The 288358-nt window shown below is 40.6% G+C and overlaps 3 protein-coding genes, 1 long non-coding RNA gene and 2 other non-coding genes across 11 annotated transcripts; 1 reads left to right on the top strand and 5 right to left on the bottom strand.

Moving 5' to 3' along the window:
• Positions 1-6749: 6749 nt before the first annotated feature.
• On the bottom strand, positions 6750-115026 carry TPH2 (tryptophan hydroxylase 2). 4 transcript variants are annotated; one of them, XM_043879566.1, is made up of 13 exons: positions 114753-115026; positions 111050-111071; positions 110071-110293; positions 107472-107624; positions 99457-99640; positions 99261-99364; positions 94154-94221; positions 75320-75516; positions 69645-69780; positions 53474-53600; positions 21192-21287; positions 8818-8951; positions 6750-8688 (listed from the first exon to the last, which is right to left on the bottom strand). In XM_043879566.1, the coding sequence occupies exons 1-13, from the start codon at positions 114907-114909 to the stop codon at positions 8514-8516; spliced, it is 1776 nt and encodes a 591-aa protein (XP_043735501.1). In that variant the 5' UTR covers positions 114910-115026; the 3' UTR covers positions 6750-8513. The 4 variants fall into 4 exon arrangements, with proteins under 4 accessions (XP_043735501.1, XP_043735511.1, XP_043735520.1 ...); XM_043879576.1 differs by having other exon boundaries at positions 99261-99361; XM_043879585.1 differs by lacking the exon at positions 111050-111071.
• Positions 115027-128594: 13568 nt separating this feature from the next.
• TBC1D15 (TBC1 domain family member 15) lies at positions 128595-202564 on the bottom strand. Of its 2 annotated transcripts, XM_043879540.1 has the most exons (18): positions 202484-202564; positions 179807-179905; positions 179149-179223; positions 175040-175178; positions 169775-169985; positions 161711-161813; positions 160856-160906; positions 160349-160546; positions 158750-158878; positions 157670-157773; positions 156509-156603; positions 145562-145678; positions 140028-140128; positions 135598-135697; positions 134639-134736; positions 132585-132701; positions 131202-131288; positions 128595-129908 (listed from the first exon to the last, which is right to left on the bottom strand). In XM_043879540.1, exons 1-18 carry the CDS (start codon positions 202511-202513, stop codon positions 129687-129689), a joined length of 2076 nt encoding a protein of 691 aa, XP_043735475.1. In that variant the 5' UTR covers positions 202514-202564; the 3' UTR covers positions 128595-129686. The 2 variants fall into 2 exon arrangements, with proteins under 2 accessions (XP_043735475.1, XP_043735486.1); XM_043879551.1 differs by lacking the exon at positions 160856-160906.
• Positions 154135-154241, bottom strand: LOC122686534. The gene has a single exon (XR_006338813.1). It is a non-coding gene; the product is annotated as a U6 spliceosomal RNA (small nuclear RNA).
• Positions 168133-168239, bottom strand: LOC122686575. Its single transcript, XR_006338835.1, has one exon. It is a non-coding gene; the product is annotated as a U6 spliceosomal RNA (small nuclear RNA).
• Positions 202565-202632: 68 nt separating the features above from the next.
• LOC122679196 lies at positions 202633-244090 on the top strand. The gene is made up of 3 exons (XR_006336346.1): positions 202633-202720; positions 243247-243333; positions 243935-244090. It is a non-coding gene; the product is annotated as an uncharacterized LOC122679196 (long non-coding RNA).
• Positions 244091-244255: 165 nt separating this feature from the next.
• RAB21 (RAB21, member RAS oncogene family) lies at positions 244256-274835 on the bottom strand. Of its 2 annotated transcripts, XM_043879519.1 has the most exons (8): positions 274424-274835; positions 265095-265154; positions 264256-264363; positions 261513-261576; positions 254599-254653; positions 254345-254390; positions 253997-254085; positions 251221-251253 (listed from the first exon to the last, which is right to left on the bottom strand). In XM_043879519.1, the coding sequence occupies exons 1-7, from the start codon at positions 274571-274573 to the stop codon at positions 254023-254025; spliced, it is 546 nt and encodes a 181-aa protein (XP_043735454.1). In that variant the 5' UTR covers positions 274574-274835; the 3' UTR covers positions 251221-251253; positions 253997-254022. The 2 variants fall into 2 exon arrangements, with proteins under 2 accessions (XP_043735446.1, XP_043735454.1); XM_043879511.1 differs by lacking the exon at positions 254345-254390 and having other exon boundaries at positions 244256-251253.
• Between the last annotated feature and the right edge of the window lie 13523 nt (positions 274836-288358).

The raw sequence follows: 288358 nt of genomic DNA, 5'->3' as shown, positions 1-288358 counted from the left end.
AGATGCAATTAGTTCTACTAAAGCCTGGTCAAATGCAAGTATGAAAAGTCATGGAAATAAAAACAATGGCCCATAACAATGGTGTAATACTTCTCTGGGCCATTAAGGTACAAAGATTTTTATCATTTAAAAGTGTGGGGAAAGCTGGGGATGGTTAAGGGCATTTAAATTTAAAAACAGGAAGAGAAGGAAATTAACATTTGCTAAGTAATTTTTATGGTTAGGCATGTATAATATTTAATTTTCATGATAAGTATATAAATGAAGTATTTTTATTCCTATTTTACAGAAAACTAAACTCCTAAGCTCAGAAAATGCCTCCAGTAAGTCTGTAAACATCCCCTGGCTTGTAAGTAGAAAAATGAGCATTTGTACCTCTGTGAAGAGCTGACTCATTTGGAAAAGACTCTGATGCGAGGAAAGATTGAAGGCAGGAGGAGAAGGGGACAACAGACCATGAGATGGTTGGATGGCATCACTGACTCAATGGACATGAATTTGAGTAAACTCTGGGAGTTGGTGATGGGCAGGGAGGCCTGGCATGCTGCAGTCCATGGGGTTGCAAAGAGTCGGACACGACTGAGCGACTAAACTGAACTGAACTATCTCCATTTACCTGATTTCAGAGCCCAGGTTCTTTGCTAGAGTCTGAGAGAGAATTTTTGTTTCAAAGAGCCCAATTCTAATGAAAATCAGATCCTTCTAATACTAGTCTCAATAAAAAGCTGGAACAGAAAACGTTTTATCTAGTTATCTTGTTTAATTTGCTTTGATATTCTTTTCCCAAGGATGAAATCAGTGGCCTAGAGCTTGAGTCTCAGTCTCCTTGAACCCAGTTAAACCTTTCTATTGAGCAGTTATGCTGGCCACATCTCACCAGAAGAAGCCGTGCCATTACCAGCATTAAAGGAGGGTAAAGAGGTCAGGTATCCTGAATTTCTACGGCAAAGACTAAGCCAAAAGGAAATAAATAGTACTTCTTCAAGAAGTTGAAATTGCTAAAGCCAAGAGGAAAAATGTGAAGGAAAAAAAAAGCAAATGTAAAATCTCCTGCCTCTCCTCTTGTGCCTTTATCCTGGGTATCAGCACTTTTTTGGTTGCTGATGACAGTGAAAGAAAATGACAGTGGGGAAGGGGGAAGCATGCATTAGCTCCCAGACACGGAAAATCCAAAGATACATGGAGCGTCAGCCCGGGCACATCCATGAGTCTGACACTGAGACGCTGTCCCACCTCACACTCTTGGCCCTGCATTCCCTCTACAGAAGCCCCCTGAAAGTTCCAGACTCACACGCTACCACTTTCCAACCACAGAAGAAAGCACACCTCTCTCCTCGGTGGTTCCAGAAAAGTCCAGGTGTTGACCTTCTTTGGCCCAGCTCAGAACATGGCCAAGCCTTGCACAAGTCATTTAGGGCAGGAAGATAAAACATCTCATCGAAGCCTTGGTCAGAAGCCCAACCCTTGGAACTGGGAGGGAGAGTCAGCCTCACCCCAGGTATAGATTGAAAGTAGGAGCGTATTCACAAAAGAAAATTGGGGGTGTAGTCATTGGACCAGAAAAAGGTGTAGATGCTGGGCAAACAACAGCCGGCACTGTAAGCATCAGTGACAACCATCCTCCAAGACATATTTCCAACGTGGGAAAAATACCTCCATCCAGGCTAGGTAGGAGTCATGGTGATTTTTCCCCTCTGTTCCCAGGCAGAAGCTCAAGAGACACACTCACTCTGGCAATTAGCTGTCAGCTGATCACCAATTCAAATGTGCTGGACTGAGCCCTGCTGATGATCTGCACTTGCAGTAATCACCTGGCTGGGTGAATCAAATTATGCTTTCCAATGCCACTTCAAATCAGGATTGCTGTGTCTGCACTCGTTTTCAGCAGTAAGGATTAACCTGCAAGTTATTTTCTTTGATACTGACTATATGTGGGCAAGGGAGGAATTTAGGCTTCTTTTAAGTTCTGATCAACAGGCAAGACCAAAAAGTTTTAGAGATTTGTAAGGAGGCTAATCAGAATCTATTCCAACTTAATGGCTACGCTTTCACAATGAAATGGATAGGGGACATGTTCTGCCCTTGCAAGGTAGAGATTTTTCTTCCAAGTAACTATCTGATTTAGGAACCTCATTCTCTCATAATGCCACGTTCAGTGATCAATCAGATGTAATGATCAAAAAGACATTTGCTTCAATCAATCCCAATAAACAAATAAGTGCTATTGTGGCAAACCTGTGCTCTTCACTTCAAATTCACTTGCCGATAATTGGCCTCATTAATGTCTGTGAAGTTAGTTGTTCACTAAAATTGGGCAAGCTGTACATTAGATGTGTTCAGTGGTTTGCAAACCTTTGGGAATAATAGACGTACTGAATCAGCAAGTTCCATGAAAATTCTAGCAAGTTCCATGAAAATTAACATACTTAAAAAGTAAGCAGACTGTAACAGAACTGGAAGGAGCAAAGGAGACATCAGGAAAGTCCTACACCCTTCCTATAATTAATATTAACTTTCTCAACCTACAAAATGAGGGTTAGCTTTGCATCTTTTTTTAAAGATTTGATTTTGACAGAAAATGAACTTGATTTCTTTTGCCACTAGTTTTCAAATTACCCTGCCCGCATCTGTCAGATCGTTCTGTTGTTCAGTTATAAAAACTCTATCCAGACTGGATTATGAGAAAGCTGTTTGCTTGCACCATCACCACAGATACCCTTGGGCTGAACACCAGGCTCACTACAATCCTCCCAAAGAAGGAAACATCCGTTCAGCTGCTGCACCAGACCCATCCTTCCTAGAGAGAGGAAGACAGCTCAGCAAGTGAGCCTTGCCTGGTATCTCAGATACGTGTTGAAGATGGACAGCAGTGAGAAGCGTGGAAGTAGACTTAATAAACTCCCTTGCATCTATATGACCTACTCCTATAGAAATGACCAGGGGGACAGTGAATACGACTATTTCCGTTTGCCCAGAGGTGAGGGTGCTTTTTTGTCTTGAATTACCCCGTATATCAGCACCAGCGTTCACCAATAATCCCCATTCCTTACTTCATTTCTGCTTATGCAGTGACTATGAGTCTCTAGGGGGAAAAAAAAAGTGTTTGCTCTCCAGTCTGCTTTCTTACCCTTAAAAGCTGTCCAGGGAAAATTAAACATGAGGTGATACTTTGTTAAAGGAAGTGTTAATTATTTGCATAAGACACAGGATGTCATTGGATGTCTGCTTCTCCAGTCAGATGATAATCCACCCAGGTACTGGTTATTCCAGTTTCCCCTGGTGTTTCATTTGACAGTTCTGAGTCACTTAGTAACTTATTTAATTATAACTATTTTTAATGATGTCCACCATGACCCAGTAAGATATTGATTTTTTCGAGTCTCAGTATTGCAATGGTCTCCTAATTGGTTTTCCAGCACTCTCCAATCCCCCGACAATTCATTTCCACACAGCAGCTTGAGTCACCTTTCAAAATGTAACTCAGATCTTGTTTACAGCCCTCCAGTGACTCCACTGCATTGAGAGCCCACCCCGCCCCCTCTGGAACCTGTGTTATCTCATCCTTGCTTCCCAGGCTGTCATTCTATCCTTCCTCTCCAGCCCACTGGCAATCTGTCTTCCCTGAACACATCCATTTCTGCCTATGATCTTGCTGTTCCCTCTTTCAGAGGACACTCTTTCCATGGCTCCCTTCATGCCTGGCTTCTGCTTATCCCATGGTTCTTAGTCAAATGCCATCTGCTCAGAAATGCTTTCCCTGGCCGGCTTATTCCCTCCCCATTCCATTGCTCTGTATCACATCACTCCAACTATTTTCTTCATAAAATTTGCCATGATCTCAATCTGGTTTTTTGCTGATATCTCTCATAGAATATAAGTTTGAAGTGGGCATAAACCTCTTCTGCCTAATTCATCACTATATACTCAGTGTTGAGAACAGTGCCTGATACAGCCCCTGATATGGTCTAAGCCATATCTGAACATTTTGAGACCACGAGTGACATTATATAAAGACTCACCATTCCATGTTTCAGAGCTGGTTTATTTTGAACACGTGCAAATCTAATATGAGAAGAGCAATATATCACTATTAATTCCCTTGCCTCTTCCCAGAAAATGGCAATCTGCATAAGAATAATTTTCCCAATAAGAGAATGTCTTTGGAAATTGAAGAAGGGAAAAAAAAAAAACTCAGACACACTAGAAAACTCTGGACTGCTTTCTTTTTCATTATAAGTAAGACAAGGTTCATGAGAGTAAGCATCAGGGCTTGATTCTTTAGAAGTTGAAAATTAGATCCAATGAATTAGAGGACAACTACATCTTGTGTTAATGTTTTCCTCCTCAAATGAAGAAAATGAGATGATGTGAGCCATGACTGCATTTGAAAATGAAACTTTGTATTTCTATTTGCTTTCACGTTAAAGCACACTGTTTTTCATTTTCAAACTTTTCATGTTGGAAAATGTTGCAATACATTACATTCATTAGGCGCAGGCCCATTTACCATGTGCAAGCAAGACAGGCACAGATATATCATTCCCATAAAGCATCATCTCTAAATTACACAGTAAATAAATGAGACTAAGCCAGACACTCGTTTCACAACCCTTAACACTAATGTAAAAAAAAAAAAGTTATTTTTTAACCAGCCTGGGTCACAGTTACCCACTCTTAAAACCAGCAATTTATGGGGAGGGAGATGGAACAGAGGTTCAAGAGGGAGGGACATATGTATACCTATGGCTGATTGATGCTGATATTTGGCAGAAGCTAACAAAATTTTGTAAAGCAATTATCCTTCAGCTAAAAAATATTTTTTGAAAAAACCCTGCAATTTATGAACCAGTTTATTAGGCCAAATAAACTTATCATCCAGGAATACACTGGTTGACTGACCCCAACTCATAACAGACAAAAATGCTTTAAGGAAAAACTGAACTAATCAGATTCTAGCTGTTTTTTGCAAAGGATGATACATAAGAAATCTGGTGTTACTAGGAACCTTGAGTTGATTTCTGATTAGCTGATTACAGAAGACAGCAGCAAAGCCAAAATAAAGTAGCGAGTCACAGTGAGATGACAGTGAGCAAGTGTCTTTAAATTTATAATTGCCCTTGGATCTATTTAATTTAGCTTTAAGTCAGGAGGCATAATTGAGACAAATGGTTGCACTGAGCAGGTATCAGATATGACAAGAATCTGGCTGTGATTATTTTGTTGTACTATTTCTATTTGGGGACTTTTTCTGCCAACACTTCTCCTCTGATGGCTATTAAACTTTATAGGACTTTTCCCACTATTAGTTGTAATGACATTTGCATGTTAAATGCTCACAACAAATGAAAACCACAATTCCATTGTTTAACATGGCGAGAACCATGGTTACTGCTATTCCAAAGGGATAATAAATCTATAAAGAATCAAGTAATCCCTCCTCCTTGTATGATACCTCTATAAGCCTGTGTGAAAGCCTTTGCAACTCTTCTATTTTTGAAACACATAGATTTTTGCCCATGTAAGAAAACTGAGGATGCCACTATAGCCAGTCAGAAGACAGATCAACTGTTATTTTTGTTGAGGGAGTTTGTCTATAATTAAGCACAATTCTTCCTTCAGTACATTTAACAGTACATTCTTAAGTACATTAAGAAACTCCGCTTCCACTGGGGCTAGAAGGGAAAAGCTTGATGGCTATTTTTGGGTTTTTTCCTTTTTTACTGAATTACAGTGACTGTAACATAAGTATAGGTGTATAGTATTCAGAATTTTTAAAGGCTATGCTCCCTTTATAGATAATATAAAATGTTGGCTATACTCCCCACGTTGTCCAGTATATCCTTGCAGCTTATCTTATACTTACTGCTCTGTACCTCTTAGCCCTCCAGCCCTCTCCTGCCCCTCCCGTCTTCCCCTCCCCTGGTAACCACTGTTTTGTTCTCTCTGTGACTCTGCTTCTTTTCTGTCATATCTACTAGTTGGTTGTATTTTCTTATTTCACGTATAAGTGATATCACACAGTATTTGTTTTTCTCTGGCTGGGTTATTTCACTTAACATAACATGCCCTCCAAGTCATCCTTGTTGCTGCAAAAGGTAAAATATTATCTAAAGCAACACCAAATTATGGGAACAACAGCAAAAGCAGACATGAAGAGTTTCTTAGCCAATTTTCTCCTTTGAGAAAATTCAGCAACCAGTTCTGGAAATTTCTTACTGTTCCTAGTCTCTCTTAACTGTTTATGGGAAATTTCTGGACTCATTGTTCTGGGTTATCATTCTAGATTAGTATTTATAAATAATTATTCAGGGTCATGTAGATCTAGCAAAGCAAGATGTAAGAAATTAGGTCTTTATGGATTTAGAAAATGATTGGAATTTACAACTACTTGATCATTTCAGATCCTTTTATTTGGGCCCAGCTTGCTCATCATTTCTCTACCACTGATAATTTTTCAAGGCACTACTCTTTCAGCTCAAACAGCATTTAAACTGCATGATTCTAACATTCTAACCATCAAATCCCTTCTCAAAAACTCCATTCTCAGATCTGAGAGGACAGCATCGAAACATGTATATTATCAAGTGTGAAACAGATCGCCAATCCAGGCTGGATGCATGAGACAAGTGCTCGGGGCTGGTGCACTGGGATGACCCAGAGGGATGGGATGGGGAGGGAGGTGGGAGGGGGGATCGGGATGGGGAACACATGTAAATCCATGGCTGATTCATGTCAATGTATGGCAAAAACCACTACAATATTGTAAAGTAATTAGCCTCCAACTAATAAAAATAAATGGAAAAAAAAAAAAACTCCACTGTTTTGAGAATCCTTCAAAAATGAAAGAGCCTCAATCATCAAGATAACCAAGAGTCAAATGTCTGATTTCTCATTGTAATTTTACCTCACTCTGATGTGTATTTTAATTTTCTCATATTCTTCCTGAATATATTTAGTCCCAAAATTTCTGACCTGTAACAGGCCATGCAACAGTATGAGTTAGTCTGAAATTTTATGCAATTTCCTATTTAAAGAAAATCCTTGGAAGTAAATATTTGAGAATTGCTACCTTAAAAGTTATTCTGTCATCTTACTCTTCTCTCCTTTTTCTCATCCTCTCTTTCCCCCACCCAGTATTCTGTGCTACTAAAGCAGACTAGAGGAACGATGATTGCATTTGTTAAGGGAGTCAGAAGCTAAAATTCATTCACTCATTCAGCAGTTATTTGTTCACTTGATCACCTGACTATAAGCAAGGGATGACAGGCCTGCAGCGCAGCGTTCCCTTCCCGCTGCTGGAGGGCGGTCACTTCGCCATGTTCTGTCAGTCACTGCGATACAGCAGTGAATCGGCTCTATGTACACATACATCCCCTCTTCCCTAGATTTCCTTCCTGGGCTACATCACTACCATTGACCTAAATTTGCCCAAACTTTGGACAAGTGGCCGGACTCCCAGAGACCTAGCCTGGTTTGGGGTTGTGAGGGGAAACATCTGTACTGTTGTCAATCCTTGATCACAAGCCAAGCCCTGTTTACTGATAACATTAGTTCCGATAAGCATTACTTTCCCTTCTGTGACTACACGTCATAAATTACACACATACACCAAGCTGAATGTCTTAGCAATCCAAAAGTGAGATGTGAGCGGCTGTTCACATGGATGCATGGCTAACTGCTACTCTGAGCAAATCACTTAACTCTCTGTGACTCAGTTTCTGCACCAGAAATCAAAGCTCTGTGAAAATTGTTATTCTCCAAGAGAAATGGGTTAAACACCTGAGCAGAATAGTCACTTTATTCCAGCATAAAATTCACAGTCCCAAGATTTATTCTCTACTGTTTAGTCTTTCCTAATGTCCACCCTGGAAGGATTTTCTTCCAAAATACTTTGGGAAGCTTGCCACAACTCAGTCTCCACAAGGTCAATGCAACCTACATATTCTATGTGTGAAAAGTTCACTTTTCTTACATTGTATAAATAATCATCCTGAAAACCATTCCAACTAGTGTGTTCACTATCCATTTTTAAAGAAAATACTGAATCTTTTAGTAAGGTGATAAGAAGTTTCATACAATTCTGGGTTTATCTCAAATAGTGCTGTGAAAACACTCACACTGGAGAAAATAAACAGTCTCACTGCTATTTTCATTGTATCTAGTGAACACAAAGGAAAGGCTGGGATCTGAGAAAGGAAAGGTCACAAGCTAGAGTCAGAAGAGGGCTATTTGTTACCAATTTTCAACAGCTGCAGTTTGGCTAAGGACACTAAGCTGGAACGTCAAATTTATTTAAGACATTTAAACCTGCTTCATACAATGAGTGGCTCTCTACCATTGGGCTCTTTATGGTGTTTCACACATTATCACAGTAAGTTACAAGTAGGTAGGAATACACAGAACTGCGTGCTTACTAGCCAAGCCATGACACAGAAAGCTATTGGTGTTATATGACACTGAATCGCTGTTAAGCCCCCGAAACATCATGCTGGCAGTGACACGGGTCCCAGGCATCAAATCCCCAGATACTGGTTCATTTTGTTCAAGGCATCACACACGGTGTTCAAATCGCTGCGGAGGTCCTGCACCACATTCTCAATACTCCTGGTGTCTTTCAGAATTTCAATACTCTGAGTGTAGGGATTGAAGTAGACTGAGAAGGGACGGGTAATTGACTTTGCGAAGTCCCTGCAAAATAAACAGAACAGAGAAGAATATGGGATCAATCCTCACAGGTTCAAGAGACAGATATTAGGAAGGAACAGAGCCAGCAAAATAAAAAGTCATGTTCTCCAGATGGAAGCAAAAGAAATTTACCTCATCTTTTCTTTGGCTTCTTCAAAACTTTCTGAAACAAAGTAGGCTTCCTGGAAGGTGGTGATAAGGCATTCCTGCAAGCAGGTTGTCTTTGGGTCAAAGACTTTCACACAAGCCTTGTCAGAAAGAGCATGCTGCAAAACACACCATGAAACCTGTTAAAGTCCCGGATGAGACTGCCGCCAGGTCACACTCCTCCAGAGCAGCTCAGTCCTCCCATAGAACTGCCCGGTCACTCATCCACCGTGGCATGGGGACTCTCCCCACAGAAGTGCCCAGGTATCATCCACCGTGGCATACGGACTCTCCCCACAGAACTGCCCAGGTATCATCCACCATGGCAGGGGGACCCTCCCCACAGAACTGCCCGGTCACTCATCCACCATGGCATGCGGACTCTTCCCACAGAGCTGCCCAGTCACTCATCCACCGTGGCAGGGGGACTCTCCCACAGAACTGCCCAGTCATCCACCGTGGCATGGGGACTCTCCCCACAGAAGTGCCCAGTCACTCATCCACCGTGGCATGGGGAATCTCCCCATAGAAATGCCCAGTCACTCATCCACCATGGCAAGGGGACTCTCCCCACAGAGCTGCCCAGTCACCCATCATGGCATGGGGAATCTCCCCACAGAACTGCCCAGGTATCATCCACCATGGCATGGGGACTCTCCCCACAGAATTGCCCAGTCACTCATCCACCGTGGCATGGGGACTCTCCCCACAGAAGTGCCCAGGTATGCATCCACCATGGCATGCGGACTCTCCCCACAGAGCTGCCCAGTCACTCATCCACCGTGGCAGGGGGACTCTCCCCAAAGAACTGCCCAGTCATCCACTGTGGCATGGGGACTCTCCCCAAAGAACTGCCCAGTCACTCATCCACTGTGGCATGGGGACTCTCCCCACAGAGCTGCCCAGTCACTCATCCACCATGGCATGGGGAACTCTCCCCGAGGCAGAAGAAACGGGCTGTGAAGGGTTTTGTTTGGTTGGTTGGTTGTTTTGAAGTCCCTTAGTAACTGAGGGGACAAAAAGGAGATAACGGTATTATTTTATTAACTATTAACCAAATTCATACTGAAAGACTGTTCAGAGCTGGAACCCCACAGAACATGCATGCGTGCATGGTCATGTCAGACTCTGTGACCCCATGGTCTGTAGCCCACCAGGCTCCTCTGTTCATGGGATTTCCCAGGCAAGAACACTGGAGTGGGCTGTCATTTCCTCCTCCAGGGGATCTTCCTGACCCAGGGACCAAAACTGCCTCTCCTGCATCTCCTGCGTTGGCAGGCAGATTCTTTACCACTGCGTCACCTGGGAAGCCCAACTCCACCGAAATGAAATTTTAAATCTATGCTATGAATAGAAACAGGAGAGAGAACAAATATGGTCTTAAATTTATTGCTATAAGCAATGGACTGGAATTTCCCTTAAATGGCAGAAGTAATAATTACCTGCGTGCAGAGGTAATTGGGACTCTGACTGAACTATTTGTGGACTCACTGTGAGACATTCTGAGGCCAGGTACTATGATTCAGCAGAGGCTGGAGTGGGCCTGAATATTTGAGGATACATGCAAAGCATTCCTTTACCTTCCCTCAAGCACAGCAGAGCAATATACAGTAGATAAATATTGCCAGGTGGGAAAAAAAAAAGAGCTAATATTAACAGCTATATTTATGCTCAGAGCAGACAAGACGGACACAGGAAAGCCAATGCAGGTCCTCTGCGAACCATCATCAGCCCTGTTCGGGTCACTCCATGACTGACGCTAAGAACAGCAAGCAACGATGAATGGTCGTATTCAGGATAAATCCAGTGATGCTAAAAGTTAGCACTCATTTCCTGCCACCTGCGTGCATATAGCCCCTGGATCTGTGGTTCTCACACAGAATGTGCCTGAGACCACTGAGGAGCCTGTAGAAAATGCAGAAACCCAGGCCTCAGTTTTATTTGGAAGATCTGGATAAATCCCAGAAGTCTGCATTTGAAAGGCATCCACGGTGATTCAGACAGGTGGTTGTAAATTATATTTTGAGGAACACCCCTTTAGATTCTTTCCTTCTTAATTTAAATGATAAACTGGTTGGGAGAGAGAGGCAGAGAGAGAAAAGGTAGCAGAAACAGCCTTGAACTGAGAGTTAGAAAACCTATTCGCAGGGCAGGAATGGAGACGCATGGAGACTGGACTTGTGGACACAGAGGGGACTGAAAGGGTGGGATGACTTGGGAGTTGGAATCGGCATGTATACACCACCATGTGTGAAATAAATAGCTAGTGGGCATGGGGTGGGGAGGTGCGAGGGATGCTCAGGAGGGAGAAAGAGAGAGAGAGAGAGAGAGAGTGTGTGTGTGTGTGTGTGTGTGTGTGTATGAATAGAGAGAGAGAGAGCGAGAGAGTGAGAGACAGAGCAAGAGAGAGAGAGAGAGAGAGCAAGCGAGAGCAAGCTGATTCACACTGCTGTCCAGCAGAAACCAGCTCAATCCTGTGACGCGTTTAGTCTCCAATAAAATAAATAAATAAGAATAAGTGGTGAATCACAGAGAAAGAAAGAAGAGAAAACTTGGACTCTAGTCCAGGCGTTGCTGCTAACTGGGTAACCTTGGCAGATGATTTCACCTCTCTGGGTCTCCATTTCCTGAGTGTCCATGAGCAGTCTGGGCTGGCTGATTTCTGAAGACACTCTATTCCAGCCTCTGGTCCACCCAAAGCACTTCTCAATCTGTAACTGCTAAGGTTTTCCCAGAGAAACACTGAAAAACCTTTCCTGTTCAATATTCCTGGTGCATTCCCGCAACAATTTCACAATGCTTGGAATGATTTGTAGCCTTCTATGAAGAAGGCTGTGGTTTCCTAAGTGTGAAAATACAATAGTGAACCCAAGGACTGACGGGTGAGAGAAAGGGCACACGGTCCTACCCTGGGTGAGATTTGCTTTCCCGCCAAGTCCCACTGTCCAGATCAATGCAGATGTGAATCAGGGAATGCACAGGGCCCCATCGAATGAACTAATTTTTTTCTTGGCCCACAGAACAACTTCATTATATGCGGAAGGTCACTACACCAGCACATGCATTTGTGCTATATTCAAGGCAGTGCAGCGAACATCAGGGGATTCGGGGTTCCACATGACTAATAATTCTGTCCACATTTTTAAAACGACTTCACAGTTTCAAGAAACAAAATGTGCTTTGATGAGAGTTGTTGCTCCTCTTGGGGATGGTTTTGATTCCTGTCTCCTGTACAATGTCATGAACCTCCGTCCATTGCTCTTCAGGCACTCTGTCTATCAGATCTAGTCCCTTAAATCTATTTCTCACTTCCACTGTATAGTCATAAAGGATTTGATTTAGGTCATACCTGAATGGTCTAGTGGTTTTCTCCACTTTCTTCAATTTCAGTCTGAATTTGGCAATAAGGAGTTCAAGATCTGGGCCATAGTCAGCTCCCAGTCTTGTTTTTGCTGACTGTATAGAGCTTCTCCATCTTTGGCTGCAAAGAATATAATCAATCTGATTTCGGTGTCGACCATCTGGTGATGTCCATGTGTAGAGCCTTCCCTTGTGTTGTTGGAAGAGGGTGTTTGCTATGACCAGTGTGTTTTCTTGACAAAACTCTATTAGCCTTTGCCCTGCTTCATTCTGTACTCAAAGGCCAAATTTGCCTGTTACTCCAGGTGTTTCTTGACTTCCTACTTTTGCATTCCAGTCCCCTATAATGAAAAAGACATCTTTGGGGGGTGTTACTTCTGGAAGGTCTCGTAGGTCCTCATAGAACTGTTCAACTTCAGCTTCTTCAGCACTACTGGTTGGGGCATAGACTTGGATTACCGTGATATTGAATGGTTTGCCTTGGAAACAAACAGAGATCATTCTGTCGTTTTTGAGATTGCATCCAAGTACTGCATTTTGGCCTCTTTTGTTGACTATGATGGCTACTCCATTTCTTCTAAGGGATTCTTGCCCACAGTAGTAGACATAATGGTCATCTGAGTTAAATTCACCCATTCCAGTCGATCTTAGTTCACTGATTCCTAGAATGGCAATGTTCACTCTTGCCATCTCCTCTTTGACCACTTCCAATTTGCCTTGATTCATGGACCTAACATTCCAGGTTCCTATGCAATATTGCTCTTTACAGCATCGAACCTTGCTTCTATCACCAGTCACATCCACAACTGGGTGGTGTTTTCGCTTTGGCTGCATCCCTTCATTCTTTCTGGAGTTATTTCTCCACTGATCTCCATCCTAAAGGAGATCAGTCCCGGGTGTTCATTGGAAGGACTGATTTTGAAGCTGAAACTCCAATACTTTGGCCACCTGATGCGAAGAGCTGACTCATTTGAAAAGACCCTGATGCTGGGAAAGATTGAGGGCAGGAGGAGAAGGGGATGGCAGAGGATGAGATTGTTGGATGGCACCACTGACTCAATGGACATGGGTTTGGGTGGACTCCGGGAGTTGGTGATGGACAGGGAGGCCCGGCATGCTGTGGTTCATGGGGTTGCAAAGAGTAGGACATGACTGAGTGACTGAACTGAACTGAACTGTTGCTCCTCTGCAAAGAATAGGCCTCCTATTGGTCCCCCATGATTTCTGGAACTAGAAGTTGCTTTCTTTGCAACCATACAATCTGCGTGCATTTTATTTAGTATGTTGCTCTAACTGTCCATTTATCCATCGGTACATACAAAAAGGAAGACAGTGCCTGCCTTAGTGTCCCCGATGCTTGCATGTTCCCACACTCGCATTGAGGTGCACGGGCAGAGAGGTAGCAGAACAGGCTGTGTGAAAGTTCAGGGCACGGCCCCCTTGGGGCTCCCCGCTGAGCCAGACTTCTCACTGGGCCAAGGACAAGCAAGGGAAGAGGAGGAAACTTATCAACCTAGGTCTGCAATGTGACAGACCTTGGCTGCAACAGGACCGGAGGACCTTTAGCAGTCACCACGTGTAGAGAATGCCTCTGGTATACAATAACAGAGATCAAAATTAGTGTAGTTTTAGAAAAATGTGTCATATGATGATTCTACTAGATACTCAAATGAGCTCATCTCATCATTTTAACAGATAAACGAGATGAGAGTAGACCAAGAAAAAGCCCAGAAGGCAAGGTGCTCTGCCTCTAAGAGAAGTCAGTGCATTCACAGCATATGATTTGAAGCAAAGACCATTAGCTAAGATATCTCACACTTGACTAATACAATCATCAAAAGGACAACTGGAAGTTCATTGTTCTAAGCTTTCAACAATGTAGTCTATCCTCAAGATCCTGCTGCATCCAACAGCTGGTTATATGTTGGGGACCGCTCCGTCCGTGGAGTATGAGACCAGTTCTCCCCTGTGGCTGTTAAAAATACAGGGATGATAATAGTACCCAAGGATTAGCCTGGAAAATGAAGAGTCCAGAGTTGGGGAAGCAGCCACTGAGTGAGGCCAACAAAGGAGGTGGCAATCACACCAATAAATGTCTCACTTACTAGTGGGAAGTTCTGTGTGATGACCTCCAGGCACATCCATGTAGCCCATGAAGGGCCCCTGCTTCAGGAAACTAAAGCACAGCTCAAGGCTTATAGAATATCGGTCACGTCTCCACTGGTTCCACTGCTCAGTGGAGCAAAGGCCTACTGAGTTTGCTTCTCAACTCCTATCCACATCTCTCTGTAAGCCACCTTGGTCTTAGGGAACAAGTTTCACACTCCCTCCTCTGTGTCCAGAGTCGATTCTCTGTAAACATACAGCCAAACTGCTTGGTGTCCCCAGGGAGCTCTGTGGTGAATCCTTTCCAAAGTGTTAAGAGTCTGATATCCTGAAGTCTGCAAAAATTAATCCAATTTCCTACAGAGAGAGGCTTTCTAATGCTGAGAGAATCTGGCTGAGAGCTTTTTACTCTGAAGCCATTTTTAAAGTGCAGGAATGCTTGAGAATCACCTCCTCTCATCTACATCCTCTCTCAAAGGGCTGTTTTGGATTTATCCACAGGGCAAAAGGCACACAGGACTAGGAGCCAGGAGACCTGGATTCTAAACATAGCTGTCCCAAAGGTTTACCAGATGAGTGAAAATTCCCCAGGTTAGGATGCATTTTCCTCTTTGAGAAACTGCAAAGATTGTATCTACCTGAACTCTAAAGCTCTTCTTGCAATATGGTTCTAACAGGGCCTGTCATACACAGGGCTTCCCTGGTGGTTCAGATGGTAAAGAAACTGACTGCAATGCGGGGAAACTGGGTTCCATCTCTGGGTCAGGTAAATACACAGCCTTCGTACCATGGTCCCCTCCCTCCACCCCAACCCACATAAATTCACCATAGCAGCCTTTCCCATTGGGCCTGGGTATGGTCTTCCCACCCTCCCCAACAGAGATGGCCATTACCAATTAACTGACTTTAGTGCACTAATTTAAGACTTTTTTTTTTTGCCTGTTCCAGTCTTTTAAATAGAAATTTCTTTTCAGCATCAAAAATTTCGCTGAGTTATTCCACCTCTGAAAGCCTATTCCAGTGTTCATCTGGAAAACAGGAATAGTTCCAGTGTCTATAACCCGGGAATGTGGTAAGGATTAAACGAAAAAATGCATGCGAAGTGTCGGGCAAGTGGGAAGCACTCTGTAAACTCGGTTATCACGGCTGCTTCAGGCTCCCAGTGATGCCTGGTGTACATATGCAGTGAGCCACACCTTCTTGCACTGGGGCAACTCTTCTGGAACCATCGAGAAAGATGCATGGCCCTAGCTATGAGACTGCCAGGTCCTAGACCGCAACAGTGCCGGGCCTGAGTTTATCAGCTTAAAATCTTCCTTCCTCCCAGCCACCTGCCTTTGCAATAACACGGAGTTATTATCTCAGCTCTTCTAGATGTCAACCTGTGATCCTCACCCTCTATATTAGGACTGGTTAAAGTTGGGGAAAAACTCAAGTGTGAAGTCTAGGTAGTTTGGGCCCTAGATCCTAAATAAAAACTTACAAACACCCTTACACTCACACTACAATCATCTTTTCCTACATCAGAACAACAAACATATAATATAATAAGTATGTATGCATGTCTATAGTATTTTTTGAACCCCCCTTAAATGTTTTTCCTTCTAACTGAGCACAGCATGGTCACAACATCCCTACTGCCAAACTGAGTATCACACTTTTTTATCAGTGATGTTGAAAGTTTCAGCAGTTTGAACAAGATTCCGGGGGCAGGAGGGGGCATTGGGACAAACTCCCTCAACAAGAAATCCCTGTGTAAAAGCCAAAGACCCTGCTCCAGCGCCCACTGTCTGATCTTTGCTCTGTTCTTACCAACAGTGCTGCTTCGGGAAAGGAAGGAGGAAGGGAGGAAGGGAGCTGGGAGCCGTCTGAACACAGTACAGGCAGAGCAGCTCAGAGGCTCTCAGAGCCCTATCTCCAGCCACCCCGCCGCCACACTGGAAGACCCAGGGGAACACACAGGGGCCCTGGGCCGCCTCCACAGCCTGGCCATAACGACCAGCCTCTGATCACCTCACAGAGTTGCTGCAAGTGGCCGTAAATACAAATGATCGTAGTAAATATAAAGCTGTTCTGGGAATGCTGATGAACAGCTACGTAAATTCACCATGCAAGGATATCCTAAAACTAAAGCCAAAATATAGTAACTAAATTTTCAAAAACCACCAGCCTTGTCAAAACCTGAAAAGCAGAACAAATGTATTTGTATGTAACATTCCAGCGACACTTATGAGGTAGATGCCATTTGCCAAAAAAAGTATAATCTCTGCCCTTAAGGAAACAAAGAACTTATGCTCTTACCTGCAAAAAGGAAGGAGAAATTACCTTTCATTTTTGAGATGGATTAAGATGGTTGGATGGCATCACTGACTCAATGGGCATGATTCTGAGCAAATTCCGGGGGATAGTGAAGGACAGGGAAGCCTGGTGCAATGCAGTTCACGGGGTCGCAAAGAGTCAGACACAACTTAACGACAGCAAACTTTTTGAGATAAGATTCAGTCAATTCATCAACTAGCAAGCAGTCCTTTACCCCCTAACAAGAACAACCTGCGCTGTTGCTTCTCCAGGAGGACTGGATTCAGCAAAGACCCATGTTCACCCCTTTCTTAGATTTTATCCCCTAAAGACACAAACTTTCTTGAAAACTGAAACTTTCAGTTTTGAGCTTGTTGAGTAAAATAAGTGAAGGAATGAGTGAATAATAAATTTTTTAAATGACAGTCATACAGTTAAGTCAACTCTGAGATAGAAAAAGAATAGAAAAAGGAAAGAAACACGCTAGACTGTGAGTGAACAGCAAGAATTATCCCATTTTCAACCTTTTGTAAAGTCAGTTTTCCAGATGATCTAGCTCATTATCAACTGCTCCCCATAGCGATGAAGGTTTGGAAAGGTCCTTCCCAAGTACACTTCTGGAATTCCTAAAAGCACATCACAGAAAAAATGACTAGAACAAGAGAGGGAGAGCAATCACTGCTGAGATGTTTTTGATATCCTTTATAGTTAGCAGATGTATGGTAGTTTTTATAAGCACTTCCATATTTATTTCCTTTATAGCTTCAAAGATAAAAAATAAGCATTGTCAAAAAATACGAAGGAAAAATGAAAGGTATCCTTCAAACTATAGAGACACTGCTTGGAAGTACTTGGGCAACTCTGAAGTGCAACATTTATTCCTGAAAACCGAGCCTCTTAAAGCACACATTTTAAAATGTGCCCAGTTCAAGAAAAGAAGAAGAATTGTGGAGAGTTATGTAAAAGTTAGAAGGACTACACCAAAACTTCTGACAACTTACCCAGAATGGACTATAACTGGAACAGCAAAACCAGATTTTACCGCAAAAGGTAACCACATTCAAAACTGCATTAATAGGCAGATTTGTACAGGAATTATTATAATGCTGTTAATAAAGTTATCCCCACCTGGGCTCAAAACTGTCATCTGTTCATGCAAATAAAAGTTGGACAGATGTATTCACAAGTGCTGGGAGAGGACCCTAGACACTCAGGCCAAGGTGAGCAGGGATGGGGTAAGGGCAGGGCAAAGCTAAGACACCAGGGAAAGCTCTTGTGTTATGTATTCTCTGCAAACAGTCAGAAGACATTTCAGAGAGAAAGAATTTCTGAGTTGTAAAAATGGTCCAAATAGCAATCATAGGGATGTTGGAGTGTTGAAATATGGGAATGGAAGAATGCTAATGACCAGAGCTGATGGACCAGAACAAGAAGATTCACGGCAGACAATGCCCTTCAGTGTCCATGTTTCTGGCTGATTTCCATTTCCAGATGACTCGATCCGTACCGACGGAAACAAAAACAACAGATTCACCCGAGTGCTGCCTACACATGCCTCGTTAACCAGACCAGAGGACCCTGACAAAAGTTGGGGCAATGAGAGATTTGTTTCCTTTTTTTTCTGGTGTCATTTGTAAGCCCTCTGAGAAGAATGTAAATAGATGTAACTCAAGAGCTACATCATTTTCTGACTAATTCTTTTTTCTAGGAAATCAAGAAAGAGTCTATAGAAGGCATGGGTCACACAGGGAGATGACATCACACTATGACTTGTGAGCTTTGAGATCAACCCCAAATGGATGTTTTTGTTGTTGAGAACTTAGAAAAAAAATTTTTTTTCACCACATCATATCAGGCCTTTGTTATGTTGAATATTATCGTCTGTTCCAGAGAGGCCTGGCCTCACAGCTCCCGTAACAGGCCAGGCTCTGAGGAGGGCACACTCACGGCGCGGTCTGTGGGCTGATCCAGCACCTCCCCTCCCTTTCCTACTCCTCCAAGTCATCCTCCCCTCTCCTCCAGAGTCATCCTTCCCACTCCTCTGGAGTCATCGTCCCCACTCCTTCGGAGTCATCCTTCCCACTCCTGGGGGTCATCCTTTCCACTGCTCCAGAGCCATCTTTCCCACTCCTCGGGGGTCATCCTTCCCACTCCTCCAGGGTCATCCTTCCCACTCCTCCGGGGTCATCCTTCCCACTCCTCCAGGGTCATCCTTCCCACTCCTCCAGAGTCATCCTTCCCACTCCTCAGGGGTCATCCTTTCCACTCCTCCAGAGTCATCTTTCCCACTCCTCGGGGGTCATCCTTTCCACTCCTCCGGGGTCATCCTTCCTAGTCCTCCAGAGTCATCCTTCCCACTCCTCTGGGGTCATCCTTCCCAGTCCTCCAGAGTCATCCTTCCCACTCCTCCAGAGTCATCCTTCCCAGTCCTCCAAAGTCATCCTTCCCACTCCTCCAGAGTCATCCTTCCCACTCCTCTGGGGTCATCCTTCCCAGTCCTCCAGAGTCATCCTTCCCACTCCTCTGGGGTCATCCTTCCCAGTCCTCCAGAGTCATCCTTCCCACTCCTCCAGAGTCATCCATCCCAGTCCTCCAGAGTCATCCTTCCCAGTCCTCCAGAGTCATCCTTCCCACTCCTCCAGAGTCATCCTTCCCACTCCTCTGGGGTCATCCTTCCCAGTCCTCCAGAGTCATCCTTCCCACTCCTCTGGGGTCATCCTTCCCAGTCCTCCAGAGTCATCCTTCCCACTCCTCCAGAGTCATCCTTCCCAGTCCTCCAGAGTCATCCTTCCCACTCCTCCAGAGTCATCATTCCCACTCCTCTGGGGTCATCCTTCCCAGTCCTCCAGAGTCATCCTTCCCACTCCTCTGGGGTCATCCTTCCCAGTCCTCCAGAGTCATCCTTCCCACTCCTCCAGAGTCATCCATCCGAGTCCTCCAGAGTCATCCTTCCCAGTCCTCCAGAGTCATCCTTCCCAGTCCTCCAGAGTCATCCTTCCCACTCCTCTGGGGTCATCCTTCCCAGTCCTCCAGAGTCATCCTTCCCACTCCTCCAGAGTCATCCTTCCCAGTCCTCCAGAGTCATCCTTCCCAGTCCTCCAGAATCCGCATAGGCGGCAGCACCCTCATCAGGGAGGCTTCCCAAGCATGGCCAAAAATGTGACAGGTGCATTCGTCACACTGTCTGTGTTACCTCAGTTGTTCGTCTCCTGCACTAGAACGTTACCTGCTTGTAGCAGGGGCCCCAGGTGCTGGGCTCAGATCCTGGAGCTCACACCGCCTGGGCTCGGGGCCACCTCCGACACTCACTAACTGTGGGACCTTCAGCACGCTCCTTACTGACCTTTACCCCTCTGTTCCTCACCTGTGATGACAATGTTACTTATCCTACTGTGTTGCTAGGAGAATTAAGTGGGTTAATAAGTTTCACCTTAAATTCTAAGGTTTATTGAAGTGTCTTTTGAGAGAGCTGTTATCTTTTTCATATTCTTATTCTTCATCATGACTATCTGTCTTTGTATCCTCAATGCCTGGCCCAAGTACACAGTGCATAGTAGGTGCTCAACCAAATATCTGAGAATTGAATGAAGTCATAAAGTGAGTGGACTGAATAAAACTACAGCTAAATCACATTTTTCAAAAGTACAAACATCTGAAAAGCTCTAGCAAACATACACATCCTAGGATAATAAATATCCTGTAAGGATAAAGAATATCAATATTCAAAATAAAAACCCTAGGACTGTTCATACTCCTGACCTCAGTGTGAGTAATCAAAGAAAGATTAAATTATTTTCAGTACCATTTCCAGATTAGATAACACAATGCATTCTAAATTCATCAAAACTTCCTATCCCCCAGTGGTATACAGATAGAAATTCTTAATTAACCAGAATAGTTAAATGATCAGAATGTCCCAGACCTCAACATTTCTGAACAAATTATTCTACTGTATTTTAAGGCAAAAAAAAAAAAGTATATATATATATATATATATATATATATATATATATATATATATATATATATACACCATCCATTAGGCATCACTGCCCATGTTAGATACCTCTCTGACCACATGTACATTTAAGTGTTTTTTTTTAAATTGTACATGCCCATAAATATTTTAATTTACATCAATTGTGAAGAAGCTAAAATGAGCTCAAAATCCCCTTTGGAAAGTAGATGCTAGGGAATCCATGGGAGCCATGGGGGTGACAGAATTGAGAGTAGCCAAGCCACCCTCACAAAGAAATTTTATATCAGTGGGATCACTGCTAGCTCAGTGCGCACTTTTCAGCACCATATTTAGGCCAGTCATTTGTTACCCAACATCTGAGCATACATTTGTCATTCCTGTTGATTCGGGCACATGGCTGCTCATCCATTTGAGTCACACCACAAACCCAGAAAGGCATGACCCATTTTCAAAAGTGTAAAAAGTCAGGTCAGCACCCACATATGAGGTGCCAAGTCCTCTGTACTAAATATTTATGGGGTATCTTTGAGTAGAGAGACTCAGACAGACGAATCAATATTTTCTGTGACCTTGAACCAGTTTGCTCGGGAAGGATATTTTGCTCACAGCTTCATACCTTTAATTCTCCAATGGAGGAAAGCAGTCCAGCGCCATATGCCCGCAGCTGCCCTTCTTGTTTGCAAAGGCCAAACTCAATCGTGAAGAAATAGCACTGCAAAAAAAATGTGTTTAATGGACACACATCCAGGGAACTGGGCAACAAGTTCTTCTATAAAATAAAAGGGCGCCCAAAATAAAATGGCGCCCTGTGCATAATTTCTTCAGCACCGTCAATGCAAATGCATCTGAATCAACACTTACTGACATTATTCTCTTGCCTAATAACCCCTCCCTAGGTTAAAGGTATATGGGAAAAGCGTTAACTGCTAAGAGTCTTATTTTTCCTAGATTCAGAAACCCTATGAGTCAAATCGTATCCCTTGCAACAATTTTAAAATTAAAAAAAAAAAACAGATTTATAGAAAATTAATCTGTCACAGTGATAATGCCATAAGAATATGCTACTATATTTACTAAGTTGTGGTTCAGTAACATAAATAAATCTGTGTAAATGTGGAAAAATAACTTAGAATTCAACGATCCCAAACTGATTTTTACAGTTGGTTTATTCATTTAGCAAACATTTGTTGAGTTCCTACTATGTGCCAATGCTCGGTAAAGAATTGTGGTGAAGAAGCCAGGAGAGTTCAAGAAAACAAGTGTATGCCTTCCAAATTACCATTTTCTTAGCAAAATCTTAAACGGATGCCAATGTATGCACTTATATGTGTGTGTGTGTGCATGCTAAATCACTTCAGTTGTGTCTGACTCTTTGCGACCACATGGAATGCAGCCCAGCAGGCTCCTCTGTCCACGGGATTTCCCAGGCAAGAACACTGGAGTGGGCTGCCACTTCCTTCTCCAGAGGATCTTCCTGATCCAGGGATCAAACCCACGTCTCCTGCACTGGCAGGCAGATTCTTTACCACCAGGAAAGCCCACATACTTACACACGCATACATTAAATACATATAGTAAGAACCATTTCATTGACCCACGTTTTAACTTCATCGACTACTGCAGCTTCCCCAAGATACTAAAATCTACACTTGCTTCTGTTAAGTTCCTACAAATCAACCTAGATAAACAGAAATCTCTGTACAATCAAGCGACTCACAATGCTCTTGAGAGCAGCTGAAGTTACATTATTTGTGCTCTAAAAGTAAAGTGAGAGGCTGACAATGAGCAATAAAAAAATGCATCAAATTAACGCTGTTCTATACCAGTGATGATGGAGCAACAAAGGTGCTGAGAAAGAGAATTTAAACACCCCTGAAAGGGAGAGAAAACCACAATTATTTCTAGCCTGTGGCAGTTTGCTCTGCTTCTATTTGGAGGTTAAGATGTCCCTTGGTTCCCAAGCATTTTATATTTTTATTACATGTGGATGACCTCTGAACTGGAGCGGCCAATATGCTGGCGCCCTGGACTGCACCTCAAGGACTGCTCATTCCAGGTCACAGTGCTGAACCTCTGGAGGCAAAATTTCCTTTCCTGACTCATCTCCCCAAGAAGCTAAAATCACAGCCCTTCTTACCTTGTCACCACCCACAGCACCTACCAGCCTCCTCCTTATCCTGTTCTGACTTGGCTTTCTTTTCAATCACATCACTTTTTGACATGGATTTTCATTGGTATATGAAATGTACTATTTGTCATCTGTTTCCCCCATAACATTATCAGCTCCAGGAGAGCGGTATCCCTGTCTGTTCATCTAGAACAGAGGTTCCCACTCTCAGTAGGATTGACGCATTGGGGTGGCTAGCTCTTTGTTCTGGGGGGCTGTCCTGCACTTTGCAGCTTCCCTGGTCTCTGTCCCCACTAGTCCTCTGATGCCAGTAGCACCCCACCCCACTTGTAACAACCAATAACTCTCTAGACATTGAGAAATGTTCCAAGAAGGTCAAAATCGCTCCTGGTTGAGAACAACTGATGTAGAATAGTGTCAGAATCATGATAAGAGCTCAATAAATCGCTGGTGAATAAATAAATATTGAATGAATTATTTCTAAATTAGGCTTTTTGTAAGGCAGCAGAACCTAGAGGAAGGAAACACATGAGGCTACCCAAGTCCGATTGTCATTTGTGATTGGCTATGTGACCACAACCTCCCTGCGCTGTAGTTTTCCTGCCTGTGACAACCATCCATTCATTCATCTACTTATTCTACAAACACTCCTACAAATCTGTGTATGCCAGACTCTGCTCTATAGAGAACAAGGGAACAAAGTGCCCCATCCACGAAGCAGGCATGCTACAGGGGTGAGACAGACAAAACAAAATCAGCATACAGGGACTTCCCTGATGGCCCAGTGGTTAAGAATCCACCTTGCAATTTAGGGGGTGTAGGTTCGATTCCTGCTTGGGGACCTAAGATCCCACATGCCGTGAGGCAACTAAGCCCATGCACTGCGACTGTGGCCCACCCGCCACAACCAAAGAATCCACATACCGCAGGTGGGCGCCCTCACATGAGGTAACTGAGACCCAATGCAGCAGATAAATAATAAATAAAATATTTAAAATATGTTAGACGATAATGTCAGGTGAAATCTGCTATATAAATCACAAAATCACGTGACATTCTGACATCAAGCAGAGGATACGGCTGTTTTAGATGGAGGGGTCAGGGAAGGCCTCCCTGCGGGAAGGATATTTGAGCTGCAACTTGCTTGCAAATGGCCCTTTCTTTAGGACGTGAAAAAGCCAGTTGTATAAAGACTACAAGAGTGTTCCCAGTAGACAGCCAGTGCAAAGGACCTGAGGCAGACATATATCTGTATTTCCAAGGGTGTCAGGAAGCTATTGGAAGGTCTAAGGCAGGAGAAAGATGTGTTCTGATTTCCTTTTCCAAAGATCATGTTGGTGCTGGGTAATGAACAGATTGTAGGGAGGCAACAGTGGAAGCAGAGAGACTATTGGAAGGCAGTTGCAGCCAAGAGACAAGGCTGGTAAGCCACTTCGAACTTGACTTTGGCCAGGGGTAGGAGGAGGTTGGGAGAAGTCAGTGTCACAGAGGCCTCAGGAGAAGATCCAAAATAAGAGATGTTAAGATGTGTCATGAGATGAATCAAAATAAAAGATGTAATGTACAGCATAGGAAATACAGTCAATAATACTGTAATAACTCTGTATGGTGACATATGGTAATTAGACATGGTGATAATCATGTTGTAACATATAGAAACATTGAATCATTACATCATATATAGGAAACTAATATAAAACTGTAAGTCAAATACACTTCAATTGCAAAGGAGAAAGAATAGTTAAAATACAATCCTCAAGTGAGTCCTCAAAAATCTTTGTACAATCCTGGGCACAAAGGAGATGTGATCATACAGTCATAGAATGGGAGGACTGGAAGTTCAGCTTCTTTAACAAAAGGAAAACTCAAGTTTAAGGAGATGAAGTGATTTATCCTGGATCAGTCTAGATGGTGATATTTAAAAGATCCAGAGCTCAGTGTTGTATGAGCTCAACATCTGTCACATTTTAAAGTTTCCAGGTAAAAGATTAATAGATGCATGATTTTCCCTTACAACCAAAAAAAAATTTTTAAAAAGGTGGGGGGGAATGAAAGGCTAAATCAGGAAAACTACAATCTCATGACACCTTAGTATGTTTTTGGTTGATTTCTCTAATTTATGCTGCATCTATAGCACATGATGTGAAATCCTTAGAGTCTTAACATTAACTACAGAAGAGTTTGTGAAACAAAAAAAAAATGTGGAGCCAGCTACAGGAGCACTTAGGTCAGCCTGTAACATGCATTTTTAATTTTCCGTACACTACATCAACACATACATAATCCATCCTCATGATTATGATCTAAACCAAAGTAGGCTGAGAGAGCCCCTGAGAAAATCTGCTACACCATATTCACATGGTCTTCACATAGACCTGGCATCCCGACCTAGCATGAGGCAGGAACTGAAAGGTCTGAAAATTCTAAGCTAAAGCGATCAGTGTGTCTTGGGTCCTTGTGCTTCTAGAACTGGAGTCGCCTCAGAGGAAAGAACCTCTGGGTTTCTTCCTCCCTGTTGTTTGAATGCTCTCGGGTCCCCTCCCTTATCTGGGAATCCTTCCAGAAACTCCGACCGCACACAGTTCCACCTGCTCGTTCCTTACCTGCCTTTCCCTCTGGTTTCCTGCTCTCCTCCACCAAGGAATGAGCTGAGATGCTGCTTCCGCAGGCTTTGCTCCCCAGAGAATCAGACCTTCAGCTTTGACACAGCTTTCTGTTTGCAGCTCCATGTGTGGCTAACAGATCAAGAGGAATGGTAAAGTGTACCTGAAGCTGAGGTGTTGGCAACATTTGAATTATGGACTTGCTCAGGGTAATTTTTCTCTTTCTGTTTCTAATGCCTTAAAATGCATTAGGTGGAGACCTCAAAATGCAGAAGACCCTGAACACATCAGCAGCGGAGAGGAGAGGGCAATGACACACTCTTCTGCCTGGTGGTCTATTTCTTTTTTGCGGCCAAGCCACGCAGCACGTGGGATCTTAGTTCCCCTACCAGGAATCGAACCTGCTCCCCTTCATTTGGAAGCATGTAGTCTGAACCTCTGGACCACTGGGGAAGCCCCTGCCTGTTTTTTAAATGCAAAGCCTATTTAGAGTTGGACTGGATGACCCCTGCAGACCCTTGAGAATTCAAGGGTAGCTAATCAGTCCTTGAAACTTAAGGAAATAGAATTTGTTTTCCGCAGAGCACTCACCAGATGTGGATCTGCAATATATTCCCTAGAGACTTAACAAATAAATATCCTACCTATTATTTAAAAAAAGCCAAAAACTGAGCCCTAAAAGAACTTCTGTAAAAGAGAGAATTGCAGAGTCTTGGCCACTAATGCCTTTTAAACAGAAACAAATAATAATACTAAGACTAACACCTCCAAAATTGAAGGGTACCTTTCATCAAAGCTGACGTTCATGAATTCAAGTTTTACATACCACTAATTATATGTAATTATTTATAAATATTTTATTTGAATATAATTACACATAATCAGTAACTGAAAACCAAAACAAGAATGATAGATCGGACCTCTTCCCTAGAAGAAAAGCAGAGTCATTTACACACACAGTCATTAGGCAGAAGGGAGTCTGAGTGACAGAGTGAAGTCCAAACGCAGCCAGCGGATGAGCTAGCAGCGAGGCGCTTTGGAACATGAGCTAGGTCGCCCAATGCTGCCATCTTCAGATCACGACTGGTAGGACACCATTCTGGCGGACGCTCTGGCCTCGTCAAAGAGCGGCAGGGAGAGCAGGCAGGAAGAGGCCACTGACGCTGGGCACGTCGGCAAATCCACCTGATCGCACACGCGCGTGTGCTCACGCTCAGTCAGGGCCAGTCCTTTGCGACCCCATGGACTGTAGCCCGCCAGGCTCCTCTGCTCATGGGACTCTCCAGGCGAGAATACTGGAGTGGGTTGCTGTTTCCTCCTCCAGGGGATCCTCCCGACCCAGGGATCAAACCCATGCTTCCTGTGTCTCCTGCATTGGCAGATGGGTTCCTTACCCCCAAGCCACCTGGAGAGCCCTGATCCCACATGATGATTTACAAAAGGACATGCTGCGATACCCTTCTCCTGTTTGGTGGCAGACATCTGACGCTCTCGCTAAGGCACATACTCCAATTAAAGAGTGCACATCCATGCAAGCTCTGTCGTTTCTCTTTGCGACCCTGTGGACTGTAGCCCACCGGGCTCCTCTGTCCATGGAATTTTCCAGGCAAGAACAGTGGAGTGTGTTGCCATTTCCTCCTCCAGGGGACTAAAGAGATGTACACCCTTTTCAAGGGCTTTCCCAGGTGGTGCAGTGGTGAAGAATCAGCCTGCTGATTCAGGAGACCCTAGAGATGCGGGTTCGAGAGACACTTCCTGGGTCAGGAAGATCCCCTGGAGGAGCAAATGGCAACCCACTCTGGTATTCTTGCCTGGAATTTTCCATGGACAGAGGAGCCTGGCATTCTACAGTCCATGGAGTCACAAAGAGTCAGACATGACTAAGCATGCATGAACACGTTTCTCTCTTGATGAAAAAGAAATTTATAGTTCTGATCTTTCTCTGGAAGAGTTCTTTTGCCTCCTACTTTCCCATCTCTCTGCATCCCTTGAAATAATTATATAACCTCTTCCTGAGACTCAGTCTGCATTCTTAAATTAGATTTAAATGGTGCACAGTCCTAGGAAGATGCCCAAATATCCTACTTCTTTCATTTTGTTCAGGAAATTTGTTTATACACATCATTTAATAAATGCTTGAAGGGGCTTCCCTGGTAGCTCAGTGGTGAAGACCGTGCCAGTGCAGGGGACACAGGTTCGATTCCTGGTCCAGGAAGATCCCACATGCTGAGCAACTAAGCCCAAGCACCACAACTATTGAGCCTGTGCTCTGAGGCCCAGGGAGCCGCAACTACTGAACCCCGAGCACCCCACAGCCCATGCCACAACAAGAAAAGTCCCCACAATGAGAACGCACGCACGACAACCAGAGAGACGTCCACACTGTAAGGAAGACCGGCACAGCCAAAAATGTTAAATAAATGCCAAGTGAGGGACGTATATTCTCTACCACCGTCACTGAAAATGTGGGTTTTTTTGAGCTGGTAGCACATACTTCTAAGTAATCACATACATCATTTCACATCTGGAATTCCGTCATCCACACATACAGGACAGACAAGAGACAAGAAGCGAGCAAAGAATGTTTAAAACAGCCCTAACTGAGATGTGCTAAACATAACAAAAAGTCATGTGCTAAATTTGATTTGCTTTACATATAAAAGAATCCCTCAGGCCCTCACTCAGATGCCATTTATCCATATCTAGTACACAGTTCAAATAAACTTCAGATATGTAGCTTCTAAGTCAACACCCTGACATGAGAGGGGAACAAGAGAAATATACAAAATGCAGATCTGACGGAGAAACACAATATTTGGTGCTTGGATAAACAACCCTAAACACTTTCATACTTGAAGTTTTCACCTAACAGCAGAGCTCAATCATGACACTAACGGCAGAGGAGGAGGGTGGAATGCATTGAGAGAGCAGCATTAGAACATGTACATCCCCATGTGTAAACAGATAGCCAACGGGAAGTAGCTGTGTATCAGAGGAGCGCAGCACGGTGTCTGCGACAGCCTGGGGGCAGGAGGGAGATGACGGGGTGGGAGGTTCAGGCGGGAGGGGATGTGTGCACCCTCACGGCTGACTCACGCTGCTGTAAGGCAGAAGCCAACACAATACTGTAAAGCAATTCTCCTCCAGGTAAAGATACGTTTTTTAAAATGAAAAAGATAATAGCGAAACAGCCAGTGGACCTCCAGTTTAACATGTCCACACATATGTCATCTTGCTACAAATCTGCTACCTTACTACTAACTGAATAGCGTAGCTATTATTATTTCCATTGTACAGATGGGAAAGCTGAGTCTCAGTGATCCAGGAATCTTCCCAGGTTCCTGAACCCACGGCTGGCAGAGCTAGGAGTCAAGCTCCAGCTTCTTAACCTCAGACCCCACATTCTTTCCTCATCAACAGGTGCAATGACAGAAGCAGAGTCACTCCCAGTCCGCCACACTAGCACAGAAGCCCTTGTTGAAATATTGAGATACGTCCAGAACAGGTATAAACCCCTGTGAACACTCTCCAAATGCTCCCGGCCAACCAGGCTCCTCCAGCCCTCTTCCAAGCTCTGACCTCTCCCCCTCCCCCACCCTTCCCCTCACTACCACTTCTCCATGATCTAGAAAATAAGGTCTTAATACCTACGAAGCTTGGACCTACTGTACCCTGATCCCACACAGGACTGATGAGCGTCGTTCTCTTTTGCACCTACGTCATCCCAGAAAGGAAGAAGGCCACACAAAGATGCTCTTCTACCTCAGGAAGCGCAGATAAAAATGCAGAAAAAGAGCCCTGTGTCTCACAGCCTCCCTTTCTCTAACATCTTTCCACCGAACGACTAGCATGTCAAAGACGACACTAGAAAAACTGTTGAGAAAATGAAGAGGATCCAGGACCCCAGTCACTCCTCTACCACTTGTTGCCAGCTGCTAGAGTTTGGATTTTAGCCACACTGAATTTCAGTCTACAAGCAGGAAGTACCTTCACACCTATAGCCCAAATTCCCTTAATCTTGAGTAAATTGCAAATGATAGTAGGATTGGGACAGGAATGAGGTTTGATAGATAAGGGGGAAGCTCTGAGATGGACATGCGAAGGCAATACGAACCCACATGGGGAACAAAAGTGACAGCGCACGCTGCTCTACTTAAGCCTCACAGGCCGTCAGTCAAGGTCACAAGGCAGAAAACTCTCCAGACACCCATTTTTACTGTAGTTTCTTCGACCACTTAAACTGTCAACACTCCAAGAGTCATGTATAAAGTCAAATCACACTAGGATGCAATGATTACTACCCCCAGGCTTTGTTTGCAGAGCAAGTGTTCCTGGCTGGGCACAATCTCTGGAACTTAGCTTCAGAAAAGCAGGAAGCGGGGGAAGTGGTGGTTTGCAGTCTTCATGAGCTGACCCTGGGCTACTTCTGGGTGAAACAAAAGTGTAAGAAATGCTAGACACTTAGAGCTGGAAGACACTGGTCTTTTGCCGTCCCAGGCTACAGCCACTCTGTAACCACAGGCCATCTGCACCCCATCTCAAAGCCTCCCGCTGGTAAAAGGAGTGTTTTGGCAAAAGTCTTCTGCTCCGTGTTCATGGGTTTGGGGGCCAGCTGCTGTCTAGATTCTAGTACCATCATCCAGATGACTGCAGGATTAGAACCACACTCAGATCTCCACACTCATATGTTACCACCAGCCCCTAAATGAAAACCACTATAGCAGATCACAACTTAATACATTTTTTAAATTTATATTTGCCCAGTTCTACTGTGTCGAGCTCGACTGGAGATTACAAAAGTAGTTAAAGATATGGTCTCAAGAAAGGGACAAGACAAACAGGTAGACAAGACATATAATAAAAACAACAACAGCAATAATAAAGTTCTGCTGCTGTGATGCCATCCCAAATTTCTGTCTTGAAACTGCAGCATGGCTTATCTGTCTCAGAAGACGAGGAATATGAAGCTTCTGCTGGACTTTGAAGGATAAATGGGACCTCAGACGAGCTTCTGGAAAAGAGGAAGCTGCTGGAAAGAGCAACTAACATCAAGGGCCTAGGGACGGGTGATATTTGGGAACCCAAAACATTAATAACAGGAAGTTAAAGGTAAATCAGATTATGGAAAGGATCGGCTCACAGGCTCCACTGGAGTAGCAGACTGCCTCATTTGCCAGTGGTTCTCCTCAAACCAAGACAGACAAACAGAAGCTGAGAAAAAGAGGAAAGCTGGGATCTGAGTATCGTCTTGTCAGCTAGAAAACAGTGACCCTGAATTGTGAAAACAGCATACACTGTCTTAGGCTAAGATCAGCCACAGAATGAATTAAAATGTAAAAACCTGAGCTCTGAGGAAACATTATGGCAAACCTTGTGGAAAATTGATCATCAAATACAAGAGGCACATCCATAGGGAGAATAAAAAAAAGTCAGCAGAAAACAACTTTTATTGAAAAATACATCGACATAGGCGATTTTCAAGCAGCACTGTTTTCAGCAAGATTTTTCTGTGTGTTTAACTACCCTTTCCTCTATCTTTTGGGTTGCTTACAAGAACAAATGGATGATTTGTTTAAGTGCCCTCTGACTGTTTCAGTTTTATGGCCCCTTGTTCAGCTTATCTGAGAGCATTTTCAACTTCAAATACCACCTGACTTGGAACCATTTTACACTTACAAGTTTTTATATCAGGCTTTAATGGCATTTTTTAATTAGAAAAAGAAAAAAACAAATGTCTCATCCCCTGGCTCCTGCTCATGGACTAACAGGAATGACAGGCATTCACCCAACATCTGGGCCATCTCATTGGTCCACGCCTAAATTCCAACAGGATCCATTCCACAGCCTCCATCCCCAGGGCTCAATATCAGGTCACAAGGGCCTCATGGTGACCCAGTTACAAGTCACCAGCCTAGGGTGCAGGTCACACTTCATATGGCATAAAAGTCCCTCGGGACTTCCCCGGTGGTCCAGCGGTTAGAATGCACCTGTCAATGCAGGGGACACGGGTTCAATCCTGGTACGGGAACTAAGATCCCACATGCCTTGGGGCAACTAAGCCCACATGTGTGCCACAAGTACACCATCCAGGCTCCAGAGCCCACCAACCTCAACTACTGGGCCCTCAAGCTGCAACTACCGAAGTCTGAGCGCCCCAGAACCCATGCTCTGCAATAGGAGAAGCCACACAGTGAGCAGTCCACACGCCACTACTAGAGAAAGCCCACCCAGCAAAAAGATCCAGCACAGCCCCAAGCAGAGAAAGACAGAAAAAAGACCCCCAAGGACTTGGGCCCTGCCTCCTGCAGCCTCATCTGCAGCCTGCCCTCCCTCCCTGCCGCCCACCCTGCTACCGCCCCTGGCCCCAAGAACTACTTGCAGCTGTGTGGATGGACGCGCTCTTTCCAGCTCCCCACCTAAGCCTTAGAACACTGCCCTGCCTCTGCCAGGGATGCTCTCGTCATGGCTCAGCCCCTCTGCCTACTTCCTGCTGGTCTGCCCCAAGAAGATGCGCTCACAGAGCCAGACGGAAACTTCCAGGCTTCCTGCCACTCCCTCCTCCAGGCTCGGGCCAAGGCTAGAGTCTGCCCTGTTTTTGCCGGTGCTGCTGTTTCACGGCTGGTCTCCTGCCCCCGACCTGACATGTAGCGGGCGCTTGGCAAACACTGAAGGCAGGGAGGAAAAAGTGAATGGAGAAGAATTTCCCAGCAGGCCAAGCCAACAGGGTCCACACCAATCTCCCAGATCAGTAAGTACTCCCCTCAGCACCCTTTCCAATGTTACAGACTCTTTGAAAAGATGAAAATCCCACGACTGTAGCCATCAAATCATTTTTAGCCTATACCTTCAGAAACGGATCGGTCCCTTGACCTCTCTCTACACCTCATTCACCAAAAGCCGAGGGTCCTCCAAGCTAGTGAGGAAGGAGGGGGCCTTCGGGACCCGGCATGCAGGCTGATTGGCAGGCGTCTCCTTCTGGAAGCTGAACAGGCCTGTGGTTACGTGACTTCTGGCCTCCGTCATCTGAGAGGAAAGCTTTTCAGTTTGCTGTTTCTAAGACTGTAGCCAACTGGAAATAAGCCAAGAAAAACGCTAACTGTGCTTGGTCAGAGGATGGAGGAGTTTGTGCTCACTCCAGCCCTCAAAGTACCCTAAGCATCTTCTGAACCTTCAGGTCTTTGGGTTCACAAATGGAAAGCTGGTGTTACGTTCAGTATTACTGCTTGGACCCTAGATTACTGCATGAGCCTCAGTGAACCATCTCCAAAACAAAGTGATCTACAGAGTTTGGCTCTCTTCTTTTAGGGCAATTCCATCTTTTTTCCAAATGACCCTTTGTTGAACCTACTATATAACTGTGTGCATGCTCAGTGGCTCCCTCATGGCCGACTCTTTGTGACCCCACAGACCATAGCCTGCCAGGCTTCTCCGTCCATGGGATTCTCCAGGCAAGAATACTGGAGTGGGTTGCCATTTCCTTCTCCAGGGATCTTCCCGACCCAGGGATCAAACTAGCGTCTCTTGTGTCTCCTGCACTGGCAGGCGTGTTCTTCACCACTGAGCCACCTGGGAAGCCCAACTATATATAACCAGCTACCTCGAAGTGGCTAAACTTCACTCTGAGGACACAGACACACACACACCCACCATTTTCATAGCGGGTGTATGGATCAACATTCCCTTTATATACGTGCTTAATCTACTTTGCACGGAAGACCTACTTAAGCAAAAGCTATAGGTTTGGAAGTGCCCAAGAACTGACTTTTATAACCTAAGCAATTCTGAGCTCCTTGAAGAAGAAAACTGATGAGCACATTCTTGGCCATTCATCCTTCTGCATGCCCTAGAATGCTCTGCCTCAGATCACACATTCTCCCCAGATGTGGTGATTCTAAGATAGGCTCTCAGATGCTTGTATGAAGAATAAGGTTTTTACTGACTCCCAAGTAAGCCGAGGGTAGTCACCACCACCTTTAAAGGGTCATTTTATTTTTATCCCTGTGTTATGAAAAGCTACACCCTCCCAGACATCAGGACTAGAGAGCTGGCATTTTCTCACCTATTTCTTTCCAGGCAAGGCCAAAGATCTTGGGAAATGATTATGTGTCTGAAAACTGAAGAGGAAAGTCCATTGAGTGGAGAGAGCCGTTTTCACCGCCCCACTGCACTGAGCTTCCTCTATATTAAGTTTTTATTAATGAAGTCATGTTTCTTTTCCAGTCACTAACCAACACCACGGTCATCATCATCTCTCACACTCAGAGTCGACACTAACCATCTCTATGTGCAAATGGAGTTGAAAAGATTTACCTATGAATTGGGGTCCCTGCCGCAATGAAGGTCTATAGGTAACTGAACCTCTAAATAGAATTTCAGCTTAGTTGAGCTCCCCTACCTCTAATAACAATCACTGCCAATTACTGAAACCTACAACCTACCACCACACCAAATGCATTACACGGCGCTCACCACAGCCGCAGAGGCAGGCAATGTAACAGTAACATGATAGGGTGGTTTCAGGGTTTGACTTTGGAGCGAAAGGCCAAGGTTCAAAGGCAGGCTCTGCCATTTCCTTGACTTCAGGAAGGTTATGTAGCCTCTCTGAGTCTTAGGTTTCTTGTCTGCAAAATGGAGAAAAATAAATGAATAACATTTATTGAACTCTTACTATGTACCAGTGCTAATACACTAGGACAGATGCTGAAACTGAAGCTCCGATACTTCAGCCACCTGATGAGAAGAGTTGACTCATCGGAAAAAACCCTGACGCTGGGAAAGATTGAAGGCGGGAGGAGAAGGGGACGACAGAGGGTGAGATGCTTGGATGGCATCATCAACTCAACCGACACGAGTTTGAGCAAGCTCTGGGAGATGGTGAAGGACAGGGAAGCCTGGGGTGCTGCAGTCCATCCATGGGGTCGCTAAGAGTCGGGCACGACTTATCAACTGAACTGAACAACAACCGGAGCTAAATCCCCCCATTTTACAGATGGGAAAACAGGTGGAGTTACTTGGGCAAGTTCAGGGGTGACAGAACTGGGTTGGAATTAGTTGTGCCTGATCCCCCCTGTCCATGCTGTTTGTACTACACCATACTGTTCACCTCTGTTCTTGGTGACTGCAGGCCCTAGAGCTGATGTTCACGTCACCTTTGTGACACTTGAGCTTGGTGGGTTCCTGGAAAGACGGACGCCCGTCCAGCTTGCCTACAGATATCCTGGCCTGGCTTGCACTGGGTCTCATAGCGGTCCAGGAGCGCGTCACAGACATATGAGGAGCCAGTAATGAGCACAGACTAGAAACCTTCCATGTCAGGAAGCCCAGGCTTTCGAGTCTTGCCAAGGAACAACAGTACTACAGCTAAGCGCGGGAGAACCGAGATGACAAGAGAGGCTGGGCTGGAAATAAAATATATCATGTTTATGTTAAAAAATCATATTACAAAGCCCCAAACCAAACACTACATTGTACTGCTTTAAGCTGCAGCAATCGATTTACACTGGATACAGATGCGTTATTTGATGAGCACAAAGTAGATTTGCTAAAGGGTAATGAGAATTCAAGAGACAGTAAAGAAAGTGTGACCGGAAATGCTTTGGTGCCTCGTGACAAGCTGTTGAACCAAACGTATCCGCTGGCTCTGGCCACCAAGAGGACTGGCATGTCTGCTGCTGCCCAGAACATCAATCCTTCTGTTCTCTCTCCATTCCCCTGACCACTAAAGGATGGACAGGCAGGTGACTGGAAATGAAATTTCATTTCTCAACTCAGGATCATGTACCCCATCTAATGGGGACAGCAATCAGGTGTGGTCACGTGCGTCCTTGGATAAAGACAGTCCGACGGCTAGAGGCACTGGTCTTTTCAAGAGAAGCTGGGAATCTGGGTGTCCATGTGATGGCCTCTGAAGTGGAAACACAGGGCATTTTTTAAAGCTTCATCAAGGTGTAGACTATATTTTTTTCCCATTGACATTAGCCAGAAGACCCTGACTTGTAACCCCTTTAGAGAGGTGCATGATTTTAAAGAGCCCAAATCGCACTTCTGTACCCATAACTTGCCTCCAGGACACCAGTCACACCTTGCCTTGACATCCTAAACTCCTAAGAAGTGGGCTGGTGCACCAGATCAGGACACAGAAAGTCTAGTAGCTCAGCCTCTGCCATTATTGTAATGTATGATCTTGGACGAGTCAGTTCTCTTGTCTCAGTCTCATTTACGAATGGGGACTCCGTTCCTTGCCAAATTGTTACTGGGCAACAATTGTGTCTATAGCAACATGTGAACACCAGGAAGTGTGCCAGCAGGTAATAATGTGAGTCCCATCTGTCTCAGAGAGCCACTGAGACTCAGATGAGTCAATACATGTCAAATGCTAAATCAACGAAGAGGTTAAGTTTAGGTGAAGGTTCCCTGCTCTGAGGTTATTAAGACCATAGTCATATTCACATTGACTCATCCCTTGTCCCAGGACTCTGATTCTACAGAGAATCCCCTGTGGATAGGGGACAGCAGATTTAACTACAGGTCAGCAGTTCCTGACACCCAATCAAGGAGCTCTGCAATATGAAGATAGCCTGTTAAGAAGCAAAAGTTCCTCGACGTTTTAACATCTATTCTGTCAGTAAGCATATATCACAGCAAATTAAAAAAATAACAATTAGACTGCTAAGAAAGTCTTCCTCAGAAAACCACTTCTGATCATCCATTCCCCTTCCTGAACCTGACCCAAGCACCTTCCTTTCCCTATCTTTGCACTTGTTACATTCAAATCTTTATGTATCCCTCAGTAGACTGTAAGTCCCCAAGAAACAGGGCCATGCCTGCCTGTTTTACAGTTGAATTCCTGATGCTTGACATGTAGTAGATGCTCATTCTCTGAAAGAATACGTGAAGGGGCCACAGTTGATTCTGTCAGAGCTATGGAAAAGATATGCAGTAGGCATCCAGCAAGGTCATGCCTTTGCTAAACATCTTTGCAAAGAAGCAGAGTCCAATGCCCCTTTCCTAGCCAGTTATAGCCTTGACTTTTATCTTGGAGGAACTCTTCTTAATTAGAGTTGAGAGAGGAAAAGGTGAACAGCCCCCCAAAAAGTGTTTGTGAGAGCTAAACATTTAAACATTTCTGAAGTATGTCATTTAAAGGTATGTCCCCTGGTTTTGTTACAGAGAATTTTCAAGCCTTGCTTTTTTGTTGTTCAGTCGCTCAGTCGTGTCTGACTCCGCAACCCTACAGACTGCAGCACGCCAGGCTTCCCTGTCCTTCACCATCTCCCAGAGCTTGCTCAAACTCCTGTCCACTGAGTCAGTGATGCCATCCAATCATCTCATCCTCTGTCACCCCCTTCTCCTCCTGTCTTCAGTCTTTCCCAGCATCAGGGTCTTTTCTAATGAGTCTTGCTAGTTAGACACTAACATAGGATCTCTGTGTATAAGTATGGAGACACATCCAAAATGCATCAAAACTAGAGCAAACACCTTTTGGAATTCTTCCAATAGCTTCCTGGCATACTTTTATGTTAATACAGCCATCATACAGCCAAACTGCAAACACCTGGCTTAAATTCTCAGGAACTTGAACTCAAGGAGGGAGCAGTCAAGATTAGAAACCCTAAATTGATTGCTTTCTTGAGTTATTAAGAAAGCAATAAATTGGATGCAATCTCAAACATGACAGAATTATCTCTATTCGTTTCCAAGGCAAACTATTCAATATCACAGTAATCCAAGTCTGTGCCCTGACCAGAAATGCTGAAGAAGCTGAAGTTGAACAGTTCTATGAAGACCTACAAGATCTTCTAGAACTAAAACCCAAAAAAGGTGTCCTTTTCATTATAGGGGACTGGAATGCAAAAGTAGGAAGTCAAGAGATACCTGTAGTAATAGGCAAGTTTGGCCTTGACTCCAAGGCCAAATTTGGAAAACTCAGCAGTGGCCACGGGACTGGAAAAGGTCAGTTTTCATTCCAATACCAAAAAGGCAATGCCAAAGGATGCTCAAACTACCACACAATTGCACTCATCTCACACACTAGCAAAGGAATGCTCAAAATTCTCCAAGCCAGGCTTCAACAGTACATGAACCGTGAATGTTCAAGCTGGATTTAGAAAAGGCAGAGGAATCAGAGATCAAATTGCCAGCATCTGTTGGATCATCGAAAAAGCAAGAGAGTTCCAGGAAAACATCTACTTTTGCTTTATTGACTATGCTAAAGCCTTTGACTGTGTGGATCACAAAAAAACTGGAAAATTCTTCAAGAGATGGGTATACCAGACCACCTGACCTGCCTCCTGAGAAATCTGTATGTAGGTCAAGAAGCAATAGTTAGAACTGGACATGGAAGAACAGACTGGTTCCAAATCAGGAAAGGAGTACATCAAGGCTGTATATTGTCACCCTGCTTATGTAACTTCTATGCAGAGTACATCATGAGAAATGTTGGGCTGGATGAAGCACAAGCTGGAATCAAGATTGCCAGGAGAAATATCAATAACTTCAGATATGCAGATGACACCACCCTTATGGAAGAAAGCAAAGAACTAAAAAGCCTCTTGATGAAAGTGAAAGAGGACAGTGAAAACGTTGGCTTGAAACTCAACATTCAAAAAACTAAGGTCATGGCATCCAGTGGCATCATTTCATGGCAAAAGATAGGGAAACAATGGAAACAGGGACAGACTTTATTTTGGGGGGGCTCCAAAATCACTGCAGATGGTGATCGCAGCCATGAAATTAAAAGACACTTGCTCCTTGAAAGAAAAGTTATGACCATCCTAGACAGCATATTAAAAAGCAGAGACATTACTTTGCCAACAGGTCCATCTATTCAAAGCTATGGTTTTTCCGGTAGTCATGCATGGATGTGAGAGTTAGACTCTCACTGAGCACCAAAGAATTGATGCTTTTGAACTGTGGTGTTGAAGACTCTTGAGAGTCCCTTGGACTGCAAGGAGACCCAACCAACCAATCCTAAAGGAAATCATTCCTGAATATTCATTGGAAGGACTGATGCTGAAGCTGAAACTCCAATATTTTGATCACCTGATGTGAAGAACTGACTCATTAGAAAAGATCCTGATGCTGTGAAAGATTGAAGGCAGGAGGAAAAGGGGAGGATAGCGGATGAGATGGTTGGATGGCATCACCAACTCAATGGACATGAGTTTGAGCAAGCTCCGGGAGTTGGTGATGGACAGGGAGGCCTGGTGTGCTGCAGTCCATGGGGTCACAAAGAGTCAGACATGACTGAGCGACTGAACTGAACTGAGTTATTAAGGGAGTGCTGCATGTACCAGTGAACAGCATCACTCCTAATCTGCTTGAGAAGTTTAAGTCAGGAATTCATTATTTCATGTGCTCTCATTGGCACAAACAGTTCTCCGCATTGGTTCTCCCCAGCTGGTTCCTGCAACTTGCCTTTCTCTATGCTCACTCACGGGAGGTGTGCTATTAACTCCACGGAGGCCTCTTCCATCTCCAGGGAGAAGTTTGACATCATTCGGAGGAGGCCTTCCCTTTATTATTTATGGTTAAAATACCTTACGTGGCACAGCAGCATGCCGCTCCATCTACAACCCCTTTGTAATATAAACCGCACAGCCTGCGTTTCAGAAGGGAAAACCTGAGTTCAGTTAAAAGTTAGAGAACTTGGCAACCCACTCCAGTGTTCTTGCCTGGAGAATCCCAGGGATGGGGGAGCCTGGTGGGCGGCCGTCTATGGGGTCGCACAGGGTTGGACGTGACTGAAGCGCCTTAGCAGCAGCAGCAGCACTTAAGAGAATGGTTATTCCATGCACTTTAGTGGCACCTCTCTACACAGAGATCATTTTTCACCTTAGGCAAAATAATCAAAATAGTAAATAAAGTCTATCTTTGGAGAATTCCATGAACAGAGGAGCCTGGTAGTCACAAAGTCAGACACAACCTAGTGACTATCACTACACTTCACTCATTTCCTTAGCTTCCCTTGTCTACCAACTCAGTGGATCTTTCCCCTTTTGACTGCTCCAACTTAAGAATTCAAGGTCATCATGCTCCTTTCCACAGATACCTAGTAAAATCTGCAGTCAAATAAAGTAGTGCTCTTAATTGTCCAAGCCTCTGTTTCTTTATCTGAAACTAAGGAAACTTTTTAGAGCAATCTGAGACCTGTGTACTAAAATCATCTGTATACACAACTCTTGCTAGTGTTATATACACAGAAAAGCTTACAAAGGTCTACCCTAAAGTGTTAACAGTGGTTATCTCTGAGTGAAAGAATGCAATAAATTTATTCCTTATGCAAAAAAAAAAAAGAAAAGAAAAGTTAGAGAACTAACCAAGATCACCAGAAAAGTCACAGTTCTCCCCAGGGGTCTTTCCTGCACTTGAGTTTTACTGACTTGACCACCTAGTGCAATTTGAGTGCAATTTGTCAAATACTCTAGCTGGTATTTATTGAATATCTAGCTCTGTGCTACGCAGCTTTACAATGCCTTATCTTATGAATCCTCAATAGTACTACAAGACTTGATAGTATTACTATTCTCATTTTAATGTTGAAGAAACTAGGGCACAGAGAGGCTAACTAATTTATCCAAGGTTATCCAACCAGTAAGTGATAGAGCCAGACGTGAAGTCACATAATTTGACCTTGAAGCCTGCAGTCTGAATACCTGCTACACTATACTGCCTTGCTAGCAAGTCCCTAAAGTGCTCAAGAAAAACCCTCATATATTGGAGCATTCACTCTATTTCATTCCAGCTTTTCATTTCTTCCTTACCTGTATGATTATCTGAGATTAAGGGCTCTGGGTAAAGATGTTCATGATCTTATTAAAAAAAAAAAAAAAGAACAGTAGGAAGGGTGAATATTGGTTAGATAAAAGTAGAAATCACTAATCTGGGGACAAGAATAGTCCAAATTTTGAAGACTGAAGTTTAAAAGATATATGAAAACCAATTTTCTTATTTTAAAAAGTGCTAACTTTTTTCATTAGCTGCGTCTGATGTTCACTAAAGCACTTTGCAAATCACATGAGTGAAAAACCATAATCCCTATATTTCTAGAGTACTTCCAATTTACTTTTTCTTCCATTGATGTAAAAGGTAAAGTCTCTCCTGACAGCACAAGTGTTTGATCAATGGATCAACATCTTGCTGCTTCTTTTTCCAAAGCCAGGACTCCCCTTTACCAAGTTCTTATTTGCCGTGGCAAAATGACTTTTCAGAAAAACTAGGAGACTATGTACCAAATTGTTAACACTGGTCATTGTTGTGATAGTACAAATGATCTTTAAATTACTTTCCTTGCTTATCCATTTTTAAAATTTTCTACAGTGGATATGTGTCACTTGTATAATAAGAAAGAGAAACAAAGGTTTTTATAAAGACTTCTCAGTAGAGGAGTCCCTGATTCACTCTGCCTTCTCTTCATTGCTGAGGGAATGGGGTTTTTTTCCCAGTTTTATTGAGACATAATCAACATATTTCACTGTATACACTTAAGGGGTACAGCAAAATGGTTTGACTTACATATATTGTGAATGATTACTACAAGAAGTTAGTTACACATATATATGGAATTTAGAAAGATGGTAACGATAACCCTATATGCAAAACAGAAAAAGAGACACAGAAGTACAGAGCAGACTTTTGAACTCTGTGGGAGAAGTTGAGGGTGGGATGTTTCGAAAGAACAGCATGTATACTATCTATGGTGAAACAGATCACCAGCCCAGGTGGGATGCATGAGACAAGTGCTCGGGCCTGGTGCACTGGGAAGACCCAGAGGAATCGGGTGGAGAGGGAGGTGGGAGGGGGGATCGGGATGGGGAATACGTGTAAATCTATGGCTGATTCATATCAATGTATGACAAAACCCACTGAAATGTTGTGAATTAATTAGCCTCCAACTAATAAAAAAAATTTTTTTTAAATAAAATAAAATAAAATAAAAAAGAAGTTAGCATCTCATCTACCAGCTCATACGTATGTATGTGAAAGTAGCTCAGTCATGTCTGACTCCTTGCGACTCCATCTCATATAGACACAATAAAAAACAGAAAGAAAAAAGTGTTTTTCCTTGTGATGAGAATTCTTAGGGTTTACTTTCTTAGCAATTTTCATGATGTTTTATGGACACTGTAAAGGACAGACTTTAAGGCTGTTTAAAGAAGGATGAGGGCCCCGTGGTGATTTATTCCTTCCCACCCTCCTGGCAGGTCTTAATTGACACCTACTCTGCACTGAAGCCCTCAAATGATAGTATTTCCATTTTCTGGGCGCCTTCTCCCCAGGATGAAATCCACCCATCAGAAATGTTCCAGAAATGCCCATTCTCACAGTGACAAATATATAAAATTCTAAGCCAGTTACAGTATTTCTACAAAGGGAGCAAAGAGACTTTTAATCACTGTGTGTTCAGTCTCATGTTGCGCTCCTTATTATGCTTTCTTTCACTGTGGATCATAATGTGCAGTAATACATTTTACATCTACTAAATGTGTTCTGGGTTTTTATATCACTGTTCAGAAGAATAGCTCTGGAAAATCTTTTGACTCCTTTATTTGAAAACTACATTTGTGGAATGGGGTAATTAAATTCCTATAGTTCAATATAACATTACTTTTGCTATTCTTCTTCATAAAAAAAAATCCCAACCACCTCTCTCTGCTTTTGCTAGAAATGGAATTACACCAGCAATATTTCTGTTAATACAAGTCTAAGATTTTGAAAACCTACTTTATTGTAGTTAAACTAGAAAATTCCTTCTTCTCTACATCTTTATGGAAATTAAAATGACTGCACAAATCTGTGCTTGAAGAAGGCATTCCAGCTTACTTTGAGCAGAGAAAGTAAGAAGGACTCAATGTCAGAGCTTTTGAATCACAGGAAGAAGTTGGCTCTGTGTGAGGAACTAGAGGATTTAAGGGCTTGAAATGACTTTGAAATTAATCAACAATATAACTCCTTTGGTGCAGTTTGGATTTGGGGAGTGATAGTGAGATTAATATCATATGTCGATGTGATATATTAGACAATAGCACAGCATACGTCACAGAAGTATTTCATCTCATTTGATCCTCATTCAGCATAGAGCGGTAAAAGAACATCTCCATTTTAAAGAAGAGATTCGAGGCACAAATAGGGAATATAGTTGGTACCTGAGTACAAGATCAAGAAGCAACAGAGCTGGTACAGTCACCAAAAGGTAAGAGCCAGGTTATCAAGAGTCAGGTTCACAAGGATGTGGAGAAAAGAGAACCCTTCTGCGCTACTGGTGGGAATGTAAACTGGTGCAGACACTGTGAAAAGCAGTATGAAGTTACCTCAAAAAACTGAAAACAGAACTACTCTATGATCCAGAAGTTCTCCTTCTGGGTATATTATCAAAGGAAGTGAAAGCAAGATTTCAAGAGGTATCTGCACTGCATGTTTACCACGGCATTGTTTGAAATAGCCAAAATATGAAAACAATCTAACAGTCCATTTGTTGATTAATGGATAAAAATGTGATATGTATATATATGGTATATATATGTATATGATATGTGTATATATACACACACACAGTAAGTCACTCAGTCATGTCTGACTCTTTGCGACCCCATGGACTGTAGCCCACCAGGCTCCTCTGCCCATGGGGACTCTCCAGGCAAGAACACTGCAGTGGGCTGCCGTGCCCTCCTCCAGGGGATCTCTCCAGCCCGGGGATCTGCATCTCTTGCATTGGCAGGCAGGTTCTTTATCACTAGCGCCACTTGGGAAGTCACACACACACACACACACACACACACTGTAATACTACTCAGCCATGAGAAAGAAGGAAATCCTGCCATTTGCAACAACATCGATGGACCATGAAGGCATTACACTAAGTAAAATAACTCAGAGAAAGACTAATATCTATGATATCGCTTATATGCGGATTCTTAAAAAATTGACCTCACCAAAACACAAATTAGAATGGTGGTTGCTTTCCTGGTGGTTCAGCTGGTAAAGAATCCACCTGCAATGAGGGAGACCCAGGTTCGATCTCTGGGTTGGGAAGATTCCCGGGAGAAGGGAATGGCTACCCGCTCCAGTGTTCTGGCCTGGAGAATTCCATGGATAGCATAGTCCATGGGGTTGCAAAGAGTCGGACACGACTGAGCGACTTGCACTTTCATTTCACTTTACCAGAAGATGGGAATCGGGGAAAAGGGAGATAACAGATCAAAGGATAGAAACCTCCAGCTGTAAGACAAGTAAGTTCTGGGGATCTAATGTATAGAATAGGGATAATAGTTAATAATGCTGTGTTATGTACTTGAAAATTGCTAAGAGAGTAGATCTTAAACATTCTCACCACAAAAAAGAAATGGCAATTTTATAAGGAGATGCAGGTGCTAGCCATCACTATCGTGGTAACCGTTTTGCAACAGGTAAGTATATGACCTATACAAGGTTGTAAGTCGAAATAAAAAATCTCAGGAAAAAAAAAAAAAAAAGGTTGTAAGTCAGCTACATCTCAATATAGTTAGAAAAAAACAAAGCTGGCACTCCAGCCCCATCGGGCTCACTTCAGGTTCAGACCCTTCCCAGCACATTACCCCACACCATACACTGCCCTGCAAAACATCCATCTAGTAACTTCATCAAGTTCTGAGACCCCCAACTGCTAACTTGCAGTGATCCTCGAGGATAAAGTCAAGTGGGCACAGAGTTTAACACACAAACAGGATGAACAGTTACTGAAGCAGCTCTAACTTTATGAGTTTCCAAATATCTAAAATAAGCTGTTGGGTTGCTTTTATTTTTCCTCATCTGCAGTTATATGACGGCTCTCTGAGGCCCCTAGGATACAGTTATAAAATGATGAACAAAGATTTGACTTACAAAAATGGATGACCATTCCGGACTGAAAATAGATTTGTTTCTAAACATAGTGAGCAATGTAGAGCTCACTTTTTAATTCCCAGTAACAATGGTGTTCTCATCATAATATAAATAGATGACAAACACGTATAATAGCAACAATGCATATCATAAGTGAAACATATACAGATAGTGCAAAACAGCCTCAGCTCCAGTATCAACGACCTCAGGAGAGAGCACAGTCAGAAGAAAGAACTGCCTTGGGGCACTCAGGTAAGAAAAAGACCAAGGGCGGAGGTGGTAAAAAGACAACGACAAATGTCAGAAGTGAGGCTCTAAGGGGCTGGTTAAAGAAATACAGAGTTCCTTGCAGGGCAAGACCACTTTTCCATATGCACAGAGTACATAAGAGTGAAAGTAATGAGTTGGAATAGATATTATTAATTTTTAATTAAGTTACTCTCAGAAATAGCACACTAACTCATCATCCACCCAAACATCTCAATTAAGAGCGTGTAAATGTGCATTCCTTTCAGCTTTTTGTCAGCTTTGTATCAAATGTTCCAAATGCCTAAACTAGTTCAAAGACTCTACATGGAATAAATAAGCCTGGGGATTATTTTGAGCTTTCTATAGAGATATTAAATGGTCATTTTTAATGTAATACATTTCAGAAAGAAGTAGAACTGGGCATAAGCTTTTTAAAAGCTGCAAGTTCCCCATGCCGAGCCAGGTGGGCAAACTCATAAGAGACAGGGTAACAAGCTAATGTCCTCCACAGACAGGAAAATATTCATTAGCAATTCATAAACTAACGTTACCTTTACAATTATACTTCTAATGTGAATTACAGTCAATTGTTAGTTTAAAGCTGACTGTACATTTCATTACCACTCTCAGCAAGAGAAAGTCCTACTTATACCTGGAAATTCAAACATACTTCATTAACAGCCATCAAAAGCCCCAAATAATGCAAACTTTTTACTTGGAACAAATAAATTATTTGTTTTTATAAAGTATAAACAGAACCCTATATTGTTAATTTTTTGACAGTCCTTTCTTACAAAAAAAATTAGCTGGTGATTTTTTTTTCATTCAGAGATTCTGCTCACAATGAATCTCATCCTTTCCAAAAAACATCTAGACCTGTAGCTCCTAAACTGTGCTCCTTGGAATATGAATAGCTTGGGATGCTAATACGTCTTCTTTGAAAACAGACTTCAGCAACCATCTAATTACTGGGTTGGCCAAAAAGTTTGTTCAGGTTTTTCTGTAACGTGGGGAAAACTCAAATGAATTTTTTGGTCAACCCAGTACTCTGTTAATTTTCAAGTTCACATTTTAACATTTCTAAAATAGAGCTTCTTACAAACAATATAAAATAATTTGCTAACTGAATCTTTTTTCCCCTTTTAAAGAAAGCTATTAATGATATGTCTTACCACCAATGTCATGTTAAGATGGAAGAAACTTCAGTTTGTAAAAATAAAATTTTTATCACTTATAAGATTCACTCTGCACATTATCTTAGGAAAGGCCCTGAAAACTCGATACTTTGAAAACAAAGTTGTTTATTTCACTTAATCTAGTTTTCCCCAAATATATTTGTCTATGGATCCCTTCTGTCACAGAGCTCATAATAACATTTCACGAGACTAATATTCTGGGAACACATTGTGGAAAAGACTGGTTATTCCTTCCTTACCCTTGGCCAAGACTCTGCTCATCAGCTTCACCAAGGCTCAGCGGCAGAAGTGCTTCATTAGAAAGTGAGGGTAAACATGTTTTGGAGTTGACAGAACTGAATGGATGACCTAAAACTCTCTGTAAAGGGAAAATTCTAACTGGGCCAGAGGCCGATTTATTCTGCTTGGGAAACATCTGTGGTGTATTCCTACTGATTGCTTTCTCCAACAAATGATGCACAGCTTTGTCTGTTTAAAATGCCTTTATGACGTGAGAGATGAACAGACTGAACTGAAGCATCTGCACCATGGGGAGGGGTGCGCTGCGTGGAGAAGGCATTCCTTTACATTTCCTAACAGTTGGGAAAGAGAAATCAATAATCCTTTCGGGACGAGCTCCTAAATCTACCTGATCAGCAAGTTTCTGTCTGTGCGTTCCTGTAAAACTGAACGACATAAGTCATATGGCAAATGAGCAGGTGGCAGGAGAGTGTGAGAGCAGACACACAAAATGGGACCAGGGACATGCACTCAGAGATACCAGGCTCCATTTCCAGGCTCAGGAGAAGTCCTAAATACACTCAGGTCACACCGCACAGTATTTATCCGGCAATGCCCTGTGAGCCCAGTTCTTAGGAAAAGCATTGAATCTGGAACTAAGGCTAAAGGATTGCCATATGCCTTCTGAAAAACACACCCGAGCCTCGTCTAGCGGGCACACCTGTGTACCAGGTCACCTGCATCTCTGGACCACCAGCGTCACAGTACCTGGGAGCTCATCAGAAGTGCCAGCTTTCAGGCCCCATTCCAGACCTACTTGCCCAGAGTCTGCCTTGTAACGAGATCTCTAGGTTATTTTATACACATTACCATTTGAAAAGCACTGACATAGGGAATATTCCCTTTGCCTGTCTTCCTATTTATATTGATTGAGGCCCAGATGCCGTGAAGTCAGGTGTCAATTTTGTGAAGATTGATAAATTTCAAGTTATTTTTGTCCACTAGACATGCAAATGATTTCTGCCTGGTAGAAAAGATAACTTCAAGCTTACTGTTCTTTGCTCCACAGAACATAAAACATTTTGCACCTTATTCCAGACTGGTCTCAGTCTCTGAAATTCTTCTCTGAGCGAAATTTACCATTTCGCTTTTACCTCATGAGTGAGTTAAATAAATTGTCAACACATGCTTAGCACATATGTATGACAGTCATGCTTGTGACTGTTTAAAGTTGTAATTCAAAACCAGTCACCTCTCAATAGCAGTAAGATATGTATTTCTAGTGAACACAGTAATAGCCGTCTTTTCTTGGGAAAAATAGCCAGTTGTCCAGTAAGTGGTAATTGAGTATGTCCAATATGAAATAAAGATGAATCCAGCATGGGCTGGTCCCTCTGCCTGGTATAATATAATGTATAATCCAACTTTCAATACAAGGGCTGGCAACTGAGAGCCTATAGTTCTGTTTTAGCTTGCAAACAAAGATTTGTAGTCAAAGAATATTTTGTTTTATTTTTATTTTTGGATGTGAAGGCTTTTAGGTATAAGATGTATTCTCTAGTTCTCCACAGGCTCCAATACTCCTTATTATCCTATATCAGGGTATTTCAGACATCCTTGCTACTATCTGGCTCCTGAAGGCATTTAAGTTTACAGCCCTTAAAGAAGACACTAATCTATTAAAGCCATGTAAGCCAGAGCTACTGAGAGAAATGGCTGGTCTGAAAATTACAGCACACGCTAAGCAGGCATTATTGGGAATATTTTTGCATATCTATCATGCACAGACCCTGGACAGCTACGATGAGTATGAAAAGAGTACCGCTGCCAAATCCAGTGACCTTATTCATTATCCACCAGAGGGCAAATTATTTACATGTATAACAGTGCATTTCAAATACAGTTACTGAGCATCATCATCAATTTATTCAGATACAAAAGAGTTTCATTTAAACGGTTCTCAGGGAGTTGCAACCATTGCCCACATAGAACAGCAGAGATAGCTTCACTCTCAAAAATGAGCATTATTAAAATGTCAAAATAAATATCATGCCAAAATATAGCAAAAAGAGGCAGTAGCTATAGGCAATAACCTGGCCCCTCTGAAATCATATCCAGAAGTTCAGAAGCAGCTTTGAACAAAACAAGAGTTTGTTGGCGTCCACCAGGCTTAGCAGAGGTTGCTTTCTTCCTTAGATGGATTTGTTGACAGCACACGGCAGAAAGTTATTAAGTGTCTACTTTTACCAGGCGTGACTCTCTTTTTCCTAAGTGCTTAAATTCACTAAACAAGGAAAGAGAGGCAGTATATAAACAGAGTCATTAATAATATAAATCTTACCTAGAGTAAAAGAATAATATGGGCTGTCTCATTTTTCTGCATAAATAGTGATTTCTGTGCTTTTCCATTTGTCCTCTCTATGGATTTTTCTCCTTTGGTACATCTCATCTCTCATTTTGTTCTAATACTTTTTCAGGAGACTTAATGGAAACTACTTGGAGGAAATCAGCTAATAATACCTCCATTTCTCATCTGGACAGCTGAGAGGCCTCACTAACCACCACTCTGCCCCCACCATTGGTCTTTTTACCCCTCTCATTGAGGCCTTACCTCTTAATCTCTTAGTCCTTGCAACAGAGTCATTAAATTGAGCTTCTAGCTTCAGCATATGGCTTGACAATCCTTAATATGTGTGCCATCCAATAGGTTATTTATTCCCAGGTTTACTATGAACTTGCCCAGCTGGAATCCGTTTTCTTTCAAGCCAAATTCCAGCAGTGTTCTATTCACTTCGTTTTTAACTGAGGGATAAGATGTGGTTTTGGAAGTCAATGGCAGTATAGTATTATTTCAGTACAAAACCTTCCTAGCGTCCTCACACTGAGAGTCTGTCTTCCTCTATATTCTCCCTATCATGTGGGTAAAACTTTCCAAATTTTTCCTTGGTCCACAAAATACTTTTCAAAGTAAGTGGGCAGTCTATAAAATTGAGAAAAATGGAACTACAAGGCTTGTGAGAGACAGAAAATCAAAGAGAGTTGCTCATGCAAGATCTGCTCAAGCAAGGTCAGGAAAAGAGGAGGAGATCAGGCTCCAACTCTCCACTGTGTTTAAAGAAACTGGTAATCTTTAAGTTGAAGTCTCTTGAAAGCTGATGGTCTCTTTGGTTTTATAAGAGTCAAAGCCACTATGAGGTTCCAGACTTATTCTCTCCCTTGAGAGGCTCTTGATCCTCCCTCACCTGACTCTGCGGCCCAGTCTCCAACAACGAGCGCAGAACTCAGACACGCTTAAAAGACTTAAATTTACTTCTCCTATGTATCTGCTTATGTGTATGAATGAAAGCTAACACTGACTGGTTTACTGTATTTTTGTGTACTGGATCATGAGTTCTTTGAAGTAAATACTACTTCTTTGCCTTTCCCCTATTCCCACCCATGGAATCTGGGATTCTTTAGCCACTTAAAGACTATCTGTTGACTTGAATTGGCTTCTGCAGGAAAAAAGTGGTATTTTCTAGGCAAAGAACAATTGAAAAAGAGGAAGAAAGATAGCAAGAGAAACATGATTAGTGATCTCTAATAGATGGAATTGTTTCTGGCCACTGGAACTAAAGCAATCCATGGCCAAGGGTATTGGAACCATGCAAAGGAATGTAAGTTCCAAAGGAAAACTTATTCTACAAATTCACTGGCCCTAGTAAAAAAAGGTTTCAAGCTTCAATTCTTAGTTTTATCTTGCAAGTGTAAAAACAGAAACAAAGAAGAATGCCCCCTCAAAGATATCCAGAATCTATGAATATGCTATCTATGCAGACATGGAGTTTGAATGGGGAAATTCATGAATTACCCAGGTAGGCCCCACATTACCCCACAAAGCAATAGTCAATGAGAGACAGAGAGAGAAGTGACAATGGCAGGAAGGTCAGAGAGATGCAACACGGCCGCGTTGATGGTAGATGAAGGGGGCCACGAGCCAAGGAATGCAGGCAGCCTTTAACAGAGGGAAAAAGGCCAGGAAACAGATTATCCCCCAGAGCCTCCAGAGAGTGACACAGCCCTGCCGACACCTTCCTCTTAGCCCAGTGAACAGTGAGTCAGACGTCTAACTCTATGAAACTGCAAGATAACACATTTATACTGTTTTAGATGAGGAGTAATTTGTTCATTGTAATGACAGAAAAGGTGATCCTTTGTTTCAGCATGGTCCTCTAAACTGGTGAGCAGGCCTTCCCTGCCGAGCCTCCAAACCAGAGAGATTTCTTCTAAATGAAACCATCCCTCAACTCTTCCCTTCCCCCTCCCACCTTTCAAGACTCAACACAAAGTTTCTCTCCTCTGACAAGTCTTAGTTTTATCTATATAGTCTATGACTTTCTGAAAGGTGAGGATCCTGTCATATTCTTTGTAAATGTTAGTTTGAAAGATGGAATTACTTAATTGTCATTCAATGGAAGAGAAAATAAAACTGTTTTATTGTCACTGCTTTAAAGAAAGAAATTAGATCACTCACTAGGCTCCACCTACATTCACATCCATGAAGTCCTACCTCACTCCTTCTCCTCCTCTCTTTGGACACAGATACACACACACACACACAACCTGGCAGGGTTGACTTCTAGTTTGCAGCTGTTCAGAATAAGACAAGCAAGCAAACCATTCATCTTTGATCAAGAAGTATAAGCTACAGGGGTCAAAGACTGAAACCAGAAAATTTCAAGGAATTTGCAAGGCACAACAAAGTTCTGAAATGTAGCATTTAAAGCCAGAGCTAAGGTTTGAGAATCAAGTAGCAGGACTTACGGTGCGGTGGTCTTTAAGCACATCTACAGTGGCAAAGGATCACCGGCCAATACTGGAGACATGGATTCAATCCCTGATCTCGGAAGACTCCACATGTTGCAGAGCAACTAACCCCACGTGTCACAACTACTGAGCCTGTGGTCTAAAGCCCATGTGTCACAACTACTGTTCCCATGTGACTTAGAGCCCAGGCTCCACAACGAGAAAAGCCACCGCAATGAGCAACCCACGTACCACAACTAGCGGGCAGCCCCTGCTCGCTGCCACTAGAGGAGGCCCTCGCAACAGCAAAGACCCAGCACAACAATAAACAAACAAACAAAATAAAATACACCCACGAACGCTCTGACGCTCCTTCCTCCAAACAACAGAGATGAATTGTCCTCCCCTTGAGTGTGCACTGGAGTGAGTCCCTTCTAAAGAGCAGAACGTGGCTGACGTGATCCGCACCTGATCAAGTCACCAAAGGCATCACAGCTCCCTCGATCAACACCCACCTCTGCGCTGACCTGTGGACACAGCGGGGAAGGAGAGGGTGGGCGGACGGAGGAAGCAGCTCTGAGATACACAGCACCATGTGTACACACGTCGTTGCGTTTATACACCGTCTCGTGTGAAGTGGAGGGCTAGTGCGGAGCTGCTGGGTCACACGGGGACTCCGTGCTGACCCAGGGGGTGGGGTGAGGGGAGGGGACGTGTGTATAATTAATGACCGATTTGTACTGTTGTGCTGCAGAAAGCAATACACCATGGTAAAGTGCTTCTCCTCCAACTAAAAACCAAATTTAAAAATTAGCTATCTCTCTCTCTTCCCTTTCTCTCTTTCCTCCCCCCTCTCTCTCCCCTTCCTGTCTCCCTCTCTCTCTTCCGAAGGAAGCCAGTTGCCAATATCCACATGGCTGAGCCATCTTGGGAGAACTTTCTCAAATCTGAAGACCTCTATAGGTCTAGCCCACATCCTAATAGCGACAACAAAAAGCCCCTGAGCCAAAACCATTCAGCTAAGCTGCTCCCAAATCTTCAAACACAGAAACTATGAGATAACAAATGTTCATTCTTTTAAGCCACCAAGTTTTGGGATTACTTGTTACGCAGTAATAGATAACCAAAATACATGAGATACAATTCCTACAGCAGAGGTTACAAATTGGAAGAACAGATCCTAATTCAGTCTACAAATATATTTTCCTGAGTTCATAATGGTAGATTTTTTTTCATGAGCTAAAATTTTTAAATCATTAAATTTCACTTAGAAATCTAGATTTCCAATCTGTCTCAAATTTAGAAGATCCAGCAACACAAAGGCCTACATTCCCATCTGGCAGCTTCTGCTGTAAAAGACACACACTCTCCTGAGCTCACGGCAGCCCCCACCAACCTCTGCTCATCGTCACACGGACCCCCAGCAGCATGGCTATTCCACTATTCTCTTCGAGTAGAATGCTATTTCTCAGTTTCTATATCTCTGTCAAAATTAGGAAACAAAAGATATACTGAAAGGGCTTGGCATCTTAAGAAATCTAGGAGACCGTTTATTCCCTTGTGGGAGTGAAGAATATTCCTGCATGCCGAATATGTCACCAATGTATGTCTGTCAAACACACAATTAGGATCCTATTTTTTCGTCCTCCAGTAGCTTTGCTCATTGTTGTCAATAGACTGTCCCCTGTAAGTAAGTGAGTTTGTTCAACCTGTTCTTTGTTACTCTGGCTTCTTCATATGGGGCTAGGATAAAACATATGAGTTTGCTGGATCTGGCTCTTCAGCAGCTTAAAGGTAGCTGCCAACATTACACCTTTCCTCTCATATGACTTGCTTTGCAAAGAACCTTGCTGAGATCATAGTATCTATTCAATCTTTCTCTGGTTTTGTACTTATAGTAATTGTTTAGCATGAGCTGCTTAATGCTGGCTCAAATTGAGTCTGAAAAACCCATACTGACTAGTCAGAAATAATCCCAAGTACAACTCCTGCATGCACGTTAAGTCGCTTTAGTCATGTCCAACTCTTTGTGACCCCGTGGACTGTAGCCCGCCAGGCTCCTCTGTTCATGGGATTCTCCAGGCAAGGATACTGGAGTGGATTGCCATGCCCTCCTCCAGGGGATCTTCCTGACCCAGGGGCCAAACCCACGTCTCACGTCTCCTGAGTTCAACTCCTACTTTACCGTAAATGCACACTTTTCACTATTACAAACAATTCTAGAAAATAAAGATTGAACTAGAACAAGGGGCTTCCCAGGTGGCACTGGCGGTAAAGAACGTGCCTTCCGATGCAGGAGACGTAAGAGACGAGGGTTCGATCCCCGGGTCGGGAAGGTCCCCTGGAGGAGGGCATGGCCACCCACTCCAGTATCCTTGCCTGGGAAATCCCACGGACAGAGGAGCCTGGCGGGCTTCAGTGCTGGGGGTCACAGAGAGTCGGACGTGACTGAGCGACTCGGCAGCAGCAGGAGAGTCAGCAAACAGGCCAATCCGCCCGCTGTCGGCTTTATACATAAGGTTTTATTGAAATCCACCCACGCATTCATTTCCTTACTGTCTGTGGCTGCTTTCACACCACGCTAGCTGAGCTGAGCAGTTATGAAAGAGACCTCAGGACCTACAGGCCTAAAATGCTTACTATCTAAGAGCTAGCCCCTGAATGAGGAGGATAAAATACAAAGATTCTGGCAGCTAATAAACCAAGTACACGTTGTGCTACAAAGGAACACACATGGGGGAAAATAAAGCCGCCACGCCCTCTCCAGAATGCTTGCCTTACTATTCATGGTGCCTCTAAAGCTTCCCTCATCTTACAAAGGACATAAACAGAGTGGGTTTCAGGCTGAAGAGGAACTCACTGTGGCTAGCTTCTGAACATCTTCATCCGAAGCTCCCAGAGATGCCAGGCCTATTTCTTGTGAAAACTGAGCAAACTTAGGATCCGCAAGCAGAGGGACATGTCCCAGGAGTTCATGACATGTGTCTCTGACAAGAAAAACATCACAGAGAAATGTTAGATGAGTTAAATTATCACTGGTAGAAAAAAGCCTAAATTCTAAATAAAACTTTGTTACTATAATTAATTACTGTTACTAAGTTTTACCAGTCCTAAGAATTTTTTATCACATTTTAACAACTGAAATCCATATGCATCCTACAACAAATAGCGTCTTAAATTATAGGATACACAGTACTTTAATATTTTGCTATTAATATTAAAGTATCTACTATTTTCAAGTAGTAGATATTTGGCAGCAGTAGATACTTGGCATTTTATCACGTGCCAAGCATGTGCTAAGTGTTTTGTTACATACATCATCTCTTTTAATATTCAGAAGAAACTTGAATTAAAGTAACTTACAGTGTAACGTTCTATAGATCATGGGTGGGCAAACTGCAGCTGTTGGCCACATTGAGTCTGTGGCCTATTTCTGTACATAAAGTTTTATTGGAACACAGCCATGCCTATTCACTGATGTATTGTGTATGGCTCCTTTTCACTAAGACAGCAGAGTTGAGTAGTTGTCACCGAGATCATATGGCCCACACAGCCTAAAATATTTACTAGCTGGCCCTTTACAGAAAAAAGTTGACTCTTGCTACAAACAGTGATAAAGCCAAAATCTGAATCCAGCTTATCATGATTTCTAAACTCTTGCTCTCAACCCTGAAGTCACACTGCATCCCATGTTACACTTTTCTGGCACTGGCAAAGAGCAGAGGACCATATTGTCATCAAGGGGCTTTTCCCATAGACCAAATTTTATGTCTGTAACACAAGCAACTTCTGGAGCCTTCACAGTGGAAGACCCCCAGTCCTCTGCCTTGTCCAGCCTCAACTGGGTCATAACAGAAATTCAGATCCTCTCTCATTTGCCTGGGCTTCCACTTGGAGCCAGATGACCAGGCAAAGGCGGGCATGTGCCGCGATGAGACAAAGCAGATGCCTTCCTGAGTCGTTGCTGTAAACCACAAACTGTTTCCTGACACCAAACAACACCGCAATGCTTCCCCCGATGATTCTCTGGAAATGAGTCAAAAAGCAGACCATATTTCATTTTCTCGACAAAACTAATGAGCCAGGTAGTAATTGAAAGATGCTTCCTGATATGGCCTGGCCTTCTCTTAAGTGTTATTACTTCAAATAGATGCTACAACATAAATGCCAGGTACTGCCACCATTAATACAGGCAGAAAGTAAGCCGGAGGGTTATGAGGTTGAGGCAAGGGGAGATGACGGATACCAGCGTAAAACAGATGGCATGCCTCAGTCAGAAAACCTCATTCCCACAACTCAAAATACACGTCCAGCCCTGGCCAGCCACTTCCCAGTACATCAGGTTGAGAGGACAGCCAAACAAGAATGCATGGACATGATACTGAAAGAAAATCCAAATTCATTCCCCATCAACTGTGTGCTGAGAGTCTCCTTTTTTGCACAGAAGTTGAATTTGTGGAAAAGACTATGTGGAGGTTACTCTCCAATCACACTGCTTAAGGCAGACAATCAGACTCACTGGATTTTAGTGCATCAGAGGAATTTAAATGTTATCAGAAGCCCTCATTTTACCTGTAAAGAAGTTAGAGACAGGAGGAGGAAAGAAAGAAAGCTAACATAGAGTAGGCTCCTGTTATGTGCTGAGTGTGATGCTAAATGTTTTCATATCCCATTAGTAATTTCACCTTCACTTCCAAAGAAGTCTTATTAATGTGAGAAGAAGTCTTTCTAATGTGAGACTGGGATAGGTCATAGTTACTGTGGTGGTGGATTTTTGGTGCAAAACTGGATTCACTTTTGAGCTTGTTAAATGCTTGATGGGGACAGTCTACTATTAATACCTGCCGAGGCACCAATGGAGTCCAAACACTTCTAGGTAGAAGGGAAAGTGAAAAGTAGCAGCTAAAAAAGAATGAAGGAAAATGTGAGAGATCCAAAGTCTTCAAGGAGTCGATTCTCTGTGGTAGAAAAGGAGCTATCACCTGGGTTTTGAGTTAAGGTGTCATTATCAGAAACCTATAACTCAGAGTCAGCTTAAGAGTCTTTAATAACATTACAGTGATAAGGTAATCCAGCCATATATAGAAGAGGAAAGAAATTAAAATTTGAAAGAAAAAAATCATACAACACAGCAGAATGAGTTATATTGTTTCATTAGGAAGGAAAGCCTGAAGCCGGAAGTCTAACGGATCTACTGATGAAGCATCTGGATGCCTCCGCTCTGTTCTGAGCAGAAACGGTTGCTATGTTTTGCTGGCCTGTGCTGTCCTCACTGCTCAGCCCACACAGAGACCCCTACAGAAACTTAGATGTAGTTCACATAGTAACCCCACTTCTCACCGAGCCAAGGCTCTAAGCACCGAAATTTCAAGACCATAAATAGAGCTGTTATCTTTTATGACTTTGGTGGAATATTCTCAGAGATAAACACCGGACTGGTCTCATTCCAGGTTCTTTGGCTAAGGCACATTGTGTAGAGAAAGGAAACTGAAGTGCCTGGAAACTCTTCAACCAGCAGAGAGAGATGTTTCATGTTGCTAGTTAAAAAGTTGGTATTTTCTTTAGCTTCTCTGAGACCAAAAGACTTGGAAGCTGCATTGACTTCTGACTCAGAGGCTGAAAGAGGTTCCAGACTATTGGGAATCTGAGGGAGAAGGCTGAGCCTTCTCTTCAAACTTTGTATCAATTAAGTTCTATAGGGCTGATATCATGCTATTTCACACTACTTTACAAAGTGCAATCCCTTTTATGTCCAGCAGCTAAAGTAGTTCATGGTCCCAACACTGTGTCATCCACAGCGGGATCCCTGAATATCTAATTATGAACGGGTTTCCGATGTGAGTTCATAACTATTGCCTGATCGCACCGCATCTCTCTTAAAACATTCAATTATCTAGCTATAATTGCACCTGTCAGCACACGCTGCCTTCAATCTCCACATCGGCAAACTCCTCTCTTTTCAACTCGCATCCCTTTGATGCATTTCGCCTGAATAATGCTTCTCAGAGCCCTTTTCACAAAAGCACTCTGTTCGCTGGAAATATGGGAACTTTCAAAAGTGTTAACACTGTAAAACATCATGTCTCCTTTTGAAAAAGAGAAGAAGAAGAAAAGCTAGAGCTGATATCAGACACTAAACTTTTTGCTGCTCTAAATTGGAATCTTCTCTGATAAGCCCTGTTTGGAGTCTAAAGCTTACAAAGGGACCTGGGTGAAAACGTCCCCAGGGAATTCTGAAATCATTCTAAGGAAGTTGTGATCACTGCTGCTGGGAAAAGAAGGGTCCTAGTTGTTAAGTTCAAATTCAAAACAAATCTAGCATTCTTCGCTTATCAGTCAGTTTTTCAAAGCTGACTCCTCCTGCCTGGTATTGAACAACTTTTTATTTTTGCTGTAAATTAAAGCTTTTAAGAAGTGAGTGAGCATGCCGCATTTGCTTCCCATCCCCAATCAGCACATCTGTCTTTGAAACCCTATTTTGATAGGTTTTGTTTGTTCTAAATAACACAGAAGCCAACACTTCAGCTAAATCCTGAAGAGAAGGAAAGGAAGATGGGGGTGGGGGAGGGTCACATTGATGAAAAGAGCAGGAGGATGAGCTGGGAGCCGAAATAGTGGTGGGTTTTTTTTTGTTTTTGTTTTTTTCCAGCTTTCACACAACATTTGGTGGGTAAGTGCAAGTAATCCGGGATAACACACTGGGACACATGGGGGGGGGGGGGGTGGGGGAGGGGTGACTTTGTTTTCACTTCACTAAAGAGATAATAACAGGAATTAATTTGGTATTGAGGCAATTTTTCTCCGTTCTCATTTTAGAGCCACATACAGAGTTTCTGTAGTTTTAAAATAGCAGACTGTAAAATCTGGCCCAGATAAGCTTTTAGGCAGCTCTTGTGATCACTCCCTCTTATGTCCCTGTCAGAGCACAGATACATTCGTATGAGGCCCTCTTTTCATGAAGCTGAGCATCTGGATATTGCCCTTGCGGAAATCTTCTTTCCTTTTCTCCCCCTAGGAATCATAAGGAAAGCCACCAATGTTACTCTTCTTCACAGCAATTCTTCTGAGACGGGCAAAAGATAGTACACTTAATTTTTTTTAATTTAGTTCAAGAAGCATTTCTTGTACAGCTATTAAATATTAAGTACTATGTTAGGAACTGAGGCTTAAAAGTAAGTAAGACAAAATCCTAGGATAACTCTTAGCAAAAGTCACCTCTTGGTTCCATAAACAGCAAGTACTAACTTTCCTGATTCAATAAAAAAAAAAAAAAAATCGTTTCCAGGTCCTCAAGTACCACAAAAGAGCTTCAGGGGAAATCTGTACTTAATGTCTCCTGTTCCCCATCATCCTAAATATTTCTTATTTCCTGAATAAAAAGAGATTTCTAACTCTTCCCCTGTCTGCTCCCTCTCCCCAAATTTTCACTAGATATTAGGGAAGCAATGTAACATAATGGTTATCAGTTTATAATCTGGAGTCAGAACAAGCCCATGTTGCACGTTCCTGTGTTGATAAAGTGACTTAGAGCGGCGTGGTGCAATAGTGTTTCCTGCAATGACGGAAATATTCTGTATCTGCATCATCCAATACGGCAACCACTTGTTACAGGTGACTACTGAACATCTTAAACGTGACCAGCACTACTGAGGAACTAAACTCATGGTTCTATTTCATTTTAATTAATAAACGTAGATAGACACATCTCTACCACATTGGACAGCACAGATGTATTGTTTTTTCATCTATAACCTGGAGATTATAAGGGTCCTTATCTCATGGAGTTCTTAGGTTTTGTCCTTTTTGAATCTGTTTTATCACTTCAATAAGCAGCAGTAAGTTCCTCCAGGACAGAGGTCATGCCATGTTCATTTCTGGGTTCCTGGTGCGTAGGAAAGCCTGGCACATGTTAGATGTTCAGCAACTGCTTTCTGACTTAACAGAATAAAGCAAAGATGGTAGGGCCCTACTGCACCACAGAGAGGCAAATCCACAGGAACCCCAAGCATCGTTTTCCTAATCTCCAGTGTATCATAAGGGTTCTGGACTTGATCTTGGCCTTGCTATTTTCTAGTCAACTGTCCTGATGCTGAAGCTCTAATACTTTGGCCACCCGATGCGAAGAGCTGACTCATCGGAAAAGACCCTGATGCTGGGAAAGACTGAGGGCAGGAGGAGAAGGGGATGACAGAGGATGAGATGGTTGGATGGCATCACTGACTCGATGGACATGAGTTTGCACAAACTCTGGGAGATAGAAAAGGATAGGGAAGCCTAGCATGCTGCAGTCTGTGGGGTCACAAAGAGTTAGACACGACTTAGGAACCAAACAGCAAGTTATGCGTACATAGGGGAATGATCTGACTTCACTGATCTCTGGAATTACCATCTGTAAAATGGCGACAATCCTGCCTACCCCACATCCACAAGCAGAATGACGTGAGCTGACAGGGGAAATGTCAGATCTCTTTTTCCTTCTCTCTTGTGGGGCCTTCTCTACCTGTTTCTCTACACGGTAGTGAAGAGGTACAACCAGTGCTTACCTCTTCCTTGCCTAAAATTCACTCACCTTGAATTTCTTCTCAATTTGCAATCTTAAAAAGCAAATATTCCTTAAAAAAATTTTCCCAGATCATCTCCATCTTCCACGCCTGAAGGTACATGAATGAGCTTCTCCCTATGACCTGGCACCGAGGGAGTATGAATTGTGAGTCTGCTGTGGGTGCATATGGATGCTAATTTTGGATGACACACACCACACAAGGATGGCGAACCTTGGTGGGGGTGGAGTGATGGGGGAAAAAGAAATCCTGCTTTGAATCTGCTAAAATATATACATTCCTACAACTGAAAGCTTTACCCCAAAAAGTCACTACCATTAATAGCCTAAGCGAACAACAGGGCTCTAGCTGGCATTCAGGCACAAATATGGTTTTAAAATGCACAGGTTTTAAATAATGTATAGGGTTGTGTGGGGTGGTGGTGGAGTTCTCAGAATGTTTATTGTTAGAATGCTCAGAGCTTTTGAGACAAAAAAGGCTTGCATAAAAATTCCTAGGGCTTATTTTTGCTTTGAGGTACCTCACGAAACTAGACAAAATACAATGACTGAAAACTTGGGAGGCTGGGTCTAGGAACATGTCCTTGTAACTAAGAGTGACTGGAATGTTTCAAACACATCAGTTTCCACATGAATTTCAGAGGTGACAAGGGAAGAGTGGACCTATTTGGTATTTTCTATAAAGCCTTTTTCTCTGCGAAGATCAAAGCCTTACTTCATCAGCCCTCACACAGGGAGGTTAAGTGTGGTTTGCCAACAGTCACACAGAGCTGCCAGCGGGGCCTGGACCGCGGGCACGTGGTCCAGAGGGCCTTCTGCCTCAGGGTGCACACAGCATCCTCCCATCTGCACCCCTGCTCTGGAGAGAGGCACCTCCCCTCCTTTTTCCTAGCGAAATAAAAGATGCCTCCTCCAGATGAAGGGGCGGGCTAACTGGCCCTGTGAAGATCAAAAGAGAGAGTGGGCTTCTGACAAAGCTTGGTAGTTGGATCATCACTGGATGGAATAGCATGGCACAAGACCACCCAGTAGACACATCCAGTACTTAGGGTCCTGGCAAAGCAGAGCCGCCAGATTAAAGAAAGAAAGTGTCACTCTCAACTATTTTATATAAAATCTGTAATTGGAAAATCGAGAAAGAAACTACTCAACTTTAGTACACATACAAGTTTGGAGTTTTCTCCTGGGCTTGTGTGCTAAGTCGCCTCAGTCGCATCCAACTCTTTGTGACCCCATGGACTATAGTCCACCAGCTCCTCTGTCCATGGGATTCTCCAGGCAAGAACACTGGAGTGGGTTGCCATGCCCTCCTCCAGGTGATCTTCCCAACCCAGGGATCAAAGCCATGTCTCTCACGTCTCCTGAATAACAACCCCTATTGGCAGGTGGGTTCTTTACTACGAGTGCCCCCTCTTGTGGGGTGAGCTTAATACAGAAGAGCAGTCAATCCCACAGACGCCGGCACCACTCCCTGACTCCCCCCCTTACCGGCTGTGTGACCTGGAACAAGGTACTTAACCTTTCTGTGCCTCAATTGCCTCATCCATACATGCAAAATTATAAAAGTAACTCAGAACTTAGAAGGTTGTTGTGAGTACTGAGTTCATCCACTTACAATGCTTAAAATAGTGCCTGGCATATAATAGTTGATAGAGACATGTTTACTGTTAGTAATAATACACACACACACACATATATATGTATATATATACATATATTTAATTGCTTCTTCTGCTATTGTTTTTGAACTAATCTCTGTTGGAGAATGGAAGGGGTGAAAACACTCCCAGGTTTTAGGGCCTCTAACATTCTACCTGACCCCGGTGTGTGTCAGTTGCTCAGTCATGTCCAAGTCTTTGCGACCCCATGAACCCACCAGGCTCCTCTGTCCATAGAGTTCTCCTGGCAAGAATACTGGAGTGGGTCGCCATGCCATCCTCCAGGGATCTTCCTGACCCAGAGATCGAACCCAGGTCTCCCACATTGCAGATTCTTTACCATCTGAGCCACCAGGGAAGCCCTGGGTATAGCCCAAACCAAAATTCTTCTGAGGAAGGAGATGGCTGCTAAGCTCGGAGTGTGAACTCCTGTTAAAACTCGGGAAAGGAAGGCCAGATGGGATCAGCTTTTTGAGAACAAGCCATTCTCTGAGAATCACTGGTACAATGCTGCTCTGCTATCCTGAACGGCAAAAACGGTGACAGAGCTGGGGAGGGAGCCAGCTGGCTGGGCAGGAAGCTTGGCATCACACTTGGCAGAGATGAGGCTGATCTGTGGGGGAGGCAACTTTAAGCTAAACAAGAGCTCACAGGGATGAAGGTTCAACCCTATAAAGCTCTGGCTCATCTTCCCAGCTCACCAGGAAGACCATGCCCAGACCTGACTTCAGCAGGCCCTGATATTAAAAACACCCAGGACAGTCAGGGCTTAGATCAGACAAATCCACAGACCCAGGATGTCTCAGACAGCAAGGAGGGAAAGTTGGGAAAGGAAAGGTCCAGTGAAAGGAATCTGTTTGATCCAGAGAGCGGTAGTCAAGCTTCTTATCAATGTGAAAGCCTCTGTCTTCAGCTGCTGGTACTGTTAGTTAACAAATAAGGATTAATGTCAGAGCCACAAGAACAGGAGATGAATGACATCTGCCCATGTTAGACAGGGTTCTGTTGTAACACACAAGGACTAAGCATTAAGTTCACTGACTCGGCTTAGATGAAAACCAGCGTTAGAAATAATTCACTTTTATTTTTCTTATAAAATAGAAACACAGCAGCAATTATAAGAAAAATCACCTGACTGCAAAACCTTTTTTAAACTTTAAAACAGTTATATTTTAAAATAACATTAATTGCCCCTGAAATGTTCAACTATAACAAGAAATATTTTTCTGAATGCAAATGCATTAAGCAATATTATGACAATAAACGTTGCAGTGTGAGCCCATGGTGTCATGAATTATTTCCTGGCGGGGAAAATTTGCTCTCTGATTTGAAAAGGGACACACGGGGGAAGAGCAGGACAGACTCACATCAGCATGTGCTGGAATCATCAGTCATCAACGCAGCCCTGAATGGGGACTCCCTGACTGAATAAGCTTACACTATGCTGTGCCAAGGATATTTTTGTTACTAGCATATTCAGCACAACATCTGAAAATAAAATAGAAGAAATCTTTTTTAATGTCTTCATTAAAACATTTTTTAAAGGGATTTCTGGTGCAAAAACTGCACTATTACTTTGGCAAGAACTCTACTGGAAAGACACATACTGTACTGGTTTGACCTCGAAGAACTGACATTGAAGAACGGATGTTATATTGAAAATGCCAGTCTTCTCCCTAAGCAGAGGAGAAGGGGTCAGAGTGCTGTGTTATGGATCTGTGTTTCAACACTGCTCTGGGCAATATTTTAGGTTTCTAAGCTACAGAAACAGTTAGAACTGGACATGGAACAGCAGACTGGTTCCAAATAGGAAAAGGAGTACGTCAAGGCTGTATATTGTCACCCTGCTTATTTAACTTATATGCAGAGTACATCATGAGAAATGCTGGGCTGGAAGAAGCACAAGCTGGAATCAAGATTGCTGGGAGAAATATCAATAACCTCAGATGTGCAGATGACACCACCCTTATGGCAGAAAGTGAAGAGGAACTAAAAAGCCTGTTGATGAAAGTGAAAGAGGAGAGTGAAAAAATTGGCTGAAAGCTCAACATTCAGAAAACTAAGATCATGGCATCTGGTCCCATCACTTCATGGCAAATAGATGGGGAAATAGTGGAAACAGTGGCTGACTTTATTTTTCTGGACTCCAAAATCACTGCAGATGGTGATTGCAGCCATGAAATTAAAAGACGCTTACTCCTTGGAAGGAAAGTTATGACCAACCTAGAGAGCATATTAAAAAGCAGAGACATTATTTTGCCAACAAAGGTCCATCTAGCCAAGGCTATGGTTTTTCCAGTGGTCATGTATGGACGTGAGAGTTGGACTATAAAGAAAGCTGAGCACTGAAGAATTGATGCTTTTGAACTGTGGTTTGGAGAAGACTCTTGAGAGTCCCTTGGACTGCAAGGAGATCCAACCAGTCCATCCTAAAGGAGATCAGTCCTGGGTGTTCATTGGAAGGACTGATGCTGAAGCTGAAGCTCCAATACTTTGGCCACCTCATGCGAAGAGTTGACTCATTGGAAAAGACCCTGATGCTGGGAGGGATTGGGGGCAGGAGGAGAAGGGGGCAACAGAGGATGAGATGGCTGGATGGCATCACCAAGTTGATGTACATGGGTTTGGGTGGACTCCGGGAGTTGGTGATGGACAGGGAGGCCTGGCGTGCTGTGGTTCATGGGGTCGCAAAGAGTCGGACACGACTGAGCGACTGAACTGAACTGAAGGCTAGAGAACCTTGAACTATCTGGCCACCTCTGGTCTCCACCCAGAAATATAGATGGCTGGGTTTGGCCTATACTGGAGAAAACAAGACTAGATTATAATACTTCAGAAAATGGGACCTTCTTGGGACTTCCCTGGTGGTCCAGGGGTTAAGGACCCACCGTGCAATGCGGGGACCCAGGCTTGACTCCTTGCTGGAGATCTAAGATTCCACCTGCCAGGGGCAACTACTCCCTTGCAGGGCAACTACAGAGCCCACGAGCCTCAGAAAGATCCCACGTGATGCAAAGATCCCACATCACAAAGCCAAATAAATATTCTGTAAAACAGAAAAAAAATAGGCCCTTCATGCTTTACCCTCCTTCCTTTCCTAGACCTCAGTCAGTCCACACAGCTTCTGAAGAAAAGCATGAGATTTGGCCCCAGGAGAATATGGTTTTATTAAACCATATTTCTCATTAAAGAGCTCTACATTTCTGAGATACCACTGGCCATCAGGACTACAGATAAAAATAAAAATCATATAGGCAAGTATACATGCACAGGCAAATTCAGAGAGCAAGAATTCAACATCACTTTGCATAAAACACAGCCAAGAAGTCTGTTGCAACTATGAAGAATAGAAACCACAGACCCCCTAAAAGGAAGTGTCTGGGGAAGAAAAACCAAATGCACTAAAGCAGAACTAGGAAGAAGGGGGATACATACAACAGCTGAAAATCCAGAACGCCTCTGAAAGCTGACACCAGAGACAAGACCAGGGCAAGATCCCTCCCTCCAACTCGCTTGCTGCAGTGTGCCCTAGACTTTCCTACACTGCATCTCCACCGCCCCTCTCCGGCAAGAATCTTCTAGAGATTCTTCTAGACAAATCCAGAGATGCTCACTGTTCTACCCACTCACTGCAAACGTGGACAGCACTGCCCAAGACTTTCCTGCACTGACTCTCCAGTGTCCCTCTGCAGCAAGAATCTTCTAGAAACAAATCCAGAGATGTTTCTAATGCTCTATCCACTCAGAGGACAGTCCTGCAGGGACCTACATCAACGCTTGCAGATATAGTCTCAGCGTATCTCTTCTTTCTGTCACGTTTAAGACGTTCATATAGAAGTCGGAACACTTCACAGACTGACACTGTTTTTTAAAGGAGGGCAATGAGCTTTCCCGCCTTTAAGGTGAAACTAAATTCGGGGTTTTTTTTACCCAAAGGGGGAAACACCTTCTTAGCACCACATGCCATGCAGTCGGGTCTCCTTTTCTTTCTTGAGCTCTACCCCATATTCATGAAGGGAAGAAGGAAACAACCTTCATATTTCCTTTACGTCCACTCCTTCAGCTTCACAGAGAACAACTAGTTTTGCCATCTGAAACAACGTGCCTTCTCAAAGCAAAAAGGTGAACAGACCAGGCCGCCCCTCCTGGGGATGATTTAGAGAGAAGACTCTTCCAAATGGTCAGACTTCAAAGCTGCAACTGATGCCTAAAATTCCACCATTAATGGTTCATGACTTTACCTGAAGACACTGACTATATAATGACTTATTGATGGAAGGGAGTCCAGCCTAGTTCCTGAAATCAGGGTGAAGCTGCGGGAGGGGGTGGAGGATCTGCAACCCTGCAGGGGTAGCCGCTCCTGGCACACGGGGCGCCACCAGGCCTCCCCTGGGCCCCTCTCCCCACAGATCTCGGACGGAGCCTGGCACTCTGCATATGGCTCCCTAATCGGGCACCTCCTGGTAGCAGCGGCATTTGCGGCTCCAGCCCACCTTGGCCTCCGTTTTCACTCTGGACGCCAGGTTTGGGGATCCACTCCAAACTCAGTCTGGATCTTCTTGTTCCTCTGTTGCCTTTGCCAGCTGGCCTTGAGTTAATTATAGTCTGATGAAGGAGACCAGCACATGAACAAACAATTACCATGCAGGGCTGTGAGTGCTCAAATAGAAGTAAGGCAAAAGGCTACAGGAATATCCAGAACTGCCTGGGAAAGTCTTCACAGGAAAGGTTGCAATTGAGTTTTAATCCTGAGACTTAAAATGATCTCACGAGAGTCATTCCAGGGCTAATGAACCACCTGTGCAAAGAGATGGAGGCAAGAACCAGCAGGGCCCCCAGGATGGTGAGAAGTCCAGTGTGGCTGGAGCATAAGGTTTTAGAAGGGGCAGAAAGAGAGACAGAAGATATGATTGGATGATCTCAGACATTTTCCCCCTGAATGTAACAGGGAACCAACAGAGGTTAAACATGAGAATGCTATGCTCACATTGGTGTTTTAGAAAGGGAACAAAGCTTACAGCTCGCTTCGAAGAGTACAGTAACTGTCGGACAGAGTAGCCATGTTAAGATGACCTGTCAAATATCTCAAACAGTGGCTCGCACTGGGGAAGATGTTGCCCCCTGGGGATATTTGACAATGTCTGGAGACAACTTCGGTTGTCACATCTGGCAGGGGTGGGTGCCTACGCTTGACATCTAGCGGGTAGAGGCAAGGGATATTGCTAAACATTCTACAATACACAGGACAGCCGCCCACAGCAAAGCATTATTTAGCTCAAAATACCAATACTGCCAAGGCTAAGAAACCCTGCTCTAAAACACGAGATGGCCAGAGGGTACAGGATGACACAGCCCACAGGGACTCCCCAGAGAGGCAGAAAGGGGACCAGGAGATTGTGGGGCTTCTCACATTTTTGTCCTGCCCCCACGGTAGGTGTGATGCTCACACACCCATGCAACTTGGAGCTTGGCTTCTTTCTGTCTTTCCACGGACTGAGAAGAACGCTATTACTGCAACAACCTTGAATTTGACCCAATTGATTTTTTTTTAAGGAAATCGTTTGTAAACTTCAATACTTGATTAGTGACAAAGGTGCTTGCTGATCAAAGTAGGCTGATCAACGAGGTGCAGAATCCCTGCCTGGGGCAGTGCTCCAAGGGAGAAAGAGCCAGAACACCATCTCCGTTCGGGCAGGATCAGTGACCTTTCAGTCCAAGTAGAAATGCATGGAAAAGAAGCTCCTCCCTCCTCTTCCTGAGCGGGAATTGCTGATTCTCCAGGACACTCTCCTCTACTGTCCCCCAGGCCAGACCACTCCCCACGGGGCAAACCCAAATTGCCATTGCCATTTTAAATTCAAGTCCCAGTTCCTGGCGGGCTTAGAGACACTGGAGTTTTAAAATGTAAAATGGTAAAACAAGCCATGTTTGAAAGTCAATAATGTATTGAGAGTGGGGATATCAAAATACATTCTATCCAGACCAAAATGGAAAATAAAGCTTTTTTTCAGATAACATGTTTTTGCTGCTTTCACTCTCTTTGCTAGCTGCGTCTTCAGGGCTCACCTTTGTCTTATTAGTGCTGCCTCCACCACAACAGTTCAGCAGCTAGAAGCAGTTATTTGGAAGCAGGGTACAAGCACCAAGCGCAGGAGTCAAGTTGAACTCCGCAAATTGGAGAAACTGCCCTCTTGTTGGTTCTCAATTGAGGGAATGGGATTGCATTTAAAAGACAATGCCTGTGAAAGTGCTTGGGCAGGAAACAGAATTTCATAGATTCAAACTACAGCCTGTGGCTGGGAAGAGATCTGGGACTCTGCAGGACCTGAGGACTGAAGGGCTCCTTCCAGAGCACTGTGTCCACACAGGGTATTCCTGGAAGGATGTGGTTGCCGCCAGGGAGGACGCAGCGGGTGTCAAGGAGCAGAGGAAGGGAAACAGTCAATGTTCACAGTGGGCCCTTCTGTAAGCTCTGAATGCTGGATCGTGTACAAGCGTCACCGACTCACAAATCATCATCATCATTTAAGAGACAAATGAATGATATAAAACCCACAGAAGAGGGGACTTCCCTGGTGGGCCAGTGGTTAAGACTGCGAGCCTCCAATGCAAGTGGTGCAGGTTCGATCCCTGCTCAGGGAACTAAGATCCCACATGCTATGTGGCTTGGCTAAAAAAAAAAAAAAATTTTAAAAATAAGAGTAACTTTAAAAGTAAATAAAATTCATAAAAATGAGCCTGTACAAACAATCCCAAGTTTGCGAATCGCAAGTCTCCATGCTTTCCTTCAGCGTCCTCTTGCTGTGTGGTCAGGGGAGTTGTGAAAGAAGAGAACAGTAAGATCAACAGCGGGAACTAAAATTCACTTCTGAGCTCTCAGCTCTGACTTCCAACCACCAGGAGCTCCTCCATCTGGAGGTCCCTTCCATGGGCCTCTCTAAGACAGGGTGCTCCAAACTCAAAGCCCCCTGTTGTCTCCCTCTTTCTTCCAGGCCTAAGCCCCTTCTGATATTTTCCAGTATTATGAGAAACAACTACCGATCCAGCTTCCCAATCTAAAAACCTGAACACTGCCTTAGGGACCCTCTCACCCTCATTACAGTCGCAAATGCTGTAAATTCCATCTTAAGGAAGCGTTTCACAGAGGTGGCCTCTCCTGCTGTCCTACTGATGCCTTACACACTGCATTCCTTCCTGCATCTCCCAGACAGTTCATGCTCCATATGTCCCAGCCCCCAGCCCCATCAGCTTCCCTAAACATGATGACTTCATCATGCTGAGGAGCCTTGGATAGCTCCCTGCTGCCTACAGAACTATGTCCAAATGCCCTATTTTGACAAATGACTGTTTACATTGTGGACCAGTCAATCCTATCCATCCTAAAGGAAAGCAACCCTGAATATTCATTGGAAGGACTGATGTTGAAGCTGAAACTCCAATATTTTGGCCACCTGATGCAAAGAGCCGACTCATTAGAAAAGACCCTGATGCTGGAAAAGACTGAAGGTAAAAGGAGAAGAGGGTGGCAGAGGATGAGATGGTTGGATGGCATAATCCACTGAGAGGTCATGAGTTTAAGCAAACTCTGGGAGTTGGTGATGGACAGGGAAGCCTGGCATGCTGCAGTCCATGGGGTTGCAAAGAGTTGGACATGACTGAGTGACTTAACAACAAAACTGTGGACAGAAGAATCATTTCACCCCTAACACGTACCTGTGCTCTGGCTACTCTGAAGTAATCAGCCTTGCTCATTTCTGCCTCTCCCTGCCTCCATATCTTTGCACTGGTTGTTTCCTTGACTTGAAAGCGTCCCCCTCACCCCACTTTGCTTATCCAAAGAGAAACTCCTGTCCACCCTTCTAGACCCCTACTCATGTTACATTTCCTCTGAAAAGCCTCTCTGGACCGCTCCCTCCTCTTTGCTCCTCCAACACTCTGCACATATGGCCCCTTACCACACTCTTTTGTAACTGTTTATGCTTCTATCTCTCCTGCCAGAAAAGTCAGAGGCTTTAAAAAAAAAAAAAAAGCAGCTGCTATATTTTATTCATCTTTGAATCCGCTGCACCTCCCTGCTAGCATTGCACATAAATGTTTGCTGAATGAATTGGCAGCAAGTACTTTGGTAAAAATATAACACATTATCCCCCCAATTCTATAGACCTCTGTGGCTAAAATCTCATTTCTTTGGCCTCTCTCTCTGCATACCTATTGGCACGCTACCACAGGTCTCAGGAGGGCCGGTTATTCAGAGAGCTAACAAAGTGCCTGCTATTTGTAAACAGGGCCATTTGTAAACCCTCTGGGCCAGATTTAGAGATGGCCTATCCAACTGTAACAGCAATTCTTTGAGCACTCATCCACTCTAACAAGTGTTTCTTTCCCAAATGTCTGGAGTCCTATAAGTAACCTTTGTTTGCCCTGAAAACATTTTCAGGGAAGCTGAAAGGAGATAAAAATAAAACGTAAAAAATAAAAGCCATGTAGTGACCCTAGAGGGACCCGCCTGTCAGTGAGCGTCAGGGCCCCTAGGGAGGCGGGGGGCTTTGGACTCAGCTGGAATCCCTGGCACTTCTGCTGTCATCAGCTACTTTACTGCCTGAACCTCCGAGGCTCCCTGCTCCCTAGCGAAGACCTTGGCAGTCCATTAATCACAAGACTATTCAGGTAAAACAGCATCAAAAGCAGAGTGATGAGCTTGGTGGCCCGAGGAACAGTGGTCTTTAGGGTTCCTGGACCCAACTTGTCTCAAATAAAGTGGGCACTGGGACGGCGGTCTCCACCCCACACAGGCTTCCAGCGCGGGTACTCACGGCTCCGGGGTGTAGAGGGGATCTGAGCCGTGGCGGACGTACTGGGTGCAGTGGAACACTCTGTAGGCCAGTCCCGCCAGAAAGTCCCGAGGGCTCAGGTATCCGGCCACCGGCCTCACCGTGAAGCCAGATCTTTCTAAAGAGGTAACAGAAAGAGTCAAGTAAGTATTAACGCAGCAGGACTTGACGGCCCCAGCAGGGCTTCCTATTATTTTTAAGGACGCTCCAGAAACAATGTAATCAAGGTCCTAAAACTCTTGACAATTGAATGACATACACTGCTTACAGCTATCACATTTGTGGCTTCTGATAACTAAAATCCACTCACGAATGATGGTTTCCAGAGGAACAAGACATTCATTAAAATGCAAAGAAAGGTGAAAAAAAAAAATTAAGGATTTGAATTCAGAGGCCAAATTAGGATAAGAAAGCTCAAATGCACAGAAGAAGACTACAGTCTAAATTTTTGGTGGTGAGCACACTAGACTGTACACAGAAATAGACATATAAGGTTGTACACATGAAACTTACCTAATAGTCTAAACCAATGTGGCCTTGGTAAGAAATAAATTCTTTTACAAGACATCAGATGTGAAAGACTACTACACATTTTGTGCTTCTATTTATGTGATGTCCAAAGAAGGAAAAGCTAGAGACAGAAAGCAAATCAGTGGTTTCCCAGGGCTAAGGATAGGAATAAGGATTGATTATAAAGGAGCAAAAGGGAACTTTCTGTAGAGATAGAAATGTTGTAAAACTGAATTGTTGTGACGGTTACACAATTCTATTAATTTACTAACATCACTGACTTGTACAGTTACAAAGGGTAAATTTTATTTTATGTAAACTATACCTCAATGAAGTTGCTAAAAAATATAAATAAAATATAGTGATGCTTACCGTGTATCACTTGATATCTTTCTAAAGACACACCTAGATAAGAATACTTCCTGTATGTATGTGGTCAGTGAACACGCTGCCAACTTAGCCCGTTGACTAGCATTATGGAATCGGTTCATACTACAGCTTTTTATTGACAGTCAAACCTATGGTTTGTCCAACAGTCGTGTATGGATGTGAGATCTGAACCATAAAGAAGGCTGAGTGTCAAAGAATTGATGCTTTTGAACTGTGGTGCTGGAGAAGACTCTTGAGAGTCCCTTGGACTGCAAGGAGATATAACCAGTCCATCCTAAAGGAGATCAGTCCTGGGTGTTCATTGGAAGGACAGATGCTGAAGCTGAAACTCCAATACTTTGGCCACCTGATGTGAAGAGCTGACTCTGGAAAAGACCCTGATGCTGGGAAAGATTGAGGGCAGGAGGAGAAGGGGCGACGGAGGATGAGATGGTTGGATGGCATCACCACTCGATGGACATGAGTTTGGACAGGCTCTGGGAGATGGTGAAGGACAGGGAAGCCTGGCGTGCTGCAGTCCATGTGGTCACAAAGAGTTGGACACGTTCGAGCTACTAAACAACAACAACCCCCTAACCCCTTCATTCTACATTGTCATATCCCATTTCTTTGATATTATGAAAACAATTATATTAATTATGACAATTTGAAAGATACACTAAAGCTCTACATGCTCTATAGGTTTGTGGTAAGAGGACAAAAAAAATAAGCAGGATACAATAAGATCTATGAAAATCACACTAGACGGCTAACCCAGTTAAAGACTGCCTCATGCTTCCTGCTCATCAGGGCCCACAAAAAAATGACAGGAGGGCTCTTCTCTCTGATATAAGCACTGTAAAGGCTCCCATTTTAAAAACCTCAGTTCATTCGGAAAGCACTTCTGAATGGTTAGAAATAGTTTTTAAAGATAAAAACCAATTAAGTGTATAAAACAAGTCCACCCTGGGATCCTGGGTACCTACAGGGAAATAACCCTATTCTCAGATATCCTCAAGCCTATGATTCTAACAGTATTAAGGTCATTCCAAAAGTTTCCAGGTAGATTCATTATTCCCCACTGAAAATCAAAAAGATAAGTGTATTTTCTTCTTTTTATATTCTATGCCAGTATCCCACATGTGGGGTACAAGGGGACATTCTTTAATAGCTATATATTTTATTTTCTTATAAACTTTAAAATGTGTATCTATTACATCAAGAACTTTGAATCTGTGAATACCACTGCTTAAGAAGTTTCTTTTTAAAATAAAGTTGGTATTTTAAAAGTGAGTCAATTAAAAGAAATAAAAATACACACAACTTATATTGTGCTTGCTGTTCACCAATGAATGATGCAAAGTGACTACCCAGGACAACCAGTTCACCAAGCATGATGCAAAACAATAGCAATAATAGTAGTAATCATAACTAAAACTCTGGTACACTTAATGTGTGCCCAGCAATAACTTTAGGCACACATTGCTAGTTTCCCCTCCCAACCTTGTAAGGTAGATAAGATGATGACCTCTGTTTGCAGAGAGGAAATAGAGGCAAAGAGAAGCTAAGGCAATTCATCCATCTAAGGTCACACAACCAGGAACTGGTGGAGCCGGCCTCAACCCCAGGCATTCTGCACCCAGAATCTGTTCTGTACCATACTGCCCCTCATAAAAATATTAAATTGGGTGACAGATATGGAAAATATTGAAATGGGAATGTAACTACTGGGGTTTGAGAAACAAAGCAGTAAAAAGCAATCCTCATACGGGAGTAATCGAGCCCATGGTAAATATATAATACGTAATTCCATGGGAAAGAAAGAGGCAAGCCAGAGGCAGGGCCATCAGGGAGCACAGAATCTAGTTAAACAACACATAGGTATCACATAATTAGGGGCTAATTGGATGATACTGATCAGTGGTTCTTAATCTCTTTCAGTAACAAATACCAAGGATGGCGACCCTGCACAGGGCCCTCCCATCATGCTGAGGGTGGTTCTCAGGGGACCGCTGTCAGGCCACACCTGCCTTTCCCCCGATACACACATGATCTGGGATGAAATCGGGAAAGGGAGAGGTCACGGTGGCTGTATGATCAGGATTCAGAGAGAATCCAGGGCTTGCTCCGAGTCTTGAGGAACACAAAGAATTTGAGTAGGTGTAGGGATGACCGTGGTGCTGGAGAAGACTTCTGAGAGTCCCTGGGACAGCAAGGAGGTCAACCAGCCAATCGTAAAGGAAAGCAACCCTGAATACTCATTGGAAGGACTGATGCTGAAGCTCCAATACTTTGGTCACGTGATGCGAAGAGCCGACTCATTGGAAAAGACCTTGAGGCTGGGGTGGGGGGAGGGCAGAAGAAGAGGGTGACAGAGGATGAGATGGCTGGATGGCATCACTGATTCAATGGACATGAACTTGGGCAAACTCCAGGAGATGGTGACAGACAGGAAAGCCTGGCATGCTGCAGTCCATGGGGCTGCGAAGTCAGACACGACTTGGCAACTGAACAACAACTCTCCTAGCAAGTCACAGAGCCTAAGTAACGATATGAAGACCCACAGCTAGAACAAAGGGTCTGTGCAGAGCGGTCACAGCAGGAGACACACTGGGAGAACGGGGTCAGGGCCGTGAGCTGAGGATGAGCAGCTAAGAATTTGCCTCTGTTACAAAGCAGAGGCCAGCAAACTGCGGTCTGTAGTCCAAACCCAGGTTGCTGCCTGTTCATGTACACCTGTGAGCTAAGAATAGTTTCTGCATTTTCAAATGTTCACGTTTAAACAGTGATATAAGTATGTACTAATAGCCTCAATTTTGGCTCTTGGCCCACACAACCTAAAATATTTATGGTCCATCTGGACTTTTACCAAAAACATTTAAAAGTTTGCCAACCTCAGTAAAATCAAGGGGAAGCCACTGCTAGCTTCTGAGCACGGATGCCAGGAACAAAGGAACTCTCTAGGGAGCTTCATCTGGAAGCTGCGGACAGGAGAGGAGAGGGGAGGAGATGCTGGGGTCAAGGGTGCAATGATGAGGCCCCCGTGTGAGTGCGGCACGGGGATGGAAGGATGGGGCGCAAAGCTAGAAGTGACAGTGCCCGCAGACTGGGGTAAGCTCAGTTCCGTTAGGCCCTTCTAATAAGCCCCTGCTCTAATGCCCTGGGCCTGAGAATGCATTCCCTTAGGTGGCAAAATGAACTTTACTCATGGAGTTAAGGTAAGGGTCTTGCGCTGGGGCAATCAGCCCAGATGATCCCGGTGGGGCCACGCAGAAGCATCCTTCTGAGAGATAGGCAGGAGGGTCAGAGAAGGAGGCAGGTGATGGAAGCAAATGTCAGAGTGAGGCGAGGAAGGCGCTCTGTGGCAAGGTATGCGGATAGACTCTAGAAGCTGAAAAGGAAGGAAACAGAAGTCTCCAAAGGGATCCAGCCTTGCCAAGACCTTGATTTTAAACTTCTAACCTTCAGAACTTTAAGATAATACGTTCATGTTAAGTCATTAAGTCTGTGGTAATTGTTGCAGCTGAATAAGAAGCTTCTACAAAGGCTGATGAAGTGTGGCAGGAAGGGGGTGGGTAGGACTTCACAGAAAGAGTGTTACCGAGCAGGACTCTCTGAGGCCTTCCCAGAATAGACCCCATCCATGTCCTCTGCCTGCCTTTTGTCTGTGGAAAACTCTTTGCCAATGAATAAATTTAATCAGAGAAGTAAGAAGAGAAAAGAAAACAGCCAAGCAAGCCAAAATAATAATAATACAGCCATTAAACAAAGTCAAGGACTTTTCATTCTTCCTCAAGGAATATGGACAATATTCTAAGCCATGTTCTTTGAGCTGTTTTGCAGAAACTGAAACCTCCAGCAGGTGGAAGAAGTTAACTGTGTGCTGCCCACAAGCTGGCTGGAACCAGAAGCTTGATGCTGACTCCCAATCACCTCCCCAGCAACCAACCAGAAAAACGTCCACGAGCTGCCCACAGCCCATTCCTGGGACACTCCCAGGCTCCTGGACGCCCCCAGGGCGGGACACACAGTTCAGAGGGGTGGACCTGCTGCAGCCCCTGTGCCCGGAGCAATAAAACTACTCTTTAGGCAACAGGAGTCCTTAGCGCCTGAGCCTAAGAATCCATCACCCCTGATAGAAACAGGGAAGGCAGGCGAGGAAGGAAGTTCCAGGGAGGGAGGCAGGCAGCAAGATTTTAGCTTTTAGAACCGTGTGCTTGAAACAGGGGGGAGAGAGAGAGAAGAGCAGAACCCGAGGACTCAGCCACAGTGAAGGACTGAGCAAGAAGCAGGACCACCCTGAAGCTTCACCTGTACCCCCAACCCCGCGAGAGCCCAGAGTTCCCCCGCTCCCATCCCAGCAGGGCCAGTGAGGACAGCGGCCACGCAGAGGACACGAACGCCAGGTGACTCCGCTTCCCGTGTTCACTGCCGGTGGTGGCGGCTACCACCCCCCTGGGTGCGATTCACACCAACGCGTTAGACAAGGGATTGGACTGACCGACTCCCTGCCAGAGGAAAGTCACTGTGCTCAACATCATCCAGGATATTTCTCCATCCAGTATAAAGCTTTTCTGTTTCACTTGTGAACACTAGTGTAATAAACTGTTCAATAGTTCACCTGCCTCTCACGGGTGGCCCAGGTTCTGGCGTAGCAGCCCCCTCTTTTTAAACCAGAGGGAGTCCTACCTTGTGTGGGAAAAGGGCAATCGCTGCCCACTGTGTCCTTGGCAAGCCCACGCGGATGCTTAGCCTGAAAGAGCCCGTGTGAAGCTCACCTTTCAGAAACGTCGAGACGTCTTCCAGTTGGGGCACATTATCCTCCCTGTAGCCACAGTGTTTAGTCAGCAGGGGGAAGTTTTTCAAATACTCCCGGCAAGCGTGAGTGGGATAGAGTTTGGAGAGCTCCCGGAACACAACACCCCAAGTCTTCGTTTCTTCCTGCGTGTACTCCACCCTGGGGATGGGCTGACCGCTAGGCAGGAGAGAGCAGAAAACCGTGAGTCTATAGCCCTGGGCCACTGTGTTGCGTGTGTCCTCACCCTCCTACCTATGCAAGTCAGGTTACTGCAGAAGGGGATGCCTGAGTGTCTCAAAGGACCCCACGAGGTGTTCTGTTTTGGAAGTAAATGCTAACATTCTAAGTTTGTGTTTGTGTTTAAACTTTAACATAAATGATTTGTTATGTCTTCACACATCCTTCTGGACATTTGATGAAATTTTTGTTCTGATGCTGGGATCAGTAATGAGGTAAGAATTCTGGGTTGAAGGAACCGGTTTAGCTATAAAACTGTGCCCTGAGGACTTTGTCTGCAATCCCCTGACAACAGTAAAACATGGACATTGCCTTTTGAAAATAAAATTGCCCATAGATCTTCTCTGTCTTTTGTGGGGAGCTCGCCCCAATCTCCAAGGATAACTTTGAGGTTATTTGTTCAGTTTGCAATACACTGGGAAACACTAAAGTACTGTGGAATTTAATAGTTTTGCAAACTGCAAAATGGGAGTATTTATTAGACATCAGGCTAAGAGGCGTACACATTAAGCCCTGTCTGTTAGGAGAGAGGACAGCAAACTTTTTCTGTAAAAGGCCAAAAAGTAAGTACTTTAGGCTTACACACCATACAGTCTCCAGCAAAACTGCTCAGTTCTGCCATCATATCTTGAAGACAGCCACGGATAAGATGTAGACACAAGAATGTAGCTATGTTCTAATAGAACTTGCATTACAAAAACAGGCAATGGTCTGGATTCAGCCCATAAGTCATAGGGAGCTGACGGCTGGTTTGAAATACTGAGAGGCAGCCCTGGACTGGAGTGGTCAGAGAGAGCTTCCTGGAGGAGGCACAGCTTAAGCTGAGACTGTTGGCCAACCAGGATGTGCAGGTTCCCTGACAGAAAGAAAGGTGAGCTTAAAAATGCTCTTCTAATAACAGACAGAAGAAGGGGGCAGCAGAGGATGAGATGGTTAGATGGCATCACTGACTCAATGGACATGAATGTGAGCAAACTCCAGGAGACAGTGGAGGACAGAGGGGCCTGGCGTGCTGCAGTCCATAAGGTCACAAGGAGTCGGACACGACTTCTCGACTGAAACAACAAAAACGGCAGATGGCATCCAGGAGCAGAGACCAGAGCTCCTGAGGCCACGCAAGCCAGGAGGAAGTGGAGAATATGGACGTGTACTTTCAAAAACTATTGCTTGAGCAAGAAGAATCTAAATTTAGCCTCTGATTACGAAATCTATTCCGAAAGTGAAGTTGGGGTTGGAGAAAACTTCTCATGACATGTTCCACAGTTACCAGCGGCATCCCCCGACCACCATCCCTGGCCATTTGTCACGGGTTCTGCCCCGCAGTCAGCAAAGACACACACAGCATGTGTGTCCAACACACACACATAAGGCTAGGGGGTCTCCCTCTGTGAGCTCATCAACCAGCCTGCAGAGCAACCCCCCAGGAGCCCAGGCAGAGGCAGCCACTGCCCCTCAGGCTGCTCCAGCCTCAGGCACGGTCAACACGCTGTTGTGTGGTCAGTCGGAAGGACCGCTGGGGCAGTGCAAAGGGGAGGCTTTTGTAATCAAAGCAGGCTCACAGCAGATCCCCCCTCCCACTCCTCTACAGACTTCAAAAAGTTCTTACCAAAATGCTTTCTAAGGTTCAGGTTCAAATCTGGTTCCCATCATCCCAAATTATTTTTGTTTTTAAAAAACTAACGGCAGTACGTGAAGGATGAACGAATAACACATACTGAAGAAAACCCCAGAAATTAACATTTATTTTCTCTAAGTACCAAGACTAGGGTTTATGACAAACCAAATTAGAACAAGATTAGCCTTGTTTGAATTTGACTGTTGATAATAAATACAAAATTACAACCTGGCAAATATTTGCTGTGAAGATTAAGACTGCTAAAACTTAGCATCTGTGATGAATTAAAAGAAAGTTTGAAATGAAGAGTAAAAATAGAAAGGATGTAAGGAAATAAAAATAGAAGCGATCTACTTCTGGTACTAGAAAATTCAACACCGTCAATCTAAGGCAGGGAAGACGATAAAGCTAGTAAGGGCTGGGCACAATTGGCAGGTGGAAAGCAAAGAGGCTGAAACAACACATGACCCACTGAGAAGCCATTTGAAAAGAATCGTAAGGTCAAACTTGCCCCTTCGACATCAATCTGCAAACATGCAGCATTTCAAAGGGGAACTGACCATAGCCAACAGGAAGCAGCAGAAGAAAGACAAGTGTGAGCTGGGGTAGAAAGAAACAGTGATACAGACCCTCCTCCACTTACAGTGGGCTAATCGTGACAAATTGAAAATAGCGTTGTCGAAAACACCTTTAAGACACCTAACCTACCCAACATCACGGCTTAGTCTAGACCATGTGAAATGTGCTCAGCCCACTTACCTTGGCCTACAGGTGGGCAAAATCATCTTACACAAAATCTGTTTTATAATAAAGTGATGAGTATCTCATGTAACTTAAGGAATATGGTACTAAAAGTGAAAAACAGAATGGTATGTGGCTTCGGAATCGGGTAGCTGACTGTGGCTCCCTGCCACAGCCCAACATCATGAGAATTTCTCTGCATACCGCACTGAGAAAAAAGATCAAAATTCAAAGGACAGTTTCTCCTGAATGCATTCCACTTTCATACCATATTGAGGTGGAATCATCATTAAGTCGAGGACTGTCTGTATTAATATCTGTAACTTCCTAATGAATTTCCAGCACCGCAGTCTTGGGGGTACAAACAGTCACACAGAGTCTCGTCCGCTCCCACTTGTCCGTCCTACCTGGGTAACTAGTGAGGCTGCTCTCTGAGGGAATGGCTGGTGGACTGCATTGCTGCTTCACCGAACAGGTGATTCTGACTGATCGTATAAAGAAACCTCTTACCCTGCTCTGACCCTCATCCTGGGTAACTATTTAAGGTAAGTGTTTAAATATCAGCTTCACACCAAGTAAAGGCTAGTTTTACCCATTTATTTTTTGTTAAAAATATCCCTAAAACAGACAAAATAAGAAATGTCCCATTTTTCTATGTAGTTAATACAGTTATATAATTATAGCTTATTTTTGAGAGCTTCCTATGGCCAGATAGTTTTTTAAGTTCAGCCTTTTTTTTTTTTTTTTTTTTTAAGTTCAGCCTTTTTATTTAATTTAGTCCATCTGATTCTCATAGCTTCTTTGAGGTAGACCCCCAGACACAGTTTACAGATAAGGATACTAAGGCTCAGAGAAGTTGAGTCATTTGACTAAAATCATGGCACCAAGCTTAAAACTCAGTCTGTCAGGTTCAAGACTGGCTGTGGTCTTAACCGATTAGCATACACCTATGAAATAAAGAATTTTTCCAGGTACCAGCTTATTTCCACATACAAAATTAAAATAAGACTTATAGGTATCCGTACTTAAATACAGAAAATCTCATGTATAATCATATGCAATCGTAATAGCAACATGTGTCTGTAGATTCCACAAAGTCCTGTCTTATTTATTCACTCATCCAACCTTCTCAGTGAGACTGCCAGCTAGTGCTGGGGGCACCAGGAATGCAGGGGCAGTTTTTAAAAAGAAAAACAACTTTGAGATCTGACATTTAGAAAAATAAAAATTGTAGTCATGAGAAATATCTAAACGTGCTACACTTCTCTGTACTTGTCATGGGATAGTAGGCCTTTTGTGAATTATATGTGAGGATGACAGGGTCGCGTCCTGATCTTTTCAGGGCCGAGGACATATACCCACACATCATTATGCATCTGTCCCTGGGTACATGTCATAACACATATGTAATAGGCAACCAGCGTCCTAAAACTCTGCTCTCCCACAGCTGAAGTCCTGAAGCAGGCCACATTCTAGAGGGAGCTCCCAGCAACTAGCACCAGCCACCTCCCTGCAGGGCTCGGCAGGAGGCAGTGGAAATGGCTCTCCCAGCAGCAAACCCCTCTCGTACCAACCTTCCCGCCTCACCAAGCCTCACCCACCAGTCTAGCAGGGAGTCAGACACGCAGGACCGCAAGGGAGGCCAGTGTTGGAGAGGAAATCCCTGCTCTCTCTCCTTCCCTAAGGGGAGAGGGCAGCCTGGGCCCCAGAATCACTGTAAGGCCTGCAGAGCCCTCGAGAGGTAGGGTCTGGCCTCTCCTTTCCCATCTGGACGCTTGCCGAGCAGAATATCCATGCCCTCCCTGGTGCCATCACCAGAATGGAACAGTAGAGGGCTTCCCTGGTGGTCCAGTGGTTGGTTAAGAAGCCAACTTGCAGTGCAGGAGACACTGGTTTGATCCTTGGTCTGGGAAGACCCCACGTGCCATAGAACAACAAACCCCACGCGCCACATGCCCCCAGGAGCCGCAGCGACTGAAGCCGGTGTGCCCCAGAGTCCTGCTCCAGTTCTGCTCAGCTCTCGGGGGACAGAAGAGGGCTCCAGGGGCTCCCCTCAGCCCTGACGAGGCGGCACTAACGGCCAGGTGCGTGCGGGAGGGGTGCCCAAACTCGGATGCAGTAGAGACCACCTCATCAGAAAGAACCTTTCCAAACCAGGCTGAAAGAGGCCTGCGGCCTGCCCACCCCTGACATTCAAACAACCCCACAGAACGCCCTCAGCCGCCTCCCCCTCCTCAGTGCCCAACTCCAGAGGAACCAAGTCCTAGAAGAGAGAAGAGAAGGAAAAACATCTCCAAACCGTGCGTGCACACACACACACACACACACACACACTCCAAAGAACTGAGGAGGAGAATACACTTTGAACCAAATTTGAGATTAACTTCTTTTTAAATGAATGGGCCTAGGTCTTAAATACCCTGGTGAGACTATTCTAATAATTGAAAATGACAGGAAATTAGATGTTGCTAAGGAACTTGCTTCCCAGCAGGAAAGTAGGATTCAACACGATACAGTTGAAAGCAGTGAGTGGGGAAAATAAAATCATTTTACATTTACATCGGTATAAACCCCAACAAGATGAGACACCTCAACAAACTAATTACAAGTGAATATTATAATTAGATCTCTAGGGAGTTGCCTCCACTTCTATGGAATTAGTTGTGATTCCAGAATTCTAAACAACCATCAAAATTATTGCTCATAGATTCCTAACTCACTGGAGAAAAACAGATGTGACTTTCAGTGACTACCACTCACTGCGGACTCTGCCCTCTTGCCAAAGAATGGCCAGCTAAGATGTCACAAACACGATAGGGAACCATCACTCAGCCAGGACAGTGCGAGGAAAAGGGCCAGAACCTTCATCGTCAGGATTTAGCTTGACAACAGGAAAAACTCCCTGGTACCATATGTGACTCAAAGATGACTGAGAACTTTCTTGGGAAATACTGAAGGCTGTGGGAGGTGTCCTTCTGCCTGGACAGTTGAATCCCACTGTTTCTACAGGAAGGGTGATGATTCTGAAAAATCTGTTCCTTACAGAGAGGAGAGGGTGGAAAGTACATAGCCAAACCTAACTGGAGGCAGGTCAGATAGAGCTAGGGCTTCCCGAGTGGCACTAGTGGGAGAGAACCCACCTGCAGGTGCAGGAGACATGAGAGACGCAGGTTCGATGCCTGGGTCAGGAAGATCCCCTGGAGGCAGGCCTGGCAACCTCTAGTACTCTTGCCTGGAGAAGCCCATGGACAGGGGGGCCTGAATTCAAGCCCACAGGGTCGCAGAGTCAGGCACAACTGAAGCAAATTAGCACACACGCACAGGGTTATTCTCTGTAAGTCCTGAGCTTGTTAAAACAATGCTGTTTAACAAACACACTTTTACACTGAAATCAACCCCACTGAGGCTGAAGTTACGGAAGTTCTCCCTACAGCCAGATGAATAAACTTTGTTTTAACTATTTGTCTGATCTCCACCAGGTCCAACAGAAAGCTCCTTTTCTTATACATATGTATATTTTTTTTAATTTGGGGGATTGGAAAACATTTGATTGTGGTGGTCCAGCCTGGCTACCTCCTGGAGTCCCTGCTGCTAAAATTCCCAATAGGAGACGCAGTTCCTCTGCTTGTATTATCTTTAGAGGAACTCCAGGGTCAAGAAGCAATCCCCCTACTCAGTGGAGGAAGAGGTGACAGGCTGCAATTGACAGTATTCACAGCAAGATGGCAAAACTGGCTGAATCATGATGCAGGTTGTGTTCTTGGGAAACAGTTGGAGTTCCTCCGTGGCAAGGACTGAACAGAGCAGAAGAGAAACTGAGAATTGTTCAAGGGGGGATGGGTGAATCTGATATTAACAAAAACAGGAATGGACTCATTTTCTATTTTATTTCATTACACTTTCCTCGGGGCAGGGGATGCCTCACTTACTCAGGCACTGTTTATCTGCCTGGAATAAACAGCCCCTTTCATCTCTGCCTCATCTTTCCTCTCCTTTCCCATCTCAGGCATTTCTCTTGTGATGGAAGCTTCCACCTGGGACTGCTGAAGGGAAATGATAAGAGGTGACATGTAAAAATCCATCAACTTTGCAACTCATTAGCAATTAGCAGCTCCTCTGAGGGGTTGGTCAAAGCCTTTGGAGAAAGATTATTGGAACAGGAAGGCATGAGGTTTCTGCTCCTCCTCGAATTGAGACATGTGTCCTGCGCTTCTCACTGGGCATACCCTCAATTCTGCCGCATTTCCAGGGAGCTATCTGTAATTCACCTTCTCTCCTTCTCATCCAGGGCACATAAGAATATGGCAAAGTGAGACTGACATGATTCCAACATTATTCTCAAAATAATCTTGATTTTGATCTAATGTAATTTTAAAAAGACATCACTTTGCTGACAAAGGTCCTTATAGTCAAAGCTATGGTTTTTCCAGTAGTCGTGTCCGGATGTGAGAGCTGGACCATAAAAAAAGCTGAGGACCAAAGAATTGATGCTTTCAAACTGTGGTGCTAGAGAAGTCCTTTCGGAATCCCTTGGACAGCAAGGAGTTCAAGCCAGTCAATCCTAAAGGAAACCAACTCTGAATATTCATTGGAAGGACTGATGCTGAAGCTCCAATACTTTAGCCATGTGATGCAAAGAGTCGACTCAGTGGAAAAGACCCTGATGCTGGGAAAGATTAAGGGCAGGAGGAGAAGAAGGCAACAAAGGAAAAGCAGGTGACAGAAGATGAGATGATTGGACGGCATCATCGACTCAATGGACATGAGTTTGAACAAACTCTGGGAGATAGTGAAGGATATAGTGAAGGAGGAGATAGTGAAAGGAGAAAGTGAAAGAGACAGTGAAGGGCAGGGAAGACTGGCGTTCCTGGGGTCACAAAGAGTTGGACACAGCTTAGTGACCAAACAACAATATTTAAAAAGGGAAATATTCATTATTTTCGAAACTTGTTAGTATTGCCCAGCATTTGTCATACTGCTAAAAACTAGACGACACACCAATATGCAGAAACCAGTGCTGGATGACTCTCACCCATAGCCAGTGAGAATAATGCCACCTCCTACTGTGTCGGCTGACACCACCTTCATGAACAGCATCACCTGCAGCCCGGTGTCCCCAGAGTACAACCATATAGTCAATAAATGTTCCACAAGATGATGGCTCATGTCTTTGAGACTGGAAAAAAAAAATGTTGCTACATATAAGAAAAAAAAAAAAATTCTCAGTAAAGTAGATAAAGTCCATTAAAGTTTAACCAGGAGGCAAATGCCATTTTTATCTACTGATTTTTAAGAGTCAGTGAGAAAAGTCTAAGGCTCTCGAATTTGATAAAATCATCCTTCAAAAGACACTCAATAACTTTATGATAAACTACTATCAGTAGTACTCAGGGGGGAAATAAACAAGTAAAATATCCAAAATTATTATTCTGCTCAATCTATGCCCCATTACCATGTGTCCTCCTTGAAGACAGGGGCTTCTGTTTGCTTCGTTCATTTTTATAGCCCTGTCCACCCCCAGAACAAAGCCTGGAACAGACTGGTATTCAATAAATAATATTTGTTGAATAAGTAAATCAATCAATCAGAATAAAACAAGCCACACATTTAAAGGTTGAGAAAAAGTACAGTTGTTTATCCAAAAGTCTGGCAGACAGTTTCTTTTCAAAAAAGAAACTCACAGATCAGTACAGTGACTTAAATCTTGAGTTATACCAAGATTTGCAACCATTCAAGCTATCTGACCTTAAGTGGCTCCATGAGGGGTTCATCTGACGAGGAGCTGGGCGGATGGGGACTGCTAAACTACACCAGAGAGAAAACTGTGAAGGCACAAACTCATTTTCAGCAAGTCCCCTAGGCCAGTCAGGTAAAGAGCACTTATGATCACATATTTTATTTGCTTTTGCAAATGAGTCACCTCATCCCTGTCTCATGTATTTCAATTGCTATGGAAAAAGCAACTCCAAAGACTTTGAGATTTCAATATGTTTTCTGGAAACTTCTGATTAATTTTATGTCCTGCTTACTTTTCAGGCAGGGGTTTCTCTTTTCTGATTTTCTCACTCAGGTTTCCTAGGCATTGTCACCCCTCACACTTGTAGCCAAAATTTTTACCAGGAAAGAAAGCAGCCTGTGCAAACCCAAAGTGAAGTGAAGTCGCTCAGTCGCGTCCAGCTCTTTGCAACCCCATGGACTGTAGCCCACCAAGCTCCTCTGTCCATGGGATTCTGCAGGCAAGAATACTGGAGTGGGTTGCCATTTCCTTCTCCAGGGGATCTTCCCGACCCAGGGATCAAACCCAGGTTTCCTGCATTGTAGGCAGACGCTTTATCCTCTGAGCCACCAGGGAAGCCCAAAGGGACATGACTAAATACAGAGACGTTTCCTTGGCTAGACATCTTTTTTACTCTGGTTATTTTTAATCGCTTTACAATACCGTGTTGGTTGCTGCTATACGTCAGTATGAATCAGCCATAGGTATACATATGTCCCCTCCCTCGTGAATCTCCCTCCCATCTCCCACCCCATCCCACCCCTCTAGGTTGTCAATTGGCTAGGTATTTTAATGAATGAACTTTCAGAGATATTTTCAATACCACAGGCATGATGATTAAACTATATTTTTCAAAAAAGAAACTCACAGATCAGTACAGTGACTTAAATCTTGAGTTATACCAAGATTTGCAACCATTCAAGCTATCTGACCTTAAGTGGCTCCATGAGGGGTTCATCTGACGAGGAGTTGGGCGGATGGGGACTCCTAAACTACACAAGAGAGAAAACTGTGAAGGCACAAACTCATTTTCAGCAAGTCCCCTAGGCCAGTCAGGTAAAGAGCACTTATGATCAAATATTTTATTTGCTTTTGCAAATGAGCTTTGCACACATGAATTTTCGTAAATGAGTCTATAGGCCCTAAGGAACTTTCAGATGGTAGCAGACAAAAACGTTGGTGTGTTTTGCTCACATTGGTAATAGTGGCACTGCTTTTACAAGAGACATAATGAAAATAAACTACTACACCTAGGGAGCCTCGAGGAGAGAGAAGATTTAACTCCTGGAAATCATGTTTTTATTTGTCCTGTGCACCCCAGGGTAGGGTTTCCCACCATTTTCTTACCTTGCAGAAAGCCTTCACCACATTCTAGAGGAGTGATTTTCTTCTGTCAAAACTACCATGAAATTAAATATCAATAGCAGCAACAGCAGGTCTAACATCCACTGACAGGCACATGCTCAGCATACACAGGGAAGGGGAACTCAGAGGACGCAGCCCAGAAAAGAACTAAAAGTTAAAAGCAGCCAACAATCTCAGGTCAATTTTAGGATGAAGAGACTCAGGCCAGGGTCTCGTAGAACCTCAAGTTCAGCCCCCTATATCCTGCATCTTGATCACCAGGGACCAAATGTTGCTGACTGCTGGGCCCCAATCTGCCTCTTTCAGGAGCAGATGACGGAATGCAGTCACCCTACAGCTCACAGGCCTAACAGCGGCATCCATTATCCACCATCCACTTAACTGTAATAATAACAATAATATCATAGCACATGACATGGATTTTCTTCTGTACCGCTGCCCTTATACAGTGATTAAACGAGTGTTTACAGTTAAAGAGGTTAAGGCTTACAGACATAGTAATCTAGCCAAGATCAAACAGTAAGTGGCATAGCAGGTGCTGAGATTCAGAAACAGTAGCTCTGGAGACCCGACTCTAAACCAACATGCCTCAGTGCGAAATCTACACTACCTAGCACTGGGTCTGGCCTCTCTTTCCTCGTTTGAAACTGAGGGAAGTAAGGCAACCACACAACACACAGTATCAAATGGGACATCTTTGCAAAGCTCCAGGGCCAATGCCTCGTATCTAAAGGGACTCAACATAGTTGGTTCACTTCCTCCAGGTGTATAGAAATGAAAAAGACTTCATCACTTCCCTGCAGGGTTGGAAATAGGTCTGGAGATGAAAAACCACATTCTCCCTTATAAATCCATTCACCTCTCAGACAGCACTTGTGGAAGTAATTTTAATCCTTCATGTTTGTGGAAATCATTTCAAAGTAAAAGCACGCACACCTCATTCTGCATGAAAGATGTTAGAACTCGGTGCAGAGGCCCTTTCAGTAAGTCATCCCGGCGGCACTGTGCTCCTGCTTTCCCCAGCTGCGGGAGCCATGCTATAACCAGGCAGCATCCTCCTAAAGCACCGACACACACCTGAAAAACCCACCAAGCCCCCAAAAGGGAACGGAGAAAACTTTTCCAAATCAATTGTCTCTTTCGTCTTTCTTAGGAATCTTCAGGCTCCCTTCATTTCCGCCATTGAGTTGAACTTCAGGTAGAGAGAAACATTTGGCATGAAAATGATTTTGCATAAAGCCTGACGTCTTTTAAATACCTACAAGAGTTGTGCATTTAAAATATACTGAGAACTCTATACAGAGAATAACTTTTTAAAAACCCATGTTATTTAATTCTGTTGCTTTTGTTTTCAACTTGTGTATGATACCACCTATGTCAAATGGAAGTAGCTATGCAGATTTTTTTTAAGACAACAAAAAGAAGAAAGCATTGCCTCTTGGGCAGAAATTTAAAAAAAATATTTAGATTCTCCGAGAGAGAGACTCTTGAAATCTCTAATGTGACCTTCCTCAGAAACTATTCAAGTCATCTGGGAAATGACCCCCATTACGACAAATATTTGGTTTTGTTCTACTTTTCAATTTACCGCTCCATTTCAAAGAAATTAAAGCATCAACAACTGGTGTTTATGCAGGAGTCACAAAGTACCCAAACAGCCACATACATCTCAGTTTCATTCAAAAGCCGGGAAAGCAAATCAATGGAGGATAATGGAATGGGATAAAATTAGCTCAGTCAGGGAGAAAACATATTTGCCTTCTCAGGTGCCTCTTCTCAAATGGGCAGAGAGGGGGAAAAATTAAAACCCAGGCCCCCATCACTATAGACCCCATAATTCATCAAGGTGACCATCTGCTAATGAAACTGATGAGGAAAATGTTGTTAAGGAAAAAAACTTGCAACCCCTGTTAAGTTTTTTTCCTGTTAAGAAAGCATAACTTTTCTCTTTCCTTCTTGCTCCACCTTCTATTTGTTACATTTCCAATTAAGATTCGGCTATCTAAAAATAGGTAACTTGGCACTCAGGAGTCCGGTTAGTAATGCAATCCTTTAAGCTATATTATGAAATCATGCAGGGTCCATAAATCATGGCTCTTCTCACGTGAAATGAGAAATGCTAAGGTCAACTGAAATTTCTGGAAAGGTGAAGAGGTAGCGGCACCCCGGTTATTTTTCTGCAAGTTGCAATAATTGCAAATGCCTCCTAGGAACAACTCAGCATCAGTAATTCTCCAGCTCAAACATAAGCTGAATCATCGAAGCTACCTGTGAGCAGGTAAACCCCAAAATGCACAGTACTGGGTAAGAGACCAGGAAGAGCTTTTGTCTCTGATCATCCATCTCCTTCCTCTTCTTTACAAGCCTTTGGCTGACTCCTGCCGAACCATCTAGCGAAGGGAAAACTGAGACCTCCTAGGAGGTGAGATGCTGGCTTGGAAATCCAATATGTTTATTCCAAGGAAAACCCAGTCCACAATTATGTATCTATTCAGCATCTTTAGAAACATGCATTCTATCCCTGAGTTGGTAAGATCCCCTGGAGGAGGAAATGGCAACCCACTCCAGTATTCTTGCCTAGAGAATCCCATGAGCAGAGGAGCCGGGTGGGCTACAGTCCATAGGGCTGCAAACTGAGCCACTGAGCACAACAACTTAGAATCACAACGCAGTACTGAATCTTAGTCCCTGGGTGTTTCCTCTTGACGACTCGCAGTGTTTGGGGCTGTGGGTGGGAGGAAGGAAGGTGGTAAGAAAATGCCTGTCTCTGTTTTGATAGGAAGAGGAGCTTAGAGTCATCACAATTCCATGTTGAATGAAAGCATTCTCTCTCTTCCTCCCTCTGATGGTGCTGCATAGAATATTTACAAGCTCACCCAAATTGAATGAGCCTGCTGGGCTGGGTGATTGCACTTTTCAAATATGCTAGTTCCCATTGGGGGTTTTTTTGTTTTAGAATCTCTGTTTAGCTGTGTACTTACACTTCGACCAAATTAATCACAAAAGGTGCAGTTCTGTAAATCAAAAAATCAAGAAATAGTCTAGCAACTAGAAAAAGCCAGAGAGGAACAAATCCCTGGCAATTGTTTTTCAAGCCTCAACCCAGCCATGTTTATTTCCAGCCGTATTATATCCCCTGAGGGTCAGGCTCCGGCAGGAGGAGAGGCACTCAGGGCCTAAGAGAGAGTGCACTTGCTGCGCGGGGCAAGCATGCGGCTCTGCCATGCCAGGGCCAGACAGATGTCCCGGGCACCCGGGAGAGAGAGCACAGCCTTGCAGGCAGGGCCGGTCGGAGTCCTGGCTTCATAAAGTCTGAAGTGTATTAAGTACACACAAAAACTGTGCATTTCAAACACCTGAGAATTCTCTAAAGAGAAGAATGACTTTTTAAAATGCCAAGTCCCTTACTTCTGTCACTATTATATTCATCTGATCTCAAGGGAAACGCTACAGACACTTCCAGACCAAAAAGAAGGAGAAGATGTGCCTTCTTGAGCAAAGAAAGACATTTAGAATCTATGAGAGAGGCACACTTGAAAATGGTCTTTTTCCGAAACTATTCTGGTCGTCTGGGAAACAAACCTAGGACTACAAATATTTGCTTTCGTTGTACATTTCCATTTACTACTCAACTTCAGAGAAATTAAAGCATCAACCATGGGTGCTTATCCGGGTGATACAATCAGCTCTGTCACCTCTAGTAAGTTTCCTAATGTCTCTGAGCTTCAGTTTCCTTATCTTCAAAATGAGATCACATACCTATCTCAAAGGCTTATTGAGAGTTTACTGGAAGACCATAAGCAACATGTTTAATTAATACCATGTCCAGCAGATAGCAGGAATTTAACAAAAGGAAACTAAAACCCCCTGTGCATTACAGCTGAGAAGTCTAGCTTTGGTGAACAGTTCTACCACCATCAGTCATTCAGAAATGAGTCCAACACAGCCCAACCCCTATCTGCTCCCTCTGACCTTAGCTGAGACCCACTGGCCTGCAAAGGCAATGCAGAGAGTCAATTTTTCAGACTGAAGAAGCAAGCTGTGTGCATGAGTTACAGGACACTATAGTGTACACACACACACATATACACACACCACACACATTTTTTTAAACTCCTTTAACCCAGTCTATTGTGGGGCTTGAAATTCCCTAATTCATTCACTCCTTAAGGTACTGTGTTTATTTTAAAGCTTAACAGATGATTACATGGAATCAAGGAACCACCAGCTACTCAAGACGTGATAATAATAATCGTATCTGTCATAGAATCAACCCCAGCTTGTAGCAATCAGCATCTGAGCCCTGAAGCACTGATAATCCTCCCAAACATTCAAGGTGGACACTGCGTCCATTTAAGACACGGGCGCTGAGACCAGGAGCCTAGGTCAGTGCTCATGGCCACAGAGCTCGTAAGTGATGGAACAGGAATTCAAACCCAGTTCTGTTTAGCTCCAAAGCCTAGACTTCTGTCACATGTTTCGCCACACCAGAACTGAAGAGTTTCAGATCTGACAGCCCCAGCACCACAGTCAAAATTTTGTCTTCCTCCACATAGCATCTGCGCCAGCCCCATGCACTTCCATTTCCTCTGAAGTGCATGCCCATATACTCTTCACATTATCTAAGCAGGAGGCGCCTTTATCTGTTTATGCCAGGATTTCTTTCATTTGGGTGGAGGAGGTCAGGGTTTAGAGGATGTGGTGTCTCACAGATGACTTCAGAAATGGTGCGTTCCTTCCCCATCCACCGCCTTCCGTCTTAGGTCAGCCAGGGACAGTGATATTTGCACTGACGAAGGCTTCCTCTGCTGTTACCGGCCAGGCAATCAGGCCTTGCAGACCCTCGCGGCCCACCATTCAGGCATGTCTGCAGCAGCCACAGGCCTCCGGGTAATCAGTCCTGTTTCCCAGCAGCTCTGCCAATCAGAAACTCCCTGAGTGGCCCCTGTGGCCAGTTCTCAGCAGGCCGCATGTCCCCACTCCCTTTCTGCTTTCTGTCTCAAGGTAACACAGACTTTGAGCCTGCTGTTTTTTCATCATCTAGAGGAATTTTTTTCATTTTTCTCTGCTTGTGTTGATTCTTTCCCCCTGCTTTATCCTTTCAAGACTATCATAGAAAATATGGTATTCAACACGAATTCCCCAGAGGGCTTCTTGGCTGTGGTTTCAATATACATTATTCTGTATTTCGCTTCTTCTCCTCTTCATCTTTTGACACCTCAGACTCCATCCTGCCAATTGCTACGACACCACTAAAATATCTGTGCTCCATCTCCATCTATATTTCTGACCTTTTCAGTGTCCTAAAAGCCTGAATGAACTATCAACAGGGAACTGAGTTATTTCCCCCATGTTCAAATAGTCCCTAATTTTATTATTACCAAACTATATTTGCAGAAACCTCACTTGCTGAATTTTTTTCAGGACCACCCCAATTTCAACTAATCTGGCTCCTCAGACCAGTGGTTCCAAGCTTTGCTTTGGAAAAATCCAGTCACAGCATGCTGCCAGAAGCCACTCAAGCGAACTTAAGTAATTACTGTATTGACATCTTTCCCCTTTGCTCACTTGGAAAACCAACAGCACTAGAAAATACATACTGCAATTAGAAATTGCATCTTTTTTTCGTGTTAAACCAAAAGGAAACCTTCCCTACCGCATGGCACAGTGGAGACCATGGCCCAGGCCCTCTTAGGACTTGTAAGAACTTGTGCCCCAACCCACCAGCACCATCGCATGAGCTTGCACACACGCACACACATGCGTAACAGCTAGCCCACAGCCATCCTCAAAGCCACAGTCAGAGAAGCCACAGCGATGACGATGACGGCACGAAGGGGATCAAGGAATGATCCTTTTCTCTCCACTTCCCTCACACCATCCACTTACAAGAAGCACCTGAGGCAACGGGTGACCTTTCTCAGTATCTTGGCAGCTTCCCACACATACCCAAATGGGAATATGACTGTTTTCTATGAAATTTCTCCATAAAGAGGGAGGCTGTTCAGCATGAAGAGTTATCAGTCTATGAGCAGCCTTTTAAATGAGAAACTGGAGGAATTTTCTTTCAAGGATTACTTCTCGGGATGTTCAAGCTATAGTATTTCCTAAGATGGTGCATAAATGGTGCTGTTAAGATGGCTAAAGAATGAATCAGTAGATCAAAGGGAAGCAGAAGCCAGCCTGAGGAAAGGGAGGGGGCGGATGTAAGAGCAGTAACTGACACCAGTGATCACAAACCGCGTCCAGCTTCACGCTCAGCACGGCGTACACACTCCCTCGTAGCCCGGACAGCCCTGAGACGGGCCCTCCTGTCAGACACGCTTCCCAGAAGGAGGGCCTGCGGCGCTCACCAGCTAGGAAGCAGTGAGGCTGGAACTCCACCTCCGCCCTGTCTGACTCCAAAACCCCAGCTGTGAACCACTTTCTTATTCTTTGTGGTCAGCACTGTCCAGGGGCAGAGGGTGACAAGGCCCCTGGGTTCCAAACTCTCATGTCCAAACACCCTTTGCTCTGACGCTGTTCCCACTGACTAGTGTAATCTGACCTCCCTGGCATCAGGACCACAGGGAGAGTGGTTTCTGCCTAGGTAATGAGGAAGAGGCAGTGCCCTGCCTATCTCAGCCTCCTGACCATTCGGTTCCTAGGAGTCAGTCCCCTCCAGACGGGAACCAGATCCTGGACTGCTCCGCCTGCGTGCAGCCCTCCTTTGTATAAAACCTCCACCACGTCCAACCTCCAGTTTTTACTTTCATTTTCCGTAGACATCAGGCCTCAATTTCGCTTTAGCTAATGGGAAATGGCAACTGCAAGCTCCTGTTAACACTTTGAGGGCCTCACCCTACATCATTATAACTATCTGCTTCTTTCCTCTCCTCCCCAAACAAATATGCTTCCTTTAAAACCATAAAAGTCCCCATTATCAGTGCTCCTTGAAACGGGTGGACTCGTGTATACCAGTTTCTACTAGAGCCACTACATTATAAGCCTGTCGTGGTCCAATTTCTGGGGTCCGCAAGAAGAAATAACTAATATTTGAGGCAGTCCCTTGATCGTAAGTACAGGCTTCCTTGGTGGCTCAGTGATACAGAATCCACCTGCCAATGCAGGAGATGCAGCAGGAGCTGAGGGTTGAATCTTTGGTTTGGGAAGATCCCCTGGAGAGGAAATGGTAACCCACTCCAGTATTCTTGCCTGGAGAATCCCATGGACAGAGGAGCCTGGCGGGATACAGTCCATGGGGTCACAAAGAGTCAGACACAACTGAGCATGCACACACGCACTTGATCCCTATGCCGACAAAATCCCTTACATATATATAAATACACACACACACACACACACATACTGTTCTTATATATATAATACATTCCATGGAGCATCTGTGTATAAAATACTTTTTTTTAAAATACATTTTTGTCTATATGTTTTATCTAAAGTAAAAGTGTCTGCCAAGAACTGAGCTTTTACCATGTCCTGGGCAGATTGTGCCCCAAAGGTCTGTCCTGCCTACGTTCTGCCTACACAGACATGACCAGATTTCACAGGGAGGGTCTGTGAACCAAGGGGGCCAATGTTAAGGTCACAGCCCTCTATCAGGGCCTGATATGTAAAGGTGCACGTGGCCCGTCAGAGTCCTCACTGGGCAACCTGATGGGACCCTGGGAGAGGGAGCTAACAGTGATGGTGCTGAGGGTGCGGGGGCCGTGAGGTCAGGCGCGGGCGGGATAAGCCGAGCACGCTGCCGTCGGAGGCGCCAGAAAGGCACTGTGGTCTAAAGAGGGTCAAGAACCTGCTTGGAACAGAGGAGTCAGGCCGAGAGGAGACACACGCGGAAAAGCGTGCCCAAGAGTCCGTTTTTCATGCTTATAAGAAAGAGTGAGCGGTGCCTGGGGCTTGGGAGGAGGGAGCAAAGAGCATCCAAAGCATCAGAGGAGGTTAGGAACGAGCACAGACTGCCAGCCAGAGGGCTGGGGGGATGCGCTCACGTCGCTCTCATACCTGTGTGTCAGATTCCTTTAAATCAAGGAAACATGGTACCCTCCTTAACACTCATAATGGCCCAATTCTCAGCAAGGACAAACCTGCCCCACACGACAGTCAAGCCTCTCAGCAGTCTCAGTGAGAAGAAGAAAGACGCGTTCCTACCAGGCACGGGTTTACAGTGTGTTCTGTTCAGAAGACGCATGGAGCTGACCGAACGGATGCGGCAGCGCTGTGACGGTCCCTACGCGATTTTCATCGGCGTGAGCAGAAGAGGCAGGGGCTGACGTCCGCTCCAGCTCTCCGGGTGTGGCCTCTGCTGCCAGTCACAAACCTCCTGCCCCTGCCGCGTGGCCCAGTCCCGAGGCGCTCCAGTTTCACCTCAAGCCTAATCCCCGACTGGGGATGAAACTTCCAGTGTAGGGACGTCCCTGGTGCTCCAGTGGCTAAGACTGTGATCCCACGGCAGAGAGCCTGGGTTAGATCCCTGGTCAGGGAAGTAGATCCCACATACCACAACTAAAGATCCCTGGTCCGCACACCGCTATGAAGACTGAAGGTCCCAAGTGCCGCAACTAAGACCTCGTGCAGCCAAATAATAAATTAAAAAAATTTTTTTTTAAAACCCTCCAGTTTACAGGAAGTTTCCTTTTCCTATAAAACCACATTTCTTTTCTGTGATGGCTGCTTACATGAGCCTTTTCGTCATTCCTGTGGAATCCTCTACTTTCACCAGGGAAGCTGGACGTGGAAGGGAGTTAACTAAAATGTCAAATCAAAAGTAAAAGTAAAACACATTTCCCAGGCCCTGCAGAGTGTACAGAAATGGCTCCTTGCCTTAGTTGATCTCTGAGTACTATGGTGAAAATGTAGCACTTGGCGTCAGCCCACAGCACTCATTATTTTGCAATTATACCCACATGTCAAACATCCGTGTTGGCATTTAAAGCCTACAGCATTGGTGAGTGTATAAAATGGTTCATGTCTGCTTTCTGCAAAAGTTAAAAGGGACGAGAAGACAGGTCTGTTTAACCCAGCATGTGATTTACCTAATCCGCCAGCAACAAGTCACAGGACAGAGTCACACAGGTACTTACTATTTGTAGCCCATGGCGACATCCACAAAATACTTCCTTCTCTGTCGATAGACATTGTCTTTAAATCCCTTAAACAGAAAAGAAATGAAGTTATTTAACAGACTGCCAAAAAAGTTAGTTACAGAAGACCTAAAAGAAAATTGCTGTGATGTTTATTGAGGGTCCAATTCAAATGTAATTTTTTCCCTTGGATGACCACCTTGATGATACAGGAGGAAGCAAATTGTACTTACAGTAAAACCTCATTAAATTTGGGCTATCCTAATTTGGGATGCGTGGGAATTCAGACTAAAGTTAACCTCTCCATAAGTAAGCAGAATGGCTTAGTTAAGCAAATTGATATTGTGAACAATATCCTTTGGTTTTTAAGTATCATTTACATGTAACTGATCTTAATTACAAATTAATCTTATCTGTTCAATAAAACAGATCCCTTTAACATGGCTATTCAGTGAGTTAACCTAAATTTAATTGCTTTGTGCAAATAACCAGTAAATGTTCATACATTAAAATTCTATCACTCAGAATAATCATCAAAATCCCAAATTAGGATGAATTAAAGAGGTTTTGCTGTATGTTATGAGTATAGCCACATAAAGCAAAATCGATTACAAGGGATCCAGACACAGGATAGCAAGCTAGCTCCATTTCCCTCTGAGTTCCTATAATTCTGACTAGTTTTCAGCCAAGTTCAAGATTTTACCCAGCATCATGCACTTGGGAAATTAACCATCCTGTCTGTATCAAGTGGAGTCCTTCCAAGAGGACTTCCTGGTTTATTCAAGAGTCTCTGCTCTTGTCAACAGACTTTCAATTTTCCTTTCTTTCAGGTACTTTCAGACAATCGGTTCTTTCCAGGGGTGTTTCTTCAAACAGCTGGAAGCCCAGATGGTATGGTTTCAATTTAACTTCTTACCTCTGCAACCCCTGGAACCCTGAGGGATAAACCAAAATGGGAGGGCCACTCTGAGAAAGAAAGTCGGGCAAGAAGACAGGCTGTGGGATCAGGGCTCCGGGAGGAGAACCGGGACAGGCCCACGAAGCCCTGAGCCATCACCGCTCAATCGGCATCCACTCAGACACGTTCAAGGGGAACCTTAGCTCATTTTCCTCTCTCTTCCGGCTGAAGGAGAACTGGCCTTGAGGTCAGAAATCTTCACAGGACTGAATGCCGAACAGAAACAAAGAATGTCCACTGCCAAGAGCCTTTCTCTCAGGAATGACAAGAGGTCAGGAACAGAGGGAGACAGGGAGGGCCCTGAGCTCACCCAAAGGCCCTGCAGAAGGGAAGGGAGCCCACCCTCAAGGCCAGCACTCTCTTTTCTGCTATGAACTGGGGGGTCTTTAAATGAGGGCCCTGAGCTCACCCAAAGGCCCTGCAGAAGGGAAGGGAGCCCACCCTCAAGGCCAGCACTCTCTTTTCTGCTATGAACTGGGGGGTCTTTAAATGAGGGCCCTGAGCTCACCCAAAGGCCCTGCAGAAGGGAAGGGAGCCCACCCTCAAGGCCAGCACTCTCTTTTCTGCTATGAACTGGGGGGTCTTTAAATGAGGGCCCTGAGCTCACCCAAAGGCCCTGCAGAAGGGAAGGGCGCCCACCCTCAAGGCCAGCACTGTCTTTTCTGCTATGAATTGAGGGTCTTTAAACTGGAGTCCAAAAGCAGGCTGACAGAGCCTTCAAATGTCTATATACAAAATTTGTGATTACATTTACAAAATGTGTGACCACCTTTACAAATGGGTCTGTGACCTAAGAAAAATGTCTTATGCCACAGAGGTAGAAGTGGTCATGCTAGAAAATGCGGATTTCAACACTCACTAGTCACACCCAACAACCTGGGATGCTAAAACTGAAGAATGCCAAGCACCCTTAATACTCAAAGAGAAAGCAGGCTGCGACAAAAGGAAAAGAGTGATGTGAAAATCTGAGCATCTGTTCCCTGATTCCTGCCAAACCAGACACCATGGCAACCACATCATAATCTGCTGGGCTTCCCAAAGAATCTTGACTGTCTGCTTGGCAAACACCTGCACCTTTTCCAGGCACACAAGAGAATGATTTACTCATCATGGCTCATTAGCCTAGCCTGGTGGTAATTACACAAGTGTTATGGGCGAACCAGAAATTTCAGCATTGAAACGTGCGTGAACTAGCAAAATAGAACAGAGATGCTAGCTACTCTAGTGATTACAGAGAAACAGAATTCCCTGGCCATCCATTCTAAATTGATGCCAGGGATAAGGTTACCAGGTAAAATACAAGACACTCAGGCAATATTTGGGACATTACTTATACTAAAAAAATGTTATTGTTTATATGAAATGAAAATGTAACTGGGCATCCTGTACTTGTATTTGCTAAATCTGGCAACACAAGCACTTAGAGAATGTCTGCTAGACATGACCTTTCCTCTCTCAACTTAAATCAAGGGGAACTGAAGACCCAACCAGCACCCAAAAGTGCTCAGCTGAATGTACTTTGGCGAGCACGGCTATCCCAAATCGGTCAACCCTGGCAGAACACCAGTATCATCCGCCAAGCTTTTAAATAATACTCCAAACCTGGACGCATTCCCAGAGGTTTTGATGCAAGCACACTGAGAGGAGATGCTGGCATTAGTATATTTTTCTAATTTCCCAGAGATTATCTAAATGGAAAGCGAGGGCCGAGAATCACCGAGTTAGGCTCACAAGCTCTCAAGCTTTAGCGCTCACTGGACTCTCCGGTAAATCCATTTAAAGGCAGATTCCAGGCTCCATCCCTGGAAGTTCTGATTCAGTAGGCTTCAGATGAGCCCCAAGGTACTGCAGTTTTAATGAGAGCCTTATGCAGGGGACCTTGAATCCCACTTTGAAAGACCCTCGCAGTCTAGATCCTGGCTATTCAAAGTGTGGTCCCTGGACCACCAGTGTATGCCTCAACCAGGAGCTCCCTAGAAAGGCAGCATCTCAGGACCTCCACCTGCATTTTGAAAAGATCTACATGATTTGTATGTCCTTTAATGTTTGAGATGGACTCACCTACATATTTAACCCTTTCTTGAGAACCTCAGCAGCATGACTCATATTCCAAGCCCCCTGTGAGCTATCTCAGCACAAGAACGTGATCCTAGCATAATAATCCCTGCCTTGGGACTGAAATTATCCCCAGGCACAAAAATTCCTTAGAAACTTTTATCTATCTTCATCAAATAATAATTTTAAAAACACCAACTTACCAATATTAAATTTTGCATAATAAATATTTGGTGTGCTTATATAAAAAAAATATATGTGGTAAAAAATGATGAGTCAGGTAGGAGATTGCTAAGTACTTGCAATTATTTCAAGTGGCTGCATAGAAAATAAGAGAAGGTATCATAAGACGGGTACAATTAGGAATGATGGAACGAAATTAAGCATAGAAAAATTTATGCTGGATATTAGAATAAATTTTTTCACAGCAAGGTCAGCGGTTCCTGTGGTTGTTCTGACCCCCTTTCTCCAATTCGAGTGATTTCCAAACTAGACTAAGGGGAGCATTTGGAAATAAGAGGTTAGCAAAAAACTCCTTTACTGTCCAGGCATTGATCTGCATGATTTAATACAGCATTTCCTTTCCCAGAATTAAGCATTTACTCTTGCCAAAATGCTTTCCAGTTGTTTTATTAACTAGGCCTTTCAAACGCCCCTTTGAGCTCAATAAGCATTTTATGCCCACATTTGATGTAAAGAATCTGAGCTGCAGAAGTAGGGGGACTTGCCCAAGGTCATCCTGAAATTAACAGCTGGTGTCTGAGCCATCCTGCTCCTGCTAAGATCTTAGATCAGCTTCTGTACTAATCCTGACTCCTCTGAGGTGAGAAGGGGAAGATAAACAAATGGATGATTCTTAAAGACACTTTTGAGTATTTCTGTAAAGTTCAGGAACCTTTCATGTGAACTACTGTGAATTACTCTGAATTTTTAAGCTATACTGGCAAACGTAACAGAATGTGTCTTTGAGCGAACTCAGTTTTTTGAATCATGGAATTGAATTAGGTTTGTCTGACCACTAAATGGTATGCTATGAATTGGTCTGAATTTGTATTTTATGCCAAAAGACTGGTTTGACTGAATAGCTCGCTCTTGCTGAAGGTGTCCTGGTCTCCTTTAAAGCAGTGGTTCTCACGCTCGAGTGTGGGCTTAGTGAGACGAGCCCCTGGGTGATACCAAGGCAGCTGGCCCAGGACCACACTGAGAGCGCCTCTGCACAGTCTGTAAGATTTCCAGACTTCCTCCATTTAAATAAGATGGATATCTGAAAACCATTACCCCCAGTCGACAAAAGGCTCTATAAGCATGACCAATCTGCTCGGGTTTCACCCTTTAATCCACCACTTTTAGACACAGGGCACTGGGGGAAAATCTTTTGTAACAAAGGAGTACATTGCTTGCTTCTCCCAGACTACTAACTGTACTTCATTCTGACCATAAAGAAGTTTCAGGTCTCCTGTGTTAAATAAAAACTGATGTAAAGGGGAAGAGAGGAAATAATGGAAATGCTTACTACATATCATATTTCTTTAAAGGTGGTCATTTTTACAGCTGTAGAGCTGAGATGGCGGTAAATAGATTCAGGAAGGCGAGATGCGTCTTCCATCATGGTCTGATTCTATCACCCTCTGCCTTTCCATTGAGACTGAAGTCCACCACATTGCTCTGCTCCTGACTACTTCCAGTCCAGGAAAATAACAAGGGGAGTTCTACTCTCTCACTGAGTCGCACAACACCCAGTCCTCCCTCATTTCCCAAAGAGGTGATCAATTTCAGCTCCTCCTTTCTTCCAAGGGCCACCATCTGTAAGTATATTTCAGGTTGTCTAATTCTACAGAAAGGTTCTCCAAGGTTTATACTCTCCTCCTCTTTTATCCAACCCTTTTAAAAATAAAAGCAAGGTGGAACTACCATCCCTCTAACCTGCTTCCAGCCAACGCATACGTACAGAGAAGCCTTATCATTTAAGAGTCTGCTCTCAGTTACAGGGAATAAATAATAAATTGCTCTATGATAAAGCATCCTGGCACAGAATATGGCACTCTGCCATATGCTTGAAGAGTGCACGTGGGATGGATTTGACCGGGCACTTACTGGGTGGTCGGCATCCAGCTCTGAACCATACATGAGGACTCGGTGAGAGCACTTATCTAACTCCGAGATCTTCCGGGGAAACCAGGGCACATCCTCCAACTCTGCTGGAAACAGGGCAGGTTCAAAAATATTAGCTTTCCCCTTTGCAACACGCGTCAGCTTGCAAAATCACCCAACAAACAAAAACTGGCCTTGCCTTCTTCCTCCGTCCAAATGTTCTCTGGCGGATTCAGCGTCACAATCGTGGTTTGAAATTTCAGCGACTGAATGAGCTCATTGAATTCCGTTTTGCCACACTCACAGTCCACAAAGATTTCAACTTCCGAACTTCGCCGCCGGGATTTCCGGGACTCAATGTGAATCATGTTGACATGTTTTTCCTGTGAAAGTATAAACAACATATCTAAATCAGCTCCAGGGAACAATAAAAGAGATGCCATGGACTGGCCTTGTTTAACATGTAAGCAAAAAGGTGCCAAGTGCCCACGAAAGAGGAAAAGACAATTATCTCACTGTTTGGTTGACTAAAACACGGAAATGTTTTCCAACCATTGTCTCTGTTAATAAGAATAGTAACTGTGTGTAGGTTTTCCTGTCTCTTTTTCAACAAGGAGGGACATTACGGTATATAAAAGCCCCACAAAATGTATAATAATTATGAAGATTATAATTTCCTAGAGGACTCCACATCCCACTGATGGTATGCATGATCATTTGGGGGGAATTTAGTTTATCATACTGTCAGGTTGATTTTTTTTAAATATATTTTCCCAAAAATCTTATAACTCAAACTCTTGATTTTATAGTAATAAAACATTTCTTTTTGAAATAAAACTTAAGGTAATTGTAGAAGAAATAATTAATAGTATGAACAGCAGGCAAATAAGGCAGAAACGGGGAAGGTGATATGAAAATGACCGAAATTTGGGACACACTAACCAAAGAGCGGCCCACATTTTAGGGGGTGGGGTGGCGGAAGGAAGCAAGAAAAGTAGCCAAAGAAGGGTCTCTATAGGCAAGGAAATAAAAGAAGACTCCCTAATGGAACCACTTAGGAACTATTCTCTTTCAGCAACCTCCAGGCTAACTAACTTCACCCAAGAATGTGTTGCTGCAACTGAAGAAGGAATTCATAGGGCCAGGACTCAATCTCAGGCCTATCTGTGCTGATCGTGCTCGGCTGCCTCTCCAGTGGACTCTGAACTCTCTGCTTAGTGCCTGTGGGAACGACAATGGAAGGATAAGACCCCCTCCAGACAGGGGAATCTTGAAGATCACATCCAGGTTACTCATTGCCTAAGAGGAAACATACCGTAATCACCCCTGACTCCGGACAGGTCATAAACTTTTTCCGTATCTATCAGGATGTAATCACAGGCTTATCGATTATTAACTGGTTGGAACGTGACCACAAGCTTATTGATTATTAACTGTTTGGAATGTAACTGCAGGCTTATTGATTATTGACTGTTTGAACACATAACACGTGAATGATGGGGTTATTGTAGTTATATTTACCTTACCTTTGTTTATGTAAGTCTCAAGGGAATTGGGGTGGTGGGTTTGGACACGTACACATGGGGTATAAAAGATTTTCACAAATGCTGGTCGGGGTCCTTGGCTAAGAGGAGACTCTGCCTTGGGCCCGCAGGTGTAATAAGCTGCACTCCACTATCTGCATTGTCCTTCTGAGTGAGTTTGCTTCCCGGAATGCGTGGCTATAACACAACTATCACGATGGATTTCATGAGTAAAATCTCCTTACAATAAGATGTTCAAAGCAGGGTAGCAATTTCATACTCAAGTCTCAGGTTTAAATTCCCCCCAGGGACGTAGTCTTTCTTTGTCCTCAGGTAACTGAAGACTAAGTTCTCCTCTCCATCCTGACCACCCCCAGACAAGCAGATCCCTCCCCATCAGTCCACGGTATCCTCTGATTATCAGCATAACTCCTAGTAGAATCTGGGAGGCCTCAGACCTTTCAGCACAGCAGCAGGAGAGGCAATTTCCAGTACCAGACCAGGATGAAAGCACAGCATCCTTCTCTGTATAAAGAAACTCATCCTGTGACCAGGCTGCTAATTGTTCTATTTATGTTTTTAATAAGTTCTGCAATAATGCCATATTTTCTAAATTGGGAGGTAATAAAGGTAAGATTGACATTAGGTTCAAAGTTCAAGCGTCTTCACACAACTGGGTCACTGTGTGTGTGGACTTTGGTTGAAGCAGAGTGGATATTTTTAGACAAGAAAACTGGGGTTCAGATGGGTTAAGTGATATAACTAAGACCCCATCACCAGCTGATGGCCAAGTGAAAACTCAGAGCTGATGAGTCTGTCTCCAGGGGTTTTTGCGCTGCACCCAGCGGTCTAGTTGAATTGGCCTGCCTTTGGGCACTGTATGGAGACAGCAGTGGATGATATCATTATGTGTAAAATAGTTCCCCAAACTTCCATTACCACTGTTTATGGTACCTGATCCTTTCTTCAAGGTCAGAAGAGAACAAGGAAATATTTGCCAAATCAGGCTGCTAATTCCCCCTCTATGGTCATCAAAGAGGCATCACAGTAATGCCTCACGTCTGCACACTTCACAAAGCACTTACTCTCCTGTTATTTCAGCACAACAACCTTGTTAGGTAGGAATTATTACTGCTATTTTACAAATGAAGCTATTGAATCTAGGAAGCAGCTAGTGATTAGCCGAGCCAAGAGAACACGGGTCTGAAACCTCTGACTGCAATTCAGTCTTTCCATGGCACCAGGAGCCCAAGGCACCATACAGCGCTAGGCCCCTGTGACAGCTCTAATCATGGCCACTGCCCCCAAACAAAACTAAGGGAATTAACTTTAACGAACAGTAGTCTAATACAGTATGTGGAAGGCTTGCTCATAGCTAGTCCAGATTCTACCAGCTCTCAAATGGACACTAGTAAAACTCTAAATTTCCTATATGAAAAGGGTTATCGAGTATCCCCCAAGAAGGCTCAGATTAGCTCAACCCAAGTAAAATACCTTGGATTTATAACTAGGGAAAGGAAAAGAATTCTTGACCCCGAGGGGAAATCCCTCGTCTTAAATACCCCTACCCCGAAACAAAAAAACAGCTTAGGGGATTTTTAGGAATGACCGGGTTTTGCAGGGTCTGGATTCCTAATTATGGCAACCTGGCCAGACCCCTATATGAAAAGTTAAGGGGGAAAGAAAAAGAGCCACTCAACTGGGATGAGACCTGCAAGGTGGCCTTTAATGCCCTAAAAGAGTCCATCACCACAGCCCCAGCTTTAGGCCTCCCAAACCTGGAGAAGCCTTTTAGACTCTATGTTTCTGAAAGGATAGGAACTGCTCTTGGGATGTCAGGGCAGATGATGGGGCCCGTATTACAACCTGTGGCTTATCTCTCAAAATAACTAGATGAGGTGGCCAGAGGGTGGCCCACTTGCCTCCGGGCAGTAGCAGCCACCGCTCTTATGGTTAAGGAGGCATCTAAGCTGACCCTGGGTCAGCCCACCACAGTGTATACGCCTCACCAGGTGCAAGCAGTCTTGGAAACTAAAGGGGACAGGTGGATGACAGGAGGAAGGATCACCCAATACCAAGCCCTCCTCCTCGACACTCCAGAAATAAAGTTGAGGGTCTGCCAGAATTTAAATCCAGCAACCTTACTGCCAGATCCCCCTACTTCCCCTCTGGATCACCAGTGCAGACAAATCATAGACGAGTTATACTCTTCTCGCCCGGACCTATCAGAGACACCTTTATCTGACCCAGAGGAAAATTGATACACAGATGGCAGCAGTTTTGTAGAAAAAGGAGAGAGGAAAGCAGGATATGCTGTAGTGAGCCTAGAAGAAACTAAGGAAAGTGGGTCTCTTCCCCCAGACACCTCAGCCCAGAAAGCTGAACTTTTTGCCCTGACAAGAGCTTTGGAGTTAGGAAAAGGAAAGAGGATTAATGTGTATACGGACTCTAAGTATGCTTTCCTCATTCTGCATGCCCATGCAGCAATTTGGAAAGAAAGAGGGATGCTCAGTGCCCGAAGCTCTCCTATTAAACACAAAGAGCTCATTCTCAGGCTCCTGGAGGCAGTCAAACGTCCTGCAAAATTAGCCGTCATCCACTGCAAGAGTCACCAAAAGGGGCAAGAAGAAGAGGCCCAGGGAAATAGGAGAGCTGATCAGGAGGCAAGACGAGCTGCCAGGGAAGCTACCTCTGCCACTGCTATCTGCCCCCTTTTCCCCAAGGAAACCCTGACTCCAGATTATACCCCAGAGGAACATTCCCGATATGCTGAGCGGGGCTGGGAGATTGGGTCACATGGGTGGTTTCAGACTGATCAGGCCCAAATAATACTCCCTGATTCTCAGGTTTGGAAAATTACTAACTCGTTACATAAGAGCACCCATTTTGGAAGAGATGATCTAGAAATCTTGCTTAAGTCTATTCTCTACCATCCCCAGTTAGCTAAGGTTGTTAGACAGGTCACACAGAATTGTGATACCTGTCTAAGAAATAATCCAAAAACCAGACCCTTGCCACCTCCTCTAATTAAACCTGTCCAACATCGGGGGTCATACCCAGGAGAGGACTGGCAAGTAGATTTTACAGCCATGCCAAAGACCCAAGGGTTTTCTTATTTGCTAGTCTTTATTGACACATTCACAGGATGGATCGAAGCGTTCCCTACTAAGACAGAGAGAGCTACAGATGTCTGTAAAGCTCTGCTGAAGGAGAGCTAGGTTTGGGCTGCCTCGGTCACTTCAGAGTGACAATGGGTCCTCATTTACAGCCACGACATCCCAGAACCTAGCCGCATGCTTAGGCATAAAATACCGGCTCCGCTCATCCTGGAGGCCTCAAGCTTCAGGAAAGGTAGAGAGAGCCAACCAGACTCTTAAAAGGGCTCTGGCTCAGCTATGCCAAGAAACACATAATAAGTGGACACATATGCTACCCATGGCCCTCATGAGGGTACGGACATCCCCCAAACGGCCACGATTGTTAAGTCCTTATGAAATGATGCATGGACGTCCATTCTTAACCTCTGATTTGTTTTTTGATGAGGATGCCAATACACTTTTAAAACATATAATTGACCTGGGAAGGTTTCAACAGGAACTCCAACGGTATGGAGAACAGATCCTCCCTAAACCACAGGGAGACTTGAAAAATCCCCAGGTAGAGCCAGGGGATCAAGTATTAGTAAAGACCCGGCAAGAAAAAGGGAGTCCAAACCAGCTGTCCGAGAAATGGACAGGGCCATATCAGGTTGTTCCAGTGACTTCAACTGCTGTAAAAGTGAAGGGTCTATCTGCCTGGGCCCACAATTCTAGAATAGAACCCTATGGCCTACAGGAGGGGGAGACAGAAACTGAGACTCCAAAGCCAGAGGACAGCTATTCCTGTGAACCTGTTAAAGATCTCAGGCTCTTGTTCAAGCGGAACCCCATCAACTCTCCCTCAGATAAGTAAAATGCATCATATGATGTTCTTCCTCTTTCTAATCATATCTCCCTGTATGGCTATTGATCTCTCCCTAAACGAGGCATATACACTTGCAAACCACACTGCTTCTCAACTCAACCTAACCAGCCCGTGCTGGATCTGCATTAATGACAGAAGTTGGGGGTATGTCCAACCTATCCCAGGGTATCAATGGCCCACCCTCCAGCCGAGCTACGGGCTGTTACTCAGCACACCCCATCTGGTCGTAATATGGCCTTTTGGGAAAAAGGGGAAAAAAACTTCATGCCTTGGTACCAGCAACAACGGTCTCTATTTACCCCCTCGATGACATCTGCAATCCCACCTGAGCCCTTATTTTCTCTCTTGACTAACATCCCCCAAGTGACCTTCCCTATCTGTCTAAGAAGCCACTCCCTAACAGGGGTGTCAGTGGGAAATCTAGATGACTCACAATGTGGGGTGACCTTCACTGTTGAAACTGATGGGAAAAACCGGGACCTAGAAATTTCACTAGGGTATTACGATTTAGCCCAAAGTTTGGGAACTGAGGTTCTGGCAGAACCGACACACTATACCTATCCCCGAACATGAGGCTCTCCTCAGATGCCATTAACCAGTCTCGAAAATCCATGTTCTGTGCTGGACGACCAAAGAACCACACTCGTTCGTCCTGGTTTCTAAACCGGACGGGCAACTCTGACCCCTGTTATTCCCTTGTGGGGTACCCACCCCTAAAAACCTAACCCTATGGTGGGAGCCCAAACGAAATACTCTCTACCTTGAGGACAAAACCCAGGATGCCTCACAACACTTAAATCCGTTCCTAAATGCCCTCACTGCTGCCGGTTTTGCAGCAAGTGGAGTGACAGTCTCCTCCCAGCTGCTAAAGGACTGCCCCTGTTCCATTATGCCATGTTCCAGTTGTAAGGCAGATGAAAATCCTGTTCCTCTTTGGCAAACCCATTTTGCTGCCCAACTTAAACCTAGTCATGGTGTCTATTTCATATGTGGAGATAAAGCTTATTTATCCCTACCACCTTTTTGGTCAGGAACTTGCTCCCTAGGGTATGTCACACCCCACGCAGATCTGGCCTGGAGTAATACCTCCTTGCCTTTACCAGTATATACCAACCAGAGGATACGTCGTGCGGTAATACTTACCCCTATTTTCCTGGCATTAGGACTGACTGCTGGTTTAACAAGAGTTGCCATGGGGGGAACTTCTTTACATAAATTTCAGCAGCTTTCTACCGACACTGCTGTATCCATAGAAAAAACAGCGAGGACCCTCCAACGCCTACAATCCCCAGTTAGACTCCCTAGCCGCAATGGTCCTACAAAATCGTCAGGCCCTAGAATTATTGACTGCAGGACAGGGAGGCACTTGTCTATATCTAAAGGAAAAATGCTGTTTTTATTATAATCAGTCTGGGCAGGTCCAAGAAGATATCAAGGGGCTTTTGGAACAGGCTACAAAGATCCGAGATTGAAGTTCAACAGGTGTATGGAGTTCTCCTTTCCCTTCTTGGCTCTTACCATTCATGGGTCCAGGGATAACTATCCTATTAGGCCTCCTATTTGGCCCCTGTATACTCCAACTCCTTACAAAGTTTATCTCCAGCAGACTCCAGCAGTTCCAGGCCAAATTGATGTTACTACAAGGGTGGGAGCTGATTTCAAATATAGAACACCCCAACTTAGATCAGGTAGAGAGAGACTTCTGCTCTGCTAGGCAGGCCCACGCCCAGGCACAGCAAGAAGAAGTTACAAAAAAAAAGAGACCTCCGCCCCAATTCCCAAAAAGCATCTTGAGTATAAAGTCTCTCAGGGGCGAGTTGTTAGGGGAAGCACACTGATTGAAACCACCCACCCTGGCCAGGCACCATAGTAACCATTTGCATGAGCTGTTTTATGACAGGAGATCCTGATAAGGAATATGGAACTAATAAGCCACCACCAGCCGGAAGAGTTCGGGAAAGGTCGAGAGGAGACACTACCTGTCCGTCCACTTCCCAGAACCCCTCTTGCTAGCATCCATCTTGGCTGAGCGATGCGTGCACCACCAGGAAAGACTCGGAATTAGAATGATTGGCCAAAGACCACCCAGAAACTAATCCCATCACCATAAAACCCAAGACTGCGGCAGAGCAGTTCTCCTGGGTTCCCTTACCCTTCTGCTCTCCACCCGGGTGCCCTTTCCCAATAAAATCTCTTGCTTTGTCAGCACGTGTCTCCTCAGACAATTCTTTTCCGAGTGTTAGGCAAGAGCCCAACTTCGGGCCCTGGAAGGGGGTTCCTCTTCCTACAACAGAATAACGAGTGCCTATACTAACATATCTCATTTTATGCCATCAATGTGCTCTAGGACATATGCATGATTCAAACGTGAACAAACTGAATCAGGCTGCAAGCTCTTGATATTTAAAGATACCTTCTTTGGCTTCTTTTGTGTTTACATTTCCGGGTGTGAAGCTCACACTTTCAAATTACCTACTTCCTCACCTGACAACAGTATGCAGAATTATGAATCGGCTGACTCTAAGTTAATAAACCATGATTTCCACGAATGCTTATTTTATTGTTTGACAGACTAACCCCTCTTATAGAGTGTCATGAAGTTTGGTCTCTTTGAACCTTTCAACACATTATCTAGAAATGGACTCAGTGATATTTCATAACAGATGACAGGTTTGTAGACCAGCACAGAGACAGTTTTAAAATTAGATAATGACATTTTTACATTCACCTGGAAGAGTTTCAGTGCTTTGACCAATCCACCAACTTCATTTTTCAAGGAGAATACAACTGCCGTCTTGCCACTCTCAGTAGCAGTGTCATTTTTGCCGCTTCCCTTGTTGCCTTTTTTATCATCATTTTTGCCAGAGTTAGTTTTATTCAGCTTTAAAAAGGTAGAAACACACACGAAAGTATTAGTTAGGATTCCAGAGTTCTCTGTAACCAGATTCTTTTTCAGACATTCCATTCATATGCTGGAACCCTTAGCAAGCATACAAACTCAAGGAGAAGTTGCCAAGTCACTTATAACTATCGATCATAAGTACTGGTCTAATTTACTCATGGACACTATTTTGAAATGCTCAAAGATATCATCCAGTGGTTGAAATTAAAGGGAAATCATATTTGTTTCATTTTAATAGCAACAAAAACCTGACCATCATAAAGTCTCTTGTGTGAATAACTCCCTTCTTTCTAACAGATTTTACAGCATGAAGTTTGATCTGTTAGCCTAGTTGAATTATATCGAAGATATATTAATTAGTAAACATAAAATTAAGCTATGTTAATTACTAAACATATTTTTCAAAATAATTTTTTAATTAATCTTAAAAACAAAATATTAATTTTGTTCTGAAATATGTCAGGACATGCACTAAAATTGACCACCTTACTTTCTGCAGTTAGATCCACATGGTCAATGTGAGTCTATCTGCAGAAGTTTAGCACATAGGAGTGCATTTAATGAAGGCCACCTGTGTCAGCAGATATCTGAAAAGTGGCCATAAAAATTCAGCTACATGAAAAAACTGAAGAAAAGAAAGAAAGATGAAGGAGAGGAGGGAGGGAGGGAGAGAGAAAGGAAGGCAGGAAGAAAGAGGAGGGTAAAAAGAAATCAAGAAACAAAGAGACTAGCTCATCATTAGGAGCCAAGAGTAGAATCTGAGAAATTGAAAAATATTAGCACTTCATTGGCCAACCAAGATACCATAATAATACATAACTAAGTAATGACTATTGGTCCTATTGGCTAAAGACAAAAATGACAGATTCCAGAAACTTGGATCATATTGTCAGAAATACACAATTAAAAAGCTGGAAACTTACTCAGCAGAATGCAAACCGGAGTGTACCTTTCCATGTTCTTTATATGCAGATGAAGAACTGGGCAAATAGAACGTTCTCCCTGGCAGACAGTGATATAGTGCAGTCATACCCATCTATTACTTGCTCATGAAACTGAAACATGCACATTTGATATGGAACCCAGTGAACAGTTCTTTGTTATTTTCTTCCTCTCACTTCCCTACTGGCTTTATTTTCACATATTACTATTGCCTCACTCACTAGATTTACATATCACAGAAATAAACATTTTATAATTTACGACTTGAGGGACAAAAGAAGTTTATGCGGGCATTGGCATTTGACAGTATGTTCCATCATTAAAAGCTCGAATGTTGTAGTGCTCTCAACATCTGCCACAGATCTTATATATTTAAGTAGTATTTTCTATATGAAAGGGTTATTACGCATTAACCATAACTCTGAGTTTTCCTTGTTTTCCTCCCAGAAGGTCACTGTGGCTTCAGAATTCTTCATTGTAATATCTCATTCAAATATTCATTTCTAACATTTAAATGTTAGAAAACTTATTTATGTTTTAGACTCATTTTTGCAAATTGATTTAAACAGTTCTTCAAAACTTGCCCTGATTACTTTCCAACATTTTTAGGAGTAATAATATACCAGTACAATACAACCCTCTGGCACATAGTCAGAGCTATGATACTAAAACAGATTTTTCTATAATACACATTGAATTGTAATTGGTTGATTAACTCTGGTAGTATAGTAATGAAATATCATTTAATATTTTTAATAACTAGAAATCTGAATACATTTTTCATTCACTGTCTTCTTTATCAAATCCTATGATTATTACCCCATATCAGGCTCTAAAGCCTGCAAAATGTTACTTTTTTATTTACTTTTTTTTAATAAAACTGCCTTAAATATTGAAACAAGTGGTGTATTGCTTTCATTACCCCATCAGTTAAACTGAAAAATAATGAAGTAATGAGGAACACAGGAAAACTTTTGAAAGGAATCTGATCTTTCTCTTATTCCAAAAAACAGCATCTATAGACGAAAACAGAAAATATTACTTTGTGTTTAAAGACCAGGTTTTGTAGATGGAAGAGGGTACAGAAGACACAACAATCTTGCAGGAACCACAGAAATCCATTTTATTTCTTCTCCCTGTTCCAACTCATAATAAACGATCCTCTCAAAAATTCTGCACACTTATTTTGGTTGTTGATGTAAGACATTATTTCATACAACTTCTCATTCTTAACATTCGGGAACTTCTTTACTTCAACTCAAAAACTTTGAGGAAAGAAAGTTGTGCCCCGTAGAGATCAGGACACCTGCTTTACTTTATGGAGAGAGAAAGAAGGGTGGAGAGAGGCAGCAGGGAGGCAGGTTAGACAGATGAGGAAGGAATTAAGGGCGTGTGTTTAGAGTAGGTGTCCCAGCGGCAAGGATAAGGCTGTCCCCGACCTGGAAAACCCTCCTCTAGAGAGTGCCCACTACTCAAGACTCACTGTTGAGCTGGCGAGCAGCTGATGCTCTTCGGGCACTGCTGAGTCCAGGGAAAGCCCTCTTCTTGCCCAGTATTTACTGGAAAACATCATCATTGCTGGCTGCATGGGTCCCGGTGTAATTTGCTTCCTCTGCAGCAGGGGGACGAGCAGGGCAGCAGCCGCGGTGAGGTGAGAGGGGCTGGCCGGCGGCGGACCTCTCGGGGCGCTGACCAGAACCCTGGTGCTGAAGAAAATGCAATGCGAATCTTCCCCTTCCAGGCCCTTTATATGAGTGACTGGGGACTGATGGAAGGCTGATTAGAAAGAAACTCATTTCTGGCTGCCGATGGCCACAGTCAGATTACAAACCTGAAGCCTGGGGTTATCTGTGTTCCCCGGGCTCTTTGTTTGTTTCATAGGTCGAGTAGCTGCTCGGGCGTGGGTGGTGGGGAACAATACATAATGGAGTGCTATTTGTAAAAGAAAACATCTGTCCCCTGACCTTAGCTCTCATCTCTCAAACCTGCTACTGGCAAGCTAACCTCACCCTTAAGGTAATGAGGAATTCAATGTTTTCCAAAAGAAGGAAAATAATTCGAGAAAGATCAGTATTGCAGAGTCCCTAAGCCATTTTACTTTATGTTAATAAATTTTTTCTGATCTGATGTGTTATGACTGTGTGAGTGGAATTGTGTTTGTGATGGTGTTCATAAAATGCACAGCTTCCCAGTTGTGTGATAAAACTAGTGTTTAGGCAACTGTAAAGGAAATGTGAGGCTGTGATTTAGCCACATATATGCATAGTTGTAAGACCTCTTCAAACAGCCATTTTGCTTTATTGCATTTCTTTTCCATGGGGGTGGTCTTGATCCCTGTCTCCTGTACAATGTCACGAACCTCCGTCCATAGTCCATCAGGCACTCTGCCTATCAGATCTAGCCCTTTAAATCTATTTCTCACTTCCACTGTATAATCATAAGGGATTTGATTTAGGTCATACCTGAATGGTCCAGATGTGCAGGCTGGTTTTAGAAAAGACAGAGGAACCAGAGATCAAATTGCCAACATCCGCTGGATCATCGAAAAAGCAAGAGAGTTCCAGAAAAACATCTATTTCTGCTTTATTGACTATGCCAAAGCCTTTGACTATGTCGATCACAATAAACTGTGGAAAATTCTGAAAGAGATGGGAATACCACACCACCTGATCTGCCTCTTGAGAAACCTGTATGCAGGTCAGGAAGCAACAGTTAGAACTGGACATGGAACAACAGACTGGTTCCAAACAGGAAAAGGAGTACATCAAGGCTGTATATTGTCACCCTGCTTATTTTACTTCTATGCAGAGTACATCATGAGAAACGCTGGGCTGGAAGAAGCACAAGCTGGAATCAAGATTGCTGGGAGAAATATCAATAACCTCAGATATGCAGACGACACCACCCTTATGGCAGAAAGTGAAGAGGAACTAAAAAGCCTCTTGATAAAAGTGAAAGAGGAGAGTGAAAAAGTTGCCTTAAAGCTCAACATTCAGAAAACTAAGATCATGGCATCTGGTCCCATCACTTCATGGGAAGTAGATGGGGAAACAGTGGAAACAGTGTCAGACTATTTTGGGGGGGGCGGGGCTCCAAAATCACTGCACATGGCGATTGCAGCCATGAAATTAAAAGACACTTACTCCTTGGAAGGAAAGTTATGACCAACCTAGACAGCATATTAAAAAGCAGAGACATTACTTTGCCAAAAAGGTCCATCTAGTCAAGGCTATGGTTTTTCCAGTGGTCATGTTTGGATGTGAGAGGTGGACTGTGAAGAAAGCTGAGTGCCGAAAAATTGATGCTTTTGAACTGTGGTGTTGGAGAAGACTCTTGAGAGTCCCTTGGACTGCAAGGAGATCCAACCAGTCCATCCTGAAGGAGATCAGTCCTGGGTGCTCATTGGTAGGACTGATGCTGAAGCGGAAACTCCGATACCTTGGCCACCTCATGCGAAGAGCTGACTCATTGAAAAGACCCTGATGCTGGGAGGGATCGGGGGCAGGAGGAGAAGGGGACGACAGAGGATGAGATGGCTGGATGGCATCACCGACTTGATGGACATGGGTTTGAGTAAACTCCGGGAGTTTGTGATGGACAGGGAGGCCTGGCGTGCTAGGATTCATGGGTCGCAAAGAGTCAGACACAACTGAGCGACTGAACTGAACTGATGCATAGTTGAGACACTAACCCTAGAATCTTCCTCACTAGGTAGGAAGGAAAAGGATATGAAATGTCCATATAATCATTCCTTTGATGACTTCAAACCAGAACAAGTCCAACAATTTGAAATGCATAGATCAACTGATAACTTACCATTCAAACTTTAGTAAGTCATAAAATTACCAAGGAAAATATTAATAGCCTCCTGAAGGATTGAAGACTCTTGATCAAATGGACATGTTTATGGAGAAACAGACATAGAGAACAGACTTATGGACATGGGGAGAGGGAGGGAGAGGGGGAGATGTATGGAAAGAGTAATTTGGAAACTTACATCACCATGAGTAAAATAGATAGCCAACAGGAATCTGCTGTGTGGCTCGGGAAATTCAAACAGGGGCTCTGTACCAACCTAGAGGTCCAGTGGACAAGGGAACCTGGCGGGCTGCAGTCCATAGGGTCGCAAAGAGTCGGACATGACTGAAGTGACTTAGCACACACGCACGCCAAAGGTTTACAAAATTAAAAGGTGGCTGAGGCAGGATTTATATTCAGGCAGTTTGGCTCCAAAATCCATGGTCTCAACTATTACATTAAACCTTTGAGTATTCCAAACAAGGAAATAAAAGTAAGCTCAAGAAAACATACATAGATTATTTCATCTAGAAGAGGATTTGGGAAGATGTATAATTCAACAAAGATTTGTTAAGGACTCACTCTGTTAGGACTTCCCTGGTGGCTCAGACGGTAAAGCGTCTGCCTACAATGCGGGAGACCCAGGTTCAATCCCTGAGTCGGGAAGATCTCCTGGAGAAGGAAATGGCAACCCACTCCAGTATCCTTGCCTGGAAAATCCCACAGATGGAGGATCCTGGTAGGCTGCAGTCCAGGGGGTCGCAGAGTTGGACACGACTGGGCAAGTTCACTTCACTCTGTCAGGCACTGAAACCACGTCCTGGGGATGCAAAGATGAGGTACACTGCCACCCTCAAGCAAAGCACAGACTGGCTGAAGGAATATACATGCAAATAAATAAGTGAAACAAAACATCGAATTCTCTACAGAAGACAGTAAAAGCACAAGGGACAGAGTGCTCAGTGTTACCTTAGTGGAGTTAATTGGGCCTTTCTAGAAGCTGAATAATTAAAAGTGAGTTTGTGTTTATTAATTGGAATGGATAGGAGATAGTGAGGAGGTGATTCCATGTAGACAGAACAATATAAGAAATATATCGACAAATGATGTTGCTCAACAAGAATGGAGTGTGGGCCAGGGCAAAGGTGCCCTTGAAGGATAAGGCCGAAGGGGAAAACGGGATCCAAATCCTGATAAATCTTGAATGGCGTTCAGTGGGCTTTTCACTTTATCACCTTATCCTGTAAGGGAAAGAGAGCACTTGGAAGGGCATTAGGCAAGGCAACAGTGTAACCATCTTGGTATTTCAGAAAAGCAGCAGCTTGGGGGAGGACCTCAAGACTAAAGGTATAAACCATTTAGGACGTTAAATAGTCCAACTGGGGGACGAAGTAAGCAATGAAAAGAATAAGAGATGTTAAGGAGTAAAATCCATAGGATAACATGTCTACTTGGATGTGGGGGCAGATAAAAAGCTCCCAGAATAACTCTCAAGTTTCTGACTGGGTGGACTGGGTAAATTACAGTCTCATTCATTGAACTAGACCACACATAAATAATTGCAAGTTAAGAAAAAAAAAAAGAAACTCTTAAAAGTTAGACCTTATATACATTGCATGTGAATGACCAAGTGAAACTGTCCAATAAGCATTTGAATATATGGGTTTAAAACTTGAAATGAGACCTAAGCTGGATATAGAGCTTTGACTATTGTCAAGTACTGAATTGGTTTAATACAGCTTCACTCACAAAGTATATGTTGTTTGAGAAGACAGTCAAGAACAGAAAACCCTGGGGAACATCAAATTTAAGAAATGATTTAAAACCAAAAAAAAAAAAAAAAAAAACAGAACCATAAAAAGGAAAATAAGAAAGGAAAAATTTCAGAGAGGTAGGAAAAGCAAAGCCAAGAGAAGGTAAGTTTTGGGAAGACAAACATGAAACTTGAAAAACAGAATGAAGGACTGAGTGTTTGTAAATCTGAATGCCAGGACTGTTGCCGTTGTTTAACCGCTAAGTCCTATTTGACTCTTTTGCAACTCTATGGACTGCAGCCCTCCAGGCTCCTCTGTCCACGGGATTTTCCAGGCAAGAACACTGGCGTGTCCTTGCCATTTCCTTCAACAGGGGTCCTCCGGACCCAGGGATCAAACCTACGCCTCCTGTCTCCTGCATCGACAGGCGAGTTCTTCACTAGAGCCACTGGGAAGCCCAAGCAACAGTACCCTGGAGGAAACTGCTCCGCCCCCAGAGGCCCTGTCTGCTGGTTCCGGGGCAGCTGCAGCTCTCCGAGGCAGGTAGGGAGAGACCCGCAGCCGCAGCGCACAGGCCCAAAGCTCCCTGCCGTTTGTAACCTCAGCCACTGACCAGGAAGTCTGTCCACGTTCAGACAAGGGGCCCCATGCGCCTGGATCTCGGGCGGGAAGAAACTGCTAGCGCAGCATGGGGAGAAGTCTCTGGGCGTCGTCGGCCGCCGCCGGAGCTCCACCCCACACATCCGGGGTTTCAGACATCCCTGCAGCATACAAACCAAAGGCCGTGGCCACTCGGCACCTAAACTGGCTTCTAGGCACACAGGACACCGGAAGTGGTCAAGGGACTCAGCCTCTGCCCCGACCCTGCCGGCAGCGCACCATCCAAACAGTCCTGCGGCAGCCCAGCCGTGCGGCAGCCCAGCCGTGCCGTAGCGCAGCCGTCGTGCAGCTCCGCGGCGCAGCGGAAAGGGGCGGAGGGGAGGAGGGGGCGGGGGGCGGAGGGGGCGGGGGGCGGCGGGGGCAGGGGAGAGGGGGGGCGGCGGGGGGAGGGGAGAGGGGGGGCGGCGGGGGCAGGGGAGAGGGGGGGCGGCGGGGGCAGGGGAGAGGGGGGGCGGCGGGGGGAGGGGAGAGGGGGGGCGGCGGGGGGAGGGGAGAGGGGGGGCGGCGGGGGCAGGGGAGAGGGGGGGCGGCGGGGGGAGGGGAGGGGGGGACGGCGAGGGGAGGGGGGACGGCGGGGGGAGGGGAGAGGGGGGGCGGCGGGGGCAGGGGAGGGGGGACGGCGGGGGGAGGGGAGAGGGGGGCGGCGGGGGGAGGGGAGAGGGGGGGCGGCGGGGGCAGGGGAGGGGGGGGGCGGCGGGGGGAGGGGAGGGGGGGGACGGCGAGGGGAGGGGGGGACGGCGGGGGGAGGGGAGGGGGGGGGCGGCGGGGGCAGGGGAGAGGGGGGGGCGGCGGGGGCAGGGGAGGGGGGGCGGCGGGGGGAGGGGGGGCGGCGGGGGGAGGGGAGAGGGGGGGTGGCGGGGGGAGGGGAGGTGGGGGCCGGCGGGGCAGGAGTCAACGGGGTGGGTCTCCTGGCCAGCAGGGGCGGGGTGAGGGCCTGAATATTGCTTCTGAAATAGAAGGTGAAGTCGAAAATAGGAAGAAGACTCAACTCTCAAGCTTCCATGGCTGTAAATGGTGGTATTTTCGCTATTTCCAACGAAGGAATAAGTTTTGGGAAAAAAAGAGAGGAATAAAGTTTTGGAAAAAGAAGAGTGAAATTGAGTTGACTGCAGTACTATAAAGGAACTTTAAATAGCGTGCAATTATAAATGTTAGACTGGAATTTGGGAAGTAGATTAGAGCTATGGATAGAAATCTGAGAGTAATTCAGTGATGTTAGCTGGCACAGGCCATGGACTATCCAAATAAAAGAATATAGAGAAACATCCTCTCTAGAGAGACTGGAATCCTTTTGAACTATTGAGGGAAGTATAAAATGGTACAGCCTCTGGGAAAACAGGAAAAGGATTCCTCAAAAAAGTAAAAGAATTATGGCATGATTTAGCAATCCTAGTTCTGGGTGTGTGTATGTATATACATATATATACATGAGTCCCTTAGTCATGTCCAACTGTTTGCAACTTCATGGATTGCAGCCCACCAGGTTCCTCTGTCCATTAAATTCTCCAGGCAAGAATTCTGGAGTGGGTTGCCATTCCCTTCTCCAGGGGATCTTCCCCACCCAGGGATTGAAACTGGGTCTCCTGCATTGCAGGCAGATTCTTTACCATCTGAGCCACCAGGGAAGTGTGTGTGTGTGTCTCTGTGTGTGTGTGTCTGTGTGTGTGTCTGAATCCAAAAGAATTGAAAGCAGGGGCTCAAAGAGGTATTTTTGCACTCATGTTGAGTTGACTTTAGTCACGAAGTCTTGTCTGACTCTTGTCGCCCTGTGGACTGTAGCCCACCAGGCTCCTCTGTCCATGGGATTCTCCAGGCAAGAATACTGGAGTGGGTTGCCATTTCCTTCTCCAGGGATCTTCCCAACCCAGGGATCAAACCCAGGTGTCCTGCACTGCAGGCAGATTCTCTACCATTTGAGCTACCAGGGAAGCCCCACATCCATGTTAATAGCATTGTTATTCACAAGAGCCAAAAGGCTGAGCAACACAAGTGTCTATCAATGAACAAAGAGGTAAACAAAACATGGAATATACCTACAATGGAATGTTATTCAGCCATAAAAAGGAAATCCTGACAAACGCGCAACATGGATGAACTTCAAGGACTTTATGCTAAGTGAAATGTCAAACACAAAAAGACAAATACATTCCATTTATATGAGATATCTAGCATAGCTGAACTCACAAGCAAAACGGAGCTTGTCAGGGGCTGGGGAGAGGGGAAAATGGGGCACAGAGTTTCAATTTAATAAGATAAAAAGTTCTGGAGATTGGCTGCACAATAACATGAATGTACTTAACATCGTTGAGCTTAAGAATGGTGAGAGAGAAACTGTATGCTCTGTGCATTTTACCACAAATTTAAAAAATTCTAATAATAAATAAATAACCAAGAGAACCCAGGAACTAAACCATAAAAGATGCTCATAATTAAAGGTAGAATGAAAAAGAGAAGTCATCCAAGTAAAAAAGATTAAAGGAGGTGAAACATAGAAAGGAGATAAAACTTATGGTCAATGGTTTCAAATACTACAGAGAAGTGGAAAGGAATGAGAACTAGAGAAAGACCATTAGATTTGGCTATCAAGACTGTCACTGGTGACCTTAAGAGAGTGCAGTTTTAGCAAGAGAGAGGAAATAAACCCAGATCACAGGCGTTAAAGATAATGTGGTTTCCAAAGTGTAGGTAATAAGTCCAGATCATCTATATAAGATTTTTAAGTACTCTTTCTAATTAAGAGTGTAGATTTAACTATTTTTGCTCCCTCCTGAAATCCTACTAAAGCAACAGTAAAGGATTTCCTTTCCTTTTTAAGGCACAAAAGATTAGCATAAATTGGAGAAACAACAGCAACAAAAAAATTGGAAACTTAAAAGAAGATGAAAAACTGATCAAAGATTTTGTAAACGTGAGAAAGCTGAACCCTAAGCTATCAATGAAGAAGACTGAGAAGGAACTCAGCTAACATTACTGAGTCTCCTAAAGGCTCAGATACCTCTAGAAGTGGGAGTAAATGGAGGAGACTGAAAAAGAAGTGTTCAAAGACTGTTTAAGAAGTCGTTAAACAATTTCAAATTTTAACAAAGTAATCAAACCAGTGTGGCACTATAAGACAATGTGTTAAGTCACTTCAGTTCAGTTCAGTTCAGTCACTCAGTCATGTCTGACTCTTTGCGACCCCATGAACCGCAGCACGCCAGGCCTCCCTGTCCATCACCAACTCCCAGAGTTTACTCAAACTCATGCCCATCGAGTCAGTGATGCCATCCAGCCATCTCATCCTCTGTCATCCCCTTCTCCTCCTGCCCCCAATCCCTCCCAGCATCAGGGTCTTTTCCAATGAGTCAACTCTTCGCATCAGGTGGCCAAAGTATTGGCGTTTCAGCTTCAGCATCAGTCCTTCCAATGAACACCCAGGACTTACCTCCTTTAGGATGGACTGGTTGGATCTCCTTGCAGTCCAAGGGAATCTCAAGAGTCTTCTCCAACACCACAGTTCAAAAGCATCAATTTTTCGGCACTCAGCTTTCTTCACAGTCCACCTCTCACATCCAAACATGACCACTGGAAAAACCATAGCCTTGACTAGACGACCTTTGTTGGCAAAGTAATGTCTCTGCTTTTTAATATGCTATCTAGGTTGGTCATAACTTTCCTTCCAAGGAGTAAGCGTCTTTTAATTTCATGGCTGCAGTCACCATCTGCAGTGATTTTGGAGCCCAAAAAAATAAAGCCTGACACTAAGTCACTTCAGTTGTGTACAACTCTTTGCAACACTTTGGACTATAGCCTGCCAGGCTCCTCTGTCCATAGGGATTCTCCGGTCAAGAACACGAGTGGGTGGTCGTGCCCTCCCCCGGGGGTCTCCCCTATGCAAGTCTCTTATGTTTTCCGCATTGGCGGGCAGGTCCTGTACCACTAGCGCCGCCTGGGAAGCCCGTAGGACAATAGACATATAAATGGAATAGAATTTAGAGTTCAAAACAAGTTTTGACCATTTACAGTGAACTGATTTTCAACAAGTGTGCTAAAACTGTTCAATAGCAAAGAATAACTTTGGATATCCACATGAAAAACAATGAACACTGACTATTACCTTACTTCAGACACAAAAATTAACTCAAAATGAATCACTGACCTAAATTAAAAGCTAAAACTGTAACAGTCAGCAGAAAACACTGGATTATATCTTCACAACCTTGGATTGGGCAATTTTTCTTAGATATGATAACAAAACTATAAGCAACCAAAGAAAAGATAAATATGATCTCATCAAAATTAAAAATTTTGTGCCTCAAAGGACCTCATCAAGAAAATGAAAAGACAACGCACAGTATGGGAGAAAATATTTATAAATCATGTATCTCATAGGAGACAGTAACCAGGATATATAAGATTCTCTTACAAGTTGACATTGAAAAAACAAGTAAACCAATTTTGAAATGGACAAAGGATTTGAACTGACATTTGTCCAAAGAATATATGACCAATAAGTATATGAAAAGATGCTCAACATTAGTTATTAGAGAAATACAAATCAAAACACAAAAAAAGATATTTATAAACCACTAGAATGGCTAAAATAAAAAAGACAGACAAATATTGGAAGAAAATGGAAAAATAGCAAGTCTCATACATTGTTGATAGGAATGAAATGATGAGTCACTTTGGAAAAGTTTGGTACTCCTTCAAAATATTAACTACAAAGTTACCATGTGACCCAACAATTTTACCTCTAGGTATATGTTACAATGCAGTAGTCATTTTGGAAAAATGTTTGACAGCTCATAATAACAATAAAAACCCCAAATTCATAACAATGCAGATATCAACTAAGTGAAAAGACAAAACAAAATATGGTGTGTCCATAATGGTAACATAGAGGAAGAAAGTACTGAAATGTGTTAGGACATAAATGAATCTTGAAAACATCATACTGAGTTAAAGAAGCCAGTTACAAAACGTCACATAGTGCATGACTCCATTTGTGTGAAGCGTGGTGAAGAGGTGAAAAGAAACAAGAAAAGGGTGGGGGAGAGGAGAGAGATGGCAGACAGACGCAGGTTAGTGGTTGTCGGGCGCTGCAGGGAGAGGGGAGGCAGGAGTGACTGCTACTGAGCCCCGAGTTTCTTCTGACAGTTATGAAGATACTCTCAACATTAGAATACTCGCACAACTCTGTGGATATATTAAAAATCAGTGACCTGCACACTTTAAAGGAGTGCATTTTATGGCACATGAATTATATCCTAATAAAACTGTTATTTTTTTTAAGGCAGTTAAAACTCTATGTTCCCCTCTTCTATTCTACATAGCCAAGCCACTTCCCTTCCTGCCCCCAGGGGGATGAATGGAGCTTATTTTCTGGAAACTGTAAAACAGAGGACCTCTGGACAGAAGGGCACTAGACATGTTTGAGAACAGCATTACCCTGAAAGTAAAGTGATTAAAGGAACGTGTGCACTGAGTACCGAGACTCAAACCACAGGAGGCTGGGAGCCAGGCATTTACCCTGCAGCCAGGTCGTGGGAAAATGGTTGGAGACTCTGACCAGGAAAGAAAGAAAAACCTGAAGACTTTGAGAGCTCTGAACAAAATAGAGCAATCAGATTATGGTAAAACCCCCATCATTGGCAAGCCCCGATTTAAACATTTGGTAGACTGGATTAGCGATAATTATGTAAAAAACAAACAAACAAAAAACCTTAATAAGAACTGACTCCCAAAGAAAAATTAAAGGGTCAAAGAAAGACATGTCTCAGCTAAGAACTGCATTGCCCTAACCAATATAATGAGTTTCCCTGGTGGCTCAGTGGTAAAGAATCTGCCTGCCAATGCAGGAGATTCAGGAGACACAGGTTTGATCCCTGGGTCAGGAAGATCCCATGGAGAAGGAAATGGCAACCCACTCCAGCATTCGTTGCCTGGGAAATCCCAAGGACAAAGAAGTCCAGCGGGTTGCAGTTCATAGGGTTCACAAAAGAGTCGGCCACAACTTAGCGACTAAACAACAAGAACAAACTGATATTATATCAACTATATTGGAAGATGGAACAATAAAGAAGGGTGCATGTATACAGTGGGAACTGAGGGGAGAGGGAATAAACAAACAATTCCTGGTCGGAGAACTAAGATCCCACAGGCCACGTGGCATGGCCAAAAAAAAAAAAAAAAAAAAAAAAAATCCAACTGAGATTACAATGTCATCAAAGTGAATTTTCAGAGATGTAAAGAAATATGTTTGGGTGAAGGATAAAAGGAAACAAGCTGACGATCAGAAAAACCTTTCCTGGTCCCTCCCCAAGATGAATGGAGAAGGCGAGTGCAGTTATTAAAGGACAGACACGGGCTGTCAGAATACGGAGGTACCTGAAAAACAATCAACAGTGGTTATTTTGAGACTGGGAATTAAAAAGGCTAATCTCTTTCCCTTAAGTCTTTCTGGTTGCAAGCCATCATTCCAGCCTATCAAGTCTGTGTCACAAGCAAATGTGATATGTATGCCTTCTGTGCTTAAACCACATTGAATAAGGCTTAACTTCATAGCACAAAACCAACCAACCTAGTGATCACTTTGGTTGGATTTTTTTTTTTTTCCATTGACATCTGACTCCTACATTTTTGGTTCTGTGACAGGAATTGTTCACTACTATATCATCCATTCCTAATTCCTCCAACCTAACCACGTGAATACCATATCAAAATAAACGTATGCCATAGCTAAAGTATTTCCTTAACTTAGTAGTATAGTAACTTATCAGTAAAGGAATGAAACACACCTGCCATGACTAACATTTAAGAAACTCAAGCAGGCATTTACATAACACTATTTTCTTTTCAACATATTCACAAACCAACTGTCATATACATAGTTAACGAAGTTGCCATCTATTCTAGTACTCTGCATGTGAGCATCACCGCTCGCATGTCATGTCTGATTCTGTGTGACCCTGTGGACAATAGCCCGCCAGGCTCCTCTGTCCATAGAATTCTCCAGGCAAGAATACTGGAGCAGGTTACCACGCCCTCCTCCAGGGCATCTTCCCAACCCAGGCATCAAACCTGCGTCCCTTACCTCTCCTGCATTGGCAGGCAGATTCTTTACCACTAGAACCATATCCTGGTACTTTAAGTATCTACAAATGGATTAAAAGAAAAAAGCAGCAGTATGGGGGAAAAAGTCTTAGGCTTACATGAGAGCTTAGGAGATCCCACTCTTTAAATGAGAAGTCTTCATAAAATTGATTATGCCATGATAGTATGGGGCTTCCCAGGTGGCGCTAATCCACTGCCAATGCAGGACACAAGAGATGCAGGTTCAATCCCTGGGTTGAGAAGACTGCCTGGAGTAGGAAATGGTGACTTGCTCCAGTATTTCTTGCCTCGAAAATTCTGAGCCTGGAGGGCTACAGTTTATGGGGCCACAGAGTCTGACATGACTGAGCACACACTCATAGTCAGTATGAGGTATGCACTTGTGCTCACAGGAAGACTATCCCCAAACAATACCAACTCAAGTGGCTTCCATTATGCCCACTCATACTATAATACATGAAAGAGTGCAGACACAATGGAGATGATTTACTCCTGTGGAACACACCCAAAGACTATAGAAACTATCATTTTGAGAAAAAAAATTTCAACAAAGATAAAGATGGATTTAAATTTTGCAAGAACATTCTGTCAACCAGTCAGACATCCAGATAATATAATCTGAATTAAGTCATGGAGGATAAGGGTGATTTGGTATCAAGAGTCTGACTGAACTGACCTAATGTTGAACCATAACTAAAAACAGCTGCTAGAGCCTTAAGAATCAATTTTTTTCCTGATAAAATGTTCACGTGACTGTCAGTTCAGTTGCTCAGTCATGTCTGACTCTGCAACCCTATGGACTGCAGCATGTGAGGCTTCCCTATTCATCAGCAACTCCCAAAGCTTGCTCAGACTCATGTCCATCGTGTCGGTGATGTCGTCCAGCCACCTCATCCTCTGTCGTCCCTTTCTCCTCCTGCCCTCAATCTTTCCCACCATCACAGTCTTTTCTAATGAGTCAGTTCTTCCCATCAAGCGGCCACAGTATTGGAGTTTCAGCTTGAACATCAGTCCTTCCAGTGAATATTCAGGACTGATTTCCTTTAGGATTGACTGGTTTGATCTCCTTGCAGGCCAAGGGACTCTCAGGATTCTTCTCCAGCACCAGCAAAAGCAGCAATTCTTTGGCACTCAGCTTCCTTTTTTTTTTTTTTTTCCCCAGCTTCCTTTATAGTCCAACTCTCATATCCATATACAACTACTGGAAAAACGATAGCTTTGACTCAAGGGACCTTTGAATATCAAGTAGACACTATAATTACCATACCACTAAAATACTTAGTGCAGACAAACCTGGTGATTTTTATTTTTTATAATTTTCTATATTGACCAAGATGGTTGACTAGAGACTTCTCTATTAATAAGCAAAATATGAAATCTTACATTTGTGTTCTCATTATCATGTTTTTATGACAACTTTAATAAAAGGAGACTCATAAAAGGCAAGCACATTTAAACCAATTTGAATAGGATACAACTAAAGCAGAAAAGGAATAGTGATTTATTCTGGGGTCAGTGAGGCAATGGCTCAGATGAAACCAGAACACAGTTCAGATTTAAAATCAAAATGACCTCAATGAAAACAAATCAAATGGTGCCCCCAGGCCATACGTGTTGGATACTATGTTTTGGCAGGAAAAGCAAACCATATAGCTTTAAGAATAAAAAATGATGGCCTGCCGTGGTATCTAGTTGGTTGTCATCAAATAATAACAATAGCATTTATTTATCATGCCAGGCACTGTACTAAACATTTTACATATACTCCATTTACTGGGAACCATTATGGTCACAATATTAAGAAACGACAGAGCCAGGTCTCAAATCCATGACCGCCTGACTCTAAAACTTGTGCTCCTACTCAAATAGTTTAACCCTTCTGTTTTGCATTCGTTAAGAAAATGTTTTGCATTTTCTAGTATGAACAATTCAGTGCGAATAAATCTTTTTCTGACACCTGACTCCCAGAATGTTACAGGATAAACTCCATGGCCGTGACAAGAACACAAAGCACTTTATGACCCAAGCATCTATACCCCACCCGAAGTCACCTTTAACTCAGAAAACAAACACCTCAAACTAGTTGTACTATTTGTCCATTAGCACCACCCATCAAAAGAACTCATCTTTGTGTTGATACAGTCAAGCAACTCTAAATTGTGGCCAAGAAATCAAGTCAGTGATAGCAAATAAAAAAGAAAAAAAGAAGAAAAAGAAGCTATACAAAACTTCAAGGTTTTTAAAAGCAAGTTAAAAAAGAAGCTCCTGTATTTAAAAAAAGAAGAAAAAAAAAAAAAAGCCATAGTGATGCTCTCAGACAATGTGAGTCCTTAAGAATAACTTAGGAAACTATGGAAAAAGATTAAAGAGGGACACCCTAGACCGAGGCCAGGACTCTCATGGACTCACTCCACACTGTAAAGCTAACAAATAAAATGCTCACAATTACTCAAGTCTTCTTGCAGAATAAACTTGTATTGGGGGAGGGGCGGTGTGCTCAGCTGCTCAGTCACGTCCAGCTCTTTGCAACCCCACAGGCTGTAGCCCACCAGGCATCCCTGTCCGTAGGATTTTCCCCACAGGGATACTGGAGGGGGTTGCCATTTCCTCCTCTGGGGAGCCTGCCCAACCCAGGGATCGAACCCGTTTCCTGCGTCTCCTACACGACAGGTAGATTCTTTGCCACTGAGCCACTCTTCTAAACACACCTTCTTCTAATTCTGAAGAGTTGAAAATACGGAAAATTCAGCAGCCCACGCATGTGAGAAGCATCACAAAATCAAACTTAAGAGTGACCAAAAGAAAATGGGAATTTCTGTGGTAAAGAATTTCCTTTTCCACAAGTGTTCAAAAAAAAAAAGGAGTGGGGTGGGGGTATGGATTCTCATGGCTGGAATGATTCACCTACAGTCCTGTCAGGAACAAGGGGATAGGTTAGGAAAAAATGATTCTGCTGAGGCAGATGGCTCCAGGATTCTGCCACCTGAATTCAACTCACCGGACTACAGTTGAAACATTCCTATTCCTTAAATTCCTTCCCTAAGATGTACCTGTCAAGACTAACCCATCCATTACCTGTGTATGTACAGCTGAGTCCCTTTGCTGTTCACCTGAAATTGTCCCAACATTGTTAATAGGCTATACCCCAACTACCCCAATACAGAATAAAAAATTTAAAGATACCAAAAAAAAAAAAAAAAAAAGAATAACCGCATCCATTCCGTAAGTTGTAGTTTAAGCAGCGAAGGGTTTTTTGTTTTTTTTTGTCACTCTTCTTAGGTATGAAATACCAATGAAAGTGATTCTTTTCCCCCTGATCTTCACCAATCAATAAAATTTTGGGATAAGTCATATTAAAAAGTTAAAAGGCTGGCCTGGAAAACTGTTAATAGGATATGAAGGAAGCTAGAAACATCAGACTGGGTTCCCCCTCATTAACTTACATATAGAATCCTTAAAAGCTCTGTAAACCAGAAGAGAATAAAATATTTGTCCCAAATGTATTCAGAAATTGCATTTAAATTGAGGAATTTAACAATACTATTTATCGGGTTACCGTCTTTACACCCTGACGTGTGTGAAAGAACTTATCGTGAATTTTGGAAGTAGGGAAGGCAGAAATAGGAGCATGTGTGTGTTTATAATAGCATTACTTCTATTAAGAGTACAAAAAAATAAACAATTTCACTCAGAAAACAATTTAAGTCTTTACATTATCTATTTCGGTCAGATGCTATTCATTGTTAATGACTTCCTGGTCAGCAAATACTCCATTTGGCCCATTTAACATCTGAGTCAGTTAACAAAAAGCACGTGACTCATATTTTCTCTGGACGTACCCTGCATTCCACGCTTGCCAGGTGCAATGGCATGCAGTGTTAATACTAAGCACTCAGAAGTACCTTGATGGCTTCTCCGCTGGAGAAGAATTTGCTTTACAAAGTGAACCTGTGACACTCATGAAAAAACGATGTACAATCAGGCCATAAAACATCTAAAGCAATCTCAAAAACAGCTCTCGTTGTGTTTTTAAAGCAGTCAGCTAACTCACTGGGTCTGGTACTAGTATGGTATTGAAAATATGTATTATTGAATGTCACAGCAAAAGCCCATTTCTGAAGTTAATACATCTTCTTAATTAAAAAAACCTGAAAGGAACTGTTCATTGATCACAGCGAAGCTTGCTGGCATTTGTTCTTTTCACTCTGTCTACTTTAGTACACAGAGATGTGAAGAGCAATGTACCAGAGACCTCTGAGGAGAAGCGTAGTTAACAGCTGACCTATTTACTCTAGGGCTTCCCAGGAGGCTCAGTGGTGAAGAAACCGCCTGCCAATGCAGGAGACAGGGGACCGAAGTTTGATCCCTCTGGGGAAGACTCTCTAGAAAATGGCAACCTACTCCAGTATTCTTGCCTGGAAAATCCCAGAGGAGCCTGGTGGGCTAAAGTCCATGGGATCACAGAGTCAGACATGACTGAGCAAGCACTCACTCTATTATTCTAGTATTCCAATTCTAACTCTAGGGATTGAACTACATTAGGTAAGTCCAGCATTTCTGATGCCTGATGGTTCTTAGAAAGAGATTTGGATTACGATGTTTTTCTTTACAGTGAGTTTGTTAACAGTGCAATTTCCCATGAGCCAAGAGTGCTTTGGATACCCCAGAACTTATAGAAGTATGTCCAATCAATGCCCCACCCCCACCCCTCTTTGCATCTAAGGATGACACACTTCTTCCCCTAAGTCAAGACAGCCTGAAAAATAGTCTACTTATAAGACCTAAGATAAAAATGTTTGTAATCAGAGCAATCCTCAAATACCTACAACTTAAAAAACTCCCATATTATAAGGACCCAAAGGGAGGACAGGCCAAATACACTAGCATTTAAATTATGGCAGTATTCATGTTAAAAGTATTGAGTTGACCAAAAAGTTCTTCCAGGTTTTTCCCGAAGATGTTACCAGAAAACCCTAATGAACGTTTTGGCCAACTCAGTACAGTAAGTACAGACGTTTACTGCCAGATAATGACATTAGGTACTGATTAAAACAACTTTCAGATTCATCTCAAATTTAACTCTGTTTCATGTTCAGAAGTAAAATGACACTGAAAGTTTCTCTTCAAAATGTAAGAACAGAGGAACCTACATAAAATAGTCAAAGTTGACTGTCATTACTTTTTACTAAAAATGATGACCAGAACTAGGGCAAATCCACCTTAGAAAATCAAGGTACTTAAAACAAAACAAAACAAAACAAAACAAACCCTTAAGGACCTGTCTACCTAACTCTAAGTCAAAATTTACTCCAAGCAATACAATATACAATGGCAATTCTCTAAATCTCCAATGCAGAAAGGTTGCCCATAGACTCCTATCAGAATTGAAAACTTTTTACAGCACATAATATAGCTGAGCTGGTAAAGAATCCACCTGCAATGCAGGAGTCCTGGGTTCGATTCCTGGGTTGGGAAGATCCACTGGAGAAGGGATTGGCTACCCACTCCTGTATTCTTGGGCTTCCCTCGTGGCTCAGCTGGTAAAGAATCCGCTTGCAATGCGGGAGACCTGGGTTCGATCCCTGGGTTGGGAAAATCCCCTGGAGAAGTGAAAGGCTATCCACTCCAGTATTCTGGCCTGGAGAATTCCATGGACTGTGAAGTCCATGGGGTTGCAAAGAGTTGGACATGACGTGCACTTTCACTTTCAATATTTCATGTGTCATCCGCATGGAGAGAGCACCTTGTGAAAATTGAAACAAGCAAATCTTTTAAAAGTCAGACTAAGACACTTACCTGAACTCTATCTTAGCAATATCAAAAGTTCAAGTTTACATGGTTACTTGCTAGCTGGTTTTGCTAGCAAGGATTAAGTCAGACTTTACTTAGCACTGTATTATCATTATTTACATATAAAAAATGTGCCAAAGAGAAATATTACATGTTTAGTAAAAATGTTTTTTAACAAGTAGTTTTAAAAATAAAACTTCACAAAAGTTAAACTTACTAAATGTCTTAAAATTTTTTTAAAACTCTGAAGTAGACATTTTATTACATAGTTGGGGGAAAAAAAACCCTCCCCAAAGTCCCTGCCCAGGAAGAACAAGGAGGACATCAAGATGTTCTCAGCAATTTCCTCAACACCAGGAAATGAAAGGCTGGAGATGCCAAGTTTTCATCAGTTTACTTTTTTTTCTGAATAGACTTACTTATTATTAACTGATGAAAGATAACACACATATGATATTAAAAAATACAATCTAATGGTTCTACTGTCATGACTGTCAGTTAAAGCTCAAGTAAGAAAAAGTTCATTTGGTTCCCTAGTTCTCTGAGTGGGGGGAGGAGGGGGGTGCTGGGAATCTATCTACTGGACCATTTTAGAACTATGTAACTTTTATTTTATTTTATTTTTTTCTTTTATTCAGTAACTTTTATTTTACATTATTAACATCACTTGCAGGAAGTTGCTTTACGGATTCATATAATTATATCCTCCAAGGTAATACTATACCCAATTTCATGCTAATAAAAAGTTTCTTTATAAAGAATCATGTTTCTCACTTCTTTCCACAACTCATTCAAATGACTGTTTCAATCATATAAAAATACAAGATGCACTGGGGTCCATCTTAGGGTTTTCTTCTTCTCATGAAGAACAAGCAGATTATTTCCAAGTGCAATTTAACTGAAAACACCATTTCAACTTCAAATTTATTTTAATGATATGTACAGAAGTAAACAAATTACAATTAAAATGGAATCAGTTATGTTCATTACACATAACTTAAAATCATGCAACACTGCATGGTAAAAACAATAGCTTCATTCATATACAAAAGAGCATTATTTTGAGACTTGTGATAGTATAATGAAATTTTTGACGTAAGCTTTTGGTAAAGAGTATTTCATAAAAATTTAAAGACCTGATTAATCAGTTAATGCATTATTAGGAAAGATAGTAAACATTATTAGTAAAATGAGACTATAGGCAATGAACTTGAAAATTACACCAGGTATGGGGTTGAATGTAGTCTCCTGAAATAAATGTTTGGTTAAGAAAATAGCATTGAAAAAGATCTCATATTGAAGCTATGTATTAACTTTGTGAAATCAGGTTATATAAATCAATAGTCAAGTTTATTCTGTTAAAGAAAATATGCCTATCCTTTCTTATACTCATAAATAAGTACTTATACAGTCTTTATATACAAGTGAAGAAAAGTTCAATGTAAAAAATATACTGCCAATCCACTTATTATGGTTGAAATAGCTCTTTATCTACACATTAAATTGCATTGATGAAAATGTCCAATTTAAATCACATTCAACCAGCGTAAATATTTAAGCTGAGTATTTTTGTAAACAAGAGAGAAAAATAAATTCTTTCATTTCATCACTGGGCCACTTCTTAGCTTAGAAAGCTATAGAAAGGCTCAGCATTTAATCAGATCCAAACCTGCTAAACCCGGAGTAAACAAAGTGAATGTTTTCAAAGTGCGTAATTTCCAACTCATCCACTTGTACTGTTTTTCCAATTCCAGTTCATCAGCAAGAAAATAAAATGTACTTAGCTATAAAAAATACCAAGGAATGTTATTGAAAAGGAAAGGCTATTTGGTAGAAGTAACTACAAAAATAATTAGTTTAAATCTTTGTAAAGCTTTAATGCAAGAACATCAGTACACATTCTTTCCATAAACCTTAAAGCATGATCAATACCAAGATTTCAAATTTCCACCTTTCAAGTACTTGAAAAAAAGTTGTAACAAAGTGTCTCTTCAAAGAATGATCATGCAGGTGTTAATCTGCTGACACTTGGGGACATGGATATCTCTGTTGGGCTGTCATCTCTGCCTCCACTGGCAGTAAGGACAGGCAACGAGTTACTCTGAAATGCAGATGCAGGACAAATAGTCATGCTGACATTTTCATCTTCCCCATTGTCTGAATCCGGTGTTGTAACTTCACTTTCCTGAAGCCCCAGGATCTCACAAACTGCTTGTGGCAACTCCTGAATAAGAAGAACCAAATATAAAATCATCATTCACCATAGAGGAAAAGTAACCACAAATTAATACGTACTATTGAAGATAACATCAAACATTTGTTCTAACAGTGCAATTGTTACGCACCTTCTCAGGCCTTCCTTCTCCACTCGAAATGAAATCCAAACCACTCTTTGTAATAAGTGGTCTTCTGATCTATTCCGAATCAGCCACTCTCCATCCTACCCCACCCCACCACTCCCACAAACATGCTGTTTTCTAACATTTTGCATTTATTTCACTCTTTATTTACGTCATTCTTTTCCCTCAATACACAAATGTTCCTTAAACTTAAAAAGCATCACCGACAAATTTTGAACAGAATAGCTATCAAATAAATATTTGTAAAACTGAACTAAAATAGGGATTCCCTGCTGGTTCAGTGGGAAAGAATCCACCTGCCAATGCGGAAGACATAGATTTGATCCCTTATCCAGGGAAGAGCCCACAGGCCATGGAGCCACTAAGCCTGTGCGCCTTGAGTGCCGAGCCTGGGAGCCTCAGTGACTGAGCCCACGTGCTGCAGCCACAGAGGTCCTAGAGCCCAAGCGCCCCAAGCAGAGGAGCCCCTGAAGAGAGGAGCCTGAGAGCCGCAAGAAGAGCGGCCCCCATTGTCCTCAACCAGAAAAGCCCAGGCAGCAATGAAGTCCCGGTGCAGCCCTAAGTACACAAATACGTAAAATTATAAAGAAAAGAACTGAGCCAAAATAAATATTTGGAACCATGAACAAATGACACAAAGACTAAATAAGAATTCTCTTAAAAATCTGAAAACCAAAATACACCAAAAAGTGTAATACTTTGGTTTAAATTCAGGACAGAACACCTCAAACTTGCCTTGTTTTTAGAGATAATTAAGAGCTTGACTGATATAAATGTAATGACATTGACCAAATAATATCCATTTGATTATTTCTGATTAGCATCTGTCCTGACTTGAAGGCACTATATATTCACTATGAGGTCCTAGTCTGTGCTCACTGCTTTGAAAATAAATCGACGCTTCTACAGCCTCTATTGTTGTTGCCAAGGTGTTTTCATTACTTTTATCATTCTGTCTTCTTCTTGTCTCCTAGCATAATTATTCAATTGTTTTCAATTAAGTGCTGTAAATCTATAATGGTAAACAAATGCTGGCCAATGCTTTGTGTCTGCCATCAACGTGCTAATTTAACTTCTAAAAAGAAAAAGTTTGTGACCTCAATCCACCAAAATCATACAGACAAAAAAATCTTTCAATTACTGAAAATACTGTATACCTTGCATTTTACCATCTGTAGTGAAATTGCTTCTGCCTTGCACAGTACATCTTCCACATCAATTTTCATGGACAATTCATTGATATGCTAGAATAAATCAATAAAATAATTGAAACTGAAACACTGTTATACTCTATTACACAATTTATTACTAGGTATATTCAGTCAGTTCAGTTCAGTTGCTCAGTCATGTCCAACTCTTTGCAACCCCATGGACTACAGCATACCAGCCCTCCCTGTCCATCACTAACTCCCAGCGTTGACTCAAACTCATGTCCATCGAGTCGGTGATGCCATCCAGCCATCTCATCCTCTGTCATCCCCTTCTCCTCCTGCCCCCAACCCCTCCCAGCATCAGGGTCTTTTCAAATGAGTCAGCTCTTTGCATGAGGTGGCCAAAGTATTGGAGTTTCAGCTTCAGCATCAGTCCTTCCAATGAACAGCCAGGACTGATCTCCTTTAGGATGGACTGGTTGGATCTCCTTGCAGTCCAAGGGACTCTCAAGTCTTCTCCAACACCACAGTTCAAAAGCATCAATTCTTCGGTGCTCAACTTTCCTCACAGTCCAACTCTCACATCCATACATGACCACTGGAAAAACCATAGCTTTGACTAGACGGACCTTTGTTGGCAAAGTAATGCCTCTGCTTTTTAATAAGCTGTCTAGTTTGGTCGTAACTTTTCTTCCAAGGAGTAAGCATATTTTAATTTCATGGCTGCAGTCACCATCTGCAGTGATTTTCGAGCCCAAAAAAATAAAGTCAGCCACTGTTTCCCCATCTATTTGCCATGAAGTGATGGGACCAGATGCCATGATCTTAGTTTTCTGAATGTTGAATTTTAGCCAACTTTTTCACTCTCTTTTACTTTCATCAAGAGGCTCTTTAGTTCTTCTTAGCTTTCCTCCATAAGGGTGGTGTCATACTAGTTATATTACACTGTAGATAAAATCCTCAAAACAAAATACCCCCAGACTACAAGTAAACAGGAAATTTAACATATCCCTCATTAGATCATTTCAAGTTTTAAAGCTAAGGAACAGCTATTAATAATAAGCTATTGGAACATTAAATCCAGCAGCTGTCCCAAGTCTACTATCTCAAAGTTATAAGCAAAAGAATTACTTTTTTTAGAAAAGTAAACAACATAAAAGAGCATTTGTTGAATCTGCTTCTCTTTCTAATTAGCTAGGAGAAAAAATAACTGGCCAATATGTTCAACTTGCTGAACTGTCATTCTCAGAGAACCGGTCCTCGTATTGACTATTACTGATTAAATTTTAAGTCACTCAAGAGATTCAGTAACACTCAAGGAAATGCTTGTTTTCCAACAAAAAGAGGAAAGAGTCAAAATATTAAAATCTAAATTAAAAGAAAAACTACCTTAAGTATTTCATTAAAGCCATAATGTTTTTCCATTATTTGTTGTTTTTCTGACTCCAGAATAGCACAACAGAGAAGAAGATGAAAATTTTTACATGGTAGTTCAGTCCACATTACCTATAGAAAACAGAACACATATTTAGTAAACTCTATCAATTCTAAAATATTTTCTTAAAAAAAAAAATAAAATATTTTCTTCATAGATACGATGCTCAATTCTGAATGACTTCTATGCAAAGCAGAAGTTGTCTAGATGGAGTAGTCCATTCTTTTTCTAGTTAAGAAATGAGATGTGGGGAATGAAAGTCTTACCTTTGCCCACAAACAATAAATGAATTATGATGAATCCCAAACATGTCTCTTTAGGTGACTACAGTTAGCACTGAGCCTAATCAATATGATAAATGGCTAAGGTATAAACGTTAGAGGTATTTTCAATATTTTTCTGAACCTTCAGTTTTTACCTTTTAAATCATCTTCAGTCTCTGGGGGTGAGGGGAAAAGCTACATCATAGGATTAAAAATGCAGTTATACACTGCATGGAATCAAAAACACCCAGAAGTAGCTCTATATTCTAAGCAACATATTATATAATAAATCAGAATATCTCTGATTGTGACAAAAACTCAATCAACCACCCAAAATTTATACCCAAATGTGTACAACATTTGATCATTTCTTCCCAATAAATGTCCTAAAACTTAAAGTCTTAATTTCCTCTGGTTAATGTACTTAATATCTTTTTTAGAAAGATCAAAGACTCATGTAAACAATATTATTAAAGCATACCAGAAATGTCTTTATTTCTTTTACTAAAAATAAACCATTTTCAGACTAAATCCATTTTTGAAAGTTTAATTACAATGCAATTAACCTCAAAGATTTCATTAAAAGTCCTAATTTATTTGGTAAACACAGATTAAGGAGTTATTACAACTACTGAAAACTTTTGAAACGAAGCTGAGATACTAATTTAATGAAACTGATAAACTTTAAAGTACGATTCTAGGTCGAGAACATGTAAGTTTTCCTTCTAATTTCAAACAAAGACGTGTTCCTTCAGTTAATGCATCACCTTCTCTAACGGGAGCACAGCCACCAAAAGTAAGGAATCAACTTCCAGGTGTAAGAGCCTCAGGATACTCACTGTATATTAAGTTCACTTATTATTCAAACAGATTATTTCCCCCATTCTTTCCTTGGGAAAGTTTCTGTCATCTTTACTTTCATAAAGATAAGGTAGTGGATGGTCATTATACCAATAGTCTATTTTGAAAGCATACCATCTGTTAACAATTAACAGATACATGAAAAGAAAATAATACTTTTCTGTTTTTCATCAAGAGTTGCCCTGGGTACAAGATGGAATGAAAAGATATAAACCAAAAACATGATCATGAATACTCTCCAGAGTGAGGAAAAGGGTAATGGGGCTTGGAGTGGTGATTAAAGATCTAAGCTATATCTTTCAATATTTTTTGCCTTGGAAAGAGAGAAAAAACTATTGGATTGGCCAAAAAGATCATTCAAACATTTATTTGGCCAACTTGATAGAAGTAAATAAGTAAAATATGTAAAAAATCATTACATACGTTGAATGCAGATAGTAGCATATTTGTTACATTATTGTTAGTATTTTGCTCTAACTTAAATTTCTTTAAAAAGTAAAACAAGTCAGTTCCCTCCCAATACTCCAAACTGCAAATAAAGTACCATCTCAACTGACTGGCCTGCCAAAACTTTCTTAACTATATTTAAACCTGCACCCAATCCAGCACAGTCTCACATAAAGTGCCCCAAGGTCACATGGCCTACAGAGCTGGCTCTGGGCAGCCTACTGGCCCCAGTCTCACAAGGATCCGATCTACAGAAGAAAGCTCCCAAGACCACACATTCAGCTCAACACAGTGTTTAAGGAGAGACCAGAAACATCAGAATTTCAGAACTGCTTTAGAAATTTCAGTCAGGATATTATAATCCATTTATACTCTATAGAAACAAAATGGTTATTTTCATAAAAAGTGTTACATTTTTACAATAATTAAGAACTTACCTCCCATAATCGAAGAATATCTAGAAAACTAAATTCCCTTTTAAATCTGATTAAAAGCCATCTGAAGCAAAAATAAAGGTATCCAGAGTCCTGGGATTCTACAAAAAAAAAACAAAAAACCCTTATTTTCTCTTACAATAATTATCTCAGAATAGGGTACCTATTTCAAACTCAAATTTTTCTGTGCATCTTAGGCTATTAAAAGTCCTATAAATTTAATTATCTTCTACTAATTCAAGGAAACTATTCAGAATTGCAGGCTAACTTCTTTAAAAGCAAGCCACCAAAAAACAGCTGACTCTCCATATCTCTTCAAGTTTGTGTCTGTGGATTCAACCAATTGTGAATGGAAAATATTTGGGGAAAAAAAAATTTCAGGAAGTTCCAAAAAGCAAAAGTTGAATTTGCTGCACCTGGCAACTATTTAAAAAGGATTTACATTGTATTTACAACTATTTACACAGCAATTATGTTGTGTGAGGTATAATAAATAATCTAGAGGTGATCTAAAGTATACAGGAAGATGTACATAGGCTATATGCAAATACTATGCCATTTTACGTAAGGGACTTGAGTCTCCTCGGATTCTGACATGGGGGTGAGAGTGTATGTGTGTGAGTCACTCAGTCATGTCCAGCTCTTTTCAACTCTGGATTGCAGCCTGTCAGGCTCCTGTCTATGGAATTTTTCAGGTAAGAATACTATAGTGGGTTGCCATTTCTTCCTCCAAAAGATCTTCGCAACCCAGGGGCAGTCCTCACAAATGAGAGATGACTCGTATTTCATAGTATGAATAAACTGTTTTAAGGCCAAACTGTACAAGGGGGACAGTTTGGTCCCACAGTTTTATTCCTCAGAGGAACTCAGGCAACATTGGTGGATTATACAGTCTTTACATTTTTTCTCTTTGCGTATTACCCTACAATTTGCTGAGTATAGCTTTGTTTCACTCAACTCACCTAAGTAACTGCAAAATCCACTGTCCAACAACCGAAGTAAGGTACTTAGCTGAATAAGCTGGGTCTTCATGCCTTGCATCTGCTCTTCAAAATTTTGATGCTTTAAAAAAAATTAAGTAATATTTAATAAATATTTTACCATACATAACCACTGATAACTGTGCCATTAAAATAAGGACAAATGTACTTACACCATACTGGTTATATTTTAAAATCACAACTAATTAAAATGCTAAAAGATTATTTTTTCCCACTATTCAATTTTTTAAGATAAAGAATAATGCAGACAACAGCAGCTGTAGACTGACTGATAGACTATTCTTATATCAAATAAGAAACCTGGGTGAAAGGAACATACATTTGGGATACAGACTTTTATCAAATCACTTTACTGCTAAATATTTCTTCAAATTAACATAGGAAATGAAATTAATTTTAGCTTTAATATGTGTCCAGTGTTAAAGAATTAGCTAATTATTTCTTATGATTTGATGACATTAAGGAATCTATGAAGTCAAAACCATTTTCATGACAACAGCAATACTAAAACAATCTATGAATTTTGCACTTTAAATTCTCCCATAATTGTAAAGGCTATAAAAAGGCTATATATTGCAATAGACTGCATATAAGAGCAGATGTGAAAGTCAGCTGTCTCCTATTAAACTAAATACTAAACAGTAAAAGAAAATGAAAACTGGAAGATAATCCCTCTTTTCAGTAAATTGTTTTGGAAAAGTTATTTTTCATTTTAAAAAAAGGTATGTAAAATTTCAGAAGGTTTACTGTTATCTCTAAATGAATAAATAAATAAGTATCTGGGCTTCCCAGGTAGCTCAGTGATAAAGAATCCACCTGCCAGCGTAGGAGATACAGGTTCCATCCCTGCATTGGAAAGATCTTCTGGTGAAGGAAATGGCAACCCACTCAAGTATTCTTGCCTGGGAAATCCCATGGACAGATGAGCCTGGTGGGCTATAGTCCACCGGGTTGCAAGAGTTGGATACAACTTAGCAACTAAACAACAAGATATTTATCAATTTCCTAGAACTTTTCATGACAAACATCAACAGATATAACCCACATAAAAAAGCTCTTAGAATCTGCAATAATATTGAAGAGTGTGAAGAGGTCCTGAGATCATAAAGTTTGAGAACTACTGTGGTTTAAATGTTTTAATCCCTGAAACTGAGTAGATTCGCTACCAAAATTCCAGTCAAGGTTTTGGGGATGCGGAGGGCACCAAAATAAATGAAAGGTTTCTTATGATTATGATCCCTTTAACCCTCGTGTTCTAACCCCTTTATGGAGAACCACTGCCCTAATCTTTGTGAAAAGCCTAAGAGTAACATCCTTTCCCCCTCACATTTCTCTTTTAGTTTTTGAGACAATGTTGTTTGGTCGTTTAGTCACTAAGTCATGTCCGACTCTTTGCGACCCCGTGGACTGTAGCTCATCAGGCTCCTCTGTCCATGGGATTCTCTAGGCAAGAATACTGGAGTGGGTTGCCATTTCCTTCTCTAATAATAGTGCTTTATTAGAAGTATCGATACTATCAGATTAGTTGGTTAAAAAAAAATTAAGGCTACTGATTCTCAATAAACTGGTTTCTCTTTAGTGATCTGAATAGTTTAATTAGCAAATGAAATGCTTTAATAGACGAACACAAGTTTTTGGGATATAGTTTCTTCACATTTCCCACTGGAAAATAAAAGGGAAAGGCAGGACTAACTCTTTGATTAACAGTATAATTTTTGCTGTGACATGGCCAAAAGCTTCCACTGTTTTGGAAGTACCAGCGTGGCATGGCCACTGCTGCCCACTCTGCTATAAAAAGTAGCACTCTCAAAATGACAGAAGCCAACTTCAGAGAAGTAGCTATTCCTGCAGAAAGGAAAAGGAGGTCAACAATGGATATACAAAGGGCTTCAAGTCTAACTATAAATGTGTATATACATTATATATGCATGTACATGTGTGCATATATACATATATGTATATGTACATATATACAGGTATGTGTATGTGTATACACACATATATGTATATGTACATATATACAGGTATGTGTATGTGTATACACACACATATGTATATGGAAGGGGGTAAGAAGGAAGGACAAGTTAAAACTATATGGCAAAATGAATGCTGGCTATAAGGAAGTTCATTAGATCATTTTGCAGTTGTTTCTATAATATGGCGATAAGAGACAGAAGTCTATGCCTAGACCAACACTAGATGTGAGTAAATACCAACAAAAGTAAATCTACAGACACTGGATTCAGCCTCCGTAAAGCAGTAAAAACTTACATGAAATAAAGCTGTAAAACAAAAAGAAGGAATCAAACAGCAGAAGAGATTCAAGGACACCAAAACAATAACAATGCAGTGGAAATAATTGTGCAAACTATTTTGATTGTAACTTACTGCCCTTTCATATTATGAAATGTTTCATGTTATGTTTCACATCATGAAACAAAAAATGTTAGCAGACATTAAGAAATCTTTTTAGAATAAAGACTAGAAATATCCCCAGACCGTTGTCAATGGAAAAGGCATCTACTGTGAAAAAGACAGAACAAAGAACTTGAACCTCCATACACAAAAATGACAGACTGTGAAATGTGTATTAAAGACGTTCAGAAAGTGGTCTTTACATCTGAGGCCTAAATACATGCACACATCTGCATGTACATACATATCTGACACACAAGATAATATACTTGAACATGCCAGTATTAGCTCTTATGAAAACTATTATTGTAATGAGATGGTTAGATAGCATCACTGACTCAATGGGCATGAATTTGAGCAAACTCCAGGAGCCAAAGGAATTTGGAGTGCTACAGTCCATGGGGTCACAGAGTTGAACACGACTTAGCGACTGAACAACAACAGAAAAAGTAAATGCCATATGTTTGTATGAATTCTTAGAAAACCTACTGTAAGCTGAGATCTAAACTAAGCACTGGGGAAATACTCACGTATTTATTTTACAAAAATCTGTTGAACAAACACCTCATGTCAAGCATCAGGAAAATTCTGGCAGCATATCACAGAACGAGTTAAACAAAGACATGACCTCTTTATCAAACTAGCTCTAGTGAAAAGAGGATAAACAACAAAAACAAGGAAAACAAAACAACAGTTTTTATACAATTATTATCAGTTGTACAGACCTTTATAACAAATGCCTCAGGTTTCTAGAGCGCTTAGGAGTATATGGAACTAAGAAGGCAGGTAAAAATCAACCAATCAAAAAGGTAAGGAAGACAAATTATGATATTACCAGATTACTGCAATTAACAATCTTTCTAGATAATCCAAAAAAAATTAATTCATGGTAAAGGACTACATAATTTGAATATGTATTACTTTAATAGTAAAAGAATATTTTAAAACTATCAAATCTTATTAAGGATGGAAAAGAACTAGGCAAAGTAGTGATGAGTTGAAACCATTGAGAAGAGACTTGAGAAAACAGGTAAAACTGAGACAAATTAGAAGGGGAAATAAAAACAGGCAAGCAAGAGAGGAAGAACAGAAGTCATCAAAAAACAGAAGCAATCAAAAAGTTTCACATCTGTATCCCAGACTCTTTATAGCAAGGAATCATTTCATATGATTATATATTTGAAATCTTTATCCCCTTACAAGCAAGCCATTTCAATATCCGACCATGAAGGGCCAGCATCAAGTATATTAATTTTATTTTGAAACAAGTACAGAGACCTATGTAGTCAGGTCTTTGGATTTCATATGCTTTTATCTGCTCTGAGCCCCTTTGCTTTTTCTTCCCCCTTCCACTTTCTAAAGATTACTTGAGAAGACTGTTCTATTTTATTTTCCTGTTAATACTCTCTCTGTACTATTGTCCTAGAACTCTGTCTTTAAGATATATCAATGATAATAGATAAAATGTTCTTTGTAATAACATGTATATAGACAGTTCAACTCTAATAATCACATGCTTATGAAAAAACTAAGAAAGTGTCAATGTTACAAATAGTTCAAAAACATCTGGAGAAAAATCAGTCACTATAATGATAAAATCTAAAATGTTCACAAAAGGTAAGGATATTACTTGGCATGACTAAGCTTTATCTCTGAAACAGATGAAATGAAAATACCTCACAAGAACTGAATCATCTACTTCATCAATATTCTATGACTCATTACCCTTCTGCAGATCATAAGCATTTACCAATATTAAATCCTGATTATTCCTATTCTATAGGCACTTACTATCTACTTTTAATATTAAAAATAGTACCAGCATTTCCAAGCCTCTTGAAACAAACAACAGGGCAATTTGTTTCAAGTTCTACCATGACTGGCTAAATATAAACATCCATCTTATATAGTAAGATTATTATATAACTAAAATATTCAAAATTAATTTGATTAAAGGAAGGAGTCTCTGTTCTTACCATTTGGTCCATGTAGGAGGCAAAGCACCAAAAGGCATCCACTTCATTTTCCATCACATATAACAGAGGTGAAAGTAAGTCACTCATTCCTTGCACGTAGCCTTAAAAAAAAACAAAAAAACTAATCATACCTCTAAAAACCTGAACTTTCTGTATCCATCTATGCGTATCTCCACCAACTCACTTAAAATTACATCTTTCTCGGGTTTCACAAACTTGTGTATACTGATGTTCTTAAACAATGAGAAGGAAATCTAGCAACCAGGTGAGAAATGGGAGGTGCTTGAGAGGTCAAGCAGATATGTAACTGCTGTGTGTCTCAGTGTAGGTATCACTCACTATCAGGAGAGGATCAGGAGAGGATAATACTAAAAACTTATGTGCAAAAGCATTATGATAAAGACGGATGATGGGAAACCCAGAGGGACATCAAACTGAAAAGAACACAGCCAAAGAAGATTTGTGAGAGAATAGTCAAGAAGAAAGGGGGGAAAGCAAGGGAGAAGAATGTTGTAAAAGTCAAAGGGAAAGAAGTTGCAAGGTCAGAGTGGAAGAAGTTGCAAGGTCAGAGTGGACAACACCACCAAACTGCCATGAATAAGCCAAGTGAAATAAGAACTAAAAAAGGGTCCAACTGATTTAGCAACCAGACATCGGTAATCCACACAAAAAACCACAACAAAATCACCTCTTTTAATTTCTCTTTTTTTCCTTTTGCTGTTACTCTAACCCAACCAATGCTAGCAAATGGATTTAATCCAATCAATATTTTGTATGTAAAACTACCATTTCAACCATCTTTCTCTTGACACTCTTATAATTTCTCAATCATGACACTAATTTAAAGCCCTTGATTAAAAGAAAAATTGGAAAGTTAAAGAAGCAGGTCCCTCCCTTAAAAACCAGAAAGTCTTAGTTTTGCTTTTCACCAGACCATGTCAAAAGTCTTATTTTTTATATTTCCATCTTAACAATTTTCTTAACTATTTTACAATTAGATTTCGGACTTAAAATACAGAGACTTGAATGAACCAAGGGACAAGAGCTCTTACAAAGCCTTTTCACATACATATTATCATTCAACTTTGGTAACTTGTGTATTTGTTAAAGTTACACAGAGATGTTTTTCCCCCAATGATAGTCTGAGGAAAACAGGCTTTCATTTGCAGAACCAAAACTTACATTCTTATCATTCACCAAAATCTATGTGAACTGAAGTCATTTAAAACAGAATGCTTATTTTTAAAGGAGAGGGGATATTTCTGACAAAATTATACATAATTTTACATCATTCTTCCTATTTTGGAAGAAAGCTTTAAAAATGACCCCAGGAAGCAGGTAAGCCAAAATCTCTTAAGAAAATTTGGGTTAAAAGTGTAATAAAGACACCCAGTTCACTTCAGGACCTCCTTACAAACAGAAGTCTAGTTCTATCTGCTATTAGCCTCTGCCCTGTCATCTACTGCTACGCCTAACCCCTGCCAACCTCACTATGTCTACACTACACCCCATGGGAGAGTATGGCTCCATGCACATTAGTGCGCACGCACGCACACACACACATACACAAACTTGGGATCCCCTTATTACAGTGCCAAACAATGGCGTTACCAAGACGTTCAGAGAAAAGAGCTAGAAAAAACGCATGTGACATGACACCTAAATGTAAGCATATAAACAAACTTACTGCAGATGCTTTTTAAAACAATAATACACACTCGTGATGGTGAGTCTTGGGTGTCAATCTGAGTGAGCCACAGGGTGCCCAGATGTCTGGTTAAACATAATTTCTGGGAGTATCTGCAAAGGTTTTTCTAGAAGAGATTAGCACTTGAATCGGTGAACTGATTAAAGCAGATGGCTTTCAGAAATGTGACTGGGCATCATCCAATTCACTGAGGGCCTGAACAGAACACAAAGATGAGGAAGGCTGAATCTGCTCTCTGCCTGGCTGCCTGACCTGAGACACCCATCTGCCCTCAGTGCTCCTGGTCTCACACCTTCAGACTCGGGAATGAGACCTCTGCCTCGGCTCTCCTGCCCTCAGAAGGCTTTCAACTATACCACTAGCTTTCCTGGGTCTCCAGCTTATAGATGGCAGGCTGGGAACCTTTCAGTCTCCATAATGACATAAGCCAGTATCTTATAAGCAATCTTTTTTTCTTTCTTTCTTTCCCTGGCTAAAACAACATTTTTCTTAAGTAGGTCAGAAGGAAGACTAGATTGTTATCATCAAAAGTTTCCTACACGGAAACAACACAGTGAAAGCAACAACAAACATAAAGGCTAAACCAATCAAAGCATGAAGGAAATTTATCTGGACTCAACAAAGTGCAGAAGAGCACCACTTTACTGGGTCTGACTACCTACAGTCTACAATGGAACTATTTCAAAGTGTGCTATTCAAAAGATTTACGAAGCACCTTTCTTCTGGGGGGAAATGAGCTTTATTATAAAGTTATAATGAATAAAAATTTCTAAGAAGCTAATTTAATCCTTTAAGTCTTCAGCTTTCATACCAGATCAGTACTGTATTTCGTCTGTAAGTTTTAGTTAAATCAACTAGTCAAATTATTCTCCACACTCTTGTTGCTTTTAATCTATTTTATACATGATGTTCTTTGGGGTATGTCATGAGTTGTGGGGGTGGAATTAATGTACAAATTCCTTTTAATTAAAGAAAGATTAAAGCTGTTTAAATTAGCATTCAGTGATGTTCAGATTCTGCACTAGCGCTGACTGATGTACATCTTAATCAGTACTACTACAATGTCTGAAGAAGTTCCCCTAAATTATTTTCATAACAAAGTTGTTTCAGTTGGGAGGTGTTAAAAATGAACTCCTTATCATCCTAATGCACACATTCTTAAAGAGAAAAGAAAGAGTTCATCTTTACATAGGTCAATTTTCCAGGTTAACTGAAGCTTACTCAGTTATTAGAGAATAAAATTAAAAAAAAAAATCTTAAGCATTTGAAATCATTTTTTTTCTACTGGACACACTCCTGCCTTCTTACATAGAGTATTCTGAGTATAATTTAACCTTCTGTTGTTTATTCAGGATCATGATTATAAACATACATTGTAGAAAAAAAAAATAGGTACCTCCCACAGAAACACCTTAGGTGTACCCTCTGCACTAAGTAAAAGTTACTCTTTCTTGAGTTCTTCTATCTGCTTTTGGTAATGTTTGTCTTCTGTATGCTTTTGATGGTTTTTGCCTTCCTCCTCACTACTAATGAGATTGTATTAAATGCAAACACACCGATACCTGCTCTGTGGGTTAAGAGGCCAAACAACTCACTATGACAAAATCAACTACAAGAGTAAACTTACAGCCCAGGTTACCTTACTGTGAGTAAACAGCAAGATGGTGGGGGAGCTGGTGAAGGAGCCACCTGCTCAATGCATGAGATGCAAGAGATGCAGGTTCAATCCCTGGGTCAGGAAGACCCCTGGATTAGGAAATGGCAACCTTCTCCAGTATTCCTGCCTAGAAAACTCCATGGACAGAGGAATCTGACAGGCTACAATCCACGGAGTTGCGAAGAGTCAGACATCACTGTCTGCTACTTCAAATCCATGTCAAACAGCAAGCAATTTGGTCCAGGGCTTTATGAAAACTACCCTGGCTTCTTTCAAGGCCAGAGTTCTTAATAAAATCCCTGGGTATGTTTCAGATAACTTAAGTATCCAACCAGAAAGAATGTGGGGTTAATATAGACAAATGGAAATGGCAATTTGTCCAAATAGCTTGTCTGTGACTCAATGCATGGAAAAACTGAGCATTCAGGAATGACTTCTGAGAACATACATTCGTACTTCACAATTACCCCTGGAGAGGATGCCTCCTGTTCTCCACAGTAAAGGCCCTATTTCCAATAGTGGTTAACAGAGACTGACACGGCAATGGGTCAGGGCACTGAATGTGTGGAGGTGAGAATGCCACCTGGAAAATGCCCTGGTGGTCCAGCGGCTAAGACTCTGTGCTCCCAAAGCAGGGGGGCCCGGGTTCAATCCAAGGTCAGCTCACTAGATCCCCATACCCTGCAACAGCCAAATAAATTTTAAAAAAATATTTTTTAAATGCCAGCCTGAAATAAAGAGCTGGGCCTCTACCCCCAGCCCAGTATTTACTACTTATGCAGCCCTGAGTCACTCTCTAAATCACTATAACTTTATTCATACAACTGGGATTATTAATCTACTTCTTAAAAGAGGCTGCTAATACAATCAAAATTGAGCAGGACAACACTCAGTAACCTGAGAAGCACTCCAGTCCCTAGTATATTCAGCGATCCAATCTGAGGTTCATTATAGGTGTGACCCGACAGGACTGGGCATATTTCACATTTTAAAGAGAAATCTGAGATATTCACTTACTGTCATAAGAGGCTGATGCTGCAAGATCCTCAAGAGTTTACATCTTTCCCTAACCCACATATAAGAAGCCAAGAAGAATTCTTGGTTCATAGATACAAACAGTGAAGAAAATATACTCGCAATTCAAGGTTCATTTGGGTTTAATATGACAAATATTCAATTATCTTCTCCAAAAGAAAGTCTTAAGTTCTATTAAGGTAATCTGGAAACATCTACCCTCACTATCCTCTACTGGGAGTCACTAACATCAGTAGGTAACTCAGAAACTTGTTCATTCTTTATACTCACTTAAAGGTAGATGCTTAGGGAGTTTATTGGTCCCTTAAAGAAACAGCTCAAGTCCTCTTGTCCCTTAAAATACTGTTTTCCTCAGGTTTTCTAGCCCTTAGCATCACTTTCCCATGCAATCCCCCACTCCAACCTCCACTCCTAGTCTTTCCAACCCATTCCTGGTAGAAAGCAGACTAACCAGGAAAAAAGTGAAGTTTCACATGCCCTAGATAATTATCTGCACCTCTTATCTATGATATCAAGTCAACATTTTTCTTCACAAGGGAGAAAGCCTATCAAAAAAAGGTTTCCAAACTTTCTCAGGTCACAGTACGCCTCAGAAATTTTTTTCCACGGCTTCCCAGGTTCAAAAATATTAATAACATTTCCATTTATTAAACATACCCAAACAACTTAATAAATATTTACATCCTATGAACTTTAGGACCTGCTGGGCACCACACTACTTCTCAAACTTTGGAATCCAATTGGATACCACCATCCTCATCTATTTTCTCACAGTTCTTGCTTATCACAGCAAAGTCAAAAACTCTCCTTTGTAAACATAACTTCATCAGAAGGAAGGAATGTGGTGATTTAATGCTGAAACCCTGAACTACTCCAGCTAGTAGTTAGGGCAGTATCGTACAGATGTCCCTCTATTTCCCTCAAATATTTAAAATATCCGATATCAGCCCCATGAGTTTGCTGCAGCAACCCAGTGCTCTCTGGTGCACAATTTGGGAACCACAGCCTTTTAAGCTTCCAGTCCCCAGGAGAACAACCCCTATAAAAACTACATCACAGAGCTTTTTACATACGTCTAGTTAAATTCTAAATTAAACATACATCTTTAAATTAGGGTATTAGAGGAGAACTTACCTAAATCAAAATCATACATACAGTAGGTCATCAAAATGTCATGAAGCAAAATCAACCCTGGATTATCTTGACCTTCATAAAACTTGTTTGTTCGATCTGTTCTGTTAACATCTTTTTCTGAGAAAGAAAATCACATATTTGAAAACTTTCAGTATGACAGATTTTTATAAAGCTCATATCTTACAAGTAGAGTTATTTTTCTTGTTATTAATTTTACTCTTACTAAGCTTTTACTTAATGAAAAAGTTCATCAAATTCCATTTCAGATAAGCAATAAAGCTAACATTTTGAAATTTTTTTCCAGTCAGTCCACCTCCTCTTGGGTATATTTTAAAATATTTTTCAATTTGTATCTAAACAGAAACCTTTCAATTGAATAGTAGGAAATATTTTTGATTAATTAAAACCAACACCCAAGTATTAATAGTTCACATTAGTTAGCAACAAAAATGCCAGTCATGAACACATGTGATAGGCAGTAGTATTTGAAAACAGTAATGAAAAAAGTTAATATGCAGTCAAGTGTAATCAAAGAGATTTGTTTTCATAATTGCTTCATTCATTATAGGAAGTATTATGTTCTATAATCACCTTTAGGACAAACTACTTCTGTATTCTCAATATACATTATTCAGTTTATAAAAGCAATCTATTTTAATTCTGAAAAAATGAAAATCCATTTTTCTGAAAATGATTTTAAGACACTAAAAAAAGATCCGGAAACATCACCAGAAGTGTATCTCAACTGGTACCTGCTGCTGCTACTGCTAAGTCTCTTCAGTCGTGTCCAACTCTGTGCGACCCCATAGACGGCAGCCCACCAGGCTCCCCCGTCCCTGGGATTCTCCAGGCAAGAACACTGGAGTGGGCTGCCATTTCCTCCTCCAGTGCATGAAAGTGAAAAGTGAGAGTGAAGTCACTCAGTCATGTCCGACTCTTCGCAACCCCATGGACTGCAGCCCACCAAGCTCCTCCGTCCATGGGATTTTCCAGGCAAGAGTACTGGAGTGGGGTGCCATTGCCTCTCTGACAACTGGTACCTATTAGATGCATATTGCTGTGAAAGACCTTACAATTAAAAAGGCATTCCTCAAACTTGAATCCCTCAGTAAATTAAGAAAAAATAATGTAAAGAAATTTAAAGTGATTAACCTACTCTATAATCAGTTTTGTTTAAAACTAATAACTGTTCTCTTCCCCATCCCTGCCCCGTAAATGGAATAATCTGAAAACATTCTCAATTAACTGTTGTGAAAAGATGAGGAGGTATTTTACAACAAAGCAGAATCTAACACAGCATGAGTTTAGATTCTGTAAGAGTGTTTAAAAAATCATAAGGACAACAGTCTAGCTTTCTGCTAAAACATACTACACTTGATGCAATAAATATAAGCACCTATCTATAGAACACTGTGAAGACATTTTCAAACAAGGAAAAGCAACACCAATCATGCTATAACAGTCAAATTTCATTTAAAAACATCTTTCATTCTCATAACATGGTTGATAAAGATAAGTTATTTTTATTAACTCAAGCACAATTTACATAGTCATAATGCCAACATAGAATTTCTTCCCTTACAGGTGTTTTAAACACAGTAAAAAATTATTTATGCCATCAAGAACTGTTATTTCTCTCCTCTTGTGTATTTAGTAGACATGCCAGGCAGAAAACAAAAAGGTATCAAAAATGATACAAGGGAAGTGTTTCTAGAAAGAAAATGAGCACTGAATTTTTTTTTTAAAGTCCTCATTAAATCCAACTCTAACCTGATGCAGCGAAGACTGAAGAAAGCACAGCTACGCAGACCGATCCGTCTTACATCCACCATTTCTACCCTCAAGTGGATCCTGCCTGGCATCACGCTCTACTTCCCTCATGCGTCCCCTTTCTTCCAGTATTATTTTACATCTTCTCCTCTCCCAAGCCTCCAGTACGCTATCTTCCCCCCACACCTCAGCTCTGAGGATCTTGCTTCCTATCTGTGAGAAAATGAAAGTTATCCAAAGAGAACTCCATAGATTCCTACTACTTTAACCACACAACAGCCTCTGGACCCCTAGTCTCCCTTCTCTATCATATTGCTACAAAGCTTCCATGATTGTCGCTACAACCAAATCCCTCCTCTTGTGCACAAAAGCCATGCCCTATTGGCTACTCAAAGATAGGGTCCCAGTTAATTCTTGCCTCGTTTTATGGTTTCATCCAGCATTCAACCATACAATTGCTTCTATCATCATAAAAATCTTTCTTAATCTCACTCTTCCCTCTAATTGTGGCCCCATTTTCTCTGGTTACAGCAAAACTACCTGAAAGAACTGTATATACTGTCTCCATGTCCTCTCTTCCCATTCCCTCTCAAACTCACTCCAATCAGGTTGGCACATCCACCACTCCACCTAAACTCCTTTTCCATCAAAATTTTTAGTGATCTCTTTATCACTCTGCTCAACAGTCAATCCAAGTTTTCATCTTCCTTAACATCCCAGTCACTACTTTCTGAAACGCTTTCAGATGTTCAGTTCAGTTCAGTCACCCAGTCGTGTCCGACTCTTTGCGACCCCATGAACCGCAGCACGCCAGACCTCCCTGTCCATCACCAACTCCCAGAGACCACCCAAAATCATGTCCATTGAGTGGGTGATGCCATCCAACTATCTCATCCTCTGCCATCCCCTTCTCCTCCCGCCCTCAATCTTTCCCAGCATCAGGGTCTTTTCAAATGAGTCAGCTCTTCGCATGAGGTGGCCAAAGTACTGGAGTTTCAGCTTCAACATCAGTCGTTCCAATGAACACCCAGGACTGATCTCCTTTGGGACTGACTAGTTGAATCTCCGTGCAGTTCAAGGGACTCTCAAGAGTCTTCTCCAACACCACAGTTAAACCATCAATTCTTCGGTGCTCAGCTTTCTTTATAGTCCAACTCTCAAATCTATACACGACTACTGGAAAAACCATAGCCTTGACTAGATGGACCCTTGTTGACAAAGTAATATCTTTGCTTTTTAATATGCTGTCTAGGTTGGTCATAACTTTCCTTCCAAGAAATAAGCATGTTTTAATTTCATGGCTACTATCACCATCTGCAGTGATGGTGATACTTTTTTGGAGCCCAAAAAAGTAAAGTCAGCCACTGTTTCCCCATCTATTTGCCATGAAGTGATGGGACCAGATGCCATGATTTTAGTTTTCTGAATGTTGAGCTTTAAGCCAACTCTTTCACTCTCCTCTTTCATCTTCATCAAGATCAAGAGGCTCTTTAGTTCTTCTTCACTTTCTGCCATAACTCTATACATGGACATCACCAGATGGCCAACCAAAATCAGACTGATTATATTCTTTGCAGCCAAAGATGGAGAAGCTCTATACAGTCAGCAAAAACAAGACTGGGAGCTGACTGTGGCTCAGATCATGAACTCCTTATTGCCAAATTCAGACTGAAATTGAAGAAAGTGGAGAAAACCACTAGACCATTCAGGTATGACCTAAATCAAATCCCTTATGATTATACACTGGAAATGAGAAATAGATTTAAGGGACTCAATCTGATAGACAAGAGTGCCTGTTGAACTATGGATGGAGGTTCGTGACACTGTACAGGAGACAGGGATCAAGACCATCCCCAAGGAAAAGAAATGCAAAAACCAAAATGGCTGTCTGAGGAGGCCTTACAAATAGCTGTGAAAAGAAGAGAAGCAAAAAGCAAAGGAGAAAAGGAAAGATATGCCCATTTGAACGCAGAGTTGTAAAGAATAGCCAGGAGAGATAAGAAAGCCTTCCTCAGCAATCAATGCAAAGAAATAGAGGAAAACAATAGAATAGGAAAGACTAGAGATCTCTTCAAGAAAATCAGAGATACCAAGGGAACATTTCATGCAAACATGGGCTCAATAAAGAACAGAAATAGTATGGACCTAACAGAAGCAGAAGATATTAAAAAGAGGTGGCAAGAATACACAGAATGACTGTACAAAAAAAAATCTTCACGACCCAGATAATCACAATGGTGTGATCACTCCCCTAGAGCCAGACATCCTGGAATGTGAAGTCAAGTGGGCCTTAGGAAGCATCACTACGAACAAAGGTAGTGGAAGTGATGGAATTCCAGTTGAGCTATTTCAAATCCTAAAAGATGATGCTGTGAAAGAGCTGCACTCCATATGTCAGCAAATTTGGAAAACTCAGCAGTGGCCACAGGACTGGACTTTCATTCCAATCCCAAAGAAAGGCAATGCCAAAGAATGCTCAAACTACTGCATAATTGCACTCATCTCACATGCTAGTAATAGGCACTAAGTAAATATTTATTAAATGAATGAATATATGATTGTTTAAAATAATCAATATGATTTCTAAAAAGACCCCTGGTGATTCTAACATGCAGTCAAAGTTAGGAAACAATGCTCTAAAGACTCGGATTCCTGCCTCTCTTTTTTTCCCTAGGTGATATCATCTATTACCATGGATATTTATATTAATAATAACAAAATTTATATAACCTACCCAGACTACTCCAGATTACTGCCAATTGACATTCCATTTCTATGTCCCACCTTAAGATATATATGTAACATCTAATGCAATTTCACTATACCCCATGCCAACAACAACTCCATGCCAACAACACCACTATACTTTGCCAACAAAGGTCTGTCTAGTGAAAGCTATGGTTTTTCCAGTAGTCATGTATGGGTGGGAGGGTTGGACTATAAAGAAAGCTGCATGCCGAAGAACTGTGATATTGGAGAAGACTCTTGAGAGTCCCTTGGACTGCACGGATATCCAACCAGTCCATCCTAAAGGAAATCAGTCCTGAATATTCATTGGAAGGACTGATGCTGAAGCTGAAACTCCAATACTTTGGCCACCTCATGTGAAAACTGACTCATTTGAAAAGACCCTGATGCTGGGAAAGAATGAAGGTGGGAGGAGAAGGGGACGACAGAGGATGAGATGGTTGGATGGCATCACCAACTCCCTGAGTCTGAATAAACTCTGGGAGTTGGTGATGGACAGGGAAGCCAGGCATGCTGCAGTCCATGGGATCACAAAGAGTCAGACACGACTGTGCAACTGAACTGATACTCCATGCATCTCAGTGAGTAGCACCACCAAATGATCAATTTCTCAAGCCAAGAAACGTAGTCCCATCCCTGATTTCTCACAAAGTCTTAGCAATTCTATAATAAAATATAGCCTGTATCAATCTACCACTCTACATCTCCACCACCACCATCTCCTGTTTTGGAGTCATTACTACGAAGTGGTCTCCCTGTTCCTACTCTTGATTCAATCCAATTTACATACAGCAGAAAAAATGACTTTAAAATATAAATAGGTTTTACTTCAAATACTTGAACAACTTGAACTCTCCATATTTAAAATAAAAGTCACCTTCTTGGCATGATCCAGAAGGCCTACAGATTATCTGCATATTTTTTTTTTCTAAATAGAATTCAGGGCTTCCCTGGTGGTCCAGTGGTTATGAATCCACTTTCCAATTCAGGAACACAGGTTCGCAGGAACACGGGTTCCATCTCTGGTCCAGGAGGATCCCACATGCTGCATGCAGAGCAGCTGAGCCCTGTGCCACATCTACCGAGTTCACGCTCTAAAGCCCAAGAGCCGCAACTACTGAAGTCCGTCTACCTAGAGTCTGTACTCGGTGACCAGACAAGCCACCACAGTGAGAAGCCCGCACACCACAACAAAGAGCCCCCACTCTCCACAACTAGAGAAAGCCCACGCACAGCACCGAAGACCCAGTGTGGCAAAAATAAATAAATTAAAAAAACAATAATTACAGAAAATTTATACCAAACAACAACAAAGAGCTTCTGGTAATTCTTCCTAAAGCCCTAAGAAATATTTTGGGGAGAAAGTATGACAGGAAAAAAATGCTTTTAAACGAATGCATTACATACTTGTATTAGTAAAAAGCACAGTATAGTTGAAAGGCCACTTAAGAATTAGATCTGATTATGAAATCATCCAGATATGGAACGATCCAGATAGAAGACTTAAGATAATTTACTAACCTTTTCTGAGCTTCAATTTTATTTCATTATCTGCTAAAAATGAGAAAATTAGACTAAACTTTGTCTCAATTCAAACTACATAACAGGCATTTAAAGCACCTAAATTTTTCTTTCAATTTCATGAAAACAGTGAAAACGGGACATAGGAAAGAGTGAGGAAGGGAACAAAGGATGGCATGTGGAAGGAAAGGGCTTAAAACACTGGGTTTGTTTTTCTCTAAGATCCCTTTCACTCCCAATATTTCTAAGCAGGAAGGAACAGTACATTATCATTTTCCCTACTGAAACAGAAAATAGCGGGAGGTTTCAGGTGAAAACTTCAGATACCCCATTCCTCAAGGTCTTGAAACTTTTGCCTTAACCAGAGGAAGGATGTGGTTTACTCTGGTCTAATTTATTTTTCAGGAAAATAAAGATTTTTTTCAATCAAAGATCTCAGCATTTGTCTTTACGTCTACAAAAGCTGCCAAATCAGTCTGTCATGCTAGGATTCTTAACTATGATTTAGAGAAATTTTTCTTTCATGGGATGATAGTGATGATCATGGTGGTCAAAAACATCCCTCAAATCTTTATTTATAAAGCTACAGATACACAAAACCAAATGTAAGGATTTTACAAGTAAGTTTCACTACTATCAAAAATTATCCTAAAATTATATAGAGGGCATGCAACAAACAGTAAGCATCAAAACTGGGTACTGCTCTTATTAACTATATGACTTTGGACAAGTCAATTTATGCTCTCAGTGCTTCCGTTTTCTTATCTGTAAAATGGAAGTTATGAACTGAACTTGTCAGGTAAACATGTACAGCAGTAACTATGGACACCTTCAGCAACTTATACCAACCTAGCCTTTATCATAAGAGACAGACAAGTCAGTAACTGTTTGGTGAAAGTTAATGCTTTTAATGTAAAATTCTATCAAGTATCTCTTCTTCAGAGAATAAATATTCCCAGATGAAGTTATTCAGTTCTTAAATACTGATAAAGATTTACTATCTGGAGTCATTTATTTGCTTAAAAAATAAAATATATGTATATTTAAAGAAGGTCTTGAAGGATACAAACCAAAGCCTCTTAACCATTGCTATTTTCTTTGAATGACAGAAACAAGATTTTTATTTCATTCTCTTAGGCTCATCTATAGTTTCTGATTTTTCTATAATAAACAACGTATTTCTGTAATGAGGAATACCACCATTTTTTTAATGAAATTAACAAGCAAATGAAGTTAAACATTTCTTTAATTCATGCATTGGAACTCGAAATATATTAGTACTTATACTGGCTGCACTCATATTCCTATTGGAAGAGAGACAACCAAGAATATTAAACACACATTTTAATTTATTTTCCATTCTGATTTCTCTCTCTTTTTAAACTATAGTTGACTTACAGTATTATATCAGTTTCAGGTATGTAACATAGTGATAATATTTTTATATATTATACCCCATTTAAAGTTACTACAGGGTAACAGCTACATTCCTCTGTACTGTACAATATGTCCTTTTGCTTATCTGTCTTATACACAGTAGTTTGTATCTCCTAACACCCTACCCCTATCTTGGCCCATCCCTCTTCCCTCTTCCCACTGATAAACACTAGTTTGTTTTCTACATCTATTATTCAGTTTCTGTTTTCTCATATACATTTGGTTCATTGCATTTTTTTATATTTCATATATAACTGGTAACAGATTATTCATCTTTCATCTTTCTCTTATTTCACCACATATAATACTCTCTAGGCCCACCCACACTGTTGCACATGGGAGAATTTCATTCTTTTTTTATGGTTGAGTAATATTCCATTGTGTGTGTGTGTGTGTACACACATGCCACAACTTCTTAACCAATTCATTTGTTGTTGATGGAGACGGGTTCCTTCCATACCTTGGCAATTGTAAATAATGCTGCTATGAACACTGGGATGCACACTGTTTTCACTTTCTTCAGCTTTATACCTAGGAGTGGAATTGCTGGATCTTACGGTAGTTCTATCTTGAGTTTTTTGAAGGCCTTCCATATTGTTTTTTATAGTGACTGCACCAACTTACATTTCCCATCAACAGTTTACAAGGATTCCTTTTGAATCACATCACCAACATTAGTTATTGGTCATGTTTTTAAATGATAGCCTTCTGTCAGGTATGAGGTAGTATCTGTGGTTTTGATTTGCATTTCTCTACTGGTTAGCACTACTGAGCATCTTCTCATGTGCCTGCAGGCCATCTGGATGTCTTCATTGGAAAGTATCTATTCAGGTCTTCTGTCCATGTTTTAATTGATTTTTGGAGCCATTTATATATTTTTGGGTATTAACCACTTAAAGGTCCTATTATTTACAAATATTTTCTCCCATTCAGCAAGCAGGCTGTCTTTCATTTTGTCAATGGGTTCTTTTTCCATGCAATAGCTTTTAAGTTTTATTTATTATTTTTTTTTGAGTAAACTAGTCTATTTTATTATTTGATTTCAGCTTTTGGAGCATTTACAGTAAGTCCACAACTACCTGAAAAGATTAAAATTTTAAAATATGGAATGCTTCACGAATTTGCATGTCATCCTTGCACAGGGGCCATGCTAATCTTCTCTGTATCGTTCCAATTTTAGTATATGTGCTGCCGAAGCGAGCACAGCTTTTAAGTTTTAATTAGTCCCATTTGGTTTCCTTTGCCTTAGGAGACAAATAAAAAAAAATAATGCTATGATTTACATCAAAGAGTACTCTGCCTATGTTCTCTTCTAAGAACTTTATGGTTTCACATCTCACATTTAGGTATTTAATCCATTTTTACTTTATACTTTTATATACGGTGTGAGGAAATGTTCTAATCCGTTTTATATACAGCTCTTCAGTTTTTCCAGCACCATTTACTGAAGAGACTATCTTTTCTCCATTATATATTCTCTCCTCCTCTGTTGTAGACTAACTAACCATGTGAGTTTGTTTCTGGGCTCTCTATTCTGTCCCATTGGAATCTATGCGTGTTTTTTGTTTCAGTACCATGCTGTTTCCATAAATGTAGCTTTGTAGTATAGTCTGAAGTCAAGAAAGCATAATACCTTCAGCTTTTTTTTTTTGGTCTCTTTCAAGATTACTTTGGCATTTTGGGGGTCTTCTGCAGTTAAGATTATTAATTTTAGGATTATCTGTTCTAGTTTTGTGGAAAATGTCATATATTTTCACCATCCCCCCTCTCCTTCTGGGACTCCCATAATGCAAATGCTGGTATAGTTCAAGTTGTCCCAGTGGTCCCTTACACTGTTTTTTGTTTTTCTTTTTGCTGTTCTGATTAGATGACTTCCATTATCCTTTCTTCCAGACCATTTATGTGCTCTGTATCATCCAGTCTACTATTAATTCCTTAGAGTGTGTTTTTCATTTCAGTCTGTATTTTTCAGTTCTGATTCTTCTTTCTATTTTCTGTGTTATTACTCATAAAAATGCTTTGAATTCTTTATCTGGTACGCTTTGAATTCTTTATCTGGTAAACTGCTTATTTCTGTTTCATTAGCTGTTTTTTCAGGGGTTTCCTCCTACTCTTTCAATTGAAACAAATTCGTCTGTCTTCTTGTTTTGCTTAACTTTTACCTAATTTCACAGAGGAACAGCTTACAGGTGTCATTGTGTGGGGCAATCCATATACAGTCAGCCTGTGCCCATGTCTTTGGAGGGAGAGCTGGATTCACCCTGAACACAGGTCACACTTTCCCTGAGAGCATGATGGTAGCTATCCCCTTGCTGGGAGGTGTGGCTCGAGGTGGAGGGGCCGGGGCCGGGGCCAGGTATGAGCTGGCTGTCTGACCGTCTGCTGTCACCTCCCTCTCAGGGACAGGGTCAGGCCTCAAATTCCTGCAGCACAAGTCCCGGGGCTCAGTCTGAGCGGGCTCTCTTCCCTCTAAGTGTGTACCCTACACACCTCTCCCAGAGGGAACGGTGCTAGAACAAGAGGGGCTGGTGTGGGCACTCCAAGTGTGGGGGCATGGGCTATCGGTCCCGCAAAGGTCACAGATCCAGACTGCTTCTGATACTCTGCCTGTAATGGGCGCCCCCACCCTGCTCATACGCTGCTTCAGGTCTGAGTTGCTTCTGTATCTCACGGCCTGTCTCCCAAGCAGGACTATAGAGTGTCTGTTTAGCTCAGGCCAGGACGTGCAAGGGTGGCTATGGGAAGCCCACCAGCCACTCCCGCAGCTTTCAATCCACCCTCTCCACCCTGCCTCAGACAAGCATGCGCACCCTCTTCAAGGGCAGAGTTCAGGCTTCCTACAGGCCTCCTGTTAGGCCCACTGGCCCTCTAAGCAGCCAAGGAGGCTCATCTTTCAGTGCTGGGCCCCATGACTGTGACCCAGGATGCGGCTTAACCCACTCTCTCCCCAAGGAGGACCTCTGCCCATGTAACTTCCCGAGTCCTCTCCCAGCAACACAAGCTCCAACCTCATCATTTATCTTCCCTTCCTATTCAATGTCACGTATATCTTTCTCTCAGCTTTGACTGTGCAGGAGTCCCTTAGCCAGTCTCCAGTTAGTTTTCAATGAAAATTGTTCCATGTGTAGATATTTGATGTGTTTGGGGGGGAAGGTGAGTTTTGCCTCCTCTACTCCATCTTGTCTCTGAGACACAGCTTTATGACCTTATTATCTGGCCAAGTTCACAACAATGTTAGCTTCCTCAGAGGGCTAGAGAGCCAGAGAGAGGCTTGCAGCTAGAAAGAGCACCTAAATCATACTCCAAAGGCTGTCCTAGGAGGTTCGAGGTATTTTCATGGTAAGAATCTTTGCCATAAGCCTCTGATTTCTTATTTGGGCCCTAACTCTTACTATATATCTTCATTTCTTAAATCTCACCAAAACTTCCATGCAACCCTTCCAAACATTTCCAAAATTAAGAAAAAATTACCAATAAGACTTCTATAATCTCTCAACCTCGAATTTCTTTTCTCTTGTTCCTCGCTGACAGATTTCCACTGAAGTTTCATTCTGAAGTATTCATCACTATAGAAACAAAAGAAGTTACTTAAACACCTAAAAAAAAAATTTAATGTATCAAAGCATTTATGATGCTAGTGAGATAAATTTATAAATGACAGTAAAATGTTTAAAGTTATGATAAATTAGTGAAAACAAAGGAAAAATAAAATAACCTGTGTCAAACTTTGTTTAAACTATGTGAATAATTTATGTGTGATTTTAAGGAAACATTTATTTAAATCCTTAATATCAGACCTAAAATTATTCCTGTCATTAAATACTTTAACCACTAGAGTTTCTGAATAATGACAAATATTGGGTTGGCCAAAAAGTTTGTTTGGGTTTTTAAAACCAGAATAAACTTTTTGGCCAACCTAATATAAACCTAAGGGAAAAAAAATTTTTTTTTCTTTAATGTAACATATAAGTGCCATTTTCCAACAAGTTTACTGCAGAAATTTGTTGATGTGAAAATGTCTAAGACGTTCTGGCAAACATATTGAGATGAGAAAGGACTGTGTGAGTTTGAATATATACATAATGACTGAAAATGAGCTTTAAATTAAAGGTTAGACTGGCAAACTGGGAATAAGTAAAACTGGACAGTTGGTCTGTATTTCTTTTTTTTTTTTTGTATTTCTTTTTAAGTCTGATAAATTACTTAGAAACAGAAACACACTTCCAAAAAAACAGAATCAAAGACCAGCTTATAAGAGCACCAGGAAAATAATTTAAAGGTAATTAACCTAAATAGCAAATATACTTATGAACCATTTTTATAATTTCATAATAAACTATAAAAATGAATCAAGATAAATGACATGTATTTAAAAAGCTATATCTATGTGTGTTTAAAATGTAGATACAAAGGAACTAGAAATTTTTTAACCAGCTTTCAACATATTCACCAATGTAACTGCAATAAAATCTCTCTAATAAGCATTTCTGGTTTGAAATTAACTACTGCACTCGTAATGTTTAAGTTAAAAAGATGAAAATAAGAACATACTCTCAAATCCCAATATATTACACTTTATATGGGTAAGTTACTTGGGTTTCTTTAGTAAGCATACAAAAGACCATTACTTACGTCTTTTGTTTTTGTAACTGAGTTCTTTCCTCTTTGGTACTGTCCCAAGGAAAATAACCCAGAAGAAATTTCCATGCTTGTTTTCTCAATGCATGACTAAGTCCCTAAAGAAAATATGCATATTAAACACACTTGTAAAAAATGAATGCAATACTCTTATAAAACTTGCATATAAACAGAAAAACTAACCATTAAGAGAGAGTTTCACATAGGCATACCTGATTTTACTGCACTGTTTCACTGCACTTCTCAAACATTGCATTTTTTAATTCAATTAAACATCTGTGACAAGCCTGTGTCAAACAAATCTATCTTTGCAATAATTTTTTAACAGCGTTTGCTCATTTCATGTCTCTGAGTTGCAATTTGATAGTTCTTGCAATATTTCAAGCTGTTTCATTATTATTATTATTTGTGGTGATTTGTGATCAGTGATCTCTGATGTTACTGTTATTAAATCTTTTTGTTTGCATTTTTTAATTAAAATATGTACATTTTTTTTCTTAGACATGACACTGTTGAACAATCAATCAACTAAATACAATACAGAGCACAAGTGTAATTTTTATATGCATTGGGAAATCAAAAATTTGAGGGACTTGCTTATCTACAATATTCACTTTACTGCAGCAGTCTAGAACCAAACCCACAATATCTCCAAGGTAGTTATACATATGAAAATAGCTCAAGTCAGTGACTACTGCCTTGTTTTTGACTTTGAGATTCTGACGGTGTAAGCAGCTGCCAGAATACATGAACAGTGAAGAGCAAACAGGAGACCACAGAGCTGACGGCAGGCTGATAGTCTTTCCAAACCCAAACCTTACCGGAAAAGGCAGCTACCACAGAGAGACAACACCTCCTTCAGATCACCCACACAACTCCCCAGTAAGAAAGAGTGCCTTTCCACAGGCTTAGCAGCATAGCCCTAATACCCAACCCTCAAGGATATCACAAGCACCTCACTCTGTCCTACAGGGATTTGGAGATATCATTCATCAAAATGGAGTTCATCTCTCCAACATCTCAAAGGAAAAAGAAAATTCGAATACCAACAATTTAAAATACCAAAGTAATTACCCCTCTAAATATCATCTGCTTCATATTATCTACATTTAAAATTCTTCCTTCAGAATCAATGTTCTTAGTCCATTCTTCCAATGATACTGGCTCTCTCCTTTGAACAACAGGTCTTTCGCCCAAATCAATCTAAAATAGGAAGATAAGCAAAAAGAAGTACACCTTTAACAAATGAAATGAAATCAAAGTATATAGCAACTAAAATTAAAATACTATTACTCACACATAAGTTCTAACATTTCTAATATTTTCCCTTAGTTTCCAATGTTTAGTTTATAAACTGCAGTAACACTCCATACATTTTTCCCTCCTACTAAACACACAAATAACTGAGCTATAAATTCAGAAACAGAAAAGCATTTGCTACTTTGTGTTTCAATTACATAAGTATAGAACATTCAACATACAAATTCTAAAACAAACCCTTCAAACTAAATGGTATGCTCTATTACTTAAAAAAAAGAGAGAGTACTGTTCCATTCATATTCTAAAATTAACTTTCCTTCCAAACTAAAACTGGTAGCTCTCAGAATTGATTCATGATTCATTAGCTTCACGTTGCATTTTATACAGTTTTTTATTCAATAATGTTGGTAATTTTTTTTAAATAATAAAAAAAAAAAGTTGGTAATTTTTAAATGCCATTTATAAGATAAGTTCTTTAAGTGTGTGTGTGTTAGTTGCTCAGTCATATCCAACTCTTTGTGACCCTATGGATTGTAGCCCACCAGGCTCCTCTGTCCATGGGATTCTCCACACAAGAGTACTGGAGTGGGTTGCCATTCCCTTCTCCATTAAGTACTATAATTTAGATATTTCATAATGTTCTGTGTGGAGCCTAGAATTTTAACAAATTCAAAAGTCTTGTTGAACATATGTAAAGATTTGACATAATTCAAGGCCAAAATCCATCTTACTTAAAAAGAAAATATTCACATAAGAATGAAAGCCCAAGAGTAGTGTCCTGACTAGCTGCCTGTGTAGAGTACCTGGGAAAACAAAAATCTGGAGCAGAACTATGGGCAACATGCAAGGCTTACTATTTACTCACTCCTATGCACTCAATGGACTTCCCTGGTGGCTCAGATGGTAAAGCGTCTTCCTACAACGCAAGAGACCCGGGTTCAATCCCTACGTTGGGAAGATCTCCTGGAGAAGGAAATGGCAACCCACTCCAGTATTCTTGCTTGGAAAATCCCATGGATGGAGGAGCCTGGTGGGCTACAATCCATGGGGTCACACAGAGTCAGACACAACTGAGCAGCTTCACTATGCACTCAATGAAACGAACGACCTATTCATTATTATCAAAAAGTAGTCAAAGAAAAGACATCCAACACTGATGAATAGAAAAGGAAAGCAGCATAGTTGGTGGAGAAATAACCAAGAATCTGGTGGCAGGACAAGCTTGCTTTGTTAGATATATTAGTTAGCAAAAAGTTATAAGAAAGGATTGTGAGAAAGAAGCCAGGTATGACCAAAACTGAATTTCTATTTATCATTTAATTTCTATATTTCTATAGAAATGCATTTCTGTAGAATTAAAAAGCATTTCTCCTGCTAAAATAGAAGAGCTATATTAACATAAACTCCACTCACCTTTGTGATGACTTCAAATCCTGGTTCTTCTTGTTGATTTATCTTTAAACCTGGAATAGCATCACTAAGAAAATCTGCCATCTCTGAAGGTGGTCGCTGATGTACAGAAGGATCACTGCCTCTTAAACTATCAAAAATGTAGTTTGTGACTTTGGAAAATCCTACCATAGTTGCTGTATAAGGATCCTTTTTAATTTTCTATGTGGTAGGAAGAAAAATATTGGCACAGTTAATTCAAATGAACGATAAAAATACCTCATGATAAGCAAAAGGGCAAAGTTTTTTAAAAGCGGGGGGCAGAATCAGAACTAAAACAGTATTCTAAGATTATTTTAAAATTTTGTTTCTTTCTAGGAAGAAAAATTTAAATTTTCTAAGCCAATTTTTTCATTTGGTTAAAATAGCATATCAAATGACAAGCTAACACTACTGATTGAATTGCAGATAAACAAATGATTTGCAGGCTTCATTCAATCTGCATACACCAGAAATATATGCAGTGCTTACTTTCCACTGATGAATGGCCCACAACAGCTTTCTTCTGTCTAGTAGTCCTGCCTTCACACAAAAAAAAACTTCTTAAAGTGTGCAATACCACACTAATGTAACACAAAATACCTGACAGCTAAGTTTAAATACTCACAATATTTAAATATTAACTGACATAATTATATATGGGTAACTCATGCCAGTAAGACTAATTTGTTCTGGACAGTGCTGTCCTAGAAAACAGTAAAAAACATTTTTCTACTGCTAAAGTTATTTCTAAATTCAAAACTGCCTGCTTATTCATATTTAGCAAAAACAGCTACTTCTTAAAGGTCTATCTTTAAAATGATTATTTTTTATAATAAGAAAAACTGTTCCCTCACTTTTTTTTTTTAATCAGTGTTCAAGAGCTCTCCTGTCTTCCTTCCTAAAACGCCCCCACTTTATCATCAGAACCAAGAAAAGAACATCCAGGACAAAGTAAGCACTCAAACATTTGTTGAATGAATAAGTGAATATATACAAACACATGAGTCAACAAAACTGCCATTAAGTTTACACAGAAATCTGAGTGAAAAATTATCTTTAGTTCTGCCTGTGCTTTTCGGCCAAATTCAAGAATATACTCAAATACTTGAAGAGGAATTAAACTAACCTGACCCCAAATGAACCTACTTAACTGGAAAATAAAAATTCAAACCAGATGATACATACTATTTTCTATAAAATTATAGAGAATAGTTCCATAAAGTTTACACACAAACAGACATGTGCCTCATTCTGTATAATTGCTAGGAAAGTAAGAGGTAGCATGTATATAAAATAATGGGGTCAGACTAACAGATTAATACAAAATAGACTTAAGAAACATACTTGTATTATACCATATGCTGGTTCATCAAGAAGATTTTCAAAAGACTGTGAAAGACTCTTATTCTGACAATTTACAAGAAGTGTTCTTTTGTCCTGTGGAGATCTGCAATAAAAAACAAGGGGGGGCGCTTTGTAGAAAACAGTATCACACTGTATCAGTGATACGTGAATAATTATTAATGCATAGTTATTTTTCCTTAACAACAACCACAAAAAAACCTTAAATGTCCAGCTCCAGGACAGTTTCCCATCAATACAGTGTTAGCAAGTACTTAGTAACTATCTTAAGTGAGTTCCAAAACTACATGAAACTACTAAATTAACAAATAAAAAAGGATGAAGTATATTTCTATTTTATTTTATTCCAAGAGAACTAAATTATAATGAACCCAAACCCAAACTCTTGTTTAGAATATAGTAGAAAAATCCTTACAAATATATCTTCCCTTATTATAAGAATATATTTTCTCTTATAAAGAAAACTGAAATGCACTTCAGGATTCATTGGTATATGTAATATGTACACTGTAGGAAAACATCCTATTTTGAAATGGACCCTTCACATTTGGGAGAATTTCAATATAAGATGTTAAAAATACAAGATAAAAAAGATTACCTGTTAAAGATCATTAATTATGCAAATCATTATTATAACACAATGGTTGTAATGTACAGTTCACAGAACAGTATATTTTTAGTTCTTGCTTATAAAGCTCTGGACACAAGTTTTTCTTCACATTTCCTAGTAACTAAAGAATAAACAAAATGCTTTCCAAAAAGAGACCTAATCTGAAGTAAACAAATGAATTATCCAGTCTCTTTTCTATTCAAAAGTTTTGTAAGTTAGTAAGCCAGCTGTAATAAATCCACAACTTTTGTGTTTAAAAACAAAAATTAAATGCACAGTTTTGCTGCTATCTATCTCTAGTTTATTATAAAAACTTGAGATAAGAACTTCAGTATCAGTTCTCTCTTCTCAATTCTTACATAAGAGGATGCAACAGCAATTATGGGGGTACATGAAATCCAAAACAGATTTTACTCTTAGTCAGAACTCACTCCTCAGAGACAATAACAGCTTACTAAGCCCCTTGGCTTTTTAAAAGAGTTAAGGTTGAGTCATTTGAAGTAGAAAAAAAAAAACTTTTAAATGTTCGATTTTCATTAACTACTTTTCTGAATGTCTCCTGGAGGGGGGTGGTTCATGATTAACATGAAGACCTATAGGTTCTCACAAGGCATTTGTAAGTGATTGGTCAACTTGTAAATGAAGCATCAGAAAAAGAAAATAATTAATACAGGAACGTCTTTTTCCCTAACACAGTGGTGCTGGCGCTATGGTTACTTGTCTCTAAAAATAGTTTATATCAATTTTTTCTTTAACTACAAATAAGTGGTCATGAAGTCAAAACACTGGCTTCTGCATGTTGAAGGGGAGTACACATGCAACCTTCAGTTAGCTGTGTTCAGCCAACTATTTGGCTCCAGATACAACACTACGGTCACAAGACCGGAGATGCAGAGAAGAAATGACTGCTCAACCAACAACCAACCACAGATACTTTTATAAAAGGAAGAATTTCTCTTTTTATTTTTTTAATAACTAATGCTCTGTGGTGAGGGGCTAGAAGAAGTCACATTTTACTTGTTTGCCCCTAAAGAAATCAACAGAGCATTTTCTTCAAGCACATCAGTCGGAGGACAGGTGATGCGCTGTTCAGCTACTGCAGAGCTCACCAGGAGGAGGCCTGGTGTTCCAGAATACTGCCACATATCCACCTGCCAGATTGCCACACCGACTGAATCTAGGAAGATTAATTACTCTCTTTACATATTCTGGGGTATTATAGATCCTGGGAAGTTGCTCACTCATAACAATGTTATTCAAGACTTTCAAAACCTCACTGCAGCAGTAAGACAACTTTTAATGATGCTAACATCACCAATTCTATTAGATCCTACTAAAGGGCTTAAAGAAAACCACTGTCTAACGTCGTAACTATAGATGTATAATTACTGAAAATTCAGAAGTACTTTGGAATGAGCCTCTCTCAAAGACTTAAGAATTCAGAAATTACAACAGCTGAAGAATGTTTGCACAATGAGATGTAACAATAACTATTTTATATTGCTACTGAGATCAACATGGAAAGCTAAATAAATAACAACGTTGCAAAAGATACAAAGCAGAAAAGGTTAATAAAAAGGTACAGAATATTTACAGCAAAACTGTATAGTTTAATCCTATTTATGTAATTTATATATAGGCTTCTCTGAGGGCTCAGTGGTAAAGAATCCGCCTCCCAATGCAGGAGACACAAGTTCAATCCCTGAGTCAGGAAGATCCTCTAGAGAAGGAAACGGCAACCCACTCCAGTATTCTTCCCTGAGAAATCCCATGGACAGAGGAGCCTGGTGGGCTACAGTCCATGGGGTCACAAAAGAGTCAGACACAACAGCAACTAAACAAATGTGTACATATGTATGTATGAATATACACATACACACACACACATAAATGTATCTCACAAAGAGAATATATGAGGGTCAAGAACCTAATTTCGTAAATGGCTGGTGTTATGATACAACCAATTTGGCTTTTTAAGGAAACATTTCACTGCTTGGATATTTATGTATTAATTTTTGGCCCAATATATAAAATAATTTTAACAGAACCAGTAACCTTCATTGACTTCCTAACAACCAACTTGGTTCCAGAAAAATAACAAAAATGTTTCTGTCGCTCATTCTTTGATCCCACTAAATACGATGTTTTAAATGTTGGTAAGTCAGACAATAAAGAACATCAACGAATGACAATTTGTTTTTCCCAGTAGTTAAGAAAACTAGTTGAGAAACTAGTTAAGTCTCAAGAAGCTGGCCTATTTTGCGCTGACTGATCCACTTGATAAAACTGAAGAAGGAAATGTGCATAGCTGCCCCAGCCTTTATCTCACTAGCAAATCTGCAGTTTCCTTTCATCTGTATGGTTAAGGCCCTTAATTCATTACAGTTAGGAAGACATCACGGCCAAAGACGAAAGCCACATTCTTTAATTTAGGTTAATCAGAGAAAAAAGATAACATAGTCTGATTCTACCTCTACTGATGTTTTGAACTCAGAAGACAAGAAGGATGACCTGGGAACAGAGCGGCCAGGATCTCAGTAAAGCTGCTGAAATCAAGCTTTTCCTGGCCTACTCTCCTTCTTCTGGTCTCTATAACAATTTGTGACCATAGGAACATGACTCTGAAAACACCATCTTGCTTAGGATAACTGCTCCAGTGACAGGAAATGATACCTAATAAAGTAAAAAATGGGGGATAGCTGGGAATTTTCATTTCTTTGGACTTAATTGGAAATTCCATTTATTGGGATCCTAAGTTATGAACATAAAAAAGAAGAACCTTTAGTATCTCCCTAAGAATCTGATAACAAGAGATGGCTTATACAAATTTGTTAGTTATTTTTATACTGGTGACTGTTTATCTGGAATTTCTAATATCCTACCACCTGGACTCCGCACACAATCTCTGGTAACCTACACGACACAATGTAATTGGGCACAATTTATGATGGGAAAAAGATTAGGGGGTGCTTATTTTCTGCCTGGGGTATAGAGAGGCCTGGGGATAAAATATTTGATGTACATTTCAGGCTATTCAGGGGCAAAGAATAAACTGGCCCCCAGTGTCACAGAAGAATACACAATAGAGAAGTGGCTGGTATTAGGGATGTAGCTTTTAAAGGACTCACTTTACACTACTATCTCCTCCCCTAGAAACAGTCACATCCTTGGTTGACCATAAATGTGATAAACCCTGGTGGGAAGAGAGAAAACAAAGTGTAGGGAGTCAGACTCCTCTGCTAGGGCCTTCTCTTTGACCAGGTCATTAAAGGCTATAATTAATCACTTAAGCTCACATTCTGTCCCATATTATCCTCTCCTTAGGTAATCTCATTCTCTCTCAGAGCTTTGATTACTAGTAACACACACACACACACACAAACTTACATATTATCCTATTATAGGCTATATTTCACTGTGCTAAATTTCTCATTCATAGCACTTGAACAGCTGAAAATTTACATTTATTTGTATAAGCAATGTTTGTCTTTCCTGCAAATAGCACAAACTCCATGAAGACAGAGGCCATATCTTTTTTGACTAAGTGCTCCTTTCCACCACTTAGTATGATGTCTAGGACATGGTGGGTCCTCTGTAAAAAAAAAAAAATTCCTGCTGAATGAAAAAACAGAGGGGAACACCATTCCCACGGCTTCTTGTCTCCAGGTGGATGCACACACATCTAGTGAAGACATACCTGACTGCTGAGAGCAGAGAAGAGGGAGGTGCACGTGTGGCATGGCCCCGTCCAGGCTCCCTTTACCTCTTGGATCTGCCTGCCAAGGGAGAAGGTGGCTTCTAGCCTGCTCTCATTCATGTCCTAAGTGCTCTGCCCTCACCAGGGAGAACTGTGACTGCCCAAAAGTGGTAACTGGATGAATTCAACAATGATTTGGGCTGAGTTATTATGAGGCTACATATCCAAGCCTCACCAATGATATTTTTATCACCATCTGTCTGATTCTTATATTTACTTCTCTCTTGTTTACAAATACAGAGAAGGGAACATAGTTTCACTTACAACCTTCATTAAAACATCAAGAACACATATTTAAGGTACATATTCTCTTTTAAGCACCTAAGTGATTGTTGAGTCTATCCTTGAACTCATCCAGGACAGAAAACTCTATCCTTCGAGCTATTTTCTTCTAATTTCTATTTCTGGAGCTATCCCCTTCTAATTTATCTATTTATCTTTGGAGTCCAGTTTATTTAACAATGCTTTCAAAATTATTTGTAGAACTGGTAAGTACCATGCCATTTATTCATGCAACTAAGATTTGCTGCACAAATACTACATGCCAGGCATTCTGGTTAGGAATTCAGGATAAAATGTAAACAATATAGATACAATCCCTCCCTTTAAGGGCTTATATCTAGAGTAGAATATAACAGAGGTAAACAGACAAAATTATTTCATTCTGTTAAGGGCCATGAAGGAAGCAAACAAAGGAATGAGAACGCAAAAAGGCATGGTAGTGGGAACCTACATTATACAGGAGACTAAGTGCCAAAAAAGCCCCTCTGAAGAAGGGACATTAAACTGAGACACCAGGGATAAGAAAGAGAGAAGAAGAATCTAAGCAAAAGAAACACATACATACAGGACTTAAGAGAGAGTTTAAGGCATTTCAGGAACTGAGAGAAAACCAGGTGACTAGAATACAGAAGAGAACGGCATGAAGTGAGGCTTAAGAAATCAGCAGAGCTAAGACAGGGCAGGTCACTGAGCATAGTAAGAAGCCTGGCTTTTATTTAACGGTGCAGCATTAAACTCTTCTTCTTTAAGTTAAATCCCCACATCCTTCTAGTGTTTTTCATGATACCATTTTGATCCCTCTCATTATACTAGTCATCTTTTCCATGTAGTACAGTCAGTCTATATATTTAAATGAAGTGTTTAAGCCTAGTTCTCCAAAACACAATCTTACTAGGATAGAGGGTGGAGAAGGCAATGGCACCCCACTCCAGTACTCTTGCCTGGAAAACCCCATAGACGGAAGAGCCTGGTGGGCTGCAGTCCATGAGGTCGCTGAGTCGGACACAACTGAGCGACTTCACTTTCACTTTTCACTTTCATGCATTGGAAAAGGAAATGGCAACCCACTCCGGTGTTCTTGCCTGGAGAATCCCAGGGACGGGGGAGCCTGGTGGGCTGCCGTCTATGGGGTCGCACAGAGTCGGACACGACTGAAGCGACTTAGCAGCAACAGCAGGATAGAGGGACTGCCACTTCACTGCAGGGAGTATGCGTCAGCCACAGTCTCAGCTTACCTCTTTTTTTTTTTAGTTGGAGGCTAATTACTTTACAATATTGTAGTGGTTTTTGTCATACATGGACATGAATCAGCCATGGATTTACATGTATTCCCCATCCTGATCCCCCCTCCCACCTCCCTCTCTACCTGATCCCTCTGGGTCCTCCCAGTGCACCAGCCCTGAGCACTTGTCTCATGCATCCAGCCTGGGCTGGTGATCTGTTTCACCCTAGATAACATACACGTTTCGATGCTGTTCTCTCAAAACATCCCACCCTCGCCCTCCCACAGAGTCCAAAAGTCTGTTCTGTACATCTCTTGTCTCTTTTTCTGTTTTGCATATAGGGTTATCGTTACCATCTTTCTAAATTCCATATATATGCGTTAGTATACTGTATTGGTCTTTATCTTTCTGGCTTAGTTCACTCTGTATAATGGGCTCCAGTTTCATGCATCTCATTAGAACTGATTCAAATGAATTCTTTTTAATGGCTGAGTAATATTCCATGGTGTATATGTACCATAGCTTCCTTATCAAAAATATGGAACACTTCACGGATTTGCATGTCATCCTTGCGCAGGGGCCATACTAATCTTCTCTGCATCGTTCCAATTTTAGTATATGTGCTGCCGAAGCGAGCACTTACCTAACTCTTAACAGTTACATCCCAACAGTGAGCGAAAGGAGCTTGCTATGATGCTAAAACCCCCAAAGAGCCAAGCCTTCTGCCCCAGTTATGACAATGCTCCTTCTGAAATCCACTTAACCTCACGGGTGGTAGCCTATTGACAGTTTCTCAGTTCAAGATCCAAGACCCACATTCTACCAAACAGATTTGACTTTCTCATGGTTACAGTTACTCATCAGCACGCCCAGTGCCAGCCAGAGGTGGTCAACATGCAAGGGAGAACTCCAGCCGAAAACAGGCAGCAACTCTCAACTTCTGGATCCCTCCTAGCTTTGTATAATCTACATTTAGGCATGATGTTTCTCTATCAAAGCGAGGGCATTAATATTCATAAAGTTAACAATCATCCTTACAGTTTCCCAAACAAAAATCTCTTCCTAAAAATCTCAACTTCTCCCTTTTTTCACCTCCACATATCCAATCAATCGCAAACTCTAACACTAAATATTGTTCCAATACTTCTTTCCTATTGCTCTCCTAGTTCATGCCACCATTAACTCCTCTAGATGACTGGAACAACCTGCTAACATGACTGACAAGAGCCTTCACTCCGTGGCCTTTACTCAGCTCTCTGACCTCATCCTTAAATCTGGTGTCCTCCCTTCTCCCACTGTGCAGACCTGTGATACTGAACTACCGTGTTCCATGATCACAGCATGCTGCATGTTCTTCCCTCTATCTAAAACATCTCTGCTCTAAGTATCTCCCTCCCTTTCGTGCTAATGTTCACTCATTTGTCAGGTTTCAACCTAAACATTACCTCCTCCAGAAAGTCTTCCCTGATTCCTACCCAACTCCCCACTGGAGTACCATTCCTCCCTTCCTTGTACTTCCTCCATCTTAGTTCTTGAGTTTTACTGTTATTTACTGATCAGCCACCTTCACTAGACCATAAACTTGCAGATATCCAGGAACATGCCTATTTTGTTCTTCTAAATATCAAACAACCAGCACAGTGCTCAGAACACAGTAGATATCAAAAATGTATTTGTGGAGAGTGAAAGTGAGAAAAACTATGTGCCCAAACACCTGCATAAATAAATTTAAGACACAAGATTTATGGAAAGTGAGAATGCCCTAACTTTCACACTTAGAATAATTTTATAAAGCCCTTAAATTTGCCCGCCTTAAATCTGTAACATTACAAGCGAAACTCTACATTTAAGAGAAACTACATAAAAGGTAAAATTGGTAAATATATAACCCATTAACTACTGATGTATCATCATACATTTAAATGTGTATTAAAAATACTGGACCATTTTTTTTCTTTAAAAGAGTAATAAGGTGATACACTGCAGACGCAAATCACTAAATTGGCAAAATGTTATTCATTCATCCAAAACAGTCAGTATTCCAGAAAGAACAAAGCTGCTTGTCCCCTAATATGCACATGGGTCACTGATACCCAACAACAAGTGAAAACAGTTTGCCTTGGGACCAACACAACAATCCAGTTTCAGTAAGTAGAAAATAATTTGATACTTACTCACATAATGCCACATATTTTTCAAGACAGTCAATCAGTAGTTTGCTGTCTCCTTGGTGAAAGTGCAGAGCAGGGAGAACGACGTCATCCTTTAGACAGAATACCAAATATGACCAGCCCATACCCTCTTTGTTTTGCTTGATTGATTTCAGGTCTGTCAAACTGAACAGGAATGACCATTTGCTTTTCCCATTTCTATGACTTGGAGCATCTTAAAAACAAGAAAGTGGGGCAAAATATTTTTGTTCACCTTTTTAAAAGGTACTGACAGCACTCTTCACGACTGCCTAACAGAAATTTGTTGAACCTAGGGAATGACTGCAGTATTCATATTACCATGGCTTCCACCTGTATTAGAAATGGCAATAAACATTTTCTTTAAAGAACAGTCTTTAAAATAATTATCTTACTGCATACAAACTGAAAAAAATGCTATCCTTATTTAAAATATCAGCTTTGCCCCAAAATGACAGTGGCTTTAGAAGCAGGTTGGCTGGATTCAAACTGCAACACCACCATCTTACTAACAATGATTTGGGGCAAATAATTGAATCTCTCTGAGCCTTAGTTTCTTCAACTGTATAATGGACATAATTATACTTACCTCCCATTGTTATTCTAAGAATTAAAAAGATAATACTTGTCAACTAACTACTATGGTGTCAAGTATATAGCAAATAATAAATATTCATCCTCTCCACTTCCCTCAAAAACAAATCAAATGATGGACTTCAACAGTCATTTAAAACAAAAACCACCCTTTATTCCTCACATCCAATTATTTTTAGCAGACTACACTGAGTGAAGGTAAAAGTATGCCAATATAAAAAGTAACACTGGAGTGAATACACAGACTAACATTTGTAAAACCCCACAAAATAGTGGGAAATTGAGGATGAAAGGTAATCAAGTTGTGAATGCTTCAAAAAGAATGAGCACATTCAGTATCACTGCTAAAATCAACCTTTTATTAAATTAAGACCCCAGTTCAAATCAAACTATAGCTATGTAAAATAAAGCATTTCCTAGTATCTGGGCTCTTTAGAGAGGCTTAAAATCCTAGGTTTGTGAATAATATCATAATCAATAACAAGCAATTTAAAGATCATCTATTTAAATAAAAATGTAAAGAACAAAGGAAAAAATGCTATCCAATACTTATAATTAATTTCTTATCTAAAAATGTCATTTTAACATTTTAACTCAGACCTTAAGCAGGAAAGCTTCTGATATCTTAAAAAACCCTTTCTTGACTGTTATTTCATAAGAAGTGTCATACTATCCTGCTATTTAAAATCGTCACTAATTCTGTCCCAACACTATCAATTTCACAAAGATAAACCACATAGATAATATTTGCTTACAGAACTTAAATTAATCAAAGGGTAGATCAGTCAGTACTGACCTGAATGTATGTCAGCTTCCTATATAGTCAGGAACATTACAGCTCCATCACCTCCAACAAACTCTCCTAAACTGACACAGAGGAATCTACACCTTCCAGAAACCTCTACTTGCAGGGAATGCAGACACCATCACACTTTCATGGACATGTGATTAAGTGATACCTTTAACAAGTATCACTTGAAAGAAAGTCCAGAAAGGCTAAAGTAAATTATCTACACAGTGACCTGCTGACTTCCTGTTCAGATGTTGAACTCATATCCAAGGCTGATAACAGACTCAGTACTATATGCCCATTTTACTAAACATCATGTTTCACTGGAATTTATATTACAGGGCTCATAACAGCATTACAAACGAACAGCAAAATGAGAACAATTCTAGAATTCCAATATGAGTCACCTACATATGAATGTATCTGGACTACCCAGAAAGGATTCATACTACTAGATGATCTACAAAGACAAAAATATTTTCACAGCAAAACAACAGTGAGAAACTAGATACAATTTTTAAATTAAGCTCTTAAATTACACAAAAAGTATTTAATCCAAAGTAATGCAAGAAAATCATATGAAGATTATTAAATAACATATGAAGACTATACGAACTATCAGAAGTTTGTGCATATTCCCAAAGCAAAAATTTTATGCAATTTTCTCTTGCTAATAGAAGAGAAACACATTACATACTAAATACAACAGAAAATGCCTTACACGTTTCCTCATTTAAAGCTCTGATAAATGATGAGAGAAACATTACAAGTCAATTCTATAAGTCCCTTTACTAGAGTGTAAGTTTCCTGAAAACAAGAACTTGATTCTGTTCACAGCTATATGCCCAGTGCTTAGAAAAGTGACTAGCACATAGTAGGTATTCAAAGGTGTGTTATATAGAATAACAACTTAGTACCAAGTCAACAGAAAAGTAATGTGCAATCTGGTCTACCAATGCAAGCTAGCCAGAACTAGAAATTGTCACAGAAGAAAACTAACAGAACCCAAGAGTTAACCCAAAATTTCCTTCTTTCTCCTTAGAGAAAGGTAAATAAAACTAATTAGTTCTGATGAACTTACCATGTTGCCAAATACATGTAAAAAATACCTTCAACACACTGACATGGGAAAATTGGCCAAAACAGAAGAAAAGTGAATAAAATAGTAAGTCTCCGTATGTCTTAAACAGAATTAACATGAAGGTCATGACATTTTACTTGAATATGTTTCCAGAACATCATGGCAGTCTGTTGTTCTGGAAAGATGTATTTTCAAAACATTTGATCTAGAATATAAAAACAAAGACTAAGGAGTATATTTCCTAAGAAATATAAACTTAAAAAAAGTTTTCAATAGTCGACTTTTTTAAGGTTTGCCTCTGTAAGTCACACAAAACAAGTAAAAATTGTGAAGGTTATAATAATAAAATTAAAAACTGTATTTGAAAAACTGCTTTTCAAAAATGAACAAAAATTTAATGGCTTAATTTTTAACTCTGAAACATTAAGATTAGAAAATGTTTTAAGAAGCAGTTTTTATGAAACATGACTGGATGAGGCTAAAATGAGATGGAATGGGATGAAATGGAAGACATGTACTCCATTAACTCCTTGTTCTGTTAAATATGTGCATGTGTTTGCACACTGGGGCATACTGTGCAATATATTTCTTACTGCTATCATAAAATTTTTTAAGTAGTGGAGAAAACAGAGAAAAAGAAAATGTGTCCTTAACTTTTAATTACTACTAAATAAAGGCTCTTTACAAGCCATCATACAGTGCCAAGATATACAAGCAGTATTTATGTCTGTTTCTTGCTAAGCTACGCAGTACACTGTTACACAGACACACTCAACTCTGCACACTAAATCACCAGAACTTCTGAAGAATACAGGCGCTTGGGCCCCATCTCCAGAGGATGATTTAATTTGCGGGATGAAACCCAAGCACTGGTACTTTCTTGATTTCTGGGTTTTCTGCCATGCATCCAGGATGTAGGACCTTAGTTCCCCAGCCAGGGATCAAACCTGTGCCCTGCAGTGGGAGCCTGGAGTCTTCCAACCACTGAACCACCAGGGAAGTCCCAGCTGGTACTTTTTTTTTACTTTTTTTCAAAGCTTAACTTCCCCATGTGATTTCAATGCACAGCCAAAGTTAAAAACCATTAATCTAAAAAGATGTTTACTATCAGATATTTTTCTCAAACATGTATTTCAAAATTTCCTTTATTAAATTCTGAAAATTCACTCATTTTGCTCATTTCTGTAACTTTTTCATTTTCAAGGATTTAGCAATAATATTAGCCAATGAAAAATAGCAATTCACATCAACCAATCCTGAAGGTCTGATCTAGAGAACTTAAAAATCCCTCAAATGCTAAATATACTAAAATTCTGTGGTTTTCTTTTTATAACTAGGCTCTTTCTTGAGGTTTCATCCCACCTATTTGGACTACTGTATTTCTATAAGAGAAAGCTAGCCCTAGCTCATAGGCTTCCCAGGTGGCGCTAGTGGTAAAAAACCCCGCCTGCCAATGTACGAGGTGTAAGAGAAGTGGGTTCGATCCCTGGGTTGGGAGGATCCCCTGGAGAAGAAAATGGCAACCCGCTCTAGTATTCTTGTCTGAAGAATCCCATGGACAGAGGAGCCTGGCAGGCTATAGTCCATGGGGTCACAAGAGTAGGACACGCCTTAGGGACTAAACCACCATGCATATATGTTTTCTTTTTTTTGGCATTCCTATTCTACAGGGAAGGTTCTTATCAGAACAATGTAAAAATGTTATAAAAAGAAAACCACAGGACTTTAGTATATTTAGCATGTGAGGGATTTTTAACTTCTCTAGATTTGACCTTCGGGGTTGGTTTATGTGAATTGCTATTTTTTGTTTGCCTAATATATGCATGAGCTGATTGTTAAAAAAAAGCCTGTGATTTACTATTTAATTGCTACTGTTCCCAAGAAATGATACAGTACAAAGTATAACTACTGTATATGAGAATGATTCCCCAGGCCACACATGAAAATCAATTTTACTTATATTATCATAGCAATACATATATTAAACATAGCAATGTATATTCTTGTAAACATAGCAATACATATTGAACATAGCAATACATATTCTTGTAAACTTTGGCTAGCCTCTTTGATTTCAGTAAAATGCCAATAAATCCTAAATTCAGACCAAAATCATTAAAAGATCAAATATCCTATTAGTTACAAAATACAAAGAAATCAAAACAACAAAAAAAATTAACTCTTTAGAGTGCTTAATATTTTTTAAAGAGATCACAAGTAAGTTGGCCATATCACAGACAGGCTAGCTAGCTTGTATCTGGGATAGTATATGTATGTGTTCTACCAGACTGCTGGCTTGGTTCTTTCTTGTTATCTATATGTAGACAGTCACCACACAGCAAACATAAATTTATATACAAAGGAGAACAGCCACTGAACATATATATAACGGGGAGACTGCAATGAGCTGTGATGATCCCAGTAAACACTGAAATTAGAATGATATGGTTTAGTGGTATACTCCATCTCCCCCTGGTGCTTTAGGATGAAATAACATGACTTTTTAAAATTCTACCGAATTATGAAAAATGTACATGAGAGACAACCAAAGCAATTTTTAAAGTGTTTCTATTTTATGCCATTAATAACTTCAAACAGAACAAGTACTTTATGAAGTCACAACCAAGGAAACAAAAAGATGATAAAGGAATAAAAACATAAGAGTTATACATATTAATCAAGGCACCAAATCATCCTTCCTCTAAGGAGCATGAAACCACTTTCTTTGCACTTTTGTTCATACTGTAGCAAATCAGTTTAAGATTTCAAAAGACTGAAGTCATACCTCCATTAGTGTGTGGTTTCTTTTTAAATGAAACTGTATTAACCATGTCCCACTCTGCTTCGTAACTGTTCAGATGTTCCGCTACTCGATGAGCTCTTTCTTTTGGGGCCTGAGTCCATTCTACAACTGAGCTGGAGTCCTAAAATAATTATAACATACAAAATATTTAGGGACTAAGACTACAATTTCACTTTAATCAATAATGTCTTCTCAGCTCCTATATAAATTAAGTTTGTAGGTTGTGGCAGACATCACTGGTGGGAAAATTGAACACTATTTGCTATCCTTTCTCCCTTGTTCAAGAAAACAAAAAAAGAAAAGCGTGTCCAGACTCTTCTGCAGATAGAGTTATCAGAGAAATATAAGCTAAGTGAACAGTAGGCCTTGGGAATGCTTTGATTTTCCTAATAAAAGCCTTATCCCTTTGCCCCTACTTCCTGCTTTCGATGCAGCTATGTTGCTAAAAATATAACAGCCACCTTACAACCATAGAGAAAAAGCAAGAAAAACACTGCAAAGAGCTCCAAACCTCCAGACTTCTGGTTATTTGAGGAAAACGGCCAACAGTAGCCACTTATTGAGGTCATCATCATTGGTTGCTATATTTCTCTTAATCAAAATTACCTAAAAGCTACAAATAACATATCTACATGTTTAGTCCTAAAGAATTTTGTTTTAAAAGAGACTAAAGCAAAAAAAACAACCAAAAACCTAAAAAAATAAAAGTCTAAAATGCAACATTAATAATTTGACTAAATCAAAAAATTTAACTTCTAGTCAACAAAAGATACTACACATAAGTTAACGATAAGCAAAACTTGTGAAATCTTTCTAAAATACATAGAAGATGACAGAAAAACATCCAGAAAACAAATATAACCCCTACCAACTTACTTAGAAATCAACAAATATCAAGAGAAAAGGAAATGGCATGAACAAACAAATCAAAGAAGAAACATGAAGTGACAAAGAAAGAAGTCCAACTTCAGAAACAAAGAAAAGCAAGATGAATTTCAATTTTTATGCCTCTTCAATTAAAAAATAAAATATAGAAGACAGTGTGAGGAAATGCTATCTCACACTGTTGATAACAGTGATAATTAGTACTGACTGAAATGAAAATGGAGTCATATTTATTAAAATTTAAAATATGCATATTTCACAATAACTTTATCTACGTTAGAGAAATAAACATGTATACAAAGAGGCAGATATAAGAATTTTCATCATAACATTGCTTGTAAAAGTGAAAAGCTGAAAATAACTTATTATCCATCAATGAAAGAATAAGTAAATAAACTAGGGGTAGCCAATAAAATGCTAGGCAGAAGTTTTAAAGATTGATATCTATTCATGTGTATTTATGTTCAATATGTAAAAGTAAATAAAAGGAAATCATGAAACAATGTATGCAGTATAACAACTACATGGAACATACATAATTAGAATCACACTAGAGAAAACCAGGGATGATGGATGGATAAATGGATATAGACAGGTATACAGATAAGGAAGGAAATGTGTACTGATAAAAGTCTGGAAAGATACACAGTAAACAGGGACAGATGAGGGATGAGGTTCTAGTCAAGGAGGGCTTCAACTTTCTATTATTTGAATTTTTACAATGTGGATTACTAGTGTAATTCTTTTCAAAAATGGAAAAAAGATTTTATAGGAACAGGAATATATTATTAAGAAACAAAAGAAATTAGTAAGGAATAGAAACAGACTGAAGAATAGGGGGAAAAAAACTGAATGAATGAAATTATAAAGTGGAGTGCTTTTTCCTCAGAGTCCTTCCACAAATGTCACTTCTCAGGGAGTCCTCCTTGTTTGCCCAATTTAAAAAATGCAACCTTTACCACCATCACTACCAATAAAGAGGAAAGCTAAGTAGGATTTACAGAACCCAACCCCACCCGAAGGCTTGGACCTGGTGCATCAGGTACGTTTGGAAACTAGGATAAAGGTCAAGCTGAAAAAAACGACTACTAACAAAAGTCCAGAAGGCTGGAGGTTTATTCACTGGAAAAGGTAAAACAGATTCTCTCTGGATTACAAGAAACCTGGGACACTGAGCAAAGAGATAATACACTAAAAACAGGAGAATGAATCAAAAGTTCATCAAACGAGTGGCAAGACTCCCAGCTCTCTTCCTCCACTCAGTTCCCGGAACAGTAGAATCCAGTTTTCCCTCTTCAGGCAGAAATCTGTAAACTCTTCTCTGACAAATGACCAGCCCAAGAAAAAAGACCCAGGTTTCAACATCAGGGATTCCCCAAGCAAACAGCCTAGCCAGGTTGCCCTGAGTCCCAACTATGAACAAACCTATCATACACTGAGAGAGTATGATCAGTTTTTCGTGTGTGCTGTTTATTAGCACCAAGTACAAAGATCACCAAACAAAGGCAAGTGTCTACATAAATGATAAAAGTCTAAATGAAACAGCGGAAAAGATAGTGAATTAGAGAAAGTGGACTATATACAGAAATGAAAACATCTAAAAAATTATCCTTAAATTCCTCAGAAACAAGGGAATCATAGATGAATAACATCCAAGAATAGGATGCAAGTTTTCTTTTAAAGGGGGGAAAGGGGACACATAACAAGATGCATTCAAAATTTAAAAAACAGCCAAGATGAAAATGGTTCCAGAAGAATTGAAACATAAAACTAAAGAAATTTCCTAGAAAATAACATACACAAAGAATTAGAAAATAGTAAAGTATTAAAATACTACAGGACTAATATAAAACATGTAGAGGGTTCCAGAAAGAACGAAAGTAGAAAATGGACAGAAAGAAGAAATCACCACTAAACAATTCAAGAACATTTTCTAAAAATGAAAAGATACAAGTTTTCATATTAAAAAGGACTATCAAGTACCCAAACAGAGGATAAAAAGGACCACAAGGGCACATTTCCAGGACATCTAGAATAGTAGAAACAAAAAGGTAATTCTAAAAGCTTCTAAAGAGGAAAAAAATATAGCAAGGATCAGGATTCGAATACATTAGACTTAACATCAATAAAGAAAATAAGTGAAATGTAAAGACAGTAACTTCCAAAAATGTGGGGGTAATTTATTTTCAAACTATAATTCTATGCCAGCCAGTCATCAATTCAGAATTGACAGCTCAACCCAAATATTCATAGGATAAAAAAGTCTGAAAACAGAGATGCCTTTGGTCTCACACACGCGTTTTCTCGGGAAGCACCGGAGGTGCACCAGCTAGAGAGTAAGCCGGGAGAGAAGACAGCACAGGAGACGGGGGTAAAACACGGGAAGGAGGCCAGAGGAAGCCAGAGCACTGCTACCCAGCAAACCAAAAGGGCAGCCAGTTCAGGAGGAGCGTGGAAGACAAGTCTGCAAGAGATGCCTCCAAGAAGGCGAAATCAGATCGTCTATGTGACTAATACTTTGAGAAGAAATGTGGAGAACTGAGCCATAGTTTCAGGGTGAATTAGAGATAAGAGAGCTAAATCCCTACCTTCCACAGTGAGAACGCAACACGTTAGACACAGTAAACATAAATTAATCCAACTATCCCGTTTCTAGGTTTTCAAGGAAAATATGTCCACAAAGAAATTTGAACCTCATCATGCACAGGAGCATTATTTAGATTAGCCTTAAGATGAAAACAACCCAAATGCTCATCAACTGATGAATGAATGAACAAAATACGGCACATATCCAGAAATGCAGTATTATTCAGCAAAAAGGAAGAAAAGGCAAGAACGGATAGGTGCTAGAACAGGGATGAACCTTGAAAATATTATGCTACGTGAAAGCAGCCAGTCACATAAAACTACATATTATACGATTCCACTCAGATAAAATGTCCATAATAAGCAAATCCTCAGAGACAGATAGTAAATTAATGAGTGAAGAGTATTGAAGTTAAGTGGGAAAGAGAGGTGACTGCTTTTTTGGAATAGAAATGTTTTAAAGTTGGTTATTGGTGATAGTTATACAATTCTGTAAATATACTAAAGAAACTGAATTATGTCCTTTAAAAGAGTGAACTTTATGGTATATGAATTATATCTTAATAAAGCTTTTATTTAAAAACATCATTCCTTTAGTAATATATTTCTTCCATAAATACCTTTCCAGCATAGAGAATACTAGAAGAATCTAATGCATCATCCAGTGGTCTCCAGTCCACTATTACTTCAGCATCCTAGAAAAAAAAATTATTAACCATATTTACTCTTCAGCAATATCTTATTTTTCAGTCACCTATGGTTAATTCCCTGAACTAAAAGTGAAATTTTTTGAGGGGGCTGCACCACAAGACATGCAGGACCTTAGTTCCCTGACCAGGGCTTGAACCCACTTCCTCTGCATTGGAAGCTCAGATTCTTAACTATCGGACTACCAGGGAAGCCCCCAAAATGAATTTTTAACCTTTTAAATTTATTAGCACCTTAACATGCATATCATATGTAAACAACCACTATTTGACAACAAACAATATGCAGATTTCAAAATTCCAATTTTCATTATAAAAAATTATATTACTGCAACTTTTCCATAGTAAATTTAAAAATATTCCATGCATTTTACTGGCTTATCTGAAGCATTTTATTTCTAACATCACTTTCATGTTAAATTTACAACCACTGTTCAATTATATAATTTTCTCTTACAAGTAAAATTCAAACTTGCTGATAATGTCCCAATTACTATTAATTTAAACAATTATTTTTAAAAATTTATTTAAACAAACAATTGTTAAATAAAGTCATTTACTAGAAACATACCTTTTCTAAAACACGTAATATTCCTGAAATCAAGCTGTCCTGGTCATTGGTCTTTCCCAAAGATGAGTGAATATAGACCCCTTCCTGTTCATATATAATCTGAAACAGCAAAAATAAGATTAATCAAACCATTTTTATGCAGTACTATCTCAATGTTTGTCTTAAAATATTTAAGAGATATTTTTCTATAATGCCTGAACCAAGTTTTTGATTATTTCATATAAAACTGTATTATCTTTTTTTTTTTAGTTCTACCAGTTTATTGCTACCAACCCATCTCCCTCCACCCTCGTGAAAACATGCTCAGTCATGTAATCCCATGGACTTCAGCCCGCCAGACTCCTCTGTCCATGGATTTTTCCAGGCAAGAACACTGGAGTGGGTTGCCATTTCCTTCTCCAAAAAGTGTATTATCTTAAAAATATTATTGAGACTTAAAAACACTTCAAACATAAATTAGAAAGGAATTTGCTTTGTTACTCATGCAAGTCTGGTGATATGTAATCACAATCTTGATCTTCTCCTTAGACAAAGATGTCAAGCTAATTGTTGTGTGACACTACATGCAAATTTCACATAACATATTTTTAACAAACATTAAGCAAAGTATTGGGTTCAACCTGAAAATATTAAAAACAAGAACATGAAATATAATGAGGAGTTAATGATTTCTAACCATTCCTGTAATAGCGTATGTTTTTACTGTAAGTTTATTTTGGTGTGCTTTTGTAGCACAATGGCCTAGAAATTCATGGAATAACATGGGAATATTAAAAAGTAATAATGAGGCCTTCTTGGGATGATCAGAACTAGTTTAAGCTCATAAACACTTGCTGAGTGCCTCTATATGTAACAGCATATAAAAAGGTAAGTATAAGACTATGACAGGCTTCCCTGGTGGCTCAGACAGTCAAGAATCCACCCACAATGCAGGAAACCTGGGTTCGATCCCTGGGTTGGGAAGATGCCCTGGAGGAGGGCATGGCAACCCACTCCAGTACTCTTGCCTGGAGAACCCCATGGACAGAGGAGCCTGGCCGGCTGCAGTCCCTGGGGTGGCAGAGAGGTGGACACGCCTGAGGGACTGAGCACAGAAGACAGGTCCCAGTACCACGTCCCACAGGAGTACAGGGGAGACCAGTTACCTCCTAAGTAAACGAGATGGTTATAAAGTGAAATCTTGTTTGCTAAAAGCATTATCTGATATATTAAGATTCTATTTCCGACCCATTTCAAACCAGTAAAAATTACTTTTCATTATGAAAATAAGTAAAAGGAAAATAAAACAGTCACTCCCAGACTGAAGTAATTTTGACATAAGTTTGGAATACAGTCTACTTTCTATTTATGTAGATCTTTTATCAATACAATCACACTATTCAAAATAGCACTTGTTGTTGTTGTTCAACCACCAGTTGTGTCCGACTCTGCAAACCCATGGGCTGCAGCACGCCAGGACTCCCTGTCCCTCACCATCTAACGCAGTTTGCCCAAGTTCATTTCCATTGCACTGGTGATGCCATCCAGCCATCTCATCCTCTGACACCCTCTTCTCCTTCTGTCCTCAATCTTTCCCAGTCTCAGGGACTTTTCCAATAAGCCGGCTATTCGCATCAGATGACCAAAATCCCAGAATTCCAGCTTCAGCATTGGTCCTTTCAACAAGTTTTCAGAACTGATTTCCCTTAAGATTGACTGGTTTGATCTCCCTGCTATCCAAGGGACTTTCAGGAGTCATTTCCAGCACCACAGTCCAAACAAAGGCATCAATTTTTTGGTGTTCTGCCTTTACAGTCCAGCTCTTACAACCATACATGACCACTGGGAAGCCCACAGCCATGACTATATGGACCTTTGTCAGCAAAGTAATACCTCTGTTTTTCAACACATTGTCTAGGTTTGTCAGTTTTCCTGCCAAGAAGCAATTGCCTTCAGATTTCATGGCTGCAGTCACCGTCAAAGTGATTCTGGAACCCAAGAGGAAAACTGTCACTACTTTCACCTTTTCCCCTTCTATTTGCCATGAAGTAATGTGGCCAGATGCCATGACCTTAGTTTTTTTTAATATTTAGTTTTAAGCCAGCTCTTCACTCTCCTCCTTCACCATCACCAAGAGGCTCTTTAGTTGATCCTCACTTTCTGCCATTATAGTAGCATTACCCGCATATCTGAGGTTGCTGACGTTTCTCCCGCCTATCTTCATTCCAGCTTTAACTCACTCAGCTCGGCATTTGTCAGGATGTCCTCAGTCTATAGGTTAAACAAAAACAGGGTGACAGCAGACAGCTCTGGCGTACTCTTCTCTCAATCTTGAACCAAACAGTTGTTCCATACATGGTTTTAACTGTTGCTTCTTGACCTGCATACAGGTTTCTCAGGAGACAGGTAAGATGGTCTGGTATTCCCATTTCTTTAAGAGTTTTCCACAGTTTGTTATGAGCCACACAGTCAAAGGCTTTAGCATAAACAATGAAACAGAGGTAGATGTCTTTCTGGAATTCCCTTGCCTTCTCTATCATCCAGCAAATGTTGGTAATTTGATCTCTGGTTTCACTTCATTTTCTAAACCCAGCTTGGACATCTGGACGTTCTTGGTTCGCATAATGCTGAAGCATGCAAGATTTTAAGCATGACCTTACTAGCATGGGAGATGAGGGCAATTACCCAATGATTAGCACATTCTTTAGTACTACCCTTGTTGGGAACTGGGATGAGGATTGACCTTGTCCAATCCTTTAGCCACTGATGGCTCTTCCAGATTTGCTGACATACTGACTGCAACACCTTGATGTCTAAAGGCATCATCCTTTAGGGTTTCCAACAGCTCTACTGGAATTCTACTGGGTTTCCCTGGTGGCTCAGACGGTAAAGAATCTGCCTGCAATACAGGAGACCTAGGTTTGATCCCTGGGTCTGAAAGATCCCCTGGAGAAGGGAACAGCAACCCACTCCTATATTCTTGCTTAGAGAATTCCATGGACAGAGGAGCTTGGCAGGCTCCTGGGCCCATGGGGTCACAAAGAGTCAGACACGACCTAGCGACTAACAAACACACTGGAAATCCATCGTATCCACTAACTTTATTAACATCAGTGCTTCCTAAGGCCCACCTGACTTCGCACTCCAGAATGTCTGGCTTTGGGTGACTGAACAGCATAGGGACCAAGGATGTAGGACGAGCAACAAAGCTCACCATCATCACCCCCCAGAGGACCTTTATGGAACATTTATGAACCAACAATTCCATGTTATAGCTTAATCCTTACAAAAATCATAGGTTCTATATTATTATAACTACATCATTAGGATGAGGAGAGTATTTATGGGCTGAGAAATCTGAAAGAGGTTAAATAACTTGCCTAAAGTTGAAGACACATATAGTAAGGAGTGGTGTAGAGTCTGAAACCCAGGCAGTCTGACACCAGAGAACGGTTCTCTTAGCCACTGCACTACAAAGTTCCCACATTACTTTTATTACTTCTCCTGTTTTGTTAACCGCTTCTGGTACAGACTTATATCAAGTCAAGAAAGAGTCCTTTCAGTAATCAAGATCACAAGAGAAGTTCTGATCTCAAAAAATCTAAGATGGCCTTCAATGAAACAGCTGTTAAACACCAGACTAGCATGAAGCAGAAGGCAAAGACTAGGGACAGTCTGAGTTAAGGAGTGGTGGGAGACAATGCTGTACTGTTTGTATAGAAATGAAAAATTAAATTTTAAAGCATACAGATTTACTCACAGATGGACACAAAGATATGCATAAGAACATTCACAATACTATTATTTATAACATGGTGGATGGTAGAGCTGAGAGGAGGAAAAGGAAGGTATGAACCTAAATGACCACAGAAAGAAATTATCAATTACAACCTGCAATGTTCATTCTACGGAGAACAGAACTCAGAAGTTGAGAGGCACGTTAAACAGACAGGCATACATGGAAAAAACTCCCAATTATATATAAGATAATGACACTTATATTTTTTAAAAGTGTCTCGGTGTGTGCTATATACGCTAAGTCACTTCAGTTGTGTCCACTCTTATTTGTGTAAAATAACAGACAACAAGCTCTGGAAGGACACACTTTAATGTTAGCAAAGGTTACTTCCGGAAAAGAGAAGGGAACAGAGAAAGGCTGAAAGAGAAACTGTAACTTTCTATGTTACTGCTGGACTTGTTTGAATATTTCAAAGTGCAAAAACAGTGTTACACTGCTTCTTAAATTCTGTGGTATTGAGTCTTGATTCTGCACTCAACCAAGACTCTACTCGCTTTCTTTTCTTCGCTGACGCCGCTCATCCGAAGGGAACCCCTGGACTCCGCCGGGGCTGGACCCCGGCAGTCTTGCTTTAACTAGACACTGAATAGCAATCAGAACCGCAAAGAGTAAAAAGTCTGTTAATACTGAGAGTTGTCAAAGGTGGGGTGGGAGGGGTGAGCACTTGTCTGCTTTGCCATTAGAATAGTAAACTCTGGTATCCAGAGCATTCTGGAGTATAATTTGGCAGTAAGTTCTGAAATCTTTAGAAAAAGTATACTCTTTGATAAAGCAATTTTAAAGAATGTTTATCACACTGTTATTTATAATGGAGAAAAATTGGAAAATATTGGGTTGTAAGGTAAAGTGATCAAGGATTAAGTAAATTATGATATACATTCACTATGATAATGTTAATCTTTACTGATCAGGAAATGTGACCACCATATATTCTTTAAGTAGGAAAAAATAAGCTAGACCATAAAGCAGTATGGATAGAGTCACACCATTTTAGTAAAAAATTTTAAATTGCTTATGTATATCGATGTATAGAAAAAATCTAAAAGGATATATATTACAGTGCTATCTCTGTGGGATTATCTGTGATTTTTAGTCTCTTTCTTCTATATATCTGTATTTTCTGAGTGCTTAATAAAGAGAATAATCAGAATAAAGCAAAGCTTTTCTTCTTCTGAGTAAAATTTAGTTTGTTTTTTCCCTCTGATCAATAAGCTGGAAAATGACTAGAGGAGATGAGGCAGAGAAACATGCAAAGGTCCTGAGACAGATCTGGAAGCCTGAGATGACGACCTTCTTTCTGGTATGAAGAAGGAAAAAAAAAAGGAAGAGTCAATAAACAGTTAAATGTAGTTTGAGTTTCTTTTAGTTTTTGTTCTGCTTGTTGTACAGCCCTGTTTTAAGAAAGTATTTGTCATACCACACTGATGTTTTCTTCCTTTTTAATAATATTTGAATTTTCATTAAAATGTCAAATTAAATCTGTGAAATTTCTGATATGCTCAGTATTTCACAACTTTTTCTAATCGGTTTCCAGTGTAATTTGCATTCACAAAGTTTCTGCTTAGCTAGAAGTTTGAAACTGATTAGGTTCAGTAAGCCAAGATTCATCTTCCAGCTCCACAAGGGCAAATTTTTTCCAGTGCACCAAAACATTTCTTTGAGATATGACAAGAACTTGTAAAGAATGCTTAAACCTACACTTTGCTACTCTTTTTTTTTTCTTCCAATTCACATGGAAGAAAAATAGACATCTGGGAGAAAAACTGAATCTCTAGTGAATTTGAAGGTCTGCAGTTTTACTCTTTTCTTTCATTTGGCCATGGTCCTTATTTATCTTGTAAGAAGGGAAAATAGTAAACAAATAATGATCATGCTAGGTATAATGTTAAAAAAATTATGTGAGGATGGTTAGAGTGTTCAAAAAAGGAATAAAAAAAAAATTCTGTGGTACTATTAATACTAAAGAGATTCTGGAACTTCAGTGAAATAATGAGCCCTCCTAAAGAATCAAATGCAACACTTCACCTAACTGAAGCACATCAAGCAGCTCTTTCTTTCCCATAAACATGTCAATGAAGTGTAGCCTTACTCTTTGTCATTTAAGAAAAACTTTCCTAAGTAATTCAGTTGGGAAAATATTTAAAAAGTACTAAAGCACCAGGCACTTCATCAAAAAAGTCAAAACTGTACTACCCATCTCATGTTCTTAACTTTTTAGCACTTTCTGAGGGACATATTACATGTCCAAAATTTGACAATTCTAAACCCTGACTTGTACTGTCTTTAGAAAGCAGTTATGTTCATCTTTCTGATTTGAAAAGTATGATGTTAACCAATACAAATTAATTCTGCTGAAGGAATAAAATTTGTAAATTTACCTTCATGTCTACAAAACTTCATTAAGTCTTATTAGACTCAAAGGCATACAAACATAATCACTAGTACATAATTTACTTCAAATATAATATTTAGATCTTATTACCTCCATTTTTTAAAGAATTAACTGAGACACAGAGCTGTTAAGTGACTTTATATCAAAGTAAGAAGTGGGAAAAAAAACAACAACAACAAAGAAAGAAGTGGATTTCAGATTTCCTGGCACCTTCACTCATTAAATCTCAATGATTACTGCCTCAAGAATCTACCAGAAAAATTTTACATAGCTTCCTTAGAAGATGGTTTCTGAAGTTGCTTAGATGCAGAAAATAATGCTGCTTCGGGGACTAAAAACAAAAAAACAGGTTTTTTTGCCTGCACTTCTCAGCTTGTGGGATCTCAGTTCCCCGACCAGAAACTGAACCCAGGCCCTCAGCAGTGAAAGCACACAGTCCTAATCACTGGACCACCAGGGAATTACCTAAAGACAATTTTTAAATGCCTTTAGTTTATAGATCAATGTAGCAGCTAACTATTTAACAGTTTGGCCTTAAACAAAATCCTCCCCCATCTGAAGGCCTAAACATTTCACAAGAAAAGTTTAGCCCCTGTATAGCATCTTGGTTTGAATCATTTGTTTTAATATGATAACCTTTTACTCTACTTTCTTTGAGGGCATGATTTTACTTATTTTCTACTCACAGCATATATATGTTCATCACCATAGTTTATGGGTACACGCATATAATAAAACACAGTTGTATCGACTACTTGAAACAGTTCAAAATCAGAAACAGAAACAAAAATCAAAAATCAAAAAAAAAATCAAAAAAAGAAACAAAAATCCAATTAAGAATTTGATCTTAGGGAATTCCTTGGCAGTCCAGTGGTTAGGACTCCACCCTTTTACCACAGGGGCCTGGGTTCAACCTCAGTTTGGGGAACTGAGATCTGCAAGTTATGTAGTGAGGCCAAAAAAAGAAGGAAAAAAAAGAATCTGATCCTCTTGACAATAGCATGAAGATATTTCTTCATTAAACTCTACAGTGAATTGATTCCTGAGGAGGATGAGACTACCACAGGACATTCTGCTTCCTCCATTTACCAATGCTAATGATTAACACTTGAAAAGCTATCTCCAAGCTTGTTTGATATGAAAAATTATTTTGTTACAGGGAACAATTATGATATCAGGAATTTCATCTAAGGTAATATTCAGTACTTTTAGTGAAACAGGCTTCCAATTTCCTTACTCTGGTTTTATTAATAATTTCTAATGTAAAATAAAAAGAAAGGTTCAAATGCTATCATTGGCCATGTAATATTTCTACTATTCATTACTTTACAAAGCATTTCTACATTATCACATTTGATCCTCACAATTCTATTAGATACATGCTATCACTCCCACTTTGCAACTGAGGGAAAAAAAGGCAAGGAAGTAACTTTTTTTTGGGGGGCCATGCAGCATGCAGTATCCCAGTTTCCTGACCAGGGGCCACACCCACGTCGTCCTCAGTGGAAGCACAGAGACCAACCATGGACTACCAGGAAAGTCCCAGAAGTGATCTGATCCAAATTCTTCTATTACTCTACTCTGGCCACCTGATGAGAAGAGCTGACTCACTGGAAAAGACCCTGATGCTGGGAAACATAGAAGGCAAAAGGAGAAAAGGGTGGCAGAGGATAGCACCACTGACTCAATCAATGGACATGAATTTGAGCAAACTCCAAGAGATAATGAAGGACAGAGAAGCCTGGCGTCCATGGGTCGCAAAGAGTCGGACATGACCTGGCAACTGAACAAAAACAACAATTTCCATTATTCCAGGGTTGAACTCAGGTCTGCTCGGACAAGTTTTATTTGTCCAAAGGGTACATAATGGAAAAGACAATCAATTTAAGGCTTCGCATGTGTGAACACTGTCCCAGTATCATTCGTTAACTCTTTGTGACCCATGGACTGCAGCCCGCCAGCTCCTCTGTCCATGAAGTTCTCCAGGCGAGAATACCGGAGCAGGGTGCCATTTCCTTCTCCAGGGGATCTTCCCAACCCAGCCATCGAACCCAGTTCTTCCACATTGCAAGCAGGTTCTTTACCATTTGGGCCACCCGGGAAGCCCCCCATCACTGCAGGAAACCTAACAAATCACAGGGCACTAGGTAGAATACTCAGAATAGTCTTGCCTCAGCAGTGGGGCACTGTGAGTCTTACATTAAATGCTGTGCTGAGGGAGGGGGGATCGGGATGGGGAATACACGTAACTCCATGGCTGATTCATGTCAATGTATGACAAAACCCACTACAATATTGTAAAGTAATTAGGCTCCAACTAATAAAGCAAATGAAAAAAAAATGCTGTGCTGATAAAAAACAAGGTCCTACTGTATAGCACAGGAAAATATATTCAATATCCTTTAATAAACCATAATGGAAAGAATAATGTGAAAATATATATATAAATGAATCCCTCTGCTGTACACTACAAACTAACACAACACTGTAAATCAACTATACTTCAACAAAAACAAAAATAAAAGCCGTGTTGATCACATCTAACAAAGTTTAAAAGCAAGTCCCAAAGGTATCAAATTGTTTCCACACAAGTAAGTGCCTTCTAGGATAAAACTCAAGAACATTTTACACAAAAAAAAATATGTATATAAAATTCACAGTAATGACATTTGGCTAAAAAAAAAAAAAAAACAAAAACCCACAAACTACCAGACAGATTTCGGCATCTGGTACCAAAAAATCAATCAGAAAGATATGACTCACAGTAAGGGGGAAAAAAATCAACCAACTAAATATGACAGATTAATAAAATAGGGAAAGACATTAAAACATTATTATAACTGAGTTCTCTATTGTTCAGGACACTAGAAACAAGTTACAACTTGCTAAGACATCAAAAATAGATCCAAACTGAACTTCTAGAGATGAAAAATACAATGTCTGAGATAAAAAATACACTTAATAGGATAATGGCAGGTTAAATATTTTAGAAGAAAAATGAACTTGAAGTTACAGCAATAACTATATAAAACAAAACACAAAAGGGGAGGGGGCTGAGAAAAAAAGTGAACAAGGCACCAATGAGCTACAGGGAAATTTCAACTGATCTAGTATATGTATTAACCTAACTGATGTACCTGAAAGAGTTGACTGAGAAAAGAAACCAAAAAAAAATCTTTTTTGATAAAATAATTGCAAAAGTTTATTCAAATTTGACTAAGACTGTAAATCCATAGATGTAAGTACCAATGAACTCCAAAATGAAAGCAAGAATCAAAGCAAGTCATTTAAAGGCCCACTGTAATCAAATTATGCAAAATCAGTAACACACAGAAAATCTTAAAGTCAGCCAGAGGGGGAAAAAAAAATAAGTATAATGATTATAGAAGATTCCTTTTAAGAAACAATGGAGATCAAAAACAATGGAGCAATGCTTTTCTTAAATCACTTTATTGAGGAATGATTGACATATAAGAAACTATACATATTTAACACATACAACTTGGTAAGCTGTGTATAAATATATACCCATGAGACCATCACCATCAAGCCACAAACATACCCATCACCTCCCAAACTTTCCTCCTTTCTCCTTGGAGGAAGACCCAGTGCAACAAAGACCCAGTGCAGCCATAATTTAAAAAAAAACAAAACAAAACACAGAATTTAAAAGAGAGATAAAGACTTTTCCAGACATATAAAAACTAAAAAACTTCATCACAAACAGACCTACATTACAAACGTTTAAGTAAGTTTTTCAGGGAGAGTAGATTACACTAGAAGGAAATCTGGATCCATACAGAAATGATAGCCACCAAAAATGATAACTATGTGAATAAATATATATAAATTTGTTAATCAAATCCCTTTTTTTTTAAGCCTAAATAAATAAATGAATACATGTGGGGGCTTCCTTAGTGGCTCAACTGGTCAAGAATCCTCCTGCAGTCTGGGAGACCTGGGTTTGATCCCTGGACTGGGAAGATACCCTGGAGAAGGGAAAGGCTACCCATTCCAGTATTCTGGCCTGGAGAATTCCATGGACTGTATAGTCAGTCCATGGGGTCACAAAGAGTCGGCCACGATGAGCCACTTTCACTTCACTTTCATACACACGTGGACTTCCCTGACAGTCCAGTGGTTAAGCATCCGTCTGCCAATGCAGGGGACAGAGGCTTGATCCCTGGGCTGAGAAGATTCCATAAACTGTGGGGCAACTAAGCCTGTGCACTGCAACTGCTAAGCCTGCGCTCTAGAGCCCACAAGCCGCAGCTGCTGAAGCCCACCCCCGAGCCCGCGCTCCACAACAGGAAACGCCGAAGTGACAGGTCCAGGCCTCAGGACCAGAGAAAGTCCACGGTCAGCAACAAAGACCCGGCACGGCCAAAAACAAATGGATTTTTTAAAAAAGAATGAATATATGTTTTCGTGGAGTTTGCATTATATGCAAAAGTAAAATAAGAAAAATAGCACAAAAGTTGGGAGAAGAGAAATGAAGTATAGTGTTCTAGGTTCTTATATCTTATGTGGAGCAGTATAACTCCTGAAGGTAAATGTGACAAGCTAAAGATGCATACTATAGGCATTAAAGCAATCACTAAAATAAGAGTTCATAGTTAATTGTCAATAAAGGAAATAAAACTTAGACTAATGAAAACTACTTGATTAGTCACAAAAAAGGCAGAAAAAGAAAATGGAACAAAGAAGAGACGGCACAATAAAAATCAGCAAGATGATAAGACTTAAATTTAACCATACCTCATTAAATACAAATTACCTAAATTAAATACAAATTACCTAAATACTAAAAAGAGTATCAGATTGAAAAGTAAGCCCAAATTCTATGCTACCTGCAAGAAAAGCATTTTAAATATAAAGACATAAATAGGTTAAAAATAAAAAGGTGAAAATATATACTAACACTAATTAGAAAAAAGCTAGAATGGCTATATTAATATCAGACAAAAATAAACTTCCGGACAAAAGAAATATTACTGGTTAGAAAGATAATTTCCTAATGATAAAATGGTCAATGGTTCAAGATGATCTAACAATCCTAAATGTTTATGCACCTAATAAGACTTTCAAAAAACGTGAAGCACAAAGTGACAGGACTGCAAGAAGAAATAAACAAGTCCACAATTACTGTAAAATTTCAAACCCCTCTCAATAAGTGATTAAATGATAGAAAGAAAATCAGTAATATAGAAGACTTGATAACACACCATCAACCAACTGGACCTAATTTATGCTTACAAAACATTCCACCCATCAATATTCATTTGAATACTCATTTGAATGAGTGTTCATTTGAATACTTAAAAGAATACTCATTCTTTCAAATATACACAAAACATTTGCCAAGACAGATCAAAAATTGAGCCATAAAGCAAATATCAATAAACTTAAAAGAATTCAAGTACATTCTGTGACCACAATAGAATTAAATTATGAATCAGTAATAGAAATATCTTTGGCATATTCTCACATACCTGGAAATTAATAACATACTTCTAAATACCCAAGGATCAAGAAGAAATAAAAGGGGAACTAGAAAGTATTTAAACCAAATCAAAATGCAAGCTTATATTAAAACCTGTGCACGGTCTGTGCAATGCCACTAAAACAGCGCTTAGTGGGAAACACATAGGGTTACATGCCTTTATCAGAAAGGAAAAAAGGTCTCAAATTAATGACCTCAGCATCTACTTTAAGAAACTAGAAAAAGAAATGCCAATTAAACCCAAAGAAAGCAGGTAGAAATAAAGATCAGAGTAGAAATCAATAAAATACAAAAAAGAAATAAAACTGGTTAAAACTCTAACCAGACAGATGAGGAAAAAATAAACGACATAAACTACCAACATTCGGAATTAGAACTTTAACATCACTACAGATGTACACAAGTAAAAAAGACACCAAGAATATTTATGAACAATTTATACTAATGAATTTGACAACTTAAAACAAATTTAAGAGACACAGCCACCAATACTCACAAGATGAAAAAGATAATCTGTCCTGAGTAGTACAGTATAAATTAAGAAAATTAAATTTATAGTCTTTTTAACAGTGTTCAAATAAATGGATACCCATGTGCAAAAAGATAAAACTTTAACCCTTACATCACACTACATACACAAATCAAACAGGACAAGACTTAAATGTAAAACTTAAAACTACAAAGCTTTAAGAGGAAAATTTAGGACAAAATTTATGTGGCCGGGGGGAGGGGGGATCGGGATGGGGAATACGTGTAAATCTATTGCTGATTCATGTCAATGTATGACAAAACCCACTGAAAAAATAAATTAATTAATTTAAAAAAAATTTATGTGGCCTTGGGTTCAACAACAACAACAAAAATTTAGAAATGATGCCAAAAGCATAAAAGACTGGTAAATCATCAAATTGAAAACTTCTCTTCAAAAGACATTAAGCAAATGAAAAGTCACAGCTCAGGTGGAGAAAATACATGCAAGTCATGCTGTATGTGTAATAAAGGACTTACATCCAGAACATAAAAATAACTCTCAAAATTCAGTAACAAGACAATGAACAAAAAAATTTTAAATTAAAAAAAGGGCAAAAGGTTTAAACAGACACTTCACCAAAGGGATGACATAAAATCACATGAAAAAAATGCTCAGCATCATAAGTCATTGTTTTGCTGCTTTTAGTTGCTAAGTCATTAGGGAACTGCAAACTGAAACTATCTATTAAAATGACTATAAATTTTTAAACTAACATGCCAAGCGTTAACAAAGATGTGGAGCAACCAGAACCTTTATACACCACCAGTGGGAAGGTAAAATGGTTTGGAAAACAGTTTGGCAGCTTCTTAAAACCCTAAATACCCAGTTTACACTGTGCCATGTGCTTAGCCTGGCTCTGTGACCACATGGGCGGCAGCCCACCAGGCTCCTCTGTCCACGGAATTCTCCAGGCAAGAGTACTGGAGTGGGTCACCATCTACTCCTCCAGGGGATCCTACTGACCCAGGGATCAAACCTGCGACTCCCGTGTCTCCTGCACTGCAAGTGGATTCTCTGCCTGCGGAGCTATCAGGGAAGCCCGAAACTAACATTATGATCCAGCTATTCTACACCTAGGTATTTGCCCGACAAAATACAAAGCATATATTCATACAAAGACTTATACATCAATGTTCACAGAAACTTTATTTGTAAAGCCAAAAGTGAAAAAGAAAAATGTCCATCAATAGATCAATGAATAAACATACATACACCCATATACCTATATGACAGGATACTACTTGGCAATAACAAGGAATTACTAACTAATGATACATGCAACAACATAAATGAACCTCAAAATAATTATGCTGAATAAACAAAGTCAGGCCAAAAATAGAGTACATGCCATATAATTCCATTTATATGAAACTGCAGAAAATGCAAACTAGTCACAAAAAGCAGCTCAGTGGTTGCCTGTGGACAGGATGAAGACAGTGACAGATTACAATATGTCAAGAGGAAACTTTTGAGTGGTAGATATGTCATTATTTTGATTTTATTGATGGGTCTATAGTGTATTAAAAGTTATCAAATTATACACACTATGTGCTACTTACTGGTTGTCAATTAGTACCTCAATAAAGCTGTATAAAAAACAACTAACAGGAAAAGTCTATTTTATACCACAAAACCCTATATAAAAGTGAACACATGGCAGAAGTATCCTACTGGAAAAAAAAAGTTGTTGATCCTGCCTCAAAAAAATTTTTTTAATTCACACCTTATCTATTTTTCTTTGGGGATTAAGTGTCCATAGGGAGCAAAAACTATCAAGCACATTCAAAGACTCGCCACTTGGTGGTGGTAAGTCAATTATCTAAACTTAATTCAACAAACTTTTATTGGGCACTTATTATGTGCCAGACACTGTGGAGAGCAGAAAAAAATAAACAAGATAAAAGTTCCTTGCCTGGATGTAAATGGTAATTTTATAAAAAAGGTAAAATCTTTACACAAGCTAGAGCATTCTAATTTCTTCCCACCCTCTTGGGAGGGGGAAAAAAAAAGAATGGGTCAAGGTACTAAAAAAAGGAGAAAAGTTCTCTATTTGGAATAAAATGGTCTTAAATATTTGCTAAGATGCCTAACTAGGTAATTATATTTATAAAACTTCCAATGACAGCCTGGGACATTTTGACATGACATGGCAGAAACTGCCGATTTTTTTTTCCTTTACCAAAGAAACCATGTCCAACACAACTCATTAAAAGTACTCTGGGAACCATAGCAAATTATTTAGAATAAACTTACTGACCTCTTAATTTAGCAGAAATTAGAATAAAAGTTGCACAATACAATGGCAGATAATTTTTCATTTTGTCCCTACACTTAATGGAATTGGATTTTTATCTGTATTATTATAATCTTTATTTTCAAAAACTAAAGATAAAACATTCAACTAATATTTGAAATTTACTCTTAGGTTTTAGGGATAAAATCCTTGCCCTAAATCTCTGTCCAAAACTGGAAATTCAACACCTACTATACACAACATACATTCTGAACTTTAGCAACTGTGAATTTTTAAGCTAAATTTAACAAGGAAGTTACAAAATTCAGTTTCTTTAAAACTATTCGGCATATAAGTAATTTAAAGTTTTGATTAGAGATGTTATCTGCAGGAAATGCCAGAATAAGCCCAGAAACTCTAATGAGCAATATATAAGCACCCACTTGATGTCTCCACTTGAACAACCCACAGGCATCTTACACTCAGTATGTTTTATCCTAAATCTGCTCCTCTGATATTCCCAACTGTAAGACAACCCCTCCACCCAGTACCTAAATGCCTCTTTCACCATCCCCACGCCACCTCCTAAAACCCCTCAAACCTTCCCCTCTGACACTGACCCTTCATCATTTTTAGCCTGGGTTACTAAAATAATAGCCTGATCATGCCTCCCCAAGCTAGTCACCTTCCAATAATCTGTGTAAACTGTATAGTGTTTAACAACTGACAAAAATGACCTTTATAAAACGTACGTCTCACCATACCACACCTGAGCTTAAAATTCTTCTGACTCCACCCTTTACTTCTACAACTACGCAACACCTGTTACTCCGCGACACTCAGTGCTGTGGGCCCTCGGAACTCCCCTGTTCCTCAGAGCCATGTGCCTTTGCGTGTTGTGTGCATTCTATTCCTTCTGCCTAGAAGGAACCTTCTCTCTGCAAACAACTTCGACTAACTCCTTCAAAAGGACACAAGTATAGCCTATCCAAACACATCCAATCATCTGCATTCCACCTAACCTGATTGAAGTTTCTTTACTCATTCACATTTACTTAGCACCAACTAGATTTGGAGATAAAAGGTGCTGGTGGAAAAACATACATCATAAAAAGTGTCTGACTAAGTAGGAATGTCATGTAAGTCAACGATCATAGAAGAATGTGATAGAAGTGTACATAGGATCTTGTATGAGATGTCAAATACAGTTATTTCTTCAATAGTCATACAGTGAATGCCTGCACTGTGCCAGGCACAGAGCAAGCTTCTGGGTAAAAATAAGTAAGATTCAGTCACTGCCTTTACAGCGATCTAATTGGCGGTTAGAACAAGAAAACAAATAAAAGCAACGTATGATTTAATAAAGATGTAAACAGTTGCCAAAGCAAACCCTAAAGGGAATGGCTACCCACTCGAGTATTCTCACCTGGAGAATTCCACAGAGCAGCCTGGCGGGCTACAGTTCATGGGGTGGCAGAAAGTCGCACATGACTGAGCGACCAGCACTTCCACCCTACACAAAAGGGGTGGTGAGGCAGGATGAGAAATCAGAAAGACTGTAACTAGAGTGACATACAGCCCGAGACCTGAAGAATGGCAGTGTTACCTCAAAGAGGGTGTATGTTCTTGGCACAGGGCATGTGTTCTATGCAGAAAGTAGTTCCATGAATGGCTGCAACCCAGATTGGCAAGCAGTAACCAACAGTTTCGACACAAGAGCAGGAATCAGATCAGCTCACATGTGTCAGTCACTCAGTCGGTTCCGACTCTTTGCAACCCCACAGACTGTAGCCCACCAGAATCCTCTGTCCATGGAATTCTCCAGACAAGAATACTGGAGTCGGTTGCCATTCCCTTCTCCAGGGGATCTTCCCAACCCAGGGATCGAACCCAGGTCTCCGCATTGTGGGCAGACTGTTTACCCATCTGAGCCATCTGGAAAGCCTCCAGTGACTACAATGTTTTTAAGACACGCTCAGGAATTTGGGAGTTTGGAGTTTACCCTGCAGACAATTAATTACCACTGAAAGTCATTAGAAAGTTCTAGCAGAGGAACGCCATGTCAGACCTGCCTTTTCAAAACCAACACACCAGCTGCAGAGCCAAGAAAGAACAGCTGCAATAATCCAGAGAGGAAGCAATTCATGGGGCTTGAACCAAGGCAGCGGCAGTGGGATGAGGAAAGGCAGATGGCTCAGAATGGTAATCACGAGGTCAAAATGACAGCACTTCATGACTGATTAGATGTGGGAAGTGAAGAAGATTCCAGGACAAAACTGAGAGAGAGAATACAGGAGAAAGAATGCAAACAGTGAGTTTATTTGGGGCATGTTAGTCAGTAATGACTGTGGAACTCAAAGCAATGTGGAACACAGGTGGTTTTACGAGTAACAAACCACACAAATTCTTACAATGAAGACAAAGAGACACTGAGGATGGTACAACTCTCAGTAAAAGGCAGGCGGAAATTCATTGCTTCCTAAGAGCGCCAGTGTGCACAACCATGTCAGACAGGAAGGCAGTAGAGGGATAACGAGGTTAAATGAAGGACTTCTCTCATGCCAACGACTACAGACACACCACAGACTGCGCAAGAACAGTCAACACATCTCCAAAGGATTTCCTTCCTTTCATTTAGTCTCAGCAACTAAGACCCATCAAAGCAAACAATATTTAAATTCTTTCCCCAAGTCATGTTTTTATTAAATCACAAATTGAGATGACTTCTTAAAATGGCAAACCACTGTGCTGTGTCAAGAATAAAGAACTCAGCACACAGAAGGTACTCAAATGTTTGTTAAAGAATGCCAAAAAAATAAGGAAGACATATTCATTGTATCCCACACCAGGAAGATACTACCATTTAATAAGATCTAGTCTAAGAAAAGGACTTGCCTGTAGCTCAAACAGTAAAGAATCTGCCTGCGATGCAGGAGACCAGCGTTCGATCCCTGGGTTGGGCAGTTCCTCTGGAGAAGGGAATGGCAATCCACTCCAGTATTTTTGCCTGGGGAATTCCATGGACAGAGAAGCTTGGCGGGCTACAGTCCATGGGGTCGCGAAGAATCAAACACGACTAAGCAACTAACACACACACAGTCTAAGAAAATTCTCGAGGAAAACCTACCAGATAATAAAAATATCAATCTTTCTTAAGCATAGGATTTCACAGGACTATAAACATTATCTAAAAGGAACTGGAAAGGGCCAAATTTAAGCTACAAAATAAAGTCTTACTAAGAAAACCACACACACACACACAAAAAAAAACAAACGGGGGTGGGGGGGGACAACAGGTGATTTCCCAATTGTTTCAAGCTATTTTCAACAGAACCAAATTCTAACAGTAAAACACACAGGCCTAGAGAGAAATGTAAATATACTAACACAGGACTTATCAACTCTAAAACAAGAGTGCTTTCAGTGAACCCATCACTCTTCCTCTAGTCCCCCTTCGTTTGTGGTTTTCTCCTATTTTCTTGCTGCTTCCTCCTCAGTGAACACATCCTATGTGGCGGCACTATGCCAGGTACAGGGGAAACATTTCAGGCCTTGTGCTCATGAGGCTGAGTCCAGTCTACAAGCCTCATGAAAACAAACATCACTATTAACAGCACCACTTCAAAAATCTGAAACTCACTGAATTTATTTAAACAAGATAAGGGGGTGGATTTTAGTGAATATTTTCCTTCTGAAGAATTGAAATCTGTAATTTCCAAGGTAAGGACTATCTAATGTATCCCGAATGCCTAGAACAGTGCCTGGAAAAAATCAGGTGTTTAATAAATATTCTATAAATGAATAAAAGGAAACTGCAACCCTCATAGGCACTGGGTATAAAGGCCAAAACCTACTTCTAACTATCTCTTTTCTCCTGCCTCCTTTGTGATGTCAACTTATTCCATTAATTATCCTAAAGCAGGACAGCTTTTGCAGGGAGTGGCCCTATTTCTCCCCTAAAAATTCACAAGACGATCTACATGAGAGGATCTATCCTCATATAGAAGGATCTATATGAGAAGAGTTAGCTGAACCTACCGTGGTCATCATCTCACTATACATATAAATCAAACCATCAGGCTGTGCACCTTAAGCTTATACGTCAATTATTTACTTTCCTTTTGCCTTTTTTCCCTCCAATTTATTTTACATTAACTATAGTGCTTTATTATTTGGGGGCAGCTTTAATCTCTGTAGAAAATGGCAGCAAAAAACAAATATTCAACTACTTCCAAACAAATAATAACCTTAAAACTTTAAGACAGTCTGAAAGATCCTCAACAATAATAACAACAGCAGTTAACATTTATTAAGCACTTATCTGATACCAGGCACTATTCTAAATGCTCTGTAAATATTAACTCATTTAATCCTCTCCACAACCGATGATGGAAAATAATCACTAGCTCCCATCCTACATCATTAGCTCTCATTTCTCAAATGAGAAAACTGGTGCACAGAAAGTTCAGACATTTGCCCAAAGTAACACAGCTATACAGTGGTGGAGCTCGGTTCAGAACCCCACCAGTCAGGCTCTGTCTCCTTCACCACCGCCCTACTGTGATGATTTCTCATTCATCAAAACTACATGACTTTGGAGGGGGGTTGGCCACACTATGCAGCATGCAGAATCCTAGTTCCCCAGCAAAAGAAGCACAGAGTTCTACCCATTCGACCCCCAGAGAATTCCCATGACTTCTAAAACAAGGTGTTTTTCAAATTCTAAAAAAACACTGAGAATTAGAACTTAAAATTCAACATTCAAAAAACTTAGATCATGGCATCCCGTCCCATCACTTCATGGCAAACAGGTGGGGAAACAGTGGAAATAGTAACGGATTTTATTTTCTTGGGCTCCAAAATCACTGCAGATGGTGACTGCAGCCATGAAATTAAGACTCTTGCTCCTTGGAAGAAAAGTTATGACCAACCTAGACAGCATATTAAAAAGCAGAGACATTACTTTGCAAACAAATGTCTGTCTAGTCAAAGCCATGGTTTTTCCAGTAGTCATGTACGAATGTGAGAGTTGGACCATAAAGAAAGCTGAGCACTGAAGAATTGATGCTTTTGAACTGTGGTGCTGGAAAAGACTCTTGAGAGTCCCCTGGACTTCAAGGAGATCCAACCAGTCAATCCTAAAGGAAATCAGTCCTGAATGTTCATTTGAAGGACTGATGCTGAAGTTGAAACTCCAATACTTCAGCCACCTGATGCGAAGAACTGACTTACTGGAAAAGACCCTGATGCTGGGCAAGACTGAAGTCAGGAGGAGAAGGGGACAACAGAGGATGAGATGGTTGGATGGCATGATTAACTTGATGGACATGAGTTTGAGCAAGCCCCAAGAGTTGGTGATGGACAGGGAAGCCAGGCGTGCTGCAGTCCACGGGGTCACAAAGAGTCGGACAAAACTGAGCAACTGAACGGAAATTCAAAAATGAATTTCACCCTCATACCAAAAACCATATTCTAAACCTTTAAAATTCTACCATACTTAACCACTGACTTGCAGGGAAATCAGTAACACCTACACAGGATCTACACACTACCCATGATGAGTAACACCTACACAGGATCTACATACTACATGCCAGGCTTTGTTCTAATACATTTCCTTATCAATCCTAAAAATCCCATGAAGTAGATACTATTATCATTACTGTATTACAGATAAGGAAACTGAAACAAAGAGACATTAAGTAATTTGACTGACGTCACTAGTGTGAAGTTAGTTTTTGAAACTGGCTTGGGTCTCCAGAGTCCATGCTCTTAGCTGTTATCTTACACTGCTTCTCCATATGACAGAGATTAACTTCCTCACCACATGACTTCACAGAATCAAAGTTTCAAGCAAGTAGACTCAGTAGGAAAGTTACTCTACATCCTAGATCTCAACACCAGGGGGTTCTAATCAATAGAATTGGGCTGTGACCCAGCATCCATAGTTTTAAAAGTACCACACGTGATTCCTAAAGTCTTGGTTAACATTCACTGCCCTAGGTTTCTAATTAGACAGTTCTTAGCTGAACCTTTGGGGTGGGGGTGGGGAATAAATAAATACAGAAACACATATATACACACTCTTTCACAAATATAAGTGTGTGTTTTCTTTCCTATCCCCCTTTTCCCAAAGAAACAAGACTGAGAAGTAGAAAAGCATAAGATAAAGCCAGAAAGTCAACACACATTTTTAATGCCATGTTAACCAGCCTTGAGTATTATTTTAATGGTGACAGTAACAAGATGAAGACTTTTCTGTTTGTTTTTTTTTAAAACAAGAGACAATCAGACTTGTGCACTAGAAAATAACTCTAGTGGTTGTGTAGAGACGAGACTCTGGGCAAAGAGACTGTAGAAAAGAAGAAAAGTCTGCAGAGAACTCAAGACTAAATGTCTGAATGAACCAAGCGCTGAGAACGAAGAGGATGCAGCAAATTTAAGAAATCTCTTTAAGGTACAACTAGTAGGATCTGATCAGTCCTACTATCTTATTGATTAAATGCTGTTACAGAAATGGACATCTCCATGTTTGTTTCACATGCAACCAAGTAAATGATGATGCCATTAACTAGATCTGAACTTGCTGAGGAAGGAGTAAGCAGGTTTCACTGGTCACAATAGAATTATTTGAAAGACGGGCAGCCTTTGGCATGAAAAAATAATTTAGGTGCAGCGATGAGAATGGGTGTAAGTCTGCAACGCATGAGAATAAATGTGGTGGAGAAGCAGAGTTAAATAAAAGACGCAGTCAGGTTATGAAAGGTAGTGAGTGCCTGGAAGGAAAGGGTGAAAAAAGTCCTATTTCACAACTCCGCTTCATCATCTCAAAGGTTCTATCAAAATCAATCCACATCTGAAAGAGCGAAGTGTAGTTCAAATAGAAAGGATCCCTTCTTGGAAAGTCCTAGATTGGATCAGTCCAGATAGAAAATCTTACTATATGTAATGAGTCAAAGAGAAGATCAGCACCCATCCTAAAGACTAAAACAGACAAGACAACCAAAGACCGAGAAAATTCGAAAACGATGACCATCATTTAAAATATTCAGTATGCCGAAGGATGTACTTTCTTAATGCTTATATCATTTCATATAATCTTAACTCCAATACAAGAAATAATGACTAGCACCACATCCATTCTGGAGATAAAGACCTTGAAGGACAGAGAAGTCATGCTTGCTCAATTTCGCAAGGTCACAATTCAGAGTAAAAGTATTGTGTTATTCTGGCTAGTAGTTCCTACACTAAAGCGCAAACGCTGTCACACAATTCAAAATGGGATGCAGAGGGCGGCGTAAAGAAAATGAGTGAAATCAAGGAACGGAGGAAGCTATCCGCGGAAAGTAAACAGTCCTTGGTATGAGATGAGTCATTACCTCACCCAACTGTTTACGAAATACTCCTCCAACTGGAAATGTTGCCAGTAGTATGCCACGGTAGTACTAACAGGCATTAAGACGTTCCCTTGGAACATGAATAAGCACTAGGCGATGAAATATCCTCCGCACCTAATCCTAATTCCTAACGAAAAACGAGGCGATCAATGACCAACTCCGTAAAACGGCACCAGAGTCTCCCACGGGAACATCACAGCTTTGCCTCAGAAATAAATACCGTAACTAAGGCCTTCCTAGACAAGCGTGGGATGTTGTAAATCTCCAGGTCCCTGAGAGGAAACATCCCTACTGCTCACCATTACCAATCAACTCGGCAATCTGGTAAAATGGATCCAATGCGCTCCTCTAAGTGCACAGCTGCAAAGCACCTGTTTTTAGCTCCTCCCGAACAGGACAAAGATGCCTTACCAGAGTGAAGTAGAGGAAGGCAGAGGCGAATCAGAGTGACGCCTCAAAGGAAGACAGAAAAATTCCTTGAGTCCTTAGAGTGACAGAAGGAACGACAGTCAGAGAAAATCGAGCCAGAAAAAAAACGGAATAGGGGAACCACCTGTCTCTCAGAAAAGGCAATACCGATAAAAGCCCCTCACCCTGGGAAAGAGCGGGCCAAACAGCGCCAAGGCCTAGCTAGTCTTGGAGTAGGAGCCGGGTCTCTCAATTCCCGGGCTGAGCCGGCATTCTCGAGAAAACAGCTGACAACCAGGCATCTTCTCCTACATCCTCTACACGTTGTTCCGGATACAGAAAGGCCCTCGCATCCCTCCCAAGCCGGCCTCCAGGCAGCAAAAGCAGCCCTACCCGGAGAAAAACAGGAGTGTCCTCCCGGGGCCGTTACCTACCTTCCCGCTCACAACACCCGCCGCCGCCATGTTTCCTGCGCGTGCCTGTGATGACGTAGCAGCGCCTCACGTGTCTCCCAGACTCACAACAACATCCGGCAAAACTAGGCTGATATCCGGGCGGGAAAGGGGCGGGGAGAGGCGGGAAGGCGGAGGGGTGAAGGGGCTGGGGCGGGAGGAGCATTCTGACGCTTGCGCGCTGAGTAGGAATCGGAGGCTACTTGCGTGGAGTCTCAGGTACAAGTACCAGTTTAATTTTCCTTGGCGAGTACGGAAGTTGAAGTGGTCATATTTTGGGGTTTGTCTGGGAGCGAGGCTGTGAGCTGTTCGCAGGCCTCTTCAGCTTGGTATGATGGAAAGAACACCATACTGGGACCCAACAAACCTGATCTTGGCTTTGTGGCCATAGGCAAGTCACTTCCACCTTCGGCCTCAAAGTCTCATTTGTAAAATTGAGATAGGGCTATAGTGAAGTTTAACGGAATCCAGCCCTCTCTCCGAAGCGCACACACAGAGAGTTTTAGCCTTCGTGTAAAGTTTCTGACGTTGAGTCTGGTGACTGCCACTGACATATGACCAATAATAAGGTATTTTGATAGGAACTGCGATAATACCACGCCCTCGTTGATCCAGAGTCCAACGCACAGTATCTCATAACTCCTACACAGTTGACTGGAAACAAGTTTTTAAACTCATTCAAGCTTCAGGATGAAAAATGAGAATTACCTATGGAGTGGTTGTAAAGATCTCATGGGACAGTGCATATGTGGTGAGATGATTTGCTGAGATATTAAGATAATAATTTGTTTTGTTCTCAGTGTTGTAGAAAAATGTCAGAATGATAGGATCCTACCCCTTATCGCTCGGCACACAATATGGGACTTCCCTTGCCCCAGGACTGAATAAAAGTTCCCTTTGTACCAAAAACACCTGTGCACATTGAGGTACTTCTCTCTTCCACAGTGGAGAGAGGTTAGAGGCTTTTGAGGTTGGTTGAGTGAGTGGTAATCAATGGGAATAACAGAGGAAGGGGGTTGCTACTTCTGGGAATATTGAAAACCTAATGGGTGAAGGAGGTCGCAAGACCTTAGTTGGGAATGGACTTAGTAGGACTGCATTAAGATACCACCCATCGCCAAGATCCCATGCCCAAGTTTGGTATTCAGTTGGCAAAACAGCTCACCCACAAAGGATGAATAAGCTGGGGAAAGGAGCATATTAGCAGTAACCAACACTGAGTGAAGACTTGAGGGCCTTCTCCAAGAGTACTGGACTGTGTGACCCCTGGAACCTTCATGCAATCCTAGGTGTGATGTGTTGAGCCCTAATCAAGACACAGATTAAGTTTTCCATCAGTAATGGGGTGCCGGGGTCCAGCCCCAGCAGGATCCAGGCGAACCCTCAGGATGAACGGCGTCAGCGAGAGAGAGACACGTAGGACCGGCCTTTATGGGGCCAAGACTGCTGGGGGGTGGGGGGGGCGGAGAGAGAGAGAGAGGGGGGCTCTGGTGAGGCAGCCCCTGTTTAGCACTCTTGGTTAAAGTTAACAATTATCTTATTGTTTTTACACTAGGGCTAAACTCTTATTTTAATCTATCTTTAACTATATTAACAATAGTTTCCACTGCACAACCTCAGCACATTAACATCAATCAAACGTTGATCTAATAACCACTTTTAAAACAATATTTTTTGTATTTTCTAATAGGGCTTCCTTACCCCCCAAAGGGCTCTGTGCCTATTAGGGCCTTTTTAATGGTTAATCTCTATGTATAATATCTTTTGGCGTTCAGGCCTGTTGACAATTTTGGCTTGCACCTGGTGCAACTTTAAGCAACTTCAATAGCCGACCCTGTCTTTTTTGCGGTTAATCTATTTTCTTTCTATTAGGTGTCATCTCCATGGGAACTAGATAGGATTACATTTTTACAGAACAGAAATGCAAAGGATTGCAAAAACAGCAGATATGGCACAAAACAGGCTCTTAGTCTAAAAGTTAATTACCTGTAGGAAGTCACCAGCTAATCTCTATCTAAACTATTTTCTATTAGGCACATTTGTGGCTATAATATTTGTGGAGCTTTTCTCACCCCACGGAGGGACCTATGCTTAATAGTTTCTTTTGTTAGCTTACTGTGCTTAGGATGTTTAGAACAATTATGAGCATTTTGTGCAATGAGAGCACACATTTATCAAACAAGCCAGAATGCCAGCAAAAGGGTTTGAATTGAAGCATTTCCTTCATCTCTGGCCCCTTCATAGGGTACCAGCGTCCAGAAGATTTATTAATTAGGGTTTTAACTTGGTCCTCATTCAGTGAAAGAGGAGCAGGAGAGCTCTCGGCAGGCAACACAAGAATCCGAAGCAGGGCAAACAAGAACAACAGCAGAAAAGGGGGGAGGATATAGGGTAGGGTAGAGGCCAAGGCCAACCTGGAGGGTCCCTTATCCTAGACGGCCTTGCCTGCCCGGTATTTTCTTCATGACCTCATCACGGGCAGGACCTCCCATAGTGGCTCCCGACAATGGGGTGTCATTAGAGAAAAATTTTAATGACATCTCTTATGCTCTGTGTTTTGGAGAAAATTGAAGCCCTTAGTACAGTACTCAGAATCCAATCCTCAATAAATGGTAGCTATTATTGATATTTATATGATAAACTTGGGAATTAAAGGCTTTTCATTGAAAATTTGGCAAAATTTGGTTCATCTGCTACTTCATGTTCTTAAGCCTCATCCTCCAACTGCCCCTTAAATTACGATGTTACCTTGAGTTTGGATTGGATTGCTTGGATTAGCCTTGGACTTCCTTCCTTTTTTCCAAAAGCTAATTCTGTATTATTATCTTGATGTTCTGATATCACCTCCTAAATGTTGATGGTTCCCAAATATCTCAAGCTTTTCTAAAATCTAGAGCCTGGATATACGGCCAACTGGAACTTTTAAGTTGAATGGCTCACTCACACCTTAAAAAATCCTAAATCTTTACTACTCAAAGTGTAGTCTGCAGACAAGCAATACCATCATCTCCTGAGAGCTTGTTAGAAATGCAGACTCCTATGTCCCACCGCAGACCTACCAAAACAAAATCGGCATTTTAACACATCCCCAGGTGATTTGTGTATATAGTAAACTTTGAGAAACATGGTCTTAAATGAAACTTAAATTTTGCTTTTCTTCTTTGAAAATGACTACCATTTCCTGAACTACAGATGCAGTCAGAATCCAGTTTCTCCAGGAAAGTACTGCTATCATGGTATGCCTTTTTGGTGTGTCTTCTGGGAAACAACATCATCATGTCTCTCCTTCCTATCCCCACTACCACTCCTGCAGTTCAGGTCTCTCATTACCGCTGATTTGAACAACTATTCTGGCATCTTCATTCATTCTCTTGCTTTTGTCTTCATCTTACCCCATCTCATCATTTGTATTCCTACCAGATTAATCTTTCTAAGCATAAACATGATCATGTGACCTCCCTGCTTAAAATCTCTTAATGGCTCCCTATCTCTTCAGGAAAAAGTCCAAATTCTCCAGCATAGCTAGAAGCACCTTCATAAATTGTTGTTGCCTACCACTTTAGCTTTACGTTCCCAACTCAGACCCAGTTCTCCAACCACAGCCAAATAACTGTTGTTCCTAGAATGTCCCATGCTGTGTCCCAAGATTGCTTCTCACTGTAGCAGATTGACTTGGTTTGGATCATGGAATTATCCTTGAGCCGATCACAGTAACCCAAAATATGTAATGTTCTGATTGGCCAGATTTGAGTCACATACCCACAGCTCCAGTCAAAGTACATGTAAATAGCAGAAGAGTAATTCTCAGAGAAAAGTCCATGAGCTATTCCAGAAAAAAATGAGTGACTGCTAAGCATGCAAGCAGAGATCAACGAAAGAGGTTCCATTTTCGCACTTTCATGGTATCATGCTGGAAAATACTTTGTAGTTTAATGAACTGCCTTCCTTTCCTTACTAGGCTATGAATTACTGACAAGCAGGGACAATGCTTTTTATATGTGTTACCACTGCACCTGGCACAAATGCCTGACCCATAGAAGATATTAAATAAAGGTTTAACAAATTAATATCAGCTAATTTGCCATTTAGAAATGGCACAGCTATACTTTACATTCTAACACCCCAAAAAGATGTCCTTTTCATTATAGGGGACTGTAATGCAAAAGTAGGAAGTCAAGAAATACCTGGAGTAACAGGCAAATTTGGCCTGGAGTACAGAATGAAGCAAGGCAAAGGGTATAGAGAGTTTTGCCAAGAGAACACACTGGTCATAGCAAACACCCTCTCCCAAGAGAAGACTATACATGAACATCACCAGATGGTCAATACTGAAATCAGATTGATTATATTCTTTGCAGTCAACGATGTAGACGCTCTATACAGTCAGCAAAAACAAGACCAGGAGCTGACTGTGGCTCAGATCGTGACCTCCTTGTTGCCAAATTCAGACTGAAATTGAAGAAAGTAGGGAAAACCACTAGACCATTCAGGTATGACCTAAATCAAATCCCTTATGACTATACAGTGGGAGTGAGAAATAGATTTAAGGGACTAGATCTGATAGACAGGGTGCCTGAAGAACTATGGATGGAGGTTCGTGACATTGTACAGGAGGCAGGGATCAAGACCATCCCCAAGGAAAAGAAATGCAAAAAGGCAAATGGTTGTCTGAGGAGGTCTTACAAAGAGCTGTGAAAAGAGAAGTGAAAGGCAAAGGAAAAAAGGAAAGATATACCCATTTGAATGCAGAGTTCCAAAGAATAGCAAGGAGAGATAAGAAAGCCTTCCTCAGCAATCAATGCAAAGAAATAGAGGAAAACAACAGAATGGGAAAGACTAGAGATCTCCTCAAGAAAATAAGAGATGCCAAGGGAACATTTCATGCAAACATGGGCTCAATAAAGGACAGAAATTGTATGGACCTAACAGAAGCAGAAGATTTTAAGAGAGGTGGCAAGAATACAAAGAAGAACTATACAAAAAAGATCTTCACGACCCAGATAATCATGATGGTGTGATCACCAACCTAGAGCCAGACATCCTGGAATGTGAAGTCAAGTGGGCCTGAGGAAGCATCACGACGAACAAAGCTAGTGCAGGTGATGGAATTCCAGTTGAGCTATTTCAAATCCTGAAAGATGATGCTGTGAACGTGCTGCACTTAATATGCCAACAAATTTGGAAAACTCAATAGTGGCCACAGGACTGGAAAAGGTCAGTTTTCATTCCAATCCCAGAGAAAGGCAAAGAATGCTCAAACTACCACACAGTTGCACTCATCTCACACGCTAGTAAAGTAATGCTCAAAATTCTCCAAGCCATGCTTCAGTACGTAAACCATGAGCTTTCAGATGTTCAAGCTGGATTTAGAAAAGGCAGAGGAACCAGAGATCAAATTGCCAACATCCGTTGGCTCATTGAAAAGGTGAAAGAGTTCCAGGAAAAACATCTACTTCTGCCTTATTGACTATGCCAAAGCTTTTGACTGTGTGGATCACAACAAACTGTGGAAAATTCTTAAAGAGATGGGAATACCAGACCTCCTGACCTGCCTCTTGAGAAATCTGTATGCAGGTCAGGAAGCAACAGTTAGAACTGGACATGGAACAACAGACTGGTTCCAAATAGAGAAAGGAGTACATCAACTGCTGTATATTGTCACTCTTATTTAACTTCTATGCAGAGTACATCATGAAAAACGCTGGGCTGGATGAAGAACAAGCTGGAAACAAGATGGCCAGGAGAATAAGCAATAACCTCAGATATGCAGATTACACCACCCTTATGGCAGAAAGCAAGGAACTAAAGAGCCTCTTGATGAAACTGAAAAAGTTGGCTTAAAAGTCAACATTCAAAAAACTAAGATCATGGCATCTTGTCCCATCACTTCATGGCAAATAGATGGGGAAACAATGGAAACAGTGACAGACTTTATTTTTGGGGGCTCCAAAAGCACTGCAGATGGTGACTGCAGCCATAAAATTAAAAGACACTTGCTCCTTGGAAGAAAAGTTATGACCAACCTAGACAGCATAGTAAAAAGCAGAGATGTTACTTTGCCAACAAAGGTCTGTGTAGTCAAAGCTATGATTTTTCCAGTAGTCATGTTTGGATGTGAGAGTTGGACTATAAAGAAAGCTGAACACCAAACAATTGATGCTTTTGAACTGTGGTGTTGGAGAAGACTCTTGAGAGTCTCTTGGACAGCAAGGAGATCCAACCAGTCCATCCTAAGGAAATCAGTCCTGAATATTCATTGGAAGGACTGATGCTGAAGCTGAAACTCTGATACTTTGGCTACCTGATGCAAAGAGCTGACTCATTTGAAAAGACCATGCTGCTGGGAGGGATTGGGGGCAGGAGGAGAAGGGGACGACAGAGGATGAGATGCTTGGATGGTATCACTGACTAGATGGGCATGAGTTGAGTAAACTCCGGGAGTTGGTGATGGACAGGGTCGCCTGGTGTCCTGCAGTCCATGGGGTCACAAAGAATCAGACACAACTGAGTGACTGAACTGAAGTGAAACTTTACATTCAAGAGGAAAGAGACCATTTTCAATGATAGTCTCTGTCTATATGCAAAGGGGAAGAAAGAATGTCAGAAGTTCAATGTAATTTGTTTCATTTGTAGGATTTTACTACAGTAGAAGGAAAAAAACATAGTAAATTTATGTATAACAAGTGTACAGCTTTTTTTAAAGTAGCATTCATAAATTTAATGTAAATAAAGTCAGTGTTTCCTATAACTTAAAATAATTACTGTCTTAAAGGAATTTAGTAATTTTATAGTTTCTAAGTTCACTCTCATAAACTACATAGTCATTGACTAATTATAACTTATCACTCAAAAAAATCATATAATGCAAAAGAATCTTAAGAAGCACCTTAAAGAATCTTTGGACCTGGGTGGGACTTTAGAGAGAATCTTCTGGGTTTTTCAGTTGAAGAAACTGAGGCTCTTAGAGATTAATGGTTTGCCAAAGTCATGAGCTACTTTATGGCTGTCTAGAGACTTCATTAGAGATGTGTCTTAGTTGGTTGTGCTACACTTATCATCTGAAAGTGATCACTCCCCTCTCTAAACTACTGCATTTAATTAACTGTTCAGTTTGATTTTCACACACCTCAGTTTGACTGACCTGTTTGTCTTTCATGGATTATTCCATGTCACACATCATGTATTAAGATTCACCCAATGTTGCCAGCATTCATTTATCCCTACCTTGCCTGAATTCTTATAATAGTCAGACTAAAAACTTTGTTTTAGTGCTTAACTATACAAGATAGTGGGCTTCCCAGGTGGCTCAGGGTAAAAAATCTGCCTGCCGATACAGGAGAAGTGGGTTCGATCCCTGGGTCAGGAAGATCCTTTGGATGAGGAAATGGCAGTCCCATTCCAGTATTCTTGCCTTGAAAATCCCATGGACAGAGGACCCTGGCAGGCTACAGGCCATGGGGTCACAAAGAGTCAGACACGACTGAGTGAGCGAGCACACACACAGCAGTATGCACGCCCCATACAAGGTAGCGCCATGAAGAAGGCAAAGACTTTGGTGACAGGCAAGAGATTCCTGGAGTTCTCTTGGGATAAATTGGCCAGCTGAAGAAATCAGACCTGTAAGTATTGACGGTTGGGAATCTCCACTGAAATGACCCAACCACATCATTCTACCATGAAAAACAAAAATCAACAGGCCCCACCTTTATACCTAAAACTTCCAATCAGCTTTTGGTTCCAGTCTCTTAAATATGAACAGATAACTATGGATCACTCCACATTTGAAGAAGATCTTTAAGTAGAAAGGCAGAGACCAAAATGAACAAACCAACAAACAAGCAATTCAAGACAAAAAGGCAATGCCCAGAAGAAAATGTTTTAATTGTAATAAATTCCTTTAAGAGATGAGAGAAGACTTTGTATCCATGAAACAAGAATAAAAGACCGTGTAAAGGAATATTTAGGGAACCAAAATAAGTTTTTAGAAATTAAAAATATGCTAACATAAATTCAAAAGCCCATAAATGGATTAAAAGATAATCTGAGGAAATGTCCCAGAAAATAGAACAAAGAGAGAAAACTATGAAGAGAGAAAAGTTGAGAAAATTAGTGGAGTAGAACAGGATATCTTAAGTCCAAATAAACAACAGCAAGCAGAAAATATGGAAGAAAGGAAATTATTAAACAAAATAATTCAAAAAATTTCTCAGAAATGTCAGATGTATATTTTCAAACTGAATCAGCACACTAAGCACCCAGCATAGTGTAACAGAAAGACTAACAGCAAGGGATGTAATTGTAACATTTCAGGACAATGAGAATCAAAAGAAGATTGTAAAAACATGCACAGTTGGGGGAAAATATGATGTTGCATGAAAAGGACAAGAATAAGTATATATTTGAACTTGCTAGTAAAAGCATGGGAAGATGTAGGACAACAGAGTAAATTATTTTGTCTTATTCACATTTCTACCTGAAAGGTTCTCCATGTATGGACTCATGAGACTAGATTAAGTCCACCTAGATAATTCCTGACACTCTCCCCTTCTCAAAGTCCATACCTTTAATCACATCAGCAAAGTAATTTTGCTGGGCAAAGTAACATTTTCTTGAGGTTCTGGGGATAATAGCATAATATTTTTGGGAGGAAATTGTTCTTCCTATCACACGTCAACACACATTTTATTAAAGACATAAAAGTGGCAAAATGAGCACCTAAAAGATGTTCAACTTCATTAGTCATAAGGGAAATGCAAAGTAAAGCCATAATGAGTTATCACTACGTACTTACTAGAATGGTTAAAATAAAAAATATGGGTAACACCAAACCTTTTAAGGATATGGAGAAACTGGATCACTAATACATTGCCTGTGGGAATATAAAATGAGACAATCACTCTGGAAAATACTTTGTCAATTTCTTATAAAATGCACTTACCATATGATCCAGCAGTTGTTCTCTTGGTCATTTATCCCAGGGAAATGAAAACTATGCACAAGTCCCTATGGACTATGGACTATGGACTCCAAGGAGATCAGACCAGTCAATCCCAAAAGAAATCTACCCTGAACATTCATTGGAAGAACTGATGCTGAAGCTGCAATACTTTGACCACCTGATATGAAGAGCTGACCCATTGGAAAAGACCCTGATGCTGGCAAAGATTGAAGGCAAAAGGATAAGGGGCCAACAGAGGCTGAGATGGTGAGATAGCAGCACCAGCTCAATGAACAAGAATTTGAGCAAATTCTCTCTGGGAGATAGTGAAGGACAAGAGAGCCTGGCATGCTGCTGTCTGTGGGGTTGCAAAGAGTTGGACAGGACTCAGTTACTGAAGAACAACAAAACTGATACATGCAGCAACTTGAATGGATGAAGAGAATTATGCTGAATGAAAAAAAAATCAGTTCCACCATGGTTAATGCTACATGACTCCATTTATATAATGTTCTTGAGATAGCAAAATTATACATATTAAAAACATTATTATTTCCAAAAAAAAAAAAAATAATAAAAAAAAAAAAAAAAAAACAAAAAAAAAACATTATTATTTCCAGGGGTTAGGGATTAGGGAGGAAGGGGGAAAGGATGGGAGTAGCTGTAAAGGGAAGGAAGCTTTGTGGTGATGGAACAGATCTGTATCTTGATCAGAGTGATAGTTACATAAATTGACACGATAAAATTGCATACTATACTCAGTGTTCACGTACATAGACAAATAAGTGCATGTAAAACTGGTGAAATCTGAGTAAATTCTGTGGATTGTATCAAAGTCAATTGCCTGGGTTTGGTGTTGTGCTGCTGCTGCTGCTGCGTCACTTCAGTCGTGTCCGACTCTATGCGACCCCATAGACTGCAGCCCACCAGGCTCCCCCGTCCCTGGGATTCTCCAGGCAAGACCACCGAGTGGGTTGCCATTTCCTTCTCCAATGCATGAAAGTGAAAAGTGAAAGTGAAGTCGCTCAGTCGCGTCCGACTCTTCGTGACCCCATGGACTGCAGCATACCAGGCTCCTCTGTCCATGGGATTTTCCAGGCAAGAGGACTGGAATGGGGTGCTATTGCCTTCTCTGTGGTATTGTTCTACAGTTATATAAAACATTATCATTGGGAAAAAGTGGGTGAAAAGTATATGGAAATTGCCCATACTTTTTTCTTTTTTGGCAAATTTCCAAAGTTTTTATGTATATTAGATATTTGAAATTCAGTTATATATTTTTAAATGTGTATCAGGATAGCCAACTTTGGCTGCAAGTAGCAAACAATCCAAATGTGGGGGGAAAAAGGGCGGGGGTGAGTTAGATCAGGATGGGTCAGACAGAAAGTACCTGGTGAGCAGCTGGAGACACTGAGTGCAGACGGGGAAGGAGCTCTGAGAAGGGGCTGGGAGGTCAGGGGGCCGTGGAGCCAGGATGGGAGACTCCTGAGCAGACCTGTCTGCCCAAAAGAAGGGCCAACGCCTGGGAGAACCTTCTGCTGGAAGCAGACAGGGTGACCGCAGAGACAGAGTACTTTGGGAGGAGAGGTGATGGGTCCAGGGGTGGGAGGGGTGACACATCACAAGGGCAGATGCCCCACCGTCTATGCCAGCAGGAATCTCAGTGCAGAGGCTGCAGCTCCAGAGGCAAGTGGGGTATAGGGCTGGTGAAGCTTAAAGAGAGTCAGTAGGTGAGGGCAAAAGTGAAAGATTCGAGAGCAAAATGTTTGAAAGTCATGCTGAAAAATTATGCTGTATCGTGTAACTTTGTGCTACTCTGTGTCAGAACTGTGACAATTCCCGTGTTCTACCGTGAGGCCCTTGTTGGTTGTGCTGTGTGCTAAGTCACTTTAGTCGTGTCTGACTCTGCAACCCCATGGACTGTAGCCCACCAGGCTCCTCTACCCATGAGGATTCTCCAGGCAAGAATACTGCAGTGGGTTGCCATTTGCTCCTCCAGGGGATCTTCCTGACCCAGGGATGGAACCCTGCCTCTTACATCTCCTGCATTGGCAGGCAGGTTCTTTACCACTAGCGCCACCTGGAAAGCCCCTATTTTATATATAGTGGTGTGTGTCTATTCAATACTCTGTAATGGCCTATACAGGAAAAGAATCTAAAAATGAGCAGATATATCCATGGTACACCTGGAACTAACACAACATTGTAAATCTACTCCAATAAATTCTTTTTTTAAAATTGTCACCAAAAAATGTATTATAAGTGGATTTTGTTTTCTCTCACAAAGCAAAAATTCAAAAGATAGTCAGGATTGATTAATTCATCACTCCAAATGGGTCATCAAAGACCCAGCCTCGTGCTGTATTTCTCCCTCTTCATTTCCAGAATGTTGGTACTTGGTCCTAAAACTGTCCACTGAATCTCAAAATGATTACAGCAGCCCCATTAATCACATCCTTCTATAAAAACATGCAAAGACCAGGAGAACGTTTCTTTTCTGGGTTCCTTTTTTAAGGCTAATGAAAAGACCTCAGGAGGTTTTCTGTAAAATCATTGGCCAGAATTGCGTCTTATTCCTCAAATAGTATGGCTCTGGAAATGTAGTATGGCCCTGAGTATACAGTTCTCAATACTAGAAAGCAGTTAGCAAAGAAAAAGGGAAAACCGGTTATTGGGTAGACAGCCTGTATGTCTGTCACACCGTAAGTACAGTTGGGGTTGAAAATTTTGTTTAACCCTTGATACAGTTGAAAAGTAAAGCTCTGTCGTTACCTGTTATATCTGAGGATACTGTCGTCACTCCCATGAATAACTGCAGCAACTCCTCCCTGCCTAAAATATTTTCTCCTCCTGATCCTTTTCCAACAGTGAGGCTCAATAATCTTCTTAATCTTCCCTTTTCCCCCCCTTAAGTCACAATGTCATTAATCCCATAAATCACCCACCAATTTTTCATCAACACTGATGGAATGAAATTCAGCACCCCTCCTTGACCCTTCAGCCTATTTTCCATCATTCCCTGCAGAACTTTATACTCTAATGACCCCAACTCTTTAGGTTCTCTGAACACTATGCTATTTCTTCCTTTGCTGATGTGCCCTCTTCAACCTGGCATGCCCTTGCTTTCCATTCCGAAACCTATAAATTTCCGCTAGGAAATGGCTCCTTATTCTTTAAGAATCAACCAGGGTATCAGTCTTTCTCCTGGAAGGCTTCTCCACAATTCTTCATCAGAATGGTGATAGACAAAAGAACCTCTACTAATAGAATTGTAAGAGTAAGCTAGAAAAGCAATAAAGAGCAGTTGAAAAACTAATAAACAAAAACTTCAAACCTGAGGCATGGTTATATATAAGGAGTTTTTGAGTGTCAATTGTTTCTTAGTGGCAGCCTGTGTATACAATATTTTTTTCTCTGATGTTATGATGCTCTAGAAATGAAAGACCCCCGTTAGGCAAATAATAAAAAATAGCCTCCCAAACTGCTGATTATTCATAAAGTGTTTCCATTTATTTCAGAAGAATAACATTGCTAACTACTGAGAAATGGAGTTATTGTTGAAGCCTGAGGAGGTATTCTTGTTTTCTCCTATCAAGGCACATATTACCCAATATTAAATGTTTCCTTCTCAGCTTCATTGCTTACCCACTTACATATTTCTCTCCTTTAGTGTGTCATGGAGATTTATGTTGTTAAAGTTTTTTTTTTTTTTTAAACTATAATAGAAGGAGGAAAACAGAAAATTTATAAGCTATTTGGGGAGAAAAACTAATATCAACATAATAATCATTTAAATTATATTGGTATGAATCTACAGCATTTATCTTTTGTACTCTAATGAAGCTAATGGAAAACAAAAACTAGCAAATTCAGATATCTGCATAAATCGAACCCTTGAAAATAACAGTTGCTACAGTCTACTACTCCATCCACAGTTTGGGGGATGTATTTCTCTACAAAAGCTGGAAAGGCATTATTGCAAATGTTCCCTACAAATAGCATGTGCATGCATAATTGAGTCCATATTAAACATTAAGAAAAGACATACAGTATACATGGAACATGATTTCATTAGCTGATAGATCAGGAGTCCTGCCTCCTAATCCTGTTACTGGAATTTAAGAATGCTTCAGAGCCCACTGCTTAAGTGCACTATTTGGTTTCCGTACCTGTTAAGGCATGAAAGAGAACAGACAAAAGGCCCTGAGTATCTGCAGTGTAGATTCTAAAGCAAACGCCAAACTCCTGAGAGCATAAGAGGAATTCCACTTTCTACTTTAAGCAAGGTGTATTGTCTAAAATTTTAAAAACCAGTTTACTTTTCCTCCCTCATTGTTAGAAAGTTCTTGTTCTGTACTAAAACTGGATTCCTTGTTGTCAGTTCAGTTCAGTTGCTCAGTCGTGTGTGACTCATTGCAACCCCACGAACCACAGCTCGCCAAGCCTGCCTGTCCATCACCAACTCCCAGCCTTCACCCAAACTCATGTCCATTCAGCTGGTGATGCCATCCAACCATCTCATTCTCTGTTGTCCCCTTCTCCTCCCACCTTAAGTCTTTCCCAGCATCAGGGTCTTTTCAAATGAGTCACCTCTTTGCATCAGGTGGCCAAAGTATTGGAGTTCCAGCTTCAGCATCAGTCTTTCCAATGAATATTCAGGACTGATCTCCCTTAGGATGGACTGGCTGGACCTCCTTGCAGTCCAAGGGAATCTCAAGAGTCTTCTCCAACCCGACAGTTCAAAAGCATCAATTCTTCGATGCTCAGCTTTCTTTATAGTCCAACTCTAACATCCAAATATGACTACTGGAATAGACAGACCTTTGTTAGCAAAGAAATGTCTCTACTTTTTAATATGCTGTCTAGGCTGGTCATAACTTTCCTTCCAAGGAGTAAGCATCTTTTAATGTCATGGCTGCAATCACCATCTGCAGTGCTTTTGGAGCCTCCCAAAATAATGTCTGTCACTGTTTCCATTGTTTCCCCGTCTATTTGCCATGAAGTGATGGGACGAGATGCCATGATCTTAGTTTTCTGAATGTTGACCTTTAAGCCAACTTTTTCACTCTCCTCTTTCGCTTTCATCAAGAGGCTCTTTAGTTCTTCTTCAATTTTTGCCATAAGGGTGGTGTCATCGGCATATCTGAGGTTACTGATATTTCTCCTGGCAATCTTGATTCCAGCTTCTGCTTCATCCAGCCCAGCGTTTCTCATGATGTACTCTGCATATAAGTTAAATAAGCTGGGTGACAATATACAGACTTGATGTACTCCTTTCTCTATTTGGAACTAGTCTGTTGTCCACTTCTAACTGTTGCTTCCAGACCTGCATACAGGTTTCTCAAGAGGCAGGTCAGGTGGTCTGGTATTTGCATCACTTTAAGAATTTCCCAGTTTGTTGTGATCCACACAGTCAAAAGCTTTGGCATAGTCAATAAGGCAGAAGTAGATGTTTTTCTGGAACTCTCTTGCTTTTTTGATGAGCCAACAGAAGCAATTTGATCCCTGGTTCCTCTGTCTTTTCTAAATCCAGCTTGAACATCTAGAAGTTCACAGTCCACGTACTGTTGAAGCCTGACTTGGAGAATTTTGAGCATTACTTTACTAGTGTGTGAGATGAGTGCAATTGTGTGGTAGTTTGAGCATTCTTTGGCATTGCCTTTCTTTGGGATTGGAATGAAAACTGACCTTTTCCAGTCCTGTGGCCACTATTGAGTTTTCCAAATTTGTTGGCATATTAAGTGCAGCACTTTCACAGCAGCATCTTTCAGGATTTGAAATAGCTCAACTGGAATTCCATCACCTCCACTAGCTTTGTTCATCGTGATGCTTCCTAAGGCCCACTTGACTTCACATTCCAGGATGTCTGGCTCTAGGTTGGTGATCACACCATCATGATTATCTGGGTCGTGAAGATCTTTTTTGTATAGTTCTTCTTTGTATTCTTGCCACCTTTCTTAAAATCTTCTGCTTCTGTTAGGTCTATACAATTTCTGTCCTTTATTGAGCCCATGTTTGCATGAAGTGTTCCCTTGGTATCTCTAATTTTCTTGAAGAGATTTCTAGACTTTCCTATTCTATTGTTTTCCTGAGGAAGGCTTTCTTATCTCTCCTTGCTATCTTTGGAACTCTGCATTCAAATGGGAGTATCTATCCTTTTCTCCTTTGCCTTTCACTTCTTTTCTTTTCACAGCTCTTTGTAAGACCTACTCAGACAACCATTTTGCCTTTTTGCATTTCTTTTCCTTGGGTATGGTCTTGATCCCTGCCTCCTGTACAATGTCACGAACCCCCGTCTATAGTTTTTCAGGCACTCTGTCTATCAGATCTAATCCCTTGAATCTATTTCTCACTCCCACTGTATAATTGTAAGGGATTTGATCTAGGTCATACCTGAATGGTCTAGTGGTTTTCCCTACTTTCTTCAATTTCAGTCTGAATTTGGCAATAAGGAGTTCATGATCTGAGCCACAGTCAGCTCCTGGTCTTGTTTTTACTGACTGTATATAGTTTCTCCATCTTTGGCTGCAAAGAATATAATGAATCTGATTTCAGTATTGACCATCTGGTGATGTCCAGGTGTAGTCTTCTCCTGTGTTATTGGAAGAGGGTGTTTGGAGGCAATCTCAGGTAAATCCTTACCAGCAATATGACTCTGGGCATGTGACTTAATCTTCTGAGATTTGTTCCCTCAGCCTGTCAGTAGTTCAATGTTACAGTCCAAAGGTATGTAAGATGTTGAACTTGTGGTCCTATGAGTCAGGAGCCTTGCAGCTTAACTGGAGCAGAGCCACCAGACAGCACAGAAGACAGTAGGAGGTCCACACTAGAAACCTGGTGGCCACGCATGGCCAGTTGCAGAGTGTGAAGCTCTGGGGGCTTAGACATCGTGGTTCCCACCTTCCAGCTGACTCCCTGTAAGTACCCCACCAGGCTCCCACAGGGCCGGGGGCTGAGGGAACCCGGAGAAAACCATGTCTCCACAACACTGGCTCTAAATTACTTTTAAGATCAGCAGGTAATCAGAATTTTAAAGACACAGTGCCTGGTGATTCTCTCGTATATTTTTCTATGAGGAGAATCAAGAGATTCAAGACCCTAAGCACTCCCTTTATTTTATACAAAAAATTTGATCATTTTATTTGAAGCACAGATGTCATAGTAAACATGTCCAAATAACTGGTTCATTTCCCCAGATACTCACTGCCCATATTTTCTTAGTGGCTATTCAGTCAGCATGCCATGCCAGGAACCATGGGAATCAGGAACACCTGGGAGAAGCCCTGAAGAGAATCATTTAGGAACAGAGTTGTGTCCAGCTCTTTTGCAACCCCATAGACTGTAGCCTGCCAGGCTCCTCTGTCCATGGGATTTCCCAGGCAAGAATACTGGAGTGGTTTGCCATTTCCTTCTCCAGGGGATCTTCCCAACTCAGGGATAGAACCCACATCTCCTGCACTGGAGATTCTTTACAGCTTGACAGCCAGGGAAGTGCTAACTGCTGTGTTGCCTTTGAAATCAACCAATCTCTAAGTTAAGGGTTACAGTAAAATGAAGGGACTGAGTCAGATGATTTCTCCATCTCTATGTTAGATTGCAAAATTACCCACATGTATCTATCCTTTGCTGTATGCATCTCTCTTTACAAAGTGTCTTTACAGCTCCTTGAATCAAAAGGTGGAATATTTTACCTCCCCCCCCAGACCTATACATAGAAAACTATAAAACACTGATGAAAGAAATCAAAGAGGACACAAATAGATGGAGAAATATACCATGTTCATGGATTGGAAGAATCAATATTGTGAAAATGAGTATACTACCCAAAGCAACCCGTAGATTCAGTGCAATCCCTATCAAGCTACCAATGGTATTCTTCACAGAACTAGAACAAATAATTTCACAATTTGTATGGAAATACAAAAAAACTCAAATAGCCAAAGCAATCTTGAGAAAGAAGAATGGAACTGGAGGAATCAACCTGCCTGACTTCAGGCTCTACTACAAAGCCACAGTCATCAAGACAGTATGGTACTGGCACAAAGACTGAAATATAGATCAATGGAACAAAATAGAAAGCCCAGAGATAAATCCACATACCTACGGACACCTTATCTTCGACAAAGGAGGCAAGGATATACAATGGAAAAAAGACAACCTCTTTAACAAGTGGTGCTGGGAAAACTGGTCAACCACTTGTAAAAGAATGAAACTAGAACACTTGCTAACACCATACACAAAAATAAACAAAATGGATTAAAGATCTAAATGTAAGACCAGAAACTATAAAACTCCTAGAGGAGAACATAGGCAAAACACTCTCAGACATAAATCACAGCAGGATCCTCTATGACCCACCTCCCAGAATATTGGAAATAAAAGCAAAAATAAACAAATGGGACCTAATGAAACTTAAAAGCTTTTGCACAACAAAGGAAACGATAAGCAAGGTGAAAAGACAGCCCTCAGAATGGGAGAAAATAATAGCAAACAAAGAAACAGACAAAGGATTAATCTCAAAAATATATAAGCACCTCCTGCAGCTCAATTCCAGAAAAATAAATGACCCAATCAAAAAATGGGCCAAAGATCTAAACAGACATTTCTCCAAAGAAGACATACAGATGGCTAACAAACACATGAAAAGATGCTCAACATCACTCATTATCAGAGAAATGCAAATCAAAACCACAATGAGGTACCATTACACGCCAGTCAGGATGGCTGCTATCCAAAAGTCTACAAGCAATAAATGCTGGAGAGGGTGTGGAGAAAAGGGAACCCTCTTACACTGTTGGTGGGAATGCAAACTAGTATAGCCGCTATGGAGAACAGTGTGGAGATTCCTTTAAAAACTGGAAATAGAACTGCCATATGACCCAGCAATCCCACTCCTGGGCATACACACCAAGGAAACCAGAACGAAAGAGACATGTGTACCCCAATGTTCATCACAGCACTATTTATAATAGCCAGGACATGGAAGCAACTTAGATACCCATCAGCAGATGAATGAATAAGGAAGCTGTGGTACATATACACCATGGAATATTACTCAGCCATTAAAAAGAATTCATTTGAATCAGTTCTAATGAGATGGATGAAACTGGAGCCCATTATACAGACTGAACTAAGCCAGAAAGATAAAGACCAATACAGTATACTAACGCATATATATGGAATTTAGAAAGATGGTAACGATAACCCTATATGCAAAACAGGAAAAGAGACACAGATGTACAGAACAAACATTTGGACTCTGTGGGAGGAGAGTGTGGGATGTTTCAAGACAACAGCATCGAAACATGTATATTATCGAGGGTGAAATAGATCACCAGCCCAGGCTGGATGCATGAAACAAGTGCTCAGGGCTGGTGCACTGGGATGACCCAGAGGGATCGGCTAGAGAGGGAGGTGGGAGGAGGGATCGGGATGGGGAACACGTGTAAATCCATGGCTGATTCATATCAATGTATGGCAAAAACCACTACAATATTGTAAAGTAATTAGCCTCCAACTAATAAAAATAAATGGAAAAAAAAAGAAAAAAAAAACACCTCACCCCCTTGAATCCGAGCTGTCCTTGCAACCTGCTTTGTCAAGGGATGAAGAGCACTCGAAATTCATCTTCTGTATACAGAGTATCAAAAAGAGGAGGCATCTTTCCTTCTGAGCTCCCCAAAACATCACCAGACCTGTTACTAAAGCGTAGTTATGACTATTGGCCACCTCCGTAAGGGAGGCCACTCCCTGACAGAATCTTAGCAGTGTCTCAGAAGGGAGAGAAAGAAATGGCACCCCGCTCCATTGTTCTTGCCTGCGAAATCAGAGGAGCCAATTGGGCTACAGTCCGTGGGGTCGCAAAAGAGTCAGACATGACTGAGCAACTAAGCAACAGCAGCAGAGGGAAGTCAGAAAAAGAATGTTGTAGGACTTTGGACTCTTGAGTTCAAGTGCTTTAAATTGAGTCTTTCAAGGCAAGGAGCTCATCGAGATCAGACAGATTCGTGGTATTTTTTCAAAATTTAGTGGACAAAGAGACAAGAGGATATTGAAGTGATTCTTGCCACTTGTAGTTAAGTATAAATTGTTGTAAATACTTGCAAGCTAATTGCAGAAGTGATCAGTCTACTGTCTCAGATAAATTCATCTGTGGGGTCTTCTAAAGTGAAATTATTTATTATTTACAGCAATAGCCATTCCAGGCAAAATTTCCTCAAATAACTAAGTCAATTTGACATAAGTGGTCTATAGTCTTATATAAGTCAAATTGTCACAGATTCTCAATTTTTAATCCATTTCCACTTTATGGGCATAAAATTATTGATAATCTTCTCTTGTTATCTTTTATATTTCTAATGTAATTATAGTTATGTTTTCCTTTCTCTTTCATTATATGTGTGCCCTTCTTTTTCCTTTAAAACATTTCCAAGTTTTTCTATTTTAAGCTTTTCATAGAACTAATTTCTGAACTTGTTCTTTCTCTTTTTGGTGTCTTAGTTTTCGCTTTCAGCGGATTCTACTTTTATATTTTTTATCTCCTTCCTTCTGCCTGCTTTGGGATTTATTCTATTGTTCTTTTTCTAATTTCTTAAGTTAAAACTTTATCCTATTACTATTCAGTCTTTTCTCTTTTCTAATACAAACCTTAAATATATAAATTCCCAAAAGAACAACTTCTGCTGCATATCATGAGTTTTTCTATACATATATTTATACAGTATTTTATTTATCATTCAACTCTATCATTCATTCTTTTTTTTAGTTTACAGTATGATTTCTTCTTTGACCCATAATTATTTTATATATTTTACAAATTGAAAAAAATTTAATATTGTTGGGCCTTTTATTTTTATTCATATTTTCTTCCAGCTTCCAATTATTTAATATAATTGACATACAACATGTGTAAGTTTAAGATGTACATGTTGATTTGATACATATATATTGCAAAATTATACCACGGTAGCAGTAGTTAATACCTGATCACTTCATGTAATTGCCATTTCTTTTTGGTGGTGAAAATATTTAAAATCTACTTTCTTAGCAACTTTCAATTATAGAAAACCGTTAACTGTAGTTAACTACATTGTTAACCATAATCAGCACACTGCATGTTAGATTCCCAGAATTTATTCATCTTTTAACGGGACGTTTGTTGGTAAAGAATCTGTCCACAATGAGGGAGACCCATGTTTGATCCCTGGATTGGGAAGATCCCTGGAAAAGGCAAGGGCTACCCACTCCAGTATTCTTGCCTGGAGAATTCCATGGACAGAGGAGCCTGGCGGGCTACAGTCCATGGGGTTGCAGAGTTGGACATGACTGAGCAGCTTTCACTTTCACTTTGTACCCATTGACCAAAAATCTTCCCATTTCCCCCTACTTTCAGCCCCTAGAAACAATCATTCCTGTCTGTTTCTAAGAGTGTGGCTATTTTAGATTCCACATTAAAGTGATATCATCTAGAATTTGGATGTCTCTATAAGTGTCAGACTTTATTTTGGGGGGCTCCAAAATCACTGCAGATGGTGACTGCAGCCATGAAATTAAAAGACGCTTACTCCTTGGAAGGAAAGTTATGACCAACCTAGATAGCATATTAAAAAGCAGAGACATTACATTGCCAACAAAGGTCCATCTAGTCAAGGCTGTGGTTTTTCCAGTGGTCATTTATGGATGTGAGAGTTGGACTGTGAAGAAAGCTGAGCACTGAAGAATTGATGCTTTTGAACTGTGGTGTTGGAGAAGACTCTTGAGAGTCCCTTGGACTGCAAGGAGATCCAACCAGTCCATCCTAAAGGAGATCAGTCCTGGGTGTTCATTGGAAGGACTGATGCTGAAGCTGAAACGCCAATACTTTGGCCACGTCATGCAAAGAGTTGACTTATTGGAAAAGACCCTGATGCTGGGAGGGATTAGGGGCAGGAGGAGAAGGGGACGACAGAGGATGAGATGGCTGGATGGCATCACCAACTCAATGGGCATGGGTTTGAGTAAACTCTGGGAGTTGGTGATGGACAGGGAGGCCTGGCGTGCTGCGATTCATGGGGTCACAAAGAGTCAGACACAACTGAGCGACTGAGCTGAACTGAACTGATATGACTTATTTCACTTGGCATATAATGTCTTCAAGTTTCATCCATGTTGTCACAAATGGCAGCATATCCTTCTGTCTCAAGGATGTATATTTACATTCCCACATTTCTTTATCCATTAATCTCTAGATGGACACTCAGGTTGTTTCCATATTTTACCTATTTTGAATAACGTTGCATTGGCCATGAAAGTGCAAATCTCTCTTCAAGACACTAATATAATTTCCTCTAGATATATACCCAGAAGTAGGATTTGGGGATCAAATGTAGTTTATTTTTAATTTTTTGAGGAACCTCCATACTGTTTTCTATAGTAGCTGTACCAATTTACATTTCAATAGCAATGCACAAGGGTTCTTTTATCTATATTCTCAACAACACTTGCTATCCCTTATCATTTTGATGGTAGTTATTCTAACAGGTATGAGGTATATATCTCATTGTGGTTTTGATTTGCATTTTCCTGATGATTAGTAATGTTGAGCATTTTTTAAATTTATGTTTTTATTGAAGGATAATTGCTTTATAGAATTTTTCTGTTTTCTGTCAAACCGCAACATGAATCAGCCATTGGTATACATATGTCCCCTCCCTGTTGAACCTCCCTCCCATCTCCCTTCCCATCCCACCCCTCTAGGTTGACACAGAGCCCCTGTTTGGGTTTCCTGAGCCAGACAGCAAATTCCCGTTGGCTATCTATTTTACATATGGTAATGTAATTTTCCTTGTTACTCTCTCTATACAGCTCACCCTCTCCCCATATCCATAAGTCTATTCTCTAATGTTCAGCATTTTTTGATCAGTGATGTTGTGCATCTCTTCGTGTACTTATTGGCTATGTGTTTGTTTTCTTTGGAAAATGTCCATTTAGTTCCTTAGCCCATTTTTAAATCAGATTGGATTTTTTTTCCCTATAGAGTTGTATGATTTATATGTATTAGATATTGCCTTCTATGAAATATATAACTTACAAATATTTTATCCCATGCCATAGGTTGGGAATTGTGTTCATTGTTTCTCTGCTATGCAGAAGCTTTTTAGTTTGATGTAGTTCCACTTGTTTATTCTTGCTTTTGTTGCTTGTGCTCATGGAGCCATACCAAAAAAATTCTTGCTAATACCAATAACAAGGAGAATCTTCCCTGTTTTCTTCTACTAGTTTTATAGTTTCAGGTCTTATATTTACACATTTAATCCATGTCAAGTTAATTTTTGTGAGTGGTATAAGGTAGGGGCTCAGTTTCATTCTTTTGCATGTAATTACCCTGTTTTCCCAACATCATTTATTAAATAGACTATCACTTTCCCATTGAGTATTCTTGGCTCACTTGTCAAATACTAGTTGACTGTGTATGTGTGGGTTTATTTCTGGGCTCTCTGATTCTATTCCATTTGTCTACATGTCAGTTTTTATGCCAATTCTACACTGTCTTGCTTTCTGTAGTTTTGTATTTTAGTTTGTAATCAGATGAGATCAGACATATTCAGGATGGTATGTCCATAGACAATGGTTTGTAATCAGGAAGTGTAAAGGTTCTAGCTTTGTTCTGCTTTATCATAATTTCTCTATTTGGGTTCTTTTTGGTTACATAAAAATTTTAGGATTTTTTTTTCTATTTCTGTGAAAAATGCTATTGGGATTTTGAAAGGGAGTACATTGAATTTATAAGTGACTTTAGGCTGTGTGGATATTTTAACAGTGTTAATTCTTTCAATCTATGAACATAGTGTGTCTTTCCATTTATTTGTATCTTCTTCAATTTTTTTCATCAGAGTCTTGCAGAAAAATGAATTAAGCCCGAAGTTAGTAGAAGGAAAGAAAAAAACATATCAGGGCAAAAATAAAGATAAAATAGAAAAAATGAGCAAGACAAGGAGACAGTTTTTTGAAAAGACCAACAAAATAGCTAAACTCTTAGCTAAACTAAGAAAAAAGAAAGAAGACTCAAATAAAATTAAAAAGGAAAGAAGAAACAGTAAAACTGATGCCACAAACAAAAAGATCAAAAGACAGTTAGAAGCAACTATATGCCAAAAAATAGTTTAACATAGAAGAAATGATAAATTCCTAGAAACATACAACCTACCAAGATTAAATCTTGAAGAAATAGAAATTCTGAACAGATCTGTAACTACTGAGAAGACTGAATCAGTAATCAAAAACCTCCCAACAAAGAAAAACATGGCTCCAATGATGATTTCTACCAATATTTAAATAACAAGTCGATATATCTCAAACAATTCCAAAAACAGAAGAGGGAGCACTTCCAAGCTGTCAAAAACAAAACGAAATCAAAGGGAACAAATGTTGTTGGAGAAATTGGAACTCATGTACACTGTTGATGGGAATGCAAAATGGTAGAGCGGCTATGGGAAAACAGTAGGGACAGTCCTCAAAAATTTCAAAATAGAATTATCATATGACCTGGCAACCTCACTATTGGGTATTTATCCAAAGAATTTCAGTCAACATCTTGAATAAATATTGGCACTCCAGTGTTCAGTTCAGTTCAGTCACTCAGTCGTGTCTGACTCTTTGCGACCCCATGAACCACAGCGTGCCAGCCCTCCCAGTCCATCACCAATGCCTGGAGTCCACCCAAACCCATGTCCATTGAGTCAGTGATGCCATACAGCCATCTCATCCTCTGTCATCCCCTTCTCCTCCCGCCCTCAATCTTTCCCAGCATCAGGGTCTTTTCAAATGAGTCAGCTCTTCGCATGAGGTGGCCAAAGTATTGGAGTTTCAGCTTCAACATCAGTCCTTCCAATGAATACCCAGGACTGATCTCCTTTAGGATGGACTGGTTGGATCTCCTTGCAGTCCAAGGGACTCTCAAGAGTCTTCTCCAACACCACAGTTCAAAAGCATCAATTCTTCAGTGCTCAGCTTTCTTTATAGTCCAACTCTCACATCCATATGTGACTACTGGAAAAACCATAGCCTTGACTAGATGGACCTTTGCTGGCAAAGTAATGTCTCTGCTTTTTAATATGCTATCTAGGTTGGTCATAACTTTCCTTCCAAGGAGTAAGCGTCTTTTAATTTCATGGCTGCAGTCACCATCTGCAGTGCTTTTGGAGTCCAAAAAAATAAAGTCAGCCACTCTTTGTACTGTTTCCCCACTTATTTGCTGTGAAGTGATGGGACCAGATGCCATGATCTTAGTTTTCTGAATGTTGAGCTTTAAGCCAACTTTTTCACTCTCCTCTCACTTTCATCAAGAGGCTCTTTGGCTCTTCTTCACTTTCTGCCATAAGGGTGGTGCCATCTGCATATCTGAGGTTATTGATATTTCTCCTGGCAATCTTGATTCCAGCTTGTGCTTCCTCCAGCACAGCGTTTCTCATGATGTTCCTTGTAGCACTATTCACAACAGCCACGATATGGAAACAACCTAAATGTCCATTGATAGATAAGCCAATAAAGAAAATGTTGCATGTACATACAGTGAATACTATTCAACCTTAAAAAGGAAGTAAATCTGAAATATGTGACAGCATGGATGAACCTTGAGAACATTATTCTAAGTGAAATAAGCCATCACAGAAAAACAAATCCTGCACAATTCTACTTATATGAGTACCAGAAATACTTAAATGCATAGAAACAAAGAGTGGAATGATGGTTTTCAGGGACTGGTGGGGTGGGGGTAAATGGGATTATTAATCAATGGGCATAAAAGTTTCAGTCAAGTAAGAGAAATAAGCTCTAGAGAGTGGTTATACAACACTGTACTTATAGTCATCAATAATATATACTTCAAAATTTATCAAGAGGATTGATCTCATGTTGCAGTGTTACCACATACACACACACAAAGTAAAATAGAGGCTACGCATACTCTGCAGCCCAGAAATCCTACTTCTAAGTATGTTTCCTAGTGAATCCTCCATGTATATGAAGAGTCATATACAAGAATGTCTACTGCAGCATTATTTATAGTGGTAAAAACCTCTAAACAACCTGAATGATCACCAGAGAGAGAATGTCTGTGGAATGCTGTGTGGCAATTCATATGAATAAACTAGAGCATTTGTATTAGTATGAGTAGATTCTAAAAATAATGTTAATTTAAAGAATATTTTTGTAATGTTTGGTATAAAAGTGTTTTCTAAAAATCCATGGCTCACTTATTTTTATGCACGACTAGAAAATTAAAGTCATTTTTGTCTTTTTCACCCTTAATTGAATCCTCTACTTCTTACCATCTCCTTCTCTTTTCATTTGTTAAGAAATCATTTTCTTGCTGTTATAATAGGAAGAACAATGCTTGTTTCCTGCCTTGTTACAAGATTGTATTTCCATTCACAAATTCGTCATGGTATATTAAAACACAAATGAGGTAGCTATAATCAATGGCAGTGGAATTCTAAAATACAATTACAGTGCTTCACAATTTGACTGGAAATGACAGATTGTAATTTGGATTACAGCGTATTACAATTAATGCTAAATTGCCAACAGCAAATACATTTAACCCCGCTTCACAGTTGTAATCAGTCATGCATGAGATAAAGCACATCAGGGAATACAAATCATTACAAAATAAAAAATACAGGCACTTGAGGAAGAATTAGTGCAATATCCATTTCTGTTAAAGTCAACTTTCATTTAATGCTTTTGTTTTGGAATGTAAAAGGCAATCTTTGTGGTAAACTATTTCATCAAATTTACTCATTAGAACCAGTTAATCTGAAGGGAAAAAACTTCTACTGTATTTTATGAAAATAGCCTACTCTTTACAAAGGACTGGATTATAACTTATTCTTCTTTACAGAGAGAGTTTTTCTGTCATTGAGATGTATTTTCATAAAGAATACTAAGAAAAACAAGATACTCATGGCCAAAATTATGTAACTTTTGATTAAGCATACTTACCTGCTAATAAATCAAATGTGGTTAATTTGTGAGTATGCCTCAGGTGGTGCCTGTAGCATATATTTATCCTGAGTCTACACTGAGTCACAGAATAATTGCAAATTTCCCTTGGGAATAATACGACAGAAAGAAACTCATATATTCCCTTTTCAAGATACTAAGTTCCACTTTATGAAATTGAAATTGCATTCCAAGAACAAATTTTCCTCTGCATTGAATTGTGCCTGTTATAAAGGTTATCAGTCTACATACAATTATCCAGAATTGCTCAATATGCAAGCTCAAAACAAAGATTAAGTTGGCCTCTTTGTGATGAAAAATGAATAACAAGATACCATTTAATAAGAAAAATTAATCTAAAGTAACACAATCTGCTAATGGAATTCGTATGTGTGTGTGCATGTGCACACACGTGCTCAGTCACTAAATTGTATCTGACTCTTTATGACCCCATGGATCATGCTCCTCTTTCTAATTCACCCTCTGAAAGTAATTTAAAGGTTGAAAGAGCTGGTGTATAATTAACCTTTTAGAAAACTTCAAGGAAGGAGGATTTTTTTTTCTAATTTTTTAGTGACTGTTAGTGGCCCATAAAGTAACTGTTTAGTACTTGGTCTTGCTCTTATGTCCACTCCAGTGTCTGGATACAATTACTGGTCATAAGCACAGAAAATCAGTGACAGGGACTGCCTCTGGCCCAGTGTTACTGGAGAGAACCCTATGCAACCATCAGGGCTGTTTTGCTTCTCTCAATAGACATTCTTCTTCCCTGGTATCCTCACCCCATTTCTTATAGATTACCTATTTCAGCAGTTCTCAACCCTGACTGTACATTAGAAGCATCTGAAGAATTAAAAAATACATCTATGCTCAGTCCCTAGCCCTGATCAGCATTTCTGAGAGTAGGGTCCAAATCAATATAGAAATTCCCCAAGTGATCTGAATGTGGATTTAGGCTTGAGAACCATGTCCTCTGTCTTTTCTTCATACTTCTTTCCTTCCTCTATCTTTGGTTGAAAGCTACCATTTTCAAACTTCCTTAGCAATAGAACAATTTTCAAGGAATTTAAAAAAAAAATTTTTATTTTTATTTATTTTTGGTTGCGTTGGGTCTTTGTTGCCACCCAAGGACTCTCTCTAGTTGTGGTGAGAGGGGCTCCTCTTCATTGTGGAGCAAGGGCTTCTCGTTGCAGTGGCTTATTTTATTGCGGAGCACAGGCTCTGAGTGCGTGGGCTTCAGTAGCTGCGGCTTGCAAGCTTCGTTGCTTTGCAGCAATGCGTGGCCCCTGCATTGGCAGGCAGATTCCTGTCTACTGTACCACCAGGGAAGTTTGGGAATCTTAATAAATAACACAAATTAAAGGGATAAAGAGCATGACAGTTAATTTTGTGTGTCAGTTGCCTGGATAAAACATTGTTTCCGAGTGTGTCTGTGAGTGTTTCTGGATGAGATTAGCATTTGCTTTGATGGACTCAGTAAACTACTAATAGATGGCCCTCCCCCACTGTAGCTGGGCATCATCCAAGCCATTAGTGGCCTGGATAGACCAAATGGTGGAGGAAGGAAGAATTCCTCTTTTCTCCATTCTTACTGCTTTAACTTCTCATCTCATATTCTGTCCGGAATCTGGTATTTAATCAGCTCTCCTGGTTCTCAGGCCTTCAGACTCAAATTGAATTACATCACTGGCTTTCCTGGGTCTGCCTCTTCCAGATGGCAGATTGTGGATCTTGTCAGCCTCCGTAATCACATGAGTCAATTCCTTATAATAAATAGATAAGCATAGATAAATAGGTAATCTCCTACTGGTCCTGTCTCTCTGGAGGCTGTTGATGAACATAGTTTCTGTTTTTGTTGTTCAGTCACTAAGTTGTGTTCGCTCTTTGCAACCCCATGGACTGTAGCATGCCAGGCTCCTCTGTCCTTCATTGCGAGTTTTCTCAAATTTATGTCCATTGAGTCAGTGATATTATCTAACCACCTCATCCTCTCTCTCACCCTTCTCCTCCTGCCTTCAATCTTTCCTAGCATCACGGTCTTTTCCAATGAGTCGGCTCTTTGTATCACGTGGTCAAAGTACTGGAGTTTTAGCATCAGTCCTGCCAATGAACAGTCAGGTTGATTTCCTTTAGGATTGACTGGTTTGCTCTCCTTGCAGTCCAGCAGACTCTGAAGAGTCTTCTCCAGCACCACAATTTGAAAGCGTCAATTCTTCAGCACTCAGCCTTCTTTATGGACCAACTCTCACATCTGTACATGACTGCTGGAATAACCATAGCTTTGACTATATGGACCTTTGTTGGCAAAGTGATGTTTCTACTTTTTAATACACTGTCTAGTTTTGTCATCGCTTTCCATTCAACGAGCAAGCATTTTTAAATTTTGTGACTGCAGTCACCATCTGCAGTGATACTGGAACTTAAGAAAATAAAATCTGTTACTGCTTCACTTTTTCCTATCTATTTGCCATGAATTGTTGGGACTGGATGTCATGATCTTAGTTTTTTGAATGTTGAGTTTTAAGCCAGTTTTTTCCCTCTTCTCTTTCACCCTCATCAAGAGGCTCTTTAGTTTCTCTTCACTTTCTGCCATTAAAGTGGTATCATGTGTGTATATCTGAGGTTGATGATATTTCTCCCTGCAATCTTGATTCCAGCTTGCGATTCATCCAGCCTGGCATTTTGCATGATGTACTCTGCATGTAAGTTAAATAGTTTCTTTAGGCAATTTAAATTTCCTTTGTTTACAAAATCCTAGTATTAGTTCATTGGAGCTCTAGGGTTGCAGAATTTAAAATTACTTTTTTAGGCCCTGGAGTATCATCCAGAAGCATTTACCAAAAATATTGGCACCATAATGACTCCAGGACATTCGTTATACTGTCGCCTGTGGGTCAGTTGCTGAGTTAACAGAGCTAATAAAGAGATTAAACAAACAAACAAAAAAACCAGTTCCAGTATTCAAAGTGGCTCCTGATCTAATGTAGAAGAGAGGGAAATAGATCATCACAATTCAGTGCTCATTTATTCAAAACATACTTAGTGAATACCTATGATATTCTGGCATTATGCTAGGTGCTGGGTATGTAGCAGTAAACAAAGCAGAAAAAATTCCTGTCCTTCCTGATTTTACAGTCTAACCAAGGAAAACAGATAAAAACAAAATAAATAAGTAAAAATTATACTATGTTAGAGGGAATTGCTGTTTTAATTGCTCAGTTGTGTCCAACTCTTTTGTGATCCCATGGACTGTAGCCCACCAGGGTCCTCTGTCCATGGGATTTCCCAGGCAAGAATACTGGAGTGGGTTGTCATTTCCTTCTCCAGGGGATCTTCCCGACCTGGAGGTTGAATGCACATCTCCTGTATTGGCAGGCAAATTTTTTTTTTTTTTCACCACTGAGCCACCCAGGAAGCCCCATTAGAGGGAATAGGAAGTGTTAGAAAAATTATAATTTTCAGGTGGATGGCAGGTCATGGGGTACAATGGGAAAATGCACAGGAAACATCTGAAAAATAGTTGTGCTTGATCTTGGTAAAAGCAATTTTGTGGAGTGATGGGGTCGGGCACAAGAGTGCAATAGGTTAAGGAACAGAAAAGAGGTGCCAGTGTGAACTTTCAGTAAATTTGATTACAAAACAGGAGAGAAGAGATGCTCACAATTATGGACGGATTTCAGGTGGGCAGCTCTTGTGCATGTTCATAATTCTAGGAAAAGGGCCAGAACGTTCAATATGCTATAGGAAAAATGAAACCATCTATGAAGGTGGGACACAGTTTGTGAGAAGTATTAGGCTTGGGTGAAATGATACAAGCAAGATCTTCTACTAATAATTGTATAATTTCTAATATTTATTTATTTAAAACTTAAATGTGTACAGATATTCTAAGCACTTTATATGTAACAACTCATTTAATATTCTCAGCAACCTTACAAGGTACATACTGTTACTATCATTATTTTATAATTGAGGAAGCTGGGGAACAGAAAGTTAACTGCTCAAATCACAAAGGGAAATGTAAAGTGAAATTTCAAACTCAGACATTTGGCTTCAGAGTCTTTGGTTTCCATTCCTATCCTGTACTGAAAAGTGTGAAAGGGGAGGAAGACTGGAGGCCAAGGGGTTTGAGTAATGGTTTGAATCTTTATCAAAATGGTTATATTTAGGAGTGGGCAAAGGGTTAGGGTTTTTAAGAGTGTCAGATTGAATCTGTAGCCAGAACTTTGAAACAAAGTGGAACATGGGGTTGCTCATTTTGCTGAAGCCCCGAGGTGCCCACTAGACTAAAACCTCTACCAGAAAAGACATCATGTCCATTTGGTTCACAGCTACATACACGTGCAACACCTACACTGGATATAGTGAAGAGCAGGCACTCAGTAAAGGTATCTGTCAACCAGTTAAGATAACTGAAGGCAAATATGTGCCTTGGATTGGATGGGTATTGGAGTGAACCATACGAAATTGCATTTATGTTAGTCTTAATTCTTCTGCAAAGCCCTCCTTTATCTAACTTTTTCTTCTTATTTCCCTTCCCAGGCCCAATGCCTCAGTCAAATTAATTTGCTTGCTAAAGTTTTCCATTTACCATTTTCATGTCTTTACACATATCTTCCTCTCAAAATGTCTACTTTACTCTCAATTCATGTTTCTCCTCTTTCAAAGTTTACTGCAAAGTCTACCTACTCCCAAGTATTCTTTAAAGATTCTTAAATATTTCAGCATACCTTTGCTAATTTTTAACTTTGTGATCTCTTGTGTCCCATTCTTAAGGTGTTTCTTTACAAAAATATTCAGTATTTTAGCAAATGATCTGTTTATACACCTAAGTTTTCTTATTTTCTGGAATAGGCAATATACAGACAGTACCCAACCTAGGATGGTTGAATTTACGATTTTTTGACCTTATGATAGTGCAAAAGCAATACTCGTTCAGTAGAGACCATACCTCTAACTGTGCACTGTGGTCGTTTCCCCGACTGGCCACATGTGGTTCTCTCTGGGGCAGTGGGTGAGCCACAGTACCCACCAGCACACACTCACAGGGGGAAATAACTGATCGGCTTACAATGACCATTCTGTACCCAATCATCCTATTGTTCACTTTCAGCACAGTAGTCAATAAATTACATGAGCTACTCAGCACTGCTATAAAATGGGCTTTATGTTAGAGGATTTTGCCCAACTGTAGGCGAATGTAAGCGTTTCAAACATATTTAAGATAGGTTAGGCTAAGCTATGATGGTGGGCAAGTTAGGTATTTTAAAGGCATGTTTTTGACTTACAATATTTTCAACTCTTGAAGGGTTTATCATAACCCCATCATAAATTAAGATTTGTATCTGATGGCTCCTACATTAAAATATACCAAAAAGTGTCCAGTAAGAAGTTTGCTTCTTAAGAATAAAATAAAAAAAGAACAAAACAAAAAAACCTATAAAAAGAGGTTTGCTTCTCATCCCTTTCCCCGTCCAATTCAGCTTTTCTCCTCAGGAGCAACCAATATTATCAAATTTTAATGTAACTTTTTGGAGATATTCTAGGTTTATAGAGGCAAATATGTATAGTTACCCTTTTTTTCAACAACAAAAGGATCAGGAACAAGACAAAATGTCATTTCTGATCACTTCTATTCAACATTGCCAGTGCAAGAAGACAAGAAAAAGAAGTAAAAACATCCAAATTAGAAAGAAATCTCATTGTCTTCATTCACTGAAGATATAATACCTATATAAAAAATCCTATGTAATCTACAAAGAAGTTATTACAACTAATAAGTGGGCTCAGCAAAGTTGTTGGATGCAAGTTCAATACAGAAAAATCAAATATTTCTATATATTGCTGCTGTTGTTTAGTCACTAAGTCATGTCTGATTCTTTTCGATCCCCCCGAGGACTGAAGCCCGCCAGGCTGCTCCGTCCATGGGATTTCCCAGGCAAGAATACTGGAGTGGGTTGCCATGTCCTCCTCCAGGGGATCTTCCTGATCCAGGGATCAAACCCACATCTCCTGCTTGGCAGGCAGATTCTTTACCACTGAGCCATCTGGGAAGCCTTGTTTCTATGTTAGCAATGAAAAACTACATTTTTAAATGTAAATGAATTACATTTAAAATATTATTTACAATACCATCAAAAACATGAAATATTTATGAATACCTCTGGTAAAAGACCTGTACACTAAAAACTACAAAATGTTGCTTAAGGAAATTAAAGAACACCTAAATAGAGAGCTATCCTACCTTTATGGATTCAAAGACTCAATCATTACCAGACGGCAACTCTTCCCAAATCAATCTATGGATTGATTGCAATCCTAATCAGAATTCTAGTAAGGTTTTTTAAAAAATAATTTTATAAAAATTAATAAGCTGATTCTAAAATTCATATGAAACTGAATGACCCCCCTCAAAAAAAAAAAAGAATTTTTTAAAAAGATAAAAAGGGAATGAAACTAGAATGGACAAAAACAATTTTGCAAAAGAAAAAAGTTGGAGACTAACACTACTTGATGTCAAGACCAACTATAAAACTACAATAATCAGTACAGTGTGGTATTGGCATTAAGATAGACAAACCAATGTTCAGAAGTAGAACCACCCATTAGGTGGGCAACTGATTTTCAACAAAGGTATAAATAACAACAGTCTTGTCAACAAATGGTAATGCAGTAATTTGACAAAAAACTTTAATATTTACCTTGAACCATATTCAGAAAATAACTCCAAATGAATCATAGACCTGAATGTAAAACCTAAAATCACAAACCTTTTGAAGAATACATTGGAGAAAAATCTTTGTGACCATAAGCTAAGCAAAGAGTTCTTAGAAACTATACCAAAGCACAATCCAGAGAAGAGTTTAAAACTTCTGTTCTTTGAGAGAGAATGAGAAGGCAAGCCAAGCCAGGAGGAAGAGTTTGCAAATCATGTGTCTGATAAATGACTTGTATCCAGAATACATAAAGAATCTCAAAACTAACTAAATAAAATATGGGCAAAAAATCTGAACAGACATATAACCAAGAAGATACACAGAAGTCAAATAAGCATATGAAAAACATACAACAGCATTTGTCATTACCTATTAAAAGGTATATTTAAAAAATTGACCATATATAAAGTGGTGGCAAGGATGTGGAGAACTGAAACTTTCATACTGGTGGTAGGGATGTAAAATTACTCTGCAAAACACTTTGACAGTTTCTTGAAAAGTTAAATACACACCTACCAAATAATCTAGCCATTTTACCCCTAGGTAGTTTCCCAAGAGTAATAAAAGCATCTGTGTTTACAAAGATTTGTATCCTAATGTTTATAGAAGCTTTATTTTAATAACCACAAATGGAGAACAATCCAAACGTCCATCCACAAATGAATGAATAAACAAAAAGTAGTACGTGCATACAAAAGGATATTACTTAGCAAAAAAAAAAAAAAATAAACGCAACAACATGGATGAGTCTTAACATAATTATGCAGAGTAATAATTATTATTCATAATTATTCTTTCATAGTTATGAAAGAAGCCAGACTCAAAAGTATACACAGTGTTTGATTCCATTTATATAAAATTCTAGAAAATTCAAACTAATCTGTTGCAAAGCAAGCATGTGAGGGAGAGGATTACAAAGATGCATAAGGGAACTTTGTTGGGGGTGATGGGTATATTCATTATCTATGTGATCACGGTTTCTAGGTCAAATGTGTCAAATTGCACACTTTAAATATGTATTTTTTTTGTCTATTATACTTCAACAAAGATAATTTTTTAAAACAGTATACATAATTCTGCCCCCTGGCTTTTTTTTTCTCAAGTAATATACCCTGTTGATCTCAAGAAAATTAGAGATACCAAGGGAACATTTCATGCAAACATGGGCATGTTATGGACCTAACAGAAGCAGAAGATATTAAGAAGAGGTGGCAAGAATACAAAGAACTATACAAAAAATATCTTCATGACCCAGATAATCACGATGGTGTGATCACTCACCTAGAGCCAGACATCCTGGAATGTGAAGTCAAGTGGGCCTTAGAAGCATCACTACAAACAAAGCTAGTGTAGGTGATGATGGCATTTCAGCTGAGCTCTTTCAAATCCCAAAAGATGATGCAGTGAAAGTGCTGCACTCAATATGCCAGCAAATTTGGAAAACTCAATAGTGGCCACAGGACTGGAAAACATCATTTTTCATTCCAATCCCAAAGAAAGGCAATACCAAAGAATGCTCAAACTACTGCACTCATTTCACATGCTAGTAAAGTAATGCTCAAATTCTCCAAGCCAGGCTTCAACAGTACATCAACGTGAACTTCCAGATATTCAAGCTGGATTTAGTAAAGGCAGAGGATCCAGAGATCAAATTGCCAACATCTGTTGGATCATCAAAAAAGCAAAAGAGTTCCAGAAAAACACCTACTTCTGCTTTATGACAAAACTTTTGACTGTGTGGATCACAACAAACTGGAAAATTCTTAAAGAGATGGGAATACCAGACCACCTGACCCGCCTCTTGAGAAATCTATATGCAGGTCAGGAAGCAACAGTTAGAACTGGACATGGAACAACAGACTGGTTCCAAATAGGGAAAGGAGTACGTCAAGGTTGTATATTGTCACCCTGCTTATTTAACTTCTATGCAGAGTACATCATGAGAAACGCTGGGCTGAATCACAAGCTGGAATCAAGATTGCCCGAAGAAATATCAATAACCTCAGATATGCAGATGACACCACCCTTATGGCAGAAGGCAAAGAACTAAAGAGCCTCTTGATGAAAGTGAAAGAGGAGAGTGAAAAAGTTGGCTTAAAGCTCCACATTCAGAAAACTAAGATCATGGCATCTGGTCCCATCACTTCACAGCAAATAGATGGGGAAACGGTGGAGACAGTGACAAACTTTATTTTGGGGGGCTCTAAAATCACTGCAGACAGTGACTGCAGCCATGAAATTAAAAGACGCTTGCTCCTTGGAAGAAAAGCTATGACTAACCTAGGCAGCATGTTAAAAAGCAGACATTACTTTGCTGACAAAGGTCCGTCTAGTCAAAGCTATGGTTTTTCCAGTGGTCATGTATGGATGTGAGAGTTGGACTATAAAGAAAGCTGAGCACCAAAGAATTGATGCTTTTGAACTGTGGTGTTGGAGAAGACTCTTGAGATCCAACCAGTCCGTCCTAAAGAAAATCAGTCCTGAATATTCATTGGAAGGACTGATGCTGAAGCTGAAACTGCAATACTTTGGCCACCTGATGTGAAGAACTGACTCATTTGAAAAGACCCTGATGCTGGGAAAGACTGAAGGCGGGAGGAGAAAGGGACAGCAGAGCATGAGATGGTTGGATGGAATCACCAACTCAATGGACATGAGTTTGAGTAAACTCCGTGAGTTGGTGATGGACAGGGAGGCCTGGCATCCTGCAGTCCATGGGGTCGCAAAGAGTCAGACATGACTGAGCGGCTGAACTGAACTGATGCCCTGTTGATTGTTTCTTTTAAACACACAAAGCTTTCTAATTCTTTTTTCTAGCTAGCTACCCAGAATTATATTATATATAAGAACTATAATTGATTTTACAATTCCCCTATTGATGAAGATTTATAAATAATGCATTGGAAAATCTTGTACAAACTCATTTCCTTCATATACAAGCATATCTATAGGATATATTCCTAGACTAGGTCAAAAGGAAATGCCCTTACAATTCTGATTGCTACTCCCAAATTGATCAGTCAGTTTTCCATGGAGCAAACAGAAACCATTATAGATACTTAAAACAGGAAGGCACTTGTTATAGGGAATTTGGTGCTTACAAATTCAGTGGAAGGGCTGAAGGAGCAAGGTTGGGGAATCTAGGTTGAGTTTCCCAGGATTAATCCCACCTTGATACAAAACAAATTCACCAGGGGAGCTACTATCTCTGCGATCATACATAATTTTGCAACATTCAAAGACCCCCAGAAAATGGCCTTTGCCTCATTTCTCTTTTCAAATCATGCAGAGAACATTTAATTGAGAAAACCTAATTAGCTTCCAGAACCCTAGCTACACACACACAAAGAATCTGGGAAATGTATTTCTCTCTCAACTTCTCTGACTAGGCGGGCAAACTGGTGGTTGAGTGAGTATATCCATAAGGCACAGCACACCATCCTCAGTGGTTGTTTTAGTTTATACCTCTACCAGCAAAAATAATTGTTCCTCAATTCTAACCAATGATATCTAGGATACAAGCGTGTTTTAGAAACATTAAAAAGTCTTTCTTGTTCAAATAGGTTAAAAAATAGTTTCTTGATATAGTTTTATTTTGTATTTCTCTTAATAGTGAAGCTGAACTTTTTTTTTTTTTTCCAGTTTAAGTTGTTCATATCCTTTTCTGTGAAAACTCTGTTTACAGTTTGGACCTTTTTTCTTTTGGACTGTTGAATGCTTTCTTATTGAATTCTAGGAGTTCTTTATATATTAAGCAAAGCATGACATGATTTGCAGGTATTTTCTCTACACCTGTCATTTTTCTTTACAGTGGGTTCTGCCATGAAGTATTTTTTTATATAGTGTATGATTTATCAGTTATAAATTTATAGTGAAAATCTATCTTTGTTGTTTCTGGATTTTATATCAAATTTAGAAAAGCCTTCACCACACTAAAATGTTTAAAAATTTTCCCCATGATTTCTTCAGGTACTTTAAACATTTCAGTTTTACATTTAAAGCTGGGTTTTATTTTGGTATGAGATATGAATCCAACTATTTATCCTCCAAATAGCTATCAGATGTCCTAGTATCTTTAATAAGTTAAACCATATTCTCCCCCACTGAAATGAAATGTCATCTTTGCCTTGTGCTAAATTACCCTATCTGGGTCTATTTTTTACCCTTCTATTCTGCTCTAAAGATCTGACCAGTCATATGCCAGTACCAAATTCTTCTAATTATTAGTGCTCTCTAGTTTAAAATTTTGTAAGACTAGTCTGCCTTTGTTGCTTTCTCAGAGTCTTCTTGGCTATTCTTGCTTCTTTTTCGTGGGAAGTCTGGAATCAGCTTTCTAGTTTTAGGAAATCCTGACAGTTTTATTGGGGTTGCATTAAGTTTATCGAATAATTTACAAATAACTGGCATGTATGTTAAGTCTTCCTATCCAAGAATACGATATGCCTTTTCAAGTACTTGAACTTTCTTTTCAGAAAAAAACATGGTTTTCTTTTTGTAGTCTTGCATACTGTTTATTCCTAGGCACTTAAAAGGGGACTTTTCTTCAATTACATCTTTGAATAGCCTATTATTTGTGTAAATGAAAGCCTTTAGTTTCTGTGACTAATTCTATACCCAGTGACTATTAGTTTTAGGGTGCTCCTTTCAGGTGACTCTCTGAAGCCTTTTACTCTCTTCTATAAATTTACCTCCTCCTCCATTCTTAATGTCTCTGAATGCCCTCACATGTTACATAATTTTCCCCTAGATTTTTAAGTTCCTTGAGGACATGAATTATAGTAGTGCATTTTGTACACTTTTCAGAGCACCAGTAAAATCCTCTGCATAGAACGGTTTATGGCTGACTCTTTATTATGAAAACAAAAACATGAAGTGCCTGCTAAATTCTCAACCTGTCTCAGTGATGATTCACTCATATCTCTTTTTCCAGGTCTCATTCACAAATGAAACCAAAACTGATTTCCTTCTAAAAAGAAATTTAGCAGTTCTACCCATTCATAGCATCTAATTCCTTTCTCCTACTACAGTAACTTTTTAAGTAAAGTGTCACATATATATTTTGCAATAAAGTAGGCCTTTCAAAGCTTGTAAGATTTTGTCTTGGATTTACATATGAAATTGCTGGCAAAAAGTAAAAATTTTAGTCTCCATTTTGCTTAAACATCCTTGATAATATTCATTCATTGTCTATAACAGTTTCCCCAAAGGTATGTATGATTTCATGTAACAACTATACACACTAGGTATAACATGATGGGGGAAATGGCCATTAAAGCTTAACATCACATAGATCTAAACCAAAGATGTTTACATGCACAAAACAGAAGATTAAATTCCATATACAAGAAAATCAGTCTTCTTATAGTTAGAGATCTTATTAAAATATTTCCAAAGTACACCAGTTACCTGGATATCAGGAGAATAAATCAGTCATGTGTCCTTCTTTAAAATACCACACAAAATCAGAATTTCACATGATAAAGCAAATGTTCCTTCCCCAGATCATTTTCAAATGTGGTTAAAAATTGTAACTTCCCAATTAAAATTTTCATTAGGTGAAGTAAAGTAGCAATAATTGTGTGATACAGTGAAATAAGATGAAAATTCCACAAAGTATAAACAAAAGGCAGCTTTTCTGGGGCAGGGGTGGGAGGGCATGACTTGTGGGATCTCAGGTCCTCCACCAGGGACTGAACCTGGGCACAGCAGTGAAAGCCCAGAATCCCAACCACTAGGTACTAGTGACCTCCCCAACTCCCCAGAAAGCAGGTCTGAAAACTGCCCAACCAAAAAACATACAAAGCAATTTCCATATGTTTAATATTTTAAGTAGCTCAAATGCCTGTTTTCATACCTATAGATAAAAATACACATCCAGGAAAGAAATATAAAATTAAGAATAAATAGGCATATATATATATATATAAAACTGAATCACTTCACTATACACCTGAAACTAACACCACATTGTAAATCAACTATACTTCAATAAATAAACTTTAAAAGAAACAAACAAAAAAAACACTGCCCAGCCAAAATGAATAAATATTTGTAGATTTTCCTCACAGGGACTTAAGATACTATCCCTCAGCTTAACTCTAAGGCTCTTCCTCATGATAAGGTTCTTTCACTTCTTCAGTAATTGATTCTTCCTTGTATTTTACAGTGGACAAATATCCCTTAGATCTTTTATTGACTGTATGTATTTCACACTCCCAACTCCTAAAAACTGAGGCATAAATTTTCAAATGTGCTAGTATTCTAAGATTACTATCAAAGACCATTAAAGGCAGGCAACTGAGATTTGGAAATCTAACCAATGAGTTCATAAGACCAAGATATGAATCCTGACCACAACATTCAAATAATATAAGTGCAATTAGTTTTCATTATTTCTTATTTAGATAAATACAGGCAGACCTCAGAGATATTGCAGGTCCCACTCCAGACCATCAAAATAAAGCAAATATGGCAATAAAGTGAGTCATTTTTGATTTCCCAGTGCATATAAAACTTTTTACTCCATACTGTAGTCTATTAAGTGAGCAATAGCATTATGTCTAAAAAAAAGTACATAACAACTTTAAAATACACCAAAAATTGCCAATAGTAACAAAGATCACTGATCTCAAATCATTGTAACAAATATAGTAATATTGAAAAAGCTTGAAATATGAATTACCAAAATGTGAAACAGACACAAAGTAAGCAAATGCTTTTAGAAAAATCATGCTGATAGACTTCCTCAACACAGGGTCTCCGGGAACCTCCAATTTGTGAAAAAACAAAAAACTTTGTGCAATAAAGCAAAAGCTCACTAAAACAAGGTATGCCTGTAGATAAATGTCCATCTACAAGGCTAATCGGTGTAAATGACAACCTGAGGTTATGACTCAAATTTATTTTACCTTCTACCTCTTTTCCTGTTCATTCACTGTTTAATTCTCAGTTGGGGGCGGGGGGCGGGGGGCGTGGCTATCAGGTACATGCAAACTTTTCTTTTAGTATTTCTTGGTGTGTACATTAAAATAGCATAAAAATTCAGTTAATATAGTAAGTGTAGTGATCTGCTTTGAATATCCCGTTAAAATGTACTGAATTAATTATAAGTAACTGGCATGTGCATTTTTAACTGCAAAGTAACCAGGAAACAACAGCAGCTAAATCACCTTGAAATACTGAAGTTAGAAACATTAAAAAAAAATCCTTTTCTATTAGAAATTAAGAATTTGAGGATACTAACTTCCACCCAGTTTTTAATCTTAGGGCAAAAATGGTGAGACATGGTTAGAGTTCTCTAGTTCAAGTGTTTCCAAAAGATAACAGGCAGTGTCATATCAGCTTCAGAAAGACCCTGCCATCACCACCAAAAAAAAAAGAGAGAGCAAAGATGGTCAGGAAATTCAAGGACAGCATTAGCAGAACTTGTTGCATATGAAAAATTGAGAATTCATGGCAGAAATGCCAAGTGGCTGGAAGCTTCTCTGTAATTTAGTTATCATGGAGGAAGACTGTAATTGGGGGGCAGGGAAGAGCTGACTAAGGTATTAGTTAATCTTAGTAACTAAAGATCACAGAACTTATCTCAGTCTTCCCTAATAATATTAAAACTGACTTTAAATATTGTTAGTAGAAGTTATTATTAGGCGAGGGACATACTCAAATGTCTCTATTATTATTAAATGCAAGCTTTTTTTCCTTTAAAAAGAAAAAAAGCAGAGCTTAGAGCTCCTTCACTTCCTTTTTTAGCACTGCCACAAATATTCCGATTCTTTGATGGTATGTTTTTAAGTAGCTATTTTTGCCTTCTAATATTCTGAGTCACAAATCTTGCCAAATTTTATTTCTCTAATTAAACGCACCTATATTCCTAGATTCACTGTTCATAGGAAAAGACAAGTCACTTACTTACCAGATTGAATGAAGCTCTCGATCAACACAACTCTTGAACTTTAGCTTTTAGTTCTGCATTTAAGATAATTCCCCCTTCCCGCCCCCATGTATTAGAATATTTTGTTAAACCTTTCATAGATGAGAACTGCTCATGTATGGTGATTATTTTGTAAATAATTCTATATCCAGTTAATAATTCTTGAATTTTTTATTGCAAGAGGCACAGCTGTAGTTCCGGCAAAGCAGTGAGTCAAATGCTGAGGAACTAGACTGTCACATGGCAACCTCAAGGCAACACACTAAAGGTAAGTTCTCAGTAAACGAACAACGCTACACCTGGCAATCTTCAACAAAGTTCATCCTGGATTATGTCCTTAATAAATAGATTTCTTGGTCCACTACTGTTGACCGTAAGACCTTTGACGGGGAGGAACTACTAAATGCCACTTCTTCAGCTAAAGTGCATTTTCAGGTTTCATAATACCAACATGGGACTCAAAATGGGGAGGGAGGAGCTTATATTGCATAGTATTTGGATAAGAGGAATAACTTCGTTACCCAGGAGACAGCCAGAAGTCTCAAAGCCTCTTGTTCTTATGATAGTTTTTCCTTTACAGGCTTCTTACATTTTGAAGAGCTATCACTAGATTATTAAAAGTATTTATGTTTTGTGAATTAATGCCGATAAGAAGTTACTTCTTGATAACTGGTTCATGGAATAGTTTTTCTTAAAAACAAAAATCAATGATTTGACTTTGTTTTCTCCCCAAGAGGACCAAGAAGAGACATAGATAACTTTAATAATACACTGCAATATCAAAAATATTCTTAGAAGGCACTGGAAAGAGTATTAGGAAATCCTGGTATTCATTAAGGTGTCTTTCTGGCCTGTATCTTCAATTTCAGGAAGGAAAAAGGCAACCCATACTCCTCAATTGGAAAGTGCCTTTAGAAATAGACATTATGGAGTTCCCTGGTGGTCTGGTGGTTAAGAATCTGCCGGCCACTGTAGGGGACACAGGCTTGATCCCTGGCCCGGGAAGATCCCACATGCCACAGAACAACTAACACAGCTACTGAGCCACAACTGCTGAAGTCCACGCCCCCAGAGCCCGTGCTCCACCCCGAGAGAAGCCACTGCAACGAGCGGCCTGTGCACAGCTAGAGTACCACGCGCAGCAGTGAAGACCCAACGCAGCCAGAAGAAAAAATACACGTCACATCACATTACAGTCCCCAGAAGGGTTTACTGGCACTCAGGAATGGACTGTGTCCTGGATTACTATCTGATAACAAGGGAACAGCCGTCAAAGGCAAAGAAACAATTGCTTTTTTAAATACATTTTTAAGATTAAAGAAAAAAGCTGTGTAACAATCAAAAGACATGTTTCTTCAGTGCTACCACAAAATTTGGAAAAGTAATAAGGACTTGAGGACTTAATTGCCACTTAAGACTAGAAAACTTGTTATTCTATTTTAATCTGGCTAGAAAATGTACTGTTTGCCAAGACCCAAAATTCTGTTCAGCTTTACCACAAATTCACTTATCATCTCCAACTACTGTCACTCTAATTACTGCACAAGTTTGACCAGTACCTATCTATGTGATCAAACAGAATGTGAACATGTGCTTGGTTGACCTCATACCCACAAATAAACCATTTATATCCTAGACTATGGGCAATGGTAATCAGTTCCCCATCTCCAAGCTCTAACTATAAAGAAAGTCTGGTTCCCCTGTGCATGCTCTGGGCACTCAATGAATGAATGAAATTGAGTCATGATGAACAGAGAACATATTTTAAATTTTTAAAAATACCATATGGAAACAACAAAATCATGTAAACTTGTGCTTAACTTGCTGTCTGAATTGTTTTCATTAAAAGTCAAATATGAATAAATCTGTTGTTCTGGAGCACACACATTTATGTCTCAGCACACATGCTTAGCTATAACCTTGACAGTGCAGAGAAGTACTCATAAAGTAATTGTTGGGGACATTACAATACTTTTCAAGCAGGAAAATATGCCAAAAATTACACTCGTATCAAGGACTTTGGACTTCCTCACCCCTTTTTCCTAGCCCTATTTCCAAAGGGGGCAAAACCAATAATTTTATGGACTTCCCCAGAATGCTAGTTACCTCTTAAGCTTAATTTACAAAATGTACAACATCTTAAAAGTCAGGTACTTAACTTCTAGTTCAGGAACTGTCATCACTGATTTAACTTTCTTTTAAAAGGTATGATTCCGATTTGTTCTTGGAAAGTTGGTCCATTGATTGAGGGCAGAATTTGACATAGGGTAGAAATTGCTTTCGACTCAGCGACTAACACTTTCAGTCATGTCTAAATCTTTGAGACCCCATGGACTGTAGGAGAAGGGGGTGACAGAGAATGAGATGGTTGGATGGCATCACTAAGTCAATGGACAGGAGTTTCAGCCCACTCTGGGAGACAGCAAAGGGCAGGGAAGCCTGATGTACTGCAGTTTATGGCATCACAGAGTCACACACGACTTTACAACTCAACAAGAAATTGCTTTCAGGGAACTGAATATTTATAAAGACCAAAGATAAACTAAAACATTTATATATTAGATACAGACACATACCAAGTTGTTAACAATAGTTACCGCTAAAGAGGGATGGTGGGGAAGGTGGAGACCTGAAGAAAGATTTTCATTTTTCATTCTGTATTAATGACACAAATTAACCAGGTTTTCAATTTTTGGTGGCACGAAGTCTTGTGTTATGTAATGCTCAAAGCTGTATAAATACTCATTTGTCCTCTTTTTCCTATCAACTATACCTTCCCCTTTTTCCTTCTTTCCTCAAATAAAAACTTATTCCGAATAAAGAAAAATCTGCTAAACTCCTGAATTTTATATATTAGTCAACAGTAGGCCAAAAGTAAAATACTTCAAATGAATTGTAGGCAGATGTCTAATTTCTTGATTCACATGCTTAAAAAGAAACCCGGATTCTAAGTCAAGTCCTGCCTTGCATTTAAATTCTATGATTCTAATGAAATCCACCTAATTGGCCAGACTCCTCTGGGGAAGTTTTTTTTGTTTGTTTTTAGGCCATGTGGCATGTGGGATCCCAGTTCCCTGACTACACCAGTGACCTAAATGTGCTCCCTGCAATTGAGAGCGAGGAATCCTAATCATCAGACTGCCAGGGAAGTTTCTGGAGGTTTTATGGAGAGTCAGAAGTTATATAAAAAGGCAAAACACACCCAGAGAGATTTGGAAGAAAATGAAAATCTGTATATACTGTAATGTAAAATCTAGACATTTTGGTAGGAAAAAAAGCAAGTTGCAAAACATATGCATAGTAAGACACTACAATATGTAAAAATGCACAAAATTATATATTTCTACAGGTAAATATATATGTATGTAAATGCATAAAGAAAAGGTGACTGAAGAGTATACACTCTGAGGTACCCTAGTGGCACTTCTACAATATCTGTATTTTTAATTTTTTTCCTAGAATATAGTCATATGTAATTAAATACAAAATGAGGAACTTTTATACTTCTAGAAAGTACTTCATATGATGGTTTCCTTAAAATAGCTTGCTACCACCAAAGACTGTTGAGTTGTTTAGTCACTAAGTTGTGTCTGACTCCTTGTGACCTCATGGACTGCAGCAGGCTCCTCTGTCCATTGCATTTCCCATGCAAGAATACTGGAGTGGGTTGACATTTCCTTCTCAAGGGCATCTTCCTGACCCAGCAATCAAATCCACATCTCCTGCATTGGCAGGCGGATTCTTTACCACTGACCCCCAGAGAAACCCACCACTAAAGGTATAGTTTACCAAATACCACTGTTGTCTGTTTTTCATCATCATCATACTTTACCCCTGCTATCCCTCACCTTTCTCTCATTGCTCCACACAAGCTCAAATTTAAGGAAATCACATAAGCTGTTTCTTGAGTATTTGATAATGAAGAAATGATTCAGTCGCCAGGAAGTACCAAAATCAGAGAGAACTGATATTATGACAATAAAGATCATTTAAGTAGGTGTGCTCATCCTTTGGCTTTAATCCATTGCACTCGGAAATATGTGCATTATTTTGGAGGACCAGATGCTTTAAATAAGATTCTTTCTGGGTGTGCCATGCACCATGCCATGTTCATTACCTACTGCAGAAAAGATGCTGCAGTAGAAAGGTTAACACCCAGAAGCACATTCAGCTTCCTTAGAAGAGAGATTATATGTAAATCCCAGACAGCCCAAGCAGTGCTGAAGATCTGCCAAAGTGGCATTTGTTTAGAAGCAAAGCAGTCTGCTTAAAATTGCAAACGTTTAAGAGTATTTCTACATTTCTTCATTACATGTGATTAATACTAAAATACTTACATGTAGGAAAATTTGCTCAAAATTATAGTTTTCTTGAAAAGGGAAAAGCTATCAAAGTCAGACATATGGATAGCATGAATTTTAGCCCACAACACCAAATATATTATTAGTTTTAGTTGATAAAAAATTATAGAACAGCAGCTTACTAGAATCAATGACTATTATGAAATCAAGTAAATGTACAAATTCAATGAATCCCAGCTTTTAGTTATTAAAATCTAGGTAATGCAATTTATAATTTAGAAAAGAACACTTAAGGATCTATTCAGGTTCTCTTATCTTTAGAAATTATTGTAAGGTTCTTGCTGGTCATTACTATCTACCCCATTTTCCAGAAGATCTCAACATTTTAAATGGTTACAAATTAAGTATTCCCTCTTTGTTACACTGTATCTACTTTTTTTTGGTATCTACTTTAAAAAACACATCTTCTTTTAGATATAGAGATACTTTTAAAGTATCCACTTTAAAAAACTGTAATGGCAAACAGAAGTCAGAAGGTAAATGTCAAGTCAAAGGCATGGGTCAACCCCTCTAGAATGTAAGTTGTGTCGTCTGAAGATAACCTAAGATCAATGATCTAGACCCCTGGTAGCATCTGTAATACAGAAAACTGCAAATTATGGGTTAAAAGAAATAAGCAGTGTAACAACTCATTTTTAATGTTCTAAATATTTGGCACAATGCATAATTTGCCTTATTTAGAAACTATCTGTTAAAAGTACTATAATTTTTAAAATGATTTTAAAAATTGTAAGTTTGTAGAATTTCCTATCTACCTTTCATTCTACTTACTACCTTCCTTCTCTTTTTCTTAATAAAAATCTAATAATGAAATATTCTGCTTTTATTTTAATGCCAAATAAAAAGTAATTACTAATAACATACAAGCTAATATTTTTAAAAAGATTTTAATTTAGCTGTTACAGCCATAACATTTCATATGATAATGTGATGCTCTTTTCAGATTACTGTTTACCCCCAAATTGTGAAATGTGTATTTTTAAAAACAATAATCTTCCTCTATAATCACAATGCAAAACAAGCAGAATACCCATCGTCATTACAGAAACTATGATTGTATACTTTAAATATCTGGATGCCTTTTTAATGACTATCTTAAACCAACTTTAAACTTATATATACCAACAGTATACACTTATTAGTTGAAAAATACATTGGTTCTACCTACCTACTACTTTTAATACACATGATAATTTGTGTCTTCTTCCTAGTAGCACAATTATAAGGACAAGAACACAAAAGATGTATTAGGGAGGTAAAGCAAGTATCAGAAAAACTTTCTTAGCCTTGGTTTATTTTTTTTTTATCTTTCCTTTGAATACACACGGCAACTGATTTGTCCTCTTTCACTACCCTTTCACTCTATTCCTACCTAAAACTTTTGAGCTTTGGAGCAAGGTCAGGTATACCATATTATCTATTGTTGCTACTGAATTAGTTTAAATTACAGGTGAAAAAAAGAATGAAATGCTTGATGTTAAGGAAGATACACAGAAACCAAGGAAGAGTAAAGAAAGAAACATAGAGTGGTTGTACCTCACCAATTACCTGGCAACTCTGGAGAAGAGGTTTCTATCTGGACTTTATATCATTAATATAGGGTCGAAAATCGAAGAGTCCAACTCTCCAATCATGACTTTTGATTTTACTTTTTAAAATAAACCTCAATTTCATCTCTAATTAGTTTTAAAAACATACTTCACTCCAATGGAGAAGAGCTTATATCCCACTACATCTATAGCCAAGACTTTCTCTATGGACAAAATAACCAGGAAGGCAAAAACGATTTGTCCCAATATCTGTACTCAGAATTCCCCCTGCCTCCCTCCAGGAAACCAAGAAACTACACAGAGTACGATCATCCCATAAAAGAGGACAACTTTAGCTTATCTTCCAGGCAACTCTTTACACCCCACCCTCCCTCAACACACACAACAGAGAAGCCATGTGTTGAGTGTGACAGAGATTAATAATTAAAGAGGGTAAAAATGCAGACTTATAGAATACTTAATACTAAGTTAAAATTGCAATATCATAACATCAAGATGGCAATTCATTCAACTTTAATCCATTTGGGAAAGTTACTTTTTTAGTAACTATAACTTCTTTATATTCTTTTAAGTGTTCAAGCTAATAACTTTATTGTATAACTACTGCTTCTTATAAGAAGTAAATCCAGGGACCATTTCATTTTATCTTAGACATAACATTTACTAGTTTTCCAAGCATGACAGAAATGGAAAAATATATATATTAGAACAAGAACAATTTATGTTAATTTACACAATTTGTGTTCTTCCTGTGCCTGATTCTATTAAAATTAACAAATTTAGGTTTAGTCTTATGCTTAAGGAAAAAAAAACCTAGTGAGACTAATTTACAAAGTATACAAGAATATAATTTTATAATAAATCTTTCCAGTGTTTGCTATAACTGCATTACATGAAATGTTTCCCTTCAAAGAAATTCAGAAGGATAGCGCTTACAAAATGAAACAAAACTTTCTGTGTTTATCTCTGGCAAGCAATGAACAAATACGATTTGCTCAGGAAGGATCTAGAAGCGCTGCCTCGGGAGCAGAAACCACCACTAACATGCTGCTGTGTAAAAGTCTTAGTGAGCGGCTACTATCTGGGGCTTCTTCCTCTCTTCTCATACCAGTGAATCCATTTCATATAAAGCCTAAGAGAAAACTAAAGCTTCGCAGAAGTGAAACTCAGCATGCTCTTCAAATACTTCTAAGGTAACCATTCTAAAGCAAAAACGGCAGAAGTCATCTCTTTTATCCCCGCCCCACAAAAAACCCCGCAAACCCCACAAAAGAACAAAACAACCCAAAACCCAAAGGCAAATGCTGTTGCTCAATGATCAGATGGATTTAGAGGCGAAAAACAGGACAACAGCAATAATTCAAGTAAAGTATGTGAGAAACTTGAAACACACCACTTTCAAATTAAGACAGAAGTGAAGGGGAGCTATGACCTTTATATCAGAGTCAAAAAGCTTAGGCATTATCACCAAATGTTAATTCACTTTACAGTCATCAATGAGACTACTGTATATATTTTTGCACCTTGCACTTGTAAAAGCAGATAAAATATTTAATATGTAATTTACATTGTATTTTACCAGCTCAGCATACAGGATGTATATAGAGTATATCAAAGTGTAGTAGACAGTTAGGGGCCTGTGCAAACCCTGCAAAAATAGTACTTCAGGTATCTGCTAATTAAAAAAAAAAAAAAAAGACAGAAGAAGAAAACAAAAGACAGTTTGCTCTTTAGAAGGGATACAGTTCAAACTACCACAAAATACAAAGGACTGCAAAAATGTATACCATTCCAACAACATATATAAGTTATTAAATAAAGATTTGATTTAAAAGAATATAAATGAAGCCTTTAAGTAGGTCTTTTCTACATGCATATTATTTCTTATTAAAGAAAAAAATATGTAAAAAGGCCATTGGTAATTGCTTTGTTAACATTTGTAGAAAATGCCAATTCTCTGGTCACAAACTCCACTAAGTTTAGCACTTAAGGTCTCTGCAGTTATAAACGTAATTTAAAATACTGTTAATTCTGTAACTCCATCGGTAAAATAATGTGACTTGGAATATGGCAGTCTTCATGTTGAGGGCAATGATCCACAGTTTGTTTTTTTTACTTTCTTAGGGGTGAACAGTTATCCAGAAGAACAGCACCCTCCGCCAACGCTCTGGGCTTGAGGTTCATCATCAATAATCTGTACACCTCGCCTTGCAGCTCCCGGCTGACTGGAACCATTGCCTTTTGCCCTCTCATCCACTTGTGCTGTCTCTATCATTCCTAAGAGGGGGAGAAAGCAGACATCATTTAGGACCACAATCTGAGTCTTGTGTTTCTCTAATGTCAGTTTACCATCATGAGAGCAGATTTTGAACCAACAAGGCAACTAATTAATAGCAAAGAGTATTTGTCCACAGTGACATCACCAGAGAAAACAAGTTTTTGATCTGAACAAATGACTGTATACAAGTGTCATCCTTAAGATTTTCCAAATATACTTAGAAGTATGTCAGTTCAATTCAGTTCAGTCGCCTAGTCGTGTCTGACTCTTTGCAACCCCATGGACTGCAGCACACCAGGCCTCCCTGTCCATCACCAACTCCCAGAGTTTACTCAAACTCACGCCCCTTGAGTTGGTGATGCCATCCAACCATCTCATCCTCTGTCGTCCCCTCTTCCCACCTTCAAAATATGTCAAAGAAGGTCAAATTGTTCCAAGTACAAGCAATATTTAGGGTACAAGATTATTCTTCAAGTAATGTAAAACTTTTAAGCAAGTACATTTGAAAGAACCAAAGAGATTAGGATGAAGGAGGAAGAAGAAAGCTGGAGGACTCACACTATCTGGTTTAAAGATACAATAGAAAGTTGCTCTAATGATGACAATGAGATACTGGTGAAAGAAGAAATACAGAGATCAACAAAACAGGTCCAGAAACAGACTCCCATACATATGGTCACTTGATTTTTAACACATGTGCCAAGTTTACTGAATGAACACAGAACCATCTTTTTAAGAAACAGTACTAGAACTGGACATTTACACGTAAAAAATGAAAGTTCAATCTGTATCTCCCACCATATGTGAACATTAGTAAGAAATTAATTTCAGACCTAAATGTAAAACAAAATGTTTAGAAGAAAACATAGGAGGAGGGGCTTCCCTGGTGGCTCACTGGTAAAGAAGTAGATCCCAATGCAGGAGATCAATCCTTGATCCAGGAGGATCCCACAAGACTCAGAGCGACTAAGCCCATGCAGCGCAACTACTGAGCCTGTGCTCCACAGAGCCTGCGGGCCCTGAGCCAGCGCTCCCAGCAGGGAGGGCCACTGCCGTGGGAGGCCTGCAGACCACAGCCGGAGAGTAGCCCCCGCTCTCCGCAACTGAAGAAAAGCCCAAACAGCAGCGAAGACCCAGCATGGCCAAAAATAAATTAACTGATTTTTTCTTAAATAGGAGGAAATCTCTGTAGAAGAAAATCTTTATGACTTTTGAGTTAGCAAAGATTTCTCATGTAAGACACACAAAAAATGACTCATCAAGAAAAACTGATAAATCAGACCTCATTAAAATTTAGATCTTTTGCTCTCTGAGAGACAGTTAAGAAAAATGAGAATATAAGACACACACTAGGAGTAAACAGTTGCAAAACACATATCTGAAAAGATGAGCAAAGAAAAGAGAGTCTTCAGAACAGAATAAGGGTTCTAAACTTGGGTCCAGAGACTCATTTTGAACAATGGTTTCCAAATTGAGGTGTATGGGACAATTCACTGAGATGAAATTAGAAAAGAGTTTCCCCCAACCTTTCAAAATTTCTATTTTTTTAAATATATGTTTTACAATATACAAAATACATAAGCACTTGTACATGTTCTATAATTTTAAAATAACATATGGAGAACACTCAATCTTTTTATATAAAGATGTGATATATAACATTTACAAGCCACTGATCTAGAACCTCAGTACTCAAAGTATGGTCTAAGGACTAGTGTCATTAACCCTTGGGTGTCTGTTAGAAAACAGAAGTTCAGGCCTATACAAGACCCACTTTATTAAATTACAATTTTAACAAGATCTCCTAGTGACTGATACGTGCAGCAGTGGTTCTCAAAATTTAGTATAAATCAGAATCATAAGGAGGGATGATTAAAACACAGATTCAGGGAACCACCACCTGGAATTTCAATTCAGTAGGTTTGGGGTAATGCCCAAGAACCTGCACTTCTAACACATTCTCAATGATGCTAATGCTGCTGATGAGGGGACTACATATAGAGAAGTACTCTCCCAGGTGAACTACAAATGAACTTCAGGTTTACATAAAACTTATATTTACTCCAAAGTTTGTGTATATGTACATTTTTCTAGAGAGAAAACCATTATTTCATCATGTTCTCCAAAGAGTTTGTAATTTCAAGGACAATATCATCTCAACCCATTATTCTACAAACTAGAGTTTTCCTAAGTATGTATGTGTTCTATTGGTGATATGAGAAATGACTTTCAGGTTGTATATGATAAACGTTTTCCTTTCTCTTTTTTTAATATGAAAAAGCACAAACATACATAAAAGAAAAACATAATGAAAATCAATATGTCTATCACACACTTTCATCCATACTTGGCAATCATCGCTACCATTATTTTTAAATAAAATTTATGTGCCAGACACATAAATTTCATTCATAAATTATGATTTCTAAAGGTAAAAACTTTCAAAAAATAAAATTTATTTTTAGGCATAACCACAATACCATAATCATGCCTAACAAAATTCACAATATTTCTTAAGATCATCTATATCCAGTGAGTGTTCATATAGTCCCAATTGTTTCACAAATGTTCTTTTTCACTAGTTTGTCAAATTAGGATCCACATAAGGTCCATCCACTGCAACAGGTTGTTACATCTCTTAAATCTGTTTTATTCTGTATATTCCCCTTCCATTTTTATTTTTAATAATATTGCATTTATTTTAATATATATTTAGCAAACACCACACATCCATACACCTACTTTTACAAAGGTCAAGAAAGAGTTCCTCAATTCCTTTGTTCTGTTTGGCTGAAGTGTGATAATGTTTTGCTCCCACAGATTCTGCATACCTTAAAAAGAAAAGTAACAACAGTAATTGATGTAAAATAATGTTTCAAGTTTTTGCCACAACTGCTATTTGAACTTTTTTTTTAAACAGTAGCACTTTTAGTGACTTATTACTAATTAACCCAGGTTTAGTGAAATTAAGATCATATACTGTTTAGTATCTCTATATATAGAACCAACTTTTAAATAAAAATATATTGTAAGACTTGAAATTTTTATAAATTAATCTGCAACCCAAATATTTTAGTTTTTGTGACTCACTATTTGGCCATGGCAGTTTTCTTTTGCATCACTTTTATACTTTTTACTGAAACCAAAAAGAGAATTGAAAGTGAAATATCTTTAAATGTCATGAAAAGTCTAGAAACTGCCAATGTAAACACGCTTCACTGAATCCAATAGCTCAATCTATATTAAAAGGTTTGAGTAATAACTAAATGGTAAAGAACACCGTGCAAGGATGAAGACTTCTTACAGAGAGTGACTGATGGAAGGAAGAGAAGCACAACACTTACGATTCTGCTTCTTGGATGGAAACATGTCTCTCCTTCTCCAAGTCTACTTTATTACCTAATTGGAAAAAGTAAATGCCAGTGTTCAACATTGATTCATTTTTATCATGAAATTAAGCTAATTCTAAATATACAATTGCTATTTTAATCCCCTAGAAAAATAATGCCAAATCCCCACCAGACTTCTCAGGGTCTTGAAACTATCAGGTTAACTCCTATGACATGAGGGTTGATCATGACTGTCAAGGTGAATGCCTCAAACTCCCTCAAATGGCTCAACGCATATCCCTCCTGAAGCTGCGGACTCGGAGAGGAAAGAACTCTCCTAAAGAGATGAGTGTTCTTTTTGATTTAGAGAATAAATGGGATTAGGATTTACTAGGGAACCCTAAGGAAAAATCTATGATTCTTATCCAAGTAGAAGTGGTCCCCAACCAACTTAGAGATGGTCAGTAATTAAACAAGGCCATCTTATTGCTCATGAAAATATATTAGGCTAGCCTTTTGGATCCTAAGAATATTTTGGTTTTCTGGATGATATGAACTGATTAAAGAAAGCATTAAAACGTATGGCTTTTGAAGTACTTCACCAGTGCAGGGGAAGAAACTGTACTGTTTGTTTTAAAAACATCAGAGAACTTAGTATATGAACACCATGCAGATTTTATTTCTTTTTGTCATTTATTTTTATTATTTTGAGGCTAATTACTTTACACTATTGTAGTGGTTTTGCCATACAGTGACATGAATCAGCCATGGATTTACATGTGTTCCCCATCCTGAAACCCTCTCCCGCCTCCCTCCCCATCCCATCCCTCTGGGTCATCCCAGTGCACCAGCCCGGAGCACTTGTCTCATGCATCCAACCTGGACTGGCGATCTGTTTCACACTTGATAATATACCATGCAGATTTTAAATTACTGAAAATAAGTTTGGCTTTCCTTAAGCAATTAAACCAAACTGAAATTATGCTACAAAACAACCAGAATAAAAGTGAAGAAACTTCAAAATGCAGATTCCTTACTATATACAGGCTAGAGATGAAGGTAAATAGGCTGGACTGAGTGCTAAAGGCAATGTAAATAACAGACAGGAAAGGGGGAAATACACTAAGAAAGGACACATTAAACAAATATTTTCATTTCTTCTATTATGACCTATAGAGGTAAAAAAGGAAATCCTATAAATAAAGTCATTTTTTTCTTGGAACTTTAGAGCATCAGGAAGACAATTTCAGATAAAGCATTGAACTAAGCTCCCAATGAAAGATGCAACGCTTAGAACTGAGAAGTACAAGCCCAGAGGCTTTGCATATAGAAGACCTCAATAATCTGAGCCCCTAACTATATGCAGCTTCAAGTAACATTTGACACAGTAGCCTAAGGCTGAGAGGGAAGCAGACATGCTAAAGCTCAGAAAGTGAAAGAAAGTGAAGTCGCTCAGTCGTGTATGACTCTTTGCGACCCCATGGACTGCAGTCCACCAGGCTTCCCTGTCCACGGGATTTCCCAGGCAACAGTACTGGAGTGGGTTGCCATTTCCTTCTCCAGGGGATCTTCCCGACCCAGGGATTGAACCCAGGTCTCCCGCATTGTAGGCAGACGCTTTTACCAGCTGAGCCACCAGGGAAGCATCTGCCTACAGTGCAGGAGACTTGGGTTCAATTCCTGGGTCAGGAAGATCTCCTGGAGAAGGGAATGGCAACCCACTCCAGTATTCTTGCCTCCCCCCCCACAAAAAAAAACGGGCTCAAAGCTCAGAAGGTCCTAGCAAATTCAGTACTGAACTCTTCCTTCTTTGAACAGTCTACCTCAGCAAGAAAACACATATCAGTTCTGATCTCCCACATTATTCTGTCAATAAAATTTTTAATCTGCTAAATATTACAGCCAATACATCCAACAGTTGCCAGCAGAGTAAACTGTTCTATGCTGTGAAGAATGCAAAAAGCACCACCTAGTGGCAGATGGTTCCAACAAGCAGGAACAAGATTCTGCCACAGTAAAAAGGGAAAACAGTCTCCTTATAGAAGGAGACACTCGTTGAAGTTAACGAAAACCCTCTGAGTTGGTTTGATAGAGCTTAAATGTCTCTCTTTTTATTTTTTTTTCAAAATCTTCCAGAATTACTAACATCTACTTTTTAAAAATGAGGTTAGGGAAAGTAGACAATCACCTTACTGCCTCAAATGAATATTCTGGAAAAACCGAGACACTGCTTTATTATTTAATAGCATTTTAAACTTAGCCAACTTTAATAAAGCCAGTTATTTTCTTTTAGATTTTTTGGCCCGCCACCATGGCTTGCAGTATCTTGGTTACCCAGCCAGAGACTGCACCCGGGCCACAGCAGGGAAAGCGCCAAGTCCTAAACACTGGGCCACCAGGGGTTCCCCAAATCTGTTATTGTTAAAATTGCTGACTATTTTAATAACACAATTAATATTTTAAACAAAAAAATCCTTCTACTAAGTAACTACTATTTCTTTGAACAGTAAGTGCTCATGATGGATTAACAGCACAGACTAAGTCACAAAACTGCCTGTCAGTGACTGATACCTTTCCAAAGTTCAAGACCTTTGTAGCTCCTGTGTTTGTTTGAAGGCAAGAGAGCTAAAGCTGGCAGCTTTGAGGATTATTTCCCTGATAGCTCAGATGATAAAGAGTCTGCTTGCAGTGCTGGAGACCCAGGTTCGATCCCTCGGTCAGGAAGATCCCGTGGAGAAAGAAATGGCAACCCACTACAGTATTCTTGCCTGGAAAATCTCATGGATGGAGGACAGGCTACAGTCCATGGGGTCGCAAAGAGTCAGACACGACTAAGCCACTTCACTTCACTTCTGTTTCAATACTACTCTGTGGCCACATTGGGAACATTCCAATAGGCTTAAACACCTGAAAACACCAAAATAAGCACCTACTTGAGAGTACTGTATACTTTCTGAGGGCTGAAGCCATTGGAGAAGAAAAGGCTATCCTGCTAAGAACACTAAAAACTTTTTCTTCTTTAAAAATACCTATTTTAATAAAGAACATGGAAGGGATATGCCCATTGCTAAGGGCAGATGGCTAATAGCAATAAAGAGGACTTTATTTTGCTTAGACAAAATAAAGGATGGAATGCGGCCTAGTGGAAACTTTTAAATCTGATAAATTTCGCTTTAACTTCTGGCTCATTTCAAAACTATACGATTTGGGGCATATTACTTCACCCCTCTTAGTCTCACTTTGTACAAATGCAGCTAATAAACTTTCCAAGGTTTATGTGAAAATAAGATATAATGTAAAAGGCCCAGTAAATAGTACATATACAATGGAGAGTAGTTATTAAAATCAGCCATATTCATCACAGTGAATGATCAAATGAAAAATCAACACAGTTATGAGAGACTTAAAGCCCATGATAATTAACACACTTCTTATCACAATCCTGACTGGCTTAGGAAATTCTTTACCCACCCCACCCCCCAATTTAGTTGGGTTTCCCTTTGTGTTATCACAGCACCCTCCCCTTACCCCTTCACAGCATTTATCACAATATACAATAACAGCTTGTTTTTCTTTCTCACCCTACACAATAAGCTCTGGGACGACAAGGACCGTATCTATTTTTTTTCCCCCTATTTTTTAACTTATTCACTATATTACTCCCAAAGCCTGGTACACACCAGCAAGTGTGTACACATATTGTTGGTTAAGCATACGGGCCTGAAGGAGCAGACAGGCCTAAACTAAAACCCCAGGCCTCTCTCTACATACTATGCAGTCTGGGAACTGTCACGTTCGCTAGGTCCATTTCCTCACGTGTAAAATGGCAATGGCAACAATGCCTTCTTGCAGTGTTGTCAGGGGGCCTAAATGAAATAATAACGGTGTAGTTCTTAGAACAGTACCTGGCACTCAACAAGTGGTAAGTAGTTATTAATAAATGTATGTTTAACAAACATACAAATGTTGAGAACAGACTATTAACAAAATATTCTATTAAATAGAGCAACCACAGCCAAGAGTGCTGATCAATGGATTAAATAAAACTAGGGGGGAAAGTCTCTGCTAGCAACGGATGGAGTTCTCTATTCCTGATTTACACATTATTAGTGGTTTAGATAAGGACCGAGAAGGTTAAGCATCTAATTTACACATGAAAAAGCTAGTAGATTATAAATATGTCAAGCATAAACAGTCAGAAGCATATGGCAAGTTGAATCTTACACTTAGGTTTATGTAACAGATATGCAGGAAGACAGGAAAAGCCTAACAGAAGAGCAATACTTATAAAAACGAAATTCTGATTTTTGTTAACTATAATCTATATAAAAGACAAATTAAGCTGACATGACTGCTAAAAAGCATATGCAATCTTAGAGATAAAAATCTAAACAAACAAACAAAAAAAAAAATCAGGAACCAAAGAGCAATGCCAGAAGTCCAAGACAGAGTTCTAGAGTTCTCTTACTTTACCTATTAAGAATATTCCTCCACTCTAGTGAATCATGGTCTACTTTCATCTTTGGAGTCAAGAGTCACCTTTGGAGTCCTTAACTCAAAAATATGTATAGTTAAATGTAACAAGAACAGATTCAAGGGATTAGATCTGGTAGACACAGTGTCTGAAGAACTATGGACGTAGGTTTGTAACACTGTACAGGAACCAGTAACCAAAATCATCTCAAAGAAAAAGAAATGCAAGAAGGCAAAGTGGTTGTCTCAGGAGGCTTTACTAACAGCCAAGGAAAGAAGAGAAGCAAAAGGCAAGGAAGAAAGGGAAAGATAAACCCAACTGAGTGCAGAGTTCCACAGAATAGCAAGGAGAGATAAGAAGGCCTTCTTCAATGAACAATGCAAAGAAATAGAGGAAAACTATAGAGTAGCAAAGACTAAAGATTGCTTCAAGAAAACTGGAGCTATCAAGGAAACATCTCATAAAAGGATGGGCACGATAAAGGACAGAAATGGTAAAGACCTAACAGAAGCAGAAGAGACTAAGAAGTGGTAACAAGAATACACACAAAAACTGTACAAAAAAGTTCTCAGTGACCCAGATAACTAGAACTGGACATCCTGAAGCGTGAAGTCAAGTGGGCCTTCGGAAGCATGACTAAGAGCAAAGTAGTGGAGGTGACGGAATTCCAACTTAGCTATTTAAAATCCTAATAGGTGATGCTGCTGCACTCAATATGTCAGTAAATTTGGAAAATCCAGCAGTGGCAACAGGACTGGAAAAGGTCAGTTTTCATTCCAATCCCAAAGAAAGGCAATGTCAAAGAATGTTCAAACTACCGCACAATTGCACTCATTTCACATGCTAGTAAGGTAATGCTCAAAATCCTTCAAGGTAGGCTTCAATAGTACATGAACTGATAACTTCCAGATGTACAAGGTGGGTGTCGAAGAGGCAGAGGAAGCCAGAGATCAAACTGCCAACATTTGTTGCATGATGGAGAAAGCAAGGAAGTTCCAGAAAAACATCTACTTCTGCTTCATTGACTACGCTAAAGCTTTTGACTGAGTGGATCACAAGAAACTGTGGAAAATTGTTAAAGAGATGGGAATACCAGACCACCTTACCTGTCTTCTGAGAAACCCGTTTGCAGGTCAAGAAGCAACAGTTAGAACCGGACATGGAACAACAGACTACTTCCAAATTGGAAAAGGAGTACGACAAGGCTGTGTTCTGTCACCCTGCTTATTTAACTTCTATGCAGAGTACATCATGCAAAATGCCAGGCTGGATGAAGCACAAGCTGGAATCAAGGTTGCTGGGGGAAATATCAACAACCTCAGATATGCAGATGATACTCCTCTAATGGCAAAAAGTGAAGAGGACTAAAGAACCTCTTGATTAGGGTGAAAGAGGAGAGTGAAAAAGTTGGTTTAAAACTCAACATTCAAAAAACTAAAATCATAGCATCTGGCCCCATCACTTCATGGCAAATAGATGGGGAAAAAGTGGAAACACTGACAGATTTTCTTTTGTTGGGCTCCAAAATCACGGTGCATAGTGACTGCCACCACAAAATAAAAAGACAATTGTTCCTTGGAAGGTAAGCAATGACAAACCTAGACAGTGTATTAAAAAGTAGTGACATCAATTTGTTGACAAATGTCTATGCAGTCAAAGCTATGGTTTTTCCAGTAGTCACGTATGAATGTTGAGTTGGACCATAAAGAAGGCTGAGTGCTGAACAATTGATGCTTTTGACCTGTGCTCTTCAAGACTTCTGAGAGTCCCTTGGACAGCAAGAAGATCAAACTAGTCCATCCTAGAAGAAATCAACACTGAATATTCACTGTAAGGACTGATGCTGAAGCTGACACTCCAATACTTTGGCCACCTGAGTGAAGAGCCAACTCACTGGCAAAGCCCCTGCTGCTGGGAAAGACTGAAGCAAAAGGAGAAGGGAGTGGCAGAAAAGAAGACGATTAGATAGCATCACCCATTTAATGGAGATGAATTTGAGCAAACTCTGGGAGACAGTGGAGGACAGAAGAGCCTGGCGTGCTGCAGGCCATGGGGCTGCAAAGAGTCGGACACAACTCAGCCACTGAACAACGACAGTATGACGAGAACACAGCCTGAGTCACTGATTGTAATTATACTGTAGCTGCCAAGCTCTCTTATTTTCTAAAATAATCTTACGATGAAAAACTAAAGGTCAAGCTGAAGCAAGGCTGGGAGACTCAAAGCCCTACATGTTCAGGGATTCCCAGCTGCTCCCCCAAGGGCATTCCTTGAATTACAGATGCTTGAATCTCTTGAAAGATCCCTTCGAAATTCTAAATTACTCTAAAATATTAAATACTAAAATACCATTCTTCTTTTCTCATGTAACTTTAAAATGAAAATTATTCATTTACTATTCTTTAATAAAGTATAAAAGAAACAAAGGACATTTTTAAAAATTACTGTCACTTACCTACTATACATAAACAGATTTCATTTCCCAACATTTTCCGTAATTCTTTCACCCAGTTTTTAACCTGTGTATACAAGCGTAAATATTAAAACAAATCCTGTTACAATGACTACAATTACAATACCCCAAAATGCAATGTTGCGAAAATACCTCAAAATTCTGTCTAATGGTCCATATATTTAGTTATTAGGAATGATTCACTATATAGGAGCATGTATATTGCAAACCACAGACACACACATCCAATGGAAAGATTTCTCTCCCATCTACATACTAAGTATAAAGAGAAGCATCTCTAATTACAAACTTTCATAAATCGTCCACATATCTAAGCAAAGCTGTGCACCAGAGCAAAAGCATGTCCACTGCAGCCTCTGATAAGAGATGGTCATGTAGAATCACACTGGATTGAAGAACGTATGGGCTTGAGGATTCCCTAGTGGTCCAGCGGCTAGAACTCAGTGCTTTACTGCTCAGGGCCAGGGTTCAATCCCTGGTCAGGAAACCAAGATCCCACAAGGCACATGATGCAACCAAAAAAAAAAAAAAAAATACACACATATACAAGCTTAATTAGAAGTCTTTTATACCCCAGTTGGTTCCAAAATAGAGGCACAGGAGCTTCTGTGACACACACTTAAAGGAAAAACAAAACGTACAGGAGTAGAAAGAGAGTAAAATAAAGTTTTATCTTCTGGTGTGTGATAGGTTTCTTCACCCTCAGCATCACTGGTACTTCGGCTTTGCCAGCTCTCTCCGCGAGGGCTGTCCTGTGCAGTGAATGACGCTTAGTAGCATCCCTGGCCTCCCACCGGCTAGACACCAGTGCCACTGCCAGGTGTGACAACCAAAGCTGTCTCTAGACACTGCCACCACCGACGGGTAACCACTGGACTAGCCAGGGAATTCCCTACCTCTAGCCAATATTCTTCTTCATCTGCAGTCAGATTCCCCTCCACAGGCATTCTATTCATTAACCCATACACTCTGTGATGGGTTACAGAGGGTCAGAAACTGTCTGCCAAGAGTCCATTTCTTCTCTGACTCTGCTCTAGCCGAGTCTCCTGCTTTGACCAAGAGAATTTGGCAGCACTAGCGCCATGCCAATTCCAGACTAAAGTCTTAGGAAGTCTGTCAGCTCTCTCTTGGGATCTAGTTGTCATATAAGGTTTGGCTGGAATACAGATTAATGAGAGCATGTGGACAGAGTACTGGAGAACAAGACACCAAATGGAGTGAGAAGGCACATGGGGGAAAACCAGGCCCTCTTGGATCCAGGTCCCCACCCAGCCAACCCCAGTTCATGCAGCACTCTGAGTGACTCCACTGACACCACACGGAGCAGAGGATTTGTCCAGAAAAGAAAGAGTGTGAAAATCGCTCAGTCCTGTCCGACTCTTTACAACCCCATGGACTATACAGTCCATGGAATTTTCCGGGCCAGAATACTAGAATGGGTAGCCTTTCCCTTCTCCAGGGGATCTTCCCAACCCTGGGATCAAACCCAGGTCTCCTGCATTGCAGGCAGATTCTTTACCAACTGAGCCACAAGGGAAGCCCAAGAATACTGGAGTGGGTAGCCTATCCCTTCTCCAGGGGATCTTCCCAACCCAGGAATAGAATCAGGGTCTCCTGCATTGCAGGCGGATTCTTTACCAACTGAGGTACAAGGGAAGCCCAGGCAACCCTCAAAGCCATGAGAAATAATATGTTGTTGTTTTAAGCCATCAAATTTGGGGGGTTTTGTTATGCAGCAAGAGATAACTGGTCACTTTTCAACCTAAATGACTCCACTTTCTTTTAGTCAATAAAATACTTAAACCATTTCTTTCCATGCCAAAAAGGCAAGAAGGGATAGAAGAGATAACAAACAGTATCCCAAAGATAAAATGTTTTAAAATATCATTAAATCTGCAAGCTACCTATTTTCATTTTTCTACTCCTTGGCCTGTTTTTCAACACGGCATTAATAATCCAAAGGCTCACTTGTATATCTGCTTCATCCATTAAATGCTAGGAAACAAATAAAAATAAAAAACAAAAAGGGCAAGTAATTTCAAGAAGTACAAACCTGTAACTCAAGGCAAGAAAAGTTTCGCCTTGGAATTACCCCCTTTAGTTACATATCTTTTCTTATTCCCAAAGGCTTTCAAAAGGTCAAATAAGTAAACTGTCACAATCCTAACTGTGATGAGAATTCAGAGGTTAAGTTTAATGGTCACTCATTTTTGGTCCCAAAAACTTTATAAAAACGAAGTACTTTAAAATAAACACTGTGTTGATTTTCCTTTTAAAATCTGTATTGAATCCTCCAGGATACCTAGTGAGGAGAAAAGAGCTTAAACTTGATTTAGTTCTTCTTCTACCTCCCCATCATTACGGAACCCACCCGTGCAGCAATACCAAGTTTTCAGGTGCCCAGTGTGTACAGAATCAAAAAAAAAGTTTGTGATTTTTCTTCAATAAGGAGAAAAAAAGGCGTCTGTATTTTTCTGAAGCTTTTACTTCAGATTATTTCCCTTTCCAATATCTGAGAAAGCCATATAATAAACTATTAATAGATGATATCCATACTGTTAACATGAATTAAATACTCCATTAAAAAATATGACTGATCATCATTTATGTACAAACTATGCTTTTAAAGCCAAGGCTAATCACACTGTTAAACAAACACGTTAATGCAGACTTGACAAATCACTGTTGCTCTATTAAGTCGTTCACCCATAAGTAAGCAAGGTACCTTCTGAAAAGAATCTTCATCTGTTATATCATAAACTAAAATAGCTCCATTTGAATCTCTGTAGTAAATTGGACCCAATGCGTGGAATCTCTCTTGACCTGCTGTATCCTAAATAAAGCAACAAACGTTTATTAGACCAGAAGAAAACATATATCTATTATTTAAACTACAGTGAGCTTCTGACTAATTATAAACTAGGGTATAAAGTTATAGATAACCCCAAAACACTGCTAAAAGAAACAAGCTATAAAAAATTTTAAGTTATAATTAATATTCAATGTTTTACTGTTTTGTAAAGGTTACTTCTCCCCTCCCCAACCCTCCTCCTCAGCAATCTTTCCCACCCTCACTAAAAAGCCAACTCAGTTGTCAAAGGGCTGGCATGACCACAATGGCCTTATAAGCCAGAAACAGGCTTGGCACTAAATTTACGTTCTCCATACAGAGAGGAGACAAGGAGAAACTGCATTATCCTTGCCCTAGTCTCCACCAGCCACTCCCTTGGAAGATTAGGACATGGAGACAGGGGGATAAAGGCCAGGCAGGCTGTCCACCTCTTTCTCTGAAATGGAATCCCTTGAGTTCACCCTTCTCCAGTTGAAAAGTTATGACAGCATTATTCACGTATAACAAGTGTATTCAAGATAGAATTCTTAGCCAGATTTTAGGGGGAAAAGATGTTTAATTAAAAAAAAAAAAAGGTTTTGGCTAACCTTGAGTTAACAACAACAACAAAAAAATCCCAGAAATTCAAATTCCTATTTCTTAAGCCAATCAGTTATTAGAGTATGAAAAACAGGTAAAGGCCTTCACTCATACAGCTGAAAACGTTAACTTACCCATATAGCAAGATTTACTCTCTTCCCACCAATATTTAACTTCTTTGTTAAGAATGATGCCTAAGAAGAGAGATATACATTAAATGATGTTTTACATAAAACTTCTTATCCTAAAAACTATAGATGAATGAATCATATCATATGAAACAAGCTATCTGGGAGAAAAAGCAATCATGAGTTTCTATTAATAACTAAACATTGTTTCCACTGAAAACAGAACAGTATTTTTATTCTAAGAAAAAGATATTTTGTTTTATGAACACAAGTTATGAAAAGTACCCAAAAGCTGGTCATTAAATATTTTTAGTTTTTTTTTTCCCTCATTAAAACATTTTCTTAGCATTTAATTTGATGCCACCTAACCTACTCATTATAGTAAGAGTCTAAGAGACTTCTAAGATGAAATAAAAGAAATGTTTACTGGTGTTTACTTAGCTGTATGAATACCATTACTACTGGAAATTTTCCCGCAATTATTTTGCAATTCAATTATTTAAACTACAGCTAAAAACTGTACCAGGTACTATCACAGAAATGAAAGAAAACAGTTCCAGCTTTCAAAGAGCTTACAGTTCCACTGCAAATATTAAAATGTAAGGAGGTTGGTTAAAATGGAGGGTCTTGCTAAGTACACTATAAGGAAAATGCTGAGAAAGGAGTGTAAAGCTTGCCTGGATAAGTCACAAAACGCTTCAGTAAGAAAGTAATGAGCTCCTCTTTATGAGTAGTAGGGTTTTTCCTGACAGACAGGTGAAACCACTGAAGCCTGAAACATGTAACTCACCATGCCACAGGAAACTCCAAGCTGGTCTGGCGTATGCCAGAGATGAAACTCTAAAGTTAGGAAAAGGTTGAATCAAAAAACCCTGAAACTCCGTATCTCAAGATATGGACTTAACCTTGTGGGTCTCAATAAAAGCTGTTTCAAGACTCTAGACAAGGTTTTTGGTTTTTCTTTTTAATGCACACTACAGTCAGGTGTATTTGCGGACTGCTGTGGATTGCTCCATATCCCCTTTGTGTATTCACAGTGCACACTGAGAGTCTGCCAAAAGAAAGACTGGCTAATTGTATTTATACAAGTATTTCCCAAACTCATTTGACTTCTTTTCCCCTAAAGAAACACCTAACTCATCCAAAGAAGTAAATGTTAGGAAATAATACTGTTGACAATGAAGAATCAATGAAGGGCTTTTAAGCAGTGAGGACATGTAAAATCTGTATTTTTAAGAGAATGACTACGATAGGAAGAAAGACAGGACTAGACCTGGAAGACAGGAGGCTATTTTAAAGCTTGAAAGAAAAGCATAAAGGGCCTGAATTAAATGCATTAAGATAGAAAAGAGAATAAAATCAAGAGTAATTGAAGAGGGAATATAATCAGAAACCTGAGTCAGTTGACATGTTTAAAAAAGGAACAAAGAACCAAGTTCAAAGCTATTCAGAGATTATCACATTTAAGTGTATCGATACAAAAGAAAGTGCAGAGATGGAAAGTAAAACAGATAAAAAGGCTAGGATGGTGAATTACTGATATTACTGAAGGAGAAAGAACCTAGATTTTAGGAAGGACTTTCTACTGTATATATACCAAGGAAAATTAAAAACTAAGAAAAGGCCACTAGATTGAATGATTAACTAAGGAATCCAGATACAAAGGAATCACAAATGGCAGAGCTGAGATCAAATCCAGGAATGTCTACCCTCAAGATACTTTATTAAATAAAACAGAGGTTATATAGAAAAGGGTAAAATATTTAATTCAATGGCAAAACAACAAAGGAAATAACTTGGAAAATAAGAACACATGTTATGACAATAAATATGAATGAAGGAATATTTCCCACTCATAGCATAAGGGTTAAGAATATCAACTTTGAAGCAGAACTTTGGATTTGAATCTCAGCTTTGCCACTTATCAGTTGTATAATTTATTTGAACTCAACCATTTGCCCTATTTCACTATCATTGTTATATAAAGAAACTCAAAATCTGACTCCTATACAAATGTTTAATAGATAAGTAAAGTTAAATGCCTATTTCTCCTCTTTCAAACATATTTAAAATTAAACTGATCTTCCCTCCAAAATTGGCTTTCCACTGTAACATTAGTATTTTAATCACATTCTCCAAGGCACTGAGGTTTAACATCTCAGGAATATCATCACTGAATATTCTTCCTTCCCTGTCATCCCATATTCCAAAAAAACTGATCAAGTCTTGTCTTCATATTTCCTCTCAAGTTCTATGACCACCAGTCTCATATTAAGTCATAAATATAAACACCTTTGGTCTCACCTCACACTCTGGTTCTCTAGTCTACATGCCACATTATCTTCCCCAAACCTCCATGGTTAAAAATAAAAACAAGCAAACAAACAAAAACAAAAAGCCCTTACCACATCCATAGCTGAGTTCTCTAATAAGTTATCACTTTACATTAGTATACTTGAACTACATCCTGCTGGCAGGTAATATCATAAAAGCCTTTTGTCAAGAGTTTTGTGGGGATTTCTCAGCAGAGGGAAGTGAATTATAGCTGGGAGAGCTCCATCATTTCCTTTCTACCACTCCTTCTGAAACTTACCATAATTTTCCATGGTGAGTTGAGAGACAGTGCTAAGTCTCTCCTAAGGAACCATGGATGTATAGAATAATTTTATGGAAAGAGTGCTCATTAGAGCACTGATTCTTTAGAAAAAGCAATAAAGAAAATGGAACAAAATAACCTAAGTATCTATCACTAGGCAATTCTTTAAAAAATATACAAATGTAGCCCATCGATACAGTGAAGACACTACACAGTCATTTCTACTGCTATTGCTAATACCAGCTAACAGTTACTGAATGCTTACCTTTCACCAAGTACTGTGCAATGCACTTTTTACAAAGTCATTCATAAGCTTCTCCTTTAGGAAAGTCAGGGAGCCCTAATATAGAAATAAAAATCTCAGAGCCTTATCTTTGTATCCAAGGACCTCCACCATTTGTCTACATCTATCTTCCTAGAAAGCTTCCAGTATTTATAGAGTCTATACTATATATTCCCTCCAATTCTGTTTGTTCATAAAATTCCTCTCTAACTTGGGCCTATTCTTTAGTTTCTATCTTAATCTCATCTATCCAAGACCAGTTCACAGACCTATAATAATCTTCTCTGAATTTTTTAATTGTCTCATACCACCCATACAGCCCACACTGGATTTCTCTATGCAGCAGAACTTTAGGGAACCTAATCTTACAATATACAGCACATACCACCTCATATTTTAAGTTATCTTTTCATGGGTATACGTATTCTGTTAACTAGATTATATATTTTTATTTACCACTTTCACAGTGCTTACAATGACATGGGCAGTGTTTTAAATACTTTTCAATATTAATTCACTTCTCGTAAAACTCTGTGATTAGATATAGTTATTATCCAAATATTATAGAAGTGGACACAGAGACAAAGGAATGTTAAGTATCTTGTTCAAGGTCACAAGCGACAGAGTAGGATTTGAAATCTAGGCGGTCTGGCTCCAGGCATGACTCACAGGCACTGTGCTGTGGTACCTGCCAGACTGAGATGTGAATGAACACTTCTCTAACCGAGGGGGCAGGGGGAACCACAGTGCTGCCCACAGTAGACCTGCAAATGCTGTTACTGTAGATAAATGCATCTACAGCGTGCCTGGTATAATTCAAGTTACGTGAAAGATATGTTTCAAATAGTTTCCTTATAAACCAAATTATTTTAACTCAAATATCTGATGCACCAGGAAAGCACACTGTAACACGGTACTCACTAAATCTTTTCCTTCTGTCTTCATAACAAAAAAACTTAAGACTCTCTCTATGGAAAGAGTTCTTCTGTAATACAAATCATCTCATTTTATATAAATCCTAAATTCTTAATATTTCATGGATATTTTTTAAAGAACAAACATCTTCTGTTTTAAAAATAATTACAGTTGAGAATAAAGTGGAAAGATTTAACATGACATCAAGACAGCTGCAAATGACCAGAAGGTTGAAATCTCTTTTTTCTCCCCCCAACTACCTCTATGAGGCATACTTAATTTGGCCAAGCTACTGAGATACCATTCATGGTTATGTAATACTCTGGGGCAGAGGTTCTTAATTCTACTACATGGTAGTAAAAATGGGAGGAAGGTATAATCATGAACTGCTTTGAGAATCAGATAAAAGCCATGAACCCACTCAACACTCAAGAAAACAGCTCATATGCACATATAAAAAAAAAATTTTTTTTTATAAAGCTCTGGCAACATCTCAGTGAAAGAACCCCACTGAGAAAGAGAAGGGGAGAGTGGCATAAACAATGTCAATTCAAAGGTTTCGAGGAATATGGGAAGAAAAAAAATAGTACATATTATGTGCCACCACGCTTCGTCTTTCTCATTTTATTTTTGTATTAGTAAGAACCCTGTGAAGTAGGCAATTAGCCCTATTTCACAGGTGTGGATCCGAGATTTAAAGAAATACAGTGACTCACCCAAGGTCAGACAACTCAGTCAGGTACTGCAGTGGGTGGAAGGCTGTCTGCCTTTTCCCACTGCACAAAGCTGCCTATTCTGGAACACACACGTTCTTAAGCTGGCTCTCCTCCACTTGGACTGAGTGCTCCTGGACACCAACTCACCTCCCAAAATACTCTCAGGGCAGCCACAAACAGTGAGAATCAAAGCAGTGGTACGTTTCTCACTTTAGTCCTCCAAACCCTGAGTTGTGTTTGTGTGTAGCATGCTTGGTTGCTCAGTCATGTCCAACTCTTTGCGACCCCATGGACTGCAGCCTGCCAGGGTCCTCTGTCTATAGAATTATCGCCGGCAAGAATACTGGAGCAGGTTGTCATTTCCTACTCCAGGGGCTCTTCCAGACCCAGAGATCAAACCCACCTGTCTTGCACTTTCTGCATTGGCAGATGGATTCTTTACCAGCGCACCACCTGAAAACCCTGAGTTACAGCATCACTATTTCTTCTAATTCCAAAGATTTCATCTTCCAAACTTTAGGTGGATTAAGAGATTTATCAATCTTATTAGACATCTGTCATTCGCACCTGATGCTTATTTACCCAGCACTTTATTTGAAGTCATGATGGGTACTTTTTTAATCTCTATTTTTAAAAAATGCTTATAGGTGAGATGTAATAAGAATAAATTGAATTTGCCAAGTGAAAGTCTTTTCATATCTGGTTTCATCAAAGTTTTAATGTTTTTCTGGGTTTTTTTTTGGCCAAACCACTTGTTCTTTTGGCAAAACAAAATACCTAATGCAGTATAGTAACAACTGTAGACAAATATCCAACTGTCTTTATCTAAATTCAATAGACTTTCCAGTTATATTACTTTTGCTACAGTTACTAACATTGTTTCTGGCTTAAGGATTTAAAGCATCTATTGGGAGTTCCCTGGTGTCCAGGGGTTAGGACTTTGTGCTTTCATGGCCCCGGTCTTTCCCTGATCAGGGGCTAAGATTATGCAAGTGGGGCTGGGAGTGGCGGGCGTAATCCACTGACTCCTTTCAGCTGAAGTTGCGGACATGAAAGGGTTCAGTCAGGTAACTCATAAAATGAGTCCTCTCTAGCAAGGCAATAAAAATGAGCTACCAGAAAACTAAGATGACTTTCTACAAGGTCAAAATCATGGTACAGTATATAAAGGTAACAAATCAACATGTTACACAACTTAAGTTTATAAAATGCTATATATCAAATATTTTTAATTTAAAAAAAGAAAGAAAACTAAGCTGGGTGCTTGACTACCTCATTTCTTATCTTTAGCTTCCATAAAGAGCTATTATAATCAGTTTAGAGTCCAAGTAAATACTTTGAGGAGTCAAAAAGTCACTTCGAAGGACTAGCTCAAAACATACAGCAGAAAATAAGTTAGATATAGAACAGTTATGTGTTAGAAGTTCAAAGCAATAATTCAGAAAAACTCTTCTTAAAAAAAAAAAAAAATCACCCACCCTTCCATAGCCCACATATATCTAGTAAAATACTGAGGGAAAAAGGAAAGATTTTATAAAGACATTGTAAACAAATTGGCTGAATCTTTTAAGTGGCTTCCAGTACTACCTCAGAAGATCTTTCACACATTTGAAACATTAATCTTATAAACAAGGAAATTAAGATTCCTAGCTGAGTATAAAACTAACTGCTAGAGTCTGAATGCCAAGTGTTACTCTGGAGGTTAAGGTGTATGAATTTAAAAAAAAAAAAGTAGCTGACATAGATTAAGAAAAAAATAGTTACACCATCACTATACATAGGCCCTCAGAAATCTAACCCAAGTCTTTGTTTTCTCACTTGCAAACTCTTAGGATACTGTCTTCCCAACCAACTTTACAGCACTGCTTTGTTAATCAAATGACAGGCACCTACCCTAGACTTCAGGAGGCAGAGAGGTGGAATTCCAGTTAGAGTTCTAAAAGGAAAGATGATGGATGGTTCTGATTATGAAAAGTGATTCGGCAAACAAAACTAAGACAGCAGACCCAATATTAATCAATGTGGCAGCCCAAAAACTCATAGGATCTTTTCTACTTCGGAGTTAGAAAAGGATTCTCCACAGGGGAGGTGACAGCCTGCACTTCTTTGCACAGTTCAAACCACACTAAGAGTCATTTCTGCAGCTTAAGCTATCAAATTTTAAGAAAAGAGGGCAATGATTAAATATCAAGTATCCAGAAGAGATGTCAAAATAATGATATGACTTAGAACAATGTTACAGGCGGTCTAGTAAAAGGAACCAGAACTGTTTACCAAGAGAAGACAAAACTCAAGGAGATGTATAGCCATCTTCAACTATCAGAAGGGATGCCATGTGTGACTAAGATTCAGAAAGCAGGGAAACAGATTTTCTATCTAGACAGGGAAAAATGAACTGGAAAGTAATCTGTCCAAAAATGAAACATGCTATCTCAGGATACATTGTTTTCCACCTTCTGTATCAGCTCATCTCACCTCCAAGATGTTCAGACTAAACTAGGCAATCACTTGACTGAAATATTAAACAAAAGACTGAAATAGTAAACCATAAACTATCTTAGGTTCCTTTTAGTCTTTAAAACAGGAATGCTTGAGAGTGTACTTTGCAACCAAAACACAAAGTATTTTACAAAGATAAGTAGTAGGTAGTTCTTTTTGCTAAGTAAAAAGGGAAATTCTTTCTCTCACATCTTATGATGCATTAGTTCCTCTCCATCTGGAATGAAAGGTATACAAGACTCTCTATGGGTCTCACTGAAATCAGATTTCTCTGAAAAGACTGAAAAGATGAAATGATCTGATATCCAAGAGAAGGAGACTGTATATAATGCTGTTTCCATATGTTGGTACACAGCAAAATCCTCAATTCTAGAACATAATCCAGATAATGTTTGTGATCAGAGTTACATGCTATGCTTTGAGATCTATGTAGATTGCAGAGGTTTCCTCTCAGACATTTAAAAATCTGAACCCAGCTAAAAGCTTTGAGGATATTTTTGGAATGTATAAGTGTAATTTTTAGGCTGAAGGGCTAAATTATCTTTTTTAAAAAATTAAGAGCTCAATTAAAATGGTCTTCTCTTTTCTCTAAGATCTGTAGCACAAAAGAAATCACTAAGGGGTGGTTTACCAACATCCAGAAACAGTGCTCCAAAATTTTAAATCTAAACTGGATTCAAATTTCAGCTTGAGAACCAAGACTTGTAGCAATATGATGACCAACAAGTTACTCAACTTAACCATGCCTGTTTCAGCATCTGTAAAATGAGGCTAATAAAACTATCCACCTCACAGGCTGTTACAAGAACAGAAGAAAAGTAAAATACTCAGCACAGTAAGAACTCACTAAATGTTGGCTATTATTACTTTACCTTAATAAATTTTGAAATTTCCAACTGATCATAGGTATTGAACCTATAAATTTCCTTTATCTCTCTAGCAACACTCAACCGTAATTATTAAAATTGTGTTAAGTGACCTTGTACAAAAATGCAGGAAAACAACAACAACAAAAAAACTACCCAGGTTCCCGACATTCGCTCTTTCAGATCGTATGCTTTATACAGAAGTAAAAACAGACGAGTAAAAATAGAACATGGAATCAGAATCAGAGCGTCTTTGTAAATTCTAGACTCAGTAGTTTAAAAATAGCATCAAACATCTAATGCCACAATTAAGAAACTGCATTCTATCAAATAGTGTCCATGGACTTACACACTACACAATCACTAATTAACACCTATTGCGCAATTTGGGGTAGTAATAATAAAGATGGAGCACTTACACTGGGCCAGGTCCTAGGTGCGTTTATGAATATTTGTCCTGACGATCCTATGAACTATATTCTATTATTATGGCCATTTTAACAGATGGAGAAACACAGGCACAGATAGGTTAATTAACTTGCGCAAAATCACACAGCTAGTTAAACGAATAGAGGTGCAATCAGGCTCAAAGTCCAGTAGACTTGACTGCCTCTGATGAAACTGATCAGGGCGGATTCGTTGGGTATTTTTCTTCTAACACGTGCAAACTGATTTCACGCTCAATTAGTGATTACATTTTAACACTTTTCTGACTAACAATCATGTATCTGCAAATGAAAGCTGGCCCTACATTTACAAGCAAAGAAAATAAACAGCAGCAGTAAAGCTGTTAGCTTGAGGACTAATTGTTGGCCAGTATTCGTATGACGTTTCCACGTGAATATGGGTCGACCCGCATCGGTGAATATAAGTGACCCACAAGTCAGACCCACGCAGGCTGCAATGGAACTGCGTAACCCTCACCAGCAAGCGGTCATTTCAAAATCCCTCCAGAGAGAAAAGTCTTGCCAATCGGCGCGTTGTTCGAAGACAGGACAAAATGGAACTTGCACAAACACTTAGTCATCAGTAAGTGCTGAAGTTACACATCACCTAGTTCGCAAAATCAAACCCGCAGCTAAGTTCCTAATTCCGAAAGAAAGAAAAAGGGCTGACGCTCGGTTGACTGACTGCAGGGTGAAGGCACCTAGGGCCCAAGCGGAAGCGAGTCAGAGAGGAAAAACTAGCCCCACGACCGGGACCCCACCACATGCGCAGCCACTCTGGGGACCCTGGGGACTTTTCAGGGCCCTTCCACTTCTCTCCCGAGAGCCTGTACCGTCTCCGGGCTGCCCCGACTACGCGTCTTCCCAGGGTGAGACCGCAAAGGCAATGCGCAGGCGGAGGGGACAGGCCTGGGATCTGGGCGCCCCGACCCAGAGGACCGCGGTGGCAAAGTCCCCTGAGGCGCGGAGGCGCAGGGGCCCCGAGACGCCGCCCCCGCCCCCCGCGGCCCGCACCTGCAGGGTGGTGATGTGCTTGTCGTTGAACTTGTTCTCGCAGTAGCGCAGCACCAGCGACGTCTTACCCACGCAGCCTTCCCCCAGCAGCACCACCTTGAACGAGTAGGCTCGGCCCGCCGCCGCCCCGCCGCCGCCGGCCGCAGCCATCCCGTCGCGTCCCCGCCGCCCGAGCCCTAGCGCCGCGCCGAGTTCCCCAGACGCCGCGGCACCTTCACAGCCGCGGCCCGCGCAGCCCCTCCGCACCGGCGCCCCCCGCCCCGGGCGCCGTCCCCACTGCCGCCTCCGGGAGAGGCCTGGAAGCGCCGAGAGGAAAGTCCGAGTGTGAAGGGCCCCGGGCACCACGTCAGGAACCGGGGGAGAGGCGAGGAACGCTCGCTCTCCGCCTCCCTCTAATGGCGTCTCCTTCCTCCTACGTCACACGTCGGGTCACGTGACGGCCGCGACGGGGGCGGCCCCGGAGCGCGTCTGGGCGTGGGCGGGGCCTGCGGACGCGGCCGCGGGCCCGAGCGAGACCCTGCGGGCCCTCTCCGGCGGAGCTCGGCTGTCTGCGGGCCGCCACCTCTCTGCAGCTGGTGGGAGCCTGCATACAATGAGGAATGAGGAATTTGAGGCGAGCCCAGCTCAGGTGGAATGTTCAAGTACACAATGTTCTCGTTCTTGCCCAGGGGATGTTCACGAGGCTAATGACCTCTCCCTTCCGGAGGTCCCGGTAAAACGATTTTGCCGAGGTGACCCCCTCAGTATCTTGACAGTCTTCCTCTGTGGGATCCCAAATCCTAACTATTGAATTTCTTTCAGGTCCCCAGACCACCTGGACTCCTGCTTAAATCTCAGTGTCTCGCCTTAAACCAGAAGGTTTCCCTGACCACCCATCTCTGTCCATCATTTCAACTCTCTCCCCACCGTGTATCTTCTCTAGCCCAACTTACTATACTTCGTGGAAATTACTATGTTCAATATTTCTCTTTCCTTATTAGGCTGTAGATTTCTTAAAGGCAAGAACTGTGTGAGACTCGCCCACCCTTGAGTTTCTGACTCCAAGTGCCAGACACATTACTGGTATTCTATAAATATTTGGGAAGGAATGAATAGATGATACTACTTAGGCCTTTATGCCTTGGTTTCCCATTTTTTCCTATCTTTCATGAAGCTTTTTCCCCCATGACTTTCCATGTTGACTCCACCTCGACAAACCTGTCAGATTTGATGATTTCCTCCTGTGCCTCCCCTTTCTTTAATGAAATAAGTTCTTCCAAGACACCATACCAGTGTTTCTAAGAGTTTGCAACCAGAAACCTGATGTCAGCAAACATATTCTTTTTCATGAGACTCCTCTTCCATTCAAACCAGATGGTCGATTCATTGATTCAACAAATATTTGAAGGTGCCCACCATATGCCAGACACTGTGCTGAATAAGATACAATGCCTTGTCATTAAGAACTTACTGTTTAGCAGGAAAAACAGAAACGGTCATTATTCAATTGAATGGTTTCAACTTTATAAAGCAGTTCTGAGTATGCAAATGTATATGGGGACTCAGGGGCTTCCCAGGTGGCGCTAGTGGTAAAGAAACTGTCTGCCAATGCGGGAGAGGCTAGAGATGCCCGTTAGATTCCTGGGTGGGGAAGATACCCTGGAGTAGGAGCTGGCACCCCACTCCAGTATTCTTGCCTGGAAAATACCATGGGCAGATGAACCTGGTGGGCTGCAAAGAGTTGGACACGACTGAGCACAGCACGAATGATGGGGACCCAACTGGTTTAGCCTACTAGGGAAAGCTGCTGGGAAGATGCTACCTTTGGAAAGGTGTAATCTGGGTGAAGAAGGGAGGGGAGCTCTGCAAGCAGAGAGAATAGCATGACCTACAACCTTGAGGTAGAGAAAAACAAGTAAGATAAGAATGCAGAGAACTTCAGATGAGACCAGCACAGAAGCCAGGAATCAATACTGAGAGGACGTTTCAGCAAATGAAGGGTTTTAATTAAAGAGGCTGATATAATCAGATTTGACATTTAAAGGATCACTCTGGCTACAATTTGAAAAATGGATTGGAGAACGATAACACTACTTCAATTTATTTAGAATCAGCCATTAAAGAAACCTTATGTTTTTATAAAATATCCTCATCCTTGCCTCTAAGGATATATTCTCTACTTCTGTCCACATTCCTGCTCTCAGAGTCTTTGGATATTCATGAGTTGTTCCAGAATTTGGAAGAGACTTCACTTTGAAGGGGCCCATTCCATTGTCCATTCTGAATTTTTAATATTGAATTGAAATTTACCTCTCACCGCCTACAATAAATTGTTTCTCATTCACCCTACACAACATGTATCTAATCTCTATTCTCTGTGAAACATCTTTATATTAATACATGTGAAGAAAGCTGTATGATCTTCCTTTAAGCCTTCTCTTTTCAGTATAGCCAATCGTTTCAACCACTGTTCAAATAATATGGATCCCAGATCATTTAATAGCTTAATCATCTTAGAATCTAAGCACAGTAGTTTGTATTCATCACTGAAAAACAATGAAAACTATTGGGAAATAATTTGTTTAAAATTAAAATAATTTTCCAGTTGTAGCTTACAGTGGGGTTTAAGGAATGTTCACAGATTGCAATAAGTCAGTTTGGCACAATTTTGAGCACAGAGTAGGGAAATATAGATGTAAATTGTGGCAGGTTGGTTGAGGCCCTTCAAAGATACCAGGTTTGAATACCTTGTGGCTGGAAATGTTACCTTGTTACCCATTGTCAGATATTGTGCTACAAATGTAATCCAGTAAGATATGACTTCTGCCCTCATCCAGTTTACAGTCTAATGGGAATCACAAATAATTGAAACAGTTAAAGTTTGGTAAGTGCTCTATAGGACCTGTACATGGAGCTATGGAACCTTGGGAACATCAACTAACCGAGCTGTTCCACAAGATAAGTCAGATCAAATGGGCACATCCTTTATCCTCAATTTTCTCAATATTTCGGTAGATTTGACTCAGCTGGCCACTCTCTTTTTTGTGACATGTGTGCCCCCTGTGTCTTCCAGGTTATCACAGTCTTCCAGTTTCCCCTGCTTTATTAGCTGCATCTTTTCCATCTGTTTGCTTGCTTCTCCACCTACGCTTGAGTGCGTGCTCTGTCACTTCAGTTGTGTCCAACTCTTTCTGCCAGTCTCTAAATGTTAGTGGGCTTCCAGACTCAGTCCTCTCCAATAAAACTCTCTAGTGATCTCACCCAGTCCTTTGGCTTGAAATATCTACTACATATTCACTACTCTTCAATGTACATCTATCACTCCCTTGTGCACTTGACATGTATATAGGCAACTCCCATTTAACATCATCACTCAAATGTCAAATAGGCATACTAAACACCATATGTTTAAAGTAGATCCCTCAATTTCTCTCCAAAAGTTGTTTCTTCCCTGATTTTTCCTGTCTTGGTAAATAATTTTATTATGCATCTATTTACTACAGCTGCTGCTGCTAAGTCACTTCAGTCGTGTCCAACTCTGTGTGACCCCACAGACGGCAGCCCACCAGGCTCCGCCATCCCTGGGATTCTCCAGGCAAGAACACTGGAGTGGGTTGCCATTGACTACGGCCAAAACCTAGCTAATATCTTTCTGTTTTCTCTTAATCTTCACATCCATCCACTATACCGTGAAAAACACATTTTTTGTTTCTTTGTTTTTTAATTGGAGGATAATTTATAATGTTGTATTGGTTTCTGCATTGCAACAACAGGAATAAGCCTGTATATATAGGCTCCCTCCAGAGCCTCCCTCCACATCCCACCCCTCTAGGTCATCACAGAGCATCTGCTGGGCTCCCTGTGTGAGACAGATCTTGCATTCATCAATTCTTCATCTCTACCACCCTAGTGAAACCCACAATCACCTTTTTTGTGTGTTACTACAATAACCCTCTAACATGTCTCCCTGCTTCTTCTTGTTGTTGTCTAGTGTGTTCAACCTCAGGGACTATAGCCCGCCAGCCTCCTCTGTCTATGAGATTTCCTAGGCAAGAATACTGGAGTGGGTTGCCACTTCCTTCTCCAGGGATCTTCCCAACCCAGGGATTGAACCCACAGCTCCTGCATTGGCAGGGGGTTTCTTTACCACTGAGCCACCAAGGAAGCCCCTCCCTGCCTCTGCCTTTTGCCCTGTTACCCACTGCAATATATTCTTCAAACAGCTGCCAGAGTAATTTTAAAAAATAAACTCAGACTTCCCTAGTGGCACAGTGGATAAGAGTCCACCTGCCAATTCAGGGGACAAGGGTTCAATCCCTGGTCTGGGAAGATTCCATGTGCCTGTGCAACTAAGCCTGTGTGCCACTCTACAGAGTCTGTGCTCTAGAGCCTCTAGCTGCAACTGCTGAGCCCGCGTGTTGCCACTACTAAACCCCGTGCCCTCAGAGCCTGTGCTCCACAAGAGAAGCCACTGCAATGAGAAGTCCTTGTACTGCAACTAGAGTAGCCCCCGCTCGCCACAGCTGGAGAGAGCCTGCATGCAGCAACAGAGATCCAGTGCAGCAAAAATATATAAACAAAAATAAATAAAAACTGCCCTTGACCAAAAAATAAAACTTACAAAACTTAAAACTAAACAGGCTCAAATTCTTTACCATGACCTATAAAGTCCCCACATGATCAGGGTGTTTCCTGACTTTCCACCTTCATCTCATACCATCTTGTCTTCCTGTCATTATGGTAGGAGAGTCTTCCATGCATCCATTCTGATCTTCTTACAGGCCTAGTCCTCATCTGCCTCCAGGTTCTCATTTGGAGCAGAGAAAGATTTATTGCAGGGCTGAGCAAGGAGAATGGTTGACTCATGCTCAAATACCCCCAAACTCCCCAATGGTTTTCAGGGAAGTTTTTATAGGCAAATTTGGAGTAAGGGCTGCAGGATGTGTGACTTTCTGCTGATTGGTTGGCTAGGTAACAGGGCACTACTCCAGGAATCTTGTCCTCAGCCGAAAGTTGCCATCCTCCACCTGGGTGGGAGCCTTAGTTCCTGGTTCTTTATCAGCAGCGCCACCTGGGAGGCCCTTAGTTCTGGCAGAAGAACTCAAAGATATTATATATGTGTGTGTGTGTGTGTGTGTGTGTGTGTGTCCCTTGATGAGGAACCAGGATCCTGACCATCCCGCATTTTTTGTTGTTGTTGACTGCTTTTTTGCTTCTGCGTTCCCTCACTTCTCTGATCAGTAACTGAATCTGCTCTTTGGAACTCATGGAAGATCTAGGAGGCTGAAGTCTTTTTTCCTGCAAACAAGAAACAGGGGACACAGAAAGGGTTTGTACCCAAGAGGACCCCACAGGCTTCTGCTCAGCTTCAGTACTTTTGCCACACTCCTAACATTTATTTGTGTCCATGTTTCTAAGCTCCGTGACAACAGACACCTTGATGACTGGCACACCACTGAGTCTCTAGGGCCCGGTACTGTGCCCAGGACATAAAGGTCACTTGGTAAACATTTGCTGCGTGAATTGAGGTAGGACAAAGTTTTGATACTTTAATCTGTGGGAATTTCCTCCTAGTATTTCCACGAGCCATGAGGCATCCTATGTACCAAGGAAAGATAGGGACAGCAGAACATAGTACAACAAAATTTTAATTTTAAAAATCATTTATTTATTTGATTATTTCTGGCTGTGTTGAGTCTTCGTTGCTGCATGCAGGCTTTCTCTGGTTGCGGTGAGTGGGGGCTACTCTTCTTTGTGGTGTGAGGGCTTCTCATTGTGGTGGCCTCTCTTGTTGTAGAGCATAGGCATGTGTGCCCTGCATTACGGGTGGATTCTTATCTACTGCATCACCAGGGAAGTCTGATTTTCATTTTTAGATTTTGATTTTCAGAAGACCAAGCCACTGTTATTTAAAGAGATATTTTAGTAGACTATATAAGCAATTAGAGTAACTGCCTGTGTTTGTTGCTCAGTCGTGTCCGACTATTTGCAACCCCATGTATTTCAGTCCACCAGCTCCTCTGTCCATGGGGACTGTCCAGGCAAGAATACTGGAGTGGGAAAAAAAAAAAAAAGAATACTAGAATGGGTTGCCATGTCCTCCTCCAGGGGATCTTCCCAACCCAGGGACTGAACCCAGCTCTCCCACATTGCAGGCAGATTCTTTACTGTCTGAGCCAACAGGGAAACCCAGGAATATTGGAGAGGATGGCCTATCCCTTCTCCAGGGGATCTCCCCAACCCAGGAATCGAACCGGGGTCTCCTGCATTGCAGGTGGATTCTTTACTAGCGGAGCTACCAGGGAAGCCCAGAGTAACGGCTTGATTAGTAATTATCAGTCAAGGAGAATCAGAGGAAAAGCAAGGAAGTTAGACCTTGGTGAGTATTCCCCTGGCAGATACCGATATTTCTCAAATATCCCAACCTCTTCTGTCTTGCCTTCCTCTACTATAGATATAAAAAGAGAAACACTTGAATTAATAGTCTTTGAGTTATAATAGTTATACTACACTTATGAGACTCAAAATCATATACTAAAAATTGCAGAGCAGTAAGTTAGAATCTTGAATAAGCATTCTGATCTTGAATTTCCTATCTTTGGATTTCTTCTTGAAGAAGACAAATACCTAATTTATATAATCCACTGTAGTATGATTATTATTTGTGGCTCAATATCTTCATAAGGATAGCACCCCAAAGAGTTTTGGGAAATCCAAGAGCAAAGAAAACAAATTTCCCCCTTCCTTAAAAAAGCCGAGAAGGTAACAAGTTTTTTAAAGTTCACCTGTGTCTAGGTTGGACCAGGAGCTGTAGAGTAGAGACGGCTGCATCAGGTGTCTAGACAGAAAGCCTGAAATAGACTTACAGAGTTTCCTTAATGACGGTGTTAAGAGAGTCTTCAAATGTTTCTATGAGCTACAGAGAAAAATTGACAAAGAATTGGACTTGAAGACAGGGTGACTGGTCATCCCAGTTTGCCCCAGATTCTCCTGATTTGAGCACCGAGAGTCCCACACCCTGGGAAACCCCTCATGCCTGGACCAACTGGGATGGTTGATCACCCTCCTTGAAGAGACCCTGTGGCTAAGACAAGGAGGGCACAGGAGTGCTTGAGGGCCAAGTGGCTATGAGAATGCGGATGGATGACAACAGACTACATGTTTGGCTGATGATGACGGAGACCCTGATGCCCAGCATCTCCAAAGTTCATAGTGTTGCCCCAGAACCATACCCTGCTCCTCCTTTGAATGGAAACCAATTACTCTTACCTAAATTTCAGGAAGAGCCTACAAAAAGAAAAACAAGGATTGGTTAGAACCAAGTAGACCCACAATGACAGAAGATTTGACTTCCGGTAGACCTTGATCTTCATTATATACACACGGTAATAGCATGCTACATGACACACCCACCAGCACCATGGCAGCTGACAACTGTCATAACAATAACCAGAAAAGTCCAAGCAAAGACTGAAAAGGAGTGGCACCAGTTCCAGATCCAAACCACACCTGTGTTCTCAGATAAGTTATGAATATTCCTCCCTCTCTTTCCAATACACTCCCTTTTACCATGACTCTCCTCTACAGATGGTATCTCCGCCCACATTGGGTTGAGAAGTTGATTTGCAAACTAAGTTCCTGCTTCTCCATTCTTTGGCTATTGCATAAAGCTGCTGCTGCTCCAGTCTCGGCATCAGTTTCTTTTCTTTTTTTTTTTTGGCCGGATTGGGTCTTTGTGGCTATGCACAGGCTTTCTGTATTTCAGCATCAGTGTCTTTGTTGGCCATGCATACCTGAGCAGAAAAAGAAGACGAGACAATGGCTCTCAGCTTGGGCTTGTTGTTGTTCAGTCGCTCAGTCGTGTCCAGCTCTTTGTGACCCCATGGACTGCAGCACGCCAGGCCTCCCTGTCCAGCACCAACTCCCAGAACTTGCTCAAACTCATGTCTGTTGAGTTGATGATGCCATCCAACCATCTCATCCTCTGTCATCCCTTTCTCCCACCTTCAATCTTTCCCAGCATCAGGGTCTTTTCAAATGAGTCAGTTCTTTGCATAAGGTAGCCAAAGTATCGGAGTATCAGCTTCAGCATCAGTCCTTCCAATGAATATTCAGGACTGATTTCCATTGGGATAGACTGGTTGGATCTCCTTGTAGTCCAAGGGACTCTCAAGAGTCTTCTCCAACACCACAGTCCAAAAGCATCAGTTCTTTGGCACTCAGCCTTCTTTATGGTCCAACTCTCACATCCATACATGACTATCTGGAAAAACCATAGCTTTGACTAGATGGACTTTTGTTGGCAAAGTAATGTTTCTGCTTTTTAACATGCTGTCTAGGTTTGTCAAAGATGTTCTTCCAAGGAGTAAGCGTCTTTTTTAATTTCATGGTTGCAGTCACTATCTGCTTTGATTTTGGATCCCAAGGAAATAAAATCTGTCACTGTTTCCATTGTTTCCCCAACTATTTGCCATGAAGTGATGGATGCCATGATGTTCATTTTCTGAATGTTGAGCTTTAAGCCAGTTTTTTCACTCTCCTCTTTCAGTTTCATCAAGAGGCTCTTCAGTTCCTCTTCGCTTTCTGCCATAAGGGTGGTGTCATCTGCATATCTGAAGTTATTGATATATATCTCCCTGTAATCTTGATTCCAGCTTGTGCTTCATCCAGCCTAGAACTTCACATGATGTACTCTGCAAATAAGTTAAATAAACAAGATGACATACAGCCTTGATGCACTCCTTTCCCTATTTGGAACCATCTGTTGTTCCATGTCCAGTTCTAACTGCTGCTTCTTGATGTGCATAGAAGTTTCACAGGAGGCAGGTCAGGTGGTCTGGTATTCCCATCTCTAAGAATTTCTCACAGTTTGCTGTGATCCACGTAACCAAAAGCTTTAGTGTAGTCAATGAAGCATAAGTAGATGTTTTTCTGGAATTATCTTGCTTTTTCTATGATCCAACAGATGGCAATTTGAGTTCTGGGTTCCTCTGCCTTTTCTAAATCCAGCTGGAACATCTGGAAGTTCACAGTTCACATACTGTTGAAGCCTGACTTGGAGAATTTTGAGCATTACTTTGCTAGTGTGTGAGATGAGTGCAACCATGTGGTAGTTTGAGCATTCTTTGGCATTGCCTTTCATTGGGCTTGGAATGAAAACTGACCTTTTCCAGTCCTGTGGCCACTGCTGAGTTTTCCTAATTTGCTGACATATTGAGTGCAGCACTTACACAGCATCATCTTTTAGGATTTGAATTCCTAAAGAATTCAAGCTGGAATTCCATCACCTCCACTAGCTTTGTTTGTAGTGATGCTTCCCAAGGCCCCCTTTGCACTCCAGGATGTTTGGCTCTAAGTGAGTGATCAAACCATTGTGGTTATCTGGGTTATTCAGATCTTTTTGTATAGTTCTTCTGTGTATTCTTACCACCTCTTCTTAATATCTTCTTCTACTGTTAGGTCCATACCATTTCTGTCCTTTATTGTGCCCATCTTTGCATGAAATGTTCCCTTGGTATCTCTAATTTTCTTGAAGACATCTCTAATCTTTCCCATTCTATTATTTTCCTCTATTTCTTTGCACTGATCACTTAGGAAGGCATTCTTATCTCTCCTTGCTATTCTTTGGAACTCTGCATTCAGATGGGTACATCTTTCCTTTTCTTTGCCTTTAGCTTCTCTTCTCAGGTATTTGTAAGGCCTTCTCAGACAACCATTTTACCTTTTTGCATTTCTTTTTCTTGGGGATAGTTTTGATCCACCTCCTATACAGTGTTATGAACCTCCATCCATAGTTCTTCAGGCACTCTATCAGATCTAATTCTTTGAATCTATTTGTCACTTGAATCTATTTGTCAATCCCTGTATAATTGTAAGGGATTTGATTTAGGCCATACCTGAATAGCCTAGTGGTTTCCCCCACTTTCTTCAATTTAAGTCTTGAATTTGGCAATAATGAGTTCATGACCTGAGCCACAGTCAAATCTGACTACAGATCTGAGTGGAAAAAGAAGCTGAGACAATGGGTCTCAACCTGGGCTAGGTTCCCAGCATTGGTCCGATCAATGAATTTGGTAAAAATAGGTCCCCTCAAACACTGATACAACCCAGGCAACCCAGGCAGAATGTGAAGGACATTCTGAACTGACTAAGATAACTAACACTGATATTCCGTTTCTGTTATCTAGACGTCAAACAAGTAAGTTCAATTTTAGAAAATTTCTTGTTTGTGGGCAAAGACTTTGTAACCTCTGTAGAATAAATGAGTAATCTGAATACTGAGAGAGGAGTAAGAATCAGCCAAGCAAAGAGATAAATATTCAGATTTCAAGACACAGCATGCCATTAAACAAGCACCAGGAATCAGATGAGCGTAGTAAGAAATGAATGTAAAGAACTAAGTAAAATCATATAGAACGTCATGCTAAAAATTTGGGGCTTTATCATAAAAAAACAGTGAGAAGCCCTTTAGGACAATGTGACAAAATGTGTTCTACAGAGCATCAGGGTCACCTGGAAGCCTGTTAAAAATGCAGATTCTCAGATTTTTCAGTCCCTACTTTTGCGCTCCCATACACTGTACAGTCCATGGAATTCTCCAGGCCAGAATACTAGAGTGGGTAGCCTTTCACTTCTCCAGGGGATCTTCCCAACCCAGGAATCAAACCAGGGTCTCCTGCGTTGCAGGCGGATTCTTTACCAACTGAGCTATTGGGGAAGCCCAGAGCATGCTAAACCATGGCTCACTCCCACCCCCAACCCCCATCAAATCAGAATTTCTGGGGGACAAGATCCAGGAGTCTGAGTTTTAATTAATCCTCCTTGTGATTCTTATTCATACCAAAGTTTATACAGCACTGAGTTTAGGAGATGAGGTTAAGCAAAGTGAGAAAGACAAGAAGGGATTAGAGTCTTGTATTTCTGGCTTAGGCAATTAGAAAATGGTGATGCCTTTCACTGAAATAAGGAACATACTAGAAGAAAAAAATGATCATATTCTTTTGGTTTGGGGCATTTTTCTTTTGAAGGTTTGAGAAGTTCCCAAATAGAAATACCCCTACCTGCTAGCAAAGGAGAGAGATCTGGGCCTGAGGCAAGGATTAGAGAGTCATCAATACAGACGGGGAAATTGACCTCAGGAGTGAATGACATCATACAGGGGCAGGGTGTAAAAATCAGCAGCCCCAGGGCCTAGGACCAAACCCTGGAATCACAGACTTTTTTTTTTTTTTGGCTGCACTGGGTCTTCATTGCTGCGCACGAGCTGTCTCTAGTTGCAATGAGTGGAGGTTACTCTCTAGTTGCGGTGCCCAGGCCTCTCATTGCAGTGGCTTCTCCTGTTACGGAACATAGGCTCTGGGGCACACAGACTTCAGCAGTCGTGGCACATAGGGCTTATTTGCATGTGGAATCTTCCTGGACCAGGGGTGGAACCCATGTCCCCTGCATTGGCAGGTGGATTCTGAACCACTGGACCACTGAGAAAGTCCTGAAAGTATTGACTTTTAAGGGGTGGGCGAGGGGCTTCCCAGGTGGCTCAGTGGTAGAGAATCAGCCTGCAGTTCAAGAGACAGAGGTTTGACCCCTGGGTTGGGAAGATCCCCTGGAGAAGGAAATGGCAACCCACTCCAGTATTCTTGCCTGGGAAATCCCATGGACAGAGGAGCGTGACAGGCTACAGACCATGGGGTCGCAAAGAGTCGGACATTGCTCAGCAACTAAACAATAACAAAGAGGAGCTTCAAGGGATAGCCGAAGGGGTAAAAGGCAAACTAGGAGTCAGTGTTAAGGAGAAGAGAATGTCTTAAGAAAGAAAGAATCTTGACATGCTTTGGAGAATTCAAGTTAAATAAGGACCTGCAAATGTCTACTGGTTTCTGTGTGTGTGTGTGTATGCGCGTGCGTGCTCTCAGTCACTAGCTCCAAGGTAGCAGTTAACAAATTGGTTTAACAGTTTCAGTAGAATGGTAGGGGTTGAATTAAACTTGTAATGCTCAGGAAGGAACTGAAAATGGTGGGTGTAGTTCAGCAATTCTCAGCAGAGGGAATCATGCTCTCTAGGGGACATTGGCAACATCTGATGATATTTTCACTGCTGGTATTTAGTGAGGAGAGGCTAGAAATGAGACTAAACCTTCTAAAATGCACAACACAACTCCCCTCCCCTGCCCCAATGAAGAATTATCCTGCCAAGTTTAACTGGCAGGATAATTATAATAATGCCAAAGGTCGAGAAACCCTGCTTTAGCCTAATAAGGTCTGTACGCTTTTGTAGCCTATCATAAATAGAAATCTCCTGGGTGTATCAGGGACTTCCTAGGTGGCGCTAGCCGTCAAGAATCCACCTGCCAATGTAGGAGATGCAGGTTTAATCCCTGGGTCTGGAAGATCCTCTGGAGTAGGAAATGGCAACCTGCTCCAGTATCCTTGCCCAGAAAATTCCACGAACAGAGGAACCTGGTGGGCTACAGTCCTTGGGGTCACAGACAGTCGGATGCAACTGAGCACACACACATACATGAACGCTGGGTGTATTAATATTACTGAGGCAAACACGGTATTCCTGAACAAGTAGTAAAAGCATGAGAAACTTGGGACTTCCCTAGTGATCCAGTGGTTAAGACTGTGTGCTTCCAGTGCAGGGGGCAAGGGTTCAATCCCTGGTCAGCAAACTAAGTTTCCAAATGCCTTGTGGCCAAAAAAAACAAAAAAGAAAAGAGAGAGAGAAAAACTCAAGAGTTCAGGAAACTCTTTCCAAGGTTGCCACTATTATCTATGTATGTCTTTTAAATCGTCATTTCAAGTGTTTCTGAGCTCCATTTCTTCATGTAGAAGCATCTTGTGTTCCCAAGGTATTTATAATCCTCCATGAACATATTTTCCTTTAAGCAAGTGTTACAGGGACTACATTCTTATTCTAATGAGGTTTCTCCTTAGGGACGAAAAGGGAATTCAAACACACCTTTATAACCAATTATAGAAATTCCAGTATAGATGCATGTTTCTGTATAGCTGAATTTCTACAAGTGCAAAAAATCTGAGTTTATTATGCAATCATTTGACAAAGAATAAGTTGAGTATGAGGAGATAAAGTGGAGAGAAAACAGGAATACAACTTGGAAATAAATGAAATGGAGGAGACAAAGTAGAGATGTTATTCCTGCAGCTGCCAGGGCTGAGGGAGCTGAGATTTGGAGTGTGGCAGCAAGATAGGGACTTTCAACATAACCATCTGATGTGCTCTCCTCTAGGGGCTAGAACTGTGTTTGTCACATTTTTTATCTCCAGACAGATCCTAGAATATAGTGCTAACTTCGTATTTATAAATTAAAACAAGTGAATAAAAAAAGATAAGCCTATAAAATACTGAGGTTGGGAAATGCTCTTGGACATAGGGGGATTTGTTAAATAAAACTGTCAAAAAATTTTTCATTTTAAGAATCTGTTAAGAATAATCACTCTGTATAATGGGCTCCAGTTTCATCCATCTCATTAGAACTGATTCAAATAAATTCTTTTTAATGGCTGAGTAATATTCCATGGTGTATATGTACCACAGCTTCCTTATCCATTCGTCTGCTGATGGGCATCTAGGTTGCTTCCATGTCCTGGCTATTATAAACAGTGCTGCGATGAACACTGGGGTGCACGTGTCTCTTTCAGATCTGGTTTCCTCGGTGTGAAGAATAATCAGGGCTTACCTGATGGCTCAGCGGTAAAGAATCTACCTGCCATGAAGGGGATACCAGCTCAATGCCTGGGGCAGGAAGATCCTCTGGAGAAGGAAATGGCAACTCACTCTAGTATTCTTGCCTGGGAAATCCCATGGACAGAGGAGCCTGACAGGCTACAGTCCATGGGGCCACAAAGAGTAGGACAGGACTTAGCGACTAAACAAAAACAACAAAGAATAATTAGTAATAGAAAGAAAAATAGCTACCATCTACTGCGAAATTT

The sequence above is a fragment of the Cervus elaphus genome, chromosome 3, assembly GCF_910594005.1.
Source record: "Cervus elaphus chromosome 3, mCerEla1.1, whole genome shotgun sequence".
Lineage (NCBI taxonomy): Eukaryota > Metazoa > Chordata > Mammalia > Artiodactyla > Cervidae > Cervus > Cervus elaphus.
The sequence above is the reverse complement of the archived record's forward strand: the minus strand, read 5'-3'. Positions and strand labels throughout refer to the sequence as shown.

Excerpts from the sequence above, each read along its gene's own strand:
- RAB21 (XM_043879511.1), bottom strand. The coding sequence starts at position 274,573 with ATGGCTGCGGCCGGCGGCGGCGGGGCGGCGGCGGGCCGAGCCTACTCG. Across the intron at positions 265,155-274,423 it reads AGCACATCACCACCCTGCAG|GCATCATTCTTAACAAAGAA; the intron begins GTGCGGGCCGCG and ends CTCTCTTCTTAG. Across the intron at positions 254,654-261,512 it reads AATCTGTTTATGTATAGTAG|GTAATAAAGTAGACTTGGAG; the intron begins GTAAGTGACAGT and ends TTTTCCAATTAG.
- TPH2 (XM_043879566.1), bottom strand. The coding sequence starts at position 114,909 with ATGCTGCAGGGATGTCTGAAACCCCGGATGTGTGGGGTGGAGCTCCGG. Across the intron at positions 111,072-114,752 it reads GAACGTGGACAGACTTCCTG|CCTGCACATCTGGACCATTC; the intron begins GTCAGTGGCTGA and ends TTCTAAAACCAG. Across the intron at positions 110,294-111,049 it reads TGCACATCTGGACCATTCAG|CACCAGGGTTCTGGTCAGCG; the intron begins GTATGACCTAAA and ends CATTTTCTTCAG.
- TBC1D15 (XM_043879540.1), bottom strand. The coding sequence starts at position 202,513 with ATGGCGGCGGCGGGTGTTGTGAGCGGGAAG. Across the intron at positions 161,814-169,774 it reads AAATATGTGGCATTATGTGA|ATCTCCACAGGACAAAAGAA; the intron begins GTAAGTATCAAA and ends TTTTTATTGCAG. Across the intron at positions 132,702-134,638 it reads ATATTCTTCGATTATGGGAG|GTAATGTGGACTGAACTACC; the intron begins GTAAGTTCTTAA and ends TGTTTTCTATAG.